Below are 288,358 nucleotides of genomic sequence, written 5' to 3' on the forward strand. Positions count from 1 at the left end.
CACTTATGCTCTTCGTTTTGTTTCCAAGTACTATTGCCTCTGAACAATCTTTAAAGGAGATAGCTTGTGCTTAGATCTGTATCAGAAGCATTAAAAAATTAAGAAAACCACATCCAAGTTGCCTGAAAGATTTGTCTTCAGGTCATTTAGTCCCACATTTTGCTTGAAGCAGGACTATCTCCAGTTGCTGGATAGGACCACCATGGCTTTGCCTGTTCCTGGCTCATCAGTCTCCAGGGAGAAGCCCCAGCCTCTGGGGGGCACCACTTCCACTGTGGGACCGCGTGTTCTCATGGAAATTCTCTCTGCTGAGGGCTTGGTATCCTGGAGATTTGTGCACTTGATGGTGTCACTTCTCAAGGCAGAATTTTTGGTAGCTCTTCTCCATAAACACAATCCAATAGACCTGGCAGGAAGCAGTCGTGAAACTGCCTGCAAATCCATTTCAACAGCTCCTTGTAACTTCCCTAATTCTGTGTATGTAACACTAGACACAGGGAGATACTTCTGATGTTTCTTTAAGGTATATGCTTAAAAATCAGTACAAGGTCTTAGCAAACATGGGGGTCTATACAAAGTGATGCTGGTAACCTCCATCACCTTCTAAGTGTTTGCCCTGAATTAACTTCCCTGATTCTTGGAGCTGCTCCAAAGTATCTCAGGAGCAGAGAACATAACAAACACTTCACACAGTATAGCTAATGTGGGGACCCTTTTGCAACAGTATATCACAGGAGGGAATGGCACATGAATACACCGTTCATTTCTGAAAAGAGCCATGACCCACGATCCATTTCTAAAGCACCACAATAAAAATAATGCCCAATTCAACAAAATGGCCATGACAAATGCAGAAGAAATAGTCCTGCCACCCACAAGCATGACAAACCAAGTGATTAGGTTATTTTTGAATCTCTCTTATAAAGTACTCCAGCAATGGGCAGTGCCAGAGACAGGGAATCAGATTTGCCCAAGCAATGTCCTGACACCACCTCCTCTTCAAACCAGGCACCTCTGAGTGTTCTTTGCAGCCTTGCTTTGAAAAGCCTTTTCCTCACAAGCAGCCATTTACCCTTTTTGTACGAGCTTTGTATGAGCAATCCAGGTTGTTGCTGAACACCCATCCACTGGAGGAGAGGAAGGCAGGATCAATTTGTGGGGGTTTTTTGTGCAACCTGCCCATAATTAGCCCCAAGCAGCAGCTGAGTCACTCCAAGAGTCCCGGGTGCTATTAGGACCAGACACGCCATGGCCCAGTGTATAATTATATCCCAGCCAGCACCGTGTGGAAATGGCTCCATTTACTATCTGACCCCATTAGACAGAAGCTGTCATTTCTTCTTGGCTCCCAGGGCTGTGGGAGCTCTGAGGAACACAAGCCAAATTCTCACAGTCCAAACTCATTCACCCAAACTCACCTCTTTCTTGCTGAAAGTAGCAGATGCCATTCTCTTTCCTGGCTCACCTGCGAGCTGCCTGAGAGCTCCCCTATGGGCAAGAGGAAAATGGGTGCCTTGAGACACAGCAGCCACTGGATACGAGGGACAGGGAGCTGAGTGCAGAAAGTCTGGGAAACACAGCCTGCCAATAGCGTCTGTTTCAGCAGAGAGCAGGCTCAGATGGCCAAAACACACAAGAAATCACCCCCAGCTGGCAGGGCTGTGCTTGAATTGCAGCTGGATTTTGCAGCTGCCTTTGCCTATCGAGGCAGCAAGAGGAAAGGCCTGGCTTCGGCAGCATCAGCAGGGTGGCATTGCCCCTGGCACAGCTCCTGTGTGGGGCACACAAACGAGCCTGGTCCCTGCTGATGAGCACCAAAGCCTGTTACCTCCTGCAGCCAGGATCTCGCAGGCTGCACACAGCACCCGAGCCAGCAGAGACCCTTTTGCTGCTGCCCTGGGGAAAAGTGAAGAATGGGTCTGGGCTTTTGTCACCCCAGGCTGCCAGGCTGTCACATAAAGCTCAAGTGAGCTGTGCTGGGAGGGCTGTGTGACACTTGGGCTGCTGCTGCTGCTGCAGTTCAGAGGAGAAACGCACGGCTCCAACCTCGAGCTGCTACTCTTGCACCAGTGCTACATCCCCTGTGAAAGACACAAGGAACCTCAACAGCTCTGGTTTTTAAATGAGCACTGAAAAAATTTTGCTGAAAGGGACAGTGGAATAAGGGAAACAGGATGTCAAATTAGGATCAGCTTGAACCATGTCAAACAAACAACGAGGAAATAAAATGTACCCTGATTGCTGGCAGGCTTGAAGGCTCACAAAGTACTCGCCCCACCCAAATCAAGGGCTTGAAATGGAGCAGCAGTGGAACAGAAACCCCTGACAGTTAAGATTTGCTGCTCCCTAGTACTGCTTTGCCATCCTCAGGGACAGGAAAAGCATCATTAGGGTTAACTAGAGTTGGATGAAAACACGGGTACCCCAAGGATCGATTTTCACTGTGGGCAGCTGCAGCACGAAGCATTAATTCTTCACCCTTTCTGGTGACAGGAGAAACACAGGGAGCTGTAGACACAAATAATGTTAGACTTGTAATATGTATTTTGCAATGAAATGCTTGCTTTACTTCCTGTTGTTTAGAACTGCATTTATTCTTCAGCACTGCAAGAAAAGCCTCCTGTATTTTGTACTTGGTGTACACTTAAAGGCCCATATATTGTAGACTCAGCAAGTGGCAGGGCAGATGCCAAACCTTGCTTCCTTTCTGTTTTCTTGATGATTTAAGACCTATTTTCAGCAGCTGATACTGGTTTCCCCCCTGCCTTTTTGCTTGGTAACTACCACTTCAACAAAATGATGTTTGTGCAGTGCCTTGGAACCAAGAACTGAGCTTTGTAACATCACACAGTGAACAGAATGAGAAAAGCAGGACTAAAATCACCTACAATACCAACCATGTGCCTTTCAAGGCACATGCTTAGAAATATATGGCAGAACCCTTGAGTTCTTCCAGAATAATAATTTGACTGCTAGATTTTTATTTCCTACATAGCTAAAATGACTTGCATGTTTCTGATATTTGTGTTGTTTACCTTCCCCCAGAACAAAGTTTGAAATTATTCTCTGAATCTACAGAAATCAGTAAAATAAAATATTAAAATAAAACCTGCACTGTTTATAGACATTTTTCAGACTTACTGGCTTTCCCTGTAGGGGTAAACCTATTGATGCAAAGTATAAACAGGAAAAGATAGTGTCTGATCAATGCTTTATTTAGGTGCAGGCTTCCTTCAGGAAAGGACAATTCACTTTGCCTCTGCTAACTTGCTAACATGGAAATTAAATGAAGGGTTGGTGTACCCAGTGCCATCAGCATGATTATCCTCTCCGATCTGGTAACAGCCTTTCCTCAGAATTCTTCTCTTGTGGAGAACACAACACTTGGCTTAGTAAATAAAAACCAGCTTCTACTTATTTTTTTCAGCAAATAATTCTATGTTTAATGTAGGCCCACAAGATGTTGGCATATACCTTGTTGCCTTGTTAAAAGAAAGAATTCAAGTTTGCTAAAAATAGCAGTAACTAGTAAGGATGAAGCAAAATTGTTCCAGAGGAGGACAGAGACCAGGAAATAAAAACTGGAAAGGAGACAATTTAAGGGATTTTCAGTAACATGTAAGAAGTAAGAGTAACTTTTAGGTTCAACGAGCGTTACAATGCATCAATTACAGAGACAAAAGTAATTTAAGGGAAGAGTGTTCATTGGCAGTTCAGCTTGGTCACAAGACTTCATTTGCTTTGCAGGGCAAGGAACAGCACCCCATAATTAACAATTGTGGTCACAAGCTGTGTCCAAAGCTTGCTATCTCCTTGCAGCACATCTCACAAAGCCAGAAAGGTGAGAAACTCCCCTTCTGCACGGACAAAGCACTGCCCCTTCATCCCCACGTCACTGCTGCACAGACACGGCACTAGAAATGAGTTTCACTCCTGCTCTGGTGACCCCCAAGTGCCGCTACAGGTCTGCACTGCCTGCTGCTCCCCTGGTTAAGGGAACTGACACAGAAGGATGCCTGAGCTGCAGTGCCTGCTCATCACTTACACAGGTTTCTGAGGTCTCTAAACCCCCAGCCTTGTATGAGGGGGCACTGCTCAAAGGACAGCACTCCAGATCTAATCCTCTCTTTCCTAGGTAGGAAGTCTCTGTGTAAAACCACCTGAAGTGAGACTTAAAGTACTGCACTTCATGGCTAAATCCCATCCACTGACTGATTCACCAAAGATGAACGATTGCTGTAGGCTCCAGACAGGATGAGAGAAAGGGAACATACAGAGAAACATCCCTAGGGAGAGTTTCACAATGCACAGGAAATCCATGCTAACACCAGCAATGATCTTTTCTCAAGAACTAACTCAAGTCTACTCTCTGCATGAATGGGAGGATGTTCAAGGACAGTGACAATACCAAAATGTGCCAATTCAGCAAATGAAAATTGCCAGTCAACAAAGCAGTGGCCAGCACAATGGAAAGATCAATGAAGGCCAAACAATGTAGGGTATAGTTACCTTTTATTTATTCTTCCAGCTGTTTGTCCAGTCTTTCCAGCAAGTTCACAAAAAGTCTGACTTTGAATCCATAAGATTTGGTATTACTTCTAGGACAGTGGATTATGCATAAGATGTATGCAGATGGATAAAGGCTTGACTCTAAGTTAGTGATTTAAGGACCTTTGGAAAACCATGCATTAGCAGGGCTTAGAGCTAGGACAGTATAGAGTTTAGGCTTTTCAATACATTTGCAACATTGCTATTTTTCTCCTACATTTTGTGGTTCTCATAAGCCAGGGAAAATAGCCTAGGTCTGACTGCTCCCTTCAATTGCATGTATCACATAATAGGGAAGGAAGTGCTGAGAGTCCCAGTGCTGTTAAACTGGCCACAATGGAAATTATAATAAAACAGGAGATAACAGAAATAACTCCAGCTCATCAGATCCCAACTTTTGTGGCTAACATAAATGCCTTCAGTGGATACTTGGTTTGATACAAAATTATTCAAATGAACCCTCTCTTCTGGTGTAGTATTTATATGGCAATTCTCCTGGAGAGAAGCTTCCATTCATTTCAGTGTCTCTCCTCTCAATACCCCATTTGGAGAGCTGACACTCCCAATACTTCTAAGAGCTATTAGAAAGAAAATAAAATATCCATAAAATAGTTCTACTTTTGAGAACTATTAGAAAGGGATCCATGCAAGTCAAAGAGTGAAGGGTGACCTTGAAATAAAGAAAACATTCATTTAGTGTACTAAAATGCCTTTTCTTCTAATCTGAAATTTAAATACAAACAGTACAGTTTTTAACCTTTTTTACCTTTTTTCCTCCCCAAAATACTAGCAATTGTTGCATGACATTAAAATTAGACTGAAACAATTGACTTGTTTCTATGTATGTTGTGAAAAGTTGGTCAAACTGTTGAATTCAACACAATGAATTCCTGGTTTAGGCTTTTTGTACCCTAAAAATGCTTTCTTATGTGGCTTCTAAAACTCTGTAATAATAAAGCAGTTCATTGACCAAAATGACTAGGACTGAGGTGAAGGATGCATTTTTGGTTGGGAATAAATCTGAATTCTGAAGAGTGGACCTCTTTTCAAACTATCTTGCAATTGCTAGCCTTTCAAGTATGGCAACTTCTGAGAAGCTAAAAAAATAAATAAATGGTGCCACTTGGGCAATCGGGTACAGAAAGCAAACACTGTGTTCGTGGAGCAATCAGTATAACACTGAATCAAAGACAAAGTTATAAAATGTAAGATTCCAGGAATGTACTGATGCAACCTAAGGGTTTTGTTTATACCTTTTTGAAGATGTCTAGAGATTGTTTCTATCAGATTTAGAACGCTATGAGAACAAATGTTTTTCATTAGCCATCCTTCCTCTCCCACCCCATCCACAAGGTTGGCTTGTTCTTGAACATGTGTCTGTGGCTTTGGCTTTTACCTGAAGAAATGTAGACATGAGATCATCCCAGTATACTAAACAATATTTTGTTCTTAGTCACCTGAGGTTGTTCAGTTTTGATTTTGCTATTCACATAAAACCATTACTTTCTGTGAGGATCCATAAAATCAGAAAGTTTTAAGAGAGCTACAAAAAGAAAACCTCAGAAACAGCAAAAGTGAAATTAGAGCTAAGCAGTAGCCATAAAATAAGTCAGCAAAAAATTATGTAAAAAGTAAAAAAAACCCAAAAAACCCAATAGTCTGTGTATTAATGCTTATCTAAAATAACTCCCTAATCTACACAAAAGTATATCTAGCAAAATATTAAAAAGTTCTAACTTTAATAATAAAACTCTGTACATTGTGTTTTAAAGCTTACAAGCAAGTATTGTATTCAAAATAAGCAAGCATTGTTTTAACCAAAAGTAAGAGTGCTTATAGTAGTTAAATAAAACTACTGTCAATAGGCTTTTACTTTGTGTAATTAGTCAAAAAACTTTTAAAATAAGTTGTAACATTAAGTTCTTGATCTACTGCCTAAGATGTGAACTAATAACATCTTCCCATTGTCATAACCATGTAATGGAACTAATACTAACAAATAAAACAACTCAAAATGCATTCCTAACAATCCCATCCTATTTGTAATTGGTACACAGCCCCCAACCAGTGATAACCTCTCACATCTGCTCTAAGCGTGGCAAAGCCTCATGCAGTGCCACCACAGAGGGAATTCAGGCTCAGACCTTTGAAACTGTGGACAGTGCTCAGATAATGCACTGAGAATGACAAAGGGGTGGGTCACAGCACAGAATACGCCTTCTCTGCAGACTTACAACAAAACTTCTTATTCTTTTATTTATACTTACAATACAGATTTTGTTTGCAGCTTAATTTTCAGCCAAGAACTTCAGTATTAAACATAAATTAAATTTTGCTCACAAACTAGCCAAAAATACTTGTAGTTTCTAGAGGCGAATTATTTGCATAATTCTTAATTATTAAGCTTCACGACGCAAACCCCATCTGTATTTCCTAGGTGAATATAAACCCTGAAAAGCACTACTTTTCATGCCAAATAACAAGTTGTAGAAAGGGTAGGAGAATACTGCCAATCAAGCAGCTTGACAGACTTCCTTGCATGTGATGCCATAGTGTATAATTTAAAATAAAATGTTTTCCAGTTCCACTGTATCATCTGCATACTATTCATTTAGTTCCTTGTATTTAGCAGAAGTAGGGCACATTTTCCAGACCAGTTATAAGCCAACATACTCTGTTAATTTTATTCCTTACTGGAAAGTACCTTGGTCTATTCACAAATTAATTGGGGAAGTGACATTGTGACCATTAGTCCCAACTGGTGTGCCTCACACAAGCAGGAAAGATAGGATGAATAGGCAGGATTTTCCATTTGGCATTTCAGAATTAGGGGAGGTAATGTTTCCAGTTATATACACTTAAAAATATTTTCTGAGAAGATATGCTGAACTTAAGCATTAAGCTAAATACCTATAGCCCTGCATTATTTCATCAGCTATTTTCCAAGACATCACTCATTCCTTTGTTGAAAGTTTGCCTCTTAACAGTATTTATCTTATTTGGAAAAATTACAGGTCTATGAAAGAGCTTTATTTTGTTATACTGGTTTATATAACTAGTGACTTGCATGTTGGTACTAAAGAAACAGAACTTTTTTGTAGTGGCAAGGGGCACTCATTAGGAAAACAACAAAATTGTACAACTGGAAATGAAAACAAAGCATAAAAACCTAACATTTCACATAAAATGAGCTTTCAACAGAAGTATTAGAAAAACCACCAAACCTCAAACACCTTGCCATATTAACTTCAGACCAACTGGAAAGGCACTGAGAATTGAAGTGTGCAACTCATATCCATACCTGTGAGAGTCACAACCACAGTGAGACACAAACCTCTGGGGCATACAGAATATGGCACTGTACAGTCCATTAGGCATTCCTGGTACACACGGCAGTTTTGTGTTTCCTTAGGGTGAGCTGAAAATGTTAACTAGATGTACACATTACAGCATATTTCCATGGGGAAGAGCAGTCCAGTTTAGACCATCTGAAGATGAGGAAACAAGGCATAACATACAGGACATTGTTGGCACTAGAAAGTGTTATCCTATCAATACACACCTTTTTAAATTTAATCCAATAGATATATAAAGGAATGGTGGTGGCAGAGGCAAAGGGGCAGGACTAATATCAAATATTCAGTTCTAAGCATGCTAGTGAGGTCTTTGTTTCATAAACTGAAGCTACCAAAACCAGTTCAGAGGCAAGAAAGCACTTATCAAGACAGTCCAACCCATTTCCAGGCATCCTTCTTCTGGGCTGACATGTGCAGACTGAAGGATCTGTCCAGTGCAGTTTCCATGCTCAAAGCTGTCTAAAGCTTCCCATTAGCAAATGCTGCCTCCTGGAACTGAGGGACAAATGTCTTGAAATACGTCCTAGTGAAAAGAACAGAAAATATATGATTAGGAAGGAGTAATCTTAAAAGCATGAATTGAAGCACTTGATGTTTCCCATGTTTTCTATTTCCCCTATGTGGAGAAGGCTTCATATATGGTACAAAAGGCCCAAAGACAGACAAGGCAATGAAGCAGGAAAATAGTGAGGAGAAGTCAGAATACGTGTAGGAGATAAGCTCTTTATCTGTCTCACAAACCTTGACACAATACTGTCACTGCTGATGCCAGCAGTTTACATGAAATGCAGGAAATAAGTACTAACAACACTGTATGAATGGTAAGTCCTTTTATTAAACTTCAACATTTATAGGATAATGCTCTTTTTAAAGTCTGCTTTGTATATTTTGGATCTTAGTCTATCTTCTTTGCAAAGGATCAAGCAACTCCATAAAATGAGCTAATCCTACATATCCAAAATTGAGTTAGAACTGTACCTTTGAGATTTTTTTGCTGAGATCCAGGGATGCCCTTTATTTGCCAGTTATATTAGAAGCTGCTTTATCATTTTGCCTTTGGTTTCTGCCTACTGCATTTTGGACCAAACTTTCAATTTCTCTATTTTTTAAAATTTTGTTTTCTATTTCTATAACTGGTATCTATAAATTTCTCTCATGTTCTCACCAAGAAGAAATCTAAAGCTGCAATGTGATTTATTAGATTCCTGATCTCTCAGCTGGTTTACCTCCTGAAGCAAAGACACACTGATCAGGTTCACAATCATGATGTGTTTCATAACTGCAGTAGAAGCTTTGGCAATCACTGAACAGCAACCATACTTCCTCACACCTAAAAACCTTGCAGGACCATGAAGGGAATGCTCCTCTCTCTTTGTGAGGTTGTGCCTGGCAAATTAATTAACAGATAGCTGCAGTCAGCTTTTGTGCACAAGATATAAATACATATGAGATGCTGTCCAAAGGTTAAAAGAGCAATGGAAAGTAAAAGCATTTCTGGACTGAGGAGTTGATCCCAGAAATGGAAACAACCATAATAAAGAGGACAACCAGCACACACATTTTATAGCATATACAGATTGTGCTGTGTATTTACAGAACACACTTTGGTTTATTGAAGCAAAGTTCAGAAAACAACCCTCATAATCATGCCTGCAAAAGTGATTGTTCCTGCTGGCACACACGAACATAAACCAGCTGAGAAGGCCTGCCTGTCTCCTGATCTCAATAGCTGGGTGCCATTTCTGTATCTGTGTTTTTTCTAGCATACCTTTGAAATTGTAGCTTTTGTAAGTCCTGTTTAATTCTATGTGTTTTGCTAGCTCATGGAGTACCTCCTGCATGTTGTCAATGTCAGGACCTATCCCTTTTACTTGTCCTTGCTTTATCTCTCCTAACATTTAATTATGCTTCTCTGCTTGCTTATTTTAAACAGCTTCCCCCTTCCCCTTTGATACCTTCTCTGCAGACTCTCTTCATGCACGTGATCTTAATCAACTTGATAAATATTACTTAAAACTTCCTTCTTCCAAAACTGTAGAAATTCTTAATCATTAAATGGGATACAATCAGAATTATTTTTCCTACATTTTATTTCTTTTTCCCCATAGCATTTCTGTGCTTTGTATTAAACCCACACTTAGTGCATTATATGCAGTAATTATATATGCCTTTTCTGTTAGGTAAAATCCAGAATGAATGCTTATGATACCACAAACATCCTCCCACACCAACTTTATCTACACTTGCATCCTTTCTTTTCACTGATTTCTGCAGGAGAGCTTGTATCCATTCCTGCAAAACCAAGTCTAACACCTCGCTACATTCTGATCAGATGTACTGTGTCAAAAAAGATGTTATTTCACTGGTAGTTCATATGAACCTCTTGGCAATGTTCCATACACTACAAAAATTCCTTTTGTACATCATAATTTTAAATGTCTGCTTTTTTTCTTTTTATACCTTAAAGTACATGCTTAAAGTTGCTCTTATCATTTTGGTCTTGTCCAGACTGAAGCAAATGCAGTACCACAAGTATACTCAGGTTATGTTCCTCCATTTCTCTCCCTCTCCCATACACCTTAAGTATCTCAGATGAAACAAATTCAGAGATAATTATGGTTCATCACACCTACCACAAAAAAAAAGAAATTAACACTGCTCCCTTCACCCCCCCAAACTAAACCAAACCAGGCCCTGCTAAGAGATTCAAAAGCCCAGTGTGCCTGATAGGACTGTCTCAGCACATTTGGTAGATGGAGGAGGAAAGATGGGGAAGTAGGAGAAGGTAAGTGAAACTCCTTAATGAACACTGAAAACTCTTTTCTAAATTTTTTCTTTTCATCCTGAAGTTTGGGACAAAACCACGTGTTAAAATATCTGAATTTCCTGTGAAATGGAAATGACAACATTTTAGTTACAACAATCTCTGCAGAGGTCACCAGTAAGGAGGAAAAGAAGCAGCAATCACCTTCTGAGTAAGTTTCACCTATGGACCATCTGGCATTGAAGTCAAAGTACACGTTTCTGCCCAAATAGGACCGTAACAAAAAATATTATGTCACGACAGATGACACGAAATAATTTTGAGAGAAATATAAAGTCTTTTGAAGGACAATACTCTGCTGTAGACTGCATGGTAAAGGCATCTTTCACATGCAATGCTATTCCTTATACGAGGATTTTACATCAAGAGACAACACTCCTGCTCAGCATCCTGTATGTACAGGCACAGAGAAAGAGTGAATATAAACGTGAACTTTGGAAAAAGATACATTCCTCATACTCTATTCATATTAACACATTCACATGAATGACACCCTCAATAACTATGATTTGTGCTACACCATAGGGATTCCTTACAAGTATCTGAAAGGTTTTTTTTCAGAAACTTTGTCACATGATGTTCTTAAGTTATCTCCAAACTATTTTGAAATAATTACTTTTATATACACTAGATATGTTTTTCAGCTCTGGAGAACTGTTATTAAAAAACCCAACAACAGTAATTTAGGTACCTGTTGAATTACACTGAAGGTGAAGAAAGCTAATTTGACCTATGGTCTCTCAGGGCTCTGTCAAATGGCAGAAATCAGCTTTTGATCAATGCCTTTTCTCCTTTCTGGGAAAGATGGAGATCCTTCTTTCTCCAGCTTTCATCTGCCATGTTCTTGGTGGGTCTGCATCACACTGACCTTACAGCAAGCTCAGAAGACCTGCATAAATTCTCCTGTAGTACAGGGAAACTCATTTGTACAAAGTACACAGATATTCTTCACGTGACTGTAGAGTATAATCAACAGTCATGGAAAGAAAGTAAAACACACACTAAGTGTTGCATCCTTCTCACAATGGTTTTGATTCCAGCTTAAACAGTGTTTAAAAAGTTGCTTTCTTTTCAGCCTAGAGTGGGTGCCAATCTTCATACACTTATGGGCACATGTCTAACACTTTTTTGAGCTTCTTATAAGACTCCATTGTTTTTTATCTATTCATTTTTATTCCCTCAAATGGTCATTTTCCAAGTTCAAGGTAGTAAGTTATGAGGTTTCCATGGAAATTTTTCTTCATCACTCCAGAAAACAACACATTTTGCTGTAGTTAACCACTATATATACTTGACACAGTACAACGAATTCCAGGTGCTATGCTCAAGGACATCTGTTGAGAGTAAAGCACTTCTCTTTCCTTCACTTTATTATCCAGTGGAAAGAAAGTCTTGCTATAATTGCAAGTGGTAAGTATCTAAAAGAAGGCAGAATTGGCTCACCTGCTGTTTACATATTTCCCAGTGATATGAAACACTGAGTGTGGTACAAGGTCTCCAGAAGCCCATACAGAAGCACATACATCCCAGGGTGTGGATTTGCTGTGCTTAAAACATACTTGACTCAGAATTCACATGCTTTTGTGAAATTTCATTCTAATTGTACTGTTTTTTCCCCAGGGTAATTTAGTGCTGGGTTTTTTAAATGCAGTTGGTAGAAAATCTGCATTGACCACTTGATAATACCTTTTGCTTTCACATATCTATGCTGAAAATCTGCAAAGATTTAAAATTATGTAGCTGCAATCTCCCATCAAACAACATTTCCCATATATTTATGGAGATAGCATTCTCACACCAACACACTCAATTTCTGCTGTTGCTTTTGCTGGACTGGTACTATAGCCAGCCATACAATTGTGTTCTAGTTACTGCTGCTGGTGTAATAAAGTTAAAAGAGTTGCTTAGGTGTTTCTATTTCTCTTAAAATCTTCATGTGGCAAATTCAGAGCAGAAGATCAAGACTCAAACTCTGTGAAGAAAAAAGCATACAAAATGTTGTACCAATGAGATTTCTGCTTTTTATGTCTGGGACAAGGACAATCATCATGGGGTGATGAATCATCTTCCCAAGTCGTTCACAAAATATATTCCCCTTAAACTCCTCAGTTTATAACTGCCAAGATTTCCAGCATGCTGATCTCAAATTCACCCATGCTAGCCCTATTTGCACTCATGTTTTATTTGTTTCAGCTCAAGATGTGAAACATTCAAGTGCTTTTTCCATCAAGAGATGATCTGAGGAAAATGAAGGGGATGAAATCATCATGATGGTCCACATCAAGAACAGACTTGGCAGTACAGCAACACTTCTACTACCAGCACAATGTCCTTATTGGCAAATTAAAGCCCTTGAGCCACAATCTTCATCTTTTCAAAGACATAGAGACCTTCTCTCACTGCATCAGGCACACATGTTGTGTTCCTTCTCGTCTGAAGGCACTCACATTTGGATTTTTTTTCTAGTACTACTAGCTTTGAGAGCAAACTTTATTCTTAAATGCTACCCATTATTTCAATATTTTAGTAAGTACTGCAACAGATATTTAATTCTGTAAATATCTGGCTCTAATTATAGACCCTTAGTGTAGTCAAAATCATAGTAGCCAGTGTATTTGACAAATACATCAATTTTCTCCTACTCTAGGCAAGGCATACATAATATGTATGAATTCTTTTCTAAAAATTTTCAAGTTAATAGATCTGACTTGGGCAGGCACTCCTGTAGTCATGGTGATCTCTGAATAACTCTACTTAATCCTTCCAAGTCTTCTGGAGTAAGGTCTGTATTTAGTACCCCATTCTCCTCAGTAGTTCTCTATTGTCTGAATTGTTCAGCAGGTAAATTGAGTTTGTTTGAATAATCCTGGGACTGAGGTAAGGACTGAATTGTATCCTGTCCAGTTGCATGAGATACAACCAAGAATCCCAGGCATCTGTCCCAACAGCTGTCCACTTCTTTTAAAGGAATTGTACCTCTAGGATTTACATCATTTTGCATCCCCTATTTCTTTCCTGCCGTACCTTAGAAGAACTGCTTCAAGACATCTACAAGTTTCTTCAAATCCACTGAATCCTGATAGAACAACATCAACTCTATAGATGACTGATCTTCATAAATTAGCAGGAACAGCAATGTTCTCCCCTCTTTCAATGAAATTTGGTGAAAACAGGAATTAGGAAGGGTATAGGTCAGAGTGAAGGACAGACTGAGGCTTCTTGAGGTTTTTGACCTATTCCTTCCAGTCTAGTGTTATTATGCTGACACCTTGCAATAAAATCTTGTTATATAAACTATTTCAACACTATAGACATATTAGAATTATAAAAGAGTTTCTTCAGGCTTTATCAACATCACCTGATTACTCACTTTCTGAAGTACAAAGTATTTTTGCATGGATCATACATACATATGTAGTGTGCCTTTGTATTTTTGTGTTCCTGTTGAAACTTGTTTTAACACAGTGAAAACTTGTTTTGAAAATACTGAACACCTACAACAATACCTTCTGGATGCCAGATGAGAGGCTTTGTCCTCCCATGACCACACAGGCACATCCAGCTGACTTGGTTCATGTAACCCCTAAGAATTCATCTCCTATTTACCATAGAAGCTATTTACCATAACCTTCAAAACTTTCTAAGATTTCCTGTTTATTTCTGGCAGAACAAAATCAAAGATGCCAACTAGTCTTTTTTTTTTACAGATAAAAGTTTTCTTTCTAAATTCCTTTTGTCAGGAGCTACCTAATTCAACATGATTACCACTAATTAACAAAAGGAACTTAAATTAATAAATTGGTGCATTAATTCCAACAGTGGGTACGTATTTAGGTCATATTCCATATGACTGCTCATTATGTCCTTAACCCCTGCTCATGCCCTCCTCCAGCATCTCTATGCCTTGCACTGAGCAAGGGCTGAACACAAAAGTGTGGATGTCTACTGAGAGCCCATTCCTTCCACAGGCCTCATGACAATGTTTGAGGGGCTGCTTTTTCCTTTTAAACACAGACATGAGACATTTGAACCTCTTTGCTGTTTTTATCATATACAACGCATGAAAAACATATTTCCATTGGGTGAACCATGTTGTCTATTTATTCATAGGCACTTCCACAGCATTCCTCACCAGGAAGATACATGAGCACCCACAGCAAAGCTGAATCAGTCCATCTCCTGCTTTGGGATAACAGGAGAGTAACTCTACAGCAGACATTCCGTGACACCTCTGTTAGGAGAAAGTGATGGCTGTATCATTGTCTCCACATCTAAGATGTTACAAAAACTGAAGTGAGAAACAGTTCTCAGCACTGTAACTTTGGATTGCCCAGCTGGAACTGGGCTGTAGCAGGCAGGGCCAGGTGCCAAGTGGCAAAGGCTCAGGAGCTAATGAAAATCAGGACTATTATGGAATGCACAAGGCACAAGGAGACAGCAGCATTTCTAAATCACCATTCAAATCTGAGTATCACAAAAACTTATCCAAGCACAGCAGCAGAATGAAATAGGTACCTTCCAGGATTTCTTTCTCACTTCAAATATACATCACGATACTTGGCATGTATTCATGTTTTTAAACTAAGCTTCTTGATGGTATGCTTCTTGGGATGTGGTTTAGAATTTCCTTAGGAGGCAGCTTTATCTATAGCAAATATTTTGCTTTTATGTGAAACACAATGTCTACACAGTTCTCCATTTTACACATCTCCAGAACTGGTGGTGCCAAGCAAACATCTGAAGTGTTTATACAACAGCAAGACAATAGTTCTTAAATTTCTGCTACTGTAACTGGCTAAACACACAAATGTACAAAGGAGCCAGTGCACAACACCATTAAGCTGCGAGCAATTTTTTTTCTGTGTGCCAAAAAAAAAATTGCATCACAATCCTTCTTCCTCTTCTAATATTTCTCTCTCTCTAGCTCCTTTTATTGTGAATTACCCACAAGGAGATTAGAAAACTTTTTTGCCTGTTTCTACCTGCCAGTCCATGCAAGGCATTGACTGTGCAGCCAGGCTGAAGGACAGACAGAACAGTATTCAAGCATCAAGAGATCTGCAGATCTGCAGTGGGCAGCCATCAACATGCAAGTTTTTAAGAAATACAGCTGTTTTCAGCTCAGTTTATTATACTGCACGACAGAAACCTATCTCCAAAATTACAAACAAACCAAAACTGTAACAGGAAATAGAAGTGGCAGAACTAGTGAAACCAAGTACATATCAGAAGTTTAAACATTAATATTCACTCATGTCCAAAAGCTGTTTTCTCTATTTTATTAGCAATATCTTTTTTCTCCAGAAGTTATTTCTGATTCAAGTCACACAGAAAGGTACAAACAAATTATTATATTTAGACATGTTTTTCAACAGTTTGCTGATTGCAGAATTAACAGGTAGCTTTAATCCATATGAAGCAAACAGAAATAAAACTTATATTTTCATTTCATTTCCAAAAACCTATGGTATCAACTGATTTTATAAATAAAGTGAAGAATTCAACATTGGTCTGTAAAAATTAAGATGGCTTTGCTGCCCAACTTACCATAAAGCAAAATTTTGACAATCTGTTCAAAGCACGAAACAACCATAAATATAACAACCCGACTAAAGGCAAAATTTAAAGCAAGGGAGTTCTAGGGAACTGCTGTGGAGCCAAGATTGCAGATCATCATGTAGGCTGGCAATTAATGTTTATTTTAAAGCAGCAGCATAAGTAGGGTTATCACTTTGTAAAAGATGCTAATTTTGATTCCAAGAATATATGTCCTCCAAATGCATGGACCTTTACTGACAATAACAGATAGAAATTACATCTACTGGACATAATCAGTTCATACAGACCGAGGCCAGTAACTATGAAAGCAACTTTTTAAAACCATCTGGAACTCAAGACTCTGGTATTTAATGTCTCACAGATTTCTGATATAGATATTTAAAAATTTACAAAGGTGTATTGCATAGACACAGTGAATCTAAGTGTTCCAAAGCACACACAGAAAAATGAACTTTTCATTTTGAAACAGTTTCATCAATGCCTTCTGCTTACCAGTCAGTTCAAGAGATAAAACACTTCACTTCCTTCACCTTCTCCACAATGTACATAAATAGATGTACTTCAGTCAGATGGAGGTTTGTGGTCTTAGATCATAGCAAACTTTGCTTCTGCTTTCTTAACTTCCATTTTCCCCACAGGGCAGTGGGTGTCTGTGAAGGGTGCACTGGAATATCTCGGTCACAGCACGGTCACTCTGTTTCCTTATCAGTGGATCATGAGAATGATATTCCAAGGCCATCATGGAAAAACTCAATCTTCATAGAGTCTTTTTAAATATATTGTTAACTTGCAGGAAATTTCCAGTCCTATGAGCTACAGCATGACAAGTCTGCTCTAGTTTTCCTAGTTGCTGAAGTGCCACAGCCATATTTTCCCACTTCAGGTAAAGGTTAACTTCTTAAAGAGTCAAGGAACATATTATTTCCTCTTATCTAGGCTGTGAAAATGCACAATGAGCTCTGCTGTTGGAGAGCAATTATTTAATAAACTTTTTATTAGATTTGAAGGAGAGAGTCGTGAGACAAGATGCAACTAGGAACCTCTTCAAAGCTTAAAAAGCATGGTAAAGAATGTGTGAAAGTAGTGATAAGTAGCAAGAGAAAGCAGAAAAGACTGGGCAAGGATATGTTCAGGAGCGAGGCTTGTAAGGAAAGACAAGTGCAGAGATTCAAGAAGAGAGGAGCTCACAGTAGTAATAATAGAATTTGAATGATCTTTAAGAGATTATTGAATCCCTTAATAGTAGTTCAGAGGCAGAAATGAAGAGTTACACCACAGATGCATCCATAACGAGTCTGACAAGCAGCATCCCTGAAAACAAAGTTTGCTTGCAGGTGAAAGGACTGATTTCATCATGCCATCCGCTTTGCTTTGCCAGATTGCTTATCAACAGGGGCCGAAGGCAACATACCAAAGCAGAAAAGAAACCTCCTTGGATATTCATTAGGACAAACCAGTCAGAAGGAAATGGATGAGACGCCACACATCTGTGATTATATAAAACATACGAAAGCACTTGTTTCTTTTTGCTTTTCAAAGGATATATATTTGCTATTAGAAGTAAAAGTGAATGCTCAGAAGATTGGAGACCCATCCAAAGGGAAAAACCAGACAGAAATAAACCTTTATACTAACAAGTAAAAGCAGAATAAAACAAATAGAAAATTAATTTGAGGAACAACTTAACTGTGACCCTCGAAATAAATGCTTGTCAAACAATGCAAAATGTGGTCAAAAAGTAAAAATACTCAGGAGAAGCAAAGTCACAAAGAATAAATGAAATGGAAGTGCTTAAAGATGTTGCTATACCAGAATCTGGCCTTCCAAGAGATGTACCAAGGGATTCAACTCATGCATATATGTCAGCCAAAAAGGAAATGAACAAATGAACAAAATACAACCAAATCAGCAGCCCCAAATTACATTCACACCCAAGTTCCACAGAAACTCAAGTGTGAGAAAGTTAAACTCTTAAATAGCTTGTAGCCTCCTGCTTAAAACAGCTTGGTACCAGAGCAGTGTGATGTCAATTAAAAAATGGTCTGGAGGTCTGGGAGGATAGGAGCTATGACTCAATGAATCTCATGTCCATACATTACAAGTTGGTAGAGACTGTTAATAGAAATTATTATAAAAATTCATAAATAGTCCAAAATTAGTGGACTTGAGTAAATATGACATACTGGGTAGGAGTCAAACTTGTGCTTCCCAAGTCTCCTATTTTCTTAAGGTATCAAAACCACATGGACAAGAAAAATTCAAGTGACACACACTACTCAACTTACCTACAGGTATTTGGGAAAGTTTTTCAAAGGCATAAAAACCCCTGAATTACCACAGAAGGAGAAAAGATCCATGAGTAGATAAAGAGCAGGCCAAGATACAAAGAAAAGGACAGGAATAAAGGATAAATACCATTTGGGGGAAGTCACCTGAGGAATGCACAGAAATGGGTGTTCTGACCTGTGTTGTTCATATTCCTACATGATATGAAGAAGTGAGCAATGGAAGATGGAAAAGTCTGTTAGTGTTAACAATTTAGTCAGGGAAGGAAAATAAGGCACAATTATGAGGAACTGCAGATAGTTCTTACAGTACTAGGAGACTGTGAGATAACATACCAGGTGGGATAACTGGGGGATAACATACCAGGTTTGTCAGTGTTGACAAACATGAAAGGAGAAATATGTGAGGAAAAAGACATAATTTTACTACCACAAAAAACATAGGCTCTGAAAAACTGTTAGAAAGGAGATGTTGGTGCTAAAATGACACTGTAACTAGCCTTCATCTGTATGCAAAAAACAAAATCAGATGCTGTTAGAAGCAGAATAAAGAGTAAATCAGACAATACCACTACACCACCATATAAACGCATGGTGAGTAACAGAAAAGGAAACAGAAGGAAAATCACAGAAACAGTAAAGGGAGAAAGAAGCAGGACAAGGGTGACCAGAAAGATGGAGAGGTTCTGGAGAAGGAAGGAGTGAGCAGAGCAAGAGAAATGGAGGATCATAAAACAAAGGTTATGGAGGGGATCAGTAGATTAACTATTTGCTGCCTCTCTTCATACAAAAGGTAAAGGGTAACAGCAACTTGAGCTAGGAGGAGGCAGGAAGGCAAAAAGCCAACAGAGTTTGTTATTCACACCACACCTGTGTGACCCCTTGCCACAGAATTTCATTATGTTATGCTGTTGGTTCAAAAAGCAAGTGAATAGAAGGAAAGCTAGGTAAGATTACTTAACAGAAATGTACCAGTACTGCAAAAAGAAATCCTTGAGGATGGTAGAACATACAATGGAAATATGACTACATGCTCTGCCATGCTTTCCTACAGGCATCCACTGCTACCTATTGATACAGACATGACAGTGGGCTAAATGAATGCAGAGTTTTACCTATTGATACAGACATGATAGTGGGCTAAATGAGTACAGACTTTCACCTATTGATACAGACATGATAGTGGGCTAAATGAATGCAGAGTTTTACCTATTGATACAGACATGATAGTGGGCTAAATGAAGACAGAGTTTTACCTAGCTTAATGGAACAATTATGAGTATTACTCAAAAGACAAGACTATGGAGCTCACTTCCTATTTTATTTAGCTGTTTATTTTGTAACTGATCCGGCAACAGTGTTTGTCTAAGCTATTAAATCTCAGCTCCTTACAAATCCATGTATTTCTCTCTACCCTTTTCTCTCGAGAAAGGGAGCACATTTTTTGTGCAAGTTCCTAACTGTAATTTCATGTTCTAACATAGAACTAGCAGCTTTCATAAATGTATAATGGAGTTCTCTAATAAAGCCAAATCAGACAGTGACTGTGTTTCACAGTATTTCTAGAACGCCACTTAATCCCAGTTATCCAAGAACCACCTACATTAAATTCTAACCTTTCATTCCTACAAAGCAGTTGTCTTCCAGCAAAGTGCTATTATACTCCACTTATACCATGCCAACTTCTCCAATCTCTTCTGTGCATTTCTCTCGTCAATATCCGAGAATACTCTTTTGCAGAAGGAATATTTACTATGTATCAAAACGCACATATGTACAGTTCACACATATGCAGAGTATCTATACAAAATCACAGAAAAACTAATTGCCTAACAGATTTTATTTCTATGCACTTCCTATAGCACCTATACTCCTCATCTTTAAATAGTTGTTTTTCTTCCCCACAGTCAAAGCTTTAATGAGAAGTGACCAGAAACAAATACCCAGGCCCTTCTGTCTTGGCTGAAATCCACATAATGCATGACAGCACTGAAGATCCCTGGCAGGCACCTGTCAGAAACTAACATACCATAACTTAAGAGTCAGACTTAATTTTCCAGGGAGACATTCAAAGAAAACTACATGAAAAATATGACTCAAGAAGTGCAACTATCATGATATATACTGTATTCTGTACTGTATGCAGAAGAACTATGTAAAAATAAAGGAATGTACTGGGAAAATTCTAATTAAAAGCCCTATCTACTTCATCTGTTAGCTCTTACAATCAAAATAATTTTGTTATTAAGCTTTGCTGGTAAATCAACTGCAGAACACACTACAAGGACAAGTACAATCACTAAGTATTTTAACAAAACGTAGCTTTTTCCATTTTCCTTTCTATTGTTCCCATAGAATTCTAATCAGCTGACACTCCCACAGAAAATCAGCTTTGATTTAATGGTGTATAAAATCAAATTAACTTCTTGGCAAGCTTCACACGCCTGGGTCGCCACATCTCCTCCCGTTCTGGCTGTCACAGTGCATTGCCCCTTTGCTGCTCTGAGGAGCGGCCCGCCAGCGGCAACAAAACGTCAGCTTTACTCCATTTCAGGCTGGGAAATCACTTCTGTTCAGTTTCTGATGCAAAACTATCAAAAACCAGAGCTAAACAAGCGACCCAGCTCACCCCCTCAGCCTTCAGCTGTACCTATGCTGGCGCTCTTCCTCAGAAAGAATCCTCTGAGCCTTGCCAGTGTCTGAACACATGCACACACACCTAGAGAAGAATGATGTCCCTGGCTTCTATACTTCTGTTCCTTACTCTCATTTTTATGAATTTCATTGTAGTTTAAGATAACATGCAACAGAGACAAAGACAGTCATGCAAAAAGCTTTGTAAGGTGAATATATGTCATGCAAATAAGTTAATTTTTGGAACATTGGTCTTTAAAGATGACTAATGTGCATGAAAAATCACATAATACAGGCAAAGACAACTTGATACTTTTACAAATAAGCAAAAAAAACCCCAACTTAAATGCAACCTAAAAATATAAAAAAATTTTAAAAATTAGAATATAATAAATAGAATATAATAATCAATATAATAATAACTAGAATAAAAAATTATTACCTTAATTACACCTATCAAGAAGAGAAGATATAAAAAGGGTGCAACATTTACATGTAAATTTTATAGTGAGATTCATGGTAGCATAGCTGGGACTCAAAAGTTTCATGAAAATTTTGAAAGTTGTTATTTTTTAAGAATTTGAAATATAGTAAAAGGTATTCTGCCTAAAATGTGAAAGAAATCTGAATAACAATAAAAAAATGGATGAGTCGAAACTAGTTAATGTCAAAATAACAAAAAAAAATCATTAGGGCACACAAAATTTACTTAATAGAACACAAAGTCTTTGACATACTACAACTGTTATGTCTCAACAGCAACACAACAACTGTCCCTTTTTCTTTTCAAATATCCTTTTATTAAACTAAGAAATGCAATATTTTAATTTGTTAATGTAATCATAGAATCACCAAACTGTTAAGATTGGAAAAGACCTTCAGGTTCATCAAGTCCAACCATTAACCCATCACTGCCAAGCCCACCACTAAACCATGTCCTAAATGCCACATCCACACACCTTTGAAATACCTGTAGGGGTGGTGACTTCATTACCTCCTGGGCAGCCTGGATTGACAACCCTTTTGGGGAAGAAATTTGTCTAAATATCCAAATTAGATTCCTCCTAGTGCAACTTGCAGCCATTTGCTCTTGTCCTATCACCTGGGAGAAGAGGCCAATCCCCACCTGGCTACATCCTCCTTTCAGGCAGCTGTGGAGAGTGACAGTGCCACCCCTGAGCCTCCTTTTCTCCAGCCTAAGCACCCCCAGCTCCCTCAGCACGCCTCACAGCACTTGTGCTCCAGACCCTTCACCACTCCATTGCCCTTCTCTGCACATGCTCCAGCACCTCAAATCTTTCTTATAGTGGGCGCCTCAATCATACACATGACATCATCAATTTGCTGATACTCAAGGAGAAGCCGTGGCTGAGGCTGAAAATGCCATGGCCCAGTTCACCAGCCTGACACCTCCTAACCATGGTGCTTGTGCTGAGCACAAACTGAAGCTGCAGCTGTAGCTTGCAAAAGATGCACCTGCACATAATCTGATGATGCACTTGACCTCACGGCAGAGCAACAGCCAATATAGTTGAGAGCACTTGAGCTCTTTGATGCTTTTACCCTCTGAATGCCCAAAGAGATATATAAAATTTAGACCGCATTCGGCAAACACCGATGGATGGTCAGGGACAACATTGTCATTCAGAAACCTGTTTTGTCAGCCAACTTGGAAAAAAAAGGGAATATGAACCCTTGGAACAACTTCTTATTGTGGTACCAGTTTTCCATGCTCCTGCTATTTTTAATGATGAGTAGGTGGATTTATGTAGGATAAAAGAATAAACTGAGATTTAACTTGCTCTCCCCTGAAGTATAATCTAAGTCTACAGAGCAGCACTGGGTCACACAGAATTTGGGCCAGAGTGTATCTAAGAACTGAATTTCATTTGTATAAACAAACAAGCTTTATTTACAGTATTCCTTCATAAAAACCCAGGCTTCAAGTCAGCACGTTCTTTAAAGACTCCATTTATGTACACTTGAATGCCTATTTAAGCAAAAAGACAAGAAAGCTTTCCCATGGAAACTGCACAGAGATGTTTTACTTCACACGTACACCACAAACAAGGCTGCTAACTTTCCATAATTTACTGTATTTTCTTAGGCTTGCCATTGTATTTTAGGACCAAAACTTTTGGAGAAGCTGCTTACGCAGGAGGCCACAGACATATAAATAAATGACCTACAAGAGGCAAAGCCTGAGATACCAACTGAGAGGAAATGGCATCTCAGCAGCTTGTAAGAAAATTCTTATATTTTTGGTTTCCCCGTTTCTAGCTGGAGGAACAGGTTGAAATTTTGTGTTAGCTGAGAAACAAGCAATCTGGAGGCAACTGAAATCACGTCATTAAATCAGGACTTGATTCATCCTTCAGAATTAAATAAAGCCAGAGGGCAACCCCTGGGCTAAGACAATAGCAATCTTCAGTAACCAGATGCTATCTCTCAGTGAGGAATCCAAATCAGTGGGCTGCAATGGAGCCCAGTGATTTTAAAATCTGCCTAAGAGGACACAGAAAAGAGGCTTGACTTCATGGACTTTATGAGACAGATATAAATTGGTTCAATAAGTTCAGCAAGAACATGGGCAGTTTTTCTCTCTGAATAAAAAAGATCCAGCTAAAGTGATATTCTGATATGAGAATCTGCCTTTTAGATTTAGGTGATACGTCTCTAGGTGTGAATGCATACAATCTACTTTTATATGTATGCATTTTAGGGAACGAATTTTGCTCCTGCCTATAGTTACTACTGATTGTCTCAGGCTACAGCAAAGGGTTAAGTCCTAACTTCAAAAGAGATGCCTACTTCTGCTGGGGGCCACAGAGATAAGCAAGGATACCAAGACTTTCAAGTTTAGTCCCTGCACCAAAGGAACTGGATGGGCTCACCTGTTTGGAAAAAAAAATCAACAACCCACACCAAAACAACCTTGGGAGAAGGCTGGGCACAGAATCAAAGTCCCTTTGGTATGAACTTATGACAGCTCTGCCCATGAATAAACAGGCTGTGCTGAGTTGCTGAAAACAGAGACAGGGCTTGCCAAAATTGAGGACGAGGAAAGCTGTGACTGATCCCATTTCCAACTGGATGATGCTCCTACAGTTGGTGCAAGAGCAAGCAAAAGCTATCTCTGATGGTGTCTTTAGCCCCAGTGAGGAAGACAGAGTACATTGATCCCTGCCTGAAGTCTGAGAAGAAGGGTGGAGATCTTTGTCAGATACTGGAATATCAAGTGGGAGATCCTGTGGCCCTAGAGCAATGGCCAGGAAGATAAACAGATATGTTTTGTCTCAAAGAATGCTGAGCACTTGGGAGACAATTTTGCTAAGAGGGAAAAAGACTATATATAAGCAAACCCTAATTGACAGTATTTAGAAACACAAACAAGTTGTCTCTGATTTAACTAGGGCTAAATTTACTTCAGCAGAGTAGAATGACATTGTTTCTAGAGGGTAAATAATGTGTTCTTTTTTTCCTGTTTTTATTTGGGAAGTTTTCATGTGTTGTTTGAACTAATACATCTCATCAGAATGCTTTCCCACATATCAACATATATTCCCTTATAGTTGGTCCATAACAGGTCTGTGGTTAAGTAGAATAAGAAGTTATTTGGTTATGTTAAAACACACTAACCTATTCTAAGAAGCCCTAGCAAATATTTTAAACACTGTTTACATAAGATGCTCAATTGTGTTCAAAATCTTTCCTAAAATATGCTCACATGTATCATAACATCATATTTTCCTTGATGCAGATTTATTTATGGTACCTACTGAGGAATCACTAGCTGTTCCTGCAAGCGAAGCGCTTTTAAGTGGAGCAGTTTGTGTCTCTGAGCAGCTCAGTGATTGCTATTTCAGACATCTCAGCACACTGCCTTCCCCCGCTCCTCATCATCCCTCTCCTATTACGCAGCCAGGGTAAAGCTTCAGTGCAGAGCCTCCAACGTAAGAGTGAATAACCTCACCAAACATACATGTGATAGTAAGTGTACTCATTTAGTGCTTTTAAAGAGAACTGCTGTCATACTTCTAAATTTCAAGTGCAGGGCAGTGAAGTCCATTTGTATACACCCACTCATAAGCAAATGCACTTAGCAGACAGCACATAGGTACTTGTAAGCTTTCAGCTACAAAAGAAATGCATTTTGTAGTATGGGCATAAAAAAAAGCCACAGTAATTCTTCCAGTTATTGTTCTTCCTGTTTGTTTTTTTTTTTTTTAGTAAACAAAATACTCATCCTGCTAAAGAAAAGAAGAAGGTCCATACACACAAAAAATCATAGTTGATTAAGAAATGGTGCTCCTATAAAGAGTATGGTGGCAAAACCAAATACTACCAAAAAGTTTTTATTACAATGCATATTAAAATTCCAAATCAAATGTTACTTGATGTTTTCCATAGAATTTAAATCAGTATAAAAATCTACAAATGCATCAGTCAATTGTTGTTTGCTTCCATTATTTCCAAATTACAGTCTCTGACCATGCCACTCATTTGATTTACTCAGCTTGAACTATTTTTGTTTCAACTCTTCTTTATGCATATTTGCTGATTTAATTTAATCTTCTGACTGTCATTCAAAATGTTCATCCCAATACGCCCTGTGATTTATGCAGTTTGATGCTTTTACATGCTGAACAACTGATAATCAGCCTGCTTAAATCTCTCGCTGTTCTAACATTTATACACTTCGCAAAATTAAAACACTGCAGCAAGCCTGCTGCCTTAACTTCCCCATTCAGGTAAAATCTGTGCTGCTTCATGAGAAGACAGGGATAACATCTAGCTCTGGGGACACCACTGCCTGTGGCAGCTTGCCCTTGTAACAGAACCTCTTTGAGGCTGCCCTGTCACCGTTAACTAAAGGGGTACACAGACTGAAGTGATCTCTCCTCAGCCAAAAATGAGGGCTTGCAGAAAAAATGCAGAGGAAGGAGACAGCGATTCTCTGTTTCCATCCAACAAAAGGCAATAAAGCAAGACACATTCAGATTTTCAGATAACTTTCTCAAGATCTGATAGGGCTGCCTCCTGTGCTGGAATGGTGGTTTGCTCTACCTCCTCCTGTTCTTCCGTGCCTTTTCATTACAGCCTAATTCCAGATCTTTCAGGTTTTTCTTCCTTGCTCTCTCCATCTCACATGCTTCCCTTCAGGGTCCCCTCAACACAACCCCAGGGAGTTACCTTGACTGACTGCTACCATGCAGGTTACTCCTGCTGGGGGCTATCTCATCTACTTAGGAGGGAAGTTCTCTGGAGCAGAGACTGTCACCACTCTGTCATACAAAGCCTGGCAGAAAGAGCCTTCTTTTGTTCAGTCCTCTGGCACTAATGCCATAAGCATGATTAGTATCTGTCTACACTCATCTACAGGAACACCAGGACTGTATGAGAACAAGAACAGGTTCAGCTTTTGTAACCCTCAAAATGCACAGTTACATCCATGAAATTTCTACCCACCAAAGACCACAAAACAAAAGGAAACAGCAATCTGGCTTACTTTGCTCTCTTGGCCATTTCATTGCCATCCCATCTGGGGCTGTATGGGTAATTCTTCTGGGCCTGGGAGTACAGCTGGCCACTGTTAGTGAAGTGGTAGACAGACTGAAATGTTAGGGTTGGTTGGTCTCGAGGAAAGTAGAGGGGTAGGTCAACTGCAATTCAAAAGGAAAAAAAGAGTTATAAAAATATGCTAGTGTATTTTTTCCTTTTTGCTTAGTGGGAATATATCAGACCATTCTATTGGTTTAAGGGTGTCAGAAAAGGAGAAACTGATGGTTAGTTATAAAACATCCTTCTGCATTTCTTATAAGCAATGATTCCAACCTACTGCTGTATGGGACACTTTGCTTTACCAAAACACTTCTGTAAATTACATGATTTAAAAAAAGTTTAGCTAGTGCATTGCTATGTTAATCATAAAATCTTCACCAGGGTTATTTAGTTATTTTAAAAAACCCCTACTTTTATAGTGAAATCTTCCCTTTCAAAAATTCACAAAATACATTCTGTTTTGCTTTTCATTAAAAAACCAAATTTATCTGCTTTAACCAATATATTTTAGTGTCCTCATGGACATCAAAAACATTATCATCCTCATTTTACAGCTATCTGTGTCCTAAAGCAGCCAAATGAGTTGATATAGAATGTAGAAAGATTCAGTCATATGAGCTGGAAAAGATTTCAGCTTGCTGTCATTTGCTAGACAAGAAAACACCCACAAAACTAAAAACACCACAAAGTCATTATTACCCAAAATATCACACTAAAAATAAAAATCAGAACCTCTTAGTTCCCTTTGCCTATCACTGTCTCATGATCAGCTAGGTCTGGTGAACAATAAAATAGTCTACAACAGTTAGAAACTGTGTATGTTTTCTTGGTCAGAACTAGTTTTTAGCCTAACTTTTTCATTGTTAGAATTATGGTTTGTATTTTCTTGGTCTACTTCTTATTTCAGGAGGCTTCAGAAATCTGTAGTTAAACTGAGTTAGAGAACAGACTTGAATGACTAATATTAAATATCTATTCTAACACCCAAATTAACAGAAGAACAGTAATGTCTTTTAAAGGGGTAGGCTTCCTTTATAAAGCACCTAAAACCATACTTTTTGGTATCCTTCAAATAATATTTTTAAAATTCTGTACAGTGAAAGAACACTGCAATGGAATTGTATTTTAAATACTTGCAGAGATTCCAGCACCTCCTGTGAAATCTCTGCTAACAGACTGAGGAATCAGTGTAAGACAGGTTTTATTTTCCAAATTCCATGCTATCATCCTGCTAGTTCCATCATTTTTCTGTTTATCTAATCACATCTAAATACTCAGATGTGCACCAGCTACACCCTATCTCTGTTTGCTCTAAAGGACCCTCAAGCTCTAGGAATACAAGCATTTACAGCCATGAAGCACACTAAATTAAATGTGCTATTGCAGCCATGGTCCCAAAATACAAACAAATGCTCCCGTGGAGGACAGGGCTGGCTCAGTTCATGACCCAGTGTCTGAGCCACACGTGACAACTCCCGGAGCCCGGGTGACTCAGCCCACACAGCAGCTCCCAGCAGATATTTAAGCACTAATGACATGGGCAGAGTTCTGCTAATTTGAGGGCAGATCAGTGCTTTAACAAAGGTTAGATTCAAAGATTGCTCTGTTGAATTCCTCTTTATAATGTGATTACTAAATAACAGCCCTGAACAACATTGGTGTGACCTGGCCATTTATCAGCAAGCACGCTGTCTCCTCCCCTCACAAATAATGTGTGTGCCCCTCTGAAGGACTCCACCATAGAAAAGAATCAATAAGACTGATTCTCTATTTTAATCTTATAATACTTCAGCTCTGAGTGCTTAAACTGTTTCTCTAGTGTATCTTTTTCATTCTTAAGTACCAACTCCTTAAGAGAAACCAAGTTTGTATACTTTTGTATTTTATCACTTATTTGAGCGAGAGGAATAACAAACTTTAGCAAAGCATTCAAACAATAATTTAGTCCTTGTACTCGACCTTTTAGTTAAGAATTTCTAATTTCCATTAACTTTCCCTTCAAAATTGCCATCTACATAACACATGCAAGGAGCACTAGTTTTTTTCCCCTGTTACCTACAACTAAAGGTGGGCTTTCAGGGCAAAGTACCCAGCACTAGAAATGCTGTTTATAATGGATAATCAAGGCAGTGCTCTCACTACAGGGACACCTGCATTTGTCATGACAAGGTACCACCAAAATATATTCTATCAACCAAAATCTGTATAGGAATTTTCAGGAATTACTTACATTATAAACTGATCACATAAATCAGAAAATCAAACTAGATTCAAAACCGTGCATCCCACATCTGGACAGCAGCAGCATTACCCTGAACTGTAAGTAGAGTTTTGAAAAATTTAAACTGCCTTTGATTTATAATAACACCCTTCACCTGAAATCGCCAAACTTCCAGTTTTCTAACCCAAGCGTTTCCTTAATACAAGGTGTGGATGAGTCCAGACCAAGTAAAAAAACCTGTCCCTAATTCTGGAACACAACCACACCTAAAAGGCCAGTAAACAGGAAATAGCCTTGAGTTTAAAGTGTTATACATATCTCAAGGTAGCCAGCTATTATTTCAGCACTAGGAAAGGAAGGCAAGAACCTGCTTCCGTCCCAGTGGGGGCCTGTGCATTGCCACTGGTAGCGCACAGAATGAAAACATAAGCAAAAACCACTGGTAATTAATGCTGGCAAGGTGTGTTGGACATAAAAGGTCAAATTCTGCTCATAATCACATATGGCTTGCTAAAGAAAATGTTTCTTTTTACCTGGTCATGTGTAGGCAGTCTGACTCTCAATCTGTACATTAATAAATATCAGATCTGCCTTCATGCAACATCTAAGATGACAAAGGTGTTACTGTAATTACATGCAAGACAACCATTCACACTTTGCCATGAAAAATGCATCACAGTTAAGAACAACACATCAGTTTTGTAAACAAGGCATCAGTTTTGTAAATTAACACCTGAACTAGGCAAACTGTAAAAGCCTGTGTTGGTTTGGCATGCTAGTTACCTAAGAACTACAAAAACGTATTCCTGTTGAATACAAGTACTATTCCCAAATAACAGCTGACTCACAAAGTACCCTGGTGATATGTCTGCAGAAAATAAGCAGATGACTCATGTCTGTAAATTCCTGAAAGTACCAATAGACCCCTTGCTTAGTCATCTTTTGCTTGGATGCTGGGTTCATGAGCTCTGTAAACTATAATGAGAGATCTAGCTCTTAGTAGGACTCTCTCTCCCTTTTTTCCTCTCTTCTAAACAGTGCAAATTATCTCCCTAAAAATAACTTCATCTGCGTAAGTGAGTCATTTCAACTAGCAAGCTTATACAAGTCATGCAGTTAAGCAGTAATATTTGGTTATGAAGGTAAAAATGCTGCTGTCAAACTCAAGATTTAAAATGAAAATTATGTCAGAGGAAGTCCCATTTACCCCTTCTCTCGCAGAAATAGAAACATTTCCTCTGGAAAATTTAAACAATTAGCTCATTCAGGAAAGTAAAGCTTTCTAATTTAGTTCCATGCTCAAAGTAATTTAAATCTGATGATTTCTTACTTTGGCTCTCCTAAGCATCATACTGTTAATGTAAGAGGAACTTAAAGAAGCAGACTGGAGAAGGAATCCAGTAAAACACTGCTTTCTCCTACATTACAATTTACAGATCATTCTTTAAAAGTCAAATTTTAGACAGCCATAGAGTGGGGAAAATAATGTCTTTATGCAAGCACTACATGAGCAGAACTTGAGGGCTGTTTATGGGTAATTAAGCATTGAGTAAATTCTTCACTGATTGAACCCTAATTTTCCCACACAGTTCATAAGAAAGCAAAAGAAAAAGGACTTGCTTGTTGAGAATGAGTCATGTTGTAAAGAAACTTAATTACAGTTTATAAATAGTTGAAGTTGCTCTCTTTTTGAAACATAAGAAACTATCTAGAAGTAACATACAAATTTGCTTCTCTTGACTTAGTATTTAATGCGTACATATATTCAAAACATAGTTACCTTAAAGCCAAAATCTTGGTTTACTAATAGCTAACAAACTGTGCAATGCATCTGTAAGGTTGAATTGCTTATTTTCTTCAAAAAAAGCAATCTGAGGCCTGGAACAGGTTACCTAGTTTGTTAAGCTTATGTCAACAACTACAGAGTTGATTTTGACTATCCTAATAACTTTAAAATAGTATCTTCAGCATCTAATTTGATGACTTGTTCAACAGGATATGAAATATGGAAGGAATAAAGCATGTACCAGTGCTGCTACAGGTTTTCTGAAGGAAAAATGCTGAGAAGAAATGAGCAGGTTTACCACAGTGCCCTCTTTTCCACCTTTAAGCAATGGAGAAAAGAGATGGAAGAACACAACCACACTTGGAAATGCTTGGTGACCATTAATATATTTCAAAGCACTTAGACAGTAACATTTAAAAAAATTTCCATATACTGTTCCCTCGTTCTAGGGAAAAGGTTTATTTATCCTTCATGTGGCACTGGATAAATCCAGGTAATTGTCTTCACAAAAGCCAACATTTACTCACTGAATTCATTAAAATCCTTGGATGCTGCCATACTGGTTATCTTACTAACCTTTGGGACGCTTGATTCTGCAGCAGTTTATTGCACCTGAAATTTTTTTTGCACTCATGAGCACTGAGTGATCTGGATATTTTATTGTTGAGATTTCTACTTTGACAAGATTTTATGGCCTGCACAACCTTAGTTCAATCCGTACGTGCTTTATGGAGCTGCCTTCAACCAGAAGATAACACATTGTGGTTTCCAGTTCTAAACAGTCCTAGGCTGCACGAGCTGGCCAAAGGAGACACTGTTCTGGCTTCTCCCGTCTGCATTTATTTACTGCACAACACTGAAGTCTTGCTCCAATTAAACGTGTTCATTTCTGCATGAGCTTTTCAATGTGATGATTCCAATAATCATAAGAATGATGTTAGCTACATAAAATACTTAAAAAAAAGTTTCACAGCACATTCATGAGTTGAGAGGTTGTTTAGGGATTCCAGATCAGGAATGAAGGAACAAGGAAAGAAGAGTCAACCTGCCTGCTGATGCTAAGTGCCAGCCTGTGGGATGCAATTCTTCTGAGACTTACTAGTAGAAAATACTTTATATAGCCAAACACAAGTCCTTCCAATGCTGACTGCCATAGTACATACTTCAGAATCCATGATTACTGGACATGTGAGAGGTTTTGTTACAATTATTTCACCAGAAAACCAAGAAGGATATGCCAAGTCTCCAGAGAACACTGAAGACTCTCAGCCTGATACTAGCTGTTCTCTTCCCAAACTTCCCTGACTCACTCCTTACTTATCATCCAGCTTTGGCGAGAGACTGCCTCTGCACTCAAGTACTTCTGATGAAATAAGTAATGGAAACAGGAAACACATATTCCAGGCTCCAGAACTGCATTTCTGTCTCTTATTAGTACATATTCATCATCTTTCTGCCTGTTCTTTTTTTGGTTCACTGAATTTCACATTCTCTCTGCCTTATTTGCAGTTGAGCTCACACTGTCGGGAAAAACAGTGGATTTGAATGCATGGCCTCAAACTGAAAAGCTCCTTGAACTCGGAGCTCTGCAGTTTTCCTGGGATGATATGGATAAGATCCACATGAATTTTCAGTGCAACTCCATGGCAATACATATACTATATCACTTACACATCTCTCAAGCCCTGATAAAAAAAAAAAAATTTATACTAGATTTTTTGACATGACTTCTCCTATGAGACAGGTGATTCAGATTCAGCCTGTACAATGGGTAAAAAATCTTTACCTAACTTCAAGGAAAAAGTTTTCTTCAGTTTTTAGATAAAAATTCCAGTGCAGAAGGCCTTTCAGGATTCATATTGATCATGGTTCCTACGGAGAAGCCTGAATAGATTTAGCCACAAGCATTCTGGGGGCTGTAGTGTCTAGCAAAAAGCTCCTCAGGGCAGGATTTCAGGCTGCTTTCCCTAGTGAATCTTTCCTGCACTCGTGTGTGCTGAAGGCCTTTGGCCTACATTCTACTGGCAAAAAATGAAAGGGGAAACTTGGCTTAAAATACACAAAAATTACTGAATGCCACAGCTATCCTGCTTTGGTGTGTGATGATTTATTCTTGCAGGAATGAGAAAGCAAGGATGACAAATAACATATCAATGGCATTACTGTGGGACTTTAGGTTAACAGAGCGCAGTCACAGGAATTTGAATTTGTTAAATATTATTAGGGCTGACATCCCTTCTGGAGAAAACCAGTTTTTTTTGCAGGAAGATGCTATTTTGAAATCAACATTTCAAAATTTCAAATCTGAAAGGAAAAGCTGTTTATGGAATTTTAGCTGAGACACTTATGGCATTTTGGGTGTGTTGGTAATCACAGCTGGTTTTGAAATAATTAGGTCTGCCCTTGCTACGGGAAATATCCACCCCATTGGCAAAGTCAACGCTTGTATAGTAAATGAGTAAGCTGACTTATGTACAAAATACTTTCAAATAAATACTACAGAAATACAAGTAAATACTCCAAAAAAAGAGGAACAACTAGTTTATTAACAGAATATAGAATACTAAACAATAAAAGACAAACCACTGTAGGCAAAATGGAAACAATGAGTTGTGATGGATTAAACTATTCTGACACATTACAGAGTAGATTTGTTTAATTAGCTTTCTTTGTTTTGGTTTGTTAGTTGGTTTTGCCTGTTTGGGTCTCTTTGAATATAATGTAAAATAAAATTTTTATTTGAGGAGGGCTGCATGACATTTCTGCATCCACCTTGTGGTTCTCCTTGCACTGATAGTGGGAACTATAATACAATCTAGGCACCAGAGGCAACTAGATTTATGACTACAATTGTTTTGATTTTCTTTCAACATAAGCATATTATAGGGTTGTAAAAATATCTCATGTCTTTATTATAACCTGCAACTTTTTTTAAAGTATTCCATCCGTCATTCAAACCAGCATTTTTAATAAAAGTGATAAAAATATTTTGAATGACTGAAGTTACAGTCATGTGCTGCAGACAGAGTATCTAACTATTGGTTTAGTTTTACAGAGGAACTCAGTAACAGATCAAATCAAGATATTCTTCAAGCAGTTTCCAGCTATGTGGTCCAACACCATGCAACACAGCTATACCTTAATCTGAAAACAGCTTTATAAAAGCTTCTTGCTTTTGAGTGTCATTACCCACCCCACCTATGTCATACTCTTATTGAATTTCTCTTACTGGACAGCAAGACTGGACTACCTCCTGTGGATTATTTTACAATCCTATATTGACCCAAAAGAAACAGCATAATGGCCTTACAGGTCTTTTCCTTCTCTAATTTCTGTAATCATATCTGTCTTAATTAAGTAAAAGGCTTCTTATTACCAGCTTCAGCTACTTACTTGTATTTTGTTTTATTTTTACTTCAAATTCTGAAAGATCTTCATTACCTCCTCCTTCCGTTTTTATTTCCTTTTATTGTTTCTGCTGTTACAGTTTCTATAGTAACTTCTGGAAGTGCTGATGAGATTGATGTGACTAAAAGCTGTCTCTTCTCCATCTGAATTGTTTGAAGCTTGAAACTTAAATACAGTTGCAGTTGTTATGGGTGTAAAAAGCAAGCCATGCCCTTCCTTGGCACAGGCAGGATCACTGCAAAAAATACTCCTCTGCTTTCTGAGCAGAGATACACTGATAGATGCTGAGAAGTTTTCTGTTACTTTCCAACTGGACAGGAAGACTTCTAAACCATGCTTTTACCTGAAAAGCAGATGTGCAAAACCATTGTCTTCTCTCATCAATATTTTATTAAGATTATGAGGCTTGCAAATAAGTTGGTTTTTTTTCTGTTTTAAACGCTTCCTGAGATTTGAAAGAAAATTCTTTCACTTCACTCTCATCTGTGGTGAGTGTGACATTATCCTGGAGGTCAAGAGGACCCTCTGCTGCCACACCTGCTATCCTGTTCTTCCAACCTTTGCTGCTTGCAGCTTTCAAAACCCAAGCCAGTGTAATCCCATCTGGCCCACACAGCCAACTAAGCCACTCCCGGTATTTTTAACTGCAGCACAGGCCCACTGCATCTTCCCACTCCTGAACATCACAATTACCACTTTTACTCTTCAAGCCACCTTACACAGTACTAAAAGCTTATCTCTCTATTGCTTTTTGACCTAAAGAACTACTTTGTGGAACACACTGTTGTATGACATGCTTTCTAGACCACCAGGCATTTCTGGTGCATTTTGTGAATCACCATCTGAGGATGATGCAAGACAAACATCAGGATCACACCCCTAAGCTTCAGGGAGCAGACTTCAGGCTGTTCAGGGATCTTGCTCCTCCCATGGAAGACTCCTATGGGATAATGGTCCTGGTGAGAAGATGGGTCCCTGATGACCTCCAAACTCAAGAGCAGTCTATCCTAGTGAGCAGAAGGGCAAACGCTACCAGCAGGAGGCCTACATGGATGGGCAAGGAACTGATAAAACTCAAGCATAAAAAGGAATCACAGGAGATATGGACACTCCCTGAGCATGCAGAGACAGGACTGGGAACGTCAGAGCTGACCTAGAATTGAATCTGGCAATGTGAGTTAAGGACAACAAGATGGGCTGCTACAGCAACAGCAGAAGTATGACTAGGGAAAAGATTGGACTGCTGCTGAATGAGGCAGGGGGAGTGCTGGCAAAGGAGACAGAAAAGCAGCTTAAGCACTCCCTCCTTCTCCCATTTTGAAATTTATGCATCTTTGTGACCAGTTCCATCTCTAAACTAAGGTGTATTCCCTATGATTCCAAAATGAATTATATTTCTATTTCCTAAAAGGCATTCAGCACTTGCCTCTGTGTGCTACTGCTGTCACATATATATTCTTAGAAAAAAATTTATTTTGGTGACAAAGCGATTGTCATTGCATAGAAGGAGGAAAGAGAGGGAAGAATGTTTCAGAAAATGTTTCTTATCTTGATGCACCTCATATTTCTAGAAATTTCATATCTCTAATAATTCTGTGGTGTTATGTGTCATCCTGTTTCTTTTCTGAAAGCATTATGTGGTATTGAACCCAGGACTCATCCATGAAACCCCTGCTCATCAACTCTTTCTGGACTGAAAACAAGATATTTGCTTCCTACTTGCTATTATGAGCAATTTTGAACTTGGTGTATTTCACACCTTTAAAGCAGTTCTCATCTTAGAGAAAAACTATCTGTGAGTTACCAAAGCATGTAACACAAACCAGACATGGACTAAGACAAATAAGCACCACAACCTGTACTCAATCCTGCCCCATCAATTACTTTTTGTGACCTAATTATTTCTTTTCAAAAATTGAGTGGATAAAATAGGATTATACCCTTTTTCCATGGCGGGTACCTTTCCTGAGAATTTCAGTTATCTGTCATATACTTGGGCACATAGTAGTCATACTGGGCACATAGTAGTCATACTCTAGATTTAGGTAAAAAAATAAAAAGAATCAACAGTTCACTTTTCTGAAAAGTGCAATTTTGTAAGAAGTTATTACAAAACCTTTCAGTCCATTTGTTAAAGTGCTTGTAGTTGCTGGAAGAATGTCAATTAATGTCTGCAGCAATACACTACAGTTTTAAAAGTGTGGCAAACACACGTGTTTCTCAGAAATTACAAAAGTAATATCCACAGCAAAATGACATTTTAAAATACCGTGCCAGTCCACCCACATCAGGCCATCTATAAGATTCCTATAAAGCCTAATTAGTATCACAACTGTTGCTTCCTGTTTGTTGCTGTCCATACTAAGTTTTATGAGCTTTCTGCTGTCCATTCTCCCTTTTTCTGTAATTACAAATAGGAACCTACAACTAGCTTATTCTGAGTGACATGAAAACAAAATGAACCTAGAGAAACAGAAAAAGAGGAAAAGAAAATCACTTTTCAGATTCACTTGCATCCATTATGAATACCTATATAAAAAAAAAGTCTCATTTGGCTCACAGACAAGTAAATAGCCAAGGTGGAATCAAAGGAACAAAATGTTTAAAGCACTCTTAATGTCTAAAATAAAATTACCAGCTTTCAATAAAAATTTCAAACTAAATCTACCTGGCAGTATCCCTTAGAAAAAAAGGAAAAAAATAAACCATGGAGAAAAATGATCAGCAAAAGACTCATTAATTTTCCAAATGCTACAATTGAGTCCTGTGATTAGCCCCTGCCTGAGCCCATGCCTAGTTTAGTGTGCCTGTGACTCAGGCTACTTTTCCATCACACTGCAGTGCGCCTGCAGTTTTCACTGACTTCAGTAAGCAAGAGACACCTCACTACACAGGAGGAGGTCCAGGGAATGCTTTGCTCTGAGGGACTGGAACAATGTACAAAGTTTTGAAGAAACCTGGTCAGTTCACAGTATATTTTGCTGTAAGCAGAACATGCTTTCAGAAACTCTCAAGACAAAAATCAAAGAAATACATAGAACCAACTAATATACTGAGTCAGAGGAGAAGACTACCAAAAAGAAAGACACTTATTCCCAAGCATAAGATCCAAATTTGATTTTCTCTAGCCACTTTTAAATCACTGGGGCTTTGTTAATCTACAGTTTCTCTTTTAAGAATGAAAAGACAGTCTTATACAATATTTACAGATTGTTTTGATGAGCATTGAACTTCTCATTCTAGACTCCTGAAACATTTATTTCGTTATGCTTGGCATTTCTGCAGAACTATCCTGCTTTCCTGAGAGGACCAGATACCTCCCTGTTATTCACATGGTGATGTTCTCTTTTTACCTTCTTTAGTTTTCAGAGTCATAAATTCCCATTTTCATTTAAGGAACAAGGAGAAGAATAAAATAACAGCACTATATAAGAAAGGCAAAACACCTCATTAGATAAAAACTCACAGAAATAATCTGATGTAAATATTCCACTCAATACTTAGCCTATTTTTTTAGGACATGGCTCAGGCAGACCAGGTTTTGTACTCCTAACTTTTCTTGAAAAGACTGACAAACGTGTGCAGACAGCAATATTCAAACAAGAATGCATCAGAAGCTGGTCTTGGTAACATCCACCAAAACCCCCTGAATCCAGAAGCAGGTGCCTACCCAAAGCCTGACACTCATAAGGTATAGTCTCCCTTTAGCCAACTAATGCTTTAGGCCCCTTGCTTGCTTGCTCTCTCTTGTTTCAAAACTTTCTTCTTGCTGGGATGCTGTTTCTGATCTATCCTCTACCACAGACAACCACCTAACCGCACAGACAAGTTAAAGGGTAGACAAAAAGCTACTTATGTTGGCATTCCCACAGCAAGAAAAGTCACCATTTAAACTCAAGCTTTTACATTACCAGCACTTTGGAACTCCTGGCTCAGTGGCATTATCCACACAGAAACTGAAATCCCTTACAGTCAGCCAAGGTCATTTCCAGCAAATATTCCCAACCAACTTCACCTTGACTGAGATCCCAAACAAACTGGAAATATAAATGCTGCCAGCCTTCAACATTCTCTACCCCCTAAAATATTGTTCAGTGAAACCAATCCTTTTTAGTTTAACGTTTGTCCTTTTCAAGACACCTTAAACAACCACTAACACAAGCAGTGTTTCATTTGCTACTGCATACTGGTCCAGCTTCTGTCCATCTCTTTAGTGCTGATAACCTAAAGATCTTGCAAGATAAAAATTAATCTTTGAAAAGTCCAACTACAGGTTGCTTCAGAGCTCTACTCTTGTGTTTATAACAACAATGCTACTTAATTCTTAATTATGCACAGATAATGTAACTTGTGTCTTCATCTAATATTGATTGGCTATTTCATCAATGGCCAGACTTGACCTTAAAGGTCTTTTCCAACACAAATGATACTATAATTTATATATGGTACAAATATATAAACTGTATACAAGAACAAGAATACAAGGAAATACCTGTCTCCAAAAACTAATCATAGCTGATTTATAAACAAGAAGAGAAAGTCTATTGAAAAGTGAGCAGTCTACTGAAGTTTACTTACAAAGCTTCATACTGGGACTTACTCATAAACATTATCAGTATCAAAAGCAGTAAGCCTGATTAACGATTTCCTTTCCCATGTGGATGCATGAACTTCTCAAAATGTTTATTTCTTCTGTCTTATAATTGAAAGCACTTGATTAATTCTGAAACCTAAACCACAGAAGAAACAGTTCCTTGGACTAGTCTTTGATCTAATATAATAACTCCAGCAGCTTCATTAGTCTAATGATTAAGTTTGCAGCTAGGTAGCTCCTCGGTGTTTTAAGGCAGAATGTGTAGACTCTGGTCTTCATTCCATAACTACAGCACCAGTCTTTTTTTTTTTTTAGCATATGATGTTGTTCTAAGGTTATTTGGCTTCAGAAATTCAGAACTATTTTTCTGTTCCTCTCCTCTTTAACTCACTTTACTCAATAAAACTATTCTGAATAATTTCAACTTATTCTGTTTTTTGCTTCCTAGTGTCCAAACAAGTTTGTAACTCCCAATGCAAACAGTTGCAAAACAATGCCAAAGTTATTTTGGAAACCTCTGAATCCATCTTCTAAAGGAAATACAATTCATGTTAGTGTTTATAAATCTCATCTAAATTGCAACTTCAAACCTAAAATTTTATCAAAATTTAGATGCCAATAAATATGGTGCCTTTCATTTGAAATGCCACAGTGCTTGCTGTATACTGACCTATTTACTCTCATCTGAATACTCTAGCTATATACTATAGTAAATATATAAAGTAGAACAGTTTTCAACTTATTGCTATCTCTCCCAGACATTTTATTAGATGCTTGCTAAATATTCAAGCCTAATATACATAGTTATGTCAGTGGTTAGGAGATGAAAGCCTACATTACTTCACTCAGGAAATGAAGTGCAGGTTTCGGTCCTTTCATTGCAATATCCTTCAGTGCATGGACCAGAAATGCTTTTGCACTGAATTGTTCAACAAGTGAGTGATGCAATGGCTTACACAGCTAAGCCACTGTATGAGTTCTAAGGCCACAGGGTTAATACATAGTGATAAACTATTCAGTTATAATTGTAGCTTTCAGGCCAGTTTAATTGAATACCATGAATATTACACAGTTAAAACTTGCTCTGTTATTTAGCAGAAATTTGAATTTTCGTTCCTCTGAAATCTAAGTGATTCAACATGTATTAAGGTATATTATCTCAGAGCACAAATCAAATCCACAGGAATTTTAACATTGATTAAATTAACGCAGATATGTTGGGGAGTAAGAAAGGTGGGAAATCTTCAGGAAGGCTGCACATAAAGAAGTGTCTCTCATAGAAGACAATTGTACAGTGACCAGTTCTCCATTGTAGTTGAAATTTAAGTAAAAGCTTAATGAGGATAATTTACCCAAAGATACCACTTCAATTCTGTTTTCCTCTCAGCATAAATTATAATAACATGATGGAAGAGCTTTAATTTCAGGTTTGAGTTTTCTAAGATCATTAATGATTCTTAAGATCATTAGTGTGTGGTGAGCTAATCTTAGGGCATAGAAGGAAAGGGATTAGTGAGACCATTTTTTATGATCTGCAACACAACACAGGGTGAAGAACCTCTCTGAACAATGGCAATCCTGACTTTCTGCATTAAAAACTCTGGGACAAATTTTTGTGACATCATCAAGATAGCATGAATCTTCCAGATGAAAAGCTAGCCCACAACAAAAAATTATGTAATATGAAAGACTCCAGTGCTAAAATGCTATCAAATACCAGTGCTGCAGCTGCCCACAAATTGCAGCACAATTGCAGTGTAATAATTTCAAACATAAATAAGATGCGTAACAATCAAATCTAAAGAATTACGTGACTGAATTTCCTCAGATCAAAGTATCTTTGATACCTGTGAATTTCACCTTACCACAAGGAAAAACAGAAATTGAAACTTAAAGTAATATGTAAAAGGCAGTATCAAAGCCACATTTACTAATTTCCACGTGGAGTAATTCCTACATATTTAAATTAATAATGTGGTTCTGATGGTAATACAATCTTCATTTAAAAATTTTAAACAACAGCAAACCTAGCTATGTTGTTAGGACAGTTTTTGCCGACACAGTTTCAGTCTAGGAATAAGTTTTGAATCCTGATGACAATGTGCTGTTATTTCTTATGTGATATATTTTTTTCTACAAAAGTGTCTTTACAGTTGTTATCAATGCATTAACTCCTGACAGTTACAGATGATTTTAGGTATTCCTGGGTAGAGTCTTCATCACTAACACTTTAGAAAAGCTGAGTTACAACAGTGAACTCAAATCTTGAGTCAAATTACCAGAAAACCTTCCCAAGATCCTTTTGGCATTTTGGAAAGCCAACATCTCAGTATTGGTGTGCATCCTCTCCCCTTCTCTAGATACAATTGAGATTTTGTGTTTTCTAAGTCACATCAAAAATAGATTAAGCACTGGATAAAAATAACTAAAACTTTTAAATTGTTTCCTGTAATTGTACATTTTCCCTTTTGAACTTGTATCTTCAGAGGATAGACATTTATGCCTGAGGCAAAGTGTTACTCACTGTGAACAAGGAAGCAAAAATCTTTCCACATCAGCAACAGAGTAAGCTTTGTGAATCCTTCTGCATCATATTCCACCACACCACTATCAACAAAAACAAAACAAAAAATGAGTACAGTTTTTATCTTCAAATACTAGATGATGAATATGTGAATTTTGTAATAGGGGATTTGTTATTTTTGTTTGTTTCTTCAGAATCTTCCAGGATTTGCTTTTTTTATTAACAGTTACAATTTTCTAGCTAATCGTAAATTAGATTAAACTTTTAATGTCAGTAATAGTCTTAATTATGCTGAGGTATTGGAGGTTGTTACCCAAAGAAAGGCCATTTTCAGTTTAAAATGCACTTTTAAATGAAAGAAGACCTGCTACCACATCTGCAGTCCTAAATTGATAAAAACTGTAGACACACAAATCCCCTGTACCTTACTGAAATGAAGATTATATATCATTTCTGTAGTGAGTGAGAGGTTAAAACTGAAAATAATCAGGCTGAGAAGAGTTTAAATTTGAAAATTTGGAAGAGTACATATAAAAAACACAAAACATGAGATCATAACAAAAAATTCATATAGAATACTTGTTTGACAGATGGATTAAAAGTTTCAACCATCAGAAGCTGGTATTCTGTCTGAAGCAGTATCAGAACTTATGAACCACAAGGCAGATGTCATATTATCAGAGGAACATGTGGCCACTTCTATAATAGAGTTTTTTCAGAAGAAAATGAAATGTCTTGATAAAGATTGAGGTTGCACTGACTGTTTACTCATATGCTCAGTTGAAGTTATTGTTATCTATTTATCATGGTATTAAATTTGGGTGCATGCTAGAAGCCACCTGTTTTCCTAACTTCACTTGAGAGACCTGAGATTTGAAGGGCTCCCTTGGAAGCAGAAACCCCTCATCACAATTAGCTAAAGGCTTAGACTCCAGCTCAATTGAGGCAGGAAACCAAAGTGCCAACCCTTCACAGTGCCACAGTAGCCCTGACTAATTGATTTGTGAAGCAAATGTGTCATCATGCCTGGCCATGCACCTTTCATCTGCAGGAATGCAACATGACCCAAGAGCCTCTTCTCTTGAGACACAAAATACTGGCTGTTGGTGGGAACAGCTGTCTCCCAGCCTGGCCTTTACACTGAGCAGGGCTTTCTGGCTCTTGCAAGGCTTGGAACCACACCTGCTTCCCCATTTTCCCACCTCAGTCACTGCCTGTTAGTGTAAAACCCCTTAAGTAATTGATTCAGAAATGAACATACTTCTTCTGCACAAGGAAAATCCCTACTGTCCCTTTCCCATCATCACCTATTTTCTAGAAAAATAAGATTGGCCACTGGCACAGAAGTGAAATAATACTGAAGTACATTCCAGTATTGCTACAGAGAGACAATCTGTACACATCATTCTGTGAAAAATGACTAGATTTCATCTCATCCAGTGGACAGCAGCCACACAACCGCAAACCATATGCAAAAAATGAGTCTCCCCCACACTACAGAAAAATATGCATCGGAAGAAAACTTACGTTCCAAAGTGACTCAGGAAAGCTGCAATGTACTCTCTTCTCTTATGGTATCCCTGAATAACATATTGTACCTTAAAAAAGAAAGAAAATAAATCCAGAGCTATAAAAAGATTAAAAAACCCAAAGCCCAGTTTGTCATACATTTCTTGTTAAGGAAGATTTATGTTTGACATGGTAGAATTTCTGAATTCTACATTTAGCATGATTTCCCTAAAGAATTCTTTGAAAAAAATTCTGGATCTTGCGTACAGAATATCTTGTAAAGAAATCTCTTCAATCATGTCTAAGTGAAACTTAAGTCTTTCACAATAGACTGAAGCACTGTTTAACTGCATGAGACAAACACTGAAAGAAAGAAATGCTCATCCTTGCCTTACTGAAGTTTGAGTAGAAATCTGTGATAGGCAAATCAGTCATCTGAACTGACAGTAAGCTAAGTGTCAAAATAACATTCTGGTTATAAAAGAGAAGAAAAAATTAAATTTCTTGCATAACTGATCTTGGGTGTTTTCTGAAGACTGCACCTCCAACAAAACCTTCTGAACACTAAGCTCTTTCACTGGTTTCATGCTGACTCAGGGAGCCACCTACTCAACTGCGAGCATCAGTTTCTGAGGCACTCTGGGTTTTGAAAGACTTCCATCCAGGCACAGACAAAATCCAACAAGGCTAAATTTGGAGACTTAAGGCAAAATTCTCCTCACACCACGTATGTTTTCTTGTTGATTTGGATGGCATCACTTAAGAGAACAGTGTGAACAGGGTTTGACCCATAACAAAACCAATGCATGTGTCACCAGGCTGCAAGGACATCTGGTTTACAACTGGTGGCTTGGAAGTACTTATGGTATGGTTCTATATGTGATTCCCTGTGTAACTGTGCTTTCCAGAACCAAAACTAGCATTTTAAGGTCCTTTTCTCCCTCACTGAAAAGAACAGGAAGAGTATTTTCTTGGCTATGGCAATACTAGAATTCCTTGGTTGGCAAATGCTTTCCTAAAATTACTGAAAAAGTCTTGATACAAATATTGCTGAGAGCTGTCTTGTATAACTTAAATTCTACTTATAAACTCAAACATTATATTTTACAAAACACTAAGATTATTTTGAAGGCTTTGTGTAGGATCTGAAATGTTATTCTGGGAAGAGGAAAACATACAATAAGTTTGCTTAAGTGACTTTGTTTAAGAAAGGATAAAAACAGCCCAGTGTGCCTGCAGATTTTAAAAACAGAAAGTAATTTTAACAGAAAACCACAACAAAAACAACTCTAATGATAGATTCCAACATAATTATGGAAACACACTCTGAAGAAACTTTTTCTAAAAGATAAAATTATTCTCTTATTTAGACAATTGAAGGTAAATATAATATACAAGTAAGAAGTCTGTAATAGGTCAATATTTAAATGTTGACCCCCTAAGCCTTCTTTTGAAAATTATACCTAAATAATGGAGAAACTTTCAAAATACTATAATTGTTCTTTTTTGTTTAAACAGTAAGCTAACTGGAACACAACCTTTTCAGCAACCTTAAGTAGCTCTTACTGTATAAACATCCAAAGAAACTGCTGATTCAGTTCATCTGGAGGAAACATCTGAGAAGAAAAATCACGGAAAGTACTCAAAACCTACAATAATGACTGGGGTAGGAGAACTTGCAACTAGAACAATAATATGCAAACTACACATCTGTATTTACTAAAAACAGTATACTGCAATGCAGTATTGTACAATACAGTAACATTTTATCCTAAATCATGGCATATCACAGTAAGAAAAAAACTGCTCCAGGATCTGATCCTAAACTCACTTGTTTACCTAAAGGAGTCATTCTATTCAATGTCATGCTTAGGTACTCAGCTCTTACCAAGAAGGTATTCCCTGTGTAGTTCAGCTTAAGTGTGCCTTGCTTTGCATACCAGGCAGAAGAATAATGATGTCTGTGGAAATGCAGTACAGTGCATCAGGGAAAGGAAAACTGATTGTCTGCAGCAGCTTACCTTGTTTGTTAGAAGCTGGCATACTTGGGGTACGTAGTCGATGAGACAACCTCCACCAGGAAAGGCTGGGATGTGAAGGGCAGATGATCCTCCAAGTGCACTAGAAAAATAAGCTAATTTAAGAATACATTACATGCACAGCCTCTGGGATTTGAAAATTATTTCTGCATAGTCCTCTCTCCCTATTCTCAATGTGAGATGGCCAAGAGGAAGTATATTTTATGCTGTGGTGATAATAAAAAGTATTGAGTGATATCATCTATAAAAACAGGTTATACCATGACCCACTGTAAATTAACCACTGAAATCAAGAGTATCACTAATGCAAAACATTCTCTCAGGAAATATCTTTTTCATTGTGAACAGTTCTGTTTCTTAGTCCTCATCAGTAAGAGGTGGAGTACTGTAGTTCAGATATCTTGTTAGTAGTGGAGGAGAGGACCTGAAGTCCTTAGCTGTTCCAAAACCCACCTTCAGTCAAACCAGCTAAGAATAATCAAAATAATTAGGACTGAGGAGTCATAGATGGCCAGATGCAAATATCAATCACGTCACTGACTCCAGTTTTGGACTTCCCCATAGAACACAGATGTTAACCTACTAAATCAAGGGGTCAGTGAGCCAGAAAGATTATCAGGTACATGATGATGTAAGGAGGATGCTGAAAGAAATGGGTTTGTTCAGCCTTCAGAGAACACTGTGGGGGGGGAGGGATACTGAGGAGGGGAGCTGAAGGCATATTGATGCCTTCAATTATCTAATGGAAAATTATAGAGATGGTGGAGTCAGAGGCTTCTCTGAAGTGGGGCTCAGTGGTGCTATGTCCTTGGAGGTGCTCGAAGCTCAGCTGAACAACAGGGGCCATGAGCTGGCCCTGCTCTGAGGAGTGGCTTGGCCAGATAAGCTCCTTCTTGCTCATCTACATTGGTTTATGATTAGAGTCTATAATTCTATGATTTTGTTCATGCCCAGTAGGAAATGACAACAACAAGGACATTAATTCTGTCCGTGCACATACTGGACTGAATGGTAGGAATTCACAGAAATAAGGTAACTTCAGAGATGTATTTAGGCAGCTTAACCATTTGCCTCTGTCAAAGGACAGAAGACTGAAGCACACCTGCTATTACTCAGGATAATGGCTTCTTTGGTGTGGAAAGATCTAACACTTATTTAAATCAGGCTGTATAAGGCAACGACTAGGTAAAGTCCATGCTACTTCCTTCTAGCAGCACTGACCTAAATCTTTCTTTATAGTCCCTTACCAAATCAAAATTTGCATTACACACTGTGGATTACATCATTCATTAACCATCCAGAAGCAAACTTGGACACCATAAAAATGCTTCAAAAGCTAAGTTACTTTGGGTGGCCTCCTGTTTACATGCTGTTTCCATGACAAATTACACTGGCTAGAAAGAAAATTTCTTCTCTGCAAAACAAGTCTCTTACTCTCCAACAGGATCTGGCCTCTTATTTTCCTCAGTACTTGATAAGAAACCACTTTGGTAGGTATAAAGGTCTACAGTCATGCATCCCTTTGAAGGAACAGAGCCTACATAAATCAAAAAAATCCCAAACTCATAATGAGGTATATGGAAATCTGCTACTCAGGCAAAACAGTCTGGGTTTAGCAGACTGTTCACCACATGGAACAGTTCTGCAGGTCTGGATTTTTCATATGCAACGATGAAAAAAAAAAAGCCCTCAGTACACCACAGCTACATAAAAAACAAACAAACTTTTCCAGCAGAAGTAAGACTTGAATGGGATTTTTTTTTTAACAGAATTCAGTTTCCCTGCTGCTACCCCCTTACTAAAATTATTCACACAAGAATATAATTTTGCAACTTGTGGATGGTTTAAAGCAGTGAAGTATGACTAAGATGATTAGAAAGTTGGAACATTTCTGAAACAATATGTTCTTACAAAATTGCAAGTATAGCGGGTCCACCGATCCGTAACATTGGAGAATGGAAAACTTCACCTCCTGGTATGTTAGAAGTGGTCACTTTAGGACACTGACTTCCAGTTTATTAAACTCGTTGCATATTATGTAAATATATCCATAAAAGCCTCCAATCTCACACACAGAGCAACTGGTGCTGTCCACTTTGCATCCTGCCTTGCCTCATTTGACACCAAGTCCAAGTTCCCTTGCAGCATGGACACAGAACTGAAGATGCTCAGATGACTACAACAGGAATTACTGGCTTCTCTCCCAGTTACAATAGCAGGTATGAAACTAGAAGTCATCTCTAACAGACTACACATGCAAAAAAAACTTTCACTCCTATATCATCAGCTTACAATACATCTTCCAGACTGAATTATTATTATTATTTGTGAGTAAGGGGTTTGCCATTTTACCTGTATCCATCTCTTGAAAGTAGCTATCCCATAAAAACGTGTTGACATAAATGGAAATTCAGTCCTTCTCAAATGAAAAACAGACTGCTAAAAGGTGTGGTTTCTGAGAAAGAGGTCCCTCCACAGAAAGAAGGCTGGAGTTCCTAGTATAATTATCCTCTGAAAACAGAATAAAGCTATACCACATGTAATTTATATTCTGTAGAAATAATTATGGGTAGGGAAAATTAAGAGTGGACAGGCGTCTTTGTTCCCTCTATTGGGTCAGAGAATCTGCTTATTAACTATTTTAATAAAATACTGCATTTGCACAGGACCTTGCCTCTGACCATCTCAAAACTGTTTATAAACATTCAGCAATTAACATTCATCTGCCTCATTCAACTGATATTTACCTTTTATTTTTAAACATGTAAAGAAGCTATTGCTCAAAGTTTGATTTGACTGTGCTGTACTACAATTTCTGTCATGTTAAAGGAACATATTTGCTGTACCTCACAACCTTGAGACCAAGCAAGAGGATGTAATAATTCATTTGACTTATAATAAACCTTCAACTAAAGAAAGAAGTGACTTCCACAGTGCCAAAGAAGGACCTGTAAAGGATGCAAAATAGACACAATTGAGCAAGGGAATGTTGCCATGCAGCTCAATATGCAAAGGCTGCTTTTTGAGGTACCTCACAGACCAATCAAAAGAAAAAGAGCAAAACAAAGTATAAGAAGCCTTTTATAGTGAAGGACATTCCATTTGGCAAAGTATTTCACCAGCACAAGCTAAAGATTGCTGCATGTCAACTCTGCTTTCCCTATAGTTGGGACTCTTGGAGCATAGATCTTAAACACTTCCGTGTGCAATCAAGCCTTCCTTCTCAGTATCAGTGCTATACACCCCTTACAAAAAAGCCCCATGCTCATTTTATCACAACAACAAAAAAATGTTAAACAAAAAGCATCAAGAGATATGATGAGGAAGCACAGACAATTGCTCCCCTACAGCTGCGGGAGTAAGGATAGTTTCAGTACAATCAATGGAATTGTGTTTGATTTTTACACTGTTTTTTTCAATAAACTGCTACTTTTTAAAGGCTAGAATTCTAACAGTCTGGTATTTTTGGTAATTTTAACAATTCATGAAGCAATAGTCTTAGGAGATGCTACTTCATTTCAACTGGTACCAGATGAAGATAAAATACATGGTAGATCAACCTGTCTCAGAGATAAGGTTCTACAAATATGCTGGAACAAAGACCTGCTGGCCTCAGAATTTTATTTGCTTGCTCTTACTCTAAGCCTACTCAGCTCTGAAAACCAACTTCATACATCTCATTTTAAGACAGAGCAGAGACTCCTTGCAGCAAGGTCCTGCCCTCCTGGACTTCCAGAGTCAGTCACAATGTGGTTCTGATCCATGGTCTGTGAATTAAATTGCATTTTGAGAGGAACTCACTACTGAATTCAACAAGTGCAGCAGTCAGCCTGCATTAATAGAAGTTTTGTTCTGTGACATGCTGAAATACAAGTTCAGAAAGCATAGCTGGAGTATGTTTACATTTCTGCTGTTGACTGGCGCATTCCAAGTGACTTGCTCTGTCTGTCTCTCAATGGATCTATTTATTCACGCCAACATACAAAATGAAAAATTCTTCCACATTTTTTGATAACTTATAATTAATTAAAATGTCTTTCTCAAGAAATCATCCTCAATAAATGGCTTAGCATTAATTCACAAATTTCAAGAAGTGACTGTTTTGTTCTTGAGTATTTATGGGTAAAGAACCAGTCATTTGCCCATCACTTCATTAGGGAGGATGGGTACTTGCAAGTTTCAACCTCAGCAAACTGAGTGCTTTAGCAAGGCACACTTGCAGGCAGGTAGAGAGATGCTCTTACTCCTAATCTCTACCCCTGCCCCTACAGCTCTTGGGCCTGCCTAGTTCCCCTAAACTCCTGCATTAACACCACCTCTTCCCTGCAATTCATTTTGCTTCCCTCTCTCTCCAAAGAGAAAAAAATGCAGGTTTGTCTAGATTGCTGGGAAACTTTTGAGCTAAGTCTGAAAAACGAGGATTATTTCAGACCACCCTCTACATCACAGTTTGAAGAGTTAAATGTTAACACAGGTTATGCTACTACAGCTAAGGACCTGTGCACACATAATACAGTTTATACTTTGCTGTGAAACAAATATCACAAAGAAAAGAAAGGAGGTACCTTACTTGATAGGGGTTTTTTTGTGTTTTTTTTTTTTTTTTTTTAGGGAGAGTAGAAAACGTGTATTTGGGCGAGGAGGTTCAGAACTGTAAGAATCATACTTATCCTGAATACAGTATGATATAGCATTAAACAGCTTTAAACCAAAAGAGAGCAGTACATAATATTGACTGCACTCAACATTTGTAACTCCAATATATTCTTTCTGCAAAACACACAGAAAACAGGGAAAAGACAAGTTCAATGATTGTGAATGATGGAGTAATAGATTTGTCTAACTTTGAAAATGTAAACAGATTAAAAACTTGCCTCTGAATGGATAGACCTTTCAAATGGGTTTAAAGTAATTAGAAGCTTTTCTGTCAGTGTGGCCAGTGTTAAAGCACTGTCAAATCTATGCACCAGTGATGGAAAGTAGACTTTAGACTTTTTAGACTATGGCCATTTATTTTACCAAGACTGGTAAAATTACCTTTTTAACTCTCTGTAAGACCTGCTGTATTTTGAAACTGAAGCACACTGCAGACAGACATGAGCATTTAAAGGGTTTATTACTCATGACGGCTATACCCAAGAGTAGCCTCAAGCATGTGGAAAGAAGTTCCCTTCTTTTTGCTTTTTTTTCCTATTTTGAGAGGCATATTCAGGGCTTTGATCTCCTTCCCTGTTCTCTTTGTCTTTTGTTGCTGAAGTAAATAGTTGACTTTTTTTCTTTTGCAGTTTCATCACTTTAGTACATTACACCATTTGGCACAGGAGACACAAGGAACCACATCAAATAAAAGCACGTGACCACAAAAGCTGCCTTAGCAACCATGATCCCAGATTTGCTGTCAGTTTACCATTTTTCAGACTCGCCTGACTGTAACCAAATCCCTCCTATCACACAAACAACGTGGTGCTTGGCAGAAGCCTTGGGATAGTGCTTCCATCAGCAACACAAAACTTAGCAGTAAAATAACAGAACATTTGTACTGAAAAATTGGACAGTCTAGGTTTGAGACAGCATTTTCTTTCCTTTCCTGTAATAGTCCATTTGAAGCAAACATAATTAATATACTGCTTGTCCACTCAGATCTATCACAAAGAGAAGCATGTCCAAAAAAATTTCCATTTTATTTTTAAAGAAACAATTTTTTCTTTTAATTACTTCTACTGTAATACTGGTAAAACAGAAATGTATGATTTCAGCAAAGAGAACTAATCTGATCTAATCTATATTATTGAATGTTCTGGAAAAAGAAATACAATCACAAATAGACCTAGAGGGAAACTATGCCAAATCTGTTTATCTGAAGAAAGAATCCTGGTCAAACTCAGACTCAGCATCTGGCCATTAGAGCTGAAAGGATGATACCATCATTTTTTCCTTGACCTACTAATGGTTCAGAGTAAATACCTCTGAGCTTGTCCTGACTAGTGACTGGAAAAAAATATGAAATAATCACTGTAAAGAGCAAATACTAAAACCAGAATGTATTCTAGTTTCACAGAATGTGCAGAAAACTGCAAGTCAGACTTACTGAGCTTTATTTCAGTTTTCTGCTGACTCTGTATGTTCTAGCATGTTATTTCAGCCATCCTGCTTCTCTGCTTGCCCACCTATTATGTTCAGATGCTTATACTGAAGTACATAGAAGTTTAATAACATTCATAAAGTAGTACAAAAACTGTGGGATGAAGTAATTTTAAAAGCTAATAAATACATGTTTGGGTTAGTCCAACTTCTCTGTTCTGCTGCAGGTAAAATTGTAAGAAAGAAGCAGTTGCCTATAATGTATTAGCCATTTTAGACAAAGTGGTCGTACCAAGGAGACTTACATTAAGTGTATAGATTCTAGGTTCTAGCAGACTTTAACCTATCAGACTTAAATGCAAACCATACCTAGAGTGATTCAATACTGAAGGATTTGTGGGGATAAGAGCTGTGTCCCCAGGATTCTATTGCTTCTCAAAGAAAATAACTCAAGTAGCATGACATTAATAGACGGCTAACCCTATAATTAGATTAGAAATTTGTTTCTTCTCATCCCTTCACTGAGTACTGAGAGCTAGAGGCAGAAAGAACAGATACTCCTGCAGTATCAAGTTTTTCTTACTGCTGTATGATAGCATAAAAATCTGAAAATATTAGTATTTCCTTTGTATTTGATAAACCAGGACTGAAAGGATTTTTCCTTTGCTTAATGGATCTTTACACACAGAAATATTCTGCGTAAAGGGGACTGCCAGATTTCTACTGATGTGTTAAATGAGTGAAAACCTGGGCTGCTAGTGCTGGGAAAGGGAGCACTCCACCATCCTCTCATCTCACATTCTCTGAAGAAACAAAAGCACAAGAGGATAACAATTATTACCTGGCTGATGGGACACTTGGGACACAGTGGTACCACAGGGTACCAAGCACTCTGCCTACAACAGGCACCACATTGCTTCCCTCTCTGGTGACAGGGCCCCTGTTATGAACTGACCTGTGGCTCAGAGCAGACAGCTGGGCAGGCAGGCAGCCCAGCACCACCGATTGTCCTCTGGCACCTCCATCACACCTCAAGGTACAGACTCGTGGAAAAGTCCAAGCAACAGAAATTATCAGTGAGGCTTTGAAGTGTACAGGTTAACTTAACTGGTGTCAACAACATCACTCCATAAAATGGTACAAAATTTATGGTCACTTATTCATTTTGACAACATAAAAGCGAAAAGTATAAAGCAATATATTTCAAACTGTTTCAAAGTATTAATATAGAATTGTTTTTCATAATACACTACTAACAGGTTCAAAAAGAAAATATGAAAAGTTCTGTAGGTTACAGAAAGAGTTTTAGCCTTCTCTTTAAGGCTAAAAATCTCTGACAAATGTTGCTTTTGTGTTGCAACTGACTGAACTGATGCCCCCTTACTTTTTCTGCAAAAATATCACCAGTAGCAATGTGTATTGCAAGTGTAGTATACTCAGTCAACTGGGGCAGATAATAATGAGAATCCATAACAAATGACAGAAGAGCTGAATTTAGAGACACTTCTTATGATATCAAAAATAGAACTTTGGTGTATCCTTCCCCTTCCCTCCTAAAAGGTACTGCTTAGTAGTATTAATTCCAATTAATAATATTAAATATTTTTACTAAATAATAATTAATTAAATAATATTTACAGGAAATAGATATAAGAAGCCCCGAATCAGTTGCTAGATGTCCCACAGTTTAAAGAGGAGGGCATGGTTCCTGTCCCAAAGAACTTTCACAGTCTACTATTTCAAGCTACACTGCAGAGAGAGGAACTGAATGAGAGGGTAGGAAGCATGCACATTGCAGAAAGGAGACTTAAACCTTTATCACTTACAATGTAGATAAATAATTTCCAAAGCATTTTGCTTATTTCTTAAAGGTTGGCGACACATTAAGAGAAACCTGAGTGAGAAGTGCAGAAAGGTCAGAGAAGATTTTCACAGAGAATTCAGTGCAATAAGGAAGCAACAGCAAATAAAACTCCCAAACAACCAGGAAAAGTTGTAAGAAAGAAATCTAGACAAATAGAGCAGCAGCAAACATCACTGAACAGAAAAGGCATATAAGATAAGCAACATGTGCAGATAAGTAAATAAAAAGAGCACTGTGCAGTCCTGAATTTTTTCATTTCCACAGAAGTTCAAAAACGTACAAGAGAAAGATCATGTAGCCTAACTTCCTTCAATTTTCTTCTGCATGGATCTCAGAAAGAGAAGCAAACATGAAAGAGGCTGGAGACTCATCACAACTAAGACAAAACAAGATTTTGGGTGAAAAAAAAGTCAACTGTTACTGAATTGTTAAACATTTCCACTCTGCATTAGTTTGAGATAACAACATAAACATAGGAATTTGTTTACAATAATGCATTCTCCCAATTTCTCCTTCTCATGAACTCTGAAGGAAGAAAGTTGAGTCTGTTATTCTTCAAATTCCTGTTCTTCAGAAGGTACTTTTAAGGGCATTACCTATTTTGCTGATATATTTATAACTCCCTAAACTGTGAATATATGAAGGGCCTTTAAGTAGCAAGTAAAATAATAGTGGGCATTGGCTCTTCTACTTCAAGGGAAAAATGTAATGACTTGGAAGAGCTGTGTCAAAGGAACTAAAAATGGTGTAGCATGAAGACAGGAGTTAGGAATGACAAACTTCTGCAGAAAGAAGAGAGAGAATACTGGACTGCTGGTACGCTGTGAGCAGTATGCTCCTCTGAAACAATAGCACCCAATAAATTAACAAAGAATCCAGGACTTATTTATTGTAAGGATCCCTGGAAATTCCTCACTGCACTGAAGCCTGGGTAGTATGTTACACAGTGCTTCACAGCATTTAAGATACTGATCTACTCTTCTATAATCCACTCTGCTTTAGTGATGAAGATCTTCCAAGCAATTCAGTTGAACAGAATATTTATCACAAATCCATGTACATCTTCTCTTATTATCCCTCAATAAAGTCGATAATATACATTAATAACTGCTCTAAGACAGTATCAGTTATACATACAAACATGCTGTATCTATCTGTAATTTCTGATGACTCTTACAGCAGCCATTCAATAACATCCACTTTACTACACTGTGACTGTACACATGGCAGGTAATTTTCCAGTACTTGTACTAAACACAGCTAACCAGCAGTGTCTATCACAAAGCAGAAAAATGACTCTGAAAACCTTATGACTCTGTTGCCTTCCGTGCCTACTGTTCTTGCCTTTTTCTGAAGAACAACAGTCATTTCCTTGCATAACTTGCAGCCCTTTATGTTTTGTGATTGCACTTGCTCATATTGTTCCTTATTTTATTTATGTTCCCTAATCTACTTGCCAAATTACAGTAATTATCTCTTATTGTTAATCTTTTCCTATATTGCTTAATGCCTAACACTTCCAGTGACACAGTCATTTTGCAGAACATTTATTTTCTGCCTCTGTGCTAAAACACTGCTGCGTTGTAAACTTCTCTCATGTAGGTGTTTTTTCATTCTCCTTAGGCCATACAGTAATCCTCATTTGTGAATCTCATCTATCTGGAGAAACATTTTGTATGAAACATCCTGTCCTCTGCTTCATCAGCATCACGTTTAATTAGCTTACACTGAGAGGGCAAGAAAACTTGCAGAAAAATGTCAGAAATGAAATGAGAGCAACATGCTGGAAAACTTCTGGATATGAAGTTGAGCATTTGGGTCATTGATAAGAATGCCCGAGGGAGGCAGAAAGTTAAAGGAGAAAAATGTTTTTCTTTCATACATCTGGCTTCTGACACTGATTTCCATGTGTATGCAGCATGATTAAAGGGCATTCTTGCTCAGATCTTGAAATTGGCTTTATCTTATGTTCACAAATGATGTGGAATGCTACAAGTCTGGTCTGGTGCTCCTGCTAAATGCTCCAGGAGGCCGAGTGCGCTCTGGTTTTATGTAAGCCAAATACACATGTGGACACAAGGCAAGAGAACATCAGTTTTTCATGTAAACACAGCCACTGTGGCTTGACAAGCTAATATGAACCATGTTAAACTCTTACTCATTTAACAAGGTGATATCAATCTGCTCAGACAGTTTTTACAGTCCCTTTCAGAGTCTTTACCACAGGAATTTGTGTAAGTCTGTTTTGTTCCCATGAACACAAATAATTCAAAAATCATCCTAATATGTTCTCTTCAAAACAGAGGGAAGTAAAGCTATGGATCACATTGCACAAGGGCAGCCTTTGGTAGGTGGAAAGACTGAGAAAAATTCTCAGAAGAAAACACTGGCACTTAGAAACTCTGGTCTTACATCAGAAGTAACAAAGGTTCCTTCTGTAAAAAGGCAGACACAGGTCTGCTTTTAAAACAGAAAAGGAAGAAAATAAATCCAAAGGTCTTCATTGTGTTAAAACTGAAGCAGGGACCCCATATACACACAAGGAACTGGAAATCTCATGATTTGTAACTTAACAGCAGTGCTTAAGTTGGTGAGAAGGTGAATACAAGTATTCCTGTATTTTGATTACACTGATATGCCTGGATTTTGGTCATGGAGCACATTCATTATAGAAGGCTATGCAAGGCAAAGACTGGAGCAAAAAATCCTTTTCACAAGATTCCCCTTATCCCAGAAGAGATAATGAACATTCATAGCGCAGATACAGATATCAGTCAGGCCATTAGTCAAACACAGACACTTCTACCCCCTAAACTGTCTTTAAAGCTGTCCCTCTTTCCCTTAGAAGCTGCAAACACTTACATGCCCATTGAAAGATGAAAATTCCACCTTTACATTAGTATACCTTATCACTTTTAAAGGTTTGATTAATATTGCTTAATGTTTAAGATGTTGAGTGGTAAGATATAAGGATGGCCTAAATGGCATCTGTAAGTAGACGTATTTATGGGATGCTTTGATAAACCAGGCTCTTTAGTTGAAGAATGACATTTTCAGAAAGATTGTCTGCTTTTAAATAATTTCTGTTCTGTCATTTAGTAAGACTGGAATATTAAGATTCTACATCTTGAATTGCTTCCTAAATAAAGTATTCTCTTTTTGGAAATCATATTAGGGCTCTTGAGTCATATAGATATGCAAAAAAGATCAGATGATTACCAAAAATAAAAGCATCGAAGCAGTACTACATGTCTTATTAAAATACCTTTTACCTAAAAATGCAAAGTGTTTTAAGAACACATAATACAATTTGTGTATAGTGCTTCTACAGATTGCTTCAAATACATTAATAGACAATCCTTGATTCAATTTCTGTCAGGGAATGAATATTACTGTATGTGACTAAAAGCTGAGCAGAACTCACAACTACCTCAGAAGTGAAGTACAACCAGAATTTCCCAAGCAGGTCCTCAGCATATTTCAAGGTGAAATTTGCTGTTGAGCCATTTCAGTTTATCCCAAGTTCTGCCTTCCATCAACTAATAACATCACAGTGTCACCAAAATCCCTTGGATACTATCCACTCAGGCAGGTTAACTGTTTTTTCATTTTACAACATTCAAAGAAGGTGCTGCACACCGTCTATGCTATCGATCTGCAACCACAGAAGTACATGATTTCGGACTGAGAACTCCACAAGCTTTTAAATTGTGAAGATCTGTCACTCATGAAAGGTTATTTTAAAATTGACTAAAGAATGCAAAAAATTAAACATTCCATATTACTTAAATCTATAAATAGTGTTTCAGAATTCTAGTTTACCTGGGCAGAAATAGTTGATTTGGGGCTCTTGCCAGCTTAGGTTACTATTTTGTTGCGAATACAGAAGTTCTCAGAAATCATATGCTCTTTGCTTTTTCTACTATTTCCTGTCTTCAACATACAGGCCACTATTGGATGTTTTTAAGTGAATTATAATGAATGTGCTAGCTTATGAAGATTTTAGGTGTGCTGAAGTTGGAGTAAAAAAGAAAAAAACAAAAAAATACAGTTATGAATTTAAATCTAAACTTCCCTGTATATAGCTTGTGTTCACTGGGCTTCCTTCTTGCAAATGACCGAAGGGTTTTCCTTTAGTAACTACCTCTGTAGTTCATGTTTCTTTGGACACTGATTGTTCTCAATGTCTTTAAAAATCACAGGGGTTACACTGACAGCAAAGAAATCATCTCATGCTTTCAGACTTTTTACCTTTCACTAAGAGCTCAGGGTAATGATGCAATGCCAGGATGCTATACATGCCCAATTTCACTCCAGATTAAGAATCAGGCATAGGGTTTAACAGTTGCATTGTGATACAAAGGAGGGAATGAGATTTGATCCTCTTTTACTGAGGTAAATTCTTATCCACCTTGGTTTAAAATAACAATATACTTAGATCAGGATTTGGATCTACTGTACCTAATGTATTGTTTTCAAGCTAAAAAAAAGCAATAGTGAGATGAGAGTCTTTAATATCATTAATCTACTTCTGACTTCACAAAAGACAGCCAATCCAATAACTCCCTTTATTTTATCCTTTCTCTTGTTTGCTGGTTCAAACTCGACATTTGTATAATACAATACACTATTTATTTATTTATTCATTTATTTCAGTTACTACAGCCTTGGACATATAAATCCTTATCTGAACGTCTCCTTCATAAAATGAGGCGTTGCCTTTTTACTCCTATAACCACCTGCAACTCATACGTAAGCTCAGATACAAAATGTGTAATATTAAGTCAACATTTTTTTTTCCCCCAAGCCCCCAGAAGAATCACAATTTCAAAGTTTTGGTTCACACATCTGCAGTAATTTGATCCTCCTGTGCACACGTGCTATAACAACACAACACTACCAACGTTAATGTCATACCAATATATGGACATGACCTAATAAAGGTTGATGAATTACTTCTTTATGAGTTTCCCGTATGTAAACATCAGCTATATTACTCGACAAATGTAATCTCGGTATTTCTGTTATTCCTGACTACCTGCCAGTCAATGTTTACCCCTCCATATTTGCAGAATCAGGACTATTCGCAGGAGAAGCAAGAAGGAAGTTGGTGAGCAGCACAGTAACAAAGTCTGGTTTCCAGTGGACTTGTACAATGTGTCAGACTGACTTTTTACACGGGCTGTGTTAAAGCCACAGCACAGCAGGAGTTCAGTCCTTACAAACATCAGAGAAACCACACTGGAAAGATGTCCTAAATGCCTTTGCCAAATGAAAAGCTTCAAATGCTGTTTATGCCTTGCAAGATAGCAGAGCATGCATTCAGGAGAGGAATCTTGACAGAAGAAAGGCTTTTTTTTCACCTGATGTTTAATAAGGCATGAATTCTAATTGAAGCACTTCCTAAGATTAGAATATTCATAATTTCTTTCTCCCATATTGACTCTCTGCTCACTGAATACTGAAGCGATCTTCAGCACTGACTACAGAGAGGCTTCAGCCTTTCCTTCAGGTGTAAGTAACAGTACCTTCCTCTTCTTAGTGGTTATATTCATGGGAATATAAAAATGACGTGAATTTCCCATATTTGAGACTTCTACCTTTCTGCAATTTTTTTTCTTTCAAATTGACCAGCAGACTCAAAAATGTTAGCAGGACAAAAATGACAGATACCTGTACATACAGATAACATGATCCTATTAATTTTACAGCACACAAAATCAATTTTCTTAGAAGCCAGATTAAAAAATAACCCAAATTTCCCATCACACAACATATCTAGGGAGAAACTGAAGTCCTTGGCAGAGGCAAGCATCAGGAAAACAGCCAAAACCTCAAGCTCTATGCAGAAAATGATAGCAATTCCAAGAAACCCACTCCCAAACCAATCCCATTGATTAACCTGAAAGCTTAAACAAAAAACTGAAAATCAACTGATTAAATTCACATTGCATATGCAATTCAGAGAGAGGACAGTGTTCCTCAGACACTTTCTGAAAAAGAACAAGCATAGGAAAATCCATCCCATTAGGTAAATCATTTGCCAAAACCACTGTTCCAAGAGCTTCTACAAATGCCTTCTTAACCACAACCCCAGGAGTGTCAACACAACACTAGCAATCCACTTTCTTTACCATTAGTGCACACAGGTGCATACTCAAAAGAAAAAGTTCATAAAAAGTTCTGTAAACCTGAGGTGTCAAAGGAAGGTATAACTTGACACTGTCACTGAAAAAAATATTGATGCCCCTTGAGGGATGGAAACTGAATCAGTAAGGCAAACATGTTAGCCCTAAGGAAGCTTCAAAACAGGACTCATTTGAAACAGCTATCTCATATGGAAAACCTCAGCCTGCAACTGAAAATGTTTTAAATACAAGAAACAAAAGAAAAATATTTATAATGGAAAACATGAGGCAATTTCCAATTGCAGCAAATTTCAAAGGTTGCTTGGTCTCCCAGCTCCCAGCTTTACTGGAAAGCAAGAGTTGCTTAATATCACTGAAAACATCTGACAAAGGCCTTTTAGTCTACATTTAGAGATATGACCTTTTTTTTCCTCAATAATCCAGAGCAGGAATCTATTAATCTTTATAGTTTTAGACGTGTATTTATGACTCTCTTCTTGGGCAGTACCCACAGGGTGTGAATTTTAAAAGATTCCCCCAGCCAGTTGAGTTATACTTTTTGTTTTTTTGAAGCTGGGAATTTGTGTTAGAGAAAAGGCTCTAGAATTTCTGGTAGTTTCTCAGCAAGTTTACTAATCTTGCTTAGTGGGTAGGAAAAGAAGGTGAATGAATCAACACAAGGAAAATAACAGTCAAAATACCAGAAGGTGATGGAAACTATGTTCACGGTACAGCAGAAAATATGGAAGCTTTACCACCACTTCTTAAGTTAGAATTTTAAAATCTAATGCAAAATGCATGTGTTAGGAAAGGTCCAACCCCAATGCCATATAAAAAACATTGTATAAAGAAAGACGTATTGGTACATGCCCTTGTTGCTCTTGTTTTTTCCACCACTTAACTTTTCAGAAAACTCTGAGCAGATTTTTCTGCTCTTATATGTTGAAAAGGGAAAAAGTCAATCAGGAACCTGATTTCAGTGGGTTCTGTTTACCAAGATTTTCTAGCAAAAGCTACTCACCATTGGATTTGCTACTGATTTACTGTAAAACAATTGTCTGTTACGCAAGGATAGTTTGCTCTTGCAGGACAAAAGCCCTCCAGCACAAGTGTCTGCAGGTTAAACTGTTTTCATTTGGTGAGTGCAGAGGATACTCCTAAATGCAGCTCTGCATACTCTTTTAAAAACTTTCCTTTAGTTTCTCATAGGGCTGCCCAAAGACTGATCATCAATGAAGGTCATCTCAAGCTCTCTGCAGAACTGATGATGGACACCATAACAAGAACTCAATGATCATTTAACATTAGCAAACAGTAGCCCAAGAGCCATCTGTACCTGCAGAATCATCACCACTGGTTTTAAGCAGAGCAAAACTAAGGTTTTTCACTCAGATAAAACCAAGTCAAGGGAGGTGGCTGTGGAAATGACAAAGACATGATGAAGGTGGGTTTTTTTACATGGGCACTGTGTAGAAGTTGCACTGATTCCTTCGCAGTTAGGGGTAGCCCTGTCTTTCACATCTATAGCAGCTCTTAGAAAGAGTCACTAAGAAGTCTAAGTAAATAATTAGCTCTAACAGTGGGGTTAAGTCAGCAGGAGGGTTCACTAGTAACTTGTGCTGTTTAAAATGTTTGTAAATGACCTGACAAACCTGTGAGCTGCCAGGTGGCAGTTCAGGGATGACAGGCTATTGAGGGTAGTCAAAATAAACTCCAACTATGAAGAGTAATGAACAGGCTTTGAAGCAGAGGAACTGGATGACAGTAAGAAAGAGATTTAACACAGATGAGTATGAAGTGATACACACAGAAAAAAAAAAACCCTAACCAAAAATGTAAAATGGGCACCAAAGCATTCAGCTGCTCTTAGGGTTATGATCAAAGTTCAGTCAAGTCAGCACAAAATAAAAAGTCAAAACAAAAAGAAGTATGGGATCATGAGGAAAGAAGTAGAAATTTATTTGCAGCACAACTCAGTCTGGAAACCAGAAAATGAGGACAGAAGACTGATTACCATAACATGATGAGTTGAAAATATGAATAAGCACTGACTAGTTGCTGTCTCTTCCAATACAAGTGTAGTGGTCAGCTTTATACCAAGCTAACAGGAAGAGCTAGTTTCAAAACTAAAAGGAGAGACATCTTCATGCAAGATGTAGTGGAGCTGTGAAATTCCCTGTTGCAATATGTATGCAAAGGGTAGGCTGGACAAATACACAAAAGAAAAATTCATTCAGGATTACATATGAATCAGATTTACTCAGCCACCAATGGCTTAGGGCTGGAGAATTCTTAGGGCAAAATATCACGTGTGCTAGCCCTGTTTCTATGGACTTTGTTATCATTTCGCACATCCATGTGATTTTCTAGTGGAGTGGCATATTTAGATGATACTGCAAGGCAATTTAAAGTGCAAAATTTTAATCACAAACATGTATCTCTCTATTTACATAAAAAAATTAAAAGGATTGTCACAGTATTATGTGATTAAAGTGGATAGAAATCATTTAAATGATGGTGCTTGCTTAAAATTGCAGTAAAAGTAGTTGTTAGAGTAACCTGAACTAATGGGGAGAAAAAGGCAGAACTTTAGAATGCCTACGTTTTCTTTTCCTTCAGAGAAGGTTTTAAAGTAACTAATTTTGTGATCAGTAAAATGTAGTACACCTTCAAAGAGTTTCAGATTTAATGAAACAAATGAAACATTCAAATAAATAAAGATCCTCCTTTGAGAACTTCAATAGCTCTGCAGCAATGACCTGACTTGTCTGACACGAACTCAGGCTGGGTGGAACATCTGGAAAAACACCCCATCTGAAGATGTAGGACCCTGCCCTCTTCTCCAAGTACAAGTGATATGCCAGGGATCACGATGATTTTAAAAATGCACAGCTCTGCAAAACATACTGTGCTACCTTCCCCACCCCAGCTTAACATACAATCCCTCTGACAATATCAACAGTTGCCTAACATGACATTTTGCATACCACCACGATTTGGATGGCATGTGCTTGAAAGAGAACTTGAAACACTAACACTTAATGTGATGAGGTTTAGGAGAAGATTGAAGGAAGTAAACTGAGAATGAAGATTACAAAATGGCCCTTTCATTCCTCTGTGGGGATGAAACAGTATGAACAAAACAACCAAACCCCAAATGCTATTTACTTTGGGAAACAGGGTATGTCAAACTTCTCAGAGTAGGTGGAGTCAAGTAAGGACACAATTAGCCTAAAGCCACCACCAGCAAATTGCTGCACACAGAGATATCCCTGTGTACAGGTATGGCTAGCTGCAAGAATCCAAGGGAGGAGGACAAGCTGTCCCTGGAAAGGAGTGTGGGTGGGATGCACCGCTACACAAGCAAACCCCATCCACTAAATATGGCCATGATGTAGGTATGCACTTACACACTAGTGAAGATCCACTTACACGCTGTGCTGGAGTTTTGATTTAAGGCCTCTTACTTTTGTTACTGAACAAATTTTGTAATTAGCTAATGCTGCTGCTTGATTCTATTTGTGCGCTCTTTGTTTTCCAGCTGCTGCAGTATAGAGCAGAGATGTGGGTGATGAGATACAGCTACCTCTGTTTAATCTTTTTTTTGACAGGCTTGGGGAGAGAAAGGGAAGACAAAGACAAGCATTGACTTGATACAATGTTCTTCTCCTTTGTTTGGTGTTTGGGAGAGTTATAATGCAAACTTGATATTTGAAGTCATTTTACTAAAGGGAATAAGGTAAAAGTATTAGCAAGCGTAACTAGATGGTCCAATTTACTTCATGTAGCACATCTCAGTACTGAAATCCAGAGTCCATGAAACAGCATTACATAAGACAGCAGCAAGAGAACAATCTCATATGAGCCCTCCAAAATTAAGAGAAAAGCCCACAGAAAGTCTGTCCAAGTATGGGAGATAAATTCAGTAGCTACAGTCAAATCAGTCCTTGGCTATTTCACTGGGATCAAATAAAACAAGATTTGTCAGAATTACAGCATGGGAGAGAGAATCAATCCAAAGGTCTGTTAATGAGGAATTAAAAGACAGCCCACCTATTTCTAAACTACCATTCCATTTTTTTGCTACATCCAAATCAGACAAAAAAAAAATCATTAACAGATTCCCCAGCCTTCCCTTTCTAACTAACTTGTCACCCCATAGCACTGTAAAAGGTTGTTGAACTGATGCTAAGATACTGCCAATGTCCTAGCAGTAAGTTACCAGAAATTTCCTACTGTGAAAGAATACAGGTTGGAAGTTTAAGCACAAACAAGTTTAGGAAAACAAAGAATACCAAAGGGGTAAAAAGAAGACACTTCAAGTTTACACTAAAGAAAGATTTGAAAGGTGGATACTATTTGAGAATTGTGTAAGCTAGAGGCAAGGGGGGTGTGGGCTGTGTGTGTCACCATCTGAGACACTTCAGATTTGTAATTACATTGGAATCCTATGCTGAAAGGTGGAAGTGGTCAAGAAGAATGGAACTATCTCATCCTTTTATGAGAAGCAGATTTCCTGAAAAACTGTGTTGCTTGTTTTTAGCACCTGAGCTACACAAAGACACACTTCTCAAACATTAAGGAAACAGAAATTATTTGCATCTCTGCTCTGACTGACCTGACTACCTGAGAGGAGCTTTTTGTTAGAAATTAGCAATTGCAATAGTATTACTGAAGAGGCTGGAGGTCATGGCTATATACATCACAAACTTTTCAAGTACTGCATACGAATATCTAGATTGTTCCTTGTAACTAAGTCACCACTTTCTATTCTTCAAGACTGCCAAACCTGTGACATGCAACTGTTACCAACTGATTTAGCACATCCATAAGTTTCTAATATGATTGGCATTGTACATAATTTCAGAGCATGAAAGACAAAATTGGTTGGGAAACATCGAATTTTCATCTTTCAACGTGACAATACATGAAAAATAGCATCTGAAATGCACAGACTTACTGCCTAAGTAAGTGACTTCAAAATCCATGTATTAGTTGGGAAAAAAGAAAGACACCCAGGTCTTTACATGTCAAACTTACCCTCCTATGGATTGTGTAACACCTGCTCCAAATTGCTTTCTCTTTGGAAAGTGACCTATCCAAAGCTGTTGCCAGTAGTTGGAAAAGGCCATCTAGCCTTCAAGGAACCCTGAATTTATTCAGTATCTAATTAGTTCAGAACCTGAAGAGCATGGAGACAAACCTGGCCAGGCCTAAAAGTAGCTAATTGTAGCTCTTTGAACCAAATGCTAGGAAAGGTTGAAATTTATGTTGTCCATGGTCTGATTTCCTAACTTTGCAAGAAGAGATAAAAATGCAGTACATGTAAAAGCAAGGAATGCCTGGAGAACAGCAGACTATGCACTATTATTCATCAAGTCTCAGGGTACGTTTCATAATCCCAAAGACACAAAAATTATTTTAATTTAAAATTTCGTACTTTGCCTTGAAAATCCAGCACTCTACTATCTGTCTACCAGGAAACCCCAGAATTGCTCAATTCTAATGAATAATCTGGACCTGGTATTTTCATCTTTCCCACAATGTAACTACACATTAAAGGGGAGATGAAACATGGACAACTCCAAAAGATCTGGAGAATAAAAGAGCAAAAGCTCCTAACTGGGGAAAAAAATACTTTCCAAAAGTATTTCTATTAGTTAACAGAACAAGATGCAGTTTATAGTTTGTTTTTAAAAAATTTCTAACTTTATTTATTTTTGTTGAAAAAAAGCCCCCAAGCCCAAAACTCCCCCTCCTTGTGTCACTTTGTATACTGTTTTCCCTCTTCCATATGTTACTAAAGCTAGACAAATGAAAGAGATAGTTCTTCCCCAACATTTAATTCAACCAGATCATTTGCATATTTTCTACATAAAACAGTTTTAAATAGCCACAGTTCTGACTGTCATTGTGACTGGTATCCTAATCAAGGTGCATGTCTCCTCAGCAGGTACCGCATCAAGACTGCCCAGACACTGCAGTAACTTCAAAGGATCAAATTAATTTCCAAAAGAGACTTGTCTTTTTACTTCCTAAAGATTTAGACTTCACAATGGATGTACAAAATTATAAACTGATCTTATCAAGGCCTACTGCAGTATTCTGAGGAGAACTGAATGCATGCCATGTTACAAGTGTAAGAAATGACAAATAGGCATATCACAGGATCATAACATGGGCTGGAAGGGACTTTAAAGATCCCCTGGTTCCAACCCCTCTGCCATGGACAGCCAGGGACACCTTCTACTAGACCAGGCTGCTCAGAGCCTCATCCAGCCTGGCCTTGAACGCTTCCAGGGATGGGGCATCCTCAACTTCCCTGGGCAACCTGTTCTACACCCTCACTGTAAAGTGAGTTCAAAACTCCTTGAACATCATCGCCTGAATTTCAGAACTACTTTCCCAAAAGCTCCTTATGAGTTCCTCTAACACAGCTTTCCCTTTCCCAGTCTTAGCTGTTTGTCACTTTATGACAACTACAAATGCACAGAAAAGCAAATTTTAAGTCACAGATAGATTTTTCACATGCATTCAATTTCATGGCACAATCCAAAATATAGATCCTACTACTCATTACATACTACATGAGCTTTTTGAAAAGTGAAGATAAAGGAAAAATTTGAAGTCACTCCCCAAGCAACACATAACAAGACCCATTACTTTCCCTGTAGAATACTGATTTTATGATTGAATAAATTTATCCAAAAACCTTTTTACTGTAATATCCAAGTGATAAGCAAAATAATTCTACTTCCTCCTCCATTCCAGGCGTGAATGAACATATTGACTGGAAAACTTATACTTCCTCAAAGTAATTATTTCTTATTTCCAAACAAAGGCATTCAAAGAGCCTGAAAATGCCACACAAGCAAAAATGATAGAGCATTTAAAAAGAAATCCCCCATAGTCAATATACTGGAAGCCATCTCTGAGTCATCACTGCCCTTCAGGCTTCCACATACCCTCTTTCACCTCCTTTAGCAGAATTTGGATCTGCCAAACCTGAAGCAATTCTCCTTTTGTCCTTTAGGATTGAAGAGCTATCCACTGATCTATTTGCTGGTATAATAAAACCAAAATCTGGGTTGAGAAACCACAAGATCAACTGTAAAATATTACTATGGTGGCTAACAACAGTTTCTATGTTATTAATCCAATCAGACAGGTCTATGCCTGTCATCTTTGCCCAGATTTGAACTCCTGTTGCCCAAGAGAATAGAAATTGGTGATGCAGGAAGAAATGCTTAACTGTACAGTATTATTTGCTTGTGGCTCAGCAAGCACTTAACCACATATGTGAAGCTTTGCCAAGATGTCCTCCTACAACAAAAGAACTTAAGGGGAAAAAAAAAAGAGAACACAAACACAATCAGTAGTTGGCAGATTTTGGGTGGAACACTATTTACCTACTACTTCTTCTTAAAATAGAACCCAATATTTTTACAGGTTTTAAGGACTGAATTAAATTAAAAGGTCTTTTCTGCCTGCCCAAAGATACAATTTTAATCAGCTTGCCAACCGCATTATCAATTTCTCACTAGGTTACTGAGATACACTGGTGGGGTCAAGGCTCAAAAACATACCAAATTATTAAAAAGATCTTTTTCATAGTGGAAAAAATAGTGCTTCTGCACATACTGAATTTTTAAATTTCCATTTCTTTAGAGGACATAGCACAAATAACACCAGTGGAGATACTAGAGGAATCTGTATCAGTGCATCTAAGTGCGGATAGCCTCAAGACTGCCTAGAAAGTTAAGGCAGGGCTTTAATTGAGGAGGGTAAATGAGAAGATATTTTGCATTAAAAAAATTGACTATAAAAGAAAGAAGACAAGAAGACATTTCTAAGTCTAGCAACATTTATCTGGTACAGATTATCTGAGGGAGTCTCTATTTGCTTCTAGTTTCCCAAACATGAAGTCTTTCTGACACACATGAATACATTCACACATCCTGACAGCATTTGGTACCATTTTATTCCAGAAGGGTACCAAGACGACAAGCACATTTAAGTTTGTAAAAACATATATTCCAATTAAAAGACAGTAAACTATTTTATCAGTAGAACAGCACTAAGGAAATTGTGTATTCTGTATTCCTTGCATATTTTCAAATCAAGCCTGGATAAAACTCCTTAACACTTAAAAAATCGTTTCTGGTACCGTGGTAATTGAGACATGCAAGGGATGTCTTGTTGTCAAAAATAAGAAAAATAAAATGCATTTTAGACATGAACCACTGTTGTCAATTTGACCATGTCAGAAACGTGAGTTCTCCTTTAGTCCCCAGAAGAATGGTGAGAGAATGGTGCAGAAGACTTTCCCACAAAGCTGGCAGTTTCCTTCTGTGGCTTAAGAGAATAACTTCATGGCACCATGTATTAAAGGGGTATGCACATGCAGTACAAACATAACCTGCCCAAGAAAACTGCAGAAGAATAAAAGAATATGCACACACATAAAAATGAAAAAAGCCATCCCAAACGATGTCCTTTAACAGTTCACTTGTACAAAAGACACTGCTGCTAGCACAGTGTGCTTATAAACCCTCTACACCCCTACATTCTTGACTTTAAAGGGAGTCAGCTGTAGGACCTTGTTAGATATTAATTAACAAAAACAGGGAGTTGCCTTGGTGAAAAGTAAACAACATTCCAGTTGCAGAGTCTGATGTAACATGGGTGGTTGCATATAGATTCTACCATTAAACTATTAAACAAAATGTGCTGAACAGATTGGTGGATGAACAAAAATAGAATGCTAGACTTTCACAGCATTAGTATAACAAACAAAATCAGGATAAATCTATCCTTTTTCTAACATTTTAAGTGTACTCAGTTGTATGTGTAAAGCACTCAGTAATGCCAGTTGCATTGCCAGGATCATTCACTGCTAATGACTAGTGTTCTATTTCTGGGTATTTATTTACTTTTTTTGAAAATTCTGCTATAGTATATAAAATTAAGAAAGGAAAATACAAATTAGCATCTGTGTATTGAAAAGGCAACTTGAAGCTTTCAGTACACAGAGCCAAAAGAATAAAGATATTTCCCAGTATTATGTGCCTTGGTGTTGCAAGGCATAATGCCACCCATATTCTGACCCAACTTCTTCAATATTTGGGGTCCAATGCACTGCTGTAATTTATGTCATGCACCAGCTAGTCCAAAAGGACCATGCATTTGTGATACTTGTCAGAATGCAGAAAACTCATGCCCTTGTTCCTCATGCTATCCCTGCACTATGACAGCAGCGAGAGAAGAACTTAATTTAACTTTTTACCAGCTCATCATGACCTCCACCAGAACAAATCTTGGATAGCAATATGTCCTTGAGAACTCACCCATCCCTGCTGCTGGAGAAGCAGGATGAGACTCACCAAAAAGCCTCTGCTTCCACCCTGCAGTACATGACACACAGCTAATGACATCGTGTAATACTGCTATGACCAACTGCACAGCTTCAGTCTGAAGGGACATTCATGTTCCAAGGACTGGGACAACTGAGGCCTTGGGAGTCTCAGATTGGACTTTGAGAAGAGGTCCTCTCCTAAGGAGGGTGGCAGAGCAGCAGACTGGTTCCTCAGGGAGCCTGAAGGATCTCCACTGGAAAGTGCTCAAGACATGGACAGACTGCAACACAAAACCTAAGCTAGTGCTGGTGGCAGTCCCGTGCCAAGCAGGAAGCTGGCCCAGATGATTCAGAGTTCCTTTGCAACAAAGAGCTCTCTAACTCTGGTGTGAGAACTACCCCTTACTTGCTGCAAAAGAATTTCCTACAAAACCACTCCAGCTATCCTGGGTTAAGGCACTTGATGCATTTTATGAATTGATGAGACCCCCAAAATGTTAACGCCATACTATGAAAAGACAGTACAGAAATTCATTGCAATGAGAAATATCATCTTTTTCATGCTGAGACATGTAGTCTAAATAGAATACGGTCACAAAGGGGAAAAAAGTTTTTTTTCAATTATATGTAGATAAATACAATATAATGAAGTATTTTTGCTTTCACTGTTGCATAAAAATCCTGAAGGTTTCCCTTCTTTCATAAATGGAAACAATTAATTCTGAAGAGAAATAATGTTAAAAAAAAAGCAAAATAAACACAGTTTTAAAAACTAATGTTAAAATACTTTAAGAGCAACAAAGGCACTGGAATTGTAGACAACACTAAATGATTGTTCTGGACATGCAGTGATTCTCTGTGTCACACAATTAAAAGGCCTGCTAGGTTTTTATAGATCAAATGTTACCTAAACTTTCAACAAGATTTCCTTTGTCAGGATGTACACTCATCATTCTACTCTCCTTGCTGTTTCTATGTCAACTGCAGGAAAAACTGTTACCTGGCATGCAAAAAACAAAGACTCAGTTCTCAAAAACAAAACACATTTTCAGAGATGTGTGCAGAGCTGAAAACTAACAGCCAAACGAGAAACCAGGAAATAGAGATGGAATGTAAAGAAATAAGAACCCAATGGAAGCCAGTACAAGAAACCAAAGCGATAGGTAAATGAACAAAAACAAGAGCATCAATTCAAAACAACAGGATTTGAGGAGGTAGAAAGCAAGTTACACATTCATTACAGGCACAAAAGAAACCCAATGTGTGAGCCATGGAACAAATTAGGAGGATCACTACATAATTACACATCATGTCATCTAACCATCTTCCCATTACAGAGCAAAAGAAAAAAAAAAAATTCTGGGAAGTCGACCAAAAACATGACCTGAAGGAATGGTAGTTCCTGTAGAGGAACTACCTCTACAGAATGTCCCAGAAAGCCCTGCCTGCGTGGAGAGGTCCAGGGAAGAGCACTGGGCACACACAGCCTCCCAGGACAGACAGAGGTTGCACAACTGTTTGGGTTAATATCAAAGGCAACCTCAAAGAAAGGAAAAGGAAAGGAAAGCAAGCAGCAGCCACGCTGAAGAGCAGAACTGCTTTGCACGCAGTACTTAACATATGGAATAAACAGTACTGAGGCAACACAAGGGAACAATTAGTCTGAATGGTTTTGTAAATATCTTGGATAAATACCAGAAGAGAAGAATACTGAGGAAGACACTGACTAACTCAGGGGAGGGAAGGGGCCTCGATGGCTTTTCTGGCCTCCCTCTGTCCTTACGTGCCCTGTATTTATATTTGAACACTTGTATTACCCAGCATATAGGCTATTTAAGGTCAGGAAAGCATTGCAGTAGCGCAGCTGCCTCCAGCAAGTAGTGCTTGACATCACTAAACCACACAGAAGAGCACAGCCCTTTCATTGGCTTCAGCAGCAAATATCTGCAAGCAGAATTGTTTCGCTCTATTTGTACAGGTTTTTCCACTGCACTGCGGTGTCTGCAACTTCAGTACTAACAGAGTTTTGCCCACTGAAATTGTTAAACGGATGAAGTTTCTTCTCCATTTATTTTTAGTGGCCCCTGACCAGAAACCAGCTCAAAGAATTTAGTTTTAAAATTCAACTAAAAATAATCTACACTTTCATCATCTTAATTTTCAGTTCTTGCCAAATTTAGCTTGTCTTCCTCCATGGATTGTTTGACACGTACTGCATGCACATTCTAAATATCACACACAAGATCTCTCATTTAAATTCTGTAATATTCTTTGTTGACACACAAGTATGTTTTTCCAAACTATACATAAAAAGAGTCCCATTCATTAACACAATAGTCATGTGATTTGTTGCCTATAGTCTGCACTTTCATTTAAACATAGCTGAAGTTTAGTATTGTTAGAGGATGCATGTGCCAGGTTCAAAATTCAACAAATCCTTTTGTTTTTTTAAGGGGACCCTTCAGAGTAAAGCTCCTAGGAAAGAAGCACAATATTCCTGAAGGGGAATCTGTTATCTAAGAAAAGACTGTTCAATAAAAAAGTCTCACCTTTGATAATGTATTTTATACATTTTCTCCAGGTAGGTACAGTCACAATCAGCCAAGCAGCTTGTAGCAGTTAAGTAGCTGGACAGACTGTGACTGTCTCATATGTCTTAAATAAAATAAGCAATACAATGAACCACATTCTTGACAATAATTAGGAAAAAGGAAACCCCCAGAAATTCTGTAGTCACATTTTAAAAATCAGCCATGATATATCTTGGGAAAATGGCATCTTCCTACAATGGATATTTAAGGAGGTACTAATGTTCCTTTCAAGAAGGCATCAAGTTTAAAATGCCACTGATTATTTGGAGGAAATGTGGGGAGCAGAAAGCAAAGGAAATTGAGAGGTGATACCTAGTAGTACTCTGGGGCCAAGAAGTGCACGGGAAAGAGACAAGTTGGCAGGGAAACCAGCCCTTCTGGTAATGTCAAAGAGTGCACTACCATCTTTTATCACACAAACAGTGGGGCCAAGACCCCTCCCTTTATATTCTTTCTCCTGCCCATCAGATTCCCCACACTCCTCAGTTCCTCTGCCATACTCCTCAATTCATGCTCCCTGTACTGCCACATTCCCTCCTGGAACATCAGTAACAGGAATGTGGCTCCTAGCAGGAACTACCAGCTCGCCCGTGTGGGGGGATGGGGGGCAGAGGGAGAAGACAACAGAGACAATCAAAACTGAGCTCTTTCACATACAACTCAAGTCTGTGTTCACACTTGTCACAGGCTGTATCTGAAAATCCTTAACTTTTCACTTTCCAGTGGTCAGAGATTTGCACCAATTGAATACAGCCATTTGGAAGCCAGCATTAAACAGTAGTTGAAGTTTTGTTAATTGTTTTAAATAATAAAATAGAAAGAGTCTGAAGACTGAACACTAATATGCAGATCACAATCAGAATGAAGTTCTCTGAAAACAAATGGCTTGATCACCATATTCAGAAAGCAAACCCCATATCCCAAATATGCAAAAATCAACATCAAGAAAGCACACTTTGTTAAGATACCACATTCTGTAGTGGTGGGTTTGCATTTACATCAAGAACTGGGAAAAATACCCACGCAGCAACAAAAGTGGGTTCAAAGTGTACTCTAGGAAATCTGAGTTTTCATAACTGTTGAATAAATGTGCCTTTCCATACCCACTGCATTTTCTGCCAAGATTCTAATTAACTCATTTAACTACTGCTTGACAGTTTTTGTAATTATTACCCAGTTAGAATGAATACAGTAGAACAACTAAATCTCAGCTCTGATCTGAAAGAAAAACCTTCCATGACCTGCTCGTGCCACTTTCCATCCTTTGCCAGCAGGCCTGGAGAACCAAGGAGGTCCCAGTTGACTGGACATCAGCAAATGTAATGGCCATCTACAAGAAGGATCAGAAGGAAGCCTGTTAGGCCTTGTGCCGGGAAAGGTGACGGAGCAGATGATCTTGAGTGTCACCACATGACATGTGCAGGACAATCAGGGGATCAGGCACAACCAGCATGGGTTTATGAAAGGTGGTCCTGCTTGATCACCTTGGTCTCCTTCTGTGACTGGGTGATCCTGTGGAAGAGGAAAAGGCTGCAGATGTTGTCACTGACTAGCCTTTGACATCACTTCACTTCCTACCAAATTCCCCTGGAGATGCTAGCAGCCCATGGCTTGGACAAGTGCAGTCTTCACTGGGTAAAAAACTGGCTGGATGGCCAAGCCAGAGTGGTGGTGAATGCAGTTAAATCCAACTCACAGCTGGCCACCAGTGGGGCTCCCCAGGGCTCAGAACTGGGGCGAGTACAGTTTAAAAATCTTTACTGATGATCTGGACGAGGGGATCAAGTGCCCCTGTTTGAATTTTCAGATGACACCAAGTTGGGTGGGAGTGCTGATCTGCTGGAGGGCAGGAAGGCTCTGCAGGGGGATCTGGCCGGATCGATGGGCTGAGGCCAGCATGAGGTGCAATAAGGTGAAGTGCTGGGTCCTGCATTTGGTCACAACACCCTCTTGCAACACTAGAGACATGGGGAACTGTATCTGAAAAGCTGTTCAGTGGAAAAGGACCTGGGGGTGCTGGTCATTAGCAGCTGAACATGACCCAGTATGTGTCCAGGTGGCAAAGAAGGCCAATGACATCCTGGTCTATATCAGAAACAGCGTGGCCAGCAGGACCAGGGCAGTGACTGTCCCTCTGCACTCAGCACTGGGGAGGCCACACCTCGACTGCCGTGGCCAGTTTTGGGTCACTCACTACAAGAAGAACATTGAGGTGTTGGAGCGAGTCCAGAGAAGAGCAAAGGAGCTGGTAAAGGGTCTGGAGCACAAATCCTGTGAGAAGCAACTGAGGGAGCTGAAGTGGTTTAGTTTAGGGAGAAGTAGGCTCAGGAGGGACTTTATCTTGCTCTCCAACTACCTGAAAGCAGGATGCAGCCAGGTGGGAGTCAGCCTCTTCTAAAAAACAACAAGTGATAGGAGAAGAGGAAATGGCCTCAATTTGCACCAGGGGAAGTTTAGATATTAGGGAAATTTTCTTCACCTAAAGAATTGCCAAACACTGGAACAGACTGCCCAGAGAAGTGGTGCAGTCACCACCTCTGGAGGTGTTTTACAGATGTGCAGATGGGGTACTTAGGGACATGGTGGACTTGGCAGTGTTGAGTTCACATTTGAACACAATGATCTCAAAGATACTTTTCAACCTAAATGATTCTATGATTAGATTTACTGATAAATTACCAGAAGCCTCAAACTTGCCAGGTAATTTTAAAATTTGATGCTGTCAGTAACTTTGAAGCACTTTCCCTCTGCAAGAGCAATTTAACTCCAAAAAGGCAGTCTTTGGAATTAAGTCTGTTTAATAACAGAGAAACTACTGCTTCAATTGTGATTTCCAGCAATCTAACTTTGCATGTAACTGTTGTCCTTTTTTTTTAAAAGCAGAATTTAACACCAGGATGTTATCAGTGAAAGGAAAAATAAATTGGCCCCAGAAAAAACTCCAAGTTCCCCTATATATGAATTTTACCTGAACAAGATTTATCCATTGCATTTTGAAGAAACACCTAGTCAGTAATTGTTTAGGTTAACATTTAACCACTGTTACCAGACCCTATTACAGCCATACCAAAAGACACAATAAAAAGATGAAACCTACAAATTTCTTTCGTCAGCCTAATTAATGTTACAGAAAACATTTCAAGGAGTTCAAACTGTCCATACCACTGGTCCAGAGTTCTTCAGGACCTTTTGTTCCTGAAATGAGTTTCAGCATCAAAATAAACACAATCTAAGAAAGTAATTTAAAAAGTAACCCCTATTGCAGACAGAGAGGAAGATTTCAAAAATACTAAGTACTGACCTAGCTAGTAATGAAGATGACAGCAATTAGTTTTGACTAATTAAAAGTGCTTTTAACAATCTCACTGTAAAAAAATACAAGTCTAAACATTTGGGCAACAGTAAAGAATTAAGAACACCTTAATGAATAATGTCTGTGTCCCCTCAAAAAATTACTTTGTTCTGTTTTTTCGTCACTATCAGTCTTTGTAGGTGGATAAACATGCCTAGAGGCAGTAATATCACAATAAAATCCTGAGGAAGATATTTTAGTTGACTACAGCTTTATAATGACACTTAGAAATTCCTGTGTTGAAACACAGATTATTACTATGAAAGGTGGCATACTCCTAGCACATGACAACTAACATGATACAGAACTGGATGTTTAATTAGGGTAGCCTGAAATAAATTACATGCGCACTAGTGAAAAAGGGCAACAAATTAATGGAGAGATTCAATTACCTAAAGGAATCAAATGGATTTAAAATTTGTGAAATTTCTGTAGACCATTCTACCCTAGTCAGAAGTATGCAGAGGGAGTTGAAGAAGGTTGTGTTGAATCACGTTTTCATTTTCTTTTGTGATCTTTTACTAATGAATTTTTCTATATGTGTATTTCAACCATACAAGAAAATATCTTAAGTGATGAAATGCTTGATATATCATGTAAAAATACTCCCTCCACCATCACATTACAGAACCTTAAACATACAGGGTGACACTCAGAGCCTGACAAAACCTCTGGAAGACACAAACCCTTCCCAATACTCAGCTCTAAGTTTTGCTCTGAGACTTGAGGCAACACTGAGCTCTGGATTGCCACAAAAGGTATGTCAGACCAAAAACTGTCCCATATCTCCTATATAGGGAAACTGGTACCTCATTACCTAGCAACAGAAGTGGTCCCACTGAACTGCCTCAAGTACTTCATACCTCGACAAATAGGTCTAATTGCTTAGCCTCTTAACTGACTTAAAAATCTCACTAACTGAGCCATTTAAAGACAGCATTAACATATCCAGCATTAAAGCACCATTTAGATGATGGACACATAATCTTAGCTCTCCTACAACTATTTTCACTAATTGCTCTATAGCAGCTTCAGAGGGAAGAAAAGAAAAAAAAAAGGAACAATCAGTACAGTTGAACACCTGGAATAGAAGTACAAGTCAATCTGCTTTGACTGCCAGTCCCCGTCTGTCCTGATCTCTTCTGGAGCTGTCAACATGCCATCAAAAGCTGGTAGCAGCAAAACAATTATTTTGTGGACACAAGAAGAGTACAAAGCAGTGCTAGGCTGGCAATCAGTTTATGGTAGCGGCTATAGTTTCTGAAGCCTTGGCTGATGGGGGCATGGCACACACAGCAGGCAGTAAATAGGTCTGATGCACTGGCCAGGCACTGACCAAACAAAGCCTCATGGAACAGGAAACTCTGCAAAGCAGCTGCCATTCCTTCTGCTTCCCATGTCTGCAAAGGGATTTGAAGAAGCCATGAACTGCCGTGGATGACTACTAACAATTGTACTGAAATCATCAATTCACAAGAATAATCACATTTTAGTATGCCAAATTGAAGATCTTCTCACTTCTACAAAGCAGACATATTAGAAGGCCTAAACCCAACCATTCATTTAGTGACTGTGTATTCATAATCTGTCTGAAACAGCAGGCTTCTACTGGAGGCAGCATGGCATGCCAGCTTCAAAGGTGAAGGCCTTAACAGCTCCCCTGTGTCTCAAACATAGCAAGAGGCAGTGCTCAGCAGTAAATGGGTAATATTCTATGGTTTTCCTCCTCCAGCTCCCAGCAGAAAACACAGGTAACAAACAGGAAACACATCAAAGCAAACACACGTTTCATTTTCTCTTCAATTTTTTCTTCCATCAGTGAAAAACATACAGCAACATTCAAAGCCAGAGAGTTCAGATCAGGTTCTTGTTATTCTCCCCTGCCTGTATGGGAAGGTTAAACGCAGTCACCGAACTCTGCATACCACCCTCAGTCACGAAGAACCCTCTGGCACAGCTCCCAGACCAGTAAAAAACGACCATTTCAGTCCCCAAAGCATGGAGCCTGATCCATTTAAGCAAAACAACTTCTACTGACAGCTGGTTTTCTTAGCATATTCACGTCTGTATTTATCAGAGAAAAGCCCTCCAGGACAACAGTGTTTATTGCAGGATTATTTCTGTGAACATAGGGAACACAGCATTCACTGAGCAACAGTGTTTCTACCCTAATATAGTTTTTTCTTAAAATGTGAACCAAGATGAACCCATTTTTATGTTCTTTAGCATGGATGACTCACGAAAGACAAAAAACAAAAACTACATACATTGAATTTATTTCTGTTAAGAAAAAAGCCCAAAAACTTCTGATCCACATTCATGTGTAGTATGCTGACACACATTTTTAATCATTAATTTAGACATCAGCTGTTCGATCCTGCACTGATTCTTTGGATTTAGTGTCTAATGACTTTTAATAAATGAGAAACAAAGATATGACAGGCAGCATTATTACAGATTTCCATCCCATATGAGTACCTAGTATACTTTCATCAGAAAGGCAATTTTGAACAAGATGCTTTCTACCAATAGGTTTAGAGCCACTATGAATCACTCATGGAAATGCCTCAGAGACATAAAGGATAAATATCCCAGCAGGTCTTTACCATGCCCTAGAGCATGGCTGTGCCTACCTAGCTCAGCTGTATGACCCTGTTCCCAAAGCACAGCAGCTCACAGCAGAGGATGGAGAACATCCTGAGACAAGTCCCCTGCCCTGAGGTGGGAGGAAGGGAAGGATGAGTTGGGGACACACTCATGGATGCTGACAAGCACCAATCTCTCAAGTTGTGTGGTCAGTCTGTGTGGTTTCTCAGCTTACCACTTCCTACAGAAGTGTGCAGAAACTGTTTTCTACGATACTACAGTAAAGATGGTAGTGTTTTAAAAACAAATATATCTCATAAAAATCCCATGTTTCATTTTATCTTGGCCTAATTTTGAAATAATTGAAAGTAACTGCTATTGGCATCTGTTATGCAATAAAAAGTCAGAAGAATTATTAAAACTATGGAATATAAGCTTTTTAAGTGACTGATTTCAAATGAAGGAAACATTAAAAGTTGCTGTTAATGTGTTTTGAACAAATAGTATCAAAATGAACTTTTCAAATTAGCATGTATTAACGAAAGAATTAAACTAGGTATTGTAATGAATAGTTATTGATGAGACTTTTACAAATTAATACAGGTAATTCCCATCCCTAAATGTGGATTTGGTTGATTGTAACAACTGCACTTGACACTCTTGCAGCCAGACATCACACCATACAAGCCAATAAAGCACCAATACTGACTTGAATGAGCCACAACTCCACTGGATTTCTACCTGCTGCTTCAATATGTGAACCTTTTCAAGCCAATCAGTGTACTAACATCTTCACCCCAAATCTAAAAGTTGGACACTTCCCTGATTTTGGAAATCTCTCTTACAGAGTCTATGACAAAGTGCAGTCCAAGTCTTAGTATTATTATACCTACTATCAATTTTAAAAAATAGAGCAAATGTGTTTTACAAAAACCCTTCAAAGCAAAAACCTATACTCACATTCCTAGGACTCAAATTTGCTGACAAGATCTGTGTGTATGTATCATTTTTAGAAAGGGCAATGTGGGAATGTGTGTTTATATGGCACAGCACAAGAGCAATGAAACCTCCTGGGAAAGCAGGAGATAACTCACTTTACACAAACAGGCCCTTTTCCTCTTACTGCTCTACAAACCTGAAATGTTATTTCATATGTCAGGAAAATGCTATTCCTGTTTGCTCATTCTTCTTAATGTGAACTTATTTTAGTGTTAGCAAAATAATTGTGGGAATTTGGTATTTTTCACGTTTTGTTGAGTTCTTGGGAATGTTATGTTGGGAACTATCAACTATTACTTGGAACACCTCAAAATCTGCTGCACAGAAAAAATACACTGGTGATTTGCTTACATGGCTTTTGTAGATCCAATTACTGTGAGCAGCAGGAAAGATCTTTATAAGCAGAACACAATTCAAATGTAGCATGTCACGGCCTCAAGTCATTAAACTAATCCTGAGGGTTCTTGAGGCTTTTTATACTTTTGGCAAAAAGTAGAAAGAAGTACACATTCTTGCTTCAGTTCCCAAACACTGGGAGGTTAAATATCTAGACTGTCAGCCCCTGCTAAACACAGCAGAGATTGGTTTTGGGAAAGAACAAGAGAGAACTGTATATTTGCTATTAAAACACAATTTTACCAACACTGAAAACATACCCATAATTTTTTCATGGCATATACGAAGTAGCCAGTAGCATAAAGTGGGGTGCAACAGCTCACAAGCAACTTCAGTAATTATGCATTATCAGTACCTAGATGCTGTGATGAAAATGTTACAAATGCAGAAAAACAGATTGACTTAGATGAGATAAGTATCTCAATCTCAACACAGAGATAATGTGACAAGGTGTGGCACAGAACTCCAGGGTTTACTGGCATGATTTTAACATGACTGCATCAGCTATGAATGACAAAAGCCATAAATACCAGAATGTCAGCTACATACCAATACCACTCAAGTATTTTTCTGATGTCTCGCTCTACATCACACATCTAAAATCAGATGCTCTTTAGGGCACTGAGAGAAAATGCAATACTTTTAGGCAGACAAAGACTTCCTTTGTACTATTCTGCTAGGTATCAAGAGGTTAACATCTTTCTAAAGATACTGCTGAAAGTGGGAAAATATGCAACGCATTCATTAGCTCGTGGATGATTTAGACAGATATACCTGGGTGGCCTGAAACATACTTCACCATCAACATGTGACTGCAGCTGGAAATACAATGGAAACTAATGGTAGCCCATTTGCTTTTAAGAGTTCAGAAAAAGAATCCTTTGGAACATAGAAGGATAATTACATATTTGACTACAATTATTCCCTCAACTGATGCTGACAAAAAAGAATGAATTAATGAAAAATATGAAAATGTGAAAGCTACTAAACACATTATCTATGTGTTTGCACATGCACACGTAACCTACATTTTGTTAAAGTATCTCAGAAGTGTTATGTCTTTATCTAAGTCAAATTCTGGTTTTTATTTTCTAAACTGCATCCAAGAGTTCATCCAGATCAATACTCTGTTATCTGTCAAGATATCATGTTTCTTCACTCACACAAACTTTGTCCTAGTTATTATAAAACTGTGGTCGTCAGTATTTCCCATCTTTCCTCTGCACAGAAGAGTCATCACCAGTTCAGAGGAAAGTCAACTGCCCTATTAGCTAAAACACATCACTGAAACAATGCTACACCAGTTTGAATGTGGTATTCCTGAAAAGTCTAACATAGTTATTTTTTTAAGCATTACAAGACTGAAATACTGAAGACAAAGAGAAGCATTAAAATATTTTCAATTTCAGAAAAGAAAGAAATGAAATTTAATGAAAACAGATTGATTTTTAGTCTCCAGTCTTCCATTTTAGGAGTAAAAATCCATTTCTCAGCAAATGTGCCAACTGGTAAACACATCAGTAAGGTTCAATGCTCTTAAAAGGAAATATTCAGATATTCTCCTGAAAAAAGTAATTTACTAAAGCTGCAAATTCCAAAATTAACCAATTTCCTTAGCTTCTACAATAATAATTTATTCAAATATATTATGTTTATATAGAGAACTTACCTTCCCAAAAGAAAAAAACAATTAAAGATTCCCCCCCACAAAAGCTATCACTATGTTGTACCATAGAAGGCATTCAAAATATATTGCCACAAGAAAGGACAAACATGGTTTTCAGAGATTGTGATGCTACAAGAGTATCACATACAAACAAAACTAGCTGAGAGAACATCTATCATTTCTCCACCACACACACTCAAAGCAACCACTATAACTTTAAGCAATTTAAAGCAATAGTATGTTATCACCTAGTATGTTATCACACATATCAGGAAAAGATTGAAAAGTGCTGAGATGAAGTAGAATAAACATTCTAGAAGAAAATATCTCACTCACTGTTCAATACGCGGGGAGAGGTACAGCTTAGGAAAAACCTGAGTGGCTTCGGCATCCTCAAAACTAACAGAGAGGAGTGCAACATCTTCTCCAGGGTCTTCATTCACATCCTGTACGTAGAAAAACAATATAAAATGGTAAATAACAAACTGAATATTTAAAAGCTTACAGATAAGAACTAGTAAGTCAAACACAAACTTATTTAGGAGATGCTTAAGTGAGGAATCTAAACTGTAACCCTGCAAAACAGGTTGCAAATTTATTCTTTCTTACTATATTGGCACTTTAAATAAATATTTTTGATCTGCTTGATTTCCTTTAATGTATCAGAATAAAATTACTGAGTTATGAAGTATACAGTACTACAATTCTTCAATTCAGTGAACTATAAATTTCAGCAAAGATACAGATTTCATTTTTAGGAATTCCTGGCTTGACATCAGAAGCAAATGCCAAAGGATTTTTTAAAATGTTCTAATATCACTGAGTTATGACCACAAATTCTGTGTTTGTTATTTTTCAAAGTAGTTTAGGATTCAAACTTTCTAGTGTATTGTATTCAACTCCTGTTATGGATGAAAAACATTTTTGCAATTAGAAATTTGTATCCAGAAGTCACTGCCCCCCAGTTTCCTGCAAATTAAATCTATGCATTACTTTCAGCAAAGACTGCAGACTCCAGGACAGGACTGTAGGAAAAAAAACCCAGCATGCTAAATACAACTTAATCTTATTGTATTCACAGTTGAGGCTTTCTTTAATCAGAACAATCAGTTACAGCTTTGGGATCATCTAGAACAAAGTGTTTCTCGTTAGGACCTGATGTCCCTCCAATTCATAAATTACATACAGTACTAACAAGTGTATTTCTGCCACACACAACTTCATTTAAGCTCTAGACCTCTAGTTAGAAAGTAATCAGTTAGCAGCACAGTCACCTTCACTGACAGCAAATAATATGGTGCCACTTTCTGCTCACAAATAAATCTTCCAACATGTTTGTTCATATATACATAGCAACTTGCCAAGATGCCTTTGTTCTTATCTGTTTTGGAAAAATAGGAGAGGAAATAAGATATGTACTCAAAGCATGATCAACATGGTGCAGAGTGCCCTAGTATGCTCTGTCCTACAGGCAGCTGTGAGGAAGGAACAGGCAAACCACTTAAATATTCTTAGGAGGCCCTGCCCTATGTGGGGAGAACAAAAAATTAAGTGACTGCTGAGTGGTTTCAGGAAGGCAATCTCGTGCCATTTGAAGCTCTGGCAGGACGGGGGCTGTTAATGTCCAGAGAGATGAGCTGTGTACAGCTATTGTGTGCAGAACACTACATGCCAAGAAACTTAGTGATAAGCTGCAGGGAAGAATGGGTCTTAAAAAAGCCTAATTGTCTTAGATGAAAAATGAGACAGAGCTGACAGTGTTTTCTTAAATTCTGCCTTGGTGTGCAGCTCACTTGTGACAGATGAAAGAAAACTGTGCTCTTAGAACTGCCTGTAAAATGGTCATGAGCACACTGTGGCTGGAAATCAGAGCATGGTTTTAACCCTAAGTTGCAGGACCACACTCCATATGAGTGGCGAGCACAAACAATAGCTGTTGTCCTGCTGTGATCAGTTTAGGGATGGCATCATGGGATGTGACTGTCTGTAACAGCAATGGATAGGATCTCATGACCCAAAATGTTCCCTTAAGTGTTACTATCATCTGGACTAGAGAAAATAGAACAGATTACAAAACCTTTATCAACAAGACAAATAACAAAATATACCTAAGAGTACAATATACCCTGATCTTTTCCCCAGCATTTAATGTATTTCCATCATTAAAGAAAAAAAATTAAATAAGGAACAGCCTTCAATCCTGAAGCTGACTACAGCATTAACTGCCTTTTCCCCATTAATTTGCTAATTGTCAATCAAACGAAAAGAACTATTAAGAGAGATTGAACAGCAACCCTTTTAATGCTAATAACAATTAAAAAGATTTTATTTTAATGGGCATTCTTCAAGAGATGACAGGTACATGAAATGGTTAGGTTGATGAGGAGCTCAACGTAACCCTGTGACGTGCACTTGCAGCTCAGAAAGCCAACAGGATCCTGGGATGGATCTCAGGCAGTGCTGCCAGCGAAACGAGGGAGGGGATTCTGCACTCCTACTCTACTCTGCTCTGCTGAGACCCCACCTGTAGTGCTGCATCCACCTCTGCCTTGGACAGTAAATCCCCTCTTTAGTCTGGCATTTATGATTAGTGCTAAAAGTAGATGTGCACACACAGCTTACCACCATGTGTAAGACTAGTTTCTGGAATCCTATCAGGTGCTTACTGATTGAATAAAGTCAAAACAAGGAAACAGAAAAACCAACCCCAAAACAGGTTAGGTGAATACCATTAGAGTATCCATTAACACATACAGTAATATTACATTCTATTTTCTGTGCTCACTAGTGAACTTCATATGAAGACTCACGCCAGGGGGAAAAAAACCCACACAACCACATAAATCATCTCTGCATCTTTTCATGTTAAGTTGCAGTAAAATGAAATATGAAGTAAGAGCAATAAATTGAGACACGATATTTTTCCATTTACAAAAATACACACAACAAACATGACTGCAACTCCTGCTGCCAGCAAAGCACTGTTATGTTCATACAGCTACTGTCCAATGGAAATCCACGTTAAGAAATTGGCATTCTTCTGTAACTACCGCTTTTCAGATGGATGCATTTTTTTAGCCCTGAGAAATGAAAATTGTTACTTAAAAAAGACCCCAAACCAGCATTCCTGTAGGTTTTAAAAGACACAGAGCAGTAACACCATGAAGCTGCTTGACTTTATTGTTCAGGTGGCCACAGATTTACAATGAACCCTCTTCTATCTGACACCATACCACTTATTCCTTTCAGCCTCTGTTATTTATGGAAGAAGCTGCTTGCTAGAACTGCATTTGACACTGGTGCATCTGTTAGAGCTGCCGTTTATAAAACCAAACCAAAACCACATGTCTTACAGATAAACTGTGGAAAAATTTGCAGCTAATAAACTTTTTTGATGTTGTCTGGGCCAGTTAGAGACAACTTAACCCTTTCAGTGATCTCTGTCCCAGTCATCTATAGAAACCTTAAGTGATCAGGTGAGAAGATGGAGCCTTCCAATACCAGGCCACGCCATGTGCCCAGAACAGGGGCTGAGATCTCTTCATTACACCACAGTGTCCAAAGACAAATACTGTTTTAATGCTTCTTATCAAACCCTGCACAGACAGCATTTTTCCTTTTGCCACTTCTGCACATGTATTTATATCAATGAACAGACCAGATCTGAATAGAGCAGCAAAGTAAGAGTCGCCTCTATTCTTGTTTTTCAGCTGGCTTCAAAAGATAGAGTGACATCCAAAGGCTTTGGCAATATTATACCCTTTCAGGAAAAAAAAAAAAAAAAAAAAAAAAGGCTGCTGAACTAAAGTCACATCTCATTTTTTAGTATTTAAGCATCCAGTTTTTTTTTTCGTCTTATAATTTGTATGTAACTTACAATACAATAGTTGCTTTTATTAAACAAATTTATTTTATATTCAAGAAAAACTGATTTTGTAAGAATGCAGAATGGCAATTTTCTATAAATATTAAATTTCAAGATTAGAACTGCCATAATAAAAGTGCCATTTTATACTCACAGAAGTTTTTCTACACAAGACTCTACAGAAGGCATTATTAAAATGAACTTTTAATTGAACAGAGAACTCATCCTGGGCCACCACAGGAATTTTGAGGTTTAAAAACGGAATGTAAAAATGCTTGAGATCATTAGTTAAACATGTGATAATGCCCACCTATTAATTTTTCCACAACAGTCTCATGCCTGATAGTAAAAAAAGCAAGCCACTAGAACACTGCAGTGTAAAAGATCCAACACAGATTTTCATGGTGCCTTTCTGCCACCTTGCTACTATGTCTTTTTTTTAAAAAATGTTTCATTTCTGAAAATGTCCATTCAAATAAAACATTAAAAAAATGGATATACCCCTTAAAACTGAAAATAGTTTTCTTTCTCAAGAACTACAAGGGGTTTCCTATGTTTACAGAATACTTTGTACAATGGAACCTCATCCTTGTCAAAACTTCCAAAGCAACGTGGTGAGAAAAGAATGACAACAAAAAAATCTAGACATTTTCAACCCATATGCTTTTTTTTTCTATTACAGAAACCTAGCAACAATTTACAATAATAAGTACAACTTTTCATAAACAGTAAACTCATGGTATTTGATTTTAATTCACTGTTATTCTACTTAGCACAGTGCAGAGGAAAGGTTCCTTAAGCATGCATTTTTAAAAGTATGCATTTTCTCAAGAGGAAGAGACCACGTGAAAATATAAATGAAGAACAGAAGAGATGAAAATAGAAGTCTGAAGGCATTTAGAAATTTTTCTCCCATATACCTCATGAAAGCACTTTGAGTATCACAAAACTCCAAAGAAAAACTTAAAATTCTGTTTCCAATTGCATCAGCACTGTGTTAACAGCCATTTGTTGGTTTTCATTTCTATTAATCTCAATTTACATTCAAATGCATGTTTCAGTGTTTACAGCTGCTGCCTTTCCAAGATCCTTAATCTTTTTACAAAGTTAGTAGGAGTTGTTTATGAAAATTACCATCAAAACCACTTTAAATACACTATCCAAACGGCATTGTTTTCTCATATCCTACCTACTGTAATTGAAAACTGGGAATTTACTGGAACTGACAATTTATTATGAGTCAGATGGTTGATAGCCAGGCCAACCAAAACATCTGCTCTGCACAGTCACAACTGCTATAACCCATTTCCTCTTGTGCCTGGAGTCCTACCAAGTTGTACATTAGAGTTCCTTTTCCTTAAAGATGCAGAGTATGGAAAATCAGTTATTACCTTTTCTTCATCATCAAAAAAAAAAAAAAATAAAATTGCCTTGCAGCCTCTGATTAAAGTATACTTTTGAGAGGAGGTAGTTCTGTATTTGGCACACAAGTGCAATTCCCTGGCCTTAACAGTAATGCTTAAAGTGGTAAGTGACTTCAGTCTTGTCCTGGGCAGTAGCAGGACCTGCCTTTCTATGAAAGGCTCAGGATGGAGGGGGCATGAGACTGGGAGGAGAGCATGAAACAGGGTAATGCACAGGTCAAAGATGTGGCATTGAGAGCCTGGTTTAGTGTGATTAACTCTAACAAAAATGAGAAGAAAACAAGCTTTGAATTTGGTAGGAAGTATGGGAAAGTATGTGCAGGAAGAGTATTGGCATTCTTTGAGAAGGACAAGCAGCTTCTGACCCTGGGGACAGCAGGAAATAAGGGAGCTGAACTTCTGGTAAGGCTGTTAAGTGTCTACTATGGATATACACAGCAACTGGTGTGGGGATAAAAATGAGGGAAGAAAGAGAACATAAACTGTTAAACCTATTGGATGTTCCTTTGAGAAATGAGATGCCTCACAGATGATTGATATTGTAAATGCCTCCCAACAATATGGTGAGGCCAAATCAGCTTCAGGAGGGAGGTTCCCAGTCCCAGCTGATTGCTCCTACATCTTGCTGGAGCCTTCGCAACTCTTCAATAATTGTTTTTGTAGTATGACTAATTGAAGGAATGGAAAACTAGAACAAATGGGGAAGGGATTGCTTAAAAGAAACAAAGGATAAACTTACATGATGTGGTGGAGATTGCTGGGGAAGGTGGAATAGAAAGGCAGAATACAGAAAAGAACAGAAAGGAGTGAGGAGACCTTGATCTTAGCATCTGCAGCTGGCTTACACTTAAGTGGGTCTTTCAGCAGACACCTACTTGCCTGTGGTACCTCTCAGCCCCACCAAGTCAGTCAGCTTCAGTGAAGCTGACGGAGAAACTTATATTTCAGGATCCTTTCTGAAAAAAGAAAGGTCTTCAGAAGAGAAATGCATGAGAGTAACATACATTCAGAAATTTAATTTCTTAGGGTCAAATTTAATTCATTAAATTCTGCATTATACATACCTGTACCGTAATTATTAACAGCTGATCAGAGAAGAATTTGGTTTTGAAGCTGAAATGTGAATTACACCAGAGAATACACAACACTGTTTGCTTCCTTAGTATTAAGAGGCCTCTTGCTTCACAAGAGTTAGCAACTGTGGCTTTTTCCCACCAAATGGCAGTGTGCAATAAAATGAAAATAAAGCACAAACAACTTGTACCTTCACTGTGTAGTGGCTTCACTAGCTTTGATATGAGCAGCTACAAGTTCTCCCTATTTTTTTCATTAGTGTTTTTTTGGTAGGTGTGGGTTTTTTATTTTTTTCCCTTGTTTTATTTGGTTGGTTGGTGTTTTCCTGTTTGTTTTTTAAATAATAAAACATACTAGGTGAAAGCAGGCTAAGGAATGTGGAGTGGCAAATGAGACTGAGAAATCTGCTTCACTCTAGGGAGATATTTAATCACTCCAGGAAATTCTTTCTCCTGTCTTCCAGGAAACCCACCAGGTCTGATCAAGGAGTGTTGATTCTTTAAATAGGAACTTTAATGAAAACAAAGGCAGTTACCTTGAGTGCACTGCTCATCAAAGCTTTCCATATACAGTCCCTCTCCCAAGGTAACACAGCAGCAAGCACTCTGGGCAAAGCACGGTTGAGCTCAGTGCTGTTCCCATTTTAAAAATTACATGGAAATTGTAGGCTGGGAACAACTTTGTAAAATCTGAAAAGCAAGCTTCTAGGACAACATACTGGGTTTTCTTCACTAAACAAAATAAATCAAATATCTACTGAGCATTAAATCTATCAGCAAGACCTCCAAGCATACCACTGGGCATCAATAGCTGAACACAAAAACAACGGATGTTACACAAACGGTGTGACATCCCAGGGGTTCTTTTCATTGTCATTGTTCAGGGTCCTCTTGTTCAACATTTACACATTAATCTGTTTTGTCTATACTCCTTTCTTTTGTTATGGTCGTGGTAATTTACTGCTAGTTTCACAATATGATTGACTGTTAAGAGTTAGGTAAAGAATGCTGTTAGGAAAAGCATAAGAAACTACAAACGGTTAGGAGGAAAGAGCAACATTCTTGTCCAAGAAAATACATGCTAGATTCAAAAACGTCGAGATTAATGAAATTTCAGACAATAAAAATTAATTTATTTTGACAGTAGAAAAAGTTGTGGTGACCCTTTCAGCACAACAATACTGTTTGCTTAGGTCTGAAAAACAATCTCAGAAAACAAGGCAGATTTCTTCAATGGTCAAAAGCATGTTTTGGCAAGTTTGAGACTCAAAATCTGAAATAAATAATCCAGGCGTGGCACAGTATAAAAATAACAAGCGCTACAGTATAAAATTAGTATTTTTTAATTCATGTCAAGCAATCTAAAATGCTTTCACACATTCATTTTCACATACAAGAGATAGAAAACATATTTGCAAACAAGGATCATTCTATCATATTGATTGAATCTAAAAGTCTTCAATTGTTAGGTATGTTTTGATGACACTACAGCAGAGAACATTTAATATTTTTAGAAGAGACTGTGTATGAAAGATGCTGATGATCTTAAATTTCAATTCATTCAACGACACTTCAGTATGAGTGCATTTGCTCTACCTACTCCAATATCAGGTTAAAATAAAATTTAAAACCACCACTTACAGAATTTGGAATATATCTGGTAATAAATTAATTTTTTTAATAAAAGAAACACAAAAAAGGAACAAATACTAGAAATTGAGACTGCTGGGTAGTAATCTTACACCTAGATTTTCCATGCATTCATAAAAAAGCAGCTTTCCTTCCTTGAAAATTTAGGACATCAGTTCATCAAACACTACACAGGAGTGTTGCTTAATTTTTGTTTCGTTTCCTTCTAACTTCTAAGCAGACCACATAAACCATTAAGTTATTATAAAACACTACAGTTTTGCCATTAATTAAGTTACCCTGAGAGACACCCCCTGCCCCATTACTCTGATGAAGTTTAGTAGGCAAGGAAAAGATTCCAATACCATCACGTCTTTCCTAGAACCTCAAGAAAAGCACCTTGAGGTTGACAGGAGCACCTGCCTCTGCCATCCCCAGCTGATACTGAGGTGAACAAAGTGTTCAGGGACTGCAAAGCTTAGTTTTAACTACTTTGAAACAGCAAGGAGTAGTTGCACACACTCCAACCAAGCAAATACTGCCATGTCTTGACAAACAGCTACTTCCTCAACCTGTAGTTATGACACTTTTTTCAATGTAAGTCCTGTTTTAAACTTGTTTTCCTGATAAAGATTAGGGGAGAGATAAAACCTGGAATTCAAACCCTTCATTAGGATTTCACCAAGATTCAAAACTCTCCAGCCATCTCTTCTCTCGACTGGACTGCAACTTATTTAGAAAGCAATATTTGCATTCCTTTCCCCCATTTTACTGATTTCTCATCTCTTTAAAAATAGCAATGTCACTGCAGAGGCCAAAGAACAGTCATCTTGTGTCCAGTGGAAAACAAAGTCTCCTAATAAATACCCAAATACTTAACTACATGACAAAGAAATCATTAATACTAATCTAAATAAAATCATTTTCTTGCTAAGCCAACCTTCTAATTGCAACTATGGCTGTTCTACACATGCATATTTATATGTGTAGATTGACAAAACAAACATAACATTAGTATACAGGGCTCATGGATGAAAGATTCGGAGGTAATAATTATATTTGGGAAGAACACAATATATTTGTGCAAGCAAGGATTCTAGGTACAGAGATGACTCTTAGAACTGCAGCATGACACTAACAAGAGTATTGTTTTAAAGATAATGAAATAGTTCATTGATACAATTAATAGATCTCGCCAACAAAAAAGAGAGCAAAAGTTAAAATACTGTGAAAGAGACATCAAGCATAAGTATTTCTGTAACTGTGTTGTGGTGGCAAGTCAGCAGAAACATTTATTTTTTAAATCAATCCAACTTTTTAATAAAAGCTTTTTCCCCTGCTCGCCACATATTCTTCCATGTTCCTGGTTCAGTGAATATCTCTGCAAAATCAGAAATACTATAGATTACATGGGTCACAACAAGAACACCAGAGTAAAGCCATATCCTGAGCCATGTCTTCAGTGAACCAGGAAGTACCAACATGATTTCACAGATGAAAAAGTGAATAATCAAAGTGTAAGGTAAAAACAAGCAAAGTTAAACTTGTTCAGCGGTCTTTCACCACTGCAGCTTAGCACTGCTGACCTGATTTAAAAATATAAAACATTTTATTTTAAAATAAAGTGTCAAAACTATTAACTGCTATGAGTTGTTTTGTCAATTGCTGTTTCCTGAAAATAACAGGAATGTTACTTATTAAAGTTCACAGGACCTTTGATTCACAAACTGCTGTTCTGCATTCCCATCTCAAGGATATATTTGTATTTCTTTTCCAGAGAATTTTATTATCCCCTAGTTTCACAAGCTGTTATTATGCATTCCCATTTCAAGAGTATAATATTTTTATTTCTTTTCCAAAGAATTCTATTATCCCCTTGTCTCATTATTCCATTTATATCAAATGGATCTTAAAAATAGCGTGTGTCTGTGTGGGGCATTCTCTGCTTTGGACAAAGAACATGGAAGTCAGAGCATCCTGCCCCCTTGAGCCCTATTTACAAACATTCAGCTTTCCAACAAACAACATACTTGGTCTGCACACAAGAGTAAATGTATACAGATGTCACAAAGAGTAGTAACTCTAATAAAAATAAAATCCTTGCAGCAAGAAGAGAAACACAGCTTTTCTACTGTGTTTCTGTGAAGGTGGACCCTGATACAGGTGAGAAGCAGGACACTGAAATGAGGGATAAAAGCTGTATTTGAAAAAAACGGTTGTGACATTGGTATTTCAGAGTTCACATCTGTACTGCTATGTAAATCAGGCACATAATGTGAGAAAAACTCACGGGAGTAGACTCCTTCTAGATATAATAAAAAAGTGACACTTGGTGACATGCTGTGTCAAGTGAGGTCTTTGGAACTTCCAGTGTGAGACAGTAACTCCTGTACTTGGGCACACAGCTCAGGTGAAGGCTGAATCATCAGGTGCTGTTTACCTTGCCCAAGACAGAGCCTGAAACATGGGGTGCCCAGCTCAAATGTGGTCCCACTGAACTAAAGACGTAGTTGCTAGAACAATATATCATGTATTTCCAGATGGAAGACTGACTCCATCACTGACATTTCCCTGATTACTGACTCAGAAAAGATCACCACATCTTTTGTCTGTTCCATCAGTGCATCCATCACCAAGTTAGGAGGAAAAATTTGGAGAAGTATAGTTAAACTCTTTTATGGTATCTGGAGCTGTATTTCAATAAAAAATATTAAGAGTTCAAAGGCTACTAATATTGATACAACCCTTGAATTTTTAAGTCTTTCCTGACACTTTCTCTCATATCACCTGTTCTAAAGTTCAGAGAATAATTTTCTGAAAATGCAACTTTTAATGCTGTCATAAGGCTCAAAATCACCTTCATAAGCTCAACTGCTTCAGCACAGCATCTCAGCATGCACAAATTAACAGAGAGGAATATACTCTCTTCTAGGTCTGATATACAGCTTTCTGACCATAAAATTGAGTTGTACATTGACTACATACAAGCAAAAGTTGGATCACAACACGAAAGCTCCAAAGGGAAGCTTCTTACCCTGTTGTACAGGAGAGAGCATTTGACTGATTTACTTTTAAATTTTCTTTTTCTTTGAAGCAGTAAATTAAATACTACATTATTTTCAGAAGTTTTCTGAAATAATGCAGATTTGATGTTCAAGCTTCACAACTGATGGGATTTGCTGGATGATTGATTTGGCTGCACCTTGCAGTTATGAACAGTTAAGAGTTCATGGGGACACACAGACAATGGTAACTCCTCTACTTTCCCCTTCTTCATGAACCTCAGGGAACAATTTCAAAATAATACAGCCCTTTAGCTGTCTTGCATGTACACCTCTAGTGGGGCTCACTATGATACTTTTTTGCAGACAATATTAAGCACTTTTTTAAAAGCTTAGGAAAAGTGCAGAACTGGACGTTCTTTTAAAATAGCATATGAAAATCAAAGTAAGTGACAGCAAAAAGATAGAGAAGCCAATACTTAAGATGCCATTGTGAAATAGAAAAGATTAAACATAAGATGTAAATAGTAATACTTAAATTCCTATGTATATTATCAAACTTTAAGTCTGAAACCATCGAGTCTACTACTAAGAAGCCACTTAGAAAACAGTTGTGTCTTATCAGTGACAAAATGGCAGTCAACAGCATTTTGAGGATCAAGGGAGAAGGAAGATTCAAGTCACATGCATTCTGGAAACTCTGAAATTGCCAAATTCAGCTCCATTTTTATACTGAATCTTACCACTCTCAGCAATCTGATTTTTGCAAATCTATGTAACATTCTACCATCTTGATATCTCACGTGCAAGATTCCTTGATTTTTTTATTACGGCATTTATCTAGAAATGAAGTGGCTCATCTTTAATTTCTAGGGTTCAGACATAATGCTAGAAGCTTATCCCTTCTTGTTATTTTCTGAATATTAAGAACAGATGAGATGTTGGCCCACCATTTCCACTTTGTATGCAACACCTTTCAAAAGGCACAGAAGAAAACCATCTACTTACACATTCTGCCCCAACCCTCACAACTACCCAATACAACAATTTTCACATCCTTTGGAATAGGAAAATATACTATGGAACATAGGAAACTACTTGAAGCTAGATATCACCTCTAGCTTCAAATAAACATGTTGAGAAACACTGCTTTAACCATAAATACAGTTTAAGTTTTAGCCATCAGAGAAAAATCTACAAGTCTGCTCTAATTAAAACTGAATACATTAAACAAAGCCACTAACTGGTTGCAGCATGTTCCTTTTAAGGTCTACAAGTCAGAGTCTTCTGTTAGAGTCTTAACTGAAATAGCATACAGTCAAACATCATATAGGGAATCTAGCTCTAGATACAGACATCTGTACAGAATCAGTTCAACACAGAATCAGTTCTAATGGAAGGTCTTGAGAATTTAGGGAACATCAAGACTTAGAACTGTGAGTGTAGTAATAGAAATACACTGTATTTCAACAAACAAAAATAATTAGGAGCTATCAATGGAGCATGTGAATATTTTTTTTGTCCTCACAATAAAAAGAATTGCTAGTCATCAATACTGAAATTCAACACCACCTCAGTTTTATAGCTATGCAAAGAATGGACCTTCTTTTATATTAACTTCCCACTCATGCATCCTAAGTAGCCATGGGATGAATCTAAAAATTCTGCTAGTGAAGCTATAGCCATATGTTTCTGTTGTGTGCAGTTCATTAGCAATATAACAACTCATGTTTAAGTGAAAATTTTAATAGACTTGATTTCTTCAAATAAATCAATTTCATTTTCATTTTTATTTGTAAAAGCAAGGACAAAAAATTTCATTATTTACTTCAAAAACTGTTCTTAACTTATGGTTACATTCACTACTTACCTATACTTTAAACACAATAAATGTCACTGTAATCTTGGCATCACTGAAAACAGTAAATCCAGGAAAGCAAATCAGTCTGTTCAGAAATACAACCTCAACTCACACCAGTTTCATTCTACAATCTAAATAAAGCTTCACAGAGTTACACCGGGTAATGAAATGAAATGACCCTCATTTTTAGTTCTGCTGGGTACTTCTTTCAAATGTATATCTGTTTGCTACAATAACGTTTATAGCATTTTGCTTCTACTGGTTTCAAACAATTCAAGAAATAAAACTGACTGCAGCCCATGGTAAAGTGTCCTACAGCTGAGTATGTTACAAGACAGCATTTTGAGAGAAGATATAAATTTATTTATGTTCACATTCCTTTGCACAATGCTATCATTGCAATGCTAAAACTCGAGACATAGCCATGGCATACATAGGTGCACCTACCCATATGTATGAATACAGGTTCTTTTCATAGAAGTTATGCTCTAGTTACCAGATGGGCACTGCAGTAATTAGCTCAAATGAAACAGAAGTGCAGATCCTTCCATTCTCTCACTCTTTTGCTGCTTCATTTGGGATTCACACTACAGTCTTGTCAAGTTCTGACCTTTCAGCCCAGACAGTTACTCACATCATGAACACAAACTTCCCCTTAACTGTGAAGCTCAAGACCTCTCCCTCTCCATGCAGCATTATTAACTGTTTGGTCTGCAACAAAATCTACTGCTTTGATTTATACTTGGTCCCACAGCAATCTCCAGAAAGCTCTGTCTAGACCATGCCTTCATTTCTTTTGATTGGTCCCCAGACTCCTTGAGTAGTATTAAACAGTAATTGTTAATATTCTTTGGAAATAACTGTTGCCCTGGTTCCACACAGGCTTCTTAGCCCCTAAAGTCTTGTGACAATCAAGATGAAAACTTCCACAGCCTTCACAGATTGCCAGCAGGTCTGCTTCTGAAAGTGCTTTGCATCTGGGCTTTAGCACTCTCCCAAAGTTATCAATGGCAATATTTATACGCACATGAAAAGAAACTTTCAATGTTTTCTTTCTCCTCACTAAAAAATTATGCCATTCCCTTTTGTCTTCCTCCATATTCAATTCCTAAATATCCTTAACTAGCTGAAAGGCTTCTTAAAAGTTTTTGTTTGGTTTGGGCGCTGCTTTTTAAAATACATTTCTTTATTTTATTTCTGTGGCATACAAAAACAGATGCTTCAACTGCTTGAGGTCCTTCAGCCTGAAATACAAACTGCTACTTAAACACATCCATCTTGGTTTTCCCTCAGAACAACTGCACTTACTTGACACTAGTTTGTCTTAAGGCTCTCTGTGACCAAACACATGTGCTTATGACAAGTGGCTATATTTAATAAATATAGAAAATATATCCTTTTCCACTAGGATTAGTAAACACCTACAGATTTCTATCCTTTTCTTCCCCCAAAACTTTTATTTTCTTCATTCTGAGAGGAGCTTAAACCCCACTGCATTAATCAAGCATAGAGTGTTCCCACATTAAGAAATACTCTCTGCAGGTATTTTTGTATCTATGAAATTGAAGATGCTTTACATTAAAACTTTAATCTTCACAAGATTACTATAATTATTAGTTGCACTATAATAACTGGTTTTGTGGCAACCACATGTTTGATGCTCTATTGTTAAAAGAAGAGCAGTCCCTTTCATAAGACTTTACTATCTGGAAGGCAGATGTATAAAGATACCAGGAAAGTCCAGAGACAAAATTAAACAACCCAGGTTTTTTCCTAATGTTTGTTTGCTTTGTATTGTAATTGACTCATTTTTTTATAGCTCTCACAACAAATTACCTTAGAACAAGAAAAGGAACTAACTGAAGGGCATTCTTTGCCGTAGCCAGTTTCACTGTGGAGCACACTGGAACGTGAGGTACAGTTAATCAAAAAATGGGGAGCATAGAACAGATACACTCTGACACTGATGCCACATTTCCTCAGGAAACTAAGCTAAAACTACAGCTAAATGAACACCTTGGTTTATCTGAAATATGGTAGGGAAACCCTTGACATAAAAATGTATAAAGAATGCCTTCATGGAAATGTGTTCAAAGGATATCAGCAGTTCTTCATTCCTTCTAGAGTTTATAATTTCCAATTGAAAAGTCATTCTTGAAAAGGAGAAGTGGAAATTGCTGTTCTTGTACAGGTAGATAGATGTAGATAGTCTGTGATGGGTATTTGCAGCAAGTCCATTATATGCTGGACTTAAGGTTCAATAAACCTGGAAAGTGGAGGATCAAGATGGATGGTGAAATTACCATTGTTTATACAGCTCCTCAGAAAAAGTCATCCATTCATTTTCTCAGAAAACAGTTTAAGACAAAATGTTGATTGCCTGGATTAGTAGGGAGGTGAAAAAACAGAACAGGGGGTAAGCATGAGCTATAAAAGTTCAAAAAAAAGTTCTATATAAACTCCTCGTGTGAGGAATATAGTAATTTACATTAAATCTTGATTTAAATTAACTTTGAAAACAGAAAAACTGGATATCTATTAGGTGAAAGAAAAACGCAGAGGGGGCATAGACACTTCTGACACTCATCAGTCTATGATGTACTCCTTGAACAAAGCAGATGAGGCCTTATCTTACTGCTTCTCAAAGAAAACTAAGGTAACACTATTGAAAACTTTATTTCCTGCCTACTTACATTGGTGAAGAGCCACTCACTACCAGACTGTAGCAAAGGTGCTACACCTTATAAAATATCAGAGTCAACAACTGTCCCCTTGTCTCAGTTCAAATAAAACACTTTGGTGCACTGTTCACTAACATGATTAACATAATTCAAAGTGTTTCTAATCTCAGAAACACTTTGTCTCACTATGCTTACATGAAGAGACCGTTCTCTAAAGCCCCACACTTTTTGACTGGGCAACTTAATTATATACAAACTGCTGGTGGACTATTTGCACATAGAAACATGTGTTTCCTTTGAAGATGAAAGATACTGAATCAGACTAGATTTGAAATAGGCAAAATAAGAGGCACTATTCTGCGGAGTCTTCATGGTACAGAAGTGCCTTTCTAGTTATAGTTATGATTTTTCCACCAGTTTCGTATAAAATATGAAGTGATACCACTCTTCTTCTATCATATTTTCAATGGGAAAATGTATTATCCAGAACAAAGAATGAAACCACAATTCAACTGTCATGACATTGTAGACAAGTCACATAATGCACTGACTCCTCAAAAATCGTTCAAGGTATATCAACTATTTTTCACATATTCTGTAATGTTGTGTTCAACTACGTCAGTTTAAAAAAGGCTTATTCTTAGCAGAATATGAACATTCCCAGTGAGACTTAAATACTGTTCTTTAATCTAACATAGTGAAATTATTGTTAATGCCAAGTCCAATAGGAGATCCTTTTTCTTGGCTGCAATTCTGCAGGGACCTTAGGTAATGGAATCAAAATCTTGAGCTTTAAACAAGTACTGGCACAAACCTAGCTGCAGTAACCAGAGCAACCTCAAGCAATGTTGTAGTTACCTGGTGTCTGCTCAACAGACTATCTTTTTTTGAGCCTCAGGCAGGTGGTGAATATATATATCTTGCATTAATTCCCAGTTAAAGCTAATTTTAATTAAATAAACTTAGGATATTCTAGTCCTCACCACAAATGATGTGCAGTATTATTCTGACAAAGAAGTTTAGTGATATTTGCCAACTTTGAGAAAATCCTCATTAGTGGATATCGCAAATAAAGTAAATACTGATCTTCAATTTTATTTGTAATATAAATTATGTCACTGTATGTATTTTGAACTGGTGAAAAACTTCTGTCTGTGTTCATATTTTATCAAGACCTAGCTTTAGTCTTTTATTTACACAAGGGAAGTTAAGTATCTTCCCCATTTCAGCACCTGAAAAAGTAATGAAATGTGGTCTGAGGGTACCCAGCTCTGATACTGAGTCACCTTCATTAATTATAAAAGCTCAAAAAGAAAGGTAACAAACTTCTGACACTACTACCAACAGTAAGTTAGGCATGCTAAGACTGATCTGCTTTGGGACCTACAGCGTTGTTCTGTCTGAAAGACAGCACTGAGTCTACAATCAGAAAATAAACAGGTCTTAGGTAACATATATCTTCTACAGGCACATAGAAATTCCAAGGACTTTGCAAAGAATACTCGAGGTATGATTAAAATACCTTCCAATACTTCCTCTCAAAGTCAACAGACCTTATTTATTATGCTTTTCACTTGATTAAATAAACAAACCTTATTAATTAAAAAAATCCATATAAGGAGGGTTTTGCTCCCATTGACATACTGGGGGCCTAGCAGGCTCCAGCACAGTTCAGAGTATGCAAAAAAAAAAGATGAAAGCCACTTTCTTCAGAAGAGCACAAAATACTGTGGCACTAATCAATCAGACCTCTGGAGCTGATTCTCAGAGACTCTCAACACGGAGCTCTGTGTTGAGAAAACTTGGCTAATACAGAGATGACAATGCCAGGTTCTACATTCTTGTCTGAACCTATGCTGAAGCCATCAGCAATCCTGACTCTATTAATAGCCACCTCAGCACTGGGAATAGCAATGGTTGTGTAATGAATAGTTGTATCATAATAAAGTTTCATAAATGAGTTTCTTTGATAAAGCGCTGGATTTTTCATAGGATAACCAGAGGAGGTATAAGGCCATTCCTGAACTCAGTTTTGGTTTCATCAACCTGACACCACAACAGCGTTAGCTATCATTTACACCTAAAGATTTGAACGCTCACATGTCAATGTCAGCAGGAAGAGAATGACACCTAAGTCTCACCACTGAAAGCTTACTTCATGCTAAATTAATTTGATGCCACTACTCACGTGGATAGACTTGAATATAATTTCCACTGTCTTCTACTTCATTTTGACATATTGAACTGACATTAAATAATTTAAATAAAGCAGCACAAAAGCATTTGGAAGGTACTTATCATTCAAAATATCTCTATCTTGAATTTATACATACATGCACTTTAAGCTAACAGTAGCAATTGAAACTATTACTTAGAAAGGACTAAAACAGTATTTAAAAGATAACCTATGACTAAAGCAAAAAAATGTTTAAAACAGTAATTAAAAACTATTTCAGCTTGTTTGAAATTAATAAAATTGCTCATTTCCTCTCTACCTCCAACGCTGCTGTATCAAAGGACATTATTTGAAGAATTAAAAACATGTACTGAATGACAGCTCCTTAAATTGCATAAAGTTCAACCATGATAAACAAATACTCAAATGGACAAAGGTTAGCACACAGAATAGCTTGTACTCACCTATTAATAAATACCATATTAAATTTAGGTTGACAGCCACAGCTAAATTAGCAGATGAAGTAATTATTGTATTTGATACTCCATGGCTTAAAAATCACAACTACTGGTATCTATTTTTGGTCTGTCACTACCTTACTCTAGCAAAAGTTCATATACCAGTTTCCACATTTAAAAATGTGGAGATTAATACATCTTATCAGTGATGTTACAGGGCTTAAGTCAACATTTCAAAACATTTGATTCTGACTGCAAAGTCCTCCATTAATGCGGCAGAAAGGAAACTTATTAATCTCAATTCCTTTAACTGCCACCAACTGCCTTGTGAAGAAGGAAAACAATTCAAGTTGCAGAAGCATTTCCAGTATCAGACAAATATCACTGGCAACATAAAATTCTTTCAATAGAAAAAGAATGAAAGAGTAATTCATCTGATGAGCCAAATTTCAGCCTGATACTTTTATAGGAATAATAAACCTCTAAAACCAGGATTCATAATATTGATGCAGAAATACTGAGACAAACTCAAAACTATTAATGGTGCAAAAGACACCACTTCAAATGCTTTTACCTGTCTGAACCAGTTTTGCTGCTTTGACACACCTACAATTCTTGTATATATTTATCCCTCAGAAACACAGAACAAGCACATAACACAAAGAGGCCTTTATATATAATGCCATATAATTACCCTTTACATTTCAGATGGTTTGAAAATCTGTGTTTATGAATATAGTTCTGTGATCATGATCCTGTTAACTTCAATGAGGGCAGAGTCCATCTCATGGAATAAAAAACACAGTTGTCTCTTGACTGGCCTGAACTGCTCCAATTGGGCCAATTAGACCAGCCTTTCTATAAAGGTATCCGAAATATTTGTTTTTAAAAAATTGCATGCAACTAGTTTCATAACAGGAGACATAACACTTCTTGCCTTGATCACTTTCCAGCATCATAAACCTCTGCTTTTTTTCTAACACAAACACAGGGAAGTGAAACTACCAGCTAGTCCTTTCCCATAACATGAAATATAATGAAAATTTCTTTGAAAAACAGGGAAGAAAACCCACCAATCATGACGTATACACCTGCTTTTCACTATAGCCAAAACTCTGGTTTAAAGCTGGAAATCAACTCTTTTCTATGCCAGTTGGGTATGTCAGTGATTTGCTTCCAAATGCAAGTGACTTTTTCTCATTAGTGAATAATCAGTTATTCTGTGTAACTGTACTATTGTTTCCAGTATTTGTGTAAGAAAAACTAAGAATCTAGATTTAGCAAAGCCACACCATCCTTCCAAAAGGTAATATGGCAATTTGCATTCCATACTGTGTAATTATCTACAAATATATTGCTTATAGGCTTTGATCAATAATAGGCTTTATTGATCAAAATCTATGTTTTACATCTCCTATTTGCACCTTATCTAACTTTCTATACACTGCAGGAAGAAGACAATAGAAAGAAGTAAAGACTACTTTCATTGCTCTAGTTATTTACAGAAATAATAATAAAAAAAAAAACCAAGAAAAAATTAATCCTTGTACTGCTCTGAAAATACCAGCACACATTAAGCATAAGTTCACTTATTGAAAAATTGTATCTCTCTGCTTTTCAGCATGTAAATGCTTCCAAACCACTGAATAGCTATGGAACCAAAAATTTGTTGTAGAAAGAAATTTAAGACTGCAGTAAGTATCAATTTGGAACTGTATGCCACTAGTAAGTTTTAAATATTTGCCCCTTGTTCTATATACAAAAACTCAGGAAATTATGTGACTTGCTCTCTCAGCATCAAAAGGAATCTCTTTAAGAACCTCAGTGGAAACAAAAAATATAAAAATTGTTCTTCCTGGTCCTTCACGTTGATAATCTCACAGTGACACAAGGAAAGAGAAGACACTGATGCTCACTTTGAGGCTTTAAATATATTTAATAATATATCAAAATAGGTATTTGTCCTCTTTTTGTGCTCAACAGCTGTGGTTACTTAAAGGTGAGTTGAGAATTCTGGTATTACTGCTACACTTGAAAATATACTGTTAAAAATGAAATGCAAATTGAAAAATAGCGCCTATTCACTTTTGAACTTATTCTATGATTTCACAGTCTTAAAATAAAATGTATCATTTTCCCACCACAGACATCAACTCCCAGTAATTTGTCATCATTCTCAAAAGAAACATAAAACATATTGAAAAACAATAAATAAACATTTTGCTAACAATTATGTTTGTACACAACCAGGTCAGAACTGCATTGAAAAACTCTTATCTTCAGGTGCAAATTCCTGGAATACACACATCATCAAGTTCTTTCACTTTTTCTTCATTTTGCAGGCAAGCTTCTAAACAAATGCAATTGATAACAGTCTCTAACTATGGTGGGAAAAAAGATAAAACAAATCAGGCCTAGTATCCAGAAAAGGATATTTCTATTTAGACAAATAGAAAAAAAAAAAAAAGTAGTTGTCTAAAAATTAACTTTTTATGTTTCTGATGGTATAAAACTTTGAGTTTTAAATCCAACAGTCATTTAAAGCTAAAACATTTATCAGCAACATTTATCAGACTACTTCTTCCCCTGCCAACAAAATTTTTTTTCCAGACACAGTATTCCTTCATGTGCTATTTGGAGGGAAATACTTCTCTGCAATAAAAATTCCTTCTGTATTTTTTTTCACTCCCTTCCAACTTATACCAAACAAGAAAGCATAACAGACATCCTTTTATGGTTAAAAAGATCCTGACCAAGGTTCTTAATGTTCTTGGACAAGCAATGCCCACATTACCACAACACTTTCTTGACTTAACACAGTTTGAAGATGAGGATGATGCTTTACATGCTCCAGGCTGAACAGATTTGTTAGGAAGACATGTCCTGACAGATATGCTTAAGAGAATAAGGCCATTGATTAATCAAGAAAGGAGTCCATTAAAATAATGGAATTAATATATTTGTAGATGGTTACTTAACAGGACACTGTCAAGGTATTTTTGTCAATTTTTGAATATTTCCTTCTCAATCAGCATTAATACATGCTTGGCTCCATATCTGCCTAGCTTTCAGTGTGTTTGAAGCTGGATTGTAATTAATGACTGCATTAAAAAAAGAAAAAAAAAAAAAAAAGAAACAGTCCTGAACTAATAAATTACATGAAGTGATAAAGTGAGCATTTGCAAATACTTTGTTTTCTGTGTAATAGTTTTGCAAAGATCTGAATATCCTTATGCACAAGAGAAATAAATAAATATCTGGAGACAATACCGTAAAAGTTTCAAAATAGTGTTTTCAAAAGTTTACATGTAGTAAGCTTCCAAAATATTAATCTTAAGAAGAATCTTTTTCATTGTATTTTTCAAAGAATACAAAATTAGAACACAAAGATAAAGAGATAAGACTTGTTTCCAGTCTTTCTCTGTGATTCAAAAAACACCAATGTTTTGTACAGCTGCAAATATCTTAATTGAAAGTATGTTCCGAAATTGCCTTAATATGGTAATGCAGAGATTATTCATCTTTCTCTACAAATTCAGAATCTTGTTTTTTCTGTCCAACTCCAAAATAGCTTTTGCATAGTCAATGAGCAATTAATAGTCTTCATACCGAAAACTTATTATTGATTCTTTTAGTTTACATTAAAGGAGAGTTTTCCTTCACAGTAACAGTGATGATTGACTTGGTGAAGAAGAAAATCAGCTGCACCATGATCTACCATAAATGTTCCCAAATGGATCATTTGACTAAAGATTTAAACTGTATAATCTCTTAGATGGGCATTCCCAAATTGATTTAAATTACACTGATAGATTATTAAACTGCAGGCAGGAGTTTACAAACAAATTTAACTGAATGCCTGGGTGCTAAGCAAGTGTAAATATTCTACTTGTGCATTCATCCCACTTGATCCAAGTTGTTCTAAAGCTTGTTAGATGATGAAAGAATTTTGAATATCATCAAGTTTTTCATTCTAGTGTAGACATACTGTAATAATTTTTCTTCCTTTTAATTTAGTTTCAGATTCAGTGCATATGTAACCACTATTTTCAGATGCCTCCCCACTCTCTTCACCCTGACCTGTTCTTAGTCTCAAAAGATAATTAAGTTCATAAAAGCTCTTATGAAGAACAGCAGTCAGGTAGAGAAGAGACACAACAGGTATTCCACCAAATACTGCCACAGATCAATTCAGTTTGCTATGAAAGGCAGCAAAAGGAGGGCCAAACAGTGAAAACACTTCTCATCTTTTAACTTGAAAAAATCCTACATAGGACACATGGGAGAACAGTAACAGCATAGTGCAGTGATTCAAAAAGATGAGGGATTAAACCTTCATGAAATGAAGCTTCACTACTTCTACTGCTCACAAACATGGTGATTTTACTTAAAACCTACATCTGTATGTGCCAAAAAATTGCTCTAGAAGAGGTGTCCTGCTAAGCACACTCACTTTCTGTCGTGATAAAGAGCATTGCAAAATTAATTAAATTTCTTTTTTCAAATCCCACTTATACAGATCACTATTACAATTTTCCAAGTTTCCTGGGAATGCGTCCTTCCAAGCCTATGAGACTGCAATTTTTCCCATCTTATATGGATCTCTGCTTCTTAATTGGCTTTGAATGACTCTCAGTTCTTTTCTATTAAATTATCTCTTTGTGCTGTATCGTCTGTTATATTTAGTCTTGAAGGACTATATTAACATAATTCTTATTCATACACAGTTATTCACCTTCTTGTAACAGTGATAACATTTCTGTATCAGTGGCATATAACTTTCTACACCATTTTTCCAGGAGGAATAAGTTTATTCAGTTATATTCACAAAATCCATAAATAAAGAAGGCAAGGGAACGTAATTCTGCATAATGCAATGCTGCCTCACATGAGTCAGAGAAATAATATATGCCTCCAAGTTGCTTTAATAGGTATAGTCTCCTAAATGTGATACCATCATTGCCTGAAGGCCTGTAAACGGGCCTGCAGTTTGATCACACATCTTTTCAAGAAGGAATTGGCAACATGTGGAAAACAACAACAAAAAATACAGAGAATATTTTTGCTATTAAGTTGCTGCCATACAGTAAAACTGATGCTGCAAGAACACAGTCGTAAACGCCAGTCTTGTTTATTACAAATTCAGTTTCACAGCTTCTTATGAAACATTTGCTATTGCATCAAGAGAATCTCTCTGGTAATTTCATTCCAACATTTCTTTTGTTTTAGGAGAGCTCATAAAGCACTCAGTCCCTAAAACACTGTATTATTAACACCTCAGTCTTCTATTTCCACCAAAGAAGTAATATCCACCTATAATTTAAACATCTTGAAATAAAGTTTCAACAATTTCTGATTTTACATTAAAAAAACCCCAAAACTTGAAAAGAGAGTTTGAGTCGCCATGTAAAAAAGAATATTAACACAAGAGAAACTGCTCTTCTGTTCAGTAGCTCTAGTGCAGTCAATGTTAATTATACAAAACAAAGCTCAGAAATTACCGCCATTTTAACAGCCTTTTATTGACATTGTCAAAATAAATGATATGCATAAAATGAAATGGATACACAAAGAACTACATTCTACCTAGAAAGGTAAGTGTTCCATTTGTAAACAAAGATTAAACACAGTCTTAAGAATATAAAATTAAAATTGTATTTTAGTTTAAATATTTCTCATACAGACTGCAAGTCAGACTGCATGAACTTTGGTCTCTGTTCTGCCATTTATTTGCTTTTCAATATTTTTTTTTAAGTTAAACAGTTGCAGTGCTTTTCTTTCATGCAGAACACAGCTCAATTCTGTGAACTTTAGAAAGAAGGTATAATTGAAATTCTCAGTATCTTCAGAGATACAGTTATTGTCCAAATGTGAAGAGGTATCCAAAATCACCTTAAGACACTCAAGAATACTAAAGAATGTTATAGTGGCACAACAGTAACAACCCATAATAGTGAACAATGGCCTAGGAGAAAAATCTCCAGCAACTCTGAAGTCACACAACTCCTTCTGCTGACAGGTATGGCTTGTTTTTCCTTTAAGAAAAATGTGTCAAAATGAACCAAACTTAAATGTCTGCTAATTTTAACTGCGATGAGCTGTAAAGGTTATAGGAAGAGAGGGGAGAGGAAGAACACTGCTCTGGTTAAAGCCTTGGACAAGCCCTCTACTCACAGCTCAGAATTCCACTCTGAATTTGCATATACCTAGATCATGTTTCAAGTCCTGTCTGAAACACAGATGTTTTTTATCATGTGTCACAACTCCTGTGAACAATATATTAAATTAGAACTTGCAAGATGATCAGTCACTAATTTCATCTAATCTATGTAGGGAGAAAAAGCAACAATACCTAAATGTATGTCAAAATAGGAACGTGGGTATAACTTGACCTATATTTCAAGAGATTATCTAATCACTTAACAATAGTAAAATGAAAATTAAATAAGATTTATTACTTAGAAAAAGTAATGAGTCTAGGTGAAATGAGATAGAATTAATGATTTTATCTAGGACACACATTATAAATGCTAAACAATGAGAATAATAATTTGGAATAAGCGTGTTTATTCTTTGTTAACCAACACATTGTCCTGAGGGTGTTGCAAATGAATCACTGATTTTTTACATACCATCAGTCAGTCATCAGTTTTAGTCAAGACATCAGTCATATTTGTCTAACATTTTTCTACACCAGAAAAGATGTTACAGTAAAACAGAGAATATCTGATATCTCCAAATATATAAACACATTCCAATATATTAAAAGCATATATATTTCAGTAGTGTATTACTTAAGACAGCTACAAAAGCAAGTCATTAAAATGACAAAATATGGCAAGAGATGGAACAGCATTATCAGTTTAACTCTATCTCCCTATTTTCCTTCACCAGAAGGACTTCCTATGGTATTATATGGGTATACTAAAGTGTTATACGTGCACTCCAGACAGTTCATTACGCAATTTAAAACCAACATTTAATTCATGGACATATTTTTTCCCAAATTTTAATGCACTTGTAACCTGCTAAGGCCTAAGGAGTGCACCTAATTGCACCCAATGAGGCCAAACTAATGCTCCTCCCCAGTGCCCCTTCTCTCCCATGGATGTGCTGCTTGCAAAGATTACAGGTCCCAGCACATGAAAGACATACAAGTTCTAGCATGAACACCTGAACTGTTAAAACAGCAACAGAGATTCAAGAAGTCTAAGTTTTACTTGCTATTCTCTCACTGTCTCACTGAGATGCTGCTGGACAAGGCAGATTTTCCATTAGCCTTCTCATCTGAAGTCTCCTTCTAAAACAGAAAATGGCTACACATACACCTTCTGTAAACAAGCAACCACATTCTTAAACAGAAGACACTATAGAAATTAAAAGCTTTACAGGAACATGGCACATTAGCTAGCAATTGGACAAAATGTTAGCTGTGCATTTTTAGCTAGACAAAATGCTGTGCGTTTTTTTTTTTTATATCATGGAACAAAAACAGCAGAACATCCTTTTTTTTTTGTTTTTACTTTATGTTTTATGGTATTATGATTAACGACATTGCCACTATCAATGAGACAAAAATAAAAGTGATGGATCAGTCAACCTTAGTATGTTTACTGCTGAGAGTAACTGTTTCAATGTTAAAGCTTTATTTTTTTTATTATTGTCTTAAACCTCTAAACCCATGAAACAAAGTAAAAGTGAGTAGTATTAAGCATGCCACTACAGGATTATTTTACAGACATATATTTTAAAAAACCCAAACAAATGAAACCTTCTTTTAAGGCTGCAGTCATGAAAGGATTTTTGTATATTTAACAGAAAAAAAAAAAGTTACCAATGCAAATCACAGCATTCAAACCAAGCATGACTAAGAATCATATGAAATCACCACACAGATGCACACTCATGTTAATACTATTCTTTCTTAAGAAGACATAGTCTACAAGGCTGAAAGCTAGAACAAAAGAACCCCAGAACAGTAAACCAACCCAGTCCTTGTAGCAGCAACTGGCACTTTAATAAACAAAATTTACATTAAAATGTCAATATATGAGGTGCTGTAGGATTTAAGCCCTGATCTGAAGCCTTAGAAACAAACCCAGTCCTAGGGGTACTGAAAGGGGCTGTGGGCTCAGCACGGAAAAATCCTCCAGAAAATCCTACCATCGTGCTTTATGCACTTGTGTATTTGCAAGTACAGATTTGCTGGTTCATGAGTTTTACAGATTACTTGCTACCTTCAAATTCTATGCTCAACAACTTCTCAATATTTTTTTCTTCAAGAAGAAACTGCAGTGTAGAACAAATGCAAGAGTTTTAAAATATGTATTTCCAAGATCCACTTCCCACTTGAAGACCACTGTATATTGCTTGTTCTACACAGTATGGGCGGACCATGACAGATAAAACAAGCACCATCATTATGTAATAACAGCAATTATTTTTATGGCTATTGAATTCCATTCTTCCTATGCAATACATAAAATGCAAATGTAAAGCAATAGTACAAATTACAAGCCCTAACAAGGCAGTAAATCTGAACCAAGTCACGCAACATAACATGTCTATAAACTTTCCCACCAGATGCAAAAGGGCTCCCAAAAGCTGCTTTTTTAAACTTATTTTTCTTAATTTTTAAAAGAAAATTAATGAAAATACCCCTATCTCTAGTCACCTCTGAATAGCAAATTAGTAGTTCTACCAAATTTGAGGGGAATTCACAGAAATTGAGATGAATATTGTAAGATTTACCAGAAGATGTGGTGGTTCTTTCTTTTACTATTGCATTATAAAAATAAAATGTTTAAAAATAAAAGAACTGTCATCAGAAATACAGTTGATTGGAGACTATGATTCATATTAAGATCATAACCTATAAAAATCATCAGCTGTGCAGAATGAGCTGTTCCAGTTGACAGATCTTATTAAAAAATCTTCCAATAAATTACAGAAAATGCTGATTTTAAAAAATTGCTTTTGGCTTTCAGCATACAGAGCTTAAGGTGCTCCTGACACTAACATATTTTATGTGGTTTTAGTCACTAGATGCTACAAACAACTCATCTTGTTCTGAAAAGCTGTACTAATATATTTAGTGAGAATGGAGGGAATTTTTTTTCCCCAGAATTGAAATGTAACACATTTTTGTCATGAAGTACACTTTTATGCAGCTTTGCTTCCCTTGGTTTATGGGCAGAAGATATTAAGAACAAAATCATGAAAGAATGACTAATTAAATCACAGTGTCTGTAAGTATTTCTGCAGCTTCACTGAGCTAAAGCAGTTATCACTTTACTCTTAGCTCTCCAATACCAGAAATCAGTAGATTCTGTGACAAAACAAGAGGTGACCTATTCTGAGAAACCCTGTTAGGATCAGTGATATGACTACAATGGTATGACCAGCCAAGAAGCACAATACAGTGAAATATGAAAGATATTATACACTTTCACCTAGAGTGACAAGTGTATCGTGCAAAATGAAAAAAAAAAAACAAAAAACAAAATCCCCAAACATTTCCAGCTGACAGATCTTATGTTTTTTAAGCTATCATGAAAAACCAGACACTTAAAATATTTCAGCACCAAAAAAATATCTAGTTTTCTGATTTCACAACTTTTTAAAATACCAGAAACACCTCATGACACAACGACATTTTTTTTCCCTCCCCATGTTATTTTTGGCCTCAGCCAACATGCAAGGTCCAGTGGCTGGAGTTTGCCTGCTTCTGGCACTGGGCTGCCACTCTGACAATGGCCAACACATCGAGCTAAAGGAGCACTTCCTCACTGGTACTTTGTTGTTATTTTCAATGGAAAACGTGGACAGCAAAAATAAACTGCAGATTACTGGGCCAGGCTAAAATTAAAGACTCTATAAGAGACAAGCATCAATGACATCTATACTGATAAATGTCTTCTGCACACACAGCTTACATTTATTTTCCCAGCCTTTAGATCGTGCAATTTACTGTCTTCAGCTGCTACAAATGCTACTGTTTCAAATACTGCCAGTACTAACTTGCAGAGACCCATTTCTAATCTAAAATCTCAGCGGCTCATTATAATTGTATGTTATAAAGTTTGCCTTTATTAACAGAAGAAGCCCAGACAATCTTTAATGATCCATTATTCTGTTTAAGTTAACGCTGGTATAGTAATCAATCTACTGAATATCATACTGTCATCTACTTTTAAAATATAAACTATTTGCTCCAAATGCTTGCATACATCTCAAGATAAGGAATATTTTATGGAATGAAATTCAGGAAGTTAACTTTGTGCCTCTTCACAAAGTCTTAAGTAGTATAATATTAAGATCAATCTAAATTAGCCTAAAAGATCCCTATGTAAAGCATGGTCAGAGTATTGTGAACTATGAGGACTACATTTTATTTCAGGATTATCTGTCAATCTTATAAACTTCCAGGTTTGCTATTGGTAAAAGAGGCAAAATGACACCAAGCACCACAGACCTGAGAAGTTTCATACAGTATGCAGGTCCATCATTCTATCCAATACAACATAAATATGTTTTGGAAGGTAGTCAAATAGAATATGCTGCCTAACATTCTACACTCTTTTGAGAGGCAGCTGCCTGGCACAGACTAAAACAGTCTAGTGCAAAAAGATCAAGTCAGATCTGAGCTCCACATCATTCTTGACACTTTTGTGACCACAACACACTACACACCAGGTTTTAGTTAGTCAGTTACAAACAAAATCAATGAAGCTTAAAAGCAAAATAAAATATTATTCTTTTTCAGAATATTTAGCTCAGGGTTTTCAAACAGCATTAGAACTTTATACAAGTGCATTTGTGTTTTGGCATTTGCAGCAATTTAACACAAATCTAAAATGCTGTCAAAGAAATCAAACTGCTAAAGCACAGCAGAAAAGAAATTGGCCTGGAAAAAAAATCTCATTTGACCCTGCATATTACACTTTCGTTTGTTCTGTACTACAGTTAATTACTCAAACATAGACAAGTATTGCAGTCTTTTCACAGTACCTGGAATTTGGTCTACATTGTAAACAAAAGTTGCAATGAAGTCTTTTAAGAGACATCCAAATGATGAAATCAGACTAAGGAAAAAAACACAAATATGTTCTTATCTTTCAATTTGAACTTGAGGATAAACCTCTTCCATTGACAGTGTTACACACAACTGTTTGGCCTCTGGCAATGCGTCTAGACAACGTCTGTTATTTATTTCAGTTCCAAAAGATCAGCACTAAATACAATGGTCATCACAAAAAAAAAACAAAAACAAAAAGCATCTAAAGAAACAGGTCTATATTGAGTGTTTCCTTTACACTTCAGTACTGACAAATTATTGGAAGGCTGCTGGTCACAGCATCATAGCTAAATCTGTCCTGGTATTAGCTATTCACTGGAGCACAACAAGCAGGTACATACACATAGGAAATGAGTACCTTAAAGATACATTCAAGAAGGTGGTGTAATAGGGAACATCTTACGTAATCAAAACAGTGAAAACCCCCACGGAAATAAGAGGAGAAATACCTAAATGTCTTGTTTTCAACAGCATCACTGGCAACACACTCTGAAATGCACTGATTCTGTGCAAGCATATTACAGTCACATAAACAAGCACAATTTTTAAGTTACTGAGCGGGAGGTTTTTAATGATCTGTCATTATGATTACATATGTGCCCCTACTTGAGGAAAACTACCAAGAAAGAAACAAAGCTACACAGAATAAATGCACCTAGGCAGCCAAGAAGGTCCATGGCATCCTGGCTTGTATCAGCAAGAGTGTGGCCAGGCAGTGACCATGGCGAGGTCACACCTCAGGTGCTGTGTCCAGTTCTGGGCCTGTCACTACAAAAAGGACATTGAGGCATTGGAACCCACCCAGAGAAGAGCAATGGAGCTGGAGCACAAGGCCTGTGAAGACGGACAAGGCATCTGGGGTTGCTCAGGCTGGACAATTTGAGGCTCAAGGAGGGCCTTTATCTCTCTCTACAAACACCTGAAAGGAGGTTGTAATGAGCTGGGGGTCAGCCTCTTTTCCCAGGTAACAGTAACAGGAGAAGAGGAAGTGGCCTCAAGCTGCACTAGAGGAGGTTTAGATTTGATATCAGGAAAAATTTTTTCACAGAAAGAGTGATCAGGCACTGGAACTGGCTGCCCAGAGAAGTGGTGGAGTCACCTCTGCAAATCTTCATTTGATGTGTAGATGGGATATTTAGGGATGAGCATGGGGTTATTAGTGGACTTGGCAGTGGTGGGTTAATAGTCGGACTTCATGATCTTAGAAGTCTTTTCTAACCTAAAAAATTCTATAAGAATTTGAAAGAGGTATTTTAGATGTTGAGCCTATTACCTATTTTATTACTGTGGCATACACAGTACCTGTAAAGAGGCAAAAATGCAAATTAGAGTCTGACTCTTAAAATGAGTATATATGGTGAATACCTCCCTTTATAAAATACTGCAGAGAAAATGAAAAATACTATAACCAACAAAAAGAATTTAATTCAAAACGAACATGCTGATTAAAAATCCAACTGCAAAAAAAAGCAAAGGAAAAGTATACAAGGATTTTCTTGAGCCAAAGCCTCATTCTTTTCAAATAAGAGAACCTTAATGAAAGATTTATCACAAGAAACTTTGCAGTAGTTTGAGCCATCAGCTTGATTCTGCGGCTGTTTCATCACAAATTTTCACTTATATCAAATGAATTTGCATAAGAAAACCATTTGAAAGTGGATACAAAGGTCCACATTCAATTAAAACCTTTGCATTAAAGTATAGCTTTCTAAAAGAAAAAATAATGAACGTGCTTTTAAGTGTAAGCCAACATTTCTTTTGGAAGAGCTATTTAGCATAGAAAATACACAATGACGCTTTTCTTTCAAATGTAAAGGAATATGGCAAGAGAAGTTATGAAGAGAGATTTATCTGCTGCAGGCATTATAACAGGTATTATGTTTCCAACTAAATAAAATCCGAAGAAATTTTACTAGAACAACTGTACACATTTTGCTACAATTTTAGAATTCAAAGGAAGAAACAGTATACTCGGCATTGCTCCTTAAACTATCCTCAGTCTTTTAAGTATACTCATATATTTTACTTTAAATGTACACACACTTGAACCCAATTTTAAATTTCGTGCCACAAATACTTTTGAAATAACCTGGCAAACTTGCCTCTCCAGTCTGTAACAATCCAACAGATGCTACACCTCCAAACTTTTATTCTTTATAGGTAAAGTACTCTCACTACAATCAGTATGAAGTTGACAGAGTAACATCTTATGATTCCAGAGTGTATTCTCAACAACCCCAAAGATTTTGTAACACTGCATACTGATCTCACAGCTTACATCATCAAACCTGAGTACTCCCTTATGATACAAAGTTTTACTGTCATACTTGCAGTATTATTTATATGTAATATATATTATATTACCTACTGAAACCCATAAAAACTTCAAAAGAGCATAAGAAATCACTGGGATACTAGGAATGATTGGTTAGGCAAAAATAATGGTCTTTAATATTTCACCAGATTTTAATGCAAGTAGTATTTAATTAAACATAAAGAAAATGTCAGAGAAAGCACAACAGGTTTGAACTTTCCAAATCATGACAGAGAAGCTACTGCACACTATAAGGTTGGCTACAGACTAGAACATATTTCATACACATTAAATTCTGCAGTAAAACATGAAGCTGTTAATACACTAACAGCCTTCAATTGCTGATTGCTCTTCCACCTTTCAGGGTAATGTATTAACAATTATTTCCAATGCATCAATAAAAGCTCTATCAATCATGTACCATAACCCAGCAGGCAGCACTGAAACCAGCATAACTGGCAGCCATGATGGAAATAAACTATTTTATTGCAATATATTAGAGGTCTATTTATGTCAAAAATCTCATCCAAAAAAAAAAAAGACATGGACAACTTAAAAAAAAAAAAATCTCTTTTTTGTTTAATAGCTCCTTTACTAATTCAGAGTAGTCAGAGTACAATTATTTAAATCATAACAGAGTAGTCCTGATTCTACCTGCTCTCATGTTGTCTATTTTGCTGTCACAAGAGATGATGTTCATCTAGCTCAGGGTACATACAGGAAGTTGAAGGCAGCAAGGAGTATATAAGATCCTGCCTGCTACAAAGCACACTCTGTCATAACCCATGCTGGAGCCTAAATCAAACCATTCTTCTACTGTCAACAAATACTTGTGGAATAAAACAATATTTCTTCTCCTGTGGCTACTCAGCCAGACTACATGTCACTGTCCTACTACAGATAGTTAACTTGCCAGCTTGCACTGTAGAAGCCTAATCAAGAAAATGAAAGATTTCACCAGTACATTGCCCATCAAGAAGGATCCGCTGCTGTAAAAATCCAGGCTATAACATACAAAACCACATTAATTTTAAAACCCCAAAGGTAAGACATTAAGACTTCTGAAATATCAAAATAAAGGCAGACTGGGAAACTTTCATTCTGCTACCTGCTCTGTGTGTCTCTTCACCTCACACTACATAAGCATACAAAATAAACACATGCTTTCCTTCACACTAATGAATCACTCAGTACCCAGGATGAACAAAGCTCCAGGACAAGACTTGTGGAGCACTAATGATTTACCCACACTATATGAACTTTGTTTAGAGGAGATGCTTAGTGAACATGATTGGGAATTACAGTAAGGAGGAGTATGCTGTCATGCATTAAAATGTTACTCTTCAGAAACAGCTGCAGGTTCTGTCACAGTGTTCCTACATGATGACAGGTACATCAGTCATACGCCACCTTCCAACCCGCAAGGTTTCCCAGAAACTGAACACAGAGGTACAAGACAGCCCTGCAACTGCAGCTATTCAACATTCCTGCACTTGTCCTGAAATTCTTGACTCATTTAAAATTGATTCTGAGAAATACAGCACTTGGGAATTCTGGCAGGAGCACACAGCACAGTTCACACTATACATTCTCAGTTTTTTTTCCAGAGTCTTTCAGAAGCAAATCACAGCTAGCCTGCAGTCTAGGTGAACTATTGCTGTGCCCTGCTTAACACCAAACTTCCAGAAAAGGCCTTAGCCAACCTTCTTACATCTGATCAGAAACATTCCCATCAAGTGAGAAGAAAAAGCCCAATGGAAGACAGCAGCTGCTACTGAAAGTATCTGCATGCTTTCAAGAAGTAGCTCATTATTCAAACAGAAAATCTACAGAAGCTAGAAAGAGTGTAGGGTTCCAATCTCAAACTGCAACCAAAAATTTCAGTCAAGACTATAGCTGTGCCTGCCTTTACTTTCATGGTTTGTAGCTTGAGGCATCTTATTTGGTGAAACACTGAAGACTCACACTTGCAATTGTGATTTAATAGTTGAAGACAGTTCTAACAACAGGACGAAGAGGAGGTAATGGAATCCAAACCGACAATTTCATCTCAACACATTAGTTTTTAAAGATTAAGTAGCTGTTCCTCTTTCCAAATATTTAAAAGAAGGCAGACACATGGTTTAAAGGCAAGATGAGTGTTGGCAACATCAACTAGCTCAAACCTTGTCTGCAGTGGAAGTTCTGACACTTCATGCTGACAGTCATGATAGACAGAAAAACCAGATCTCACTGCATTCTCTAAATATAGTAACATTGACCTTATGATGGCCTTCCACAGTAGCTGCTTCAAAGAGAGACTGTCCCCATACTGTAAAAACACTAATTTCAAATTCTTCCATGGTGGTAGTTTGTCACAAATTGCTTTTTCTGTTTTTATTTCTCCTCTTAGCAAAGAAATAAATGCTTTTTTATCCCAATTCGCAAAAACACTCTATAGTACTACATTCAAAAGTATCTGGTTAAATTTCTGTGCATTGTGAACAATGAAATAATGTAATCACTGAAGCTTTCAGTTCAAGTAACCAGAATTTGCTTTCATTCTCTGTTAAGAAATGGTATATTTAGTTTGCTTTTCTGCTTCTACTATCAAGACTACTGGTACAATTGAGACTGTTCACTAAAAATTCCAACACTCACAGACATGTCATGAAATTCCACAGACTCATATAGAAGATGCCACTAAAGTAGCACACAAAACAACAGCATGTCCAACATCACCTTTCCAAAACATGATCTAATTAGATTTTAGAAATGGTTAACTTTCAAACTCTTGGAGAGCAGGAAGGCAGGAAAGTCTAAATAATTACTAAGGAGATTGCAATAATTCATACTCTCTCACAAACACTGTCAACTTAGACAGTTATTTTACCTTAAGCAGGTATGTAGGAATATTGCTGAAATCGACAGGCAACTTCAAGAGGAAGCGAGCCGAGAATTCTCCAGTCTGTGGAAAAAATGTAACACTAATGAGACCTAGTAGCTAAAAGAGAACCACAAACATTCTGAAGATTAAATACGATCCAGAAAAATGCGTAAGAGCTCATAACAGAGAGAAGGGTTGAGATTTAAAACAAAATTGCTGAATAGAAGTACTGGAGAGGAAAAAAAAATTACAGATTTCACAGGTGTCATACGCCTGTGAAAAAACGCCTTAAAAAACATTAACCCTCATTGCCAGTAAGTCAACAGCAAAAAGTAGATTAAAACAATGTGCATGACAAAAAAATCAGACTATATTTTGTTACACCCTAAATATAGATGTATCTTGGCTGTACTCATTTCCGGACAAAGGTCTGGCAAGACCTGTAGAGTCTGAAAGCAAAGCCAAAAGCCTGACAAATTGATAAGAACATATAGATAAAACAGAGGCATCTTTACAAATACTGCAGATATATGTAGAAGAATTTGTGTTTTGAAAGGTGAGCACATATCAAAAGTGTCATCTGAATAAAATTAGAGGAAAAGAGTTCAAGTAGAAGGTTTAAAATAATTTGTCTTCAGAACTCTAAACACCTAGACAACCATTTACTGAAAATGTGCCAAGTGTCCCATACACATTGCTCTTTTTTACGTATAAAGGGTATGTGAAGGAAATGGAAAGGATTTCCTCTCTGTTTCATACACTTCCTTAAAACCAGACTTTGTCCACCTGGTTATAAAGCAATGAAGTTAGCTGTTTTTTAAAAACAAATGCCTGCCTGATATCCTTCATGTTAATTTTTCGTTATCTCTATTTTTTTAAATTCAATATAGTAGCCACACAGCAGCTATATTTGTTAGGTGCATTGAATTAGCAGTAAAAAGTGTTAAACATTGATTTTATGCAATTAATTACAAAAACTGGGATAATTTGAGACAAGCTAACCAATTCGTCTGTGCCAATCTGTTTCTGGGTAATCTACCAGGCATGAACTATACATACCTCATTCTACCTTTAAGTCACTAAACAAGAAAAAACAAGATCTGGAATGGAACTGAAATGTTCCTAACGGCACCTTTCAAGTTATATCATTTGCCAAAAGGATTTGTGTGACATTGGGCTGTAATTCACCCTTATGCCAGCTAGCTAAGAATTGACCTTAAAATTTGTCACTGGTAGTCACACAAGATAGGCAAAGAAATTACTCATAGAAACACTATGCAACAAAAAGTGAGTGTACACTAAAGTCCAGCTGTGGAATCTTTCCTGATTACACCTCTTGTGAGGAGAGGTACCAACTTCCGGATGCTGTATTACTGATGTATGCAGAAAAATCAACAACTTCTTGCACACGTTTAACAGGTGATGATGGTCAGGGTCCTCACTTCTTATCCAGAGTGAAATGGATATTACAGACAGTGCTTCTCCTCTGGACTTTGAAAAAATGCCATAAAATGTTTGCCATAAAATCCAGAAAATTATTTTTGGTATAATACCAAGTCTGATGAACTGGGATGGCCACTGAGCACATGAATGACCTCTGATCAATGCTGCTCTGATCATCAGCTGCTCCAAAAAGTCTAGATCTTTCATAGCATTCCATTAAGATTATTTTGCAAACTAATTCTTCCAAAGGTGTTCTGGCTGGACAGGGAGCAGCCCCTGTCCATGGTGCTCATCTCCCCGGCCCAAACCAGCTGGATACCGGCATCAGGTCGAGACAGACGAATTTCTGGCCACAGCCCTGAGGGACTGGGTATTTAATGGGCTCCTGCATCTGCTGGTATTCCTCCAACAAGAAGCCACTTAGTTAAATAGTAGTTTGTTGATTTATCATATATCTTGGAGACCTGCACTTTACGAAACTGGAAGCAGTGGAACAAAGGTATTATAAGAGCAAATTTCTGTTCCATTCTGGGTCAGAGTGCTGAATTCAGGTATTCTCTTTAAAGTATTTTTAACTCATGCACCTAAGATGATTGCTTTCATAACACTGTACAAGGCTCATACTTTATTATTTCAGAAATCTGCTGAACTACTATTGTTTCCTGAAAGACAGCAGCAACATGAATTTCAATGACTTCTAGGCAGAGAAGATAAAAGGCCATTTGCCTCCTGCTTTCTGGAAAAACAGTCCTATTTTGCTGATCCTTAAGGCTAACAAAACAAGAAGTTGTAAAGGATAGTAAAGAGAACTACACAAGGTAGTTCCACAGTTTTGTTTTAGGACACTAGTAAACAAGCCTCTGTCATATATGAGAAGTTTACAGAATCTTCAAAACTCTCAGGAGTCTTCTTGACAGAGAATAAAGACTTGGAAAACAGTACATGCTATAGAAAAATCTATAGCTCTGCTATATGACAAGGATTTGACTCAAAATGTATTTATTTTATTGAAATGTTTTTAATTAAAAAAGCATTTAAAATTAAAGAAAGTTCTTTATTCAGTCACCAAAGATTGAGAAAAGACTCGATAAAATTTCAGTACAGTTCAGAAAGTCTTCTGCACTTCAATAAACCAGTCTGATGAAATTTAGAGATATAGCAAGTTGTTTGGGATGCAAGCTATGGACAATAACATCTGTGAATAAGTTAATTTCAATCAAATATTCTGATCTATAAACATTAAAGAAGTCTGAATTTCTTTGATGAAGAAAATTAAACTAGGTTCAAATAAAAAAGCCTAGATGACTTGCCTAAGGAAAAAAAAAAAAACAGATTAATGTGTGAGTTGTAAACATCCTTGAATCACCTGTAACTTAAGGATGATTGAAGTGATACAAAGTTGAATTCTAGCCTTGATAATAGGAGTGATGAAATTTCATCAATTTTCAGACTGCACCTGTTTCAGAAGATACAGCTTCTGAAGGCCAGTTTATCTTAAGAGTATGCCATTTCTGAAAGCAAGGGGGGAACAAGTCCTTTATAAATACCATTAGATATTTCCTGACATATCTTACTCCAAACTTCCCAAGAAAAATATATTACCAGCAGAAAAAACTCGATTTTTTGCAAAGCTTACTCTGTGGCAGAGATCAATTTTTAAAAAACATCCATTCACACAGTAACCAAAATGCCTGCATTGCCAATGGCCACACCTTAGAGATCTATACACAGTGTTTCTATATAGAATGGCACATTTCCCATGTGGGAACATGGGATATAACTTCAGGAAGCAGATAAGCCAGTTTAATGTCTGACTGTCCTATGAAAGCACGGCCCTACAAAGTCACTGCTCTAGCCCATCTTGCCTCCTCTTGCAGAAAATTACTTGGGTTAGTTTTTCCTCTCCTCTCCCAGAACAACTCATCTCGGCTTAGACAAGTGCAAGAGACATACTGGCAGCTGCAGCTACCAATTAAACCAACTCAAACCCAATGTGGAAACACACCCTAATGCACCCTACCCCTAAGCAGACTGGTAGGCTGGCAGGGTGTCATACCAACATGATTATTCTGCCTCTCAAATCTTCAAAGCGAACTCAAACTTCCACACTGATGTTGTACTGTGGTCTCTAAACACAGCACAGGCTTTTCAACAGTTTCAAAGTTTTCACCTATAAGCCAGATGAATGAACACCAGGTTCAAAACCAGTTCTCACCTGGACATCTGGTTCAACCACCGTAATGGAATACAGCAACATCCCAAACAAGGAATATAGAAAATCAGCTGAAGTCAAATAGCTTTCTCCATCAGAAACATCAAGCATGGAGATGCACAGGAAGAACTTACATTTTCCCAAGAAGGAGTTGTATTTGTTAAAAGCATTTCAGATGTAATAAGAGCTTACCCAGTTGTTTTTTTTGCCAGCATAGATTTCCATGTTTTCTCCATACTGAGGCTCTTCAAGTAAAGTCTGATACTCAAACATGAGACGAGAACTCTCCCGTAATCGGCTGCACTGAAATTGATGATACTGCTGCACAAGCTCTTTCACAACAAGCAGCAAGCATTCAGGGTTTGAAGGATTCCAGGAAGCTAAATTCTGTTGATTAGAAAAGAACAAAACCCAAAATTGTTGACACCAATAAAAGACAAGCAATCCCCCTTCCATACTGATACCGGAGGTACGTATGCATGTGGAACATTTTTGACAAAGCTACATGACATTATTAGAATACAAAGGTTCTACCATGCTTTGGAAGAAAGCCAGGTGAAACAGCAGAAGCTTATTGACAAATAGGAGACTTACTATAAAACTGATAAAAGGGCTAGTACCAGGCTTATGTAGGCCCAAATGACCATTCTATTCTTTCCTAAAATTATAGGAAAATTACAGTTGTATCTGAGAACTGGAAAAGTTTTAATTTAATTAAAACTGATAGGCAACAAACAAGTACAACCTTGCACAGTAACTGATTCAAAAAGCAGTCAACCAAGTGAATAGGGCAAATTAACACCAACTACAGAAAGTGCTCTGCTTCATTATCTCAAGCAGTGGCTACATTATCAGTGGTAGAGCAAATTGGTTCTCTTCTCTTGCCTCAACCTTGTGATTTATTTCACTTTAACTGCCTCTTCACTTGAATTACCTTGACTCATCCCCTTAACACAAATGTCATCTGTACACAGAAGCCTCTTTAATATGCTGGCAGAAATTTTTATTACAGGTTCACTGTATTTCAAGAAATAGCTAACAGAAATAAAAATGATAATACAATTAAGATAACTGTGTCAGTAGCACAGTAGTGATGTTACCACTCCTATAATTGGCTTAGATCAGTCTTCTGTGCACAGTTAAGTTTTATTCAGGAAGTATTTGGTGTTACAAACCACACCTAATGTGACCAATGTGACATGCCTACATCTAGCTGACCAAAAAAGGACCCATGCGAAAGGCAAAGGGGGACTCACCCTGTAGTCCATGCTGTTAAGACATGAAAGAGCCCTTATTGAATGTACTTAGGTACTCATATGCTTTGCACTTGGATCTTCAAGCAGTTTTCTTGATACCACCTCAGAGCATGTTAACACAACCATGTGGCTTTTGGTGAGCTTTGAGTAAAATTAAAATCAATCTGCATTTCATAGAATCATGGAATGATTTGGGTTGGTAGGGCCCGTGAAGATCATGTAGTTCAGGGGAGGGACACCTTCCACTAGACCAGGGTGCTCAAAGCACCTTCTAAGCTGGCCTTTGACACTTCCAAGGACAGGGTATCAGCAGCTTCTCAGTGCAACCTGTTCCAGTGCCTCACCACCCTCACAGTAAGTAATTTCTTCCTTATACCTTATTATAATTTACCCTAATTCAATTTAAAACCATTACTCTTCTCTCCCACCACTCCATGCTGTTATAAAAGCTCCCCTTCCAGCTCTCTTGAGGGCCCGTTTAAGTACCAGAAGGCTGTATATCACACAGATATTTGACAAACTAGCTGCAACAGAATTTTAAATTGCATGAATTGTACAGTTAACATTAAGAAACTCAGAACTAGCACAGATATCTGCATTTTACAACTAAGTGATGATATAATACAGTAGCTTCATAAAATTACTTATTCATATTTGTACTCAATGTAGTTACATGCCATGTTACTTCTTTCTGTAAGTTGCAGGTATTTCATAAACAAATTCATATTTTGTGTAATGCCAAAAGTAATAAATACAAGTAATAAACACAAGTGAATGAGTTCCACAGAGAAGTTGTTGAACCTCTGTCCTTAGAGATACGCAAAACCTGACTGGAAAGGACCTGGACAGCTGAATCTATCTGAGCTGCCCAGGCAGGGCAGCTGGGCTAATGATCTCTATCTAAAGGCTCCTTCCAACCTCAGCTAGTTTTAGCTTTATGAAGAGGTTCACAAAAAGCTCAGACTGAAACAGGATCTTAGCAAGGTGAGACTCCACAGCCCTGGCCTGAAAAGAAACAAATGACTTTGTGTATAAAATTTATCTTCTGATACCCCTGATACCCTGCAAAAGCAGATAGAAAGTTTAATCAGTTACTCATCAGGCACCACGCTTCATCTCTACAATGAAATTTACTTGTAGCCTGATCTCTAACTAAGATGGTTATTTCCATTAGAAAGGGTTATAACTTTTATTATTTCTGATGACTTTGAATATGTTCCTGTGGAACAGTTTTATACAGACTTCAGTATATGTGTATGGTGGCTCAATATTTCAAGTGTTTATCTTTCCACAACTTTATACTTTTTTCTCACTTAAGTAATATATGTTAAGATCTTACCAAAATGAACTTGTGATTTTCAGCGTCATCACTTGAAATATACCAGACTAATTTGTCAGTGAAAGCAACAGGAAGTATGTAATGCTGGGTTTTACATGCATGAACAGCTACAGGATTGAACTGTATTCCTATTTTCCTGCTCACTCTGATTCTGGTCAAAAGGGCTGCTCTGCATGGCTAAAATGCTACTTTTGAACCTATGCCTTTAAAAGTTACTACCGTGTCACAGACTTCACATTTGTTCACAGCTTGATGTAAAAGTACTGTTTTCTCCTCCTTCCAGACAGGAACACTTACAAAATGGTAATATTATATTGTAAAATCTTAAAACGTAAACTACATTCCAGAGGAACTGGTCAATTGGTGATACACTAATGCAAATCATGTAAGTTCCTCAAACACTACAGAGTGACTGAAAACCTTGTTTTTACCTTGTCTACTACCTACAGCTGGTAAAAATCTGTCTGCAACTTGAACCTATTTAAGCTTATCCAATTCCACAACATATTAGAGAAAATCTGTCAGGTAAGACAGCATCTTCTAGGAAACACATTTTCTACCATGCAGCCTGAAACCAGACTGCATATAACCTTAAATTTCCTGTTCCCAAGCTGCTGCTCAAATAAAACATTTCCAGAAAGCCAGAGGATGTAATATGCCAGTATGTATTGATATCAGCCAGACAAGTGGGAATAACCTTTCCTCCTAATGACATTGGTATAACACAATAGAAATGTTCTGTCAAAGGAAATGACCAACAGTATTTTAATAACTGACCTAAATGCAACTGAACCTTTTGTTTTTTAAATAACGTTACACTACAGAACAAAAAAAGAGCAAGAGGAAATCCATTGTCATTTGTGCAGCACAGAGCTAAAGGAGTGCTCTTTTCAAAGAATTCAAGAACATTGCATCAAAACAGTATTTATTCTGTACTGTCTTAAAGCTACAGGAATTAAAATTAATGATTTGACTGTAGGATCCTTACTAAACACCTCTCATTCAGCAACTCAAATTTCAGAGTACAAACTGGTTATAAAAACAAACCACCTGAAGAACAATTCAACCACCCACTCAGGACATACAAGAATTATAATGGATTCTCACTGATGAAAGAAGAAACATACAAGGGCTACACAAATTTTCTGAAGCACAAGTTCTGATTTATATAAAACATTTTTAGCTTTAGAATCATATTATTGTAGTGCATGTTATTTGGCCCCTACATTTCCATTCATTTTGTTAACTTTGCAGAAGGACTGTACTTTCCACAAGATCTAAACTCATAAATTTTAACACAAACTCTACCAAATATAATGCCATATTTATGTATGAAATTTCTTTTTGCATATCTTAGTGTAACTTATTTGCCCTATGCACTAGGTTCATTCACCTGAAAACACTTTTAAACAACTTTAATCCAATTTCAACAGGATGTCAAAATATGTGCTATATAGTTCTCAGTTTCAAACAGCACCTTCCTAAATCTTCCTTCTGTTTTTCAAATCAAAGATAAAATAAGCAACTACCTGTAAAATACAGGTAGTTGTAAATGTAAAATACATTGTTAAATCTAGGGCAGAGTTCGATTTGTCAAGTTTATCCCTTTCAGAGTGCCTACATTTCTACAATTTCAGCATTAGGCAGAGTCTTCTGAGGACACACAATTCGTCACTTTATTTGATGCAAGTAGTGTCCTTGCAACAGTAAGTTGACAATTTCTTTAGAGGGAAAGGACCTTCTAAATAAGAATTTATTTAGTGATGCAGTATTGTTGCCACTATTAGACTTGGGAAATCATCAAAATCTTAAACATAGAGCAAAAGCAGTAGTAACCTGTATGCTTCATTTTCTGATTGTTTGCCTGAAGGGTGCATTCCAGCTGAACCAATCCCGCTTTTTAAGAGATTGTAGTTAAGAAGATTTAAAACATTAGAAGACCAGAGCTTCTGGTGTTTGTGTTTCATGGCTTCAAGTTCTGCTTGAAAGCTCAAATCTTGTATAAGTATTAAAATCTGATGCAATTTCAAGATTATGAGGTTTAGTTGTTACAACTTTAAAAAAATCCTGGGAATAAGAACTCAGATCACTGAAGCCAAGAGGAATACAGAAATAACAAGACAATTATGTATATAGAAAACAACTTATTGCTTTCTGTGGCTTATCTCAATTTTCTGCCTTGCTCACAAATCTATACATTATCATTTTACCAAAATCACATGCATGCTGAAAAGATTTTTTTTTTCACCTGAATTTGCTATAAAATTGTGACTAAAATGAATTTTATAGAGAAAAAAATTATCACAGTGACTGGGGCATTGACAGACTGAGTTATGTATTTCACTCAATAAATCCTGTCTAATTTGAAATGAGATTTCTGCAAGATTTCCAGAGAGTTAATAAAATTTAACAGAACAATCATTAATGCATTTAAAATAAAGAAATCCAGACTTGGATACAATCACTTGCCTTGTTTGCCAATAGAGATCTTTAAATTAACTCTGCAGGGCAAACTCCCTAATTTACTCCACAGTTAGCCAGTTAGATTGAAAGTGGCCCAGTGTACAACAATATACCAGCATGAATCAACCCAAACTGCACCTGCAACTACCCTGCATTCGTGCTGATCTCACATGATGGCCTACATGCACAACTCACACTGGTTAGGACCATCATTAATGTTATCATTTTTTCAGTGTATCATTGAAGGACTTACCTGACATTTCTGAGCACACAGATGAAGGTTCAAATAAACAATTCTCTTCTGCCTAAACACTGCTTGCATGTGTCTAGACATGATCTCCACTAACACTGTGAGCAACTATATGCATCAGATCTTAATTTAAACCTTTCAGGTTTTAATTTCAGCACTTTTTTTTTGGTTTTGTCATACTGCAACTTGTGTAACTTCCATCTTCTAAAAAGATCAATTGTTGCCTCATCTTAAGAAGTACAGAAGGTTCAGTAGCATCCAAAGATGATGGTATATTCTTGTGGACACAAAAGCCTGCTAATGTCAATCTGTGACAACTGGGTAAACCCCATTTTTCCAGTTAGGGAATGAATGAAAAATGATCTTCAGGAATAAATTCAAAATGGCCTGCAGAAAAAATAATGGAATGAGAACTTCCATCTGATAAGAGACTAGACTCCAGAAGCACCACTGCCCACACAGCTGTAGCTATTGTCATACAGAAGATGGCCAATAACTATTTACCTATCCATAAGCAAGCAATTCAACATAAAGAAGTTAAATGCTCCATGGCAGAAGTTTTCCTGGCTGACTTTTTTCATTATAGAACAAAGTTTCAGGACAAGGTCTTTCAGAAAACAGTTATCTAAACCTTTGATTAACCAATAGCATGTATATTCACCAAAGCTGGCCCTCTAGCTCATGTTGTGAGGCAATAGGAATGGAAAAATAGTATTCAATTATTATACAGAGATTAACAGACCATAGACATCCATCAAACTGAGTCTACACTGGAGAAATCCATGCGATTTAGGAGATCTCTTCTGACAATCTGCCAGATATTAAGTTAAACAATCTCACCAAGGAGCATTGATTTTCACTAAGAAGTATAACCCCAGAGATTTTGTCGGGCTGCACGTTCAATTTGTGAATTCCCTGGCTCCTGATCCTAACTGCTGACAAAAGTTGGCTGCATAGTAAGCAAACAGTTTGATAGGGAAAGGTTTTCTTGATGCTCAAACATGACCAGAGTTGAGAAAATGAATTCACTTGAAGTTGGTATAAAAGGCAGAGTAGAGCTGTTATAAGGCCACCCACAGAGTGCAATTTAAGCCATTTCAACAGTAACTCATTTAAATGAGTAGCAACGACACCAACTGGATTTCCAAAAGAGACAAGGAAAATTTGCACCCTGACACTATCAGTTCTAGTGAGATCTTACAGGTGAGGCAAGTGAAAAACCCCCAACAAAGTAACTTCTCAGCCCTATTAGAAAAGACATGCAGAGTTTAGCTTTCCAAAGATTCCATACTATTCAACTTCTGGCAAAGAAACCACATTTAAATTTTGTTCTGGAACATTCTGTGCTTTGTAGTCTTTCCTTTATCCTTCCAAAAAAGTTAATCAAGAACCTATGCAAACTACTCAGTGGCCATGATTACCTATTCCCCATTTTTTTTTCACAGCACAATGGGCCTCATGTTCCATTAAGCTGCTAATTCATAGGATTCTTGAGAGGTTATTGCTTATTTCATAACTCCAAGCAGTATCTGCAGCAAGCTATAATTCTGCACTATCAGAAATGAAATACGGTAACAATTTCTAATTGATTTGAAGTTGTTTTTCTTTGAAATGTGTTTAAATACCCAGGTTGCCAGAATATCTTCCAGGAATGTGATTTTAAAGAAGACAGATTGCAACTGTTTTTCCTGGCTATACTACAGGAAATAACAGCAAGATCTTATTTTAAGTTAGTGTACTTCTATATTTCTAAGCAAGAAATTAACTTTCATGAGAAAATGTCAGTAAACAAAACCTCCCAAGCCCGTAACAGTGGTAATGCATTTCTATAGCATCTTTCATCCAGAATTATCATAAAGAATAATGTTAAGTACAGATTTGCATTTTGTTTATATCTCTGCATACCACATGCACACAACTTGCATCCTACAGTGGCTTAAAATCAGTACCAATATAACTTTTTACCCAAAATGAGAAAGATCACAGTGTGATATCAGCACTTATCCTCCACATAACTACAGACGAGATACTGGTCCAGTGGTTACAGCATTAGCCTAGAAACTGGCATATCTGGTTTCAGTCTCTGCTTTGCTCTACTCTGCATAGGCCACCACAGGGAAACTGCTCATAGAAAAAGGCACAGGATAATTATCTACCATATGCTCACATCTTTCTATCAACAGATATTTTTCACAGTATTTGCAGGGCTGGAGTGTTATAACAACTTCAAAGGCTTCAGTATCTTAGCAGCCAGCACTTAAACATCCTACAGGCTGCAGCTTCAAATCAATCACTGTAAACCTACATGCCATCTACTTGTCATCTTGTTTTCACAGGTTCTTCATATCCCTCTCCCCCAAAGCACCACTGGAACAACTTTCTGGAGTGATCTTCTTAAAATGATGATTTTTGGGCCCAAGCAACATCAAAACTTAACATTTCATAAAAACAGTTCAACTCTGGAGCAATTCTGTCATTGCAAATACAACCAAAGAATTGTGTGCTCTGCTGCCATGAATACCAGATAAAAACGTTTGGACAAAGCAAAGCTTGGGATTGTCAGTATTTATTTTAATTTTTATTTTTGGCAAGAGGCTGTGAAAACTGGATACAGGAATTAGAATAGCTCATAAACACTTAGCTGAAATCCCATACAGCTAAGAGCCTTGAATTCTCAAGAAAATATAGAGCAGGAAAGCAACATAATAAGAAATTAATTCTGCTTTCAGAAGAGCATCTTATATCGTGCATGAAATTATTTTATCTTTTTTCTTCCACTGGCTACACAGTGTGCTTCTTGATAAATGATGCAATACACAAAGCAGCTCTATAACAGATCCCAGCAAATCTGATACGTGGAGAACACTCTTCTGCATTCACCTAGAATAAATGCAAAACTGCTGCTCAAGTACCATTCACCCAAAAAAGGAGTAAACTCAGCTTCCAATGGTTACTACAATTTTTTTCTATTTCCTGCTGAAGGAGAAGTAGAGGCAGCTGATCTTGGTAAGTTAAGAGTACTCAGGAAATCCAGAATCTGTGAAGCTGAGCCCAGGAGAACATTTTTATGTTGTGCACTGTTCCTAAAAGAGTCTGCTTGTTTCTCCCACAGACCTCTCTTAGAAGATAATCAGACCCTTAAAATCTACAACTGCATACTATCTGATTAATCCCCTAAAGACTTGACATGCACAAACATTTCTTGTCCTGCTCTGCTAAGGAATTAGAGCACGTTTTGTTTCTTTACAGACCTCTCAGCATCCCTCTCAAAGCAGATACCTTGACCTGATCCAAGAGGGAGTTTCTTAATTCCCTCAGCATGTATTAAATTCTGGGTTAGTGAATCCAATGCACTAATTATTAGTTTCTCCACCTGAGTACAGTGCACTTTTTCCCCCCCGGGAGTTGGCTACCAGGTGTACATATTTAACTAGATATGGCAAGTAAAAGGAACAAAACACAAAGACAAGAAAAATTCCCCCACAAGATATTAGTACATGCATCTTTTCCCTAAAGACTCACTTACCATGCCCTGATGGTAGTGTGAACAGACCTCAACTCCTCAGGCCCTCAGTGGAGCAGAGAACAGACCACTGTCAATGCTTCACCTCAAGAGTCCCTGTCAAATAGCAAGTCTTTCACTCTTATCAGCTCCTGTGGTTTTTTCCTTTCCTGTCAACACAAGTAATTTTAGCTACAGCAAAAAGGCAGAACCTTTACAGCTAATGTTTTGGATAGCATCCACTAACATCCCTTGAGCATTTATCTGCACACGCAGAACTGTTTTCTTGTAACCATTTTTCCCCTTCCAAAATCCCACAAATTAAAATCAATGTATCACAAGGTGGATCTCACTGTTGTGAAAGCAGTATTGCCATCTTTATTTTCATATCTGTACTATAAGACCTTGAAAATACAGTCCCTAAAGAAAACACTTACAAAATACCACTGTGTAAATAATAAAATATTAGAAATCACAATTATTTCTCTACCATACCAGAAATATTATTGCACATTAGTCCTCTCTCCTCAAAAAAAAGCATGAAAACACTCATTTGGTTCTTTATGAAAGTAAAAGCTGCATCTCTAGGAGGATGGGTATGTGGCAGAGTTCACATAAAACTGTATGAACACTTATACTACAAACAAGAGACTCAAGATGCTGACTAAATTTGAATTACATTTCTGTAGTTATCTCTAAAAAAGAGCAGATATGCCTGAGGAACTGAAATAGAAGACAGCAAGGGAACAAAGATTTAAAAGAATGTAAAGAATGAGTAAAACAAAGAGGTTTTACAACAAATATAGGCTGAAACTTAAACTGGTAAAAAGGAAAGAAAATGTATCTTCAGCCCTCCTCCATTTGGGGAAATAAATAGATCTTTTGAAAATCACCCTGAGTGCAAAGACATTTATTTCTTTGCCCCAACAATCTCTTCTGAAGAAAAGAACCTTCAGGGTACCAAACTTAAACTAATTTCATTGGAGAAAAGTGCAATTATAAATTATAACGCAATTCACAAGCCAGAATTAAATCAAATACAAAACTGCATTATTAGACAGAATTTCTAACTGTCCTTCTGTAATCAGTTAATTTAAAAGCTTTTTCTACTTGAATATCCATAAGCAATTACCAACTCCCTCTACAGAAAAATGAGTTATAATAGCACATCAATGTGAATTCAATGGGCCTACTACACAGAACTTAAATGTATTCTCAATTCAGGAAGATTCTCCTAGAGTCAGTCTTTTCTCTCAAAAAAACCCCCACTCCCACCCAAACCCCTTGTAAACGTGTTTCTACAAAGCTAACAAGAGCTGTTGCCTTCAAGACATGTCATTCCTTACTGTTTATAGGGTTCTTGTAAGGAAGCAATGTGTATTGTGACAGCAACACCACAGATAAGGGCCAGAATCCTTCCATTTTCCACTAGTTTTTCTGATAATACTTTTCCCACAATTAAAAGAAAGCCACTGTTCAAGTAAAGAATGATTATAGATTAATAAACTGAATGAAAAAATAGTCAGAAGTACATTACCACTTTGCTGGTTTACACTAAAGAATTATAAATGCTAACATATTATCATTGTACTCCCAAACTTCCACCTAAAAGATGTTCTGCTTTCATGCGTCTGGCTTGGGATATCCAGCTTTATATATTTTCTATGAGCCATGGCTCGAAAGTGAATGATTTGCAGGAATTCATTATAACACCCTTACCACTACCAAGGACTGTATTTCCTGCAAAGCAAAGACATGCAAACCTAAACATCTTTTTCAACCTTTTACATTAAGATTTAAGCATCCTGTTATTCTGGTCCAATCTTCTGGCCTATCTAAATCTATGACCATGAAAAATACAGTCAAACTCACATGAAAAATGGAAATTATTTTTTCCTAAAACAATGCTATGAATGGAAAACCATACATGTTTTCTTCCCCTATTTTACTAGTGCACCATGATTAAGTCCTTCATTACATGCACTTTATTTAGTATGGCAGAAAAACATTTTCTCCCACTTTGCCATCTTTCAGTCAAATGCCCATGCACATTCCTAATGCTCTCCAAAAATCAGTCTCTCCTGGACTGAAATACTATATTTTAAAAGCTAATATTCTCTACTTTTTCATATTCTAGGGAGAAACTGCATTATCAGAGAAGCTTGTGCCAAAAAATGAAAGGAAATGTTTCCCCCTGGAGCCTTTTACAAAACGAATGGAATTCATTTTGCCTTCTGCACTAGCAAGATTTAAGCAAGAAAGGCAAAACTACCTAGCTTAACAGATATTTTGCTCCCTTGAAATTAAAGCAGTATTATCAAATTATAGATTTTTCTTTTTTTTAATTTCTGGACTCTAGGTGAAAGGTCGAGCCAAAATGCTGCAATTAAGCAAAGCGCAACTTTTAACCTCAGCATATTCTCTTCTGCTTATGCTTTGAGACAGAAAGCCAGGTTTTATAAACTGTGCTAGGAAATGCTGAAGTTGGACAAAAAGAAAGTGAGGTAAATACATGCAATGACTACACATGAATAGAAAATGGCAAAGTAATACAATGTGGCTAACCATCTCTCAGCCCTATAAATATTAACAACTCTAGACAAAAGCGAAAGGCTGTAAGAGAAATTAAGAAGACTAAAACAAGGAGAAAAATGAATAATTTCTCAGTGTAGAAAGGTTTTGATGGATTCAAAGATGGAAAGACGAGAGGAAAAGCTTTCCTGTCATCCTCTTGTACTCCTCCTGCTGGATTGCATAGCCAGCATCTTTAGCACACATCTGCAGAGATAATCCTAACACTTGCTCTCAGCACCATGTGACTTCTGAGAAGGACCTCCAGAATGCTGGCCTCACACATGCTGCAGTCAAGCTGACCAGCCTACACCAGGAGAGGATTCCCAGCCAGAATCCTCTTTTGGAGATTTCTCATTTTAAATCCAGAACTTATTTAACTTGGCAGAGGGGCTGAATCAGATCCATCTCCAGACGGCCCTTCCAACTCTAAGTATTCTGTGATTTTGTGATTCCCTGAGGAACAGTGTGGAGCTCAGACACCAAAAACCAGATCAAAATGCATTCAAAATTGTATTTTTTCAGATCTGGCTTTAAAAGGAGTGCTGCACTGGTATATCTCTATTCTCAAAAATGTGAACAAAAATGTATCCCGTAAGTGCTAACAATACCAGTCAAAAAGTCCTTGGGAAAGTTCCTGAAAAAATTATTTCTCTGATGGTATAAAATGTGGTTTTTTCCCCATTGCCTATCAATACCAGACAAACTTCAGCAAGGCTGCAGTGCCTATATGCATATATATATATATATATATATATATATGTACACACACATATACACATGTGTGCACACATACCTGCATTCCCCATATATACAAATAGGTACGATCAATAGAGAGGGACAGGAATAAAAAGTTTTCAGAATTCATGTTTGTTTCAGAAAATTAAATGTTAAATAACATGGGATTATAAATAATCAAAAGATATGTTGACATATAAAGTCAAGACATGGCTGAAAGATGAACACAATAAATGGGACTATAAAGTAGTTTAAAATAAGGAATTCTAATAAACTCAAGGATCCAATTCTGCATTCTGTTTCACTTAAAGTCCCCAAGTTCAACTGAAGCTGAAGTAATTTAAGGCTTTCATTACGAGAGCAGCAGGTTAGGGGGTCCAAGAATGAAATCTGCTGCTGCCATTTGAAATACAGCACACAAAAGAGCTAAACAGGCTGAACTCACCCATGCATTTCTCAGACAAGCAGAATTCACTGCTGTGGCTTTATATTTTAAAATCACACTCTAAAACCAATGAACTCATTGCCCTTATGGGGAGCTCTCACCTAGAACACATAACAGCTGAATCCCCGCTAACAATACAACAGACAGACTTTTTAGAACAAAATAGTTCAAAGGGCATTAATTAATATAAGGGGTGTTTAAGCTTTTTCGGAGCTACTGTGAGCACGGGGACAACTGACACTGTTAAACATGTGTCTCATGCACCTGAGTAAATAAATAAAAATTAATGGAAAAGGGGGATATTTAAGGATCTCTGCACTACACATTAAAAGCTAACTCAGCAACCAACAGAAATAATAATCAAGACTTTGAACAGAGATCCAGAAAAAAATACAACCTTCACGATAGTCCTCATATAGCCAAATAAGTCTAATAAGCATAAATACAAGAACTTAAAAACAAAACAAACATTGGTCTACACAAGACATAGAGTTGACAGCCAATACACTTGAGTAGCACAATGATCTGAATTAACTCCACAGTGACTGGAATCTGTACTCAGTATCAACAATTACACAAGGGAAAACAATCCTCCCAATGCCAGGTACGGGCATGAGAACTGCAGCAGCCTATTCTCTGAAGGTCTGTGATGACAGCATCTTTCTCCCATGCAAACGCAGCACTAAGTATTCCCACAAGGAATATGCTATATACTAGCCCACAAGGACACATTCAGAACTCACTAGGCTTCAGGAAATGCTCATGTCCTCTTGCCTTCATTCCCACTATGGCTATTGAAGCCTTTTGACAGCAATGAGTGGGCAGAATAATTCTGGCAAGACTAGTTGGAGACCTGAAGTAGAATACTAAGATACCCATTTCCTTGAACTGACAGTTACCTTGCTTATATTTCTATTGTATCCTCTTTGCCAAACAGAAGATAATTCAAAATCATTGGAAAAATGGGGTTAACATTTCAAACAAGCACTTCAGCTATTAACTGGCTCACATTAACAATCAACTAGGCTAACATAACAAACAATTCTTGTTACTCAAACTGGCGTCATGGTAATGAGCTCCAAATTAATCTCATCCGTACACAATCACTAATCTTGTTGTGTGCCAACTGAATTTTTAATCAGAACGGAGTGAATCATAGGTTGTTTTTAAAATACATTTCTAATACTTGTCATCTAAAAAAAATGAATAAACAATAGAGCAGGAAAGAACTTTTCTATTTACATTCTAAGAAGCTGATTTTATTTATGCACACTACACATAAAAGTATCAAATGCATTTGATAGGAAAACATACTTAATGACAATAAAATGTAAAAATGTTTCTTTTTAATAACTCTTTGAGCTGAACAGCACCACCAACCTAAAGAATTTAGCCCCTTCACTATAATTAAAACTGTACAACAAACCAAAAGGACCACTTGCCCCTTGTTGAAGCACTCTGCAATGCTGACATCATTGGCAAGATCAGCATGCACACAGTTAGACCCTGCAACCAGCAGAGTGACCACTACTGCTAAGACATGTAACCAAGCACATACTTTGCAGTGCTGAACTTGAGACCCAAGCTGAGTTTCAAATCCAGGTGACTTTAATGTTGGTGCAAGACACGAAAGCAAAGCTAAATTTCAATGAGCGTTTTCAACTTGATTCTGCAATTGCAGTATTCATTCAAGAAAGCATTAGCCCTGCTTATAAAATAAGAGTGCTCAGCCCTACTGCTGAAATACTGTTCTGATAATTCAGGAATTCTCTGGGGAAAATAAATAAATAAAAAAAACCCCAAAATATGAACTATTCCTTGACAGCTTTCACTTTTTAGAATGCAGTATTTCTGGAATCTTGCTTTAGCTGTCTGGCTAACAGCTGCTTAACTGAATACCTATTACCATGCTCAGATGAAAACCTAACTGGAAGCTCTGCCCATGGCCATGGAAACTGAATCTGCAACACAGCCATTCAAATGTCTTTGGGGATGCCTACCGAGAGCCTCCATTAGAGCCACACGAGCCTGAGGAATCTGGAGTACCTGGTTCTCCTTTCATGCTAAGCATAATGCCTGACTCAAGCCATCTAACAACATGTGATGACTTCTTAAAAAACAAGATACTCAGACAGATGAGACCAGTGCATGCAGGCTCAATGTCAGAATTCCCACAGATTCAATGGCACATATTACTTACTTTGAGACTATGCTCCTCATTGAATAACATCTACATGCTTTTGTGCATGGTAGATTCTGTTTGGATTGCCAGGAACTGTTGCATCAGAAGTATCTGAAGACTGCTCAAGATTAGAAGCACTGAATTATGGTCAATGTGCTAATCTGTATTTGACTTCTAGTCAGTAGACAGCTATGTTAACATATTTAAGAATTCTGCTAATATCTTAGAATTAATGAATTTTAATTGAAACAGCTCTCACATTTCTGGAAAAAAGGGAGCTATGCAAAGATTTCACATAATAAGCAAGTTATTGTTGATGCAACATTCTGAAGAAAACATCTACAAACCATACAGAACTTTAAAAAGTGAGTGCAAAACTAAAGGAACAGTATGCAGACCACAGCTGCAAGGTGGGAAAAACATCCTCCAATACCTCAGAACAAACTGAAGGTTACATTTACATAGTAAATGCTTCAGCAAGGTATAATGACCAAAGGAACACTGTTGGCTTGCAGATTTCTTCTTTGGTTTGTTCTAATTACTTTCTAATAGGCTGGTTAATATCTCATTATGTATCAAGAAACAAATGGCTCTTCCAAGTTGCTTTCCAACAAAAAAGACAAGAAGTTTTTTCTATGCTTAGGCAGAAGAAAAGCAACACTCCCAAAAAAAGCATCATCAATGAACAATGTAAGAAAGAAAGAAAAATAAGGATGTTTTTATCTTTGCAGGTTTTCCTGTAGATCACAACTGTTAGTGACTACTTTTCACATGAGAAATATGGCACCATACCACTCTCAGCAAGCTTCTCCATCTGAACAGCATTTCTGCAAGATGCCCCAAATTATTTTATATGTCATTTGCAATTTGTTATTAATTTCTGTTTTCCAGTACATTAAAAGGTGCTTCTCTTTTTTAATATCAACTATAAAAAGTAGTTGCTAATGTGAACACTTCTCAGAAGGTTGTATAATTGTGAAGGTTGTGAAACAAATGAGAAAGAGGAAAACAGAATTGGTAAATAAAGGAGTGTGAAAACAATTCTAGAACTGCCATAGAATGAAAAACCTTTTCTGTAAAGTAGCATAATGAAATAGTTGTTCATCAGCACCATGATGAACAGCCTCCTACCCAAAGGAGTTTGTGAGCTTAACAGCAAAGTGACCAGGAGAAGAAAAGAAATATGGCATTCACCTTTTGAAAGTTTTATTAGGTATGCTAAAAATAATTATTAAAACTAATTCTTCTGATCCTTATATATAACTCACTATGAAGTCAAAGGTAAAACCAAAAGCCAGCACTTGTCATGTCACACATCAAGGACATGTTCAACCTCCCTCATGACACCTGTACCACAGCATGACAGCCACCGAGTTCCTTTGGGGACCTCTGGGGATGTGCTCATGAAGCAAAAGAGGAGCTCCAGGCAAGGGCTCCGCACTGTCCCATTAGTAAGTTTTGAGAAGGAGAACTATTGTAAAAGCATAAGCACTGATAGCTTCTTCAAACAAGGCTTTGCTACTTGAGGCTAACTGTGACTAGTGAACAAAATGCTTGGTTTCAGGTTGTGCTGTTTCTCCTTCCATAGTAATATGGCTGTATAAAAGCCATATTTCATCTCATTAATTTCTGTTCCTCCCATCTTTTAGAAAGTAATTTCTTTGTCTAGATAACCCTAACACACATGAGCACATAGCTTTCTTTAATGCAGTGGTTCCCATAACATATTAACTTGATATATCCTTCCTCAACCAAAACCAAAAATCAACAATGTGACACCAATTTACACAACTTTATTTTACAGATAAATACTTTTAAAGACATCATTTATGAACTTTTTTCTGAGACAGGTCATTTAAGATGGTCAGATATTAAATAGACATATTTTTATAGATATTCTAAGTAACTAAAGATAAACAATAATATTGTCTTGATTAAAATGTTTTAAACTTTGCGCCCCCCTCCTCCTTCCCCCCATTTTAACCTTAGATTCAATTTTGGAAAGCAACAAATTCAACTTTAAATTCAACTTTAAATCATTTTAGAAAGCAATGTGTTTACACTCAAAATATCAGTGCGATAAAAGGTGTGTTTCTTTTTTATTTTGCATTGTTATAAAATTCCTGTTCCTGAAGCTAAGCTAAAAAAGCAAAGTCTCTCTGCAAGGTGTAATGTTCTCAAATAGTAAAGTACTTACATGCAAGGCAGAAGGATCTGGCAAAAACTCAGCATCCTCTCCAAAGATAAAATCTGGTGGTAGGTCAGGATAGTGAGCATTGAAAATTATATCCCCTGAAGAGCAACAAATGGAAACATTGTTTGCACTTCTATATATGTGCTTATAAATAAAAATAAAATAATCACATATAACACACATTTTTTAACACAATTTGACAGCTACATTACATATATTTCATGTATATATCCACATAATTGTTACAAAAATTCACATGCAAGATAAGCATCAGATGTTTTGGGGGATGAAGTCAAATTCCTGAGGCGCAGCTTCTTCCTCCTCTGCAAGCAATGAAACACGAAATATATTATTGCTTTGTATCTCAAATTGGCATTCAAATACTATTGAGGAGTGCCTGAAAACACTGAGTTAGAAAAGTGATCTTGTTTTAATAAAAAGTACCATATTTAGATGGCTGTGTTGTGTCTATTAAAAGTCAATTGCAAACTACTAAAGATCACGACTTTCAAAATACCAGAGCTTTTAAAAATTAGTAGCACTTACTCCCTCTCTTCTCCTCACCACTGCCAACTCTTGGAAGGAAGAATACACAGTTCAATAGGAACCATTCCAACTACCCAAATTCTGGCCAAGAGAAATGCAGTATTGCACATTTAAATGGAGAGATGAAAATTAACTGAAAATATAAGACTTCATCACAGCTTGGCACTGAGCTTTCATCTTGCCAGTGTCACAAGATACGCAATTAAAGGAAATTTGGGTTCTAGTATTTCACTAGTACACATACTTCAGAGTTCATATAGATCAAGAGGTGGTCATATGCATCTGAGTTTTCAAAAAAATCCACCCACTGTTCAAGAAAAAAATATTAAAAATTAAAATAAATGTTTCTAGCCTTACTTGTCTACCTCCCTATCATTCCTTATGACAATATGAAAGAATAACTGAGCTTTTGCATAAAACAGATTTATGAGGTAGGAGACATTAGAGAAAAATACTGTCTACTATGTGTTACGACTCATTTAAAACCCACACAGCAAAGTAAAACCAGTATAGTAATCCTTATAAACAATTCTGTTCAGAGAAAGTTACACCACTTCTTATTTCTTAAAAAACTGTGAATGGAGAACTGGAGAAAAGCATTAGATGAACAAATCTTGCAAAGCCACATTGCTGGCTCAGTGACGTAACCATCTCAAGACATTTAACATGATGGTTTTAATTGCGGATATTCTGTAAACTTAGCCTTAGCTGGAAGCAAGGATGCCATGAAGATTAATTACAGGGGATGAAGGCTCATGAGCAAGAAGCCACTGGCCAGTCTGGGGTAGGTATTCTCTACAGTATGGCTTCAAATCACAAAGTCACTCATCATGCGACGAGTAGAGCACAGTGTGGGTTTCTGCTGTCCGCACTCCCACCCTCCTTTCACAGCTGTCAGGAGCATGTGTAAGTATGGGGTGCAGAAAATAGCAGAGGTCTGCCAGTTAAAATTCCCAACACCCTCAAAATAAAAATAAAACCTTTCATTTCATTTAAATTTCATTTAAAAGAATAAAATGTGCACCAGTCCTGGAGGAAAAGGCATAAAATTGCAACAGGAAATGCATCTATATTAAGTAAGAAACAATAATTGGTAGATTAGCCTAAACCATAATACAGCACTGAAGAATTCAAAAAAGTTGATGTTTACTAGGTTGGGTAGTTCCTACACCATCATGACACAACGCTTTTCTTGATATTTACTGCAATTAAAATGTCATGCGTGGTTCCTTTCAACAAGTCCATCAAATTCTACATAAAGAGCAGTGAACTTGAGGTTATGTACTGAAGGAGATTCACCTTAATAGATTTTTTTTCCTGTGTTTTGAAAGGGGCATGAATATGAGCTATGAATAACTCAGAAAACAGCACAACGATAAAGCCTGGCCCATGACTTAGGCAGTCCAATGCTACTCCAAAGGAAAGGACTGCACCTGTGCTGCTGCCATGCTCCTACGTGATGCTAAGTAACTCATTTAGCACACACTTTTCATCCTGCAGGTGCTAGCTGCATGCTTTTCATTCTCTGCATTCCTCCTCTAACAGAGCTGGTGAAACAGAGTAGATAAGATATAGCTACTGCTCAGCTTACTTAAGAGCTGCACTCCAACTACACACGTACTAAAAAAAGCTGCTTAGACTAAAAGAAGGATCAAAATAACAGTGTATTTTTGATGTTACACCTCCATACTTGAGAAGTGAAAAACTATTACAGAACCCTACATCACGAGGCAGCTTCAAGACTCTGCTTGAGTAGTGAGATTGGCAATAAACCATATCCACGTCTACGAGCTGCACAGTAAGGGGTGAACCTCAGCAAAGCTGTGGCAGTAGGTGCCACTCGGAGGTTCAAGTAGGCACAAACTCGTTTCACAGAGTGAACTCACAGCAGCTCCCAGAACACCATTATACACAGTGCTCAATATAACATTAAATAAAAGCTGGCATTATGTTTAACATGCTAAGTGGTGAACTTTGACAATCTGGGGTTCAGGTCAGCTGCACATGCCAGGCAATGATTTATGCTGGGGGATCGGGGACATTTGGACATGGGACCCTCTTCTGACCACTCAGCTGCGATGTGTGGTCACACCAAGGTCAGGTACATCACATTGCAGCTGGACAAACTAATCTATTACCTATCTCACATGCTCATATTTGTTATTTAGACCTTCTGTCAGACACCTTCTTCCACTAAATATGAGCGCCATTACGAGTCCTTATCCACAGTGAATGACCAACTATAAAGATATTTGCATTTTAGAAGTCTTCATGACCTACTGATACCAAGGACCTATTCAGGTAGAATGGAGAGAATCCAGAGTAAAAATTAACATTGTGATATTTGATTTTCTGTTACTCATAATTATTTATAATTGCTAAAATTGTTTCTACTTGTCTAGGGTAAACATGACTCAAATCCAAATTCCCAAGTCCTTTCAATAAAAGTCACTTTGAGACCAAATATATCAATATTAATGCCAATACATATATCAAGATTATTTTTCCTATAGCGTATTAAATTTCCAAAAGGCTACATTTTATATAGCTACATAGGTTCTCCAGGCTTCAGAATAAATAAAACTAGTAGTTCAGTGCCTGTTAATTATACATTCACAAAACACTATTGGTGAGACCACACTCAAAATATTCTACAACCCTATGGAAACAAAAAATGATGCCATTGCTCTTATGCTCTTACTAAACAGAAAGGTATCCTTTATGTCCTCCTTCCTACAGTACCATAAGTTTTTAGCCAAATGTAAAACTTAATTTATTCTGCTACAATCTAACCTCACACAGGCTGACTGACAATTTAATAGAGACAAAGAAGTACAGAACAAAATGTTGTTTCCACTTCAATCTTAACAGTTAGAAAAGAGCAGTGATTTTCTATCATCAGTGGCTTTCATTCTGGAAGTTAAAGACAGTATCTTACTATTAAAGATTTGACCTTAGAATAAATTTTTAACATATTTAAAAATGAAAGAAAAACATTCCATCTGTCAAATCGTATTCTATGAAGTCTCACTTCTGCCATGAATCCAAAGATGTTCAACTATTTCCTAAAACAAAAGAAAAAATAACCTTTTTTTTAACCATACCAGACATCCATACACATCATCCCCAGTCTCTCCAACTTTTCTGTTCTGTGCTTTCCCCTTCCATACAGTCTCACTTATGTCTTGCTCAATTTACATACTAGAACAGAAAAGGTAACACCTTTGACCCTAAAAGGCTTAGGCACCAATGAAGGTGTTTGCCCTATTCACAGCTACGAGCATGAGCTATTTTCCTAAGTTACAGCAACAAAAACACACAGTAACAAATCAGACTACAAATTAAGAGGATCCATCCTAAAGCTGAATTTTGTTCTTGTTAAATATCAAAAACCCAGAGAAACTGCAGTTTTAGTTATCAGTTTGCTTGGCAGGGCTGTGACGCGTAACTAAAACATGCTTCATTACACTCCAATAAAAGGTATTTAAACAATCACAAAAGCCAACGCAAATCTGGTTTTATTTCACATAAATATTAACACTAGTCTCTGCAGTAAGCTTACAAAATATAAGGTGCTAAATGTTTTGAATCACAAGTTAACAGTTTGTCTTGACCTACTAGAAATAGCCATTTTTATAGCAAGTACTATATTTAATGCTTACATGATAGTATCTGTGGCTTACCCTCTTCAAATATAACTGAGGTAAATAAAAGTAGCACTTTTAACCAATAAAGTAATTTGCAAAATTACTGTGCTTAAGAGTTTGTGAACATTTACCATTCTAACCTTGGAGGGAAAAAAACCAATGAAAAATCAATACAGTCCTGCATTCTCTGCTCTTCTCACCCAAATGACACAAATACCCTTTTCTTAGCATCTCCAGCATAACTTTCTAGTTTTGCCTATATTTCAACTCTGTTTGTCCTTTTTCCCTTGATGGAAGGCCAGCTGTGTGGTACTCCACAGTACTACTGACCATGACTATTCCAGTGTAAGAGCAAGCCAAGCAAAAAGGCAAGCAAAATCTTCACACTCCTCATCGTTGTAGATATACCAGCCAATAATTACTTTGATGGAATTACATTTCCAATTATCCAAAAATATTACTTTCTCTTCCTTTCTTTATCCTCAGGCAAGCAGCATTAAATGTTGAAATGTTTTACTTCACAGAACTTCAAAAGAAAAGTTAATTTGCTCCCCACAGACAAAAAGATAGAAATATTAATACTTAAATCTATAATTTCTTTTAAAACTCACATGGTCTACTCTTTTCTCATCTATCAAAATGCATAAGCAAATCTAACAGAGGAATAAGAATTGCCTACAAGTAAGACAGGTGTATCTCAGCAAGAAAAGGAGAAATTTCTAAAATCCCTGCAATCGCTTTTTACTGGCCTATCCAGTTCTTCCTCTCCTGGTAACTTCATTTTTGGGGAATTTTTATTCTTTTTTATACTACAAATTTGTAGTACTGAAAAATGTTATGCTAGGAGTGCCACAGCATTAACATACCTGTTTAACCAACAGCAGCAAAATTAGGAAGCAGTCCACCAGTTAACTTCTCAAACTCTACTTTTGAAAACATCTCTATATGCTTCAGTTTCTTCTGACACCAAGAATTTATAAGTCAGCACTAAGTATGTAGAATAAACATGTGTGGCCACTGCAACCTAGAATAAGACCAATTTGAATGGAATTTGCTATGAAAGAGATCAAACCATTTGGCTTTTAAGAAATGCAAATGCAACTTTATCACAAAATACATTCACAGGTAATAAGGCAACTGCTGAAGCAAGAGAGCAAACTATGTGCAGAATCAGTTCTGGGAAAATACAGAAAGTGCTCTTGTTGAGTATTAAAAAGGAAAAACCAGTAGAATTATATTATTCATCAATTCAAAATTCAACCTGTCTCTTTCAGTAGCCATGTAAACTGTAGACAAGAACCACTGATCAGTCTCTTCTATAAACAAATTCTTACCTAAACCAGCCAGTTTTGATTGTCTTTACAAATACAAAAGTAATCAGTCACTCACTACAACCAAGACACTAAGTCAGTGCAGTCAGCAGTATGAAAGGATTTAAATTCACTAAATGCAGACCTGCCTGGAATCCTTGTCACTGGATTCCATGCTGAAGAATTTGTTCTGCAGGCTTTAAGTCAAAAATAGCACTATAACACCTATAGAACCCTTTTCTAATTGGTTGGCAAGAAAGATTAGTTCCTGAAATTACAATAAAACTTGTTAAATACAAAACTACTACTACTGAAAAAAGATACATGAGTAATTCTGCTTTGCTGTGGTACCACTGCTGACAGGTTATTCTGCTCTCGAATAAAGGGTGTTTTTGAGCTTAATTTCTGATATGATGTGCAAATTGAGATATCAGAAAAGGAAAGGCAGAAAAGTCAGCTTAAAGACTCAAAACCATCTCATAATAGAGGGACAATTTGAAAAAAAATTTATTTGATTGCATTAGAAAAAAACAAACCAATTTCTCAGCACCTCTGTGACACTCCAGAAGAAATACCAGCTACTCCACCACACACAAGGCTGTGGAAGACCAAGTCTCCATGAACTTGGTGCAGCTGATTAAACCAAGGTGTTTAGTCTCATTTGAGATGCCTCAGGGCACATTTACAGCAGCTATAGTACATGGTTTTCAGAGAGATCAGCGCCCTATGGGTCAGAAGCTGGAAAGGCCAAGCAAAGTATCCTTGGGAACCTCAGAAATAAGACACCTCTAGTTAGGTTAGTGAATCAAGTCCCACTTTTCCAACAGAAGAAATATATATATATATGATGAATTTGCAGGATGTTATTTCCATTCTTGGATAAAGGGGTGCAGGTGTGGGTCATTTTTTTCTTTAACTTCAACTGACAAATGTTGCTGAATGAGAAAAAAAAAGAGCTGTAGGACTAGAGAAAGTCTGTTATTTTGTAAAGTGGGAAAAACTGTAAAAATAGAATATAATTAAGTAAACTGGATCCCAAGCTGAGCAAGAAGGCATCAAGACAATCTCAGTAACTTGCAGTTCTGCAGCTGGGCAACTGCTTTCTCAGAAATCTTAGTACTAGAATTGAAGTGGGCAAAGATGAGAACAAAAGATAATTCAAGATAGGATAAGATACTGGTAGAAATTAAAGCCAGGCAACACTGAAGAAATTAAAACACAAACACTGGGTAGGTGAGAAAAGGAAAGGTGAAGGCAAAGCATAAATAGATTCAAGCAAATGGACCTGAGACCATCACCAGTATGTGCAGCCCAAACAGGTAAAAAAAGGAAGAAAGAGCAAGGTAGCAAGGCATTATGGCAATACCACTGTGGAGGCCTAACATAAAATGTTTTAATGCTCTCTAAGTCCACACTTGTACATAGATACTTCTAAGATCACTTCTCTTGATGAAGAAATACACTAGGACTTACAATTGCAAAATCTTCTGTAATTTACTTGCTCAAGAGAAGTCTAGAACATAAGAAAAAGTGAACAAAGAACCCAAGTGAGAGGAAAGTGATATTTTTAAAGGGGGAAATACTGTTGTAAACTTTGAATACAAAGAAGAAATAAGTATAAGATTAGAGTCTCTCTTCACACTCTTATTAGGTACAGTCATTAGTTAACAAACAGGTTACTGACAGAAAAAGATTTATTATTCCTGCCATGTAAAGCAAGACTCAGCCAAACTTCAGAAAACATATTGCCTGGAAAAATCTTTGGTAAATTCCATGACCCTAAAAAAAGACATTTATCACACAGGTAAGGACAACACCTAAGTAAGTATAATCTGAATTACAGCAACCAGGCAGTCCTTGAAAGAGCCTCAACCTAAATACAGCCTGTGTAAAATAACCTAATGGTGCAAAAAACACTAACACATGCATTGCAGCAACACACTTATGAGAATCTGAGATCTTACATAACTGCAAAATTCATTTTTACAATTCTTTATTGGCACAATAAACAAGTGTTTAGCAGATTACTTGGCAAAGTGGCCTTTAAAGGGGCAATAAGGAGGTCGGGCTGTTCTCTACATTTATCTGTTTGTTCTTAATTACTTCCTTAAAATAGAAATCCACAAGACGACTGGATGAAATTACTGAAAGAGCTCCATCACAGGAATTAAAAAAGTGGAAATTTGGTGCCACGTATTATGGACAATATTCTTAGACTGGTTCGGCATCAAGATTGATTTCCTCCTTTAAGGCCCACAACCAAAAAGTAATAATCCAACAAACAAAAATCAGAAGCAAAAAAAATTAAAAACTACGCTTCAAATGAGACAAAAGAAATGTTCTTCAGGATCAAGGAAACCAATATGGTGGCAGTAGAACCCAGAGCCATAATCTATTCACATAAAAACAGTGAAAATCAGACAGAAGATGAAAATACTAGAGTTCAAGAGGCCACAGAGAACAGTAGCATTGCAAGGGCAACTCATTGTTTAATCACTGTGAAATTCCAGATGACAGCACTCAAGGTCAGAGAGGGAAGGAGGCATCAGTGCCTGAAAAAGAAAATGTGAAGAGCAAAAGCAAAAAGAAAGGTCAGATTCCCTACCAAGCAGTAATGAAAGCTTGAGTGGAAAAGAAAAACCAAACCCAAGATATTCCAAGGATTTCTGCAAAAAAAATCATAATTTGATTCTAAATGACATGTTTTAATTATAAAGGCTATTGCAGCTTATAACCGCTTATTCTGACAATTTCTGCTAATATCTGCATTGATGTTTTATCAACTAAGACTGAAATATCTGTAAGAGTTATGGAACACTTCACTTCAAAATACACAAATACCTCATCAAAAAGGATACTGAACTTTTCTAAGCAGATACTGTGGTCCAGTTAGCAATAAGGGATACCTCTGCACACTACACAAAGTAAGTTTTGTTCCAGAAACACAGATTCAATCTCTTACACAGTATTCCAGACAGTCTTCCTGAAATTAAAACTCCAAATAAGAACTCTGAAAAACTCTAATACAGAGAAAAACATGGAGTTTCATGCAACAACACTGAGTACTGGATGAACTAATAAAAACAATATAGCTATCTCAGATTTCAACTGACAGTCAAGGAAGATTAAGCTCAAGTTTTCTAAATATTCCCACTATGAAAAAAAATAAACAAAATTATTTCCCTTACAGAAGAAAATAAAAGTGCCTCCCTGAAAGCATGACTTGAAGTGCAATAGAAGACAATTAGTATGACAAACTAGTTTATCTTGAACACTGGCATAGTATTTTCTCCAGTATAAAACTGTGGGTATCTCCAAGGTCCCTGGCTGGAGCTGAGTAACTCCTCAGACATTCATTACTCTTCAGTAACATTCCAGCAGCTCTTCATACATGCAAAAGTAAGGTGAACGTGACATCTTAAAAAAGCCACAAGCCACATTACACAGCCAACAAGCCACTCTGAAATCACAACATGTTTGCTCCTAGCAAAGTTTACAAAACAATTATTTTACACTACAGGCAGTTAGCCTTGCCTGCAAGCGCACTTTCTCCTTTTTTGAGAAGCTGTGAACTTTCTGGTCTTTTGGAAAACAGGATTGCACTGTGCAGTTACACTTCCCTAAAGCTGCACACCAACAGTTTCCAACACAGTGGCGTTGCTACAAGGGTCCTGTGCAGTGGCAGCGGTTATGATTGATGATATGCAAAGACCTAATCTGTTGCAAAGAGGATGTAAGACAAACCACAAAGGAACTACACACTTCAGCCTCTATTTGGTACCACATCTGAGCCCGTACACTGGAGATCCTGAATGCATTCAGCCAATCTTTTTTATTCTCGCAGATTTCGCAATTTTCCTTTGCAGAAATATTCTGCCCTTGAAAGATAACATATCTAGCAACAGCCTACAATAAAATATCTAAACATCTCTGTTTGCACACTATGGCTGTCTTCCCCTGCCATCGTTACAGATCTAAACACAAAATTATTAAAGCTTTCTTGAATCTGCACACATCACTATTTATTCCACATGCTGTGAGACTTAATGATTCACAGCATTTTCAAACATGTAACACTGAAATGTGGAGGATTATTATTTCTTGAATTCACAGCTATTATTAGACACCTCTGAAAAAGATACACTTATTTACAGCATTTTCAGTTGTCTTTGTTAAAATACATAACATGCTCTGAAGGCTTTTTTTTTTTGTTTAATTGTGTACATGATATAAGAAATATAAGAACACTGGAGAAAAAAACCCCAGATTTCTTGACACTGAAATTTAACTTAACACATATTCCATAATCATATTTCTAGGTACTTTAACTGGACTACAGTCATTTAATATATGAATATAGTCTTTATGTATGTGCACTTGCATATGGGCATTTTAGTCTATCCATTTTCCTTTATGAATCAGGAACAGCTTCAGCCTTTACTTGAAATAAGACATCTCTCAGAACGTACAAACATGGCCCTGTATAAGATACGATCGTCCCACAGAACATGATACCACTCTATAAAACATGCCATTCAGTGAAACATATTTTGACTTGCTCATGGTCATCAAACAAGATTCAAGTGGAATCTACTACACATTGCAGAACACATCAATACTCAACAGGTTAAGTTTACTATACATTTTAACAATTTTTAAAATAAAAGTTCTACCTGGGAGGGCAGCTGGCTTCATACAATACAGCTACTACTCACAAGACTTCTGAATGCAGAACCACTTCTTTTGTCTTAAAATAACTTACTAGCTAGGACTTAAATCTTCCAATTTTATTCAGTGAGAAAAAATAATTGGTAATCCTCTTGAGCCATAATTCCATATATATAGAAAAGTCAAAATAGCTACAGTAGGCTGATACATGAGCCTGGCTAAGTAAGCTTCCAGATCAACTTATAGGAAAGACAACTTTCCTTACAAGTGACAAATGGAAGCTTTAATGTACTTCTAGAACATAAGAAGCTTAATTTTGTTGGTTTCCGTTCATAAAGGATAATGCATTCCAGTGCATGACATATTGTAAAAAAAAACACCAAAGAAAAAAAGCTGCAGAATGAATACAATAAAATTCTTAATACATAAAATGCCTTGGAAGCTACAGCATGTGCAGTCTAAATGGTGCAGTCTAAATGGATACTACCAAAGCAGTGTTTTAAATGCTTACCATTTCTGTTCACACCAAGTACCTGCTCCTCCACTCAGCATACTTTCCCAGACTCACAGGATAGCTAGGGCTGGACAGCACCACTGGAGACTGCCTAGTCTGATCCCTCAGCTCAGAGCAGGGCAAACAGGGGAGATTCTTCAGGATCACACCCAGCTGTGTTGTGTACTGCCCCAAAGATGGAGATACAGAAACTACACAAGCTCTGAGCACAAGCTGTTCTACTTTTTGACCACCCTTGCAAAAGAGTTTTTATTGTGTTTGAATGGAATTTTCTACATTTCAGTTTGTGACCATTTCCCTTCAGTGACCACCACTGAAAAGAGCCAGGCTTCTTCATTAATCCCCATCAGGTATTCATAAACATTGGTGCAATTTGGCCTGAGCCTTCTTTTCTTAAGAAGCCTCAGTTATAGTGGCCTCTTCTCATACAACAAATCCTCCAGCTCTTGATCATCTTTGTAGTCTTTTGCTGTAGTTATTACAGTATGTCTGTTGCCATCTTATTGCAGGGGTTCCAGACTGTTGCCTCATCACAAAAGTTCCATACCTTCTTGGTGTTTCTCATCAACAGCTCCTCAGAGCACTGACTCTTTCTTCACAAAATAGCCAACAACTCCAGTTCTTCCTCAGCCAGCCACCCCACTCTTTTACAGCACTCTTCTCATTGGTCACAGCTGTGGCCTGTTAAAGTCAGGCCTATTCCTAATCTTTGATAATTGGCCCAGCTGCAACTCCTTAGGGGTGAGATTACTTTTTACACTATCTTTATTTTCTTATATTCTATCCCCCTACATTTGTACATGTTGCTCTGGTAACAGACAGACCAGAACTGGACATAGTACTCTAGGCATGGCTTTACCAGAGTTGTCCTAAAACTATAAATGCCAAGGCTTTAATTTTACTTTATCTGAAAGTCTTCATCCTCTCTCATTTTTTATTTGTTGGAGATAAAAACAACACAACCATTTTTCAGCAGTTCAAGTGTTTAGAAAATGTTACCTTCTAAAAATATACAAAAGTAAATTTTATTTTAAACCTTTGAAAAAAACCACAAACTAAGACAAACAGAACACACATTACGACTGGGCAAATGAACTAGTTGTCTACAGGTTCTCTAAGCATAAAGATGATTTAACAATACCACTAAATCAGAGAAATCAAATTCACTTTTCCCTGATCTGGGTAATTATACCAGTCATTGTTTAAAGATAACTAATAAAATAGCAGACTAACATCTTTTGTTGGAGCTTAATAAAGAATTATTCCTAAAAGAGACAAAAAGAAACAACACAAAACATATACAACGTATAAATTAATCTAAAAATGGTCATGAGATTATCTTAGTCATAACATTTTATTAGAAATATCAGGTTGTGACTTTTGGCTTTTAAAACTAATTTTTCAAAACTGTAGTCTCACAGAAGCCTTTAAACTTATCTTAAATATTGCATGTTCCTGATGGTTGTGTGTTCTTGGAACTGAAACTTTAAGAGAAAACAACAAAGACATGTATCTCAGTACTCACAAAGTTAGACAGACACACTGGAAAATTAGTGGGACATGGAACACTGAAAGAAAAGCCAAAATGCAGCTGTAAGATTTTTTTAACTTACATTTGAGTGTTTCTCCTGCATAAGGGATATGCAGTTTAAAACGATCACAGCTGGGTCCAGGGGTCAAGGATGTACAGCTAAAAAGGAAGATAAGAGAAGAAAGAATGTGCTAAGCATCACAGATGGTAGCAAACACATTATTCTGCAGGATACAAATGATTAATAGCAAAGATATTGTGACTACTAGAAATACTCATCCTTATGATTCTGAGAAAGAAGAAGAAGTGAGAAAGATGCAGGAGGCCCATTCTCTTTTGTTCAGCAGTTCTCACCACAGCATTAGAAATGTCAGGATTTGTGTCAACTCTCTCCCATTTTAAAAAGAAAACAAACATGCAAAATGTTCTATTTGAATGTGTAATCAGAATGCTCCCAATTAGTCAGTTAAAGCCATCAAGTTCTCCACTTTGTATACAATTTTGCAAATCACAACTCTGTATGCCACAGCAACATGGCTACCTGTTCCCTGTCCCTGCCACCCATATAACTGGGATCAATCTTAATTTTAAGCCACCAACATTTATTAATTTTTTACCTATTATAACATTAAAATTTTCCCTTGAGGAAAAATCTCACAGTAGCCTTCAAGAGGGCAAGTTGCAGAATCAGCTACCTGAGGCTATAATAACATTTTATCTTTTTGGTCTGTGACTCTCCTGTTTATCTGGAGCACTGGAAAAGCAGCTGGGGCTCATGGTGGTAAGTAAGCACTTCATGAATAGAAAAGTCACTGGAAAACTGTTTAGTGCTTAGGTCAGAGATGATCAACTTCTTCATAGCCTCTAAGTCATAGACCAAAATTCACACAAAAAAAATCTCAAAATCTCAGCTGCAAAAGAAGAAACAGGGACATACATTGTTTCACTGGCAGGAATGGTCTCTCTGCTGTGGGCTGCTGGGTATATGATGAGTACCAGGAGAAAAAAACACTGGAAGCCCTTAGAAGTTCATTGCTTTATGTTTTTAGGGATCTTAATAGCCCTGAATCTTCTTTCCAGCCTAACATTAATGGGAACTGTTCATAGCCCCAGCACAATTTTTGCAAGCCACCTAAAAATCAAAGCCATACTGGTCATCTCTAGGAAAAAGAGTGAGTGATAAAAAGGGTAGACAAAATAAAATAACTTGACTAAACTTATATATCAGATCACTGGTAGAGCTCTAACACACACCACTGACAACATATTGAAATAAAACCCACATTTACTGGGCTTAACACACAACCAAACGCAGTAAGATGGGTAGGCCAGAAAATTGTCAAAAATTCTTATCCTACCTCAGAAAAAACATCATAACTCCTGCAGCTCTATCTCTCCCACTGCACAAAAGGCAACAGGGTAAATGGAACAACCTTAATCGTCACTCACATACTCAAAATAGTTCAGAGAGCCATTTCTCTAAAGTCCTGGCTCTACAGTCTCTTTTCTTCTTTCCACTTGCAAGTTACAAAAACCATATGCACTAACTTCAGACTGTTTCTATCCAGTGAGCTACACTTACTACAGTCAAATTTGTGCCTGCATGTAGCTACCTCAAAAAGAAGCAACCATGAAACTACAGATCAATTCATTTAAATGGTGTTTCCACAAAAAATACTAGAAAACATAGCAAACCACTTATGTGCAGCTAGAATCTAAGGCAGATACAATTAAGAGCCACATTCAGTTAACAGCCTACACTGATTCAGCAAGAATACACCATATTTTTTCAGTATCACCACAGAAATTAGATAACTGTCCTTTCAAATCAAAAGGAAGAAACACATCTATCTTGTCCTGTCTTTGCCTTAGAAAGGTTTTTGCAACATCTTGTGAGAGTATCATGAGAAACAATCTAGAAAGACATAATTTAGATATAAATTATCTACTATCAGGTATGTGCAGACTTGAACGGAAAGCAAGTTTCAAAAAAGGATTAGTTTACATCTTGCTTCATCCAGGAAGAATGACCTGACTTGGTTTTCTTCTGCTGGAATAATACTTCACATTTTATTGAAAGACTGATGATGGAAAAGAAATGATGCTTTGTGAAACCTGCTGATGATGCAAATTTGAAAGGGAATACAGCATGTAAGACAAAAAGACCAAAGCTGAAATATATTTTGATTTAATGGTTGTACTATTTATCTTTAAATTACACCTAGGTAGGGCTTATTGAAAAAAAGTGAGCATCACCAGCCTCATTGGGAGTAAAATCAACTTAAGAATACAAAATATTGGATCCCTAGTACCACAGAAAAAAGAGAATATAATTCTTTTCCAAGATGCACTTTTTAATAGGTGAGAACAGCAAAATGGGAGTGCCCACCGTTAGGGCATTTTAATGGCTGTGGATGAATTTAACAGCTATACTGACATTATCAGCTACTTCCAAATAATTTCTATGGCGTACAACAGGTATTAGGCCAATTCTAGGAAGCATACAAAAAAAAAAGCGCACCATAAAAAACCCTTTTCAAGTTCGAAAATATCTCTGCAACATCATTTAATATTTAATGAAAATTTCTTTCAAAGCATCACGGGTCACAGTCTGAGACATTTCTCAAATACCATCAAAATTACACTGTTGTTAGCTTTTCAACAGACACAAAAATTTCTGAACCTGCAAATACCCTGCAATCTATTCTTTTAGCACAATGGGCCATTTGGAAATACTTACGGAAAGTATAATATTCTTTAACATTAAAATAAAAGCTTTATTTCATGGTAAATGTCCCTAAAAGCAATACTAAGTGCTTTTCCTATATTATTATATTGTACTAGAGATGTTTTTAATTTTATTGGTCTAGAAATGATAGAAAGTGACAGTATTAACATTTTTTCCCCCCCAAATTGCTCTGGCTGGGCTGCACAAGAGACTTCAATAACTGCAATAGGCAAAGCAACCAAGCAGAAATATTATATACATCCATTTGAAAGGAGGCAGTTTCTTTTTAGAATAAACAGCAAAAGAACAAAACTCCTAAGGCAAACCAAAACTTTGGTACATGAAGGAGTCGATGTGTGACCTCATTTCAACAGAAAGCCCCAAGTAATGGCCTGACTATGGACATTATCTCCTGCCTGAATTTCCTTAACACACAGAACCTCTCAAAATTAGATACATGTCTGACCCTGAAACATGACCTCTGTCTTCTCCAAAATGTAAGACTTTTGTTTTTTGGAAATGTGATCCTTTTCCTTAATGTGCTCCACACAAAAGTAACATTTGAAAATGAATGACTTGTAACTAAGTATTTTAAAGATTATTTGAGTCTTTTCTTTAGAGGGACATATAGAACAATAATACCTGGTGCTGAAAATTAATGTCATAAGCTGGCTCTATCTCATCATATATGTGTGTGCTATCTCCCTCTTTATTCATGGAAAAGTATTACACTGGTTTGCATTTATTTATCTAAGTAATATAAATATTTTACATAAGAAAGCCACTGAAGTGAGAATGAATGCTCTGATGCTCAGAGCAGTGATACATCTTAGTCTTCATAAGATGATTAATGCTATACCACAAGATGTCCCACAATGGTTTCCCTATTAAAAAAATCAAAGTATCATCAACCTGGGAAGTTTATGGAACCAAGGAATATCGTGAAGTGTATTGCTTAAAATCATATTTCCCTATTCAAAGGTCTGTGCTGAGACTTATGGTTGGAAATTGGTAGATGGAACTGAGGTTGCAGCAACTACAGCTGAATACAGCTTGTTCCCTTTCACATCAAATTTTAGCTAAGTTTCTTGAGCCGATACAGCAGATTAAACTCAAACTGAGATACATTACATCCTGATGAAGTAATTATTCCAAGTAGGAGACAAGTAGAACATTCCTTCATTGAGTGTTTGATGCACCTTACAGGTTGTCTGTGATTATAGGGAACAGGTTTCTTTCACAGTTAATACAACACAGGTAAACGAAACTCGTTCTTATTCAAAGTCACTGTCAGCACCAGATGCTTAGTTATAAGTGTTCTGAATTCTTTACCAGTCACAGAAGGAAATAAAAAAGAATATCCAAACAAAACAGCAACAACAATAATAACAATACAAACCAGGAAAGTCACTCAGTTTTGCTGCTCGGAATAAGGCCTCGGTCTACAACAACAGGTATAGTACAATGTGTTTTTCTCCTAAATGGATCAGAGTATCCTAAAAGCCTTTAAGAATGCAGTTCCACTTGAGTTTAACAGCAACATTTCCTCTTATCACAGAATGTTTGTGATTGACTATTTTGTTGAACTGACACAAGTTCTGTTTAAGCTATATTCCCCCGCCTTTTTTGATAATTTACAGGATTGAAGCCACTCTGATAACCCTAGATTTCAAAACCATCTTCTCATCAACTAGTTTTCTAAAATCATCACTTGAAAGCACTCACAAGAGAAGCAGTTTTAAATTATTTGGACTCTGGTAAGTTCTTATCCAAAATTATGTTCTGTGACAACTGAAGGGATTGCAACGAAACAAAAGCACAAGTGTTTATCACCTTAATCACTAAAGTCAGGAGGTGGATGGCTATTCTATCCAAAGACTTTTAAAAAAACCACAAAAACCCAAACCCACCAAGACCTCTCTCCAAACCACCAATTTATATCCCAAAATTCCTGTCAGAGGCTTGTTTTTTACGCCACTCCTAAAATCGCCTGCTTAGAACTATATAAAACTATAGCAAACATTCAGAACTGCCAACAGAAGTCCAATAGCTCTACAGGAAAATGAGTAATCTTCTTTTTATTTCTTCTTTTTTTTAATTTGTGGTAGAGGTGTAAGCCCAAATAGTCATGTAAGATTTATCTGATGACTATCATTTTTACTGATTAAAAAGTATGCAATGCATTTAGTCATTCTTCCTTCATACATCACACAGCTTTACTGCCTTTACTATCAGAAGACAAATCATCTTGAATCAGTGAATTTTACTGTACAATAGCAAGGTCAAATTAGACTAAGAATTTTAGCCTCCATAATTTCAGGAACTTAATATTGCCACTGCCTAACCTGAATAGTCAGAGATGCAAAAGCTTCCTTAATCTCATGATGCTTAGGCTGCTACACTTGCTGTTCTTGAGGATCAGTACTTCATTGGAAAACAAACAACTGGTTTTTGTTCACCAGACTCTTGGTGTAAAAGCCAAAAGAGCTTCACATTTTGTTAGAAACACCTCAATGGAGAACACAGCTAAAAACCAACACACACATACAAATAATAAGCAACATCACAAAGTCAGTTCTGACCACTGGTTGCATTCCCAACCCCTCCCACCATACCTACAATATACTTCCAACTGTTCCTGTTGTACAAAGATACTGTTATGGGAAAAGGAGGTCAAGTTACTTTCATAATACAAGAGGCTAAGAATGAATATTATTTTAGGAATGGCGAGACACAGTTCAATCAAAGTTCCAGAGACTGAAGGTTTTGCCAGCAGGACTCAAATGCAGTTCAGAGGCAAAGACAGGTTGTTTGTTTGTTACCAATAAGAGGCAGTAAACACAAAATTCCACCCAAAACTCTTTCATGGCATTTTTTAAGAAAAGCACCTCAATGTTCAAATCTAGTAGAACAGTCTTTGTCGATGCCTTCAGACTTTTATTTCCTCCAATTTTTGTAGATGGAAATCTGCTCCAATGTTCCTTGAAGACACAGTATTTAATCCCATTTAATTAAGACTTAATTGCAGAACTCACAACAGATGGGTATGCCATGTACAGAGGCATTAAGAATAATTAAAGTGTGTGGAGGATGGAGGTGAATAAAAGGAAGGCCAGCAGGTGACAGGTTTTCTGCAAGATCAGGAAACAGAAAAATGGTGAAAATCACTTTTTAGAGCATTGACACTGATGCCCAAACCTTGTATCAGGCGGAACCTCCCTGCAGCATTGCACAAAGCTTTACAGGCTCCTGCACAGTATTTAGAGTATTAATCAGCTGCTCCTGAAAACAAACAGATCCGACTAAAATTATGTCAACCAGGCAAAATTTGAAATGGGAGAGATGGACTAGTCAACCAACTTCCACCTTCAGTTTCCCTTCATATATAGACATGTATATTACGCATACTAGAGAAAGAGGGACTTGCTCTTAAAAGACTCACAGCATTACTTTTGGGAAATTAAAACACAGTTACATTAAATCACTACTTAAATGCATCTCTTAATTAAAATATTAAAAAGCAAAAGTCAACTGTTAATTATTTTAAAAAAATCCAAGTAGATAAACCCACTGTTTTCAGAAAATTCATTTGTACCCTATCCAGTTTCTTCAAACTTAGTATAAAATTAAACTATAGACAAAGACTACTTCTGGCATTGCAATAACAATTATGATGCTGTTTTTGAATCCTGATAGCATAGGTGATAGTCTGTAATTGCAACAACATTTCAAGCCACAGTTATTATCTGGGAAATTCCAAAGTGTCTCCAGATATGTCAACGATATCTTCAATAAAACCTTCTTCTACTCTAAATGCTGATTTTCCTTTACATACGTTTACATTTTCTTGTAAGAAGTTTATTGCACTAACTGGAACTTTTAGAGAGCAGTGGGATGTGAGGCAGAACATATATACCAGAAAAACAACCCCTCATTTCCCTTCTGCACTTATAGGAAGATTTGTATTTTTAAAAGATAAGTTCAAATAACTACTTAAAATCAATTCAGCTGCCAGCTTTCACTAGAAACATTATATAAAAGGTTCTTATGCCTATCTTAGTAAAATAAATACAGCACTTGTATATTAACAGAAAACATAGATTTTCTTAATATGAGTGAGAGTTTGCCAAAGCAGATGTTACAGGTGGGGAGAGCTCTGGGACTTGTAGAACTACAAATCTCCTTCAGAGCTGCCTGAGTCTTGTGGCAGCAGTTCTGCAGTCACCAAAACACGGCTGCCTCTGCTGGAGGGAGATGTCCAGCCCAGTCTCTCTGAGGGAAACAGAGGAAACACACCTATATATATATATATATATTTTGAAATCCTCTCAGAAAACTTCTATATTAAATTAAAACACACACAAACTTCTCACGATTCTGGGATTTTTTTAGTACCAAACTCCCTGTTTATTTAGCCTAGTAAAGTTGAATTTAGAACAGCTCTTTTCCAGCCACCATAGCAGGACAGGTTGGAAGGTGCTATCACAAAAAAGAAATGTGAAGTACCACATCTACTGTACTTGCAAGATGACTTGAAAGAAAAACTCTGAAACTATCTCAGAACTTTCCATTCATAAAATCTCTGTAGTTTAGGGTGGGAGATCATTATTACTGGGTCTCAGGGAGTTAATGATGATACTAATTAAGAAAAATAATTACACATTGACAAAGTTTTCAACAAAACATATTTTACAAACATGCTTTAGAAACGTTGATAATCAAACTGATTTCCTTTGTAAGCAAGATCTTTTATACTCTGGTAATTGCATGTAATTCTCTTTAAAGACTACACATGGCACACACATGCCTCAAAAGAATGAAATAGAAACAGAAAATGGAAATTTTAATGAGGGAATGATCAAAAATTGAACAGAAATAAAGACAATTGTGATGGAACAACACTAATAACATACACATATCTAGTATAGTATGTTTAGGTAAATAAACTAGTGAATTTCCAGTATCATAAACTGTCACATGTTCACACAAGGAAAAGGCACTCTTTCATTATACTGGAAGACCAGCTGTACCCCAAATTCTTGGAACTCATAAGCAAATTTTTAGTGAAGAGTATGAGGGAGTGGCAGATGCATCCTTTGGATTTACTTCATCTCCCTCCCCTCCTGACAGATTCAAACCATGTTTCAGATTTTCACAGCTGCCATTCAATTATCTATTATTTTGCAATGAGCTACAACCTAATAACGTGTCACATGTTTTATTTCTACTGTTCACTAAAATGAACTCCATTTCTGGAGAAAGAAAAATAGAATCAGAGAGGGAGCGATTTTACTTTTAGCTTACTCTAAAAGAGAACCATTCTTCACCAAGTATGAAATTACAGTCAACCACCTGGAGTTTCATATCCTTTCAGTGTTCACAGAAAAAACATACTCATACAGCACATCACAAAAGCTGAGCTATTATAAACATCAGCTTTAATAAGCCACATAGCATTGCTCTCAATATTGGCTGTAGTTGCCATAAAGACTCCCTATCCATTTTCTAAGTAATTTATTTCGTTTTATTGAAAAACGCAGTGAATTGGTATCAGGGAAAAACCTCAAGAACTGTAGCCCAAAAATCATAGCCCATGTTTATATATTTTCCCCCTTTAACAAACTAAATAAACAATAAATGGGTCACATCACTGCCCAGGATGGGCAGGGATCTTCAAGGTCCCTTCCAACCCAAACCGTTCAATGATTTATGGGTATTAGGTGGGATCCAGTGATCCTATGTCTTCTCCATTTCCCTTTCAAAGTTTTCTTCTAATTGCAGAGTTTTAGAACTTGTTGGTCACAGATGCCTATATTAATTCATTTCCTAATTTATAGCCTCTCAGGAGAAATTTATGTTAATACAACAATAAATTCAGTTCTTTGACTATGAAAGTTAGGTCAAGCAAGGATCACCACATTTAGAACATAAATCCATAGTTTGTAGTCGCACACATATTCAAAAGGGCAACTTCAGATTAAGTATATTTATATAAAATATTACAAGACTGGAGACACAGCACAAAGCCTATGAAAAGATAACACCTGAATAAAAATATCAGTAGTTCTCCTATTTCTAGCATTATTTTTGATCAATTACAACAATAAAGATATATAGCAGACCAAAAAGATTAAAAGGCAAAGGATAAAATTACAACAGACCACCCCGTGTAACTGCACCTGCAGAAAGCAAGGCCCACATCACTGTATGTTACATTTTCTCTAGAAGTCTCACTCTAGAACCCCTCAGCTCACCTTTTCTTTCTCTAAATTCTCATTCTCACATTAATTCTCACAGTTCACCGCCACCTCAGCCATGCTAATACTATTTTCGAGATGAGACCATAAAGCAAAAGATTAAGCATCACTCTCCCCATGGTCCCATCTAACTATCCCTAAAGAAAGGAGTTCCATGTACATTTCTCTTGATGACAGCCAAAAAAATCCTCTTCTTCCCTGCAAACGCTTGTCCTTGCCCTCACTGCCCAGCTCCTGTTTTCTCCCACCATCACAGCAGAAGCTAGGCTTGGCTCATCTCTTATCAGCCTCACAGGCACAGAAAACCATGTAGGACCTCCAGCAATGACAAGACCATGTACAAGCACAGTCACCTTTAGATCCCAGTGAAAAGAGGGTCCAATCTACCCTAAGTTCTTGTAAGTCTGAGTCCCCAGCCCACCACAGATGCCTCAACCAGTCTTTATGCCACTTCTAGCACCTCTCCTACATTCCCAAGTTCTCCGTCTTCCTCCATCTATCTAATAAAACTGAATTTTGCCTATGCACAACAGGATAAAACTAAAACAGTGGAAGTCATGTACACGGAAGACACTACACCATTAGAAATCTCTGAGGAAATTACTCCTTCTAAGTGTCTTCACTGCCTGTTTGCAGTTGGCCTGAAACCATGTCACTCTCATAGGGTTTAAGTCAAGGCTTATGACTAACACTTATAGCAACCTGGAAAACAGGACAGATAATCACTATCTATTAATTTAAAAAATTCTCAGTATAGAAGAAATCTTAACAAAGAACATGAAACAATGTATTACTCACGACCACCAACCAAAACAACAAAAAAAAATCAACGGCTGAGATGCATGAAAAAGCTATCAACTTTTACTGAAGAGACTGAAACCAACATTCTGGAGGAAGGACTAGAAGAGAGAGAAAGAAATAATTAAACTGGGAGACATTTTGAAAGTTTACTGGTAGCCCTAACTATAAACAAGACCAATATAATCAGGTTTTTCTAGTGAAAAAAGAACTGACCATCCAAAACATAACAGCCATTACTATGTCATATAATTGGTCTAAAGATATTATTTCAGTGATGCATACAGTGATGCACAGGAATCTGGGATTGGGTTTTTTAGGCAATGTAAGTTTAGAGGGCTTTTTTTTTGGTCTCTTTCCCATAATGAAATTCTGCAATTTGCCCTAATTAACTCAGTTTTATCATTGCAATTCTTTTACTGTACAATAATAAAAAATATTCAGTCCTAGTGGTCTAATTTTATTCTTTCAGTCATGTACCACAGATTACAGAGAAAAGAACCTGTGGCCTACACTGTGGAGTGGTTTGCCTCAGACACAAATTCCTTTCTCTCAGGAAAGACAAAATAAGCATGTTCCCTTTTATTGACTTTTACTTTTTTATGGATTAGTTAGGCGGTGTACCTCACAGACTGAACTTAGTATCTTCAATAAAGACATCAAACTGAGCAAACTGAACTCTGTTAGTTTACACATACAGCTGTAACTATTCTTTTGAAATGCTCATTTTCAGTTAGAGAATAGCTGCTTCAAAGAATGTCTACACTGGGCAGTGCAAGGCCAGGTAAATACCTAAGATCATATATCAAGAAACAGATTTAAAATAATTAATTATTACATTTCATGATTCATTTTTATTTTGCATACTGCTACAGATTGATCTTCAACACTGTTGCATACTGATTGGTCAGGATAAAGCCTCTGATCATCTCCTATGCTTTTAGAGCCCCTAATCTCATCAGACAATGTCTGCAACAAAAAGGCTAAAACAAAAATTTGTAATATTGTGCTTCATATTCATCCTAAGTGCACATTAGCTTTTTAATGCTGTGCCATGTATACATGCATGCATATGAGACAATCAGGCATACAAGAAATAACTGTACATGTAAGACTGGAGGAATGTACTACTGACCACCTATCCAGGAAAGTATTCTTCTCTACTAATGAGAAGAGGAACAAAAAAAGTGAGCTGTTCTCAGCTTCTGGTGAAATGCAATATGCATCCAAGACACATGGCATGCTAGAGATCTGTTCAGTTCACATAAAACAAATGCAAGTATTTTGAAGCGAAGAAATTGGACTGGATAACAATTATTAGATTTTAGCTGTCTTTATAAGAAAAAATAAAGTCTTAAGAATTTTTTCTCCTGTAGTGATGCACAATGCAAAGATGTAAGAGACATCTGTTAAAACAAAAAGACCTGGGCATGGACCTACACCAACACAAGCCCCATTTTCAAGAAACATTGAATGAATTCCCAACATACTATAGCAAAAGCACATTTAAATACCTTGTTAAGGTACACCTTTCCAATAGCATTTGGCACACTATTAGCACTACATCATGTGATACTCTCTTTACACAGAAAAGTAACAGTTCTATCAAATAGTTTGTTCTCATTTTTATTAAATGGAAATAGTGATAAACACTGCATTTACCTTCTTCAAGGCCAAACAAGAGGAAGCTACTCACTGTCCCCATATAAAAATAGCAGCAAAGACATATTGTACAGTATTTAAACTGAAAAAATCTCAGGAAAATGTATGTAGTCTTTTAAATCAGAGTCCAAGTTACTGCAATTATTTAGTGCTATCTTTACTTTTTAAAATCCTTTCTTTCCTCATAGCACTTGAAATTCACAAACACAAACTTTTTTGTTCTGAACAACTTCAAGCACCTTGTTTAAAACTGGTGTAAAAAGAATGCCAAACATTGTGGAGATTATTTACAAAATCATTGCCAAATGTATGCTCTACACTTTGACCTTCTAAGAAAGACATTTTGACTTTGTTTTTTCATAATTTAGAAACAAATGCAGGAGAATGCAACCTTGGAGACAGTCAAGTCTTTTTTAACCAGCACAGAAAAACTGCTGTTCCAAGTGTTGCTCCACAGCACAAACTCTATCAAACTGTCCCATAAGAGCTTCAGCCTTTTACATTTTACTTCAGAGATGAACTTCTAGTAGTAAGATTCTTTGCAGTGAAGAACTATATTTGTCATCAGAAACTGGAATGAAACAACCTACTTTGTATACAGCAGCAAAAGACTCATAAGACCACACCTCCTAGAAACTGCCACATCCTCTCTAGTACACATTTTACACAAAACACAGCTATTTTTTAAAACAGGTTTTCATAGTACTTGTGTTCAGAAGAGCCAGATTCATTAAACTTCATACATAAACCTGTTAAAAAAATTACCTACAGACACCAATGTGAATGATGGATATGAACCTTCCTCAAGTAACTAAAGTAGAATCTTTCATTTTAAAATAATCAAATGCAAAAGACCTAGGCGAAGCTTTAAATAACTGCTACAGTACTATAATAGTATTTCACAGCTAAAATCAACATTATTTCACAAAATATGCACATAAAAATGCATATTTACTTTAAAAGGGGAAATGCCCAAAAGAAAGGGAAATACCAAAGCATATTGCAGTCTACTTGATAACAGAAAAAAAGTAAATCATCGCTGCTTCCTAGGAAGCAGGGCAATAAAGTTATAAATATCTTATTACAGCTTGATAATAAATTTTTATGTTGAAATTTACTCCAGAAAAAATTACATTCTTTTGACCACTCTTCATATAGGTTTCTTTCAGGAACATACCAACTATGTACACATAGCTCTATATCAAACAGAGAGGCAAAAATCAATAGTGAATAAGACAAGTGAAAAGAACAAAATACTAACATGGTTTACTACAAACCACTTACATAAAAAATTCCACAGTTAATCCTCTCATAAATATGGATTAAATATAACCATGAAAGTATGAAATTTAAAATTTTGTTATGAGTGGATATCTAAAAAAATAGAATCTTAATATATGCAGCTTTAAATCACTGTATTCATTTTGAAATCTTGCCTGGTGGAACACATCAAAGTAATTTAAAAAAACAAAATCAAGTTTGTTGAGTAAGAAGAATAGGCTTGCAGTATAATTTGAAGCTCAAGCATGGGCCCTGATGAACAGCTGTAGGGGAAAAAAAGAGTTCTCAAAGGCAATGACCACCACAACTATGTCTTTCACTCTTGTAACGCACCATAGGAAAAGCAGCAGTCTCTTAAATAACTGGATTCTACATTATACAACAATTAAACACCCTTCACATAGGAAAATATCCTCTATTTCTGAATCTACATAATAATCACTTTTCCCTATTCAACATCTTTCCCATGATTATATGTGTAAATGCTAAGAAAAATGCCGCAGCCACAATTCAGTTGGTTATGAGTAGATTTTAATATCTAATTAAGATGGGTCAGTATTTCAAAGAGACACTAGTAGAGATTAACTGAATGATACAATAAATGGCATTGACTCAAGTGGCAGCAGTATTTTCCTTGGGTCTAGAACAAAGTAATATCCTATGCAAGAGTTAAATATGCTTTCATCCACTCTGTCATCTTGAAGAATGTCTTTTATTAATGCAACACAGACGCCTGCCAGGGTTTTCTTATCACCAGAATCAATGCTGCTTAAGGTGCTATATTTCAGACATGACCTTACACCCCAGTTCTACTTTTGTTCACTGTGGGGCCCTATTTACAAGAAGACTTGGCCACCTAACCTTTTATTAGTATTTCTGTTGCAGAGCCTCTTTCTTTTCTGTTGCACCCCATCACTGAGCTCCATTCAGGGGTCTGCATCAGCAGGGGCCAAATAAATTCTATAAATAGTACTTGGTTCTGAATATCCTAATCATAGATGTAAATATATGTGTCTTATGAGACTGGTACTGTCTAATAAGTTTGTAAAACACACAGACATTATGAAACTGCAACATATTATTATAAAACATTTACATACTCAAAGACTGCAAAACAATAGGATTTCCTTACTATGACATATTTCCCTCCCACACTTGAAAGCAAAGCAAATTAACATATCATCATACTTCATGCATCTAACATCAGCTCTTTAATACAGTTTACAAAACACAACAAAAGTTGTCAATCTCAGCAATAAGTCAGAAAAAGTGCAAAACAAGTTCCTTACTAAAACTATCTGACATATGGATTGACTTTTCAAATAATTAAAGGCTTAATATGCTTGCCATTTACAAATCAAAATCAACTGATGTGACGGGCTAAAATCTGGTACTTGATCTTCTACTGGTGAAACAGAAAGGAAATACTTTTCATTTCCGAGAATGCAAAAACCAAGGCTCTGAGCGGGCAAGGCCTTGGAAGTACCACTTTATTCAGTATGTTACCATCATTCCTTGTTAAGCACAGCTCCTGTTTCTAAAAGCTAAAAAATGAGAATGATGGATCTTCAGTTTGAACATTTTATTTTGTTACACCTTGTAAAAAGGTTCATTAGGAAAGGGAAGTAACAACAGTAACCCCTAATTTTCTCTAAGAGAAACAGTATGGTATGTGACAGTGGAGCAACCATATAGCTCCTCCCCAGAAGCTCAGAGATGCTTCTTTTGTCAAAATTAATAGCTGAGGTGATTACCTTAAATATCATAAGATTTTAAAGGTTACACTAAAAGTGTATTTATTTATTATTAAAAATCTTATAAATCACACAACACACCAGGTAAAGCAGAAAATATTTGCATGTTCTGTAATAAACTTAAGCTAGGCTAGGGTTTTAACAGCCTAGACTAGCGTGTGTACAACCCCTGTCACGTGTGAATAAATGTACCATCACTATTCAAAAGCAAAGTTTCTGAACTGATAGTACTCCCAAGTGGTCATACTCACTTGTGAACAAGAACTGCTCTTTATCTAACTTCAAACATTTAATCTAGCCCATTTCATCTAAACCTGCCTGGTTCTACTTTCTAAGTTTAAAGCCTGACTTCAACCCATTGAAACGGAAGGGAGTTTTGCAATTGATATCCTAAACTTCATCCCCATTTCTCTAAAAATAGTTCTAATTTTTTTACCATTTATGTCCAACTTCAATGGCCTCACAGTTCTCTTTCTTCATCTTGATGCCACCTACATTTGCCTGTTCTGATTATTTTGCCTGCATTATTTTGTTTCCTTTTAAAAAGTGTAATGAAAGTGAAAGTATACAGGCATTTGCATCATCTTGTGATGTGAGGTCAGGGGAGGAGAGTAGGCCAATGGCCTTCAATTCATTTTTGAACTCTCAATGCCCTACAAAGTTTTCCTCTACAGTCAGTATGAAGCAATACATTTAGACCTACTATAACGCTGTGGGTTGGGGATTTTGCTATTTATCAGCTGACATGAGACTCTGAGAAAGTCGGTGGAGTGTCAAAGAACTCCTGTATCAAGGTTAAAGACCACTGAACTAGATCCTGAGTTATGGAAGGGACATCTCTGTAAAACTGTGATTCATCCATAGTATGGTAAGTAATTCTGCACTGTTCACCAGTTCAGCAACAACATAAAGCACTAAATCATGAGAATTTTGTATTTCCATATTGACACATGAATTCAGAATTTTCTGTTATAAATAACTAACAATTTATTTGTAACAAAAATATTTCCTAAAAGCACATGCATGAAATTTACATTTCAAAGAAATTTCCAGCAATTGTTAATTAATTCTGTTTACAGCAATGGTTTTAAGAAACTAGTTGTACCAAAGAAAGAAAGCCTTCAAAATAATTCTGAAATAAATGAAGAATCTTGATTATCCTGACTCCATCTCCGAACAACCTCAAGCTAAAACAAAGACTCAACATAAAGAATGAGGTTTATGTTCCAGAACAAGGAAAAAATTATTTCTAACACGTGCATTTAGGTGGGCCAGTATCTTTAACCAAGTTATGAAACAACCTCTGTCAGGTGGTGTACTTGTGTGTAAACTCCATGTTAACAGAGTTACAACACATTTTGAATCACTGGGTTTGAGTGACAAGTGCAGCTGCTGGCAGCATTTAGTTTTTTAAAAGAATAAACCCCTGGAAAACATTCAGGTTTTAACAAAGCAAATACGAGATCTTCTTGGCAAGATCAGTGGCCAAAAACTTTAAACACCTATTAAAAATACCTCTGAAAAGAGTCAGCTAGAAAATACCACTTTTTATATTTTAATCACTTACTTTAAAGACAGGCAGCATAAGCATTCAGTGGGTAGTGAGCAAACCCCTTAGCTACCTCCCAACAAACAGTTGTGTTTTCTCTCTACTTTTCTTTGTATTCCTTTCTCTTAGACTTCAATTGGAAAAATGTAGGAGCTCCCATCACAGCTTTCTTAGAAGACTAGTTCAAGGGAAAGCAAGATCTAGCATGAAATGACAGCAGCAGATGCAGAACTGCTCAGCCTGTCTTATGTAATTTGCAAGCCTAAATGTCAAGCCAGTCAACACTAATAACAAAGTCATGGCTTCTTAGACCTCCATGTAAATCTGTACTCTTGTACTCTGTCCCAGCACCTCACAGGGAGGGAATGGTTCCTTTCAAACTAACCCCAGAATGCAAACCTCCTTCCTGAAAAGGCATTGTTACAAGCAGAAAAGCACCTCCGAAGCTTTTCATGAACCCATAATAAAACAGCCTTCAGAAGCACATTAAACAAAGTCTTCAGCAGAACTGCATTTTAAACAACAGTGATTTGTGGTGGTTCTGAACACCTTTTGTTATTTTTATTATGCTATCATTCAAAATGATATACAAAGCAGGAGTTCGTACAAACAAGATGATTTGTATATCTAAACCAAAAGTAATTTCAGTCTCTGAGCTCCTGTAGCAAAAAAAAAAGCAAACACCTGAATCAAAAAGATGCTGTTAGATGCTCAACTCTATAAGAATAAAGCAATTTCTGACATGTGCCATCTAAACATTTCACTCTCCTTATGTATTATTCACAGAGGTTATACACCAAAGTCTGTTTGTATATGCAAATCCCAAAATTCTATTACTACCTGAAACCGAATCTGAACGCTTCCAGAATTAAAAATAAAAGGAGCAGCTTAGCTTATTTCAAATACTTCAAGTGGCCCTATAGCCACTTGATGTACAGATCTTGAGGGAGGCCAGATAAAGCACAAGTTACTTTTTCTTCTGGTTTGGCACATTCATGACTACAGGTAAGGTCACACAAATTTGTCTTTCAATTTTTGGTATACAGAGAAGACTGAGTAAGCAAGCGATAAACAACAGAAAAAAGTGTTGGTAACTATCTCACTGCTGAAAACCAGCACTATCAAGTGGCAGCAATGCAAGTGTCTTAACAAGATTATTATTGCCAAAAACATGACAAATTTAGTCTCCCAAACTACAAAATGGTACTAAGATAAGAAATAATGTAGCTAGTATGTCAGCTAGTATGTCAACTCCAGCTGTGTTCAAAATGCTTAAACCCATGCACCTAATAAAATTCAGCTCTGAAAAGACAGCTGTGAGGGGCTGGGTGTTCTTTTTGGATGAGGAACTCACCCAGACTTCAAGTCTGTAATCCGTAAACAATTCGTAGCATCTAGTCCTACTTTGCCATTCCTGACCACACTGGAAATGAAGGGCGAAAGTGCTGGAGAAATTCTGTTCAAGGCCACTTCAGGTGACATTTTATTATGTTCCTCCTTCCTCTTCTCTTGAGCTGCAAAGGGAGAAAATAAAATTTAAAAATTACCTAATTATTTGATGTAGATTCACATGTACTTTGCAAACATCAATAGAAAAAAAGCTAAGCATGCAAAAGATCAGGAGTGTAGAGTAACAGAACTGTGCACAGGTTTATAGAGAAAAAATAAACACAAGTGTTTTTTTTCCTCCCACCTCTGCAAAATTCAACGAAGCCTGTTTATTCAGCATCAACATAAAGCCAGAATTATGTCCTAGACACCTTTAATTAAGGCCCTATCCCTCTGAGAATGAGAAATAAAATTGAGGGCCACTCTGACACTTCCCAGTCTGTAATTGACAAGTCACACTTGTTCCACGTCCCCTGAAATCAGTGGAACTTACATTAACTGCAATGGGCCATGGGGTTTGATACCTCTCAGTATCCTCACCTGTAATTTCCAAGAACTAGTGTCCTCACTAATAATCAGTATTACTTTTATACCACTTCATTAGGTGACAATTTACAGGACTTCATGATGCCTTTTGAAAGCTAATACTGCTTCTCTTTCAGTGGCATCACTGCACTCTTTGAAAGGCATCTTAATCTTCCTTCATGTAACAGATCAGGAAGCTGATGTAAACACATTTTAAGCACAGCTTGTTCAGAAGTGCTTACAATTGCACGACCTTATGCTAAATCAATTAGGCCATTAATTTAGCACACTTTAGGAACCTGCTGCTTTCTAGGTGAAAAGCAGAAACTGAGCATACACACATTTTAAGTCATTGCAGCATGAAATGGACAACAACAGACTGTTGCAGGAGAAGTGGGAGAAAAGAAGGGTAACCAACCTATTAAAATGTTGATGTATTTGACCACATTCTAAGGCACAGAGCTTCATATGAAAATTAACTGAACTTGGTAGTTTTGGAAAACAAGGCAGTAAATGACTGAAGGTAACATGAACTTGCCACTGACAAGTGGGACAGAAAAGCTCATAGAGAAACCATCAGCAAAAGGAATTTTTTTTAAAAATAGCATTTAATTGAAAAACACTAATACACATTGCGTTCACTTTCTTAAAACTGCATATGGACTACTGTATTAGTAAGTGTTCTATAACAAGAGTGTGAACAACTCATGGCAATAATTGCAATTTTCTGTTGTTTCTCACACTCAGTTTACAAGCATTAATTAGTAACTAATGGATATTCTGCAGAATCTACTAAATCTCTGGAACTGGGAGCAACATTAAATTTCACATTCTGTTCTCATGAAAGCCATTCACACTGGAGTAGCAGGAAGCAACGCTCAAGAGTGTTTGTCCTAGACATTCAGAAAGTATCTTAATAAAGCAAAGGCCAGGCACTTAAAGGCAAACTGAAAGACTAATAAAGCAAGACTTCCTAAAAACAGTAATTATCTTTAATACACTGGCTCCTACATTTTATGGCAGTGAAGAAGCTGAAGACTATGTATCCATGCCCTGACACATAATGTGTTCTCATATACGATTTGTTTAATTGACAATGGAACAACTTATGTTTGTTTAGCAAACACCTACAGCAATTTAAGATACTACCTCTGGTTTGCTACTTTTCTACTAAAAATTTCTGCCTACTCACCTTTATTCTTCCCCAGAGGGACTGAGAAAACACAAGCCCATTCTTGACATATTTCAATGCAAAGTCCAATGGCTTAGACTGAACTGCTCATAAAAATAAGTCTAAGCTAAAATACTGTGCACCAAGAGGGCACATACTTCAGTCTGACAGCCCTGCCGTAGGGAAGAGTAATTTTAAGCAGGGAGCAGCTGGACTGATGAAGATGAGAACTTCTTAAACCATGAGAACATGCTGAAAAATATGCTATCGTTCTAGCAATGCTTAAGTTATACATGAAGATCAGAGAATTGGTTCTGATAATGACATGTTTTAAGGGGACTGTGTTATGAGGGTGAAATTGAGAGACGTGATACACCTGGTGATCACAGCTGACCAGAAGCACCTCCCAAAATGAACTTTGAAATGAGATTCCTTATCTATTAATAAAATTTGCAGATATTGTCAAAACAAGATTTAAATGACTGTTAATCATTTTTCTGTATTTTATTGCATCATTTCTTAAAATCACAGTACCTTCCATTTACCAAGTCAGATACACAATACTTAAAGGGTTGCTATCAGGTAAACTCACTGATTTATTTTGTAAACAAAGGGCTTTACAAACTAGAACACAATTTGTACCAGTTTCCTAAGTTTCTGTTGTCATATACATTGTTTTTGTTCAGCGTGAGTTTCCCACAGTATTGGAAACTGAACACAAACAAACTCAGTGGAATAAAGAAAAACAAAATTCACTGGACTGTTTCCCTCCCAAAACAAAACCTTTGAAAGAAGCAAACAAATTAAGAGCTGAATCCTCTCAGATTCAGCTGGCTATCACTGTGACTTCGGGCTAATTTTACACATGCTGCACAGTAACCATGAAGTCCCGGGCTCTGCTTGGGGATGCAAGGCATTCTGTCCTTCCACCACCGGCCATACCATAACGAGCATTACGGGAAGATTTAAAAAGGAAAGGTGAATATTGTGATGGAAACATGGAGGCGTGACAGGAGCTCTCCTGTCTAACCCTCTCGGCGTGGCTGGTTGCGTGGTGTTCACTTTGGGGGCGGGGGGCAGGACTTTGTGTCTGGCTGGGAGCGGGCAAAGGAGGGGACGCACGACCGCCGCCTCCTGCAGCCGTGCCCGAACACATCCATGGAATGCGATCACAGTGTGCACCTGCGGAGCCCCGGGTAAACAACCAGGTTACCTAAGCCCTGGCACGGAAGGCGGCTCAGAATCCCAGAATAATGGGTAAGGCTGGAAAGGACCACAGCGGGTCACCCGGACCCACCTCCCTGTTCAGGCAGGGTCATTCAGAAGCACAAGGCACAGAATTGTGCTTTGAGTCTCTCCAGTGATGGAGACTCCGCACCCTCTCTGGACAATCTGCTCCACCGCTCACCCACAGAGGAGAGAAGCTCTCCCCACACTCAGGGGGAACTTTCCGTCCATCCACTCCCGTTCCGGGCTGACCCTGGCCAAGCCCCGCTCCCTCCCCAGCTGGTGCCGCCACCCGCGGCGCTGCGCCCGCCCCGCCCCGCCCCAGCGGCGGTGCTAACGCCGGCCTCCTCCGGCTCCGCGCCAGAGCCTCCCGGCGCCGGGTCCCCTTCCGCCCGCCGCTGGCCCGGGAAGGGCTGTGCCGTTGCTCGCTCCCTCCCGCTCTCCCTGCGCGGCTCGTTCGCCCCATCCCGCCCGTCCCGGCCCCGCCATTACCTACGGCGGCCGGAACTCGCCGCTTGGCAACGGCGTGCGCGCCCCCGCGCCGGCCGTGCGCGCCCCCGCCCCTCCGCGCACCGTGCGCGCCTCCGCTCCCCCCGCGCCGCCGCCGCCGCCGCTCCCACCCGGGCCGGAGGGGTCTTCACCGGCCCGATATTGGCGTCCGCCGCAAGTGCCTGTGCGGGCCGCACCGCCGCGCAGGCCGTGGGGCGGCGGTTGGGCCGCGGCCCGAGCGGCGCGGGACAGAGGGGAAGGGAGAGGGGGCGGTCGTGGCAGCAGGCGTTCGGCAGGGACAGCCCTGCCGGGCGAAGGTCCCCGCGGGCAGCCCGTCGCCCATGGCAACCCGGGAAGCCGCGGCGGGGCCCGGGGCGGGTCAGGGTCAGGGTCCAAGGGCCGCCCCGGTGCCATGGCCGCGGAGGTGGTGGTGGTGGGATCCTGTATGACCGACCTGGTCAGGTTAGTACCGGGTGCGGGTTTTCTGCCCGCACTGGGCGGAGCGACCCTGAGGTCGTGGGAGCGCAGGGCGTCACGGTGCCCGGGGAGCAGCGCCGGCACGCCGGGCCTCCCCGGGCTAGGCCGGGCCGGAGCAGGCGGGTGTCACGTCGCTCCCCAGGCCGGCAGGGCAGGAGCGCGGTCGGCGGCAGACGCGGCGGGCGGAGCGCTCGGCCCCGGCAGAGGAAAGGACTGAGCACAGGCACGGATGGCTCAGAGGGGCTGGGGAGTCTCCATCGCTGGAGACGTTCAGGAACGGTCTGGACGCGCTCCTGTGCCCTGGGATGACCCTGCTCGAGCAGTGGGGCCGCACCAGGTGACCCGCTGTGGTCGCTTCCAGCCTTATCCATTCCGGGATTGTGGGACTCTGCGAAGGGCTGGGGGGGCGGCTCGCCCGGGTGATGTCAGCTGGAGACAGTGCTTTGAAACAAGAGTGTGGGAACGGGGAGAGGTTTGAACGCGTTGCGTGCCGGAGCTTTGATCAGCTGTCTGTGGCTCGGGAGAGAGGAGAGACTCAGGTTTGTGTTTTCAGCTGTGTTTTCACCGGGCGGGTCGGTGTTGGCCTTGGCCAGGGAAGCAGCGTTCCGTAGGCGCCCGCACGGGAAACCTGGAACTCCGACACTCCATATCAGTACGGGAGTCTGAAAGGATTTTATGAAAGTAAATCAAGCTGCTCAGCCCTAACACGTTGTCAGTTCAAAGCACACTTGTCTCCACTGGAAAAGTGAGAAAGTAAGGTTAATATTGCAAAGAAAGCAGAGTTAGCTCCATGAATCACTAGGTTGTAAGTTGATTACTTGCATACAGCATTTTGTGTGACACTTTCAAATGAGATTGAGGAAAAAAGGGAGGCCCTCCCAAGGTATTTATATCCAAGAAGTGCATATAGGAAGGTCTGAAAAAGGTTTAGCAGCTCTGAACCCCAAAGCTATTTTTAATTATTAAAAAAGTTTTTTAAATTAATATCTTAATTTAAAATAAATCTTTATTTGTTTTCTGAGCGTTTTGTTTTTCAAATTAGTACTTGGGTCTCATTGTCTTTTTTTTCTCCTTTTTCTTTTTTGTGCGTAGGTGAGGTTTGGGAACTTCTTTGAAAATTGGAAGTACAGAAGTTCATGAAAGCTCTTGGTTCCAGTAGCCCTGGCGTTGTAGTCACTACTAAATAAAGGAGAATTCAGGCAAAATTGCAAGAATCCACAATGCAAATTCTAACCTGAACTGGCTGGCCTTGTCAGTCCCAGTAAAACTGGAAATCAGTCTGATTTGTACTATTTTAAACACATCTCCATACTCTATATGCAGACTTGGTTAAAATAGGATTTAAAGTGTATGTATCTGGACAGCATCAGCTTGTCCTGCTTGGAATCCTGCAATTAAAAAAAGTCCTTTGTCGACAGGCAATTATACCAAAACCTGTGGGTCAAGAAAGTGCAGAACGTGTGATTAGAGGAACTGAGGAGTGAGTACTGCTTGGGCATAGACTTGTGCTGCAGAAATGATGAAGCCCCTTAAATAATCTTAAGTCCCTTAAAGGCCCTTAAATATATAAATAAATGGAACCTGTGTCAGAAAGATTTAATGCTCTGTGTAATTTACAGAACATACTGGCAGCTTTCCAAGTAGAATAGTTGTCTAGTAAGTCAGAGTAAGAACTGTGAAACTGATCTTGATGTTGTGTGTGAATGAGCTCTCAGATGCTTATGACGTCGCACTGAAATGCAAAACTTGGTGCTCTAACCTCAAGACATTCCTTTTCCTGTCTGTCTAAAATGTGGAGGGAAAAGTAGTAATAAAATTGCCAGTTTAAGCACTGCTGACAACTGCAGCTTTGGGATTTTCTTGACACTTTAACAAACAAACAAGAAAACTTCTTAGGTTTTTTTTTTTTTTTTTTTGGCTGCATGTTTGATATGATGGAAATGCAGTCATTTGTTTGAAGGCATATTAACTGGCCATACTGTAACCAGAAATTACACCGTGGGCTGGAGTGACAGATGCTGTTACGCTGAGATTAAGTGGCTGAAGAAAAGCTATTTCACTTTTCAATCAGCTGAGAGGGTTTCTTGAAGTGTACAAATGTGATCACAAGTACATATCTGATACCATTATTAGCCTCTGCTTTAAGTAGCATTGAAAGGGCTTTTTATAAGCGATAAGCTAATCAGCTTCAGTTGAAAAAGAAGGGATGGCTTCATTCTTTCTGTTGCTAGCACAGAACTTCAGGCACTTAATAAAATAAGAAGAACAGTGTGTTTAAATTTAGCTGGCAAGAGTTTAATCTGACCAAAATTTCCATGTGGCACCTTTAGACATTGTTTAAATGTATCCTGGGTTAGGAAAATCTGGGTAAAATTCCCGGAAAGTACTAAGCAGTAGGCTTGATTGTGCCTAGGTGGAACAGGAAACTATAAACAAGCTGTGTGAAATATAAAAATTGTCACATTAGGGTTAGGATTAGATTCCAGGAGCATAACTCTTGACTGTCTTTGTATATGAGATTTAGAGGGGGCTGCATATTCTGGATTTAAAGCTAGGGTTCATTTCAGCTGGAATGAAGGAGCATCGGGGTTTTGTGAGTTTGTCATTTGTGCTGATGTTTCAGTTTATAAAAGACATGGACAAGAGTGATCATGTTGAATGCCTATTACCCATTTGGAGGAGCCTTAATAAATTTGTGAGAGTTACACAGAGGAAGCTGGACACATTTTTGTATATGTTGTGTTTAATGGGCATATTCACCACTCAACACTAAAGCCTGTCTTTCTTAGAAGGTAATAACATTGATTGAGACTCTGCCAGAGCTAGACAATGCTGTGTTATAACTCAAACTGGTAAAATACCCTGTTTGCCCTTTAGGACACAACCTTGACCCTCTGACTGGAGAGGGTCAGACTTGAAATGGTGGTGGCAGACTTAAATGTTAAACGTTCCCAGGTCTGTAGAGGCAAGGTACTGAAAAGCTTCAAGCCACCACTGGACATATGGTAGCCAGATTCACCATGAAAAAAGAAACCAACATATAATGGTTTTACTCAGTACAGTAAACTAATGATTTAAAGGAGTGCAACCTCTATGTGAAATGGAAATGTACAGTTTGAAATGTGCTGAATCTTACATAAAGACCAAGACAGAAAAGGACAGGGACATTTAGTTGAAGACAGATACTCAGATGTAATTCTGAGAAATAATCAAATTCAGAAGAAAGGGTAGCGTGTCTTAAAATTCTTCTAGAAGGAAGGGCCCCAGTGGTTTGCTTTTAAAACACTGTTCTCATTAGAAATTCTTCTCTCATTGTCCTGTAGCGCTGCAGTGGCAGAATGCGGGTTTTCCAAAGTGAACTTCGTATGATCAAAACAACCTCACGTACATACATGCAGTAAACCACACTCTTTTGGCTTAATAGGACCAGGAGCAAAACATATTTGTGGTCACAATCACAATCAACACTGCATTGGCAATAGCAGGCAATAGTAGTAGAAAACAAAAACAGCATTATTCTGTATGATCTAGATATCAAACCAGACGGGAACCATCCACAGTATTATTTAAATAGTTTCTTTTCTGACTCATATTTGCAGACTGGTCGTGGCATTGGCATTTTAATTCATATTAAATCAGGACAAGACTAAACATATAAGCCAATGAGAGTCAGGCACACTAAAACAATTAGAATAAACAGGGGAAACTTTGGCATGGCAATTGAAAACAGCAGAAGCATAGAACAAAATGTAAGATGGAAAAACAGTCTTTGGATAGTCACAACAACAACAGTCTTTCAGTTTAACTCAAGAGAATGACACCACAGCCCAAATAGTGGAAAACTGCATTTTTTAGAATTTTCAGGATTTCAAGTCTTTAGTTTTCTGTGGACCTCTTTCCTCTCATCACGTTTCTTCACTCCCTTTAGGGAGTAGAACTAAAAGTTCTGCTTCCAGCCCCTGCTGTAACAACCACTGTTAATAATCACTGCAAGTACTAAACTGACTGTAAGCATTCAGCAAGGCAGAGAAAGCACTGAGCTCCATACAGAGTTGTGTGTTGCTGATCTACAGTGACAGAGGTGACAAATGCACATTGGTATGAACATTCCAAACACATCAAATCCTCTTTGCTAACGGAGCACAACCTCTGCTTGGGCCAAATGGCAAAGGTACCTGTTAGTGAAAGTCTGTGTCTTCCTTTTAAGTCTCTAGTGGTGATTATTGTCTGCTGAAGTGCTGAAGTAAATGGCTCATTGGCACATTGGAAATGTCCACGATCCAAAACTATGTCTCTACCTTCTTTTTCAGAAGTGCAGTATTTGGAGCAATAATTGCATACTTTTTTTGGTGGGAATGTGAAAAAGGAATTTTCTTACGTTTCTTTGGAGTGACTAGAGGAAATCTCACATATGACTTCATTTTCTTCTTTGTTTTGTTTCCAGATCTCACACATGTTCTCCTTTCCACCATTTCTCATCCGTGTCACCAACTTTTAATGGTTTTGCCTTGTTTTGATTTTTTTTTTGCTCTTCAGTTTCTCCTAGCAGTGAAGTGTTCTAGAATCCTTCAAATCCATTTCATTTGTGTTTTTGTTTTTATCTGTAATGCTTCCCCTGCAGCAGCCACTCCTCATTCTAGTCAATCTGCTGTTGCCAGCAGCATGGGAAAGCACAACTGTGAAGGAATACAAGCTTAGTCCAGTTGAGGAAATTAATCTTTGGATCCAATGAAAGACATCAAGGCATGAGAGAATGTGTCATCTGTGAATTGTTTAATTTATGTAATAGTGAAAAATCTGGGCTTGATTTCAGACCCAGTGCTGTCTGCCCCCTGTCTTCTTCTCTGACCTAGCAAAATTTGGGTGCATTTTAAATGCAGGATGTACAGGCTTAGCATTTTGTTTTTCTGCTCTGATTTTAGAGAACCTAACTATTTTGAAAAACTCCTGTTTGCCTTCTCTTGTGTGGCAGGATGAAGCTGTGTCTTGGGGGCCCCCCCAAAAAAAAGAGGGGATAAAATCAAGTTGATGAAATCTTCAGTAATGGCATTCAGTAAGAAAATTGTCATCTGTGCATATACAGCTTTTGAGTATCTCTACTGGCCCAAACACTGGTGGTACAGGACCTGATCCAAGCTCGTTCATATCAAAAGAAGATTTTCACTGCTGCAAACTGAAATTAAATTGTCATCCTCCAGCAAAATCTGTGTGATGGTTCATTTTAGGGTGAGACAGTTAAATACTCTAGCATGTTAAAGGTATTCAGTGTTACACCTCGGACTTGAAAAGTTTCCAACAAAGTTCCTCTAACAAAAAATGACAAAATATTGGAGAGGGAAAAGGAGGGAAAATGTCTGCTTGGGTGCTTCTTAAATTAACACAAAATAACTAGGGCAAGGCCACCAGGGGCTTTTTTAAACTCATTACAAGGGCTGCATTTGCAACTAAGGTTATGAACCCCAAGCAAGAGACAGTGCGCCATTGATCCCAGCTGGCACCTTCTGAAAGAAACTCTTGTTTGTGCCACAGAGGATGCCGTGGGCCCTCTCTGAGAAGGACTGGTGGTGCTAGAACACCTGCTCAGCCCTTGTCTTTGGCTCTTATCCATGAAAACGGGTTTTTTCCTCCCCATCCTAAATGGAAATGTGGAGGTTTTAGAAGACTTGGGAAATATGAATGTGAAAGTGGTCAAACAATGTCTTTTAAGTTTCGCACAACAAAGGTGTTGCTTTCTGGATTCTATTTAATTGAAAAGTCCCTGTCCTTTCATTTGTTATCTTCATTTTGTGTCCTATGCTACGGTGTACTGTAATTAGGCACTAGTTTTACTTCCAGAGGCCATTCCATTTCAGCAATAACTAATATGCCTCTTGTTTTTTAGACTCGTTTATCTTGTTGAGTTTTAATAGTATGTATTTAGTAGCGCTTTTAAACTAAAAAATGCCCCATGTGGTACTACAGTCAAGCCTGTACTTCATGAATCCCAGTCACCAAGAACAGCACTATTTGCCCTACTGTGCATTGGGAAAACATTTTGCAATTTGAGGACAGAAAGAAGGGCAGTTTGCTTTGTAAAAAGATAGGAATAAGTAAAGAGAATTGGAGTAGAGTATTAAAAGGGGCAAAAAGTATAGGAACGACCAAAGTTTTTACTGCAGGAAGTGTGAAGAGTCTACCTAAAGAGTTGAAATTGAGATAAAAAGCAGGGAAACTACAGTCCTAACAGTGACATGTCCCCAGTTGTCCAAAGGCCCCTTGCTTTTCTGCATCTCTTTCTGTCAGCTCTGCCTATTTGCTTGCTTTCTGCAATTTTCTCGCACAGCTGCGTGGCAAAATTCAAGGAAAAGCTCTGTTCTAGTCCTGCTGTCTTCTCCCAGCAGCAGTATTTTGGAAGATACCGCACCGAGAGGGTCCTCTGTTACCTCCTCCTTCCCATGAATGAGTTCCCAGCTGTCTGCTTCTTTTCCTACCAGCTGCAGTGTCTGGTCTGCTTAAGTTTGTAAATTGCTTTGAGATCCTTCAAGATAAAAGGTTCTTCTTAAGCGAGATCATTATCACCTTGTACATTTCTCCACTCCCTTTTCTCAGTTCAAGCTTCTTTTCTCGACTTGGGGTCCGGCACAGTACTCAACGTTCCTAACTCGTGGCAAAACAAAGCTTACACACAAATTTCAGCTTCCAATCCTTGAGTTGTTTGACTCCTCTTAGAGTACTTCAGAGCTGAAGGTTAAATATATGTATTTTCCTGACCTGATGCCAAGATGCTTAGCACTTGCCACACTGAGATCGTACTTCTGCATTTGCGTCTGACTTCATGTTATTTTGTGTGCTTCAAGAGACTGTGGAGTTCTGTTCCTCCCACTTCTGAAGTACTTACTCATTCTAGGAAGCATTCCAGCTACAGCGTTGCTCTGAGATCCTACAGTGGGTTCTCATAGCCATACTTTGTTCATGTTCTTGTGGTTAAACTGTATGCCTGTCAGGGCAGGGATTTGACTCCGGTGTGGTGAACTTACAAAGGGGAACCCTGACAGGAGTTCAGAGGGCTCTCTGTTCAAAGGTTCATAGGCAGTAACACAGTGTTTGGCCAGGAGAACCTTATTTCTATTCAGCTGCAAGTGTAGTTGTTGTCTCCATCTTCTGTAGTTTAACTGGCTAGTAAGAGAGTTTTTCACTGTATGGTATCTGTGTGCTTATTCCCAATGTCATTCACATTCTAGTGAAATTTCCCTCTTTCCAATGAAAGTGAGGTCATCTTAAACCTATGTTTATGATATTGCTGTCATTTCCATGGCAGTAGACTATGATATCATCAGTGGAGGATTATGCCTTTCCTATGTGTGTTAGCAATTAAAAATTATGGTTTGTGAGATAAAACTAGTATTTACGAAGCTTTCAGCTTTAGTCCATATGAGACTGGGAAACTATTGCTTAATACTCTAGAGAGTTCACTTGGGTAATGGAGTAAATGAATCTAGAAACATTTTGATCCTAGCAGGTGATACATTTTTGGGGTATATTTTCCTAATGAAAGAAGAAAATCAGCTACTCCATCTTGTGTTCTCTCGCCTGGCCAAGAACACTTGTCTGAAACCCAGTAACACTCCTTACAGTTTTTTTATTCACAGCTACTTAATTGTGTGACTTAAAGATTTACAATTTTCTGCTTTCATTAGAATGTCATTTTTCACCTTTGGAGGTCAGTAAGCTATTAGACACTACCCACAAAAGTAAAACAATGTGATCATCAGTCTTTTCATCTTTTTAGTGGGTGCCCTATTTGCCAGCTATCAGTAGCTGAATCTCTTTGTTGAACCTTCCTGAGGGTGTACATGCTTTCTCCTGGGCTGGTGACAGGAGAAGCCAGTTTCAACACCATAATGACAAAAGAAAATTCATCCATTTAAAATGCAGAGTCCAGTGTTAGAACAGTTGCTGAAGTTCAGGATGAGAGTGGTGGACTCAAAATATTATATATTTCATCCCTTCAAATACTTAAGAATTTTTAAGCCAAGGAAGTAGACTTTCCTGAAAATGAGTGTGAAAAGAAAGGGAAAAGACATTAGATGAATGTTTGTAGAGAATGGACATCATCAGTCTGGGTATTGCAACATGAGACAAATTAATAGTAATTTTTGGTGATGTAGTTCCATTTCAGAAACACACTACTTCTCTGCATATTTCAGCCTATCTATTTTCCCACCTAACACAAGTGAACTCTCCTAAAATATCTCTTTCAATGATCTGGGTATGACCATTTGGAATAAAATGCCAAAATGGTGTACCCTAAGTATATACAAACTTGTTCAGTTACACAGAAGGTCTAGGATGTGAAAGGATTCTTCCTGAAATTGTTACCATATGAGTGACTACAGCAGAAATAAATTCCTTGTCCCATTGTCGTTTACTGAAATGGAACCAGGCTGGAATAAAAGGATAGACAAAATTATTCTGTGTATTTTTTGGAGGCTAAAATTACTAATGCCATAACAGACCTGGCCCTTATTTGCTGCCTATACAGTCAGGTGATGTTACAGCAACCTCCTGGCCATGCATCTTCCCCATCATTCTGCATTCCTTCTGAGGCTTCATCTGTCTGTGGAAAACCCAGAGTTGATACCTCCGTTGAAATAAAGTGAAATGTCAGGAAGTAAAATGGTTGTGATCAGGGAAGAGAATGTTGGGATGAAAGCTTATTTGCCAATTGTCCAATATCACAGTAAGAAGGGGTTTTTGTTAATTTGTGCTACATACAGATGTCATTTTATCTCAGTAGTGCTCTGTAACATACAGCTGTTGCTTCACATTGTAACATCCCATGTTAGAGAGAGCTCAACTATTGCCTTTGCTCTCTGTAGGGTGTTAGCAGCTGAGCAGCTCCAAGTAAATAGCATGCAAAGCACCAATAGCAGTGTCAGTACTGCAGGGTATTCCTTGGGCTTCTGCTATATCCCATGATACACATTGAATATTACATCGTGTTATGAAAGTATCTATACTTTCTAGCCCCAATAAGTACTTTTTCCATGTAACTTCCACAGAATTTTTAATGGTTTGGTTATTGTCCTACTATTACTGAAAACTGGTCTTGACTATTTAAAATAAAATGTCTCTTGCCTTTTCAGTCTGGAGGTGTCTGACATGGGGACACCTCAATGGGAAGTCAAATGGGAAGTTGTCTAAAGGAATTCCTTTGAAAATATTTGTCACAATGGCCAGGTGTTTGGCATTAGATTTTAACACCCCATACGGCAAATATTATATTTTCTCCCCCTTTGTGAGACACAGAATGGTGTGATTAATATTCTATTCTGTCTTGTTAATGAATTACTTGCTGGCTGTACTGTTAAAGGAAATAACCATTTTCCTAGATGCATTTCTAGACTTAAGTATCTTTGGGTGAATTTTAGTACTTCTGACAGTAAAGAGCTGCTGGCACAAATCAAAACCTGCAATAAAAATCATACAGAGTCGATGGTAACAAATTTGTGTAAAAACACTCTGGGCAGGCATATATATTATGTTGCCTCTAGGAGCTGTCTGAGCTGTTCTTTCCATAGGAACTTACCAGTAAGGTTTTGTTTGCTTGTTTTATATGGCTTCAGTTGTTAGCTCCTATATCAAGCTGCAGAAAGTTATTTGAGGCTGACATCCAGGTTCCCTTGAGGATCCTTGTATCATATACTTCGAGCCAGAAGAAAATACAAAATTACTTTTCACTAGTATGTTGCCGAAGTGGGTGCAGCTTTGTAGAACACGTTGATCTTTGTGACAACTAATTATAAAATAAGAAGGTGGTAATGTTCCCAAATATATCAATGTGCTCTCTTCTGTATTTTATTCTTTCTTCTTTCCATTTCTGAATTTAGTCCATTTTTCCTGCTTTTTCTCCTGTGTGACATCAATAGCATGTCATTGTTGAACCATGAAATTTCCCCTAATTTGTTTTCACCTCTTCTTGGTGTCCTTGTACATCATGTTCTTACAGTGCACTTCTCTTCTGTATTGCTCTTTCCCTCTCATCTTTCAAAAATAACTTTTACGTCTAAAGTATCATAACTCTCTTTCGTCAATTTATTTCATCCATCACTTGCTATATTTCTTGTGTTCTTTCAGATCCCTGTTTATACAAAATGTATAAACCTTGATAGTATAAACAGCAGAAAGAAAAAGCATTGGTCAGAGCTGAAAATAAAGGATAAGCAGATCAAGTTCAAGACTCATGGGAAAACTGGCATTTTTTATGTTCTCAGCAGCAATGAGACTGAATATTCATTCCTTCTTCTAATTGTCTGATCCTGTTAGTATTATTCAATAATTTTAAAAATTCATTTTAATTTTCATTTTCCCAGAAAGGACCAAGTGAAAAATGCCCATTTGGAAAAAAAAGTAACTGGTGATTTTGCTGGAATTCATACTACTCCATATAGAAACAGCAAAAATGTGCAAAATTTTTCTTCAGTTTTTATTCTGTGTTGCTCATTAAATTCTGTGCTTAAATGGAGACACAGGAGTTGTCTATTGGTAGGCATTAGAAGCTAGGGTTATACAGAATTACACTTTTCCTTCTGATATTTAGGGATCTACCTCTCCCAAAAGAGCTTAAATTGTGAAAAAGATAAAGGGAGTTAGCTAGGTGGGATTCCTACCTGCCACAGCAGAGTTAACTTGGCCAGTGAAACCACACTCCCCACACACCCTTCACATTCTCATCTTTGCCCTGCAAGCCTTAATTTTACTGTGATCCCAGATTTTAGTTGGTGCCTTTACAATTAGATGGAACTTCAGAGAACACTTTCTCACTTTCTTTTATCAGTGAATCAACAGTAAGATAGTTTCAAAGAAAAACTTGACTAAAAATTTATCCTGAAGTGGCTGAGGAGTAAAACTTGATGATGGTTGTAGGTCCCTTCCAACTGAACTATTCTATTCTATTCGATTCTATTCTATTCTATTCTATTCTATTCTATTCTGTTCTGTTCTGTTCTATTCTATTCCCATATAATAAATATAAATCTATGTAAATATATTTATTGCTTTCATTATTTATGATACATTGAATAAATGTATGTAAACAATGTCTCATTTTGGTTATACTTTTCATTCATGACCCATATGAATTCAGCAGGAAGCACTGCACATACAAACTTGATAAAAAATATCATATTTCTCAAAATTACTGTCCTGGCTATAAGTTTTTAGAACATCTTATTGAAGAAAGTTATAACTACTTGGACCACACTGTACTTTGTCTTGATGATTCTGATAACACATCTGTGGTGTTGCTTGTGATATTATAGTTTATAAAACACAGTATGCTTGTGTGCAAAATGCTGATGCTTAATGGTATGGGGGACTTCTTCTTATTTTTTACCTGAAAAAGACTGACAGCAAGATTTTGTATGGTAGGTGCCCTGTTTTCTGCATGATAGTAAAGTGTATCATACTTTATCAGTATCAGATATCAGTAAAGTATCAGAATAAAAAAATTAGTACAGATTACTTTGTTGATTTACCAGTATATAGAAAATCATGATGACAAGAACAAGGACCATGTGGCCTGTCCAACCAACCATATTATTTCTACTTTGTTCACTGCTGTCTGATAAATTCTTTTTTTAAGAGGTATAGAAAAAAAAATTGATGTTTGCATGTCTTGTTTATCTTAATCTGTCCTTGGGCAGGTAAAGATCACTGTTTGCTTGGGTTGCAAAGGTTGTTTTGTTTTGTATTGCTTTTTTCTGCTTCAGCACTGGTATTTCATCATGATACAATGTTCTGTTCAGCACAGGAACTGTAGGCAGCCTGCTTCAGTTCTGGGTGAGCACAGCCTGTTTCAGAGACAGTCTATTCTAACATTACTGTCAGATTGCATTGAAAATAATTATGTAACTGCCATTCCAAAAATAATGTAATCGAGAGACATCAATGAAGAACAACGTGGGAGGCAAATAAAGCTAGAGAGTAGCAATTCTGAAAATTTCCACAATCTTTTTTAAATACAAAACAGATGTTTGGTAAGAATGATGGAATGTTTGCTGAGACTTAAATATCTGAAGATAGATTTATTTGAGTTTTTATGTCTCTTTAGAGCTTCAGATTCAGAATTAAACATTCCACACATTATGAACTCATCAATGTTGTTCCACCTTTTCCCCAGATTTAAATGCTAGTGATGTGAGGAAATGTTACAGGTTTGTTGTTCCATGAGAAAGCTTTCTGGTAATTAGTCAAAAAAATAATTTCTTTGTATTGAAGTTTTTATATTCATAACATAATTTAGGAAATTGATGTATTAGTAATACCATCATTTCACTGAAATGCAGTACAGTGTACTACCATAAATGCTTCAGGGCGTTCATCTGAATGCCTTTCTATTTGCTTCAGCTTTTAATATCTAGGAGGGTAAAATCTGATTCTGCACAAAGGGTCAACAAAATTATTCATTGAAGCTCTTGAAGAACTGTGGACAGCTGTTCTCATTCTATGTATTACAAGTTTTGTTCCTTTTCAATTGAAGCTGTGATTGTACATATAAGAAGATATCACTCTTGTGGCCCTCCTACGTGTAGTCACAGCCATTCATTTCATTTTCTCCCTTGCTAGAGATTTTCTACAGTTATGCCACTTCAGCTGTTTACCCACTCAGTAGTGAGATCTACAAACCAGTTTGTCTATTTATATATATCTATATATCTATTAATGTGCTTATATAAACAGTTTGTATATTTATCTGTTGTTTATATATATTTCTGTTTCATAAAATACATGTTTTCCCTGATGGCAAAACTCATTGAAAAGATTCCTGCGGCTTTGCACCAGTTTATCATTCACTTGTTTGTGTTGTGATGATAAATGTTCTTTGATGTAAAATCAAACTGATTTTAAAAAAATCCCTCTGAATGGATGATGGTGCAAAACTTTTACATCTCACTGTGCTGCAGAGGGACTCCTCTGTAAGTGTCAATTATTGTGCCTGAGACCAGCTTGGGTTGTGCTTCCATAGTGTTCAGCACTGTGGGCTGCAGAGAGAACTCAGACCATCAAATGTCCAAGCAATAGGCAAGTGTTTGAATTGTCTGAAAAGTTTTGAGGTTTTTTTTAAAGAAAATCTCTTCGTGTTCAGGAACATAAAAGGAAAAAAATAGAGATTTGCTATGATTTTTAGGGTTTTGTCAGTCATTGAAGGTCTGAAGGATGTCTACAAACCTAGAACCAGATTGCCCCATGCTTAAACCAAGGTCTAGTTAACTAAATTCCTGAGGTAATCTCTTTAGAAATCTTGGAAGTTTTCTACCTCCCAGTAAAATATTTTATGGATTATTAAAAGGGGTGAAAACATAAATGAGTCAAGAATATCAGATTTTGAAAAGAGTGTGGTCTTTTTGTCTCCATGTTATGGATACTTTCCCACAGCACATGTTCAAATCTTCAAAATGAAGCTAGACAAAACAGATCAAGGCTAAACCAAAATGTTAAGCCAGATCCAAAAGAGATCTGAGACTTTTTCACCACAATGTTGTATTATATTAGAGGCAAGAACTGTTCTCTCCTTTGTATTTGTTCAGTTGTGAGAATCATGAAAGGCCAGTAAATTGTATGTACTAGACAGTGGCTAGTTACACCTACTCTAATCTCATTGGGATTTTCCCCATTCTAGGGAATTCCCAGGAGTGGAGAAAGCAAGTTTTGTTCAGTGATTCAAAGAGAACAGAATCAAAGCTAAATTCTAGAGCCTTACATTATATTGCTTTTCATCAAGTCAGTTTTAAATTCAGTATTTCTGCTGCTATTTTCCTACCCCTGATCATCTTCACCTCTCTTCAGGAATTTAAGAAATCTGAATGTTTCTTTTGATACTATTTAAATAACAGTAATTTTAAGCATTTTTGGTGATATTTAATCTAATGTAGAAATTCTCTTCCCCTCTGAGTTGCCTGATGAGAATATTTTTGGGACTTTTTTAGAGAAAAATATTCACGTGCTTTGCTATTTTCCTTTCTCATGCATGCCATTCTCTGCAATGTACTGATACTCTCTGCTTTTCCATATATCTAATGAGCTAAGTATACAGTGCTACTTAGGCAAACCTTAGCAACAGAGCATTAAGTGTTTTCCACACAAAGTAGTATCAAGTGCAAGTCCCAGCTTTGGCTCAGGGCAGTCTGGCTGTACTGCTGCCAGCAGAAAATCTCCTGCTCCTCCCTTCACTGACCCACCTTGGCTGCTGGATAATAAGTTGGATGAATGCTCTGGTCCAAATGAAAATGACCCTTTGAACAAAAATGTTTTGAATTAGGAAGCTCTGTAAATAAAAGCAATAAAAGCAGTGCTAGAGAAATAGTGGGGAAATGCTGTGAGAAGACGACATGGCTTCACATCAGTTTAAGCTGACAATAATAATAAATCTTTTTAGTTTTAATGTGTTGAAAACAATGAACAAACAGTGGTTAGGTGTAAAAAATCAGAAGCAAACTATGATTCATTTCAGGATTAATTTATGCAAATTCTGCATAATATGTATCTCTCCCTTTCCCCTTTTTCATACTTTCTATCTCTGTATGTGATTTAGTCATATGCTTAGAGGGGAACTTTTTGAGAAAACCCAGAATATCGGGAAAGGTGCACTAATGACTCAGTACATTGTGCTTTCACCTCTGATTCAGTGCTTCAACACTGTAGTATAAGGTTCTCTTCTGGTTTTAATGCCATCCCTCCAAAGGCATGTCTGTCCTTAAAAACAAATGCTAATCAGCTCTAGCCTCTATGGGAACTTGTGGCACATGCTGGAAGAGGGTTGAAGTTAGTGCAATGGTAGAATACTCATGTCTGTGCCTTTATTCATCCCAAACCTCTGAAACATAAGTGTATGTAATATTCTTCATTTGTCTCAAACAAATGTGGGCAGTATTCCTGTGTGCTTTACATTTAAATATTGTTTTGTAAAAACTCGGTTGAAATTATGAGTGAGAATATTCATTGCTTGTAATGTCCAAAGTAATTCAAGAGGTTTCAGTCTGAACTTTCCTCTATATATATGATTCAGTTGTACCGTGCACAATTTGCAAAATATGCAGTGATTTTATTTCCCTTAGAATGTATTATGAGTTTTCAAGTTCAGTTTCTGATTGTTCATAAGACATAAGAGCTCAGTATCCTTTGCACCATTTAGGCTCTCAAAGGTAAGCAGAATTTGTCATGTAAGCAAGGAGGAGTCTGTTGAATAGTAACTTATATTGGGTTTTTGAGGCCAGTGTTTTCAAATTACGTCAGAAGTTGTAAATGGCTTTGCAAAACATTTTATGTAACAATTCTGAATGCTCATGTGACATTTTTTCTAATTAACTTATTTAGCCTAGTTTTGGAGTAACATTAGCTGTTTTATCACTTTTAGTCTATTTTGGGTATTCTTTGTGACACCATGAATAAGCCAAGAATTTATAGGGTTTCTTAATCATACAGATTAGTCATCACTGCCTGCTCATAAAAGAAGCCTGAAATGCTTATTAAAATTGTCTGATGTGAATCAAAAGTTAGAATAGTTGCAGAATTAAATGATGAGAGAATATCATTCTATTAGCAGAGAAACCTGTTTCAGGTGTACTGGTTTTAGTGAAAGTTAAAACTGCCTATATAGATCAGTATAGATATCAGATCAGGTATATAGATTAGTATATATCCAAATTTGTTTTATATGGAAAATAAGAATGAGCTTCTGGAATGGAGAATTGGTCTGGAATGATTGGCAATCATACCTAAAATGAAATATGGTGAAGGTTTGTTTGTAGAGATCTACAGGAAGTTGCTACATGTTCTTTCTTGGCCTGTTTTAGCTTATTTTAAAAATTGAACTGTTATAAATCACACTTGCACTTGATCCTTTGCCCTTTGCCTTGTACCTTTCCATCAAAGCAATAAAAAAGGTCATTTCCCTGTCTTCCACAAGCTGTTTGAACCCCACAGGCAGTTGTTATGCCATGCTACTTGAAACACTGAGACCAAAATTCTCATCTCACCAAGCCTGTTTTTCACCAGTGAAATTATGATGCTTCCACTGGACTTGCATGTTGATGCTAACATAAAAGAAAGAAGAATCAAGTCATAGTGTGGCCACTGTTAGAACAGCAATATTTATGGTTGAACATACTTGAATATGAGCTCTGAGTAGTGCTATTAGGAGATGTGTGCAGAAATGAAAATTTATAATCTTTGCTTTAAAAGATATTGACTGTTTATGGAAGCAAATTCTATTTAGAATAAGCTATAATCTCTTAAAAACAAACAGCCCAAGGAAGAAAAATTAATTGAGAATTGATGCCATTTTCATACTGCAGAATTTAAATGAGAAGACAGTGTGAGCTGGTGGATTAAGCTGATCTCTCTTTTTGGTTTTGCCCCTGGCTTCTTGACTGACCCAAGGCATGAAAATGCAAAATGCATTGACTAAGTCCCGTACCTGCAAAACAGGAATAATTATGTTGTTCTGCTTTTTAAGGTGTAGTGAGATGTGTGGATGAAAGGAACTGTACAAGAGCTTCTATTTGTTCTTATTACCAAGGCTGGGTGAAAATCCTTCCTTACTGAATGGTGCCTAATTTTAGAGGTGTATGTGCTGTACCCTGGCACTAACTGAAGAGGAGCTTCCTCAGCTGAGTCTTGTGGCCTTCATGCTGTTGTCCACAACTGTCTCTACTTTGGCTTCCAGTGGTGAAAATGTTGATAAATTACAGATGTTACCATTAAGGAATATTGTTTATTTATTACTATTTATCGATACTCTTTATTGTTGCAACTTTGTCCCTGAGAATGTAGAGTCACTCATTGATGGAAACAATTTCCTGGATGCTGCTGTGGGCAGTTTTAACTTCACTGTATTAGGACTGTATTAGGAGCTTAGCAATCATTTCCAGATATATATATATATATATATATATATATATATACACACACACAAGGTAATAAGTGTATTTTTAAAAAGCTTTTGTGTTTTTATTGGAAATGGTTTAAACATTTTGCAACAAAATGTTCCTGGCTCTGAATCTCTGGAAATGAGTGCTGTGAGCTGTATGTGTGACTCTTCGGGGGTTTATCTGTGGCCACCCACACAAAAGAAACCTGGTGACTGCGTATGCTATCCTAAAATCTGGCATGCTGTGTTAGTGAGTGTCTCTGTTAGTGTGGCTGCATTCCTACCTGCATCTCTCTGGAAACTATAACTACTGATACCTGTAACAACTCCTTCAAAGCCAAAATCTTAATTTCTGGGAGTTTGGGACTTGTTTGACTCTGCTGGTTTCATTTTAGGTTTTCTTGACTTTCTACTGATCCTAAACCTTTGGACTGAAGAAATTGAAAATTAGAGGGAGAAAAAAAATGTTTGCTTTTTCCCGAGAATTTTCAGTAAATTAGACTGTGCTCTGTCATTAGTTCTGTAAGATTCTGCAAACACCCATATGCCCCAGAAGGTGCAGCATAAGCTCAAAAAGTAATATATACATTCTTCATATCCTTTCAAAAAACAATCTGTAGTGATTGCCATATGCAGAAGCACAGAATCATAGAACATACAGGGCTGAAAGGAACTTTAAAGATCATCCAGTCACAACCTCTTCTGCCATAAGCAGGCGCACTTCCCATTAGACCTGGGCCTTATCCAACCTGGCCTTGAACACTGCCAGGGGTGAGGCATCCACAATCTCCCTGGACAACTTGTTCCAGTGTCTCACCACCCCCACAGTGAATAATTTCTTGTAATATCTAACCTTTTATTCTGAATTGGAAGGCTGGCAATTTTCAAAGAGTCACAGAATAGTTGAAGTTAGAAGGGACTACAGTGATCCACATCTGTTCTAAGCTCCCTGGTCAGGCAGAGTCATCCTAGAGCGCGTGGCACATTGCATCCAAGCAGTTCTTGAATATCCCCAGTGAGGGAGACTTTCTGGGCTCAGTCACCCATGCAGTAAAGAAGTTCTTCCTCATGTTCAGGTGGGAACTTTCTGGGCATCGGTTTCTGCCCATCACCTCCTGTCCTATTGCTCAGCAGCACTGAGCAGAGCCTGGCTCCATCCTCCTGGCACCCTCCCTTCAGATACTGACAGACTTTGATGAGGTTCCCTCTCTGGCATCTCTTCTCACAGCTGACCAGGCCCAGCTCCCTCAGCCTTTCCTCATATGTGAGGTGCTCCAGTCTCTTGATCATCTCTGTTACCCTTGGCTGGACCTGCTCCAGGGACTCCATGTCCCTGTAGTCCTGAGGAGCCCAGAATTCAGTTTTTGAATTTTGAAGCTGCTGTGAGATTTATTGGTAAAATGATGTTATAAATTGACAAACAGAGCTGAATTTAATCTCTTCATCATTAGGGTGGATTCTTCGGAATTCTTTTAGACTCCCATTCCCCATGCTTCCTTTCTATCCTGCAGACTTTGGAAACTGTCTGAGGTAACTGTTCTTGACTGAGTAGGTTCTTGGTACACCATAGAATGCCTTCCCTTTCCACATGTTGTGAAGTTGTTTGTAGCATAAGAAATTTTAAAATTACATTTTTAGGCCTGGTATCTGGAATGCATGCCTTGAGAAGGCAGAAATTTTGGTTGTCTGAGTGTTGAAAGAGCATCTTTGGGTTACGTATTTTAATAAAAATTACAGAAGTCAGGTAGTCTTTGCATTCTGAGAAATTCTACCCCACAGTCTCAGTGGCATCTTTTACTCTTTTCAACTTTTGTTTGAGATAGCAAAGCATCTGGTAGGGTTAACAGAACTGCAGTTTTGTTTTGTTTTTTTCCAAAATGGAAATGAAACCAGAATACACTCCTGATGGCTTTCGGCTTGTATTAGTGCATCTGGTTCTGGGCACCCATCTGCAGAAGGTTGTAAATGTGATTAGACTGCATTCAAGGAAAAAACAAAATGCTGAGAAGTTGTAAAGAGAAAAACTTAAAAAAGAAAAATGTTAAATATGTACACTATGCCTGCATGACAGCAGGTTTTGGTAATGATTACAATTCTTAGGGGTGTGAACACCAACAGAGTGAAAAATTACTTAAGGATAGTTTAAGAAGGTATAATTACATGTAATGGAACTAAATGAACTATATGTAAACTTGAGCCTAATGTTACAGTAAAAAAAACTAATTAACAGTGATACCTATAGATTTATGGTTTATCTGTATTAAGTTAGCAGTGGAGAGTCCCAGTTGGGAATAAGGTACAACTTCTGTAGAAACATGAAACATGAACAAAAGAAATGCAGTCTCTCTCTTGAGGGGACAAGAAACTTGACTGTGTGGCACATAAGGAATAAACTTAAGCTAGTGGGATGTGGAGTAGAACCCTAAAAGGTCTTTTGAGTATTTTTCAGTCTTATTGGCTGACTGTTGAGCCATTTAGGATTATAACAATGTAACTCTTATATTGAGGATGCTTGTTATCTTCAGCCACTAATGTATGTAAATATTGCTTTAAATTGGAATAGCCTTACTACGCGATTGCCAAAAGCTGGAGAAACTATCCTTGGACAGAAGTTTTTTGTTGGTTTTGGTGGGAAAGGAGCCAACCAGTGTGTCCAGTCTGCTCGACTTGGGGCCAAGACCTCGCTGATCTGCAAGGTAAGTACTGACTTGTTCTTCAATTACAGCTGAACTGAATGTTCATGCAAATTCCAGTAAACCTTTTGCTCTCTTACCAAAAAACTTTTGGTATGTTTTTAGCTTTTAAAAATCTCTCTCTAATTCTCTTTTCTTTTTCTTATTTCAGCTATAAATTTAAGCATGGAGGAGGCTTTTTAAGAACATTGCCAGAACCAAAGACTAGTTGGCTACAGACCTGACAGAAATTGCATGTAGAGAAGTATTGCAAAACTTAGGTTGATATGCCATGGAAAAGAGAATTGGGAAGAGTTAGACATGTTTAAAATTCAAGAAATCTTGATTAGGCCTTCCTCTTTATGTTCCCCACTGTTACAGCTCTCAGCACTTCATTGATGGCATTCAGCTGCTAGAAGCTATGGTCGCTCTGAAATTTACTTTGTAGATGATTAAAAATCAGACACTCACAAACCAGTGACAAATTTGAGAAGGAATGTAGAAGTGCTTTGAGGGTTGAATCATTATCTCATTACTTGAGGTTAAGATAAGGTGATAGTATCCAAATTCTAGCACTTTTGTGTGCTATGGGATATTTTTGCCTACTTTTCTGAAACATCTGATGTACTGCAGCTCTAAAGACTTGCTCACAGACCATTGGGCTGATTCAACTTGGCAGATGCTATATTCTTACAATGCTTTTCTTTGATTTTTGTCATTAAACATTATAAGTTTTGAGTGATCATTACTACGGTTAAGATCAAATTTTTTCTCTCTGTAGTCTTTATTGTCTATCCTGTGCTAACTGTAGATGAAACTTCAAATTGACTGGACATACTTTGTTTTTTGCCATAGCTGGGGAGGATGCTAAATTTATTGGATCATTGTCTGTCAAGGATTTTTTGAGAAGTACTGCAAACATCTCAAGGAAGCCTTCCTCACTGTTCTTTCAATTCAACGTTTAGACGAAACAATGTTGGCTATAAATTTAAATTACACCTGAAAGCATTTCTGTGAGTTATTATCACTAGTTGTTCTACAGTCTAAAGGGGTCGGCTTTTTTTGGCAATGTTTGCACTTCTGTCATATTGTGTATATTTGATCATCATTGCATTCAAGAACGATCAGATTCAAGTACAAGATGAACTGGCAGTGAATTCCCTTCTAACATTTCCTGCTAAATGTTAAAAGGTTTTTTTCCATTGCAAGTGTGAATTTTGCTTTATTTTTTTAAAATGATCTAGCCCTTTGCTCAGTGCAATGGAAACATACACATTCATAATAAAATTTAGTAGCTACTATATTTTCTAAGTACTTTTCAAAAACATACTTCTGTTATTTCAGTAAAACCCATTCTTCCTTCTGTCTTTCTGTCTTTCCATCTTTCTGTCTGTCTCTTTCTCTTGTTTTCTCTTACTTTCTGTTATGTATTTGTTGGAGAAAATGTTAGAGAAAAAAAAAATTTCTATTTTTTTAATTTTGAAAGTTATTTAATTTTTAAAAATTGCACTTTATAGCCTGACAAAATACTGTCTCGTCTCATCTCATCTCGTAGAAGTCTCTTATACAGTCTTATATCTGCATAGGTTAATGAGATATAAAATTTGTTGCTTAATAAACTAAGAAGAATCTGGCAATAATGAGCTTCTACAATTAAATTATTTTTACTGCAACAAGTAATCAGAAGTATTCAGTGGTTCTTTAAGCTGGATTGCCCCTCACACACATACTCTGTGCTCAGTTAAATGCTTCTGTTTTGGTCATATTTCCCAATATTTTTTATCTAGTGTGGATGCAAAAATTATTTCTACAATCGGAAGTTAAGAAAATGGAATCAGTATTAATACTAAAGGGACATTCCGTTGGCGTGTGGCATCCTCTTAGCAGCAGTGTAATTTAGAGGATGTCCTCAACAAGACTGGAGATAGAGGTCTCAGATCAAGTGACAAGGAATTCTTCATACCTCAGAGCTTTAAAACACAAGAGTCAGTGTTTTGTGAGGGTTTGAGAGAAAGAAAATTATAATGACTTGCTGTTATGACTAGAGATGCCACAGAGTGCTGTGGAATGTAATGTAAAAATCGTAAAAAATGTTAAAAAATTGGGTTTCAGTACTGGAAATGGAAACAGTGTTCTGTTTCCTGCAGGATGTCTCTGCAAGTGGCCAATGTTACTCTGAGTTACCAATGTGTGTCACAGTAGCAGTCAATTTGCTCTGTCCTGTAAAACAGTGTACTGTTGGAATAGTTACAGAGAAATGTAAAGCATTCCTTTCAGGGTACTAAATGATCTAAGCAAATACATTAATTGCTCAGGTTCATACAAGAACACTGTTGCAGTACTGAAAAAATAACAGTGTTCTAGAGAGTTTTCAAACTCCCCTATTTTCTTTCTTTATGTCGTGACTGTTCCCAAAAAAAATCTGTTTGGCATCCTGGCATAAGATGGTGAAGGGACATTGGTCTGAAAGACATTGTATGTGCTGAAAAATGTCCTGCTTTACTTCTGACAAACAATTTGGAATGATCTTCACTGGACATTGCTGATATTGGATATACTAAACTCTGCTTAAGCCATGGCTGCATTTGTTTCCTATCTAGAAACAGAAAGTGTTGTATTACCATGTTGAGTAGTCTTTTAAATGATCCATAAGCCAAGTTTTAAGTTAAAGCGCTATAGGCTAAATTCTCACTTCATTGTATGAATATAGCTGTATCTCAGATGCAGGGCAGAGTATGATGGGTATCTTCAATTGTTTTTTTCCTTTTGTATTACTGTCTTATGCTTGTCTTTAGTACCTGCTTAATTCCCTAATGACAAAAAATAGTAAACACTTGAAATAAAAAAACAACATATAAAATAAATAAAAATTATCAAGAGGTACATGCATTTTGTTGAAAGCAATTTTCAGGTACAGATGAGTTTGTTTCTTAAGCTGCTAGAATTCTAGTTGCTATGAGGCCAGCTAGCTCCCTAGCTTCATGTGGAAAACATGATCATAAGCAGGGAAAACCCAAACTGAAAAATACTGATGTAATTCCACTTATTCTGATATGTAAACTGTGTGAGAATAATGCTTGTACAAATGGCTTTTGTTGTTAAGAATTCAAGAAAGAAGAAATGCTATTTCAGCTCTTAACAGTGTTCTGGGGTCTGCAGACTGAGACATCTATTTTTCTGTTTATCCAGTACTCCATCGAGGAGAGTCTGTGCAAAAGCAGAAATTATTTAAAACAATGTTATATAATTTGACATGGTCAGTAAATATGCCTTTAATCTAAACTGAGTCTAATGCCCAATACTCTTTTCTTCCTTGGGGGTAAAGCCTGAATGGAAAAATAAAGTCCTTCAAATGCACTAGGATTAACTGGGTTGGATACTGATGAACTAACATGGAAAAAAGTCTCCAGAGGAAAGTGACCTCCATGGACACCCCTTGGAGGGCTTCCCTCCAGCACTGAGATGTCTTTCTGTGAGCAAAAGTACCCTGGCTGATCTCAGCTGCTTTGACAGTTGAACAGTAAGGGATGTCTGTCTGTCAGTCATGCAGGATCCAGAGCTGAGGGAAGGAAGTTTCAGTTGAGCTTCTGGAAGGAGGTTATGAAATATTTTGTTGCTGAATTGACTAAGCAGATTGTGAGATTTGTTGTAGAAGAATCATAGTAGCAAGGGAGGGAGAAGATGATACCATCAGAGCGCAGTTGTTAGGGTGCAGAGGTGAGCACAGCTCAGGTTTAAATTGCAGATGGCTGCAGTCATCCAGCGTAAAGCAGTCAGAAGAGGCAGCTTCTGACAACCCGCCCTGTCTGGCAAACTGGGAGTAGCCAGAAGTACAAATATACTCTAATATGAAAACAATGACTAACACAGTGACCCAAGAAAATGTTGGGTTGTTTGGGGTTTTTTCCATGTACTAGACCAATGTTCCATCTGGTTAAACTATTCTTACCTTAATTACTGTCCTCCTTTGCTGCAAGACTGGGACTATCCTTAATAATGCTTTAGAAAAAACCCTTATAGATGTTGTAGGAAATGGACATTTCAAATCATGGTTATGCAATCAAATACGTGAGGGGAAGGATCATCCATCTGTAACACTTTAAATTCCAGAATTCTGAATCAAAGGGTTAGATTCTTGTGATCACTAGCTGGTACTCAGGCCTTCTCAGCTTTTTGAAGGACTGAACTCATAAATAGACAAATTTTTAACAACAGCCAGCCGAGGCAGCTGCTTTGTGCTGGTAGTAACTGAAGTACACCAGTAGCTACGAAGTGCTGTTTTATGAGAAGATGGATAATTGGTTAGGACTCCTCTAGACCCACAACCAGGATCTTGATTTGGCTTCTACTTCTTTTTATCTCTTGCAAAAATACTTTCTGTAGCATTGGTTAGTCTTTGACACTGCTCAGATACACAACTCACTCTTGGAATTGGGAACACATGCTATGCATGCTGAAGACAGGCTGAGTGGTGACTCAAAAGCTTTGTTGGCTTTATAAATATATTTTAAATGCTTGCATGGTATTAAGCAAATTAAAGTATTTTTTTCTCTCTGTGTACCTCATCTCCTTTGTTCAGCTTGTGTAATGTAACAAAAAGGAATTTATATTACTTTGAATAAACAGCAAGCAGAATTGTTTTCAGCTAAAAAGATTAATGGAACTGAAATTACAAGCTTTTTAAGTTGCTATTAAAAAAACAATAGACCATAGCTTGACTCCTTAACTCAACTTGATCTGCTGTTGCTGGATAATGCAAACAAAAATGTTGAATTTCTAAACAGTACACTTAGTATTGAGAACTGCAGAAATTAGTAATGCTGCATTTATCATCGCTTTCTCTCCCATAGACACAGTTTGATATTTTTCCACCAAGGAAACTTGATGTAAAGAATTCAAAATGCAAACTGCAATTCAGAAGGACACCAGAATTAATGTCAATGCTTTCAATTCAAAGCTGAAAAATTCAGTACATGTCCAGATTTTAAAATCCCCAGAAGTTTCAGTGTCAGAGAAGCACAGAGTTTGTACAAGGATGAAACTTGAATATTGCAACATGGATATTTGTAATAGAGAAGGAGAAAATGCAGAACACTATTCTTATTGTTTGCTAATACTATTAATATATTTTTACCATTATTTCTTATTTATTTTTTGTTGATTAATAATGCAAAGGGCTTCTCAAGAATAAAAGTGTTGTATTTAAATTACAGTAGAGCATTTGGTTGTCTAAAGATAGTCTATTTATCCTCTCACCTTTCTGTAAAGAAAACCCATTATTTTATCTTTTGTACAGGTTGGGAGTGATTCCTTTGGCAATGATTATGTTGCTAATTTGAAGAAGAATGGTATTTCTACAGGTAAAATTTTACTTTATTTTGTATTATTTTTGAATGTCAAAAACTGGTGGTGAAGGATTTATTATTGTTTTACCTTATTAGATATGTTTTACCATTCAGAACTATGAATAACTGTTTTGATGCAGCTGGCAAGAATGAATGAATATGAAAGAGAATATGGGGACTCCTGAAATCAGCTGTACCACTAAAAATAAAATGTAGTGTTATTGCTAAATCTCAGATGATTGCATCATTGCAAGTCACCTGAAGGTAGCTTGCTGTTATGCAACTGTTTAGTCTGGCATTAATTATAATAACACCTAGTGAGAAATTTAAAAACTCATTCTGATTACTCATTCTCAACTTCACATTGTCAGAGGATGGATGGAGTGGAAATTCAATGGTAAATGCAGTACATTTCACCTTTGCTTTGTGAACCGACCCATGCAGTCATTTGAGAGACTGCAGCTGATGTTAGCACACATACACACAAAAATCAATGTTAAAAGGTTTTCAGAAAAATGGAAAATGAGGCATCCACAATATTCTATTATCTTTTACCTTTGTAAAACCAATTCCCTCTCTACTGTGCTCTGCTTAACTATATGATCACTTTTTTGTCTACACCACCCTTGTCTCCTTTGGGGTGGACAAGGATAGACAGATGTAATCACTAAGTGGCAATTCAATATTCTGTTTATCTCTTCTGTTTAATGTGCAGCCACAAGCTTAATCTATTGCATTATTCAAGTCCTGCCTTAAAGACAAAACTATCAGTATTTTGTGGGCTTTTTTAATATGCTTATCAGTGTAGCATCTAAATATTTCACAAATGTATATATAAGTTTATTCATTGTGTGTCTTTCAAATTAGGCAAGAAACCAAGCAAAGATACCATGAAAACAGTGTCTGTTATTGTACAGTTCTGAATTTCCCCAAAGCATGTCTACCTTGTGTCTTTGATGGTGTAAATGAAGCAATTATAATGCATAGCACTTAATGAAAATGCATATGCCACAAAGAACCTTAATGTTTTCTGATTTAAATTATTGATCTTGCAATCATAACATAAATTTTTAAATAGTCTTTATTGCAACAAATGAAAAATGTAGGGAAAGTATTCAGAAATTCCATCATATTGCAGTTCATTGATACCTACGTAGATCAGTTGAAGGGCTGGAATGTTTAGGTCCAAGGTCCCAATTTCTGCTCATTGAGTTGAAAATATCTCAGAATTGTGTTTGATTGTCACCTCCTCCATTGATCAGCCCTGGAGAAAAATAAGATATACTGCTGGTGAGGTTGATCCAGGATCCTAACTTGTATTCCAAGACCTGGAGGCAAGGGTGATTCAGTGTGCTCAGAGGTTTTTTCTCAAGATGGTCTTATTTTATCATGGGCTTTTTGTCCTGGTTTAATCATTTTCTAGCATATCCGTGTTGTTGTACATAAGGATACTGGGTACTGGATAAAAATCCTTGGGGTAATGCCAGTTCTGCCAGCTCTCATAACTTGGGTCCTTGTTGTATGTCTTCATGTTGCTCTTCTGTTTCCTAGCATATCAGCACACCCCTTTTCTTTCCAATTCCAATCTGTTTTGTAATTTCCTCTTTCCCTGTGTTCTTGTCTTCCACAACAAACCAGCTGCCAGTGCTGCTCAGACCATTTAGATCTTTATTGATCTTTGTTGTTCCTTTTCCCACATTTGAACTGGGCAAATTGCTGCTCATGCTGCAAGAGCATTGAGAGCACAGAAGACACACATTCTCTGCTTTCAGCTCCAGTGTGCAGAGACAGAATTCATGGTGAAAAGAAGCTGTAATTGCAAGGGAAGTCCTGCTCTGACCCTGGTAACTGAGCTAGACAAGGGTACCTCCAGGGCAAGTACCCGCAAGACTTCAGCAAAACCAGATGAGCATGATGTAAGGTGTTTTTTCTGCCTTCTTCAAATTGCAGCAGATTGTTAAACTGGCCACAAAGGCACATCTTGAGAAAGAAGCACACTTTTGCCTAGCATTAATCCATATTCTACAATGTTGGAACACCAGAGCTCCTTAAACAAAAGGTCCCCAGAATTTGTCTCAAATGGAATAGTAGATTTTTCTCAAATACAGTTTTTGAAGAAGAAAAAAGAAACCCTCAACTTTTCGTCAGTTTTCTGCTACAGTTCTACTGGTTTCTACTACCAATTTCCTATCATTGGTTGGTATTTGACAAATTTGCTGTCAGCTGAAAACAGGTTCTTATAGTAGGAAACATGGAACAATCTTTCTAACTGACATTGCTGCTAGCATGATATTAATTTCTCTGAATAATAATCCAAAGAGGATACATGTAACCCCACCACTGCCTTTATAGCATTAGTTAATATTGCTGCTGAAATGCAAATCTACACAAAATGAGATGCTGGGTTGTTTTAGTATTTTTGTTTTTCTTTAGCCTTGACTCTATTGTTTCATTGGATAAAAGAAATATTTCCAAGTAGGAGTAGAGTGCTTGAGAAGGCTGTATAAATAACATGCTTTCTCTAATGCAGAGATGTAGCCAAATTAAAGAATGTTGGACTCGTATTTCATTTTGTGGGTGTAAATTAACACTTTTTGTTGTTGTTAGCTTCTCTGGCATTGTTGCACATGAAAGAGTAATTAGCATTTTTAAATTGCTGGAGGTTATGGGTTCATTTTAGATTTAATTCAATTAAACTGCATCACATGCTATTGGTTGAAAGTAATGTATTGAACTAGTGCATGCTCTAACTTTTCCCTTTCTTAGCATTTGTAGGTCAAACTACAGATGCTGCTACTGGAACTGCTTCAATAATTGTCAACAGTGAAGGTACATATTTCTGCTCTGAATTGTCCTCTTTGTTCTGCCTTTTCAGCCATAAAAGAAACCTTTGACTTGTCACTGTTAATTGTGGGGCTTTTTTCCTACATTTTTCTTTTTTTTCAAGATTTTATTCACACTTTATTGCACTTCTGTTTATTGCAGGCAGAGTAGAATTTGGTGCCTAAAAGCAGCAGAATCAGATGCTTAAATTAGCAGTGTGATAGCCATATTTCAATCAGCCAGCTGAGCTATCTAGTTTTACATTCCTGAGCATGCAGTGTATTAGAAGGTTAAAGGTCTCCTTTTCCACTACAAATTACCCAGTACTTTTACTGTAGAATTATTAAGGTTGCAAAAGACCTTTAAGATTATGGAGTCCAACCATTAACCCAGCAGTGCCAAGTTTGCCACTAAACCTAAGTGCCACATCTACATGTCTTTTCACTACCTCTGGGGTTGGTAGCTCAGCTGCTTCCCTGTGCATCCTATTCCAGTGCTTGACAACCCCTTTAGTGAAGAAATTTTTTCTAATATTCAATCTAAGTCTCCTCGGTATAACTTGACGCCATTTCCTCTGGTCCTATGAGGGAAAAGTTTGCCTCCTCAGGACACCAAGTGAGTCATTATGCTCTCAATCAGGAAAAGGACTTGTCCTCAGTATAAGCAGAAATATTTCTGTTAATCTTGTAATTTTACCACAAATCTTGATTCCAAGTTGCATCTGCAGTGATGAGTACACAGTGAAATGGCATTTTTTTTCCATACTAGTTTTCCTTAGCCTATGCCTTTGCTCTTATATTGCAGAGGAAGAAATAAAGATTTGGCTTGTTTTCATATTTTTTGTTTAGACTGCTAAACTGTCCTCAGAAAACTTTATATCTTTTCCTCAAGCATAATTTAATCAGCCAGCTGATCAACCTAGTTTTATATTGTCCTAAACACACAGTATATTAGAAGGTTAAAGTTCTCCTTTCCTACTATGACTTACCCATCACTTTTACTATAAAATCATAGGTTGGAAAAGACCTTTAAGATCACTGTGTCCAACCATTAACCCAGCAGTGCCAAGTCCCCCACTAAACCACCTACCTAAGTGCCACATCTGCATGTCTTTTCAAGCTATTTCCTCAAGCAATTGAGAGCCCTTAAAAAAAGTGTGTCTGGATCAAAATATAGAGCTTAGGACTGATAATGTTTATGCAAACATAACAAATTAAGTGTGATTGGATTAGTTCACTTCTGGAGTTGCTAAGAGGCTTCATTTGAACAGTTACCACAGCTTAGCTGACACATCAACTTACCAAGCTTCTGTGTAACCTGATGGTTGTACATTGGGCTACAGCTCAAAATGGGAAAGGAAACATAACTATTTACTCACACAGCAAAACCGGGAAGGAACTGTGACTAAAGGCAAGCCTACACAGGAATATTCAGGAAAATTAGGCAAATTAGTTGGAGATGTGAGTTTAATTTTCCCTAAGTAAGATTAATCCAAGCCTTGCATGACAGCTCTAAGTCAGAAATAAGGTAAATAACACTAATACATTGGATAACCTGGATACTGCCTGTTAACTTCCACCTCCTTTTCTGGGTTTGGATCAGCAGGTAGATTACACAGCAACTCTTGACACTTCTTATGCTGCCTACAGTCACTATGGCCATTGTAAACAGGAGGGACTGTGGGAATTCTAGTAGTGTTCCTGGGCCTCACTGTTTTGTACATGTCTTGCACTAGGCTTGCTGTCCAGACTAGTAGAATAAGAACCAGTCTTATAATTTCCCAATTCATATGCATGGCCAGCTGAGATAAAAACAGTCTAAACTTGAATGAAAAGAGGATGACCTGTTAAAATTTTACCACCAATAATTTTTCCAAAGGATAAGGAACAAAACAATCTTGTGGATGTAAAACCTTTATTAGCACCAGGAAAGGGACGTGGATGTTTGGGGCCATGAGGTTCACAGTGGGCTATCTTACATGTTAGTGTCATTGTGAAGGGTATATGACTGTCTTGTGATTCACATAGGGACATGAATAATGCATAAAGTCATGTAGTTTGTGCCTCTGAGTAACTGAAAAATCATATGCTAAGTTAGCACTGGCCTCAAATTTAATTTAAAATCTAGTAGAAGAGCAAACCTGGTCAGAACTATGCTCTAAAGCAAACAGATGCACAGAATTGGTAATGGTTCTCGTTGTTACTTCTCTCAAAAACCATCTGGCGCCTGAATTGAGTAAATTGCAGTAAAATAGCAGTACTTATGTGCTTTGCTGTTGCAAGAGACATTTTTTTTTTTTTTTTCTGTAGAAACCTGGCTGATTTGACCTAAGCAGGCTTTACAGCAGTTTTCAAAGGGCTTGTCTACACATGCATGTTTTACTGCAGTGGCTGAGCTGGCATAGCTGAAACACCACAGCACTCAATGGACTGATGTAAAGTAGTTTCTGCTAGTTCAAATTGTACTTGAAAGGGAAGCATTTGAAGTTGGGGTTGGTGATGCTGTTTTGTGTTGAGGGACAAATAAAAACCATAGCTATCATCTCTTTAAATTGACAAGTTTTCGCTGCTGTATTGTTACACACCTAACCTACCCTTCTTACCAATTCTTTACATGTACTGATACTTTGGAAAAATACCAACCCAAACCAGCTGAGAAAAATCACAGGAAGAAGTAGGACATATAAAAGTAGAGGGTATATGATGCTCTGATGTATGAGTGAAGGCAGAGCAAAGAAAAGCTGTAGAGATCAGAGTCAGATGAGGCTCTGAAGGAAATCTTCCCTGGTGTTACCTCTGTCTGTCTAACTGGCACTGCAGAATTTCTTGGAAGTTTTTGGCTGATTACTGAATTGCACAGGTATAACTCACCCACTATTGTAATTGGCAAAGTGCTAAAAATTGGAAAATATCAGGCACATTTGATAATCTCAAAGTTGATTATATTCTGGGACAATACAGTATAGTTTCAATAAAAGATAGAGAGGTTCAATCTCTGTTTTAATGCAGAATGGTAGAGAGGTGTTTAATGAGTTTATAGAGCTGCACTGAAAAATGTGCAGCCCACAGATGCTGCAAAGACCTCTGCGCTGGTCTCAGAAAGCTGTGCAGAAATATTTCTTGGATCTTGTGTTCCTTTCAGTTGTTCTCTTTTATGCTGCTGCCTTTTCAGAAAGTTTTGATTTGACTAAACACAAGTATACCAGGATCTTGTATATCCAAATCTGTACTTTCTCTCTTAAGGATAAAAGCTAATACATCCAGCTGCTTTTCTTAACATTTTCTTTGAGGTACATCACAGACCCAAGGTTTTGTTTCCCCTTTCAGTCTGCCCTCTTGCCACTAGCTCTGTCACTTAGCACACCTTCTGCTAGCAATGTGATATTGGATGGTAAGAGCTCCATAAAGTGATGATGTACTTTTACACAAACATGTAGTGAGGGAAAAACCCTCTTTGCGGATAATTTTTTACATGATTACCTCTGAAGGTTATTGCAGCTTTGTCCATATCTGGTACTGACTGCTGATGGAACCATTATGTTGGCCTAACTGGACTAGAGGTTTGAACAAGTCTGACAACATTCATATTCATATTCCTAGCAAAAATTCAGTGGAGGCACAACAGAGTTTGGCAAGTCATGATAAAATTCTCTTGATTATTGCAAGTTATGACTTGGAGCTCACCTACACAGAACACTGCATGATAACCCTCACTTGAGACAGGCATTGTGCTGACTTTATGATAAAGTTATTAATCATTCATGAACAGTGAATAGACATTATTTTGTAAGTTGAGTGTACTTTTGGTACCAAAGCACTACTAGTAAAAAAACCATTCAAAATATGTATTTAGGCTAAAATTTATATATATATAAGGCTAAGTAAATAAGGCAAACTTAGAGTACATATGCCAACTTGTTTTTGTTATAATTTCCACAGAGGAAAATCTTTGGTGTGAACCTTCAGGTTTATGAAGAAATGTCACCTGAATTTTAAAGACTTTCTACATATTGACTTTCTTTATTAACTTGAGTATTTTATGTGCGAGACTCTTCAATATTTCTTTTAAGTCGTTGCCTAGAAATTAGGATACCATAACACACCCCAAACCCACCCTCATATTCATGAACTATGTGATTTGGCAACACATGTTTTTCTTGTAGCATTCTTTTCTGATCACAAATATAATTTTCTTCTGTGTGAATTATTAAGCACAAGCTCTGCAGCTATTGTTACAATCACACTGTTTGATCTGTTTGATATTTTGATTCATTCTAAGCACTACTGATGGTTTTTAGGCTTGTCATCCAGTTTTAAAGATATTTATTGCACTGTGGTGTTTACTGATTTGACATTTGATTTTTCCACTGGCACTTCTCATCTGATGTCATCTATAAGATGACCCATGTAAAAACAGGTCTGGCTTGAGTTATCCATCTTTCTAAGAACTGGCAGTAGCAATTTTAGAAGCCCAACTTAGAACAGTTTTTATGTATGCGGCATTTATCCTGACTGGACCCAGTCCCCATCTGGTGTAAGCCTGTGCAAGCTTATCGGTTTCATTTAGCTGTTACAGCTTATAGCAAGTGTGAAAGTGGCCCTTAATATTCTAGCTGATGTCTGCAAAACTCAAAGTTATATAGATGTTCCCATCAAAACTGATATTTTTAGTCTAAGAAAAGAGATTTTAGAATCAACAGTAATGCAGTAAATACATTATTCTCATTCTTGGTGTGGGTAATGTTTTACCTCACTGGAGTAGTTTTAGAAGTTAGGTCTACAGTTTAAGGCTTCACCCAGGGTTAACAGAGATACACAGACTTTTCTGGACAATAGTTTATCTCCTCCTCAAACAGACATATAAGATATATAAGACTAAAAAAACCTCTGAAAATATTTGTCTCTTCTCCTTGTTGAAGGAACATAGAAAAACAATTTTTCAAAATTAGTTTTCATAGAGTTTTCTAGTGTGTAGGATTTTTTTTTAACTTAAAAAATTATTTTATGTTGGACAAGATGAATCTCACCCCTCTTTGCCATCTGTCTTTAACTCTGTTGTCCCTGATGCTGAATTCCCATCTGATTTCCCTGGCAAGAAATAATTTCTTTCAACAAAATGGTTGCTGTTAATGCAAAATTTTGTATTAATTGTGAGTGCATGGGTCCAGATTCTGCCTTCATGTACCCCAGTGCAAGTTTGTGGTGATTGCTATCATTCAGTAAGTCTGGTATACATAGCTAAGAACAGAATGGGGTGAGGGGGGTTTTCCTCCAGCTTGGGTTTAGTCTGTCTGGACTGTTGCACCACAGTAGGTACTGCATCTCCCTGGCAGGTTTGAAAGCAGTCTCTAAGTCTCTGACCTTTTGTAGTTAGGAAGAAAATCTTCAGACTATGATCCAGTGTAGCACAGTCTACCTTGAATTTGTACATATGGGTTTGAGCAAACAGCCCCCCTCTACTGCCTTGGGCCATTAGCTCCAAAGTCTGATAATAATATAAATGTCAGTGCAGCTAAATAGTTCAGCAGGATAATGCAGCAAGACATGTGAATAGAGTCTGAGACTCTAGGAAGCACAGAGGCCAGGCAGAAATGAAAGAGATTCTTGTTCCACTGATTCTGTCTTTTACTGCTTGCACTGCTGCACCCTAAAGCTATCAAAATATATGCTCGGTAAAACAGGCACAATTTGCCTTAGAATATTTCCCCAACAGGATTCAGATATCTTTGGTAACATTTACATGTTGCAGACGGTTTTTTGTGTTGTTTGCTTTTGTTTTTTATCCAAGATGCCCATCATTGTCTGTTGAAAAGCAGGGCGTTGGCTTTTAAGTGCTGAGGTTTTGCTTTTCATATGCAGCTGTTCTGTACCAAACCATTGACAGCAGAATTGCTTTGGAAAGCTTGGGTCCCTCCCTCTGAGATCACTATATTATTCTTTCCATTGTCCTGCTTTCTTTTTGGAATGTATTTAGGGAGAGAAGCTTTGCACGTTCTTAGTCAAAGGACTTTGAAGTCACATTCAACAAAAATAATGTAGTAAAAACATAAATATTTATTTGCAGAGTAATTCAGTTCATTGCAGAATTGGTAGCCTTTAATGATTGGCAGTCCTTAAAGGAATCTTCAGCGGGGGCGGGCTGAGCCTGTAAATCAAGGAACAACTGACTTATTGAAGTTAATACCTGAGTGATTAATAATAAATTTTAATTGGAAGGCACCCATGCCTGAAGGTCTCTAAGTGTTGTAATAGAGATTAAAAAAAAAAGAAATTGCAATAAAAGAAGGTGATTTGTGTGTCTGAAGAAAAACAAAAGAATATTTGGAACCTACGTAAATGAACCTCACCTAACTGTAAAACAAACTACAAGAATAAAAAGGATCTTGGATGTGCTTTGAGACATTGCCATGCTTACACACACACAGCTTTGTTTAGAGTATTCTTCTGGCCACCTGTAAGAGCAGAAGAAGCTGTTGCCCACCTTTTTTACTCACTTCTGATAAAACTTTCCTAAGACACAGGCATCACCTTTCTGGGCTTTGGTGTCATGCTGGTTCTGGTTTTCATGATGATGAGGAGCACTAACTTGAAATATTTCAGGTAAATGGTGTAAGCCTGCTTCTCTGAAATCTAAAGAACATGCGTAATTTTCTTAGCTGTGTGAAATACTTTTTGTTCCCAGCTGATGGGAAAATTAAAATTTTTATACCATTTTTGGCATATGAATTCAGTAATCACATTGATGCTTTTCTCTTCCAAATGCTACTGGAATATTTTAGGAAGATGCAAATATCATCCTCAGCGTGTATCCACCATCTCCACTGTGACTAGTGCAGTGCTTCTTTAGAGTTCACAGAAGACACCAAAATAAGACTGTGGAATGCCCATATATGATCTTTCCCAAAGGAATTTATATTGTGTTTATTGTGCAGTATTAGTTCATTAGTACATCAGTCTTTTTTATTATCCTCTGAAATATTTGTGTATTTGAAAATGTCAGCAATGCATACAGTTTTAATGGGGTTTTTTTGGGAAGTAAATTGAAATACTCATCTGAAATGTATTGTAAAAAGTTAAAGGAATTGTTTTATGTACTTTATTGTCAAAGTTAAAGTAAAAAACACAATATCTTCTCTTTAGGACAGAATGTTATTGTCATAGTCCCAGGAGCCAACCTGCTTTTAAATTTTGAAGACCTGAAGAGGGCTTCTGATGTCATCTGTAAGGCCAAAGTGGTTGTTTGCCAGCTAGAAATAACCCCTGCTGTTTCTCTTGAAGCTCTGAAAATGGCACGTGCCAGTGGAGGTAATTTAACATAAGCCATTCTTTCTCTTTCATTTGTGCTACATGAAAAATACTCTTTATCATGCTTTCTAAATAAAGATGCTGTAGTCTGTTCTGGTTTCTGTCATATTAGTTTTATTTAGAATTGAAACAATAGCCAACAAATTCATGCTATGCTAATGAGAACTGAATTCGCTTAAAAAATGTGTTAACCTTGGATAGCAAATTAACTCCTACCTTTATAATTTCCCTGTATATGTCTGGTGCTGCCTTTCCTCCTGTTTTCATGCTGTGACTAAGTACAGTATAATGTTGATAGGTAAGGCACTATGGGCCTGACTCTGCTATGATTCCAGAGCAGAACAGGCATAATGAATGCAAGTCAGTAAAGTTCCCCACACAGGAAAGTGAATAAAATTACTTCAAAACCAGACTTATGCCCTTGTTCTGCCAGCATAGAGTAGGTATGGCTGTGGTTTTTTGTATAGTAGTTGACATCCTTAAAATTAAAAAAAAAAAAAGCTTTTGTTTCCTAACCAAAACTCTTGTGTGACTGGGCATGATGCCATGGCATAGACACAGTCATGGTCTGTGAAATTATTAGAAAATTGTTACTGTACTATACTTTTAAATGTGGGGCATTGTTCCTGCAGTGTAGCATATACGTAGATGAAAGCTGATATTTTGCTTGAACAGGATGGGGTTTCATTACCAACATAATGTTTTTGTTGTTTAAGTGCCTGTAATGCTTTCAGTTACTCAAGCACAATTACCACAGTATTTGAACACTAAGTAAATAATTATGCAAGAGAGGCATCTATATGAGATTTAAAAAATGTTTTCCCCTTCTATCCAGAAGATCGGGCTGGGAGAAGACAGCTCATAGCATAGTCAGTCATGCAGCAGATCAGGGATGCAACTGGGATCAGACTGCAACTGGTATTACTATTTTCTTGAAGCTGAGCCCGGGATAGCTCCAGTAGATCATGGCATATGGGAACTGTAGGCTCTTCAGTTCACCTTCTGCACCATGACCTGTTGTGCACCTGTTGCACTATATTTCTGTCATTACCTTTTATGAAAATGGCTAACAACATTTTAATCTAATGGTTAATGGACTCTACTTGAATCATTAATCAATATCCATGACTTATCTTGTCCATTTCTAACTCTATGAACAGTTTTGGCAAGATGCTTCACACTTTTGTCACCCTCCTATGGCAAGATGCCAGCCTGTGACAGAAGAAAAGACAAGATTTTTAAAAGCAATTGAGAAAAATTCAGACCTGATACGCAGAACAGACATGCAATCACTTAGCAACTGTAGACAGCACAATATATCAGGAAAAGATAGTAGTTAACTGTGGGCCAGCTGTAGTTCTGTGCTGTCAGTGTGTTATCATTGTGCAGCTCTTCTGTCAGGGAAGTTTGGTTGCTTCTGCTTTAAAACAATAGGCTACACATGTTCAAATGTCATGTGCCATCAAATCTAAGTAAACAGCTGAGTTTGTAGCGCTGTAAAAACCTATCTGTAGCCAACAGTAAATTGTTAATGCAATTTCTCTTCTTTTAGCTTGCAATACCCTCATGTATTATGTAGCACTTCATGTTAGAATGTTCACTTGACTATTTCTGTGTAAAAGAGATGCATACCCAGATGCCTCAAACCTCTGTTTCGATGAGGTTTTTTTGCTTGTTTTTCTTCATTCTTACTGAAAGAAATAAACAAAAGAGAGAAAGAATATGGAGACACAAGCAAGAACTCCTTGCTTCTCTTCAGTGAAGGTCATCTGGATCTGTAAGCTGGAGAGGGGCATCTCATCATGTTATGTACATGTCATGACATCTTCTCATTGTGGCACTGATAGGAAGGAAGGAAGGAAGGAAGGAAGGAAGGAAGGAAGGAAGGAAGGAAGGAAGGAAGGAAGGAAGGGTTGTGAATAACTATATGAAGTAGGTATAAATTGTAGTGGAAATCTGACTGGACAAATAAAGTTTTGTAGTGGTCAATGGTGAGAAGCTGCTGCTGCCTCCAAAAGTCTGGTTTTGGACTTCTCTAATGATAGACTCCATAAAAGATGGCTGATAATGCCCAGCATATTAATACTGTAGTGAAAAATGATCTGGAAGTCCCTCAGTTAAAGGTTCCATGTCACTTGCAAGAAACAGATCTATTTTTCGGATGCTTCAAGCTTTTAATCTTGGGCTACAAGTTTTCATAACAGCTGTTTGTCTGTGGTTAAACTCTTTGCGATTTCTGCCAAAGCACTGTGGTTGCAGAAACCAGGCAATGGAAAATGCCTCCCACCCTACCCTAGCTTTTCAATTATGAATACCAGCTACCCTAAAATTTACTTTAGACTTGATAGCAAGGCAGCTTTCTTTTAAAGATAAGCCTCCACAATGGTATGGAAACCTGCCTGATTTTAACTGTATTTTCAACTTTTGGAAAACAAGTACCTTTCACACAGACATCAGAAAATTGTTAAGAGCTTCACAGCTACCTTCCCCTGAGCATCAGTCCATACAGGCACTTGTCCTTTTGGGCAGCATGAGTTCCAGTGTAATTCCTGAATCTGGTTTTAGACAACTTCTTTTATACTGTTAAGGATCTTTTGTATGCCCAGGAAGCACAGAGCAGCAGCTTCCTCAATTTCAATACAGAAGACAAAAAGCTAGATGGAAATGCTGGTGATGGAGAGTTGATTTCAGGCAAAGGAAATATAGGAGAAATTTACTTGATTTTTGAGGGTGGCAGAGGAAGAAAGAAAGGAGAAGGTGGAAGAGGAACACAATTGTAACAGAGATTAGGATTTGTTGAATAGAGATTGGAAAATGGAGGTAGAGTCAGGGAGGAGGCTGTGGGCACTGGAAGTGGGAACAGGAATTGTGGGCCATAAAGAGAGCAGATGTGGTGAAAGTTGAGTGAAAGAGGTTATAATTGCATAGTTCCTATGCAAGGAGACATAAAGAATAAAAACGCATTGAGGAGAATGGATCTCAGCAAAGGGAGAGAAGTGACAAGCTCGAGGAGTAGTCCTGTAGGAATCTCATAAACACAAAGCCAAGTACAAGATGTTGCACCTGGGTGGAACAACCCTAGTATCAGCACAGGCTGGGGGATGAATGGATCAAGAGCAGCCCTGGGGACAAGGACTTAGGGATGCTGCTGGGTGAGAGGCTGGACATGAGCTGGAAATGTGCACTCCCGGCCCAGAAAGCCAAACCTGTCCTGGGCTGCAGCCAAAGCAGCGTGGGCAGCAGGGCAGGGAGGGGATTCTGCCCCTCTGCTCTGCTGGGACCCACCTGGAACCCTGCATCCAGCTCAGGAGAGACATGGACCTGCTGGAGAGAGCCCAGAGGAGGCCACCAAGATGCTCAGAAGGATGGAGCACCTCTCCTGCAAGGAAAGGCAGTTTGCTCAGCCTGGAGAAGTCTTAGTGGTGACCTAATTGCAGCTTTCCAATAGCTGAAGGGAGCCTACAAGAAAGATGGAGGCAAACTTTTTACAAAGCATGCATGAACAGGACAAGGGGCAATGGTCATCCAACCCAGGCCATTCTATGATTCTGTGATTCTGTGAAAGAATTTCAGCAGAAAATAAGTTCCTCAGGATGACCAAACTGTTTATCCTGTTCAAAAACCATGCTCTTCTTCACAACCTGAAAGGGGATCTAAGGTTCCTCTATCTCCCCCATGCTCAGCAGATAGTAAATATGGGAGAAAACTAATAGTAGTATATTACATTGTGCTCATGATCAGTCTGTATTACCTAAAACCCAAGCTGGAACACTTCCAGTGCTGCTCCTGACCCATGCACATGTCAGTAGGATACCACATGACAGATTGTTCTCCAGTATGTGCTGGTTTTTGTTTTACCTAGGGAAGTATACTTTAAAGTTTTATGTTTAAGAAAACTTCATTAGTGTTGCAGTTAAGAAAATAGGAAGTGCAAGAGTTAAGGTTGCCTGTGAAACCTTAATTTGTCTCCTTTCTGCATATGTATTATGGTGCAGTCTTTAATTATGTGATCACATGCTGTTTTTCAGTGGTATGTGATCATATAATTAAAGAGTTTATTATAATACATATGGTATTGTAATAATTTAGGGGAGCCACATTAAGATTTCATTGGAATTCCTAATCCTGGCATTTTCTGACTTCTGAGTAAAAGTCTTTGTCACTTAATACTGTTTTTAATGAGGCAAGTAGAGAGGCATGATAAAGTTATGCAGTCAAAGGCTAAAACTTTCTAAGTGTCAATCACTAAACTTCTTGGTACTCAGATTTCAGAAGTCTCTGCATCTTTGTCTGTTGAGGCATTAGCTGGGATTCAGAGATGTTCAGGGTGTCTGACTAGTGCATGCTATAGCTTACAGTCTAAATATGTGTTTAGGACTGAACATTTAGGCATCCAGATTGGAAGATTTGATCACTGACTATAAGGAATATTTCTGGACTAAGAGTGTGCTTTATTTAAAAATGATGGCCTTGTGGTTAAGACCCAAGTATTAATCATGGAATTGGCAAAGTGAAAAACCTAGGCTGCAGACTTGCTATGTTAATAATGAGTAAGTCACTTACACTGTCCCCGTGACAAACCTTTGCTGCTGCTACTTGGGGCCTTAGGCTACTACAGTTTAAAGTTAGGGTAACTAACATATTCTACCACATGTTAAGTTTAGGTCTAGCTCTGCCAGATAGCATACTAAAAATATGCAGTGCCTTGTCTACACTACAGTTTTATAATGTGGCATTTTGAACAAGTTAGGTAACACATCCAGAAGCATATTTAACTCCTTGCCTGGACATGCCCTTCATTACTCCATAACTCGTGATTCTTCATGTACAGAACTCAGATAACAACACTGAAAAATTCTAGAACTAAATCAGTTCTTGTAAAACTTATTAATACCATGGAAGAAGCATCATCAGTTAAAAAAATTTCATTAATGTCTAAGCATTTTCTCTCTTTATTTTTAATTTAATAATTTCTTGGGGTTTTTTTCTGTAACTTTTCTGTCATGTTCCTATCATGACAGGTGCCTGCACATGGATTAGAATGGAACTCTAATATAATAAGCAAAATTTTAGTACTTGTTTAAGAGGAGTATGCAGAAACTGAGAGTAATTTGTGTGTTAATAATAAATATTGGGGTCTGTGATTGAAACACAATGGTCTTTCAAGTGACAGTTTATGAATCTAAAACACTCTAGATTTAGATTTTCTTTTTCTTTCTTTTTTTTGCAGTAAAGACTTTGTTTAATCCAGCTCCAGCCCTTGCTGACCTAGATCCACAGTTTTATACCTATTCTGATATCTTCTGCTGCAATGAAACTGAGGTAATTGTCATATATCATGTTAAAGAAGGAGTCTTAAGCAGGAAAATTTCAGGATAGTCTTCTCAGAAATACAGCATAGGGAGAGGGAAATTGAGCCATGCTCCTCTTACCTGATCTAACCAGCAAAGAGGAGTATTCTAAGATAACTTTATCTTGCACTTGAAATTAAATTAGCTGTTTGCAGCAGGAAAGTTGGGTCCAGCCTTCCTTACAAGTAGATCAGCAAAATGCATCCATAAAAGGACACTTGTTAAATGTTATCACTGAGTGGTAAATATTAAAATAGTTCCTTGTCCTTGGTCTGTGGTCCCTTGATATGATTAGCAGGAATGCATTAGCCATAGTGTTCTGACAGTTTTAAACTCTGTTGCCAGAAGGTGATGCACGCTTGCTGCACTTGATGGTAAACAGTAGCTTCATATGCCTCTTCCTGTCAGATCTGTTTTCAGTGAATCTTCTCTGGCCTTCAACCTATATTTTGCTTTTTTTCATTTTTCCCCCCTCCTTTTCCTCTCTTTTCTAATTCAAGTGTTATTTCTCCCAAAGGAAATTGGTTTTGTCACAAGAGACAAATTAACCTCATCCCTTAAGACCTTTGTTTAAATTTGCTACTTATTAGCATTAGGCATGCTGTGTTCCTTCCCCTCACCCTCTCTTTATATAAACAGGAATGTGGGAGAAGTAACCTATTGGATAAGAGCCATGTCTTGATCAGAATTAAAGTTATTTCTAAGAAACATGAATTCTGCAATGAACATGATCCCTTTGGGTGGGGAGGAGGGGGAAGAGCTAAGAGAGAGCGTGGCCCTGCTTACTTGTCGTGTTTTTTGTCTGATGACAATGTCTGTCAGTGTAAATTTTTGAAGGCTCAGTTACCCTCTTTTGAAATTTCTGTTAAACCCCATCACAAACTATATCAGAAGTTCTCAGTCCATGAGTCTTCTAGCATTTAAGGGTCAGCCTAAGTAACCCAAAAAGACATGTAAATTTTATTCTGGCATGTTTGCTTATGGGTCTGCCAAGTAGACATGGTCCAGAGAATTCAAGAATTAGCTAAATAGCAAGGTGGGAGATGATATGGCTCTTCAGGTCTCTGAAAGCCAGAGTTTCCAGGATAACTGGAATACAGTTATCAACTGGATACAAGTTGTGGCTCAGACACTGTACCACAGATATCAGAATTCAATTCTATGTGATGAAGAGAATGCTAAAGAAAAGTATTTATTCTTGTCCAGGGGACTTGCAGAACGCCAGTATCATGTTTTCTTAATGCTATCAGAAAGCTGTTATGCCTGGACTATGCCTCTGGATTGGCTAAATGGTGCAATGGCTCACATTTTGGGCTGAGAACATCCATACTCTCCCACTACTTAGTAAATATCATTTGTTGTTTGCCTTCTTCATAATGCCACTTGTTAATATTTTTCCCTCTGCAAAAACTTCTCCCCCATATGTTAGGAACAAAACTTTGTTTTTCTTTACTTGTCTATTCCTGACTTCTCTCTCTTTGCATCACATGTGTTAGAGTTTTCCTTTTGTTGTATTTTATTGCTAGGGGACAGTCTTGAAAGAGGCATTCTTTAGAAGTGAAGCTTGTTGGATCCAGGGGTATTATTATTACCACCACATGGAGAAAAGAAAATTACTTCTATTTAGAGAACAAGAAATACAGGTGTATAATTATAATAGATCCCTGCTCACTCATCTACCTTTTCCTGCAGAGCTGGGGGTACAGTTTGCATTCTTTTCTGCTGTTTTCTTTTAAAAAGTAATTACCATGTGAAAATAGCTTGGATCACTGGATGCAAGGTCAGGCACAGAAATAAGCTCTCTGCTGTTGAGGAGGCTCATCTCTTCTGAATTTATGGAAATGCTAGACATATGGGAGCTCCTGCCAGCCATATCATGGGAGCATAAATCCAAGTGTACAGCATATTCTGAGAACAACAATGGCTCGTAAATACCTTTGGTTTTAGAAACAACCTTTTGAAACTTTGCAATGAAATCGATTATGTTAGCACAAATGTAATATTCGATTTTGTTTGATTTCATTCTCTCTGTGTGTCTGATTTGTATTGAATTGATTTTTAGGGATGAACTATTGCCATTGTTCCTTTCGTGTTGCCGAGAAAAAAAGGAAAAATCAATCATTTGTTTTTCTTATGTCACCAGTTTGAAAGTAGTTTTTTTAGTAATTGTTGTATGTTCATATACCATCTGTTTTCTGTTATCTTTCATGACTTTCTTTAATTTCAGAGCTCTATAATGAGTACACTTGAGAAGTTTGATATACAGACAAATGTTTACATACCCAAATAAAGGTTAGCAGTCGCATCTCTGCATGACACTTAAAATCAACAAGTTAATTCTACAAATCTTAAAGATAAATCTAATTTTTTAAAATTTTATACATTCAACCGACTACATATGCATTTCCATCATCATCTTAAATAAAGGAGTACCTAAGACTTTGGTGATCCTGAACATATACTGGGAAAAGATATTTTTATCCTATTTTTTTTTAGAAATTCCCTTAGTATTTACTGGCAATTGCAGTTAGAAAATAGCATTTGGATAATATGGACCTTTTCTCTAAGCCACTATGGTCATTCTCTTGGATTTTAAAAAATTATTATTCTCTATGACCAAATTTATTGAATGTCCTACTTGCCACTGCCTTCCTGAGGTGTTCTGTTCCAGCTCCATTGCCTCTCCTACTTGGTATTTCTAAGTCTTAAATGTCTTCCTTATAGCCAAAATCCTATTCCAGCTTTACCCTTTCTGGAATTTTTTTTTTTTTTTTGTTATCTGGTATTTTTAGCTACTTCAAGAAAAAAAAAAGTATATTTCTGCTTTATCTTTACTGAGTTTTTTAAATAGTTAATAAACCACCTTGGGTTTGAAGGTGAATTCTTTAGAGCTGCCCAGTTCAACTGCTTCTAAAACATTCTTTTAAACACAGATGTGTGCTCTAAGACAAGATAAAATTTACACAGATTTTTTTTTTTTATTGCTTGGTTTGCCTTTCTTAGTAATTTATTTTTTCAAGTATTTATCACAATTTCATCATAATATCCCTCTCTTCCTTGTTCACCAAGAAAAACTTTTAAATTATAAAATCCTGTGGTTTGCAGATAATATGTGAACAGTATGTTTGTAACAGAAAATCATGTTGGCTGTCAAAGAGAACTCCAGCCATATAGTTTAAGACATCTTCATAGACTGTGTGGAGTGTTTGTATTATCAAAGATGAGGAAAGGGATGGTCCTTGTGTTTAGCTGGATTATTACTGAGTCAGAAGTTTCTGTTATTTACAGCTCTAAAGGTTAGGGTCTTGATCTGCAATGCCTTTGTCCCAGAACAGAAGTTAGAGATGTCAGCTCTAGTGTCAGCCATGGGATGCTGGCTCTCAAACATGCAGATATCAAATACAACATCAACACTTTATACTCCATTCTTTATTAAATGCTTTAGGATTTAATGAAATCACATGCAGTATCTGATATAACAGCACAGCTTGTTCTTATGGATTACGTGCGAGAGAGAAGCAAACAAAATTACACTATCAGTGAATTATCTACCATTAGTTTGTCTAGAAGGCTCTTCACAAGCTGTTCTTTTCACTCTTGCTTGTTGCAATAACAGAGGGTTTTTTGTCTGACATTACTTTCTTTTTATGTGGTTCATGAACAAAAATGTCAGAACAAATCTTGCAAGGTTATCAGTTCTTTCCCTGCTTAGCCTGTAGTTCAGTTTTATCTTTTCCCAGAAAGATCAAACTTGTTGAGACTAGTTTGTTAATTCCCAGATGTAACACAGCCTAATCCCTGAGGTTTGTGCAGGAATGTGCTAGTTCTCCATTCCCTTAATACTTCTAATGAAAAATAAATGTATCCAGTGTCATCCTGGTGAAAACTAATGGTTGTTCTTTTCAGTCATCTATAAATGTTGAAAAGGAGACAACCCAATACCAGACAAGGAATGGTTACCATTTTTTTCCCACGTATTTGTGTGATTCCTGGCTACAGATGGCTCAAGGCATAACCACAATGTCAATACAGTTCATGTGTTGTTTTTCTTTCTCAGCGTGTGCATGCAGTTACATAGCCCTGCAGGTTAGGAACCAAAATATATTGCACATCAGCAATTTCAATTTGATCCTAAACGTTTTGAAGAACAGCTGCTTCTCTGTTCACAGACTACTGAGGAGCCCTTCAGGAGAAGAAAAACTCCTGAATGGTTACAGAAAATGATTAAGTTTGACAAGCTATTTTTAGTGCAAAATTGGGAACTACTTTCTCCCTAATGTAAAATGGGTATCAGACTTCTGATCTAAAGAAGGCCTTGCAAAGATTTAATTAAATACTAGCATTGGAGCTTCAATAGTAGAAAGCAATACAAGTTAATTGCTGATTTTGTTAAAGCTGTAAGATGTATAAAAATAACACTGAAAAACAGATACATTCCTACTCTTTCCTTTTGTGTTGCTGTCTATTAACAGAGGATAGATATTTTTTTTAATAAATATTTGTTAGTATGTCCAGAATCAAGAGACATTATTGCCTTTTGCAAGATTCAGAGAATATGAAGTTTATAAAACTTTATCTGTAGTCCGGGATAAGGGTTTAAGTGCTGGGATTTAAGTACTGGGATAAGTATTTAAGATACTGCTTGTTAATATAGTGAGATTAATAGTAAGAATAATCTTCCTTAAGAAAATATAATTGATCTCTCTAGGAGTCAAAACAAAAACAGGTCCTTTAGAAATTCCTTTAGAAATACAGTATTTCAGAACATCTCTTGAATTTGCCTCTTGTGATTTAAGTAATGGAAAGCTACTATTCTGCTATTATATAGAAGTTGCCAGCAATTCACAGTATATTTTATTTCCATCTTTGTTCTAAACCCCTTTTTATAAGTTGATGGAAAGTATGAATTTTCCCATATTTAGTCTAAAATGAAAGATGTTACTTTTGGGAGGGAAATTATAGCTTCAGGCCAATTCATTTCAATCAGTTTTTAATTATTCTAGCACGATAAGTATTTCTGCCTGCCTGTATGTAAAAATTTTTTAATTTGAAACAACTGGAACTAGCTTGGCTTGTGGCCTGACCTTGCAATTTCTTATACACTAAATCTGTTGTACTACTTCTTGGGGACTGTTCACATGTGTTAGAATTAATGAGATTGAGTTCTTGTTTTGTCATTCTCAAAAGACATCTTCTAAGGTACAGGCCAAGTTTGTAGCCAGCTGACTTACTGTGTTATAATATTTGAAATGAAAAGTATTTTAAATTATCATATGTAGTTTTAGATGCATTAGCCTTAAAACTGAGACAGTTTCCCTGTTATTATTTATTATTTCTCTTCCAGTAGTACCTGGGAACATTTGCTAAGTTGTTATTGTGCTAGGTGCACAAAACCCAGTCCAAATGATGGACTGCTCCCCAAGGAATTAATACTTCTTGTTATTTCACCAATTTGTATTTGCTGAGGATCAGAGGATTGTGGAAGTTAGGAATAGGCCTCTGGATGTTCAGCTAGCCCAGCACCCTGGTGAAGCCTGTCCAGTTTAGGATGGATTGCTCAGGGTTTTGCCCAGTCAAGTTCTGAATCTCCCAAGGCTGGAGCCCGCATGACCTCTGGGCATGTGTTCCACTGCTTCATCACCCTTGTGGTGAAAAAGCTTGTCCTAATACTGGAATTTCCCATGTTCTAGTTTGTGCTTGTTGTCTCTAGCCCTATCCCTGTGCACCTTCAAGAAGACTCTGGCTTCATCTTCTGTATACCCACCTACTAAATTGGCCTAGACAGCAATTAGATGTTTCCCTTAGCCAGGAGTTCTTAAGGTTGAACCAGCCTGTTTCTCCCAGCCTCCTCTTGTATGTCCTGGTCTCTGGCCCTCTGACTGTCTCAATGGCCTTCCACTGCAGTGTGCTGTGCTAGCTCAGTGTCTTACTTGTGCCAGAGTTGCCAAAACTAGATACGATGCTGCAGGTTTGGTTGTGCAAATGCCAAGCAGAGGATCCAGAACATCTCCCTGGAAGTGGCTGCCCCAAATGCACCACAGCTAGAGGAACTGGCAAATGCTCCTGTGCTGGGAACATTCTCAGTTGTAGCCAGCGTAAATTACTGTTGCTGTTGAAAGAAGTTAATTGTTTTGGGTTGACTTTTGCGGGTAATGTGGGACCCAGGGTGGTGTTAGTTTTAACACAGATTTGCCTGGCAATCTCAGTTTGTTTCCAGGCCACACAAATGGCTGTTCTGGCACATGAGAGTGGGCCATTTCGACACGAATGGCAAGGAAAAAGCAGGGTCATTTTCTTTTATGTAGCACTTCTGGTTTGTGTCAGCTTACCATGACTAGACTCCACAGTCTAAAGAGAGACAGAGACATAACTAAGACTGGTAAAGACTATGGCCAAGAACCTTCCTATCTATGAAATTAAAAGCTTTAGCTAAATTTTTCTACCAGTCTTGCAAACAACATTTTGAAAATACTACGTAGATTAATTATATAATATCCAGCATAGGTTTATTCTGACAACAGTTGTGTGGAATGCCATCTTGCTTTAATAAGTCCATTTAACTGACTAGTTTTATGGGACTAGCTGCAGAAAAATAAAATTCTTCATTTGCTGCTCTTTTGTACAGTATGATGGCAAATGTCCACGTTGGGCTTTTAGTATTGTTATTTAATTTTTTCTTTACATAACCATTAGTTATTTCCCTCAATTGTACCACAGTTTGTTTTTAAAATAAGATTCTACTGAAGGGAGGAACTTAAAAACTCACCACAGTATTTAACATCAGTTGACATTTACTGCAATTTCTAATCATTGGCACAGAATCTGTCTGGCTTCTGCTGCTTTTATGGTTCTTCCAGCTTGTCCCAGTGTTTTTTAGTTGTACCATCCTGCTGTAGATGAGTTAGATGATAATGGTTTGAAGCAGCCAAAGATCTACTTTTATACAGACTTTGTCTGTTCAAAATAATTTTGTTTATTGGTATAAGCAGTGTAAAGATGAAAAGAAAGATTTCTACAAATATCTGTCCCAAAACAATTCTTTCACTATTCAAACAAAAAATCCTTTTTGATTTGGGACATGGGAAGCACAAAGCTGACTACTGTCATAATGCTAAGCATACAGGTTGTGCATTTCATTAGGAAGAATTATTATATTAAAATGCTTCATTTACCTTGCTCATGAGCTTATAGAAGCATAAATATCAGGTAAATAAACCAATATAAGATTTACTGTTAGTCTATAAAAACCAAATCCACTTTCCTTCTGGAGACTTTTCCACAGAGTTAGAATGTTTGGAATTATTGCCCCTCATAAAGTACTCTGAAAATTCAGTTTGCGTGTTTCATTCAAGGATTTCTGTGAAATTATTTTTATTCTTGTAGCACAGGGCACCAGGTGTTCTGAATACAGGAATACATAATTCCTGCTCCAGAGATATTAAAATTCGCAAAGAAACTCAAACTCTTCAGACACTTGAATAGAGTGTACATATATATTTTAATATTATATGTCATCTATCTGTAGTTACTCCAAAACCGTTATTAGTGAATTGATTTCCTGGAAACCTTGGAAGATACAGTCAAAAGATTCTGTGAGATACTTTTTGAAAAAAAAAAATTCTTACCAGAAAATATTTTTATAACTTTTAAAAGACTGAAATATATTTAATATGCTTGAATAGTTTATACTGCAAGAGAAGTTCGAGCAGCATGATGGCATGCCAAAGAGAAAATTGGACAGATTTAGTTGCCTTCTTATAATTTAGATCTTACTATATTCTTGTCTGGGATCAGTGTGGTTAAAAAAAGTAATTTTAAGTTGGGTGTACACGTTCACCACGCACAAGTTTAACAACCGAGTCCTGCCGCACCAGGCTCTGCCTCGCAGTGACCACATCAACAGCGCTTGAAATAATTTGTGCACTTGCCTGAGTAGGGACGGCAGCGCTTAGTCATGTGCGTTTAAAAGCGAAGCGATTAAGGCTGTGCGAGTGGTACGATGAACGCGAGGGAGTGTGCTGGCACGGTGCGGCCCTGCGGAGCGCAGGGTGGCTGCTGTCGCGGGGCCGGGCCGAAGCTCGGGAAGCGACAGCGGCGAGCAGTGACTCAGGGCTGGGCGGCGCGCTCGGCGCTGGCTGCCGCAGCTCCTGTCCCCGCTCTGCCGCCCGCCCGCTCCTCGCTGCGCTCCCCAAACACTTGTTCGGTCACTTTGTTACATCGAGAGCTGCGAGCGCTGAATTCAAGCTTCAGGCATGCAGAGCAAGGCCGTTTGAAATGTTTCAGCAGCTGTTTCCCAAGAAGCTGAGCTGCCCATGCAGCAAAGGTCAGGAGAGTGGCTGCTGAATAGGTTCCAAAGAAAGTTTTCCACTGAAAATAAGCACTTGGAGTGTGGAAGTTATGCTCGGCTATGAAGGCAGGTATCTGAAAATGCTTCAGGCTGCATTCTTCAAGATGCAGCAGCAGCCTTGTAATGCCAGCTACAGTAAGGCTTCCCTTTTCATGGGCAAGCAGGACAAAATTTAGTGAAGACAGCAAAATGTAATGTGTCCGCTTACTTACAGTTGGAGGCATACAGTATTATGCCTGCTAGACTGTTTCAGAGAAAAGACAATTTCTCTTCCTTTTCTTCCTGTTTCATTCTTGTTCTTTTCCCTTCCAAAAAGAAGAGGAAAAGCACATTACACATGACAATACAATGCCATCAAGAAAATGTGTGAAGTGGTGAAAATGTTGTTTGATTCTGAAGTCTTCATTGCAGATTTTGGTGAAGTTTTGCTCTTAGTTGTGTGGAACTAGAAGAGATTAATTTTAAGGCCCAGCTGGGTGAAGTTTACTTAAGCTCACCATCAGTTAGAAGAGTTTAACTGCATTTGTACAGAGCCAGCACAGTTGACATATGGATATGGCTGCAACACAAATATATAATAATTTTTAATGGGTCTTTGTCCAAAGGTGGCTTCAGATAAATTTTAGCTATTCTCATCCAAAAATATATAAACTTAATAATTAAACTGAACAGAGTGGTCAAAGTTGAGCAGTTTTTTTTTTTCATGACAGTGATTTTCCCTTGTGATGTCCCTTTAGTTAGCTGAACACTGAAAATTTAAAAAAGTATTTTAAAAGTTCCTCACTTAGTGATAAATTTCCCTCAGGAATAGTGACCAAGTTGACTTGCAGCATTTTTTCACATTAAACCACAAAATGCTTTTGCCAAGACTGTGTCACTGTGTCTATTTCACGGATGAATAAACAGAGGCATGTGGGAGAAATGTGATTTTACTAAGAGTTGTATAGCAGGTAAGTTGTAGAAGCTGGAACAGAACCCACACCTCCTGTGTCTCTGTGCCTAGGCTGCTCTCTGTTAGTCTGCTGTGACTGAAGTACCACACTGATTTCAAGCAAGGAGCAAGACACAGCCGAAGATCAGCGTAGGAAGTGGTTTCATGATCATCCTACAATACACATTTTTAAAAGATACTAAATACTGTTTTCAAATGCAACAGTTGTCCAAAAATGAATGCTGTCAGATTATGATTTTCATTTGCGTGGGTTGTTTTCCAGGCAGAAATTTTAACGGGCATCCCAGTTGGCAACCTTGAAGATGCGGAAAAGGTGGGACGCATGCTGTTAGGAAGAGGGTGTAAGCTCGTAATTGTTACTCTTGGAGCAGAAGGCTGCATGATGATATCAGGAGACGAAGGCATTCCAAAGCACGTTCCTGCTGGGAAGGTCAGGGCTGTGGACACTACGGTACGTTTTTGTGGTTTAACTGTCTTGCTTTGGAAAAGACTGCTTAAGCACTAGGGGAAAGCAGTGAGTAATCAGCCAAATCTTTGGGCACTAGCACAAAGGCTAATTTATGATGTGAAATTGGTATCCTGCTTACAGTGTCTCATATATTAAATATCAATTCACCTGAGTTTTATAGTCTGTATTGTAGATGACTTAGAGCTATTATACTAAAGGTGTCCTCATGTTCCTCCTTTACTGAAGTACCTGTCTCTGACTGTAGTATGTGATGCCACTGGATTGAGCTGCAGTCTTGTTTTTCACCTTTGCCCTTTCATTTAATTTCATCTTGTCTAGAACTCAAACACTGTGAGATAATGGAGATACTACTCACAGTCTGAAACTGAATGTTTGATTCTTCTGACAAAGCTTGAATTACTTACCAAATCTAGCATAAGGTGGTTAAAGATATAATTTTTACAGAATATAGTGGAAAAACCCACAAGTTCATGCTGTTTCATGATGACTGTTTTATAATGCTAGGTAAGGGATACTTGGTCTGGTGCATTTTAACCTTTGACATTAGGATACTTCTTTGCTTTCTGCTCAGACCTGAGTGCAGAAAACATGCTCTGTTGAAACCACAAATACAATACCCCCAGCAAAAGAGAAAAAACAGGACAGGCAATAGTTAAGATATCATTGCTATGAAAACCTTACCACATTGCACATATGGGGCTATTTTGTGTTCCTAGTATTATCTGACATAAATCCAAAATAATTCCAGTGGAGTTACTGAGAGCAGAGCAGGTCACGTTATATGTACTGACTATACATTTAAATGCCTGTTATAATAACGTCATATTACATATGTTCTGTTACAATAGTTCATTAAAATCCTGGAGATTTTACCATCTGGTATGTTCCATATCTGAATTGCATTAATAACAACTAGTTCTTGTAGCATGTTTTTTATCCATGGACCTCATACTGATTCACAAAGAGGAAAGGCAACTGCTTTGATGAGGAAACAGAGGCAGAGGGAGCTGAGATTACCTAGGTCAGTAACATGCAGTAGCAGAGCTAAGAATAAAGTCACTTTATCTCAATCAGAAGATCACTTATAGGTTTGGATTGTGATATTCTGATACTGTGGAAAGCATTGTTTCATTGGTCAATATAATCTTTTTCTGCATAACTCTGAAATAGAGACACTATGGCTTTATTTTCCTCTTTTGCCGCGTTGTCACTTAGAAGTTTGACCCTGGGTTTGTACTGGTTTTGGAATGTCTTAAATTTCTAGCTGGGGGAAGGAGACATCACTAAGGTTCTTGGTTCATGCATAGGGTTCTTGGTAGGGCACTGCAGATGCCAAACTGCCTCTGTTTGCTTTTAGCCCAGAATTGGAAATGCTAAGGAAGTGAAAGGCAGAGCTTCCAAAGCTGTCCAGAAGCAGGGTTTATTAGCTTGGGAGCAACACCTTGTGAACCTGGCAGTACAGCTTCTTGCTCTGGGTTGGTAAATCCACTGCTGCTATCAAAGCTTACTGTTAGAGCTTCTTCTCTATCCCACAGAAGTAATGTTGAAGAAATATGTGTGATCTGCTTCTTCAAAAGAAGAAAATTGCTTCCAGATCAGCTATTGTTTGATATCTTAAAGATAAAGAATTGCTGCTCTTGGAATAAAACAGCAATACTGAAACCACACACTGTAGATGAAAAATGCTTTTTATCTTGCCTAGCAGTTCAGAGTTTCATGTCTAAACCAATGTAATGTGCCTCTTTTTAAAAACAGAATCATTTTATTTTAAATAAAAACAGTTCCCTTTAATTTACTAAATCATTGCCCTGCCTCCTTGTGGCCAACAGGTTATTGGCTTGCACATAGCAGAGGATTTTCACAGTTAATTTTGTTAATCTACTTAAATACCAGTGGGTTGTTTTCAGTAAAACAGCTGTGCTTGGTTTATTCTTGCAGCCTGAATGAAAAAATATGTGTTGGCCTTCCATTATAAAAGTCTTACAGTGCTTAGTCTGATTATCACTTTGCCTGAAAGCAAGTGGTTTTAAAGCAACCCTCACAAACACTAAGCAAAATAATGCAATCCTCAACTAACCTGGATTGCTCTGTTATTAAAATAAGCATTAAACATTCCAGTAGGACATGTTACTTTCTTCAAGGCATGTCCACAGTAGATCCTTCCCCAGGGAAAGGATCAAACTTGTAAGGTGGCTTACCAAGTAGCCACAGGGTTTTCAGAGTTCATGTGTATGCTCTTAGCCTGCCATATGATACTAAAAAAAGTTGCTACTTTAAACTGCTCTGACTTCAGCATCTCGAGGGACTGGGCACAATCATCTGGGGTTTTGTGCCTGTATCTGTATTGATACTGTTTAGATCTGCAGAAGGTGAAGTGACTGCCAGACAAAGAGTTAAATGGCACATGTACCCTAACACAGAATTTGCAAAAGGCTACAGAGTCCTTATTAAAAAACAGTTTGCCATTTAGGAGATACACATGCAAGATGCAAAATTAGCTTCAAAGTCCCCTTTCACTGTAGAAATTTCCATGGCTGCTACCACTGCTCAGAGTCCTCTCTGCAGCCCTGCAACTTCAGTACTGACCCCTGGTAATTTCTGTTCTGCACAGCAATTTTAGGAATTTTTGAACAACAAAATACTTGGGTAGGTACAGCCACATGATTAAGAATTTGAGTTCCTTGTCTCAGTTGGTGTGCTCCCCATTCTACATGTTCACAGGTTCATCAGAGACACTAAGGGTTGATAGGCTGTAGAGCCTGGCTCTTCATCCCTACCCTTGAGGTGGTTGATCTGAGTGTTTATTGGCAGAACACTGGGAAAAGCTGGCTCCATCTCCCACTCTGTGGTGGAACATGAATCTTCAAGATTGAAAATCTGGCGTTTTTCACCCACACTAAATCAATACTATAAAGAGGGAAAAAAGGCTTGTTGATTCTTTTTTTTTTAGGACTAATTATCTTAGTGTGGGCTTTAGTAATGTATGCAATGCTTCTCATGACTGTTAGCAGAGCTCTCCATACACAGTCCAAAACATGTAGAGCACGAATAGTCGTTCAGAGGGAAGTTTTGCAAGACATGGCATTGTAAAGCTGAAACATCTGTTTCTCCTGTTATAGCTAAATAGTGCAATAAGCTTTTGTTAAGAAAATTAACTTTGCCTTCAATTTACTAGTTCCTGCTATCTACTTTCTGTATGAAAATTTTGGATAAACAGAAAAATAAGTGAATTATTAAAAAATCATCCTCGAATTTTCTCTGTGACAGAAAGATCTGATTAAGCCCACCAGCTGTATCAATTTGTATTTGAAACAGTTGACGTACATGAGACATTTGACACATAATAAAGTACTAATATAGCTATACATTATATTCTAGTTTCATTACTTTAAATAGTTGCTTTTAAATTTACTTGACTATATTAAGTTGAATATATGCATTTACTTTATTTTTGGAAGAAGCTATTTCCACTCTAGGTGAAACTAGTACATGAAGCTACATTAAAATAGCTGTGAAGGATAATTATATAATTCCATTTATATGACACTTCTTCTGTTGGTAGCAGAAGGTTTCACAGATCATTCACAAATCTGATAAGCATTCCACAGAAAACAATAATATCATACACACACATTTTGCAGTTGTGAGTGTGTGAAGCAGTTTGCCTGCTGCTGAAGCTGGAGCACAGCTGAGGCGGAGCGTGGCAGCTGCTCACAGACAGCTGTGGGACATGACCAAACTCCATCATGGCAGAACTGTACTTGAGGTGAAGGGGATGATCTGTGTGATGAACCACACGATGATCCTGGATTTTGGCATCTGCTGCTGCAGTAGCCCTGAACAAGCCATCTTGGCAGAGACATATGTGGGCTGTTGAGATAGAAGGCCACAACATCATCCATACTGGAGAATGAAGCTCTGCTCTTTTTGCCCCTTCACCCTTGCTCTCCCCTCTGCTTCTGACAATCACACAAAGTGTAATTTACAGCACTATTTACATCTATTTACATTTACTAATTATATTCTATTGAAACTGCCAAGGAAAATTTGTCAGAAGAATGTAATTACTCAAAGCTGGAATATGGCCAGCGGTGAGATTAGTTCCCTTCCATTTTGAAAAAAGCACTATGGGATAGTATGGAGCTGAGCACTTCAAGTGACAGCTGGGAGCCAAGTCAAGTCCTTGAGGTACTGCCAGAGGCCTGCCTGAGGCTCAGGATGTGCAGGTGGACTTCAGAGGGGCATTCAGGTTGTCTGGAGCTCCAGGTTACTCAGGATCTGGCCTTCAGAGCCATGCCAGGCTCCTCTGGAGGTGGGGCAGTCTGGTGGGGCAGTGGCAAAGGCAGGCTGGAATGTCCCCTCTGGTTCTGGGCTTTGCTCTGTGGTTCTGTGGTTTCTCCTTGCATTTGGAGGTGGGGTGTCCTGTCCAGGGTGCATGACTCAAATTGGAGAGCTGGCACTGGCAGAATCTCTCCTGTGTAGCAGCATTAGTGGAAAATGGGGGGCTCTCTGAGTAAGCTGGGGCTGCCCTTCTGTTGGCCCCCCATTTCCAGGTTACAGCAGGAAGGTCACTTTGGGGAGGAGGTCATCTAGAGTTAGTTTTTAGAACTTCCAGTTTGCACCAGAACCCAACTTGGATCAAGATGGTGAACATATACTTGCACCAGTTAGGGTGACTTTGTAATTTTTGACTCATCTGGTCTTCTAAATGCATAATATGGTTGATCTATTTAAGATCTCCTCATCAGTTGACCTCTAGGTTTACACATACCACTGTTGTGTGCAAGAAGTTCAGCATTAGCACACTCACAGCCAGGAGACCAGGCATCTGCATCTCTGGCTTAGGCATAGATGTATTTTCTTGAAAGGCAAATGGATGCACTTGAGCACACAATATTTAAATGAAAATTTGGAATCACTTCTCACAACAGTGCCCCTAGTAATCACAGCAAATCAACAGTCCCTCTTTTAAATATAATGGAGAAGCTAGAATGTTTAACTTAGCAGTATTTCTAAGCACAACCATTAAATTCACCATGTAATTTCTTATATTACCAGCATTTTCCCTGTCTGGTTGTGCTTTTTGTATACAGAGATTGCACAGCCTAAGAGAAGCTCACAGGTTGAAGTGCCATGCTTGTAAACATGAAAGTCATTTAGGGGAAAGGATAACATTCAACATTTAATCTACTCTGCCTGAAATTTGACATGAGCATATGATTTATTTTATATAGTCCTTTTCTGTGCAATATTCTCAGAGATATGATACATACTATTTGTCATAATCAAAAATGTTACCATTATTTTTTCATGTCAGTTCTGCAAAAGAAAAGCTCATTGCTACAGTATGAATTGTCATCAGATGTTTTCTGTTCAAATCCTGTTGTTTCCCTCAGATTTCTTAATACAATTTATTAGATCTGTCTCTTCTGTTAGGAGAGAGAATTATGAAGGCTGTCTTTAAACAGTAAATTGCTCACTGGGCAGCTTTGTATTGAACTCTGAAGATATTACACAACCTTTATTTTAATAAAGCCTCATATAAGTGTATAGCTGTATAATTTTAGATATGTCACAGTATTCAGGCCTGTGCAGCAATTGTGGTCTAAAGAAGGCAGTGTGGTTTAGCAATTTTAACAAAGGACTGATTAAGAGTTCCAGGGCTCTGCAAAAGACTTGCTGTAAATCCTTGGAAGGGTTACGTGTCTTCTTTGTATCCCAATTTATCTGTCCATAAATTGGAGCTGCTATTAATGTGTTGCATATAAGCCATGAGAAGTCTGTTAGAGATCAGAACAGAACCTGGGAGGCCTTTTTCCCAGGCTTTTCATATAACCTCAGGCCAGTTGTGCTTCTTTGGGGGCTTTGCAAACTCATTGAAGTGCTTCTGCTTGAAGTTGAGAGGTCTTGTCTGCAAAAATATGGTTTACACTAAAATTCTCTGACTTAGCTGTATCTTCTGGTTTGGAGGAAGCCTGAGCCAGAGGAGTGAAGTGGACACTGAAATAAAGCCTTAGAATATAAATAAATCCAAAACAGTCCTCCTAATAACAGCAATTCTTTGTCTCCTGACTTTGTGGCCTAACGTCTGAGGCTCAAGGGGATATAAATACAACACTCTGTGCAATGACTAATTACTCAAAATTCTGTGCATCAGCAGAAGTGGGACTTGTGGTTGCCTCTAATATTATCAAATGCCTTTGCTATTTAATAATCTTGTAGCCGTGCATTATTTAGTATGCCGTTTGCACAAAGAACAGTGATTTTATTTCAGTTATCTCTCAACAAAGTAAAAATGCAGCTGGTAGTAAATGAAGCATTTGGCAGACAATGTGTCTGATGTACAGTTCTCTAACTTGCTAAGAAAAGAAAAATGTTGACTGTTTAACCTTTTCCTACCCAAGGATGTAGCAAGGAGTAAGCCTTTGTGGTTTTCTGTTTTCTTTATTTACTTAACCCTGAAAAGTATCTTTTCTTCTTCTCTTTTTTTTTTTCTTTTTCTCTCCTTTTTCTTTTTCTTTTTCTTTTTCTTTTTCTTTTTCTTTTTCTTTTTCTTTTTCTTTTTCTTTTTCTTTTCCTTTTTTCCTTTTCCTTTACCTTTTTCTTCTTTTTTATTTTCTTTTCTCTTTTTTCTGGTTTTTTTCTCTTTTTTTTCTCTTTTTTTTCTCCTTTTTCATTTTCAGTTCTTCTTTTTTTTTGCTTTTTCCCATCTTCCCTCTCCTTTTCAAGGAGAGAGAAGTTACTGCTGGGCAAACATCTTATTTATCAGTGGAGTTTATTCAGATACACCAACACAGAGTAATTATGCTCAGAGTTCCCATTAACATCCCACAAAACGAGAGCATAATAGCTTCCTTTCTTTAACATGCAACCCAAATAGGTTATTAAATAAGTTCAGTTCCAGTCATAGCCCACTCTCTGACTTAGCCTTCTGCCTTGACTTTTTTACAAATATGGAATCCATTGAATCTTGGAACAGAAAAAACATGAGGAATAAGTTAATCTGCCAGGCACTCCAATCAGTGATCAGCACTGTAAGCCTAAATAAAGCTCCATCTATTATGTTTGAAGTTCAGCTGAACTGTGAAAGGGCACATGACTGAAATGACTGTGTGTGAGCTGACTCACAATAAAGTCTAGATGGGACTTGCTTAGTTCCTCGTGAGTTTCTGCTTCTGATTCAGGCCTTCTAAAGACACTTCAGTCTCTTAAGGCTTGGTCAGTGGCCCAAGGGAACACAGGTATCCAGTGACAAGAGGGATTGCAAGAGTGGCATCCCTCTGCATTGGCAGTCAACTGAGAAAATGTGGAGCAAGCTGGGTGCACCCTCTTTCCCCTTGGAAAGCAGAAAGCTGTATTATCCCCCTTGTATAAATGGGAAAAGTGGGAAAAAAATGTTGGTGACGGGGTGCACTGAAGCACAGGCTAGAATTGTTCTGCTCCAAGTTATATAGGGAGTTGGAGTGGTGCAGCCAAAAATGAAGCACAGGCATATATTGTCCCATGCTGATCTCTTAACTTCTGGACAACATTGTCGTGGAAGGAAACACTGTTTATCTGCCTAGTAACTGTCTATTTTAATCTGTAAGAACAAACAATGTAAACAAAATGAGCAAACAGAAGCAGGCTTGTACAGAACAATTTGCAGTCTTGTTTCCCAGTGGAAGATTCCATGGACCACCCAGGCTTTGCTCTAGTCCTTTTCTCAACCACGGAGCATCTAATTAAATCCCTTTCCATTCCTGACTCTAAGTGGAAGAGAGCCTACAGTCCTGTACAGTTTCTTTCCAGATGGAAATGCATAATTTAACAGAGATACAGCTGACAGGGAGAAGTGGGCCCAAAGCAGTATTAGCATTTGCCACAAATTGCATTAAATTACAAGGGGTACTTAATGAAGACATATTATAAAAAGAAGATTAAAGCCAATATTTAGTTTTTAAGCCCCTTCTAAGATTGTAGTGTGCCAGGCAACAAAAAACTCAGTAAAAGTACTTTAGTGATACCAAGAGTTGTTTGGTTTTGCTACACATGATCATTAGAAGTCATGGCATTGTGTCCCATTGTGTCCTACAGCTTTATTCCATATACACATATACATACACAAAAAGTTGCTAAGCACCTTACATTGTTTACAGCATAAGGAAAGTACTATTCAGAATGCTGTTCTGTAGACAGGGAACAAAACATGCAGACAGTGGCTCTTCAGTGGCAAGTGAACCTGTTTCCCTTGTTTAACCATGACTTGTTCTCTGTGCTCATCCTAAAAAAAATAGGAGTAGAGGAAAATTTTTGTCAGGCTGTCAGCTGTCTCATTTTTAGAACTGGACATCATTGTAAATATCCACAAAAAGAACATAGCAATGCAGAGTTGCTTTGCATTGGATGCTTCTTGAAGAGGCTGTAGGGAGTTTATGGAAGTATGCTATGAGAGCAGGTGCTGTGGCTCCACTACTGGCATACTGAGAAACATTCCAGTTTGGAAATTAACCCAGTTGATTACTGTACTGGACATAGAAAGCTAGGGATGCTGGCAGTGTATGTGTAGCAACTCGAGTGTTTTCTCTGTGAGAAAACATGGGAATGGTACCACATCCAGCATCTGCACCTGAGAACACATTCGGATGAGGTCTAGAGAGGCTGAGTTCAGAAATATCTTTGTGCCATCTCACTTCTGGGATGCTTTAGTAAATAAAATAATGGTATAAATTATGCAGGAGAGCAGAGCAGGAAATTACTTTTATTGCTTCTCTCGGGCTAACCATGGAATGCAGCACAAGTCAAAATCGTTACAGCAAAACAGGCTGCATCCCTATTTTGATTTGCTCTCCTCCTCTTGACTTTATGATGAGTCCAGCTCAGGGTCCCCTCCAAGAAGATGCTCAGTCCTGTTATGTAGCTCACCCTGTGCTGGAGCAGATCCTGGACTACCAGTGCACACAAGTAGTGCCACTTGTAATGGTAGATAGGATATCTGGCATATCTGAGTTGCAGAAAGGATGAAGAGGAAGGAAGACCAACTGTGTGCAGTCATCCTTTCTAATGCAATTCCTGCAGTTAAAAATAGCTGGTGGAAGCTGGCACTTCTGGCACATCCAGAGCGTCACCTTCCCAAGTATCTTTTTCTGGCCTGAGCTGTAGGAAGTTGCAAATGCAATCCGCTGTGTAATAGTGCAGCATATTCCTAGCCAAACCCCTCACCATTTTTTTCCTCTTCATGGTTAGCTAACAAATGCTATATGCCTCCCTTTCTTCTTTAAAACTGTTCTCTGCAGAACCAAGTATCATCCAGGCCATTGTGGAACATAACTTACTCTTCTCAATTTCTTCACATCAGTTCTGGGTGTGGTGAGAGGGAAGTCAAACATGGCTCTGGAACCCCTTGCCAGAATAGTTGCCCTGAAATGCCAATCACAGTAATGATGATATTGAACAATATCAGATTTCATTATTTCACCCAACAGAGTTTTCAATGCCAAGTAATTTTTGTCACGACAGAAACCAGAAGGGTTTGAGTTAGATTGGTGATATTGCATAATTGGGTTTTCAAGAGAAGAAGAACAGAGAAATGAGAATAGTGGGGAAATCAGGCTTCTTGCTTTTGCAAATTGTAACCGCAGAAAATGCCAGAAGTTGTATTTCTTATCAAGAATAAAAGAGTTAATCTTTAATAGCCTGTCCCACAGACAGAATATATTTTACAACTTTCATTAGAAAAATTGAAGGAAACTAAAACTGTAAGTTTTGGTGATTTATAGCAGTAACCTATAGGAATGTCTTTAATAGCAAGTTTACAGTTGAGTGCACTTATTTTGCCACTTTTCTCAGGGTTTTTTTTAATGTCTGTATGTTCAAAGGTAGACATACAGACATAAACCTAGTTATTCTAGAGAAAGTCTGTAGAAAAGCAGATTCCCAAATTCTAACCGTGATGTTTGTCAGCTGCCCAAATGTCTATAAGGAATATTTTTTAAATTCATTTCAAAGCACAAAGAGAAACAGAAATATGAGGAAAAGGTGAGGAAATTCTCTGGAAGCTTGTGCCTCATTGCTGGTACCTGTGATTTTGTTACTGAAATCATTAAGCAGGCAGTGTATTGCTTGGAAAGATCTATTTTACAGGGAATCTCACAGAGAATGCCTTTCTGTCAGAAGCAGTACTTTGGTGGTCACCTACTGCTGAAGACTGTGAGTGAGGTGTGGGAGCCCCGTTTTCTGCACTCCTGCCCCACAGATTAACGGCAAGAGAATGAGTGGGTAGCAGAGAGCAGTACTGTTGAGCAGAACAGCAGTTCTGGCTTGTAAGTCACATCTAACTGAAATTCAGGAGAGGAGATCCAGCTCGGGTAGTCATCGAAACGATTACACAAACTCAGTTGGAAAAGAATGCAGGGAGCTGGCAAGGGGACAAAGCTGGGGAGAGCTCAGACAAAAAACCTCCTGAAGTTTGGTGGTTTTTCTTCCCTTCCAGGATGTGTAGTTCAGAGGTAGGCAGAAGCAGTGGCCAGCCAACAAAGGCTAGATGCTGTGGTTTTGAAAGAGGCACTCGAGCATATGGAGCTTTCGTGCAAAAAAAAGAATGTTTTTTTGATCAATTCCAGGCGAGATGGCAGTTGTGTCATTCTGAGTGCTTCTCGTCTGATTAGATGGGATCACTAAGAGTCCTTTGGCATTTTCAGGCTGAGAGAAAAAATACACATCTGGCTAGTAAAATTGTCCAGCACATATACTCCCTTCTTCTTACTTAACTGTTAGATTATGGGGTCCTGAAGCCATGTCAGCCCCATATGTGACACTGGGTGGCACAGTTAGTGATAATCTGGACAGTTGTCTCCTGGTTGGGGAGGGAAACCTACTGCCAGAATTTCCAGTGTACTATCAAAATACCGTGATGTATTTTGGGCAGAGCTTTGGCTGTAGTTTTATTTCATCATTAAATGATATTTGTGAATTAACACAGAAGCATGAGCTTTGTTGGGACGAAAGCACAATTTGGCACAAGTGTGACATGAATAATGAAAGGAGTGAAGTACTGCTCAAGGAAATGAGATAAGTGAAGCTTTTGATTAGAGTACGAGAGTAGCTGCGTGTTGTTGAGGCTTGATAAACCAGTTTGAGAAGTACAAATCAACCTTCTGAGGAGCTGCTATATTTAGCACCAGGCCTCAACCACGACTCTTGGTTCTGTGCAAGTTCAAATTTTGGGAGAGGTGGATACAGCTCCCGTAGCATGTGCAACTGAAAGTCCATCTTCTGTCTATTAGTGGTGATGTCTGCGTGCTTCCCTGTTGTTGACACATTGTGGTTTATAACTTCGCAAGAGTGCCACTGGAGAGTTTTGTGTTCAGATGAAATGTTATGAGGATTTTCCAGTACTGCATTTTATATATCATACATATGCACTGCAGGGGGAAAAAATGTGTGGAGGGTTTTTTCTGCTGTTTCTGAGTTTCTATGTGAGGGATAAACTTCCAGACCAAATGAAAGGAGGTCACAGATCAAAGCTCAAATGTGGAACCAGGGAAGAAACAGATAATGAAGGCAAAAGTGAATTCAATCTTAAACAGAAGATTTACACAGAAGTGTATCCCAAATTGAAAAATTCCATGCCAAAATATCTGTTGCCCTGGTAGTGTAGGAATCAGGGTACTGGTGAATTGTTTGATTGACAGGAATCTGACAGGTTCAGCAACATGGATCCCTTGTTTTCACAGTGGTCTATGGAGTTCCTGCTTCCGTTGCTCTTACTCCATTGTGTAAGAAAGAAATAAATTTGTCACTTCTCATAAATGCTATCTGGAGTTGAAAGGAGTTTATATGAGCATCATCACACTGAATTGTTTCGATGATTCAGAAAACAGAGTGCTCCCTATGAGTGAACACTTTGTTGGCTTTCTGGGGTTAGACTAACCGTCTACTACACACTTTGTTCCCCAGTGCTGAGCAGCATACTGGAATATTATTATCCAGGGCAATGTGGCTCTCCTGCGATCTTTCCCAGACTTCAGTGTGCACTAAGAGAAAGCCATCACCTCACAGACACCTTGCAGTATTTTTCTTGTAAACACTGAGATGGGAGCTCCTCTGTTCTGATCCTGATTGAGAGTCCAGAAGAGCTGTGGAGGTCTACTTAATTATTTTGCATATCTCAGTTTTAGGGTTCCCAAGCTGTGCCTCACTTTCAAAGGATGGGTAGCTCATGTGATTCCTGTTAGCCCATAAAAGATCTGGAGCTTTGGATTCAGCCCACAGATGTCTCAAAGTGGGTGTTCTTAACATCCTTGATCTTAAGTTGGGTTAATTTCCCATCATGTGAAATGAGAGCACTATTACCTGCCTTCAAAGTTGATGCTGTATATGGGCTTTGAAATGTAAAGCAGACGCTTTCATCTGTGCTTTTTAGATGACATACAAATTAAAAATTGCAGAGTTGTGAACATTGTATGTTTTATTTCCAACATTCACCACAAACCAAGCATTTCAGGGGAATTCATGCATCTGTAATGCTTGTCACTGATCTTTTTAGAAACAGTGCATAACTTAATGTAGTAGGATGTTTCAGAAAGGAAAGAAATTGCTTGCAGGAGGCCTTGTATTGAGATTAATCTCTCAGGAATGCAGGGGGTTAACGGTCAGGCTGATTAATCACTGTTAATGACCCATCAGGAAATCTGTCAGGAAGTGGGTAAAAATTCCTGATGGCTGATGTGAAGCATTGTGTGGTATGCTTTGGTTTTGATGTTTCCCAACTGATAGTCTACACTGGGTGTGGTTTGGTTACCTTTTAAGTTCTCAGGACATGTGAAGGACCAGATGATATGATGGCCTTGTTCAACTTGAGTAAGTGAGCAAGAAAATTGCCCCGTTCAAGGCTGTGCAAGGACCTCACAACATAAATGCAAGAAAGTCAGGGATTGCTCCTTCCCACAGCTTCCCAGAACAGAGTCTGGTAAAGAGGCAGAAAGGAAGCGTGATCATTCCCTCATTCCTCCAGAGCCAGCCCACAGGGTATGGGGGGAAGAGTGGAACAGGCAGCTTTTCCTGTGTGAACAAGGAGCCAGAGTATTAAGGCTTGGATACACAACTGAGTTAATGAATTGCCCGGTGTTGACTGAGGGTGAGGTTTCACAGTTGGCTCAAGCTGATCCAAGATCATGCTGAAAGGAGTGTTTCTAACCTCTTTCTCGTTTGCTGTGGACCAGCTATCATGTGGTAATACAGCAACTTGCTGATCTGGGTGGAAACCATTGTTTCTTGCTCAGTGTTGGCCAGCCCAGTCGTCAGAAGGATCACAGAACTGATCTGCCTCACTGCTTGGCCACACAAGTGCTAAATCTGATGTAGGGGAGGGCGTGGGAACATGAAACAGGGATAAAAACATGAGTGGGGACTGAGCCTTTCAGCAGTAGCATAACCATGGATTGGCTTAAGCCTATTATGAAACTGCAGTCTGAATCACTGGAATTAAGAGTGCACTGTCAACCTACAGGGAATGCAAATTAAAATGTGTTAGCTTACACCTCCTGCCGTTGTTAAACACTGGCTGAGCTCAGCCATTCTGCACATGGCTGGGAGGAAGGAGCTACGGTGGGGCAGCATCTTAGCAGTTCCCCATGACTTTGCCTGGAGTGTGCAAACCACATCAGACAGCATTGGGGGGGTTTGTGGGCAAGGCAGAGGGGAAGAAGAAAGGAAGAGACAAGCACCAATACTATGATTCTCTCTATATATTTTCCTTTGGCTTAGGGTAACATCTACTCTTTCTTTGTGACAAGACTGCAGAAACACTCAGTTACCAGAGGACAGATTAAGTAATAGAGTTGGAGATCCAAACCCTAAAGCTCTGGGGCACAGTGTGCTTTTTCTTGTTCTTCTCCTATATTTTCAACCCAAGTAGCTTTGCAGTGCTATCTAGTCAGTACCAAGAGCCTAACTTACACCTAGCCAGGCAAGCCCTGCTATTTGATTCAAGTTCATTTGGTTCTTACTGCTAAATTTGGTAGTTCCCAGTTAAGGTCTTCCTCCCCCATTGTTTTGGCTCAAAATTCCATGCAAAGATACAGGAATAACTGTGTTAGTGGAAAATTCCTTAGTAATTTTCAAATATTTCATGTTTTAGGGGTTTGTAACAATAGGTCTCCTTTAAGCACAGCTGTGCAGAGGCACACCAGTATCTGCAGGGTGCCCTACAAAGACAGCAATGCTTCCACACAGGATTAGCAACCCCAGACACTGTGGGAGTAATCATCCTTGTTAGGCCTTGATTTTAGGAAACAGCTTGAAGATAGTCAAATCAGTTTAATTTCAGGAGAGTTTCAAGATAGTGGAGTTAGTTTAATTTAAAGATTGTCTTGATTTAAACTGCCAAAATATCTTTCTAGTGAAACATGAGGAAATATGTGGGGAGGAAAACATTAACCTTTAACCTCCCAGAAAATAATTTTTAAAAGTATTCCACAGGCAAATAAATGCAGAAGTAAAAAAAAAAGAAAAAAAAACCAAACAAAACAGCCAGGAACATTTCCAGAAATAAATCATTCTCCATCAAATAGAGTTTAAACATGGGTTCTTTCAGGAAGAAGGAAATCATAAAAATCCAAAAGCTGCATAACTTATCCAGCCACTGTGAGTGGGATTTTCGTGGCAAGGTTTTGGTAGTGGGGACTACAAGAATGGCTTCCCCCATGTCTGACAGAGCCAGTGATCCAAGAGGGACCCAGCACTGTCCAAGGCTGAGCCCTTCAGTGAAGGTGGTAGTGCCTCTGGGATAATGTAGTTTTACCCCTTAAGATGGGGTAAAATAGTGCTGTGCAACAACAACTGGAGAGCAGGAGAGAAGATGTGGCAGAAGCAATGGTGCAGACACCAAGGTCAGTGCAGAAGGAGGGGCAGAGATGCTCCAGGCTCTGGAGCTGAGGCTCCCCTGCAGCCCCTGGTGCAGACCATGGTGGAGCAGCTGTGCCCCCGCAGCCCATGGAGGTCCCTGGGGATGCAGAGATCCACCTGCAGCCTGTGCAGCAGCCCCACAGCAGAGCAGCTGGATGCCCAAAGGAGGCTGTGACCCCATGGGAGGCCTGTGCTGGAGCAGGGTCCTGGCAGGGCCTGTGGAGGGAGGAGGCCATGCTGTAACAGATTTGCTGACAGAACTTGTGATCCCATGAGAGACCCACACTGGAGCAGCCTGTTCCCAAAGGACTGAACCATGGGGAAGGGACCCACTCTGGAGCAGTTTGTGAAGAGCTGTAGCCTGTGGGAAGGACTCATGCTCCATGGAGAATCCCATGGAGGACTGTCTCCTGTGGCAGGAACCCCATGCAGGAGCAGGGGAAGAGTGTGAGGAATCTTTCCCCTGAGGAGGAAGGAGCAGCAGAGAAAACATGTGGTGAACTGGCCACAATCCCCATCTTCTCCAATCCTGTGCTGCTGTGTGAGGTGGAGGTAGAGAAAATGGAAGTGAAATTAAACTTGGGAAGAATAGAGGATGGGGGAAGGTATTTTAAATTTGCTTTTATTTCTCATTATTCTGCTCAGATCTGATTAGTAATAAGGTAATTTCCCTAAGTCAGGTCTCTTTTGATGATGTGGTGGTGATTGCTGCCTGCCCTTATTCCAATCCACATGCCTTTTGTTCTGTTTTCTCTCCCTTGTTCACCTGAACAGGGGAGTGGCAGAGTAGCTTTCGTGGGCACCTGATATCCATGCAGGCTCACCCCACCACACACTGTCATCAAAGGGTATTTAATTCCCTGAGCATTTCAGCTGAAATTATCCCTCAGATGAGACACAGGCCCAAATGGCACAAGACTATCTGGATATATTCAAAGGCTGCAAATGTTTCTCCAGTTCCACTAGTTACCTTTCACCAAAGCACAGCCCAGGGATTCTTGTAGGGAGACATAGGCTTTTCCCACTTGTGAGCAATGGATAATGGATAGTGAGTGCCTTTGCTGACAGCTATTTTTGTGTTTCATAGGGCTAATTTGCAGTTTGGGTACAGAGTAGGCAGAGGTACAGCAGGGAATGTTGAGCAGATGTGACAGAGCGATAACATCCTCAGCATAATCCAGCATCACACAGTTGTGGAGAGCTATAAATACAGCAGGAATTCTCCAAGGCCCAGTTCCTTTGACAGAGTTGGGCATCTCTGCATTGCCATGGATGTAGGCTGCACTAAATCAGCATAATCCTCAGGCTCCGTTTATTTGCGCACTTCTGTGAATGCTCCTTGGAGGCTGTAAGCATCACTGTGAGCAATGTTACTGGTTCCACATCATGAGGCACTTTTTGACAGCTTTTGGATTGATGTTTGATTTATTCACTACATGAAGAATTCATCATTACAGGCAAAACATTTCTCTTGTACTGCTGTACAACATCCTTTTCAGATGTTTCTTTGGGCCTTGGTAACATGCTCTTAGAATGTATTTAATGGAATGAATGCATGTTAATAGCCAGACTGCACAAGGACTGTAACTTAAAAATCACCTGAGAAAAGTTTTCTGAGCTTCACTAACAGCATCAGGTTTCAGGAGCCGGAGCCCTCTCATGTTTTTCCATAGCTGCTGTTGCTCTTGCCCAGGAGGACAGGCTGGGAGGGCAAAGGCTGAGCAAAAGATTTCCCTGGAACAAGGCAGTGCAACTGCGGCCTCTCTGTGAACTGCAGCTTTTGGCCTCTTGGCCTCCAAATTTTTTTGGTGAGCAAGTCATCTTATTGTGTAAGTGAAATGCATCCTAATAGCCTGTGCATGATGGATTGGAAAAGGCTTTACATGCTGGAAAGGCTGTTGAACAATATAGTTTCCACTTACAAAGCAGTTTCCTTAAAAAGCTTCTCGGGGCAGCATCATATAAAAATAGTTATACTAAAGTTGTGAACCAGCTTCTGACAAATCAGGACTAACAAAAGCTAAGGTATAAATAGAAGTGTTTTCATGGGTCTTCTCTTCTCTAGAGGCACACAGTCTCAATCAGTGCTGGATTGTAAGAAACAAAAATGCCCTTTTCCAGACACACAGGAAAACAAGGACCTTACAGACTAGTGGCACAGAATATAAATAGGTTTTCAAAACTGCTTCAAACCCATAAAAACTAGTCAAAACCATGACATTTGTATTTAAGAATGAGCCACAGCATATCAGACAATTTTAAAATCCAATTCGTTATTTTATTTCAAACAAACTAGCATCTCCTGCTTTAAAGGAAGGTTAAATACATTATACTTTCATAATTATGGAATGAATTGTCTCCAGGCACTCAAGGATATGAGGATTATCTCAAAGTCTGCAGTGTATTAGAATTCCCGGAAGACAAATGCTGAAGAATGTAAAATATTACATACTCTGTATTTATATTTTGTCAGTGGGCACTCTCAATGCACCTAAGTGATCATTTTCAAATAAATTTTTTTTGTGAAGTAGGTTTGAATTCTTTTTCTTAGAGCGGGGTTTGAAATAGCTGAAATATAAGTCTACTATTTGTTATTCCAGTGTTTGTGTAATCTTGATTTTACTCTGAGCCTGTTCCTTCTAGTGCTCTGTGCAAACCATTTCAGAATCTACCAAACCCAATGTAGTTTAATCCACAGTACCAAAGAAGGAAGGTCTGTTTCTGTAAGCCAAAAATAGTTCTTATTGCAGTTAACCTTGCAGCTGAACCAGTTGTGCTATTGCTCCTTGAGTCATGTTTGACCAGTCATGTCTGCACAGACCAGAAGCAAGGCTGAGCAGGGGATCTACATAATCAGTGTGATGCGTGACGCTGTTGTCAGTGCAGCAGCTCCTCTGCTGAAAACACCCCCCTGACAAAACATTCACTTACCAGCAACTGAATTTATGATACCCTTTGGGTCTGTGATAGCTGGGCTTTGCAGATACTGACTGCTTCAGTCTATGCATGGGAAGTGAGGATTTCAGAAAAAGTTTACTGGCACCAAATCCTTCTATAATTCTCCAATCACCCTGTAATCTTTTCTCTTGCAAAAAAATGCTAGGGGGGCTTTTTTCTAATCTGGATAGGAATCTGCTGTTCTCTCCCTTTTCTGCTTTCAGAGCCATTTATCATTGTTCAGCCAGGCTAAAAGGGAGATCCCCAGCCATCTCACAACCTCAGAGCATCACCCTTGAGCAGAGAGCCACAGTAACATTGCAGGGAGAACTTACACTCCATCTCCCTGGCACACAGACTAAGACCTGCGTGACCTGCGTGGTCAGTGTGTTTTTGTCCCTGTAGCCAACAGTGCAGCAATTATTAAAGAAAAAAACCAAAAAGACACTATTCTGCTCCATGCTGCTGCCAGGTAACAGTTGATGCCATTTGACACCAGATATTCTGAGTATTACTCATTAAAATATTTGGCTACTTCCATTTCCCAGTGATCACTGTAAAAAATGTTCTTCCTGCTAGAGCTACAGCAGAACAGATCTGCATGCTGAAATCCTACTCCTGTCTCCAACAACAGCACCACAAAATAGCTTTAATAATTAATCATGCAGTGATTAGATTACAAACTCTGAGGTGGGATGGAGATTTTTGTATTATGCATCAGACAAAAGACACTGGCAATGCTTAACTAGCAGTCACCTGCTCCTGCTCCACCTGCCATTGTGGGAACACTCCGGAAACCAGAGGGGAGACAAAGGCCCGACAGAAATTGATAAAAACCTTCACCTGCCCCTGGTATGTTCAGGAATACAGAACTGTTGAAACAGGTGCTGCTACAGCTGCATGCAGGGGTGCAGCTTTGCTTATTAACTTGTCATTTGCCAGGCCATGCTCTCCATTGTATCCTGACAGAAGACAGCATTCAAGCTCCAGGCCAGGCAGGAGTTAAGCAGGGAGTTTTCTCTCTGGAAACACCAATGCAAACAGCCACTGTGCCAGGGCTGGGCAAGGAGAGGCCAAGTGTGGGGAAGGGCCCCTGTCCTGTGCTCCCCCCTGTTAGGGTCCCTTGCAGTGCCCACACTGCTCTGCCCTGTCAGCTGCTTGCAACATTGGAAACAAATTTCTGTGGAAGTGGCATTGTTTTGCTGGAATGATTTTATATGCAGCTGATTTCAAGGCAAGTAAAAGACACTAGTATTCAAAACTGGAATTCAACACTAGTATTCAAAATTGGAATATTACTTCCTAGTCTTAACTTCCATTAGAAATTTTGCTGAGCTGTTTTGACAGTTTTTCTAGGCCCTTTGCTATTGCTGCATGACTCTTGGGGCCTATTTATTACAACTACAGAGGCAAAATCCCTCATCCATATGCTGGATCTGGAATGAAATGAGATAATACTAGTGTGTCTAGTTTAATGCCTTCACTGGTATAAAAGTATGATTTAAAAAAAGGGACCTTAGGACCAGTTTTATGGTAGCCACTAGAACTGATATCAGTCTGGCCTTAGAATCAAGACAGTTTTAGGGGGCAGGAGAGGGAAAGAACACTGAGGACTGAAATGAGCAAATCAAGTTAAACATGACCATCAATCAAGTTAAATTTTGCCAGTTGCTGGGGACACTTCATAGCAGTGAACAGCTAAACAACAGTTATTGTTAAGAAGTGCTTGGGAGGCAAAGAGCTGTCACTGCCTGCTGACCAGAGCACAGCCAGCAGTATCTGGGCAAAAGGGTCAGGGCAAGCTGGGGTGTGGCTGGTGCCCATGTGGGACAGATGTAGTCCAAGCCTCCCCAGGGCTCCCATGGGGCACTCAGGCATGGATTGGGAATGATGGGTAGCTCAAGGGGGCCATGGCTGCCAGAGCTCCCAGTGAATGTCACTGTCGTCATCCTCCATGGTCAAACTCAGCACAGGTGGCAAAGCTTGCCCCAGGAATAAAAGTGATTTATGTGACAGATACAATGCTAGTTTTTAATGACAGTGGGATCTTTTTAACAAACAACAGCTGTTCTGGAAGTGTCAAAACATATCGCCCTGCAACTAGGAATTTACACAAACCACATAGCTTGTTTTTCCTCCCCCTTTTCACTGCCCCTTTTACCACTGACCTTTATGAAAAACGGAAGTTAAATAAGAGAAAAATAGCTTTAATGAAATATCAAGGTTGAGAAATCAAAATCAGACACTCCAGCAACAGGAAGTTTCAAAAGCAGTGTTCATAACAACATCTTGCTGAACTGTGGCACACTTGGTTTGCTTTTTCTTTAAGTTTTAAGCCATATTAGAGTGCTCACCTTGACTCAGCAGCTGGGCACAAGGAGAGTATTGTGGCATTAGTTTAACTTTGCAAAATTTTCTAGGCATAGAAAAGCGTATTGAATTCAACCCCTGAACAATTTCCTGACCCCTGCAATCAGTGCTACAGCTTGTGTCTTTCCGGTAAAGGCATCTGAATTGTTTCCCTGTGCAAATACACTTCAGCTTGTTTGTTGTTTTATTCTAGGGTGCTGGAGACAGTTTTGTGGGAGCACTGGCCTTCTACCTGGCCTACTATCCCAAGTTATCCATGGAGGAAATGATCAGGAAGTCCAACTGCGTCGCATCAGTGAGCGTCCAGGCACCGGGGACACAATCTTCATATCCTTACAGGAAGGACTTGCCTCAGGACCTTTTCTAATTGATTGTCTAGCTCACTGTACTGATTTTATCTCATACCAAACAGCATTATTCTCCTGACTGCACTGAGGTTCTCCTCTGCTGACTGGAAAGGCCAGCAGAGTCTCTTTGCTTCTCATTTCAGGAATCCTGTGTGTTCCTGTTGCACAGCAGTAGATGGGGGTGTGGGTGGTGGGTCTCTCAAACACAGCACAGCAGCTCTCTCTGGCCCCACACAGCTCTGTGGCCATCCCACACAGTGTGCCTTATTGAACTACATGAAGTTTACAGCAAACACCTGCAGGGTATGGGCTCCTGACAGTATTTGCCCTTGATTTTATCACAAGTGCTTATGTGAAATGGCAGCACATGAAGCAGAGCATTAGCTTTGAGACTGCAACTTCAGTGCTCAAACTCCAGGGCCAGTGTTTGGCTCACCACAAAGCCCCATACATGGAGCCTGGGTGTGCCTGTGCCCACGTGCCTCAGGTGTGGCACTGCACTCTGTGCCACCCCACACTCAGCAAGGTCCCTCCAACTGCAAACAGGACACCACTGCTACTGAGGTAGGCTTGGATAAACTTCTCTGGCCACATTGCTCTGAACACAGGCAAGCTAATCAAGGAAAAAATGCTTACAAAAACATCAGAGAACTACCTTGGCTGTTTTCTTCATGTTTGACAAAAACCCAAGAATGAAAAATCTGTCCTACTAACCTGGCTGAAAATAATACCTATTATAAGGCCTATAACCATATTAATAGCTTATCCAAAAACTCATCTAGGTTCCCATTCCTTCCTTCCTCAGAAGGTGCTGGTGCAACATTACCCCTCCAAGTTATGACACCAGCCCGTGGTCACTACTGTCGCATCTGTGGCTGGTAGGTTAGAAAAACTTGCAATCCTGCCATTGAATTCCTGCTGTGGAAAATGTTAATTTTTATTGCTTTATAAAACAATAGTTCCTTTGAAGATTACAGCCTCTTTCACAATAGAAAACACAGACAATGGGATTTGCTATTTAATTTTTTTTAATTGAACACTGTAAAAATAACTCAAAAGATAAATAAATGTTACTGTGATGATCTATGTCCAGACATTAAGAATTTTCTCTCTCTACATTGTTTTATTCACAATGGCCTTCAAATCACAGGAGACGGTGATCCCAGTTCATTTCCTCTGTTTTCAGCCCATGTTGCTGGATTTCTGAATCAGTGTTCACCCCATCCTCCCCCCAGACCATCCTCGTCTCGTGTATAAATCAAGTCCAGTCATTGTTCACACAGAACGGATTTTTCTCTTCTCTGTGAAGAGGACACGTTGTTTTGCTATAGGGGAAAAAAAAGAGAAAAAAGAATCCGTTAAGAAGCCTGAAGTGTTAAAATTCAATTCAACCAGCCCACGTTCCTTTTCTCCTGGCTGCCTTCACTGCTTAAATGAGTGTGCAGCAACTGACTGGCACAGCACTGTTGTTAACCAAGTCTTGAAGGAGTTTCGTGGTGCTTTCACTTAACCACATGTAATTTTTAGTTCCTAAGATGTCCACTTTACCTCTGTGAGAATAAGTGTCAGAATGCAAATGACTGAAAACACTCAACAGCTGCTCTGTGTGACTGTTCTGAGTCATAGCTGTTCAATGTAGGGACAAAAATAGGTTCTTCCTGCTTTCTACTACTCTTCAACTCCAGAGCCCAAACAACTACAGATGATGAGCTGGATCCAGTTGGCCTCACAGACTGACTGAGAACTTAGCCAATTGTCCTGTGGATCTCTCAGTGAGGCACAAAGTGGCCGTGACCACAACGCCTGATGCAGGTGTTTGCAAAAAAAACCTGCAGGGGCAGGTTAGGCATAGTCAATACATTAATAAAAACCAAAAATGACAAAATAAAGCAGAGCAAAGCTTTAAGATGCCATCTGAAAATCCACAGTTTGGTTAGTTTCATTATATGAATTCCTTTGAAAGCTACGCAAGAGCAGTCCACACAACAAAATCTCCTCTTCCACAAAAAAGTTTCGTTTTAAGAAATCCTGCAGATAGTACAGATTCTGTTGCTGCAGTTGGGAGGTAGTGAAACTTAGGCAATCCTGCCACTACTTCACTAAAATGCTTCATTCTGTGGATGTCCCAGGTTTCTAAGAAGTATAAAACATAAGGTGAAAACACATGCCAAGTGAAAATGCTTCCAAACATATTCCTGATGTGAGTTGTTATCTAGACTCAAATTTACTTCCCTTCACACATGCAACACTTTCTCACATCAATTTCTCACTTGTGTTCTACTACAGGCTACAAAGATCAAACCTTTCTTCAGCAACCTACTACATGTTCTAAGTTCTTCTTTTTCTTCACTTCCCTACAAGTTGCAAAGCTTCTGGAGGATCACTCTGCACACTGTTTCAGTGCAATAATTTATTTTTCTTATTCAAGAATATAATGCCAGAGATCTCTGATTGCCCTTCTGTGTGGAATTCAAAAGGAAAGGCACAACCTCTGTCACCTTTGAAAACTGCATATTGCTTCCCTGGTGGTGTCTCTCACCTCTCAAAGCTCCTGTACTGTTAGCTCTGAGAATGAAAAGGTAGTCCTCTAACAAGAACATTTTAAGAAAAAATAAACTTGAATCACATGCATTATCACAGCATTGAACTGGCCATCCATTATCTACTTAGAGCTGCTTAATACATTTCTTATATTCTACAACTTTAAATAAGCCTTTTTTGCATTAGCTACACCATGTTATTTCTAATATGGTTTGGTTTAAGCTTTTTATATTAAATTCAGCTTTTTAATGCTAACAACAGAAACTTGAACCCTTAGTCACATTTCAAAAAGCTGGGTGAGCAAAAGACAGTGTGGCAGGTGCTATAACCTGTCCAACAAATCAGATTCTTAAACAGAGAAAATCTGCAAGGACCAGGGGAACATAAAAGAATCCACTAACTGCCATCTGGAGAGTGATATCATTTGTGGAATAGGAAGAATCTGTGCCTATTTCTTTGGAAGAAAAAGTCCATTTTGTAAGAGATGGTTAAAATTTCTGGTCTAGAGCTCCCACGGCAGCTTAACAGAACACTTCTGTTGATGCATACTTTGTGCCTGCTTGTTGGAGGTAGCACAGTCTAGCAAACCACACAAAGAAACAGAATGAAAGAACTCCTGTGTCACTCGACTTCGCCAGTGACATGTGGCATGGCTGTCATCAAAGTCTCTGATGTGTCAGGCAAGTCATTACTGTTTCACTGCCACAATCTGTAAAATGAGGGTAACATTTACTTCCCACTGGAATGTCATGAAGAACAGCAACTGTACAGTCATTTGAGTATGAAACATGTTATGACATATTCTGCTTAGATGGGAAAAATCCTGTTGCATTGAAATCTTGTCTCCCACAGAGTCAGAGAAGCTCACACAAAGCACGAGCCCTTACCGATGGGATCGTATCTCAGCAGGACCAGTTTTTCCTGCAGCCGCAGTCTCCTGATGTTGAAGCAGTAGCCTGTCTCTGCAGCGCTCTTCATCCTCACCAGAATGTACCTATAGTCACAAGGGATGGCTCTGTGTTATTGCACTCACTGAGGGCCCACCAACCTGCCAGGGCATGGCCACTGGACAAGCTTTCAGCACACACAGTTTGAGACAATCACATTTCATTTCAACTTCAGGGATGGGAGTATCAAAACTATGTACACTTAACTTTTAACACAGACAAACACTAAACCATAAGCTCCAGCATCAAGTTAAAGTAATTCCTTAAGGATATTAAGGATATATCTTTAATATACAAGGGTACAAGCCTAGAGAGGAGTAACTCCTCCAAAAAACAGTGAGGTGGGAGGAGTAGAAGCAGGAGAGACAAAAAGGAAAATCAGCATACAGTTGAGTCACTAAGGCTTACAAGCTAAGGGCAAGAGAGGAAGGATGATGGTAGTTGAAGATGTTCAGGCTGTAGATAACACTGTATCACAGACTATCACTTCCTCATGCAGAGAGGAAGCTCAGCAGATAGGCTGGCACAAGAGGCATGCGAAAGGAGAAGCAGAACCCCTTGGCACCATCCTGCTGGAGATCCAGAACTCGTTATTAACCCAGCCCCGGGAACCCCCTTCCCCCCTGGAGGGCTCTCGGTTTGCAGGGCGGCTGGCAGCAACCGCAGTGTCCCGGGAGAAGGAGACTGAGGAAGCTGCTCCACACCTCCAGTCTGGGAGTAGGCCAAGATCCAAGCAACTTCCCAGTTTCAAAAGAAATGTAAAACCCTCTAACCAGTCTGTAAATTATATCTTTCCCTTCCATTTCAATGAAGAGATGGATACATCTCAGTTCACTTTCCATTTTCCTGTATTTTCCCGTTTCTAACAAAATGGTCTGTCAAAATGAACCCGTTCTTCCTCACTTGTACAGCTCTGACCAGTTACTTCCCTAAGCTCTTCCTTTTCAGCTTTGCAATCTAATTTACTATTGAGTTCAAAATAAAAAGAAAGACACTGAATTCCTGCAGACAACAGACTGAACATACTTTTGGGATTATCCCTGGTTGTTGTCCTCTCCTGCACACTACTGCAGGTGTGCTGTGAAGCTTCAGTAACCACAAAGACTCCTTTCCCTATATCTCACCCACTTCCTCAAAGCCTCTGGGCAGTTTCCCCTTTCTGGGGGAATCAGTGGCATCAGTGTGGCCAGGCCTTCAAATTCTTGTGCACTACACATCTGAGGCCAAGCCCATTCCAAACAATACACCTTGCTCAAAAAAATTACTCCCCTGTGAGGGAATGTAACAAGGAGCAGAGGTAGAAAACACTAGAAAGCTGTCAGGGCACAGGAAGAAATCCAAGGGGATTGGAGAAAGATAGAAAATATAAGAACATATTCCTGGAGTGCATATGGGACTGTAAAAGAATAGAAAGAACCATCAGGATAAAAAATAAAAGGGAGTGTGTGGTAGAAATCCCTACATGAACATTAGTAACACCATTTAAAAAAGCTACTTTTTCACCTTGCAGAAACCTCCTGGTTTGCTGTGTCTGTTTTTTGAACAGGTAACAGTAGAACAATGAGATGTCAAGCTGCTCTCTGTCAGGCACATACTTGGGAAGTGCTTTCTTAATTTAAAAGCCTGACAATTGTGCAGAAATTCTGTAACAGAAGAATTTGCTCAAATGTGGCAAGTGGTTGGTACTGGCTGTGCTGGGGGCAGATTCTTAAAAAAAAAAAAACAAACAAACAAAATACAGAAAATGTACCAAAGGCCATAGATCCCAGGCCTGTGTGGAATCAAGTATAATACACAGAATGCAACTTCTGGGAAGGGAAAATAGGAATGTGTCCACATAAATGTACCAGTTTAGGCTCTTGGATTTGTCTGGCTAATTTTCCTACAAAGAACATTTTGGATCCAAGTCAGTTTCTCCACATGATCTTGTTTCCTTGTGCCTACATTGTAAGAGCACCATGCTCAAAGCACATATTCCTTTCTTTCCAATCCTTAACACAGGTCAGAGGACTGTGACTAATTTCATTCCAGAGCCCACTAACATCTCTGCTGAGCTGGACTAGAGAGCAAACTGAGATGCCCAGAGCACTGACTGCACCCCATCCATTCCTCACACCCAAACTCAGGAATTTGCCCAGCCTAGGAAGTGTTCTGTGCTCTGGCTATGGCAGAGCTTCACAGCACCTGCCCAAAGTCCACACCACAGACAACAAAGACCCACGTTGTACCTTAGTTTACTCTCCTCAGCTAAAAAGGTATGACAGGTGAACAACAGGGAAAATACTTGGATAATTTACAACCTCTCTAATCACAGAGCACAGAGGTGTGCTCCCCTTCGTGCAGGGAGCTTTGGAGATTACTGCTGAGCTCAATGCAACAGCCCACAGGACAAAACCTGCCTTTACTGCAAGTTCAGAACCCATGGGAAGGTTTCACACCATTCTGTACTTACCTGTGAGAAGACACACATACAGAATGGCTGAGAGGATGCAGCCAGACTCAAGGACTGGAATTCTCTCAGGTGTATTAATTCTAGAGAAGCTTAACATTTTGTAAAGATACAGCATAACAGTAATCAAAAACTGGTGAGGAAAACCATAACTTACTTAGATTTGCTCTTGGCCACTGGTTTGGTTTTTTTTCAGCATGAAGAAGAGAAAAACAGAAGAAACAGTTACGATTGTATCTTGTTTCCTTTATATGCAACATACAAAGATTAAGTGTGTTTCGTGGCCTGACTTTGCTAAAGCCCCAGAGCGATAGTGCAAAGAGATTCACTGTCACGATAAAGCACCACTCATTGTTCCACGTGCTGCCAGCTCCCTGCTCGTTGTGCATCATGTCACCTTTGTGTCTGTGCAAATGCAGTGCCCAGCATGACAGGCTGCACCCTCCAGATGTTCTCAGTAAGTTTTCAGTGTCAGAGCAGAGTATGATTCTCTGGGTGAATATGAAGTTGAGACAGGTGTGAGGAGCACTGCTGGTGCAAACTGCAGTCCCAGTCTCCTGGATTTGTTTCCACCATCCCAGCTTTTGTTCCCGCTGTGGTGCCAGCACAAGGGCTGGCAGGGCCACAGGGGCAGAGCAGGGAGCGCTTCTCAGCTGGGCCCGACCTCCCGCGGGCCTGCCTGGGGGCCCGCTCAGCTAACCCACAGCACAGCACGAAACAGGCTGAACTATTGCTCTGTCACCTCACTGAAGTTAAGGTAATCATAAATCTGTAGCACAAGTTCAAATCCCCACTAAAAAAAGGGAGGTTATGTTTATTGTGTCTGGGCAAGTCTCGTTCAGGTCACACTGCGGTTCCTCCGGGGCACGCCGGGAGGCCTCGCGGCCGATGGAGGGGAAGGGCGGGGAAGGGCCGGGAGGGGTCACAAAGGTCGCGCCGCCGGAGCCGCCCGCCCGCCCTCAGAGCCGCCCCCGCGGTCACTGCCACGGCCATTGCCATTGCCGCAGCCCGGCCCCGCCGCGCCCGCGCCACTCACGGGCCGCCGCCGTCAGGAACATCGCGCCGGGCCCGCCGCCACCGCCACCGCCCCGCCCCTTCCCTTCCGCCGCCACAACCGCGTCCGGGGCGCGGGGCCGGGCCGGCAGGGCCGCACCGCCCACGGGCGGGGCCGGCGACGCTCCCGTGCCCGTGTCTGTGTGTCTGTGTATCTGTGTGTCTGTGATCGTGCCCGTGTCCGCATCCAGCACAAGCTGTGGCCAGCAGGCCGAGGAGGTGATCCTGCCCCTCTGCTCAGCCTGGTGAGGCACACCTGGAGTGCTGTGTCAGCTCTGGGCTCCTCAGGACAAGAGGGACACGGAGCTGCTGGACAGTACCTGGTGGAGGGCAGCAGAGATGAGTGAGGGACTGGAGCATCTCTCTCATGTATAAAGGCTGTCGGAGCTGGGCCTGTTTTATCTAGAGAAGAGAAAAGTGAGAGGGGATCTCATTAGTACATATAAATATCTCAAAGGTGGGTGCCAAGAGGATGGTGCCCAGCAAGAGGGCAAGGTGCAGTGGCCATAAACTAAAACAAAAGAAGTTCCACCTCAACATGAGGAAGAATTTCTTTGCAGTGAGTGTCAGAGGACTGGAACAGGCTGCCCAGGGATGTTGCGGAGTCTCCCTTTCTGGAGACATTCAAAATGCACCTGGACATGGGATGTGTTCCTTCCTCAGTGATCTGCTCTAGGTGACCCTGCCTTGGCAGGGGGTTGGACTGAATGGTCTCCAGAGGTCCCTTCAAACCTGGACAATCCTGTGATCCCCCCATGCAGGCCTGTCCCAGCACGTGCTGGCAGCCTGTCTGTGTGTCTGTCCGGCAGTGGCTCACGGCAGCAGGGCCAGTGCAGAGGGGGACATGCCCAGCCATGATGTACCCACAGTCTGTGCCCTCTGGCTGCCAGCACATCGGGGTCCTGTCCCACTGCATGGAATCATGCAGCGGTTTGGCTTGGAAGGGACCTTAAAGATCATCTCATCCCAGCTCCCACCATGGGCAGGGACAATTCCCACTAGACCAGGTTGCTCTGAGCCCCAACCTGCCTGCACATGGCTGTGTCATGTTGCACTTCTCATCAACGAAAACCCCCAAGTCCTTCTCCTCAGGGCTGCTCTCAGTCTGTTCTCTCATCCTTCAGTGCATTTTAGGCACTGGAATAGGTTGCCCAGGGAGATGATGGAGTCACCATCCCTGGAGGTGTTTAAGAGGTGTCTGGATGTGGTGCAGGGGGATGATTTAGTGATTTAGGGGTTACAGTGATAGTGCTGGGTTGATGAGATAGGCTAAAAGGTCTCTTCCAACCCCAACCATGCTATGAGCTGCTAACCTCTGCCTGCCTTTGTTCTCTTTTTTATTAAAAAGGTGGTGCTGCTATGCAGTTAAAGTCCCCAAATCATTAGGCAACTAAACCTATCAGTGTTCATGAGATACTGTACAAAAGCCATGAGCAGGGAGGCTCAAGGCAGGCACCAAAGCAAGTCTTCATATTCCTCTGACTCATTAGATAATGAACTGTAATGAACTAATAATGTATTACCCTCTGAAAAATTCACAGAAGGTCCATGGCTTACTCTGCTTCCATCAGTTAGGTAAACTGTTATTGATGGAATTCAAGTCCTTGAATATTTAGCAATTACTAAGGCAAAAAAAATGTCAGCTTGACATATTTAGATGAAAAACAAGACTTAGAATGTATAATAACATGCAGTTAATTATATATTCTATGGCATGAAAACAAGAGGCTGACCCTATAAAAGACTGGAGCAAAACGACATCTCCACGAAAACATTGCTGCTTGTGTCAAGTGTTTACTTGATATGTTGTTCCTTTATTCAATTCAATTATTTCCAAATACCTCCTCTTAATGATACAACATTTCAGTCTTTACTATGTGGCCTTCAGAAGTATAAATCTAGTAGTTACATAATCTGCCCATGAATATCAGAGTGAGAACTTGAAAACATTTGAGATGATAAAATGTGAGTGCTGTAAGACTCCTTCTCTTTGATCTGTGTTATTGCCTCAGTCAGAGCACAGACTGAAAAGGAATGGGATTGCCAACCTCCTGACTTCACTGCCAGGAATATAAATCAACATTAAAGATGATTTCTAAATGAAATAGCAAGTTAAACATTTGTAGAAACACATCATCAAATAGAGGTTACTGCCTCTTTTTAAACCTCTTGCCTGTTGGCAGAAAGAAAACTGTTCCAGTGACATTTTCTCTGCTCTGCTGTGACACGGGCTGCACAAATATAGACACTGTGGATTAGAATAGACTTCAACAGTCTTCAACTTTCTTTTTAGCAGCCTTTTCTGTAGACAGTTCTCAATAGCTATGGGTAAAACCCAGGGAGTCTGAACTGGTATGTGTGGCAAGGTGCTGACAAGTGTCACATGCCCCTGATGGCAACAGTCATAGCTGACCTTGAGGAAAAGTTATCCTGGCTGGAGGAAAGGAGAGAGAGTGAGAATTTCTGACCCTGGCTCTGATTCAGATTTGGCATGTGGGCTAGGATAAGTCATGTTCTTTGAGATCTTCGATGGCATGTGCAGTGCAAATGCAGATTTTTCCTTCAACTTTGCCTAAAGAAAGCAAGGAGTGTGATGAACTGTAATGCCAGCCTAGATAATTCTGGTACTTGCTTAAAGAGTAGTCACTTGTGACTCCAGCAGAGAAGTTGCTGGTGCCAAACTGATCAATGTCACTCAGAATCAAACATAGGGTGGCTTTTTACCTCCCTAGAAAAACAACAATTTGTCATGGTATAATCTAACTGCTTCTTTCCCATTTTATGCTTTATATTCTAGGCTGAGCCCTCCTTCACCTTCAGGAAGTGAGGAGATGGCTGCTCCCTGCCAAGAAAGTGCAGCCAGGTTTCTGGCACGCACTGAGCAGGCAAAGGGCTGGTGTCTGAGGCTGGCAAGGGTGAGGCTTCTTCAAGAGCAGCGCAGCGCCTCCAGTCAGCCATGGCTCGAGAAAGCCACAGAAGGGGAGAGGGGGCAGCAGCTGAAATGTTTGCAAGGTAAATATCCTCTTGGCACTGGATTTCCTACGTGAGTTGCTGTAATTAACGCGTACAAAATCCAGGGCTGGAAACAAGAGAATAACGCTAAAGCCTGGGAAAAGCTCCACGTGTCCTTCCTGGTTTCCCACAAAAACCAGGCAAACAGCTAACTAAGCCAAAAAATGCAGACAGATTGGTGGACATAGCTTTTAAACAGCCAGGCTACTTTCTCCTCCCTTCTTTCCCTTTCTCAGCGTGTTACCACTTAGCAGTGCCCTGCTGTCCGCAGTGTTAAACAAACACTCATGGGCACCATTGTGCAAATCACTCATCCCAGATAACAGATGGATTTTTACATTCTTTCTGCATATTTGAATCCATTATCCCAACAGGGCCAGAAGAAAGTGGGCATTAGCTTAATGCTGTTCTGAAAGAGGAACTGTTCAGGTCAGGAGAGCGGGAATTATGGAAAGAGCCATCTGAAGTGCTAAATCACTTTGAGCCAGTGACTAAATCCATTTCAGCTGCTGGTCTGTTTGAAGTGGCCTTTAGCCTAGTTCTTAGGTGTGATAATCTTGTTAGAAAAGGTGGAAAAGCAATGGGCTTGGATGCTTCCCTTCTTACCTCCAGAACTTGGTCCCCTTAGATCAGATGTGGTCTCTGGTGTGCTTAGGGCATAGCTCTGCTTTCAGGGATTTACCTGCACCCTGCTTATTCCTGCCAGAGCATTGGTCTCTGGATCCGTTCTGGAGCTCCTTTCCCCTGCACTGACGTCATTCATATGTAAGGAGGGAAGAACAAAGACAGCACTCGCCTGTTTCTTGTGTGATTTTTCAATACCCATTTCCCAATCCCGGCATCCACAGTAACAACATCCTTTCAAACCGCCCCCTCTTGAAATGCCACTGCAGTCAAACAGCTGCAAATCAAAACACCTTGTAAACAAGTGACTGAAATCCCGTGGGATGCCCGAGGGCTTGGGCATGTCTCAGAGTGATTATAGTTCCTGCTATACAAATTGGAGTCCATGCAGCACAGTTTGTGCCAGCTACGAGCTCTTGCCTTTTATTTTTAGCCCTGTTTGTCGAGGGGTTCTCATAATAAAAAGAATGACGTTCGGTATCAGTGACACACAGATAAAATTAGATAGTGGCCGGAAGTGATCCTACAACTAATCCTCCCCATTTTTCCACAAGCTTTGGGATCCTGTGGGCCTCAAGGAAAGCTTTTCTCTGTGTGAATTTCACTTTCCATCAGCAGGCAGCTGAAAAATTGGGCTTGCATAGGACTTGTGTGCAAAAGGAATGAATGTCATTGTCAGTGCTTATGCCAACAGCTGGGACCATCTGGGGCACCAAAGACAACAGTGTCTAGATGTGTACAGCTGATCAGAGGTTGTTTTTAGCAAGCCTTGAAACCTTCTTCCCTTTTTGGGGCAACAGAACAATGTTTTTGTCTTCCATGCGTGGAGTTTTGTGCACAGAGCAGCTTAAGTCATCAGGGCTCAGTCCTGGAAGTGATTAGTCCCCAGACATGAGACACCCGCACTGATGCTGAAGATATTACTCCTTTCTTTGGAAGAAGCTGCCTAGGGGAAAGACAAGACAGGAGATGCATTAGCTTACATCTCTAAAGTAAACATTCTCTCAGGAGAGCAGGATCAGTTCTCATTTGTTTTGGTGCTTTTTTTCCCCTTCTAAATTTTGGATTGCTTTTGTTTTTACTTCACTGTAAAAGAAGACAATACAAGAGGTAAACTGGTCAGCAGATTCTCTCTATTGCTTAGAAACACTGAATTCAATCAGGCAGTGTACCTAGTGCACCTTCAAAGGAGGATGCAATTGTTTGCTGTGTAACACAGAGGATTTAGCTGTGGTGTTAGGAAAAAGAAAGAGTGTATCAAAATCAAAGCTGTGAACCTGCAAGGCCGAGTACTTTTAAGCAGGGTAGGTAAAGGCAAAGAGGGAAGATAGTTATGTAATATGAACATGGTGAGACACAGATAGGGAATCATTTTTCCCTCCTGTAGCTTACTGGAGGAGTGTGGATCAAGTGCCTGGACTTTTTTCATTTTATGTCAGAAACCTACTCTGGAATGAATTGGTGTATCACTCACATGGCTGCTTGGCAAGGGGATATCTTTAGCTTCAAACCAGAGTTAACAGCTGTAAGGGAAAAGAAAACAGGTGGTTCAAGGGGACAAGTGGATCTAGAGAACCAGAAGAAGGATACAGCTTTCTGCATCCCGTGGCCTCCCTAAAGACTTTCTCACTTGAAGGAAGGTCACAGGGTTCAAAGCTGTTTCTCAAGTGTAGCTATGTAGTATTGCCTTGATGTCATGCAGTATTATAAACAAGTTATTATTTCATTCAGTGTTTTGGGAAATGATGGGACTGGAACAATACACCCACAGCAGTTCCCTCCCCTATCCCAGCAGACTCTTTAGTGAATTGCTTATGAGCTGTACCTCACTAACTGATGCCTGTCTGTCTGTCTGTCTGTCTGTGTGTCTATGTCTGGTAATAGTGTGTCTCTGAGGAATTTCAAGTAGGAATATTGTGGATTTTGTGAAGGGCAGAGAGCTGGGAAGGAGGAGAGGGACATAAATTTGCAGAGTCTTGTGGTTTGATGGATGTTTGATTTATGAACATTGGGCTGAGAGGCCCCAGGGCTTCATAGCTGCAAGCACTGAACGCATCATCGCTCCCTTTTCCACGCATTTGTGCTTCTGAAGCCAGTCACTCGTTTACACCTGATGGGATAGCAGAAAAACAGAGTTAAGCAGGGCAGTGTTCCATTCATTTCTGTCTGCTGAGCTCAGGTTCAAGCTAGACCTGGGATGAATACTTAAAACATACGAATCACCATATAGGAGCAAGTTCTAGAAATGAGGTTCCACAGGAATGCATGTAGAAATCTGAAGTCTTGGGCTCTTGCATAACTGTCTGTGGCTAGTTCCCTAAATCCTTTTCTTCTGCTGTACTCTCCCTAGATCCATTTTACTTAAAAACATACAAGCAATTTTAAAGCCCTAATGACGCACAATGTGTGTTCCTTGACCCTTGCACAATCTCTGCAAAGAGAGTCTTTCCTCTTTCTATTTCATAAGTACTGACCATTTGGCCTTGCCCTGTCATCCCCAAATATAAAGAAATAATCTAGCTTCTATAGAAGGGAGGCCACCAGGCTAAGAAGATAAAAACTGTAACAATATTCATAGGTGGCCTGTTGTAAGAGTTTTGTTGACCAGTAAAGATGTATCTACACTTCAGTCACTTTTTAGCCCATGTTATCTTCTTCAGTGATGCCAAACTATTAGATCAAATAATGTAAATGTAGCTCAACTTATCTTTCTGGAAATATTCCTTGTCTGAAAAAGAACTAGTTATTTTCCCACATCATTATATAGAGCAAGATATTATTGAACTGCCCACAAAACAAGGCTAAACTTAATTACAAATTTTCCCCAAAAGTTATCCTAACCAAAGGAATCAGGAAAACTATTTATCTTCCTTTTTTCCCCAACTGTCACAACATAGACTCTAAGCTCACCATTACAGGAAAAACTGCTGTTCCCAACTGTGTAGATCAGTAAGAGACCAGGTGTTGCTCCCTAAATGTAGCTGGTCCCATAACTCTAGCCCATATCTTTAAGGTCACCTTGCTACCTAGTTTAACTCAGTATGTGTCCAAGGGGCATAGTGGCCTAAAAATCAGATCTGTAAATATGATGGAGACATGGCCCATAGCATGTGACCTTAGATAAACTCCTGTGCAAATATTGTGCCTGCTCACACGATGATGCAGACCATACTGGGATACAACTGGTGGACTGATATTCCCAGCCCTTCCCTGCATTAGGTTCTGATGACCTAGTTCTGGGTAACTGAAGATCTCACCTCTTCCTCAGCACAAAAATACTCTTGCATCATTTTGAAATCCTGTTCCTGGCATTGAGGAGTTCACAATAACCAGCACTGTCTGCAGTGACCTCCTGCTTGCATGTAAAATCACGGTCAGGGCATTTCATGCTAGCAGTAAACCAGAAGAATTTAGTGGAATGGGACTAAATTTGTTTTCAGCATGTCTGCAGAGCCAAATCAATTCCAAGAGTTTTCTGAGCTGCTGAACAACCAGAGGCAATCATTGCACTTTTCCGCTGCCTTTTACCTCTTCTAGGCAGGAACTGTCTTCTACTCGGCACTTGTACAATTGCCAGCGAATTGAACCCTCTGCATCAATGGGATGGCTTTGGTGAGCCTCCACCTGCAGGACAGACAACAGGACAGCCCTCCAGCTGCCCTCCTGCCTGCAGTACCTGTGGGTAAAATACAGGCAAATGCACTTGAGTTAGACGTGCATCTGACGCCAACTGCATCTGGCACTGCAGAGGACTGCCCCAGGATTTCTAGTTATTTTTAATTCAGCATCAGATTGGACCCAGTTGCTCCTGGTTAGAGATCTTTTTGCAATAACAAACTAAGATTACATGAAGAGCTTAAAAAAGAATTTCACCCCCCCCCAGGGCTAAATTACTTCCACTTATATACAACTGTCATATCTTTAAAGGGCAAACCCAGAAAGCTAACACTGAAAAATATAACTTTACAACCGAGATTATCTGCCTGCCTTCTCTAGGCAATCATGTCTCATATCTAGAAGGTCTTTCATAGCAAAACCCCAAATTCAAGCTAAGTAGATGGAAGATTTATGTACAGAGTAGGAAACAACAGCTTGGGAGGAGGTGTATTTGATTGCTGGAGCCAGTTACAAAGAGAAATCTCAAACACCATACGACTGCTTTTCCACAGCATCTCACTCACGTCTGGTAAAACCACTCCATGCTCAGCCAGACTTTGCAAACTCCTGCTCGCCAGCTGAGAAAGGCATGGTGACGTGCATCTTATGGAAGCATCTGACACTGGCAAACACCTCCCTTCTATGTTTAGCTCAGCATCCATTCCAGACATTTTATAACTATTTTTCATGAAGTAATAATTCGAAAGTGGGAAGAATGAAAGCCCTCTGTACCAACTTACCTGTCCCACAGGAGGCCTCCTACTGTTCAACTCACATTTAGGGAATTTAATTAGGAGCCAAGTTACACAGGAGCATGAAGAGGCCACAGCTTCCCTCACTTTCTGTGAATATTCCCACTCATATGATGAGAGAGCAGTCATGCTTCACATAGTGGCTGTATTCAGCCCTGATTATATACCTGGATTAATAATTGAAGCACTTAACCCCAGGGGCAAATGGATTTCCCTGAAGAACACAGAAATTATGGACTGGGGAGATCAACATGTCAAATGTCCAGAAGTAGAAGTGCTCATAGTCCTTTGTTCAAAAACTTTGCCTTGAAGAACATTTAACTCTCTTCAGAATTGTTGTCTCTTTTCCTCTCACTCCTTTTCAATAGTGTCATGGAGAAAAGTGGAAGAGGAGAAAGGAAAGATGAGGAAAAGAGTAAACATTTTTCACCAGGTTGGGTTTTTTTTACATTAAAAAATCACTTAATTTACATAGAAAAATCTTTAGATTTCAGACTTCCATCCAAAAAAAGGATTATTTCCATTTTTTTCTAGTTCTGCTTATATAAAACATCCCCTCTAGAGTTTTTTTGTGTTTTATTTTTCATTCTTTTAATGTGAGGTTAGAACCTAGCACTGCATTGTCTTCAGAGAGTAGCACCCTGAGACCAGTGACTAACTGGTACCTTGACAAGAGTCCTAGCCTATTCTTCAGCCACAATTGTATCTCACATCTCCCAAGCTGTAAATGCTTGGGTGTAAACTTAGAAGCTTGGGGGCATTTGTGTCTCCCTACTACCCTCCTTCACATGCAGCTATACCCCTTCCAATGAAATCCCAAGATTTAGAGAGACTGAATTGCTTTATGTCTCATGGATTCATTCAGTCAGATGCAATTTATCATTTAACCCTTTCAGGAGATCTACCAGTTGCCAATCTTGGCTTCATTTTCTCATCCTTACAACTGCTGAGCAGAAAGGTCAAACAGTGTGAAATACAGGAAGGAGCAAAGGCCATTTGTTTGAACCTGACTTTTTTTCTCAAGAGAGGGAACAACTTGCAATTGGCAGTGTGATCCAGGATGCTCAGGGTTTGTAACCTTCCATAACTCTGCTGCAGTTTCTGGTTAAAAGGGAGGATGGAGGAGCTGCCTGCCCTGCTGTGTTCATTGACATTTCTTCCTGTGAGGTTGTCTGTGTTCCAGAAGGAGCCTGTAACTCACTGACTGATCAAGAGAAATTAGGTTGGTGTGGCTGGGGTTCTCCAGAAAACATTAATAATTTTCCAGTATAACTATGGCTACCCAGAAATCCAACACAGTGGGACAGCACACACATAGAGACCATCTTCAATGCACTTGCACCCAGGATCCAGCCCCTTTGGAAATGTGTGTGATTGCCCCATGTGCATGGCTCAGAGTTGTCACTGGGGAAATGCTGCCCCTCCCCAGCCTCTCACTCTCCCCCATGACATGGCATCCATTCCCAGTCAGAAGGAATGAAATAGTCCTGGCATTTGTTTGGTACCAGCAGCTGAACTCTTTGGAAAATCTAGACTAAAACTCCCAAAACAAAGCTGTAACCACCAAGGCCTGGATCTGCAGCTGCTTGGCTTTGTGCTGAGCTCACTGGCATCCTTGAGAGGTTTCCCACTGATTTCAATGATTTCCATGGAAGAAGTTTTAGCTAAAGCAAAGTATAAAGAGGTTGGGCTGATGTCTCAACCTGATACCATCCAACCATAGATATTTAAAGTCCCATCCATTGCTGTGGTCAGCTAGGGTAATGTGCCACTCCACAGAGCAGGTGAAAATATTCTTCCATTAGCTGTAGGCTGGCATGAAAACTGAGGTTTAGGCCTTCCAGTTAAGTGCCTTACATCAGGCAATCCTCCTGTGTGGTCTCACACAGTTAATTTTCTGTGCCACTCTTGGCATCTCAGAGGTAAAACCAGTTATATTTCCCTGTTTGTACCTTTTGGCAACTCTGAGATAAGGACACTTTTATCTTCTCATGTTTGCAAAGGAAAAAAGTGATTATACTTCAGCAAAGCACCCCCCCCCTGTCAAAGAAATGCACACAGATGGACTTCTGTCTCTTCAGCCTCTCTTCTCTTCCAGTACAACCACATTGCCACACTACCAACTGACTTGAGTGTCCTACCATTGTTCATTCATATTTATTTCAGCTCCAAGTACTGTTTAGTCTAGAGGCTAAGAGCTCTCTGCAAGATGGGCTTCAAGTAGATGCACAAAGAAAGGCAGCTGAGCAGTGGGCCTGTTTCCCTTCTAGCAGCTTTTGTTATGATTTTAGATCTGAAATCCACTGACAGGGTGGAGACTGAACTGACATGCTGAACTGCCTTGTTCACTGATTTAAAAATCTTCTCTCTGAAAATGAGTCAGACCAAACCCTTATGACATTACCCCATGATCCAAAGAGTGACTTCACATTTGGTCACAAGAAGAGCAGTATTTTAATTTTTTTTTTAGCTACATGGAACTGGGAATGTTTCAGGCAGTGACTCTATACAATGAATGATACACAGTCATCACTGAAGGAACTTTCTATCTGTCTGTGACTTACCAGATCAAGCAGCTTTTTCTAATCCTTGTTCTAGCCTTTAAAGTCAGGACACTTTAATTTTTTTTTTTAATTCTCTGCCAAAATCTATTTTTGAAGCTGTTATTGCAGTAGTTGCCAGTTGCCAATACAAGAAGGGAAGTGCCTGCCCCCATTTGTCTAAGAGAATAAGTGAGTGGGATCACACAGGAATAGACTGAATCTCCCAGATGAGACTCCTGAAGCACTGTGCAATCATTAGTGAGTTAAACCTCACAAATCCTGCCTGAGTTAGTGCTAAGTCCCTTTCACTGGTGGAAGGCAGAGAAAGACAGGTGTGGCAAAGGGCAAAAGACATCTGCAAAGAGGATTTTTCTCCTTGAAGAACAAAGGCTGAAGTGAAGGTGTGTCTTGTAGATAGTGCTTAGGTTGATGTTGTCACTGGGAATCTTTCCATTGATCTCCTCTGTCATTGCAAACATCATAATTAGAGCCTGCTGAATAGCATTGACAAATGGTGTATCTGTCTGTTCAGCAGCTTACCTCCTTTGAGGTCTCTTCCAACCTAAATCATGCCATGAGTCTACACACAATTCTGCTGTCAGGTTTGAGTAACTTGCTCGTTGCTTTAGAGATTGCAAAGTAGGAAGGGGTCAGTGGTATCATTAGTCTGAGGTCTTGCATACCATAAGCTGCAGTATCATACTGAATTGCTTTTTCTTGGAAATACAGAATAACTTTCAGGGGAATTGTGTTTTTTGGTTTTTTTTGTTTTTTTTTTTTTTTTTTTTTAATATTGCTAATGAATGGAGAAATCTACCAGAAGCTTTATGTAAACTGATTAATTACTTTCACTTCTAAAATATCAAGGTTTTTTTCTAGTCAGAATTCATTCAGTTTCAATTATCAAACCTGGTTTTATGTCAGCTTTGAGAGATTGTGATCAAGTCAACCCTTCACATGATCTCCCTTTGAGCAGACTGAGCTCCTGGAGTCATTCATGCTAAGGCATGCTTTTTAGTTTCTTAATCAGCCCAGTATCACTTCTCTGTACCTTTTCCAATGTGTTATCATCCCTCTGAAATTATTCACAAATAACATTTCATTAGTCAAGCTGCTCTTCAGATGGTTGAATAATATTTGCCTGATGAATTTACATTAACCTTCCTATTGGTTGGTTGTATTATTTGTGAGTTGTTGACGTGGACAGCTGCAGAGGTCTCTTTTCCTGCAGCTCCACTGGCCATGGAAGGCATTCTCATGCATTGTTAGTCTTTCCCTGTGCCATCTGCCATTGATCCCAGCTGTGCCACAGGGAGACACCAGCATGCTAATTGTAAAAATGTTCCCATGTCTCAGGATGGAAAGGGACATAAAAACCAGCTCCTCTTGGGTTAGCTCAGCTCTTTTACTTTTTCCCAGCTCATTGCCAGAATCTTTTCATATGCAATAAATTCTGAGAGGCATTGTTATACATCAAGTGTACTCCTGAACTGTGAGAAAGGAGGGGATGTGTATCATCCCAAGAAATTCAAATGTCTGCTTCAGCTGATCTTGTTACCATATCTAGTGCTTTCTAACCTCTCAGTCTTAGTGATTTGTCTCAATTACCAGACTCTGTGGCTAGTGATTGACATGCTGGGTTATTTGTGAGCAAGCAGAAGGCTGGTGTGACTTCTGGGCAAAATTTCAACGCTGTAGAAGGATGTCCTCTCTTCAGAGTGTCCTCAGCAATTCTCATCCACATTTGGAAAAGGTAGATGCCCACAAGAAAACTGTATCTATGTAACAAACACACACATTTTAGCTCAGCAGAGTATCAAGTCCCTCTTGATTTCAAATTAACCTGATTCCCTTCTCCTTGGCTTGCCATCATTTGCTGCAGTGATGCGGACTGTGGAATCTCCCCTTTAGCTTTTCATTAGAAAGCCACTTGTTCAATTTCATGTTCTAGGCTTCAGCTGAACTCTCCTTTCTTGCCAGCTCATGTTTCCACTGAACACACAGCTGGTGAAGAAATAGCCCCTTCCCTATCCTGCAGCCTGCTTCAAGCAGATAGGGAACTGTGCTTGTGTTTGCTCTCCCATCTCCCTGAGGCCATTGAGTACTGCAGCCTCAACTCTCTTCCCTGCTACATGATACTCAAATACCACTAACCTTGTCCCCTGCAAACGAAAATCAGATGATGGGAAACCTCATATCCTTGTGTCTCTCTTCCTGAGGTTTTGGACTTTTGCAAGCAGCTCTCAGTGCTATCAGTATTGCAAGAAAAAAACCTCTGCTTCTTTTAGCTAGAAGATCAGAAAGCCACAGCCACCTTCAGGCTTTGATCTTTAGCCAAAGCCAACCTCCTTTGCTCCCCAGACCTTTTAGTTTTGTTTTGGTAGACATAAGTGCTCTTCTGTGTTCTTTCCTTCTCTCTCTTCCCTGTTTTCACCTCCTCACTCTCCAGACCTGGAACCTTTTCATCCCTGTAGGAAAAGGTGTGTATCAACTTCTGCTTCATAGGTGACCAAGAGAAGGCTGGACCAAGGGAGCCTAGGTGATTTGTCTCCAGATATTAAGACCATAGGCATTCCTGTCAAAGTTTTCCACCACAGGAGGTGATGCACACTGTCCTGGTGACTGAAAATGCCCAAGAGGGAAAGGGAAGGGCCATAGCAGATGTCTGTAGCCAAAGCAGCAGCAATTTGATAACCAAGTGTAGCCACAAATGAAGCTTGGAACAAGGGAATGGCAATAGCAAACCATTTCCAGATGATCAGTCCATCCATTCCAACATGCCATCAACAGGAACTGAGCTTGGAGCCTTGGGAGAGATGGGGCAGATGACACTGAAGAAACAGGGAAGATGAGCTTCCACACTCCACAAGGATTTCTTGTAAAAGATGGTCCCTCCCTCACCTCTTCTGGTGTCTGGACTTTGTGATCAGTGTCCTCAACTCTACTCTGCCAAAAGCTGAAGAGACCAGGGCAGAGGGCCTGCAGAATTTCTCATGAAGCTCTGTGAGAACAGTCTTTGTTGTTTTGCTTTGTAGAGGGAAAATACACCAAAGCAGCAAAAGTACAGGCTTTTTAATGTGGAAATTTTGACTCTGTCTTCCTCTACCAGAGCCTCCTTCATGTGATGCTGAGCAAGTAGGGCACATGCTTAGATGTACCCCCCAGTATGGGATGCTCCAGCTTCAAATGTAGTGGCCTGTGGTTAAGAGGTGCTGAGCAACATTCTGAGTTTCAAAATATTGGATGGTCAGCACTTCTGTAGTTCTTCACGTGTCAGTTTCTTGACCTCTGTGGAAACCTTGAGAGTGATGACAGAGAGGATGGGTGAGCCATTTGCCCTGAATAGGGGAGGTGGAGAAGTCCATGACTCATGACATTCCTGTACATCTCAAGGTAGTGCGAGTCACTGCTAGTGAGCTGCAAGTGAGCTGTAAGCCCTGAGGAACTTTGTCCTCCAGATCTGATGGAATTGAAGAAAGTAGAATTGAGGGGCACATCTGAAGTACTGCCATAAATCTCTCTGTGTTTCAGAGCTTTTTCAGTCTGCTCACTTGAAACATAGGCAAATGAAACAAAAGGAAAAGAGAAACCTGCCCAATACCACGACAGGTAAATGTTCTTTCATGCTTCTTAAGTGCCACTGAGGGCAAAGTTTTATCATTGCAAAAACAGCTGCTATTTGCCTAATCCTTCCCTAACATTTATGGGAGATAACATTTACATTCCAGTTCTTCCCTAAAGCTTTGTCACAGGGATTTAGGCAGGAGTTCAAGTACCTGGCAGCTGGAACTATGCCTCTACTAAGCCACCTAAAGACTGACATTCCAGGCCTCCCCTCATGGAGAAGAGCTTTGCTCCCCTAACTGAGCTTCAGCATCCTGAGTACAAAGCCTGTCAGATTTCATTGTTAACGAGTGAAGAAATAAATTGGCTCTAATTATACTATGAAGAGCTTAGATGGAATTTTACAGGAAAAAAGCTTTGTTTGGAGATTATAAGAGGAGACTCTGACCCAGGATTCCCAGATTTTATTTCTGGTTCTGCCCCTCATTCACTGAGTAGCCCTGAATGAATATCTTGTTTTCCCCCATCTGTAAAAAGGAGTGGTGATATCAAACTTCCTGGCATAAGTGTTTCTAGGCTTAATTAATTAACAGCAGTGAAGCGATCTGAGTTTTCTGTTGGAAGATGCCATAGTAATAATCTAAGAAAGATTTCTAGCTGCTTTGGTATTTGGCATTCTCATTCTTTTTCTTATATAGAAGACAGCCCTCAAAGAGAAAACAGAGTTTTCAATCTCCTAACTGGTTACTGGGCATTAAGGAAAACTGCTGTTTAACTGGGTCATAAATTCACTGAAATTGCATTTCTTCTCAGGCTGTGAAGAACAGACAGACAGACTTTTGCTCAACTACTTGTTGGTCTAAAATTTTCAGTCAATTGTTTTATGCAAACAAAGCTTTTTGCAAATTCTATGACTTTTGTTTGAGTAGTTTGCAAATTAACTGGGCTTTTGTTTGAGTAGTTTCTGCTTGCAGACTGATTGGCCAATCAGCTCACATAGTATTGTGTCTGCTCCTCATGTGGATAATGCTCAGGCTCCCAAATACCTTACAAAACCTTACAAATACTCAGGTTCCTCTGGTTGGAAGGGACTTTGGGAGGTCTTCAGATTAACCTCTGGTTCAAAGAAGGAGAAGATCAAATAAAGGATGAGGAGAGGTTGCTCAGGGCTTATGACAGTTGGGTACTGAAAGCCTACAAGGATGGTGTCTGCACAACCTCTTTGAGCAGTATTTGGCTATTCTCATGGTGAAAATGCCTTTCCTTAAAGCCAGACTAAACATCTTCCATTTATTTGGGGTCCATTGTCTCTCGTCCTCCTACCACACACTGTGCGGAAAAGCCTGGCTCCATCTTCTTGATAATTCCCTTGGAGAAGCTATCAGGGTGCTGGTTGTCTCCTACAAAGCCATCTCTTCTGAGGCCAAACAAGGCCAGCTCCCTCAGCCTCTCCTCAAAGGGCTCTTGCCCTCAAAGCCCTTGGTGGTGTCAGTTGAACTGGCTCCAGTGTGTCCATGTTTTTCTTGCATTGGGGATCCAAAAGTGGGTCTGGTTCTCCAGTGCCATGCGAGTACCTAGGGAAGCTGGATAAACACATCTGTCACCCTCCTGGCTGTTCAGCCTTCGGCTTCCTTTGCTGCCAAGGCACACTCCTGGCTCAGGCCCAGCCTGCTCTCTGCCTGGATACCCAGATTCTTTTTGGAGAGCTGCTCCTCTCCTTGTCAGTCCTAGCCTGTACTGCTGCAGGGGCTCTTCCTTCCCAAGTGCAGGATTTTGCTTTTATCCTTGTTGAATTTCATAAGGTCCCTCTCAGCCCATTCCTCCAGCCTGTCCAGGGCTCTCTGAATGGCAGCTCTGCACTCAAGCATATCAACTGCCCTCTAATACTTTGGTGTTGTCTCCCAGCTTGATGAGCAAGCACTCCATGGTCTCATCTAGACAAATGTTAAAGATGTTTAAACAGGACAGGCACCTCGAGAGACCAACAGTACCCAGCTTGTTACCAGTCTCCAAATAGGGCATGACATGTATCTGCTCTTCTCCAAGTCTGACCATCTAAACCAGTTTTTTTACTGTCTGTTAGTCCACTAACCCAGACCATAACATCCAAACTTGAATACAAGAATATTGTGGTAGACAGCCTAAAGCCTTGCTAAATTCATGGTAAGATGCCTGCCAAGAAATCATGTATGAATAAGAGCTGCATCTATTATATTTACCTATATGTGTGTGCATGTGCAGTCCCTTTTTGAAAATAGGCTTGTGAACTACTGTGTAGTCATAGTTTAAGAGTTAGTCAGCATGGTAGTGAATTGAATGTGTGTCTTAGAATTCTGTCACAGACATCTTTTATGAAAAACCCTTTCCTTAAGATTTTTCCTCCTGAGAAGCTAAGAATCCTCAAAAACAAAATGTAAACAATGGTTATCTGCTGCTGTAGAATGCAACAGGTAGATCTGTGATTGGTCTCATGCAGTTGTTTCTAATTAATGGCCAATCACAGTCAGCTGGCTCAGATCTCTGTCTGAGCCACAAGCCTTGGTTATCATTCTTCCTTTTGCTGTTCTTAGCTAGCCTTCTGATAAAATCCTTTCTTCTATTCTTTTAGTATAGTTTTAACATAATATATATCATAAAATGATAAATCAGCCTTGTGAAACAGAGTCAGATCCTCGTCTCTTCCCTCATCCTCGGACCCCTGTGAACACAGTCACAGAATTCAACTTCTTAAACATGTGCTCTGTTGTTTTCCACTTTATGATTTTCTGTTTTACCTTTCACTGGGCATTTTTAAAGCAACCATCCTTGTCCTTACATCCAGCTCCAGCTATGAGTCAATTGGGTCTCTGCATTTGAATGATGAGCTGCTTCTCACCGTAAGTCATTCTCTAAAGTTTTTCCTTCCCGTAACTCCAAAAGGAGTTCCAATCTTTTTAACCTCTGCATTCCCCAGTAATGTCAAACACATGGTCTGCAGAAGATATGGACCACCAATAAAACCATGGGAAGCTCATGGGCTGAGAGAATGGATGTGTGAAACACTCTGTGAGAATGGGATCGACTCCACATACTCCATGTACTCCAAGCCCATGTAGGCTTGTCAACCTAAGCAGCATGGATCTCAGGTGCTGTCTACTTTGTGTATACCTAGGCTTTAAAGCAGATCTTCAGCTTCAATCATCACATCCTTGCTGCTGATGTTCAGCTCTGTCCTGTGTCCATCATGCCATCTCCTGTTGCTTGGAGTTGCAGCATAGGGAGTTTTCCCCCACAGCTGAGAAATGGAAGCTGTATGTGATCATCATCATCTCTTCTTGCTAGAAATATGCTTTTCTTAATGAAGTTAAGAATATGCTCTGAGAGCTTCTGGGTGCAAAGGGAGGCCATGCATTGAGGGAGATGTGACCACTTTTTAACTGGGTTGGGGAGTTCAGTCCCTGTGAAAATCTTGAGCTATTGAAGGAGGATGTTGCCTAAATGAGCTGCTCAGATGCAAAATCAGAGCCATCGTCTGCAGTCCCTCAGTGGGTGCTGCTGAACTCGAGTGCAGCCACACTCAAGACCCTTGTTCCTAATGGACAGTGCAATGTTACTTATGCCATGTACTTATGCCATGTACTGACCTATCCCTAGCTGGAGAGGAGACTTTCTGAACCTCTGGTTCCTCTGTTGGAGATCTCCCATCCAGATACTGAGTGGCTAAAAAAGTTATACACAAAGGCTGGTGGCAGAGCAGCCAGGACTGGTGCCAAAAGGCAGGCCTCACCTCTCTGTACAGTAGACAAGTTTCCAAAATCCCATGTTGGGCAATACTCTAGCTTCCCCTCCTTGGGCAATGCTAGGTATGTAATGGTACCTTAGCCCAGATAACTTACAGGGAATTGTTTTTCAGACTGGCCTGTCAGCTCATGCCATGTTGGACAGCATGGTGGAGATGCACAGGTCCACAAGTCAGGCAGCACTAGAGCAGTGAAACAAAGCAGGGGAAACTAGCACATGTGAAAAATGCAGAGGCTGCTGTTGGTGTCTGACATAGCCAGTGCAGCTGGGTGAGCGTATGGCTGGATGTTTTTTCTGGCTGATCTCCCACCCAAAGTGCACTGATGACCTTTGTTTGGGAGCTACCTCCTTCCAGCAATACTCATGTGAATCTTGTGGTAATCATTCTTTCCATTTGCCAAGAGGTGCAATAACTAGCCAACTAGCCTAACTGTGGTAAACCCCAATCCAGTGACTCCCAGTCCCCTGAATTTTAGGTGCAATTCCTTTATCAGCTCTATAACACAGCATTGGTAACAATCAGGCAATTGCCAGAGTGGTGTAATGATCCCTCTAAAGCCCTGGATGGGTTGGCTGAATTCACTCTTAGACTTTTGCACCTTGTTTTCTGGCACACAGAAAATCCATTCTCTTGTGATAAACTTAACTGTGAATGTAAGTACTGCAGCCTGGTGTTTTATGCCAGGGTTATTTACCAAAATTGAGTACTGTTGGAGTAGGAAGGGAGGCAATCTCTTTGTGCAGCCTTCCTACCTAAGCAAGAATGTACTTGTGTGATGTAATCACTGTCTTGAACCAGCTAAACCTCCTTCCCTTCTAGGATGGCATCTGCACCTCGGTCAGAGACATTGTTTTGCCAAGAGCTGAGGATGTGTGGGGAAAGGTCCTGCTCTTTACATGGTGGGGCCTGCAAATGCAGCCCTTGAGACTGCTGTGAAGCACCTCTTGGAACTGGAGTAGTGACAGGCTGGAATTCCTGAGAAGCCACAGAGGCTTTGACATGCTGTGGACACCAGCAGGCTTGGCCTGAGATGTGTCCCACACCAGGAGTGAGAAGAGCCCCTTTTGCCCTGGCTGTCAGCAGTGTCTGCAACACACTGCCCACCCAGGACCCATGAATTCTGATCACTTCAATGAAAATAATTTGGTGCAATCAGCAGAGAAGGGAGGTTTGCAGCTACCACAGCCACCTGCACAGACACATGTGCTGCTGCAACCATCTTCTTTGTGCCATGGTTTCAGTGAGCAAGCAGACAAGCCTTCTTGTAAGACACAGTGGCGTGTCAGCCAGCGGGGACGGCTACAAATGTGGCTTTCTCCAGCTCTGCTCAGCAAGACCTCCTCCTGCTGCTTGGAACAATATGTGGTTACCACAACATGACATCTAGTTAAGAAAACAAAGCCAAGCACAATCCACCCAAACTTCAAAACTTCCCCCTTTCCTTCAACAACAGATTTTTCTTGTCAGGTTCAAATTATTTGCCAATAAGTGCTGGAAAAAGCCGTTGCTCTGGTTTGGCCTGTATTTATTTGCTGCACCAAACCAACAGAAGGTGTTTCTGGGAAATGAACATAAGAGGGTATAAGAAAATGACATTGGCCTGGCCTAATTTACTAGCTAAGTCTAGCTTATTCAAGTATTGGGCCACGGTGATGGGTATTTTGTACTACTCCATTGCATTCCTCTTCCTAGCTGATGTGTTCAGGCTGCATGCTATAATTTCTGGTTTTGGTGAATGGAGAGCAAAATCCCCAAAACCCAGAGGCAGCATCACCCAGCCTTGGTGGGCAGCTGGCTGGGTCACCTCTCTGCATCCCTGCCCACAGGTGAGGTAGGCTGGGAGAGCAGAGACACACACACTCGGTGCTCGTGCTTGCTCTCACTGTTGTTTTTGAGGAAGTCTGCTACACGTTTGCAATGGAGCCAGGTAGTGGATGGATGTTGTACAGAACTTCAGTCTCCCAGTCTGTCAAGCTTGAAAGTTTTTCCAGCTTTCAATTTTGTCTAGAGTTTCCTTCTTAAGACTCCCCCCTTCTTCAAACAGAGCCTCAACTCTGGCTGGGTCCCAGAGATAGATACCAAATGGTGCTTTTTTCCCTTTCTTTTGCTCTTTCTTCCTTCTCATGAAGCTGGCAGACTCTCCAAACACACATCCAACCAACGCACAGTGCATTCGAAAACAGGCCATCTGGCTGAGCACTCCTTGAGAATGAGAAGACAAGAAAAACAACCCTCTTGGAGCTGGCAGCTGAAAGGCAGGCAGCCCGTACGTGGACTTGATCTCGTGGTGCAATCCAAGAGCTGTCCAATCCAAGGGCATTGCAAAAAAGCTCTTTCCTAATGAGCAGAATACGGCTGTCTCCAGAAGCGGCTCCAAGTCAACAATTTGAGTGGGATGCTGTAACTCTCCTCGCTGCACATGTGCTCATTAATTAAAGCCACTTTGGAAGATGCCCCGGACACCCCCGCCAGGGCTGCCAGCCTACCCTCCCTGAAATCCTGCTTGCTGCTTTGCAGCCCCCTGCTGGGCCCGGAACTGCAGACAGAGCCCCGGGAGAAGGACGGGGCCACCAGCATCCAGCTCCGAACCGCAAAGGGACCTGTTGCGTCACCGGTGAGCAGCTGCGGGGGAGCACAGCCCCGCAGGAAGTTGCACTCCGTTTGCTTTGCCATCATTTTTCTCCCCCGAGTTTGGTAATAGCCAGAGCGCCCCAGGCACAAAACCACTCTGTGCAGGTCAGCAAGTGTCGGGGACTGAAGTGAGCTGAGCAACCAGTATTGCAATGCTTCCCTATTTTTTCTGGTGGGTAAGGACTGGATTCACTAAATCAGGGTGGCTGAGATGAATGCAGAGCCATTAGCAGCCATTCCATCAACAGCAGAACAGGGAGTACTCAATGAAACCAGGAGATGAATTTAAAACAATTTAAAGAAACGACATCACATTAATGGTAGGGAACTTCTGGAATTTACTGGCCCAGAAGGCCGCAGAGGCAGAGAGCATCAGTGGGCTCAAAATGGGATTAGACAAATTTGCAGGCAACAGGCTCTTTAAATGACACTAAAAGGAACAGGCAAATGTGTAATGGAACATCCCAATCCAACAAAGGTGAATGCTGAGAGAACAGATGGGAGAGGAAAATGTCCAGGTGTGTGTGCTCCCTGGACCTTGCCCTAGTTGGGAGCAGAGTGCTGGGTGGGGGGAGCCATTGCTCTACCCCAAAGGCTATTCTTCAGTTTTTACTGCAGGATTCAGTCACTGTACCAGCCCAATCTGAAAGGTCATATGAACAGATTGTTGCCTCTTTAAGTTACCAGAAGGAAGCTAGAATCCAGTTTTTCTCTGAAAGCAGAATTTGTGGAACATGTTTCTGTGAATGTTAACAGTCGTGAGCCCTGGCTTAATCTGTTTGCTCTCCCAGTCAGTGCATTTCACACAGTGACAGGGTGATTCATTTGACTCTTTATCTTCTTACTTGGGATCTCCTCGTTTCTGCATCTGCCCCTGCAGTACTGATGGGAGCAAGGACAGCTCATAGCTACATCTCAGCTCTGTGTGTAGGGCTTTCCAAAGGCTACTTACAGCTCTGCAGCTCCAGATGGCACTTCCTCAGGATTCTGCCATGGCTTCTTGCATGCAGTTGTGTTTCCAAGGCCAGGGGTTAAAACTCTTGATCTTTTGACTTTATTAATTCAAGAGTAAGGTTCTTTAAGTAAAAAGTTATCTTTAAAAATATGACAAAGCATGTGCAGCACCAATGCAGTTCCTCTGTATTTCTTGCCACTAAGTTATCAGAGACATTCAGTACCTGTTCCTTTTATCAACATGCAATTTAGTTGTCCCCAACCAACAAAAGCGAGGTCTAAAGCAGATTTGGCATCATTATCTTTATAAAGCCACTGTTTTATGAGCTTTAACAATTACAATGACATGTTCCTAAACTGAAAAGAATAAAAACAGGGATTTGATGAAGTCAAATATGCCCCTTTTTTGGTGCTGACTGAATTCAAACACAGGTGTGGTTAGTTCAGAAAAATCTGGGAGTGACAGGAGACAGGGAGCTGTATTAAATCAGAATGAAGTGCAGCAGTGCAATTGCTAAATCATACCAGAGAGACTGTAAATAGTAACTGAAAAGCTTCAGCATGGAAAATAATGGGGTAAGGGGCATGACAAATTAAAAGGATTGCCTGTGTGATTGAATCTATTCCTTTGCTGTCATGATATCCCACAACTGATAAAAATCTGTCTTCAAACAGTTGAGCTTTTCATTCCTATTGCTTTTCTTTGGAGGTTATTCTGAACTTCACTCTGCTGTTGTTTTGAAGGTTTCTGCAAGTCTGCAGCCTCAATTTATTTATGACCAGTGTGTGCCCATTTTAAGATCTTTCCTTTTATAAACTCTAACCTGCTATTAGCCACGTTTAGTGAAGGTTTTAGGGCATAATTCATCTCCTCCAAATATGTGTGTTCTGTGAGGCTAACATTGTCCCTTTTCTTTTTTATTTTTAGCTTACAGGAAAGCAGAATGATATACAAAACCAAGATGAAACATGTTTCAGGTCTACATTACAACTCAAACAGAAATGTAAGAAATGTCAGCTGAAGACATCAGAACAAAACTCTTTGTAAGTGTTCTGTGCTATCAGTTACTCAAGGCATAGTTCCGGGTAACACACCTTTCATGCACATTGCTTCCTTTGCAGCCTTTGATGTGACCTTGTGAAACTAGGTTCCCTTCAGGAAAGTGCTCTGAGGTCTGAGGCAAGTCAGCTGGAGCTCTGGTGCTTCCAGAGACCAGGTTCCAAACTTGCTTGAGATGTTTGTGTGAACAGCGGTCTTTAAAAAGAAAGAATATCAGGGCATAGTGTCATGATACTGAGAATACAAATTCTCAGTATCAATTGTGCTGTGGGAGTGTCATTTGTGCCTTATATTCCAATAAAATGAATTGAATTTTCTTCAGGTCTTTCCAAAATTAGATGTAGAGAGTGTCCAAACCATCACCAGTGAAAATGATGCCAGTTGGAACACTTCTAGTGAAAAATTTGGTTTTAAGAGAACAGATATTTTCATAAAAAGTGTTCACTGACCTCCAAATATGCCTCCCTTGCAGAAACCCAAAAGCCTTAAAAGCAAAAGAGATTTGATTGTTGGCAGTTTGGGGATTATTCCTCTCCCTTTCCCCCAGCGTTTTCCAATGGAAAATATTCAGGGTTTGGTTTTTCAGCCCTTTGCTGAAATGTCAACATTTTCCAAAGGGTGAAGGAGGGGAAAAGAGAAGAGAAGAAAAGAAAAACATGTTCTGACCAGCTCCAATCAGAGCCAAATGGCTCAGTCCTGGATTTGGTCAGGGAAGTATGCTGGAGGGGAGAAAACAGGAGTGTCTTGGTTCCACACACAGCCTGGCTGGGCTGAGGGCTCCTGTCAGATCCATTCCTATGAGTCATTACGGTCTCCATTTCCCCAGGACACTGTGTGGGATAGCTTTTAAGCACTCCAGGGCAATGTGTCACTTGCAAGCAGTGCCCTGTTGCTTGCCAGGGCCACTTGGGCTCTCCATGCATGTGTGGGATGCACACAGGTACACTCTGCTCAAGTCCTCCGATGTTTCCATGACGTCTTTAGCTCCCAGAGACAGCAATAACACCTGGCACCCATCCAGACCTGGGAATTCAGCTCTTCTCCATTCATGAAAGAGGAGAGAGGAGAAAAATGGCATGTACCTGTAACCATACATGATTGTCTGTGCCCTCTGCCCAGGTGACACTGTCTTGTGCTGTGCAATGCCTGGAATTTAGCCTTTGAAAGCCCAGGCTATCTGTGGACCAGCTGGCTCTAGGTAGGGAGAAATGCTGGAAGAGCCAACATAAAGGCTGCTGACCTACTCATGCTCATACATGTGCCATCATGCTTCTGAGGGAAAAGGAGTGGCTTCATTTCCACAAAGCATTGCTGGTCCCCACCTGCATGCTCAGCCTCCTGAAAACTGTTCCTGCAATTGGGCACCTTCAAACCTGGGAAGGACCAGGGCCATCTCTGCAGCTGCCTCTCCAAGGTGTCCCCCACAGCTGCAGCTGGGGGAAGTGTTACATGGATGCATGCCCTGGCTAGGTCTTTGTCCCCCTCTAGTGACTCAACTGCAATTGCGAGTCCCACTCCCTCTGAGCAAGATGGTAATTTAGGCCAGGATGTTTCCTTTCTGAAGGCCAGTAGGACATCTGAGCACCACTGGCAGGTCATGTATTTATACACACTCAGACATTATCCACTGCAAGTGTAAACAGTAATTTAGGAGCCTGACTTTCTGTTCTAATAGGCCACGTGTGCCTGCTTTCCTCCCATGGAAGATGGCAGTCACAGGACAGCCCATGGCTGATCCTCCCAGGAGGAGATCCAGCTAGGACCACTGTTCCCAGTGCAAAAGCACATGCTCCCAGTCTCTTGTAACCAAACACTTGCTGAGTCACAGCCCAGTCACCCGTCCGCTTAGCGAGTCGCGTCAGCCATCTGTCACCAGCACATCCTCCTCACCGTGCTCTGACTCCATGGGGAAAACAACAGGAGGCACATTACATTTGACTAAGGAGCCAGGCTCTCGTGCATTTTGGCTCTGAGTAACCCCTGGATTGCCTTTTAACCATTGCTGAGGGCTTTGGCTCCTCTTAATTTGGCCCTTTGTCAGGGAAGAAAGTGACATTCAGGTTGAAACACTGGAAGCTTTGCCTGACTAATAGTGACTCCAAGCAAAGCTGACTCAGACAGGACAGGCATTGTACAAAATGTCCCTCCTACGGACAGATCATCAACACGGGTCTCCACACTGGTGTTCTCCTCCAACCAGTGTTTAAAAAACAGCACAGAAATATAGGGTGCCCTGTTTCCTAAGGCCTTGTCCCACCCACCGTGTCAGCTAAAGGCTGCAAGAGCAGCCTTGCCATGTCCCCTGTCCTAATGAACACCTGTGTTTCCCTGCATTCAGCCACGTGCCAGAGGTGCAGCCCTGCCAGGCACAGCCCAGAAAAGCAGGATCGCTTCCTGTCGTGTGCCTGTGTTACCCACCAGATGAGGCACTGCCCAGGTGTGGGAGCCAGGCTGGGGGAGTGTAGGCAGCTCCAAGCAGGGATTCACAGGGGATTTCACAAAGCCAGGTCCCTGCACTGCTTGCCACAAGCTCCCCAGCCTCGTGCCTGGAAGTCTCCTGGCCATCAGCTCCATGAGGGACAAATCACCCACACTAGCAATCTGACCATCCTACTTTTTCCTGAGGCAATGAAAGAGTACAGAGTAGATGTGGCCTTTTTGTTGTGGAGGAAAAAAAAGTGAACTCAATGCCAGGCACAGATCCCAGGCTGTGGAGTTCAAATCACGCTCAGAGCACATAATTCCCGTTTGTGTTTGTGTGCACGCAGGGCAAGGGTGGGAGCTGGCGGGGGTGTGTGTGTGTGAATATAAGAATGTAATTGTCATAATTTAATCCAAAACTACTTCTTGGAAGGAAAAAAAAAATCAGACTGACACAAAACAGCGTGTTCAGTTATAAACACCACATGAAAGAGCCGTATTATGTTCTGCTTGGTAACTGACATGGAGCACTAACATTCTCAGCTGCCCACTACTGGGCAAAGGCCTTTCCAACTCTCCCCCTCACCCCCAAAACAACCCCCCCCCCCAGCCAAACTGCAGAGCAGATACCAATTTCTGAGGCCGCAGAGAAATTCCACATAGAAAGTTCATTATGGGCAGAGCAGGCTGGCTGGCAGGCGGTGGTGTGGAGCACAGAGATGGCCATCTGGGACTGGGAGCGCTCCCAGCTGTGCACGCACATCTGCAAAGCCACAGAGAAGCTGGCACACACTGTGGGAGCTTCAGTGGGGCTTGTCCCCTCAGATTTCCCGTCACAGGACTGTGTGTTCCTGGAGCAACATGCCTTGCTGGCACCAAGGCTGCTCCTCCCCAGCCAGCTCAGGGGTCTGCAGGCTCGAAGCAGTAGCAGCCATCAGCAATGGTCTCAGGGCTCCCTGTGCCCTTCCCTTCTCCTAGGCCTTCAGCTGGAGTGACTCATTCCATGTAAAGAAAGCACAGTCACTCCGGCTTAGATCCTCAGGGGTGCTTACCTACTTAACTCCGGATGGCACTGTGCCCCTCAAAAAGCACCCAGGAACGCCAGGGAGCTGATAATTCACTCAGTATTCTGTAATTCGCCAGGCAGAACTGCCCTTCCTGCCTGTGGGGCCGGGAGATAATGTGAAAATACCCTGTAATTCACCAGGCAGAATTGCCCTCCCTGCCTGTGGAGCCAGGAGATAATGTGAAAATGCCCTTCCAATCCTCGCTGTCCCCTGCGGTGGGGCTGGCTGGGGTCTCGTCCTAACTAGAGGCTCCACAAATCATCGACTGGAGAGTTGTTGCAACAGGATATCACAAAATAAATGCCTTCTGCTTGAAGAATATGTTTTTTAGTTTGACGCTAACCTTTATTTTTCGTGGGGCTGGGTGACATTATTAGCACCCGTGCTTGCTGCTGAAGTGAAGCATCTTTGTTGCAGCGTGGGTGGGAGATGGGTTATCGTCAATATGGAGCAGATCTAGAGAATGACTTCTGTTATTTACTTCTTTTCTGTTCTTGTAGGACATGTGACACAGTTTAACAAAGATCTGCTTAGCTGAAAAATCCAATTAAAACGTGAATTGTCCTTCGGCTGTTCCTGGCACGCTGCCATTCCAGCAGTCCAGTGCAGTGAGAATAAAGTGGAAGAAGAGAAAACGAAACGTGCGGTGACACCTGGGGACAGCGCGGCGAGCTCTGCCCTTTTCCCCTGAGGACGGTCGGGCTCGGCACTGCCCGGACAAAACGAAAGCGCCGGAGAGGATCCCGGCCCGGCCGCCCCGCCCGAAAGGTGGAATTGAACCACTCTGTCGCTAGACAGCTACAGGTTTGAAGCCTGCACCCCAGACCACTGAGGGTCATCCGGGCAATTTGAGACTTTCCTGTCACTCTGTATATAAATTCCCGCAGCCCTTTCGCCCCAAGATAATGGCGAGCGATGTTTTCCCGCAGGCACGGTCCCTCAGCGTTTTCCCCATGCCAGTGCTGCCCTCAGGCAGCGCAGGACGCGACGGGGGCGCGAGGGGCGGCCGCGGCAGCCCCCGCCGCCATCCCAGCGGCCCGCGGGCGCTGATGCAAATCGGCGGGCGCTGATTGGCTGTCCCGCGGGGGCGGGGCCGGCCCGGCGGGTGAGTCACGGCGCTTCCCAGAAGGAGCGGGGCTGGCTCGGCGCTTCCCGCACCTCCGGGACCCTTTCAACATCGGACAGGGTGGCTTGTGTAACAGCGGGGGCGGCCCGGGCCCCGAGGTGTGCTGCGGGGAGACCAGGGCATGGGCTCCGTTCTTTTTCTTTTTTTTTTTTCTTTCCGTTTTTTTTTTTTTCCTTCCAGTGGCTAATGCCTGATACTCTGGAGGATGTGAATCTCCCATGAGATACATCTCAGAACAATAATATCCTCTGGGAGGAAATTCCTCCCTGGCCCCCAGCTGAGGATCAACTTATGCCCCAAAGTATGAGGATTGAAAACACTTGTAATTTTATCCCAGCGAGTGTAACTATGCAGGCTATTTTCATAAACCCTTGAAGAATTACCCACTTATTTGCCTTCGGGAGATTCCTCTGAAGCAGAGCCATTTCTGCAAATGCATGTGGTTTCCAATGATTTTTAATTAGATAATTCTTTTTGGTGTAAGCAACAAAAAACCCCGCAGGCCCTTTCCCCCTCTTGCTCGCCCTGGGGAAGCTTAGACTCAAAACTGGGACAGCAGCATCCCAGTAAAAGTGGTAGGGAACAGAACCAGAGCACAGCCCCACAGCCCGAAGCTGGGAGCAGTTTTGTGCATGTCAGCAAAAGAAAGCAGAAAGTATATGGTGGGGCAGCACCATTCCCACTCACACACAGAAATGCTGCTGGGCACAGCTTTGCTTTCAGTGCAGGGCTCCAAGTCATGGCTTACCCTCTTGGAGCTGAGGTATGCCAGCTCAGGTATGCCCTGGCCCGCTGACTCCCCACACACACATATGCATATCTGAGGCCTTACTGTTTATAGTGAGCAACTTCTTCAGCAACTTAAAGGTGTTTTTCTAAAAGTACCCCAACTCAGAAGCAGGGCTCTTATCATCAGGAGATGGTTTGAGAGCTGCTTCTGTGCCTGCCAGTGCAGGGCAGAATTTTTAATTTGTTCCCTTGGTTTGTAGGAATCACATTCCTCAGTGCATTCCTATCTCTTTACCTGGTACTTATTCCAATAGCAGGTGGCGCAATTTAACAAGTGTCTTTTGTGCATAAAAATGCACGGGGTGAGGATCTGGGGGTGTGCAGGGGAGGAGGTGGAGGGAAATTAGTCATGGGGAGGAAGAGAGGAAGAGGTTAGCACGGGGGCTGAGGAAATCAGGTGTCCGCAGCTCTCCCTCAGGCTTCCAGCCAGGCCCATCCTGACGTGTGCCGGAAGAGGCGCGTCAGCCCAGAGATATGCTCCTGTCAGCCCGTCGGCATGTGACCCTGCTCCCCATCCAGGCCGGGCAAGAAGGGCTGCCAGGGGTCGGAGCAGACATTCCCAGCTCTGTGCTTCGTGCTGGAGCCTCGGCTTTGACACCACTTTCACTTTCTCTTTGCTTTCCTCTCTAGCATCAACCTTATCTGGGTCTCTTTCCAGCAGCACTCCATGGGAAGGCTTCTTAGTGTGAGAATGCTGCTCTCATCTTCTCTCTCTTGCAGCCTCCAGCATTTTTAAGCAAGGATGTCTTTCTCTCATGTCTTATGATCTGTCTCCCTGTACTTTCCAGAAAAAGACTATGCCAAACACTCAAGTCCATATTAAAAATAATAGCCAGCCAAAATAACTCCAACCGTGTAACCAGAAGATCCATCAGAAATGCCAGCTCCTAAAACTTGCCTTATTCTGCAGTAAAGGGAGATGCAGAGATGAGGAAGGCAGCAGTTGCTAAAGATCAAGCAGTGGACGAAGGTGCCTGAGAGGGTCAGCAGCAGCATAGGAAATGATGCTGGACCCCAGAGTTGTTGGGGAAGCAGTAAAAAAGCAGTTGTGAGCATTTTCTCCATCTCAACCAGGATGTTGGCCTGCCTGGGTTCAGCGCTGCCTCTGGAGCGGAAGCTGTGCTAGCCACCGACTCCCCCAGCAGGGGTTGAAAATAACATCTCCAGGAGCTCTGTGTGTCTGGGTTTTAGAGGCCTTTGGCACCCCTGCCCACAAGGGACTGTGCATGCCTTGCTGTGCCTGGCAGAGGTGCCATTCTCCCTCTGTGAGGGATGGGGGCATCAGGGGCAATAGGCAATAGTTGGTGCAGTTACTGCAGCTGCTGCTCCCTGTGCCTGCAAGGGCCCAGCCCTCACCAGCAACTGGTGAACAGAGCTGGCTGCAGGTAATGCTATCTCAAAACTTCTGATTAGATTATAAGCCTACAAGAAAGGCCAGTTGGTAGCTCCTAGGATTTCTGAAAGTGTATAAATAAGTGTAGAGAACTGTTGATTTGAAAGGCTTCTCAGCATCTGATTTGCTTTAAAACATTTCTTGGAAATCTGTAAGCATTCAGCTTCATCTTTAGGCCAAGTCTCTTTGAAATTCTGACTCTTTGCTATTAAAAGTATAGAACAAATTCAGTTTATCAGCTTAATGATGGAAAAGCTTGCTCTCCTCAATAATGCTCCTAATGAAAGCATTTCTGAGTGTCTTTGGACCTGATTCTCTACCTTATGCAGAGAGCTACACTGTGCCAAATGGGTGCAGAGCGCTGCCAATTTAGGTTTGATTCAATGCCCATTCAAGTTAATAGAAATCCTCCCACAGAAATCGATGGGATTTGGTTCAGGCCCCAAAGTCAATGGGAAATTCTGATTTGGCAGTACTTCGTGCTTGCAGTGCACCAGGATAAGCAAATATTCAAGGTAAAAAGCCTTGGAGAATTTGGAAGGGGTATTGTAAGGGGCTGACCTTAGCCTAGGCTATTTAAGCAATTCACAATGCCTAGGACTGTCTGACAAAGAAGCTTTGAAACAAATCACTCTGAACTTTTCCTGTTCATTTTTTATAGCACTCCTACAACTTAGCAATACACTTTTTATTTTTGTGTTGGATTTTTTTTTCTGTCCTAGGCTGACAGAACATAAAAGCATCTGCAATGTTTTGCTCTTACTACTTCTTTTAACCACCAGAGCCTGATTTGTGTCAGAAATGATAAGCTTAGATCCCTACAGTATTAAAATAATTATTTGGGGTAAGGTGGAGGATGAAGAGGGCTGTTATTCTTAGCAGCAGCAGTGAAATTTCAGCAGCTGATGACGTCAGTGCTAAAATGTCAGTGTGAAACAGGCTGGAACAAATTAAGAGTGTGGTGTCGTCACTGTGAGAGCCACGCTGCCCTCCAGAGGGACTGTTGTTGGATGCTGCAGATGCAGTTCAGGAGATGGGGGGACAGAGGCTTGTGGGAGCTTCTCAGAAACTTACAAAAAAAGCAGCAACAAGCATCTCAGCACCAGAAAGGTCAAAGAAGATGCTATTTGAACGTTTCTGCCCACCTCAAAGCGTGAGCTCACAGCGAGGGAAGGGCCACTTCTACAAACCAGATTCCAGGAACTAGAACAGGAAAAAAAAAAACAAAAGCCAAAATAAAATTGTCCATCTTCTACTCACTTAACTGAGCTAACTCCATCCCTGATGACACTCCTGTGACTCAAACTGAAGGGAAATTCGGCCTGAGATGACTTTTGCCATGATGTTCTGCTTAAAAGAGGGCAGTGTGCTTGGAGTAGGGGTGATCCTGAGGCATTTTATTACTTAACTGTGCTATTGCATTTGAAGAATGCCTTCAGGCTATCCAAAAATGCTGAACTCAAGGTGCAGAGAGCTTTAATCAAAATGGGGTGAAATTCCAAATGCATTCATGCTTGTCCTTAAAGAGCCCAGTCTTGCACATTTCTTGGCTGGTCTCAGGTGGTGGTGTTAGACCCGACCCTGTCAGCTCAGGGCATGGATCCTCGTTTAGAGATGGTATCTGAGGGGGCCTGATAACTTGGGGTCTTGAGGCCAGCATCTTCTTGGTCCAGCACTTGAACTGCCTTGTCTGCAGGGGTTGTTGGGCTGTGGGGTGTCCTGCTTTGGGGAGCTGATGGGGAGGGTTGGGACCATCCTGGCTCCCTTCATGGAGACCCACAGTATTTTGTAGGAAATATGGGAAAAGTCAATATTCCATGGATTAGTGTTTGTAGGAAACTAGTCCTGGTAACAAAACTGTTGTGTGTTGTTTCACTCCTTTTTAGAGCTGCCAGTCTCGTAGTCGCAGGGATGGATGTGGTTAGAGCAGGCAGAGCCATCAAGACGTGCTTATCTATCAATCATACCAGCTGTTTCTGGCATGAAGCAACTGACTGACCACAGTAAGGAGAGCAGGATATAATCAGTTAGCAGAGCTCTCCTTTCTCAGCAAGGACGATAAGGATTGTTGGCAAACCCACAGAGAGTTACGGGAATAGAGGAATTGCTGTGCTGAAGTCACTTCCTATCACTTGGGAGTCCCTGTGCTCAGAGCATTGTGTTTGCTTTCCTAGTATGGGTCTCGTTGGTTGTCTGCATTAGTTCAGACATAGAAGTGCACTCAGCCTGTCCCAGCACACAGAATCCCACTTGGGGAGATTGCCAATGCAGTCTTTTATCTGCTTCTGTGGGAAGGATTCAGACTGGCTGTGAGCAAACAGAGCGATTCTTTACATATCTTTTCACCAGTAAAACACCTTGCTGCAGAGATTTTTACAAAAACAGGCATGACTTAATCAATTCTGGGAAGAGGCATATGCCAACAGAAACACTCTTTTGCCAACACAAACTGTGCTGCCACCAGAGGAGTGTCAGCAATCCCACACTGGCAAGAGTGGGGACCCCGCTCCACGGATTAGGTGCGGTACAGGTGGACAGCGCAGAAGGTTCCCAGCCGGTGAGGTCAGCGCTGAGGTGAGCCCCTGCTCCCTCATCTCAAGAGGGAGTGGTGGCCATTTCACTGCACCTGTGTCAACAGAGAGTTTATAGAAACTGGAGGTGAGCTCTGGAACGTGCAGCTGGTTGGTGTTGCAGTCTGTAGATGAGAAAGTTGTCCTCTGTGCTGTATCTGTGGTCAGCACAGATCTGGTGATACCTTGGGGGTTTCTGGTGTCTTCTTTGAGGTCATGACAGCCAACTCAGAGAGGACTCACACTGCAGCCCTGTGTGCAACTAGTGCCTATCACTGAGGTTAAGAGAATGCCATTAGATCAAAGCTCCCTTACCAGGGATGCTGGAGAGCCTGGACAGGCAGATACAATGCCAAAGAGCATTGTGTCACCACAATGCCAGAGTTTCGGGTCTAAAAATGTGACTGGCAAAAGCAGGGGAAGCGAAAGGTTGAGTGCTACCTGCACTGCATCCTGTTTAGCCTAGATTTGCTAGAGCTTTGGGGATATAGGAATTAAATGTCTACAGAAGGAAAAAAAGACTTATACTTTTCCTAGATTTATTGGGAGGGATGTGTATGTGGAATTGAGCTTTACTACAAATCCCCTGTAGACAGTATTTGAGACAGAATGACTTTGTTCAGGATGTGTTTGTAAATATCTGTCTATATTTTTAAGACTTACCACTGTAAGAGACCCAAGATGATCTGTGATTTCTGCAATCTCATCAGAGAGCAAGTGAGTGATTCCATGCGGTGGAGACATACAGCCCCATGACTCACAGCCCTGAGTCACAGCATTGGGACACTTCAGCATTCAGAACACTAGTAGTGACAGAAATCAGGATGATGAGCAAGCAGCTGTTACTCATTCTCAGCTGGACCCTATAAGCATGTTTGTACCAGTCAGTGTGGCTCTGGCTCTTCTTTGCTTCCTCCTGCAGACCTGCAGTCATCTGAATAGCACAGTGACATGGCTCACTTAACATTTGCCTCTGGGCAAGGGATGATCAAGTCTAGTCTCTGGCTCCCAAAGTGTCCTGCTTGACTCTATTAGGCTCAGCATAGAGTTATCATGGCAATTTTCACTTCAGATTACTTCTTTCATCTCTGGAGATCAGCTCACGTTACAAACACAAACACATTGATCATCACACAGAGTTAAAAAGTCTACCCCTCTTTTCAGCTAGGGGGGGCTGAGGCACTAAGCAGGTAGGCAGCTTGCTCTTAGTGACAGGAGGTTTGTAGCAGAAACAGGACAAAACCACAAGAGCCTTAAACTGCCTCCTAATCTCTGACAACTGAACCATATGCTCCATTGCATTCATCACTTCCTCATGAGGTGGCAGTTTGGATGAGAACAAGTGCCCAGGAAGTCACCCTGTTTATCCTCTCTCGGCCTCTTAATGCCTGTGGAACATTTTTATTGAATTCTTTTAATGGCCATCAGCTTTGGTGTGGGAAATGATTCCAAGAGACAAAGACTCGGTTGTGTGTGTGCACGTGTGTGTGTGGTAGGGAGAGGGGAAGAATAAAAAATCCATTTCCAGATGGTTGAAAGGATGCATAGCACTTTGCTATTGGCAAAAACAACCTCTTTCATTTTCAGGATGTGTAAGTCACAGGATTGCAGCTGGAAAAAAATTAGTAGAGAGGGAGGCAGTGGGGTAAAAATAAGAATGCTTAATGAAAAATAACCTAGCCCATATATGAAAAACCAAGTGCTTCATTTTTATATAATTGGGGGTGGCGGGGGGGGGGGGGGGGGGGGAGGAATGTACTTGCTTAGGAGGATCTGTGTAAAGCAGGTCCAAATATGTATCATCTCATTTTCTTCTTAGCTTCTTTGCTTTGCATTCCCAACTGTAGCCTCACAGGAAATTCAGTCCCTGGCAAGCTTCAGTTCCAGACAGGAAACATTCTGAGGAATTTCTTCCATGCAGGTACTATATTTGCTTGGAGGGATAACATGGTGGAGGATATTTACCATGGCTGGATTTAACTAGCAGGATATTATTCATGTTGATGGAGTTGCTGGGAGTGATCTGTGTCTGCAGCCACCAGCATGCCATGTTTAAACAAATTGTGCTGCTCTGCTTGCCTGTGGGAAGATTTGCATTAGATCTGGGCCAGATTCTCCTTCCTCCAACAGCAGCATGGCCCAGCTTATGTCAAAGATATTTGCTGATGTCAGGAAATATCAGGATCAGGCCCATGCAGCAGGTTTTTATCACACTACAAACTTGGTCTTAAGCTATTTGCACATACAGATACTTGCAAGCAGGCATTTGGATAGTAGCAACTGGAGTGATGGGAGGCTTGTGTGTGTGTGTGGAGATGAAGGAAGGCCTTTGCTCTTGCCTTTGCTCTCTGAGGGGACCAGACACTGAGAAAAGGGAATTCTGGCAGCATATGGCCTTTCAGATGAGTGGGAGGTGCTGAATGTGGCCAGCTGAGACACAAGCCTCCTGCACTCCTTGGGATGCTTTCCTACTTTTCACTGCAAGTTCTCTGAAGGCCTCTACATTGCTTATTAGTCCAGAGGAGTCTAAAAAACAAGTGTGATACATCCTGCAGCCACTCATCACTGAACAGTGATGTGGTGGGTTGAACAGTTCTTGAAGCACCCGAGAACAACATCCCTTTCTTATCAAAACACATGAGTGCTTTCAAGTCTTTAATGCAGTTCTCAGGATACAAAGCGTGAAGGGAAGAGTGATCAGTCTGAATCACTGTCTCCCAAGAGAAACGTGAGGGTTTGAAGTACGTGGCTGGGAACAATCCTGTGCTGGCAAGGAAATGGACTGCATGACCCATCTCAGAGATCTATGATTCACTGCAAATGCAGAGAACGAGCAGGAAAATGTGTAGTAACTTGTAGTGGTACCTTGCCTGCTATTACAGCGCAGCCTCCAGCCAGAGACAACCCAAACAAGTTCACAGGTGTTCTCTGGGAACAGGCCTTTTCTGTGGGAAGCCATGAAAGACAGCAGGAATACCTTCAAAGCCTTAAAGGTCTCTGTGCCACCATGCCAAGCAGTGGAAATGTAACTGTGTGTGCAGTGCTGAAGCATGGATTTTTTTAAGATTGTTTTTTTTTTTGTTTCTGAGGCAGGAAGCACAAGTGTATGTCCTCTCTTTTAATGCTATGGGGAGAAGAAAAGATTCAGACTGCCCTGCAGTGTTGGTGAAAATGCAGCTTTGGCCTTTAGTGCCCTTTGTTACATAAATACAAGTAGAGTAGACATATTAATCACCCTGCCAATGAGGGAGGAACAGAGCAGCAACCTCAAATGCCACCCACTCCCCATTCTAGCTCCCATTTGATGTTGCTATTTTAAGCCACACATTATTTCCTGCTGTGATTTTATTTTTTTTACCCAGCTTCTAATTCTGGCTCTGAGGTAAGCTGTGACATACATACCCCTCCTCTCCCCCTCCCCGCCTTCCTCCTCCCCCTGCACCCACGTCCTCTTTATTGCTGTCTTTCAGAAATTTTCTCTCTCGTAAGCAGCCGGGTCCCAGAGGTTAGTTATTGACTGCCCACAAAAAAATATGAAGAGGATGATCTTCTTCCTGCTTTTGGATTTAAGTACAAACAATATTTGAGGTCATGATTTACAGGGCAGACTGCTTTAAGAGTGCTATTCCCCTGCTCCCTTCTTCTCAGGGAGTTTAGTGCTGTTGAGAGGATACCTGGCTGGGAAGGAAGGCTGCTGCCCAGCAGCTGATGATGGGCCACAGCTGGTGAAGCCATCTAGTGAAGGGTTGTACACCAGTGGCACGTGCTCTGTGGAATAGAGGAGACAGGACAGAGCTCAACTACTCAACAAGGGCTCTGCCACCTGAGCTTGCTTCTGTGTAAAGGCAATCAGCAGATTTCTAACCCCTAAGAAACTGGTTGCCAGTTTCCCCCACTGGCAACCGCCTCATGTTGCTTGTGCCAGAGTGCAGCTTCTTTCTGTCTGGATCTGCTGCAGCCACGTGTCTGCTGTGGCTTTCAGCTGCCACCACCTCAGCCCTGAGGAAGGCTGTAACTGCATCAGGGCAGAGGAAGAATGGAGCCTGCAGTCCCAGGAAGGGCTTGGTGCACCAGGTAGCAGTGGCTCTTCCCTGGTGTGTGAGCGTGGCTGAGCACAGATAAGAGCTCTGCCAAGGTAAGTTTGAGCCCTAGGAGGAAATCTGAGGCTGCTTCTGTACTGCAGTTGAGGAACATTACGGGTTTATCCTCTTCTATTCCCACTCACCCCTTCCCTCCCTGCCAAGCAACCCATCCTGAAAATCTCCTCTGACTGGATGTTTGCTGCTGCAAACAAATCCTCCTAGCATAAGAGCAGGCTGGGTGGCAGCACGCTGCTGGCAAAACCCCAGGCCTTGCTTCTACTTCCAGGGAAGCAGAGGTCTGGGCTGCCCTCAGCCAGTCCTGATGTATACATTTCACACAAACAATCTCACGCCTTTCCCTTCCTGTGAGTTGCTCTTGGAATTGCTGCACGTGGCTCTTGTCTGCCTGGTGTGAGCAGTAGCTGTAGGAAATCCCAGGCTGGGCATCTACGTGTTCTTTGTCCTCCCCTTTCCCAGACAGGGATTCCAGTTATGCCCCTCCTGAGGTTCCTGGAGAGTAGGAAAGGCAGAGAGGGAGAAGTGCTTTGCCAAGTGGTTTAATGTTAGTCATGACCACTGAAAGTCTTTGCTGTGCTCTCACCAGAACTGTTATTTTTATTTTCACAGTTGTGTTTCCATGTGGGTCTGCAGAAAGGGCTGGGGAGTCACATCCCTTCCTAACAGCAGGCCACACTCTGGTTTTGCATGTTTTCCCACTGGTTTAAAACAGTGAGGAGCACTGGGCACCTGTCCTATCACAGGCCACACAGCAGCCCTCTTGTCCTTGCTGCAAAGAGCTTGCAATTGAATTGAGCAAGCGAATTTCCAGTGGATGGGAGGGTGGGAAGGAGGGAAAAAGACAGGCTCGAGAACTGAAATGATCACACCAGAATTAAATGACTGTTTTTCCAGCATACTATGTCCCCATGGGCAACTCTTTAAAAAGTTCTGGCAGAGTAGCTTCTCCCACAACAGCACTGCTGGAGAGTTTCCCCCTCGAGAGGGGGAGAAAAAGGACCTCAAAAAGGACTGGAATAAATTTGTTTTACAGAAAATGACCCTGCTCTGGGGTGTCACACCCAGCACGGCGCAGCAGGAGCCAGCCAGCAGCTGACAGGCATCTGCTGTCCTGTGCTGGATGAGGACAGCTCTCCAAGGACCGATGTCCACATGGCAGCCAGTACTGCCATCCTTGCTGGCACAGACTCGCAGCATCTTGCTGGGGGTCTGTGTCGTGCAGGGAAGAGCTGACTGGGCACAGGGGCTCGCAGAGGGAGAAGAATTCAGTTCACACTGGGTGTCGCCTGCTTGCCGGGACCATCCGCCAGAGGCCAGTGCTGGTACAGGCCCTGCTGGTCACTTGAACAATAGGAGTACCGGGAAAGAGCTTGTGGTTTACAGATAAAATGGCTGTGGGGTAGGGGCAGCTTAGGGACACTGGTGCAATAGGCCATATGTGTTATGGCATTCGAGGTATGTGATAAATAACCCATTTCTGAGTTTGGCCAGGCTGAGAGTTGCATAAACAACAACACCACCACCACAGAAATCAAAAAGCCTGAACAATCCTCAATATCCACAATCTGGCATCTGGGAATGGCACAAGATGGCAGAGATTTCATGCCCTGTGGACTAGCTGTTACCGCAAAATCTTCCTTTCCTTGCAAAGCTGGTCTTTATGATCAGTGTTGCTGAATGTTTCCTGGCATGGCAGCAACCTGAGAGACCCAGCTCACAGGAGATGCACCTGGCAGGTACCCTGACTGCCTGGAGAGCCCTCTTACTACTGCCATTGTTCCCTGTCCTTGCAGCTCAGATAGAGCTGGGTGAAGAACTTTCTTCTCAGTGAAGAAAAGTGGCTCTGGAAGACATTCCGTGCAAGCTCTGATGAGATCTGCCCCTCCCAGGGCCATTCAGCTGGGCTTGCTCCTTTTTCTCATTCCACACACGGTTTAAAAGACTGTTTGTAAACACCAGTCTCTGCCTCTGGGGCTCTGGGCAGAAGGCCAGGGAGGGATCTAAGAGACAGCAGACAGTTTTAAGAGGCAGTGGCGTCCGATTGCTGGGGTGGAGAGGATACGCCTTGCAGTTAATAGCCCTGGTGGCAGGAGTCACCTACGGTACCAGCAGGTCCCAACACTATTTCATGGCTCCCTGAGGCTGAGCTCGAGTTTTACTGAAATGACCCCTTCACATGCCAAGGTAAATTCTGCATCTCTCAAGCCAGCTCTGCTGGAATCAGTGGGGAGTTAAGCTGTGTTTCCTCAAGTGTACATACAAGATCAGGGCCCTGTGATGACAAACACCACAGTGCACATGTGTTTGCATTTGGCACAGCACAAGTTAAATATTTACTCTGTTCAACCTCTCCTTTCCTTAGATTGCTCCAGAGAGCTTGGCCACATGCATGGACTGGGGCACTCCCATCTAATTGGGCAGTCAAGGGCTTGCTGTGGCATAGCACCTGCTCACTGAACACAAGACAGTGACCTACAGTCTGAGATGCTGGCAGGGGGTCTGCTCAAGCCTCCCTGTCTCCCTTGGCTTTAGTCCTTTTGAAAATTGGTTAACAAGTGCCATTGTTTGTCATTGTGACATTGTGGAGCAGTGACAAAGCTCTGCTGTTGAAGGGAGGCTAGAGCTGGTGAGAATTAGAGCTGTGCTCACCTCTCTCCATCATCTGCAGCACTTGGTAGGCAAGGGAGACAAGGACAGGTCTTCACCCAAGTACAAGTCTGAGCCTGTTTGTATGTCCAAAATTGCTTCTGTCCACACACTTTACCAGCAGGCATGCTTATGCACAGATTTAGATGGAGCTGCAAAGCTCCTGAAAAGGTGAAAGCCAGTTCTGAGCAGAGTGGGTAGCACTAGGAGCCTGAGTACACACAGATATGGAAAACAGAACAACAGCTGAGAAGCAGCCAGTGGTCCAGACAGGCTGAGCATTGACTCTAGAGTTGTTCTGTCTATACCTGAGCTCACACCTCACTGCACAGATGAAGCCTCTTTGCCTTGCATCCTGAAGGCCTGGAGCTGGGATGGCTCCTTGTCCCCATGCAGGTACCTCTGCACTGGGCTCCTCAGGCTTCACACTGTGTGTGACAGCTTGTACCTGGGTCATGTGTTACACCTGTGCAAGGCACTCCTGTGGGAACATTGTGGGAGGTCAGGCCTGGCTGGTAGGGCTGAGGGAGGCAGAGAAAAGCTGGTGGCTCCTTTAAGGGAGGAAGCCAACAGGGTTGCAGAGAAGGCGCTCTGGAAGCTGTGTTTTTCTCTCAGCGCCTCAGGGGCTGGTTACTAAATTTGGTTACTGGGCTTAAATAATGCAGCGTGGCAGAGCCCACTGGGTTTGAACATTGTCATATCCACATAATCCTCTCCTAGGTGGCAGAGATCTCTTGTTCTCTGCCGCTGCTATCTGCACAGGAGCTTGAATGTGATGTGAAACATCATCTCAAATAATTATAACTAGCAGAGAAGAGCCAAAGCTGCAAAGTCCCATCTATTTCCACTGTGCTCTGTCTATCTATGTAATTTCTAAGGTGCCAATCACCAAAGCATCCAAGCACTGTCTAATCTGGATCTGAATTCCCTTGGTGCTCATGGATGCTTGAATCTTAGCATTTTGTGTGAGCCCATCTCTAGCAAGCATAGGGATAGAGCTGCATACTGTGAGCAAAAAAACTTCCTATTGTTTCATGATTTACTGACCAGAATCCCATTTGGGTTGGAGGAGTCAAGACTTCATGGTCACCCCTGGCCCAGGGAGGGTTAAATCCCCTCTGTTATTTCAGCAGAAGGCAGAGCAGGTTCACCAAGGGAGGGCAGGGAGCCATGGTATATTGCCTATCTTCCATGTCACAAAGTGTGGAAGCAGGGGCAGATCTGTACAGCCTGCACACTCTGTACACCAAGGCTGCATCCAGCCTGGGGGCAAGAAGGTCCTCTGCCACCCCTCTCTGCAGATCCAAGCCTCCCCATGCAGGGACAAGGGATAAGCACAAGACAGGAGCCAGTGACCTGCTTTGCAACACGTCGGAGGAGGGGGAAGAAAATGATGCACCCAGTTGCTCTCTCATCTGACCTACTGCCTCACATTTCCTACAGACTTTGTGAAATAGATTAAAACCTGACAGAAGACCACCCATGGCTAACACATGAGTGCTAACAGTGGCAAAGGGACTCACTGTACTGAACATACTCACCTGGAGTGAAATGAGATTAAACCTTTCCTTCATGAGCAGGGAAAGGATATTTGTTCTTAGTGAGAACCTGTCAAGTTCAGGCAATGCCAGAGCAGTGCAATTACTTTCTGTCCACTGGGCTACTCTTAGGAAAAAGATCTCTCTCAGTCTCTGCCTGTAGTCTCCTTGATTCAACATGACACTTACAGCAGGTTTTCATGGCAGAGGATACTTAGCAGTTATTAGGAGAGAGTCTTTCTGCTTGTAAGCATCACACTTCAGTCTCTACAAAAGTGCAGGTCCTCTCCACCCTCCCCCATTGATCAGCCCTATCCTCCTTACCCCACATCTGCTGGAGTATTGTTAGTGACAGTGAATAAATACATGTTAAATCTTTTTCCATTAGTCAGACATGTCAGAAATTAAAATGGCATTAGCTGTAATGCCTGCAGCAAATCTGCCTTCATCTGGGCCACTTGCCCGTGGTTGCCCAAGAGGCCAGGAACAACAGTACCAGCTTTGCTTTTCCTTCAATCCATCCATATTCTCTGCACACCCTTTGCACCCTTTGTAGCCTTCTCCCTCCAGAAATACTAATGGCACCATCTGCTGCTGTTGCACTAACAAACTATCCTCGAGTCTCCCACACATTATGTGTAGGAGAAGTCTCCAGGTTACAACGTTTCATCCTCACCTTAGACATGTCCTCTCCAGACATGTATCTGACATTTCTCAAGCCCCATTGTAGAAAGCAGATTATTTTTTTTTCCCTTGCTAAGGCCACTTTGGAGTTGGCTGGCAGGAATCTAAGTGTATCTATAACTCAATTTTCCATCTATAGCCACAACTGCCTTTGTCCACATGATCTCCACTCTTCCATATACACTGGCTCCTCAGCTAGACTTCATGTTTGACTCTAGGCCGTTCCCACTCTGCCAGTCATCCCCCTCCTTTATTTCCAATGTTGTTTCTTCCTAGACATCCTGCCTTTCTTGCTTCTGCCTTCCCCTGCCTTGTTTCCCTGTGTCCTTCTCCTGACTACCCATCCTATGCCCTTCCTTCCCTACTTGCTTTTTCAGCCTCCCCTGCCTCCCCATCCAATGCATCTTCCTCAGTCAGAGCTGGACATCTCTGCAGTGCCTGGTGGTTCAGGCAAATGGTTTGCATCTTCTCTGAGTTGCCCAAGGCAGGAACTTGCTCTCCTTTGCTGCTACTCCTTCAGGTATGTGGTATGGATCAGCCTGAAATCCAGAGCATGGGGAAAAGTCTAACAGAGCTCACAGCATGTGTAGCTTCACAGGAGGACATCAGCTCAAAAGCTCTGCCATGAGGACCAACGAATAATGGTTGAGGGGAAGCTCGAGTTGTAAGACACTGAAATGCTACAGCTATCAAACAAGCCAAAATATTTATAGCTGTGATTTGCAGAGTGGCTGATTGTGCAGGGCAGGGAAAAGCCTACCATTGCCTGCCATTAAGGAAGAGGAAAATTGCAAAACAAACATCCCCTTTGGATATTTAGTAGCACGCCCAGAAGATTAACATTGATTATATCTCCCTATTAAGAGGCAAGATACTACCCTGTTTTAATTAACAAGGTGGGTTCTCAATCCTCAATTGCCTCTTTGCAAGTATCAGGTGAAACATCAGGGCTGGTGTTCCCAGTGGCATGAAGCTAGACTCTTCTGGTTAGCAGGCTAATCCTGAGGCCCTGCTCTTCAAAGGTATTTAGGTTTCAGGCTGCTGATGTTATTTAGATGCTTAAATCCTTTAAGGCTCCGGGCCTTGAGAGCTAAGAGGATGGCTACAAACTCCAGATTGCCTGGTTCAAGTCAAGTCTATGTAAGTCCTGATTGATAAATGTTACTGTTAGGTATCTGCATGATGTCAAATTTCTCCCTGAGGCTGGGTCATTCTGCAGTTGCCTGATGTAGCTCTGTGTGCCTTTTTTTTTTCTCTGAACCAGGGGGTGATAGCCAGCATCAGTCCTCATAATGGCTTTGACGGACCTGTGTAGAGCTCAGGTTGTTCTACA

The 288,358-nt window shown here is 39.2% G+C and overlaps 3 protein-coding genes and 1 non-coding gene across 5 annotated transcripts; 1 reads left to right on the top strand and 3 right to left on the bottom strand.

Moving 5' to 3' along the window:
• Positions 1–6,778: 6,778 nt before the first annotated feature.
• Positions 6,779–168,003, bottom strand: BABAM2 (BRISC and BRCA1 A complex member 2). The gene is made up of 12 exons (XM_054279124.1): positions 167,938–168,003; positions 164,488–164,647; positions 147,187–147,263; positions 134,892–134,986; positions 118,141–118,335; positions 114,300–114,374; positions 80,204–80,313; positions 44,832–44,931; positions 42,829–42,899; positions 41,302–41,384; positions 26,716–26,869; positions 6,779–8,427 (listed from the first exon to the last, which is right to left on the bottom strand). The coding sequence occupies exons 2-12, from the start codon at positions 164,613–164,615 to the stop codon at positions 8,364–8,366; spliced, it is 1,152 nt and encodes a 383-aa protein (XP_054135099.1). The 5' UTR covers positions 164,616–164,647; positions 167,938–168,003; the 3' UTR covers positions 6,779–8,363.
• Positions 167,359–240,226, top strand: RBKS (ribokinase). Of its 2 annotated transcripts, none has more exons than XM_054279126.1 (8): positions 167,359–167,414; positions 187,884–188,016; positions 193,289–193,352; positions 196,104–196,166; positions 203,300–203,464; positions 208,695–208,786; positions 218,377–218,565; positions 238,970–240,226. In XM_054279126.1, the coding sequence occupies exons 1-8, from the start codon at positions 167,377–167,379 to the stop codon at positions 239,141–239,143; spliced, it is 918 nt and encodes a 305-aa protein (XP_054135101.1). In that variant the 5' UTR covers positions 167,359–167,376; the 3' UTR covers positions 239,144–240,226. The 2 variants fall into 2 exon arrangements, with proteins under 2 accessions (XP_054135101.1, XP_054135100.1); XM_054279125.1 differs by lacking the exon at positions 167,359–167,414 and adding an exon at positions 168,271–168,396.
• On the bottom strand, positions 240,134–242,775 carry MRPL33 (mitochondrial ribosomal protein L33). Its single transcript, XM_054280500.1, has 3 exons — positions 242,753–242,775; positions 242,552–242,658; positions 240,134–240,448 (listed from the first exon to the last, which is right to left on the bottom strand). Exons 1-3 carry the CDS (start codon positions 242,773–242,775, stop codon positions 240,399–240,401), a joined length of 180 nt encoding a protein of 59 aa, XP_054136475.1. The 3' UTR covers positions 240,134–240,398.
• Positions 242,776–272,937: 30,162 nt separating this feature from the next.
• Positions 272,938–273,024, bottom strand: TRNASTOP-UCA (transfer RNA opal suppressor (anticodon UCA)). The gene has a single exon. It is a non-coding gene; the product is annotated as a tRNA-Sec (tRNA).
• Between the last annotated feature and the right edge of the window lie 15,334 nt (positions 273,025–288,358).

Source organism: Melozone crissalis, unplaced genomic scaffold, assembly GCF_028551555.1.
Source record: "Melozone crissalis strain CALT ecotype California unplaced genomic scaffold, PUWL_Pcris_2 ptg000027l_1, whole genome shotgun sequence".
Taxonomy (NCBI): domain Eukaryota; kingdom Metazoa; phylum Chordata; class Aves; order Passeriformes; family Passerellidae; genus Melozone; species Melozone crissalis.

Bases quoted from the DNA above. Each gene is read 5' to 3' on its own strand.
- MRPL33 (XM_054280500.1), bottom strand. From the start codon at position 242,775: ATGAAATGTGATTGTCTCAAACT. The intron at 242,659-242,752 runs GTGTGTGCTGAA...TTGTGACTATAG, and splicing joins AAATGTGATTGTCTCAAACT to GTACATTCTGGTGAGGATGA. The intron at 240,449-242,551 runs GTAAGGGCTCGT...TTTCCCCTATAG, and splicing joins GCTGAGATACGATCCCATCG to CAAAACAACGTGTCCTCTTC.
- BABAM2 (XM_054279124.1), bottom strand. From the start codon at position 164,615: ATGTCACCTGAAGTGGCCTTGAACAGAATTTCTCCAGCACTTTCGCCC. The intron at 134,987-147,186 runs GTAAGTTAAAAA...GTTGCTCTTCAG, and splicing joins TGCAGGAGAAACACTCAAAT to GGGATATAATTTTCAATGCT. The intron at 8,428-26,715 runs GTAAGCCAGATT...TCTTTTCACTAG, and splicing joins GAAATGGCCAAGAGAGCAAA to GACGTATTTCAAGACATTTG.
- RBKS (XM_054279125.1), top strand. From the start codon at position 168,347: ATGGCCGCGGAGGTGGTGGTGGTGGGATCCTGTATGACCGACCTGGTC. The intron at 188,017-193,288 runs GTAAGTACTGAC...TCTTTTGTACAG, and splicing joins AGACCTCGCTGATCTGCAAG to GTTGGGAGTGATTCCTTTGG. The intron at 196,167-203,299 runs GTACATATTTCT...TCTTCTCTTTAG, and splicing joins AATAATTGTCAACAGTGAAG to GACAGAATGTTATTGTCATA.